Below are 276,978 nucleotides of genomic sequence, written 5' to 3'. Positions count from 1 at the left end.
CTTAGAAGAAGCCCACAAAATAAGAAAAAATGTTGAGGTCCTCATCAGAAGTGAAGTGATGGTTAGATATGTCGGAAAATATAGTAATTTGTAGAAGCAATACCCATAAGTTAAGGCAGATGTGAGTTGAGATATCTTAACGAACGTTTAACGGCTTAAACGTGGTGGGAGAAACAAGCATTACCAAGTAACAAAATTACATTTTTATGTTGTTTTTTTTTCAAATATTTCAAGTCTTTCTTGCACAATATTTGCTTCAAAGAGATACTGTACAAAGAGATCCTTCCTGGGGGACGCATCAACGTCTTCACTCCATCTCAATTTGGGACTCCTCTGAACATGTGGTGACCTGAAAGGACTTTACGGGCTGGGTTGTCTGGTGTCATTCTCATAACGTGACTAGCCCACCGGAACCTGGCTTTTCTTAGTGTGTACTAAGACTAAGTGTACTAAGAAAAAAATTTCTTAGTGTTTTATTATCCACTATCAAAGTCTTTAAGCATTTTTTTAAGTATTTTAAAAATAAGCAAATACAAAAGTCAAGCAAAAGGATATACTGAGCAAGGTTTTAGCAAGCACCATTCAAAACGTCCGGACCACTGCGATCAATGGAATTTGCTCAGACGCTCACCGATAGGAAGTTGTCGTAGAAACTTGCTTGAGCGTAGCTAATGCCCAAAAGATCCGCACACATCCGCTTTGCCACTTCAGCGTATAAAGGACAATCCTTGGGGCGGAATGTAGCTGTGACCCGGTCCTGATACCTTGAGGGACAACAACATCGAACCGAAGCCTAAACTCGCGGCTGCTGGTAATGGTAACAAAATGTGCCACAAATCGGGCAAAAAAAGACAGGACAGCTCGCTTTGAGGGCTCACGTATATTTTGAGCTAAGGAAACAATTTAATCTTCACCATTCATCCCTCATTTACGGTGACAATCGGCAGCTCAAGAACGGTCCCGAAACGTCTTACTGCCGCTGGCATGGCGCGATCGGGTTTGCCTTCCCCTGTCCCATTTGGCCGGCGGTGTGTGATGCCCTGATACGCTGACCAGGGCCGGGTCGTTATAAGCGAGGGCACTGTTTACCCAGCAAGTGGGGCACAATTCGCTAAAGCTAACAAAAGTACATCAAAACAACCGTAAACAAGCGCAGCTTGGAGTCCTCCCGTTGAAATGCTTCCAGCTTTAACCCCTTTTTTCAAGCTCAGAGGAACCTAGATGGTGTGTGTATCGATCGATCCTTTTTGCACTACGATCGGTGCGGCTACCTGTGCCTCTGATACCTACCAAGCCGATCGGCAGGCGCGCGTACCATGGGCATTAGCGTTAGCATCGATCTCTCACCGGTCGAGTGGGCGGGTGGTAATGTTTCGAATGATTACAAGGATCGCTTGCAAAACAAACCACACTAAGCACCACAAACATGGCCACAGTGATCCGGGCATCCACACGGCGCGGATAATCCATCCGTCGCTGCGTCGGAACGGCACGGTTCCAAGCAGGCAACAGGCTCACGTGTCTGTGGCCTTATACCATTAGCCATTTCAAGTGTGCGCCTCGATCGGCTGAAAGGCATTATTCAAATTCCTTTTCTCTTCGCAGCAATGTTCTCAGACCTCTTATAACGTCCCAACCAGATTTTGCTACCGGGCTTCACTGAAGAGCTTTGCCGCACACTATTGTGCTGACCACCGTTTGGCGGACCGTCAAAGGAGAAGAAGCTCCTGCTCCGGTTCGATAATCCCGGACACGAAAAGCCGAGGGTTTTGGCTTGGTTTGGCGATCGTGCTGGTAGAGAGTTGTTCGACGTGAGGCAGTCTTGCATGGCGTTCACATACTACGCTGTCGAACGGTACGTTGTTCAGTTGGGTTTCCTCGCTTATTTAAAACCTCAGATCGATGCTCCTTTTTTTGCGGTGCTGAATTATGTAATAAGGATTAGAATTAGCATCCCACTGCGCCGGCACAGCTTCGGTTCGATTGATGAGTTAATGAGAACGATGGTACGGTGGATATGCGTATGAGAACTACGTAAATACGTCTACTGCGCAGTAAGATTAGCTGACAAAGTCCAGCACCGTTGCATCACAGCTGTCGCTTATTGGTAGAAATTCATTACTCTTTAAAGTATTTCGAGTTTTTTTTTTAAAGTCACATTTCATTCTTTGATTTAATAACTTGCCGTTATCTAATACTGCCTCTACAGCTTTAGTCGTACACCCGTGTAGCCGAATAGCTAATCTTACACAAGCGACAGAGAACAGTATGGCCCAATTGATGTTTAATTCCAGTACGGAACTGATGTTTAGCCACGTGTTACAGACTGTTTAACGTACGTTCTAATAAGAATTTGTAAACAATACTTGGTTGAATGTCTCAATTTTACTTTTATTAGTGAATGTAAGTGACTTCACTGTGATCTTAGCCTTTGGGCAGTGAAGTGATAATTCACGTTGAAAGTTCAAGAGCTAAAGAATTTTTTACATTAAGTAACAAATTCTTCTCTACTATTTCATTCCATTCTTGCGTAAATGATCTACTACGGTAAGGTGATGTCTGCCATACAGAGGCTTCCTAGTTTTACTTAATTTTAAAGACGAACCAATATACCAAAAATTCAGACGAAATATGACGCCTCCCGGTGTATTAGACTGAGTACCAGACCATCAACCTAATATTCTGTTACAACAATTTCGTTCTAAAACAATTGCACCCCGTTACTCATCCTAATTATACAGCCGCCATGAAATGTTCAGCCACTACCTACCATTCGTCAACAAGAATTATCTAATAATACGATACATTTATCGTCCAATTGTAAGACATCATTATTAAAAATTAGTTCAACAGTTTCCCAAACAAAAAAAAAACCTCCAAAATTGACCCATGATTATCCCGTTTTGTGTGCCGTGTTGTGTCCGCGTCCCTCTCTTTACTCTGAAGCATCCGCCATCATCGCCAGCTGCAATCTTTCCGCCTGTTGGTTCCAATCCAACTCAAGTGTCCTTAAATAAAACCGAAGGGGAAGGTAAGGATTCTCCGTTTTGCAGCAATTGCCATTTAATTATCAACCACAGAAAATCATGAGAAACAAATTGGTGGTTTGGAAGCAGTGCAACGGAAGGGAAAGAAATCGTTGTTCGCTTGTCGCTTGGGCAAAAGGATTTTGGTTGCAGTGCGTCGAGTCGTTCAGCGGCCAGTCATTTTTGTCCGTACGAAAGGGAAACTGAACAGGAGGGAAACATTTCATACCAACGTCTGGCAAATCCCGTAGGGATTCGATGGCACGCTCCTGCCATGCCTGTAAAGTGGGAGGAGTTTACGGCACCTCAGGCACAGCTTCCGATCCGTGCACGGGATGGGCACAAAGGGACGCACAAATATTTGGACAGGGACATTCAGCACCACCAGAAAGCAATCCGAAAAGGGAGAGCTCGGTACGGTTTTGCGGTGGCAGATAACATAAAAAGGATGTGATCGATTGCTACCGGTGTTCAGTGTGTGATCGGTGCGGGAAAGGAACGGACCAGAGCTAACCAGCGATACCCGGTGTGATGGCGGCTTCCAGTTGCAAGAGCGTGGCGCCTTTACGGCAAAGTGATTTCAGCATTGAGCATATCCTTACGCGAGCCGGCGAACGGTACAGCAAAAGGCGCAGGCTGACGACTTCACCGAGTTGTCGAACCTGTTGCACGAACAGCCCAGGCAGTGATCGCAGTGATGAGGGCGAGACGGATGATGTTGGCCGATTGCGCGATGAAACCGGTACGGAGGCGGACGAAGAGCTCGATGCAGAAATAGACGTTGGTCAAGCGGTACGGTCGGAGGCGGGATTTCTACCGACGGCACCCGGTTGCAGTATGCCCACGTTCGATTGGCTGTACTACACCCGTTATCATCCACCAAAGCTGCCACGTAAGTTTGCCACAATCGATTGCGCGACTGCGGATCAAACGCTGATCTTTCAACGTTCGTTTGCAGGTCCTGCGAAATCGGGTCCGGTTAAGCGAACGCCGGGACGTTTACCGCGTGTACCGTTTACTCCGGCCCAGCTTAGCGCACTGGAGGACGCATACAAAGTGTCCACCTACCTGAGTTCCGAGGAAGCGAATCAGCTCGCGTACAGCCTTGAATTGACCAACACGCGGGTGAAAATTTGGTTCCAAAATCGACGCGCCAGGGATCGCCGTGAAAAGCGCGAAGCATCCCTTGCGACCGGTGCCGGCATCTACACGGACACTTCTCCTCTTAGTTTGGTGCCATCACTTGGCGCTAGTACTTCATCAACGATAATGCAGGCCAATGGTTCACAACGCGGCCATTCTCGTACGGGAAGTCATCCGTCGTCTCCCTCCAGCGTTGAAGCGACCGGTAGTAGTCGGCAGAGCAGAAGTCCCACCACCGACCGAAGCTATTAGCGGCCTCATTGTGTCCTGTGAAACATAAAGCAACAGAGGTTAACTATTAGCGCGTTTCTTGTGATATTATCCCCCGTCGGTGATCACCAAATGATCGTTTTGCGATGGACAATCGTGTACAGTGATTTTGTTAGTAAGCTTTACTGGCATATTAGTGTGTGTGTGTGTGTGTATATATAGCATGTGAAGAGAAGTAATGCGGATCGGGTGTACTGATATCAAAAGAGACGGTCGGTATACGACCCGGAAGCCTTACCGTAGCAGTGTAAAACATTACATCATGATACTAGATAGATTAATGTAAAATAATTATAGAACTAACGTTTAAATAAACAAGCATATTTACAAACGAAGCACATTATTTCACTTGATTTTTATTTTCTATGTAAAAACCTAATAGTCAGTTGACTATGTGCTAATCAAAAAAATCTACTGTTGGCGATTAAAAATTTAAAGCAACTATTTCAAGCTAGCTGTATAGTTGTTAAAAAACAACTGAAACACTAAGCATATTGTTTGGCGTTTAAAAATTAATCAAAAACTATGTTCAGCTAGTTGTAGGGTTAAAATATAACTTAAGAAAAACTTAAATAATCTACGACAAATTACTTACATATTACTACTGTTTGGCTTGTCATCAATCTGTTTCAAACTGTTCAGCAATTTTTCATTTTTCTGATCATTTTATAGCATTACTTAATTCCTTTTGCGGCATCACATAACGACATTGTGTTTTTTTTGTTTTGCTTCATTTTTTTCAACACGCTCATGATTTTCTTCGTTTCGTTATTGTACTGTCAAACATAGAAAGGCTAACATATTTGTTAAAATTCCCATTAGGTCATTCAAACAACTAAATAAAAGTCCAAAACAATAGAGTTAATGTGTTTGTTTTTTTTGTTTTACTTCATCTGTATCGCTTCACATTCATTGTACCAGTGATTCGGTGTTGGTAAAAAAAAAGGAATAATAAAAATAACAACTGACATAAAAACTGGGGCGCATACTAGGAAATATTCTAACCTGAGGTAAAAAAGGCAAAGAAACAGAACATATAAAATCATTGTACCACCGCGCACACCGGCAGTAGGATCCTACGAAATGTTGTTATGTTGCCTTACGCTACCTTAAGTAAACAAACTCATCCCAACATATTTACTTTAGGATCTGTAAATTAGGATTAGGATCGATATACATAACGCGCTGCACATGTGTTTGCTGAAGCTGATATAAACTGATTTGCTAGATGCGTCATTGAAGAAAAGAAAATAAAGTTGATGCCGCACTGGTTGTGCAACTTTTTGTTTGCATTTCATTTTGTTTGTGTGGAGGAAAAAACCAACACTTAAAACAACAAGCAGCTTTTTAAACCACAAATTCATACCTCTTCTATTTCAGCTAGTCTTTTTGGCTATTTCCCGGGCTGCCGCTCATTCTGTATTCATTCCTATTCCCCTTTCATCTTTGCTGAGCAAAACGATAGCTGTTAATGGTAGGTTTTTTTTTGCATAATCGACACAGTTTTACATTAAGCGAATGTCGCACTGCAGCATTATATGCCGTGCCGTTCCTGTTAGGTATACGATTACGTTTGTTTCGCACATTTACACATCATCGCAGTCCATCTAAAACATGCAATATTGAACAAATTTCTAACTACCATATGCTGTGCATTGCTGTTTTTCTCCCATTTTTGTTTGTTTGTTTGCGTACAAGTGTCCCCTTCCTTTTTTTTACACTGTACATACTCTAGCGAAGTAGGGTTGGTTTTATGCAGAACGATTAGCTGATCTGCTCTTGCCGTTGCACATACAACTTACCAGTGTTATAATGAACGGACCAGCTAAGCTTCCTGTAAGCCGTAATATTGTGTTGTTGTGTTTGCGTGACTCCTATTTAGTTTACACACGCCCTTTCCTTGCATATTCGTCTGTTGGGTATATACTATTAGGCTGTAGTACTTAATGGTGTTCATTTTCTTCATTTTATCTTTCGGTGAGCAAACTCTAATCTTTCGAGGCCTGTTTGCATAGTATAGGCTACAGGGTAAATACATTGTGCGTAGGCATTGGCCTTAAAGTATTTTTCCTTCCCTTGAGTTCAACTGCGCTTTGTAGTTTTTCATTTCTTCCAGGAGCATATCAGATGATTCGAAAAAGTTAAGCTTCTTGTTGACACAAATTTTCGTTTTATTTGTGTTTTTTTTTTGGGTAAAATGTAAAAGCGTATTTTTTCGTAGTAAACTAAACCAGGAGAGCACACTATCGTGGCGTCATCACACGGGGCAAAACCGTAGCTTTCCTACGTTTTCGTTTTCCCCCTTGCGCAGTGTAGGAGAAAGAACGAAGGAAAATTGACGATTAAACTATTACGACGATTTAGCTTATGTATGATGGTGATGAAGATGAGGTGGTTGTTTTGTAAAGGATGGAATTAAAATGTTCATCCCGCCTGCGTCACCCACATTATGCACGCGCGACTGATCGCTTTAATCCTTTACGCAGATAATTGATTCACGACCTTTACCAACACCGATCCACTTCACCGGTACGTCCAGATCGTTCTCGATTAACCGTATGTACTCTTGCGCCTGTGGAGGAAGTTCAACAAAGTCGCGCACATTTTCTGTCGATTGTAACCATCCCGGGACGGTAATGTAGTTAACCTCCACCTGGCCTAGGTCGGTGATCGAACCGGGGAAATAATCAATTTTCTTCCCATTTAGATTGTAGCTGAAAGATGTAGTAAGATGAGTGAGAAATTCGATTATTAGTGGGTTATTTTTCGCGCTTTTCGGAAGCAAATTTGACAAAATTTACCTGACAGCTACTTTAATTTCCTTGAGCGTATCCAGAATGTCTAGCTTGGTTAGACAAATTGCGGTGTACCCGTTGACAATGGAGGTGTACCGTAGCAAAGCCAGATCGAGCCAACCACACCGACGAATTCTCTGCGTGGTAACACCAACTTCGCCACCACGCTTCTGCAGCAATGAACCAATTTCCTGAGGGAATTTAAAGTAAAACACTTAAGTAAGCTTTGTACACTACCAATATGAATTCCACGTTGCTATTTACATCGTGCAATTCCGTTGGGAAGGGTCCATCCCCTACGCGGGTGGTGTATGCTTTCACCACGCCGATCACTTCTCCGATCGCCTGCGGTGGTAAGCCCAGACCCGTCAGTACACCGCCGATACTGCAATTGCTGCTCGTCACGTACGGATAAGTGCCTGGTGAATAAAATAGTGGCAACCGAAGCGGATTAAGTACATATGCGTTCTACGATGCTCGCCCGTGCATCGTTTCGAGCACCTACCAAAGTCAATGTCCAGCATGGCGGCGTTCGCTCCTTCGACCAATACGCTTTTGCCCTCCTTAAGCGACGTGTGCAAATACGACACCGAGTCGCGCACCAACGGTCTCAGCCGTTCGGCATACTCGCGATATCTATGTAAGAAGCAAAGGTCCAACACAAGTCCAACTTATGCGACCGTCCTCCATCGTCCCACGGTAGCGCAGGTTGACGGAGGAGGACGAGTGCGAGTGGCCACCTTTACTTACCGTGCGAGTTCCGCATTTACGTCCACCGAGAAATCGGCATACAGTCGTTTGTACATTGCTACCAGCGCTTCAAACCTAATGCGATCCAAACCGCGACCGTCCATCAGCGGATGTGTGACGTGGAGAAAAAGAAAGCAATTTCAATATGAATTCTAAACTTCGAAAACCTCTCCACCGATGAGCTTACTTTTCACTGAACATCTTAAAGTCGCCCAACAGATCCGACACACGGATACCGTTGCGGGTCGCCTTACTGGAATAGCACGGCCCGATACCTTTCTTGGTTGTGCCGAGCGATTTGCCACCCTTTTCTGCCTCTTGCAAACCATCCACCTGTTGGTGCAGGTCCAGCACCAGGTGCGCGCGGTTGGAGATTATTAATCGGCCTTCCCAATTCTTCAACCCTTTCGCTTCATTTTTGGCAAGCTCGTCGAACAGCCCGGGTAAGTGTACGACCACGCCATTGCCTGTGAATAAATAAAGAGAAAAATAGTTATCAATGCCTGGGTTGTTTTTTAGCTGTAATAAAATCAAAAGGATATAATCTTAAATTCATAATACAGCTTGCATAAAGACTTTGTCAATAAAGCGGTAGATTGATACATTATTTAGTATGTACTAGTGATGGGTTAAAATCCACATATTTCCGGAATCCAATGTTTAGAACTCTGGAACATACCGGAGTCGACTTAACAATCAACATTCGGTGGTAATCCCGAAAGATTTTGATCGCCTCATTGTAAGAAAGAGGGTCCAGATTTGGCACCAGACTGATCTTCAAACTCTTCTCCGAATTCAATTACGGATACGACTTCGAATTGAACACCGAATTCGACTTCGAAACCCTGCATCGGTAACGCATTTCCCATCCGGATTCGATTTCAATTCGATATCAATTCGGAGCACGCAATTCGATTCGGGATTCGAATAACCTATAAACAGTTTAAATCGTTATGAGTGAGTAGTTGTTGGTCGCCGTGAAGAATTAAATCCATTCAACAAACTCACTCAGGAAAGGTTCAAATATCAAAAGAGTTATATATACTCTGCGCGAATGTTTGAATTATCTCTTTATTTCATATGGAATTGAAAACGAGGCCGCTTTCAGACTTGCGACATGAAATCCGATAATTCGTTTACACAATAAATAGAAAAACAGCTTTCAGTTTCGCCGCTGCTGGTATGCTCGTATCAATAATTAAAACCCATCATAACGAACGGGTCACGCAAAACAACAAAAGGGCCCACACGTGGCCCCATGTTTCGTGACCCAAACGATAAAACAAGGGCTGGGGAAAGCTATTCAATTGACGGTTGCGAACCGTTTGTTTATAAAACTTATCGAATGTCCTATCTGCTCGTTCGTTCGGCCCGGTGCGGATAGTGAAGTTTGTTGATAAGCTTAAAACAAACTGCCGGCTTTCAGTCGCCTGCAAGGTCAATCCGCGATATCCTTACTGTAGAACGTGAACGTGACTCAGTGGATATGTTGAGCAATTCATTGTTCCTTATCATCGCAGGGATTTGTGAACAAAGCCTTACAGAAATGCACATATAAATGCAATTATTCTGGTAATAGCAATCAGCCACGGCATATTATTATATTGCCACTAATCAAAAGTACCGAACGTAAATAAAGCGGGAACCTTGGCGGCATAACCTGCTCGATTCCAATTATGGTAATAAAAACTTCAAGTCAACAAAACATTTGATCGATAAACACATTTGCCTATGGTTTTGATTTAGTTTTTATTAAATTGCAAAAGAAAAAAAAGCCTCAGCCATCCCTCGTTGGTAAGAAGCACGGAAAAAATGAATTCTTGCCAGGGAAGACCGTAGAACAACCTTGATCGTACCCGAAACTAACTCAAGGATACACCAGCGCTGGCGGTTTCACGTGTTCCACAGTAGTAGCAGGCAAACTTTTGTGTACGAAAGAACAATCCGATACGACGATGACACAAACTTTCCCGCTATATTTATTGCTCGTTCGTGTAGTAATGGATGATTAATTGTTTAGCTTAACCGTGAAACCGTGTGCAGAGGTTGCACAGGGTAGAAAAATAGAACAACAAAGAGGTGGCTGCCATTTTTATTATAAGACGGCCAGCAAACCCACAACAAACTAAACTCGAAACAACGGTTTATTGTTGACTTACTCTCCGCTTTCGGGTTTTATATTATCGAGCTAACTTTATAACCAGAAAGTTGTTTCTCGCGACAGGTCTTGGGAATCCTTATAATTTTTATACCCTTTATGCACGAACGATAGCGGAGGGATATGAAGCGCGATAGTGCTGAACAGAGAAGAAGTTTGTCTTCGTAAACGACAACAGTCGATGTAAAATATTGTAGAACTTGTGTAGATTTTTGATGTTGCTATTTTAACAATTGAAATTATCTTTTTCTAATCTTAAAAAATATGTAGATATGAGAAATCTGTTTCATTAGTGGTCATACAATCAAGCAAAATCTATCGTACCAATAAATATGTTGGTTCGATGATTAACAAGTGTTGTACAGTATATTCTACCCTATTTCCATAACCTCGAAATTTATATAATTAGTTGCTATAAGCTATGAACGTATTTTGTCAATGGAATTATAAATGCATCAGCAAAAAAAAATCACAAATTTTGGCACTGATTCTAGTCGTAGCCCACAAAAGACGCACGCCACAAAGCGCTGATCGTAAACGGTGCCAAAGCTCGTAACCATTACTATGCCATTCACCAAATCATTAAATACACACGAACCGAACAAAGCCGTTGTCACCGAGAAAACATGCGGTAATGGTATTTTGAAAAAATAAACTCCAACTGTAACTGTGGCCCGAGAGGCACTCTCCGCGGTGAAGCACTCGGCGATCACGTCAACTGTTGTCATGTGATGATGGAAAATGACGAGATGAACAACACGTTCTCGGACGATGCATTACGTATGTTGGTCGTACTTGCAATGTAAGATATACTTTGCTGACCAATATCATTTTTCATACCACTCTCGGAGCAGCTAGATAATGCCGTTGGTTTCAATAATTGTTGGAGAGATTAGAAGCCGGGAAAAAAACAAAACGCTTGTTGCACACATTATGGAGAGCGAGTGATCGCTGTTTCGAAGGTATCTATAACGATTAGATGACGCGTCCTTAGCTGGCATAAGATCGGACAGTAACAGCCCCTACGTGAGTCGCAGGTTTCAATGGCAGTGTGGGGGTTGGATTTTGCACTTGAATTTTGTTCATGTCAGGGGTTGGCAAAGTGGTAAATAATACAACCGCGACCATGTCCGACGCGAGGTTGCACCCTTCGTGCGTCCTGGTGATGTGGTGACCTTATGTCTAAATAAAAATCTCGTCTCGCCAAGGATGGCTGTAGTTCAACTTGAACCATCCGTTGTTTTGTTGACACACAACATGCACAAACGAAAATGTATCGGGCGGATCAATTAGCGATTGAATGAATGTTCTTCTTCCGTAATTTTGTTATAAGTTGATCATCGTTGTCATCATCACTGCAGTTGCATTTTATTATCTGCTGTAGGTGAAAGTGGAAAGTACGACTTACGATGACAATAAAAAGTAACAAGCCAATGTTCGTTGATAAGCAATATTTGATGTTTCCCGACTCGACAAGTGCTAGATTTTAGTTAGATCTTAGAAGGTACATTATCGTTAAATTGTGAATATTCCACCGATTTTGTGAATATATATCTTTTTTTTTCACCTATCCAAAAATCACACCTGAAATGGTTTCCCTTCACAAATCTACAACGACGATGGGCGACACAAAATGATGAGCAAGCCTTTTTGCGTTATCCTAATACACTTACGCACACTTACCAATAACTGAGGTACTCTTCTCATGGATGATTCCACTGGGCAGAAGATGAAAATCAAAGACCATTTCACCGACAACCACCGTGTGGCCTGCATTATTTCCACCCTGCAATGATAGAACGTTATAGATATGTTAATCTTTCACATTGGCAGTAACGCAGTAATAACATCATACAGCGTGTTAATTTAAGTTTAGCAGAGACAACCAAAAATTGTGGTAACTCCTAACGGCACGATCAAACGTTACAATTTCTGTTTTCGGTTCTGCTTTCGATCGCACGCGTATAATCAAGATTGTACACCATTGCATAATCATTTGGAATGGATTGTTTTTCGCTTATTTAATTCGCTTCTAAGCGATTATTGATAAACATTTCTAATGGCGTTACAACATTGGGAAGGGGTTTTAGTACAGTATTATTCAAAAAAATAAACAATCTTCATGCCCCCCATGAAGTATTCATAGTTAAATCGATCCAGGAGTATCCTTTTTCTCTTTGGCAATAGAAAAACCGAGAGAACGAGAGAACGCTTATGTGTTGATCAGGGGGAATATTGAATTTTGCAGCAGTATATTTTTGGCCAGTGGCCAAACACATCCACCTGAACGTGCGCCGGTCGATGGTTTGCTATCATGGGCGAACGGTCATACACAGAGCACAGTCGGGATGGACTTTGGGGTTACACCATCTGAATTTTCCCTTCTTCTCCTACACTCTTGCTTATCTATTCTTGATCGTACGCGGGTGGATGGGTATGAACATGACCGGGCCTTTTTTTACTGCCTCGACTAGATTCGATCGTTCGTTTGGCGGATGGTTCAAGTGCAACCACAAGATACAGGGTTGCGCCTGCGTACCAAAAGTCAGCCAACTGTTTCAGGGGGAGGGCAAGTCGAAGCAAAAAAATAAATAAATAGACCACCACCGTCTGTGTCTATTTGGTTTTGTGTACACCGGTGATGATGGTCACCTTGGTTCGTGCCTCTCACCACAAACACCCGAACATCAGCTTAACACCGGAGCTCTCGTCTTCCCACATCCCGTGTATATCTTCCCGCCAGTTTGGCCACACAAGAGAGACAGCACGGATGAACCATTGGCTATTCTTATCGAATGTGTTAACATGCGCAAATTTCAAACTGACCCGGGTCATGTGATGGACGTGGCGAGAGTGGAAAACCCGTTTCCCCGTGACCTCACGGGAACACTGCCCCCACTTCCCGTACGCGCGGGTGCACTTTATCCGTGGCCTAGTGATGGTTTTTGTTTTTCGTACCAGCTCCGCACGTAGAAATGCAATAAATTATGCTTAAAGCTGATGTGTTAACGTAACTCGAGCCAGAAAACAAAACAAAATACGTAAACGTTGGTATACGTTGGGTAGTTTTTAAATATTTCTATTACATCATCGGTGCGGCCAGCCAGGCGTTTGCGTGAATATTTTCGTTTTGCATACAGCTGACGAAAACGATGATCAATTAAAAAAGGGAATATACAATTCCGCTTTGCTACGATGCAGATGCACACTGTACGGTTCATTTCCTACCTACGAGCGGCAATGTCAGCCAATTGAATCAAGAACAATATCGACAAAGCAAATTTGCTAGTCCCGTGGCGCCCGTGGTCCCCGTAGAAGACGCAATATGAAACCGTTATGCGTCAGAGCAACGTGGTCGAGCCCTCGGGTTTGTGATTCGTTGTTTGTCCGATGCGAGCGATAATACCGACACACTATTAGAACAAAACAAACGCACGTGTGTTAGGAGCTAACGTACTTGGAAGACACTCGAAGGCGACTCATATAATTAGGGTGCGATTTCATGTAACGTTCTTATCAGTAATTTTAGCAAAACCGGGAAAGAAGGCTCGAGTCGCATTACCTCTTTCATCTATCAAGCAGATGGGCTGAGGGTGACGTGCGCTCGAACCACATGATGCAAAGGAACAAAGGATTGCGACAGTCGTAACAAACAGTGAGACTCTTAGATTCCCTGACACCACCAGCATCGCTCTATAATCTCTTTACGAGATTATCAGAATAAACAAAAAAAAGACATGGGGAATATTAAATGCGGTGGATTTATGTCCCGCTACCGGGTTCGGTTGTATAGCAGTTTTATCTTATCCAGACAGGTGATCCTAGCACTGAGACATCTCCGCGAACGCGAACCGATACGGGTTAGGAAATGGGCAGTTACACGTTACACGATAACAGTGTGGCTCAATTATGGACAAATGGGCATGTGCATGACGATGGCAAGAATGAAAGCAATTGAAAAGTGCACTCGATGGGTCGTGAACGATATTGCCAGTACAGCCAATTGAGGCGCGATAAAATTTACGATGACAGACGGAACCGTTCGATGATAAGTTTCCAACAGCTGCCCGTGTGTGCTTGTGGGAGTTCTTACACTTAACATGCTATTTATTGAACCGTGCTGGAATGGCTCCATCTCAACATCACCTCCCCGGTCACATGTTGGTGGTTTACTTCGCTTGTGTGCAGCTATGAATGAAATGCTAACAATTACACCCTTTCTGTAACAACCTCCCCCCATCGACTCACCTGACAACGACACACAATGTCAGCGTTTTCGGCCAACATATCGACCACCTTGCCCTTGCCTTCGTCGCCCCATTGGGCACCCAGCACCACTGTGACCTTTCGGGTGTAGGGATTCTGACGGCGGTTATGCATCTGTTCGTGCGTGTTGTGAGTGGTGTGATTATTTTCACTGCTGTGATGATTGGCCGTGCCATTCACAGCCATTTGATGATGGGCTGACATACTGGGTGGACTGGTGATGACTTCCGTTGTCGGTGCTCTCTGTTGCTGCTGCGCGGGTGTTTGTTATCTTGTTTTCTTCTTCCTTTTTGGTTTTCCTTACGCTGCCTTCGTAATGTAATTCACACTTTGTCGGATAGGGAAGGTGAACCAGAACGATCGTTTTTGTCTGGCGCCAACTGGTTTGTACCACTTATAAGCGGAGTAGAGGAGTACGCCAAGGCAGTTGTATCCTTCACAGACCCACGAAGAGACTGCCGATTATCGAACACTATGCCCAGCGTAACTAGATTACACAATCCACTTCCGGTGACCAAGCACTACAAACCAACAACTATTTCCTTTACTACTGCACGCACCGTTGAGTTGTAACAGATTATTATCGAAAAAAGAAATGCGACTAATGCTGTAACACTTCTTAGGCTCTAAAACACGCACAATGTGTACGAAACGCAAACCACGAGGTGCGTAAGATGGCCAAAAACTTTTAGCCTGCCGCTAGTCAGCGAATAACTGCGCGAGCAACGGGAACACTGGTGGCCGTTTTATCCGGACGCGGGCTAGTTTTTGTCATCAATTCCGACCAAGAACGACGGAATGATCTTGTAACAACGCCGCCAAGCAGTCGTCGCTAAATACGCGAAACGCCGAAGGAAATGCACCCGTACCTCGTGCGGTTTTCACGCGAAAAAAAACAATAAAAACAATTTGACAGCTCGGTCAGATTGCGCTTGAATTCCGCTAGAAGAGTGCCATTTGACAACAAACTTTGACAGTGCATTCTGACAATGCTTTGCCGCAGATTCCACTATACCAGTTCAAAACTGCAGTAAACGGCCTCTTGCCTCTTCCCATGACGATATGTTCCACAAATAATGGATTTGTTTGCTTCAAAAGAAAACAATTTGAGTTATTTAATACTCAATTTGTACAGAAGCAATAGGTTTGTTAATGTTTTTCGGCTCAGGTATATTATGCATTTTGAAAACATTTTACTGAAGTTCTTGAAGTTGTTTGCCAAAAAAGCACTATATGCTGGTTCCAAAAACGTGTTCTGAGTGCAGTTTATTGAACTCATAGCAAATATGATAGCAAGAATTTCATGCGAAAATCGTTCATTTGATTGCAACTGCTGAGAAAACAAAAGGTTTGAAGTTTATTTCTAGATTGGAGTGGCCTATATGGATAATCTCATGAATCATGGATAACAAACAGTGAAACTAGGAGAGGAGTGCATTGCGTACATGATATTTCCTAGTTGCATCATTGGTTGGCTACAAAATAAGTTATTCCATTGTACTGTCCGATAATTTGGTTTAAAGCTCCCTCAAGCACTTTTAGCAGCGGCGGAAATTGAATCTAAGGATTTGGTTAAAATATAATATAACCGGCTAGGTAATTATGGTTTACAAGAAGACGATTTTGTTCGTATCATCACGAAGCTATGCCACAAATAAATGAAATAATAAACCAGCGACCATCCCGACGAAAATAAGTTTGAAAAATCAGCAGATCGCGCTTTGCGTGTAATCAGCTTCATGAAGTTGACCGATGTGGAAACTTCAAACCATTTATTATAAACGGAAAATCTTTGACGTTTCTTGACCGTTTGCATTTGATTGTTGTTTACGAATGTTTGGTTTGTCTACAAAGCTTATCGCCGAAAATTTATAACTAAAAGGATATTTAGGTCTGAAATTGATATATTGCCGCAATATGGGTAAGTTGATCTAAAACACTTCATCCGAGAAAACAGTTTTATAACAAATTAATTCATTATAGAAGCGCAGACTGAAATATCGGAAGAAATTCGCAATCTACAAGATACAGTCGTCACACTGCGGATGAATATTCCAACATTGTACAAAAAGCTGCTGCTTAAAGAGTGCGAAATAGAACATCAGCTGATTGTAAGTCATATAACGTTTGTTTATTGTACATGTTTCGTTGTGCTTCAATGGGAGTTTCTCTTTGGTTCTGCTTTAATTTAGATCGACACCGATGTATACGTGCCAAAACAGCCGGTTCAGGAGTTGAAGAAGATAGAACGCATAACGAATCAATTGTGTCCCTCGTACGGTGCAGCATCCGCTGTCCAGGAAGTGAACAATTTATTAAACGTTCTGCACAAACTGTTCCCGCAAAAACGGCAATAACGGTCGTCAACAATCCTGCAACTCGAGGACGGAGTGGAGTTCGTGGTAGATAATTTTTAAGCACGGTAATGCCGGCTTAAGATGCTGTTGCGTCGGAAGGATTATAGTCGTTATAAGACCATGGAAATTAATGTGTAATCTATATGGTTAAGTACTTGCCTGCAATAGACTAATGACCGGTTTCTTGCGAAATAAATGGCCTTTCGTGAGAACTTGTAATACGAAAATCACTTTGAGCTGAAAAAAGTGACGTATTTAGTTAAAAACTTCTGTGGATGAAATCATACAAAAGCAAGAATGGTTTTTACATTATAAAATACTTCGTTGATTACAATATCTTGGACATATTCTATCGGTATGAGAGCGTTGCGCACCGTACCGCTGGCGTAGGTCGTTGAACATTGCATCGCAAAGTCCTTCACCAGCACTAAACTTTCCGACTTTATAACATTGTTGTACAGGTATACAAGAGTGGCGATAGGCAACACAAACAGTGCGTGTAGAGTGTTTAACCTGAAGAGAAAAACACATACTGCAAAGCAAAACAGAGTGCCAAGCTCCAGGATCAGCAGTGTGTGTCTTTCGCGATGTGCCTCGACATTTTCCACCGATAGTTGTAGCACATTGTCCGATTTGTGTACTATTTTTACGTGTATTTGCTTTCCTGCACTTGTCCAAAGGAAAACCATTTTGGTCGGCGAGCTTCAGGCATCGGAGAAGTCAGTAAATAGGTTTCGATTGCAAAATGTGAATTCACGGATAACTAAAACAATACCACAACATGAAAAGAAAAAAGAGGAAGAGTATGAAACGCGATCCACACTTTTTCGGTTATCCGGATTACCCGGCAAAACACGAATAATCCGTGTACCCAATAAATGAAAAGCAAACAATTTTTAAAACCGGTTTATAATAAATATAAACATTGTTTAAACATAATATATATGCATGTAGAAACGAACAAATAGCTTTTGTTTTGTAATTTTTGCAACGATGACTTTCTCATGGTGCAATTGAAAATGTTCGGCAACTGCCAAAACGCTGCCCGCAAGCCCTACTCGAATGTCTTGGTTAGCAGTGTGCTCGCCTGCCGCATTGATCGAGTAGAATCGGGCAGTGAATGCAAAAAAGCTGAAACCAAAGCGCTGCAGCAGGCGAAAACGAGAAGAAATCCAATATGGCGGTGTAAATGTTGTGATAGACGGATTCGCGAGTTTTCAAAACGGAAAAGAACCCAGAACCAGAGATCGTGAAATCAATTTACCGGCATAAGTTGATCGAAGAGGCAAACACCGAGCCAACTCGCATACTGTTTGCTGTCTGCAGCGCAGCATTACGACAGACGGGAAAGAAGTTCGTAAAGCAATACAGCATACAGGGCAAAGTGGGCAGGTAGCATAAGAGAGCGCAGGCAAGGTGAGTTTTTTTTCTTCCATCCCCGAACACGGTACCGTCCTCGTTGGCACCCGTTTCGCGGAAGGACGTCCGTGTTGGTTTGTTGAAACGCGCAATCAAACAAAGGACAAGTGTGCCACCGGGAACGGAACAGCATACGGCCATAGAAGCTCTAGAGCGGCCGGTCTGAGGATAGCGGCCGGGTTCATCCGGAGCCGTACGTCTGCCGTTGCCGAGGACGAGCGCACGTAGTGTGAGTCTTGAATTTCGTTGCAAGATCTTCTTGTTCTTTTATTCCTTAGCTTAGAGCAGTGCGAGTGTGTGTCCAGCTTTGGAAGGTGGCGTGAAGTAAATGTCGTTTGTCTAAAGGAAATTCCGTGTGGCTAGAGCGATTTGAGCTCCTCAATCGATAGGTCCCAACACCCTAAACCGATGGTTCTATACCGAAGCTCTGCAGCGTTTCGTACGTCCCTTTACCCAATAACTCCAAACCGTTCCATAACCCCATGGCTGTAAATGGGAGAAACTGATGCTCCTTTTGAGATCGTAATTCATGTGTGATATGTGGTATGATGAGCGCTGGGTATTAGCTTGGGTTTGGCGTATTTTACAATGCTGATGGTTAGTTCCCGGTGCGTGTGAATGAAGAAGAAAAACGAGCAGAATAATTCAACGTTCGCCGAATGATTGTGCGTTTGTGTGCGTGTTTGTGCATAGAGTGTCTGTGGTGACGCGCGTGTGTTGTGTTTGGCTGTGAAGTCTGTGAACGAACGAGCGTTCGGCTATACGGAAAACGTGCGATAGTATGTGTGCGATCGAGGCACAACCTTGGACAGTGTGTGCGTGAGTAAGGGCATGTTCCAGCAAAGCGAAAAAGAAGAAATAATTAAATCGTTTTTGCTTTTAGAACTATGCAAGAAATAGCAGAATTACTGTACCACTACTTATGGTGAATAGTGTGGACAGAAATGGTTCACGGGAAATTATAAAAATTACTTTTTCCGCCTACTTCGTATACTCTTTTGCAGCGGTATAGGTAGCGAAAATGATGACGGGGTGATTAATGCAACGGTGATACAGCTCTATTGTGCGTGCTTGTGTTGGTGGGTTATGTTTGAACTGAAGTGAATAAGCTTTCGTAGGGATAAGAAGACCGTGTGTCACGGCTGGTTTGGGAACCGTAGGTGTGACAAGGAAGAGCTTGATATCCTGAACCGTTTCCCCAGGCCAAAGTCGTGTGCAGTGGAACTGACGCTTGGCGAAGTTGTGTTTTTCACTGCGAGTATTGCACATTTGTGTCGTGCGTGTACTCCGCGGCACGCCGCAGTATCCGTGGCAGCATGTTTTGACCAACGCGGCAAAAAGTACAAACACGATCGGAGAACCAATATCCGTATCCAGTCCGCTTTGTAAATTATGCAGCACTTTGTGGATCTCTTTTTCTGACCCTTTTTTACTTGGACGTCATCCAGTTTGGGATGGCAATCGTTATAGAGGGTCTTCTTTTTGAGTGGATTTGGCGCCTGTGAACACAATTGAAATTTATTCATTTCTCCAAGACAAATCCTTGTAATTGGAGCAGGCGTTACCAAACTACAGCCAGAGTCCGATACAGTCTGCTAAGATGTTCTATCTAAAGTAACAACAGGCCCATCTCACAATACTTCTGGGCGGAATTTTTATATTTTCACCATTTTTATTCATCACTGTTTTCGCACCGTAGGTATTTTCTGGTCAACATTTTGGTGACCGCTAACTTGCCACTCAGGAGAAAAGCATAACAATAGTAAACTTCACACTTTGTGCTGCTCCTTTTGGGCACACAGTATAAATTAACGTTTTTTCCGCATAGAAAGTGGCCTCCCGCGCCCACCGAATCTGAGTGTATTGGTGAAATACTATGTGGAGAAACTTACACGCGTGCGACGCATTAACCAAATTTTATTTTTTTCCTCCGTAGCCCGAACTCGCTGAATTGCCTGGCTGCGCTTCTCAGTTCGCAACACACCGTTCGCGAATGATTTTTGTGGGCCCGTTGTGCCCGAAACCGGATCCGAATCAGCGGAATTCTGTGCATATACTTTTCGTATGATTCATCAAGCCAAGAGTCGAGAGAGGGAGCGAGAGAGATGAACGATGGGAAACAATGATCCCGTCGCGTCAGGCGAGCGAAGCGCATTTGCTGCTGGATGTGTGTGTGTACTTGTACCGGCCGCGGTGGAAAGTGTGTCTGTCAGGGGGTTGTGTGGTTAGGTCCACTGCGTTGGGCTACTTTGTGCGGAATGATGTTGGTGGTACCCACCATTGGAGTGTGTCCGAGCCAAGTGTGTTGCCATCTTGTTTTGACGTTGTTTATCAGCTTTGGCCTGGTGAAGGTCAGTTGACGTTGAGGGTTTTGTTGCTTTTGCTTTTTGCCAAGAACAATGGAACTGCACCCATGTCTGAAAAACCGGCAAATTTTGGTTTAGTTTTTTGGCGGTGGTAGAGCGTTATCCATTGTTTAGTACTTTACTTTAAGATACCCGACCCAAATGTGTTGTGATACATTAACAGTAAGCGTGCTGGAGTTCTGTGGTGGACAGTACCAAACACACGCACACGTTCATACACAGTCACGTTCCCTTTATTTCTCCTGTAGAAAATAAAAGAGAAATTTTCCACAGGTTTTGTGATTGCTGACCCAGCAGCGGCAACAGCATCCATAAAACCTGTTTTGGGTTTGAGGAAAGTTTTGGTGCCGTGGTGATGTATGGTGTGTCCTTCATGCAATGGTTTTATCACAAAACAGGGTTAAAATTAACCTCGTTTTAGAATTTACAAAAACTAATCTTGATTACTTCTTTCAAGTCTGTTGAACGCCTTCCTTTGGGAGGTAATGTTGTCACTGAACAAGATAACGTTAGAATTGTTATCTTACAAAACAACGTGAGACTTCGTGAGACGAACGTCATAAAATTCTTCCACCGTGTCGTTATTGTGGTATGTGTGTTTCTACGCATTCAACGTAGAACCACAACATGCTTCAACATGTTATAACAGCATGTAGAATGATTTATTGTTGGCCATAAAACGTCGTGCTGCATAATAATAAAAAGATCCATCGATGGTGCATGCAACCATTGATAAATTTGCTGTTTTTAATAGTTACTCCGTTCGTCCCTTTACGCGCTGCATTTGTACACAATCTGTGTATCTGTGTGCATGTTGAACTAGTGTTTTATTAGCCGTCATTTAGTTTAACTAAAACGCAACCATATGAATGAGCACAAGCGCCGCAGCAGCACCCAGGAGATCATATGAATGGACGGATGAATGAATGAGTGTGGCTGTGTGTCATTTTCGTGTATTTTTTTTTGCTACTGTTTGTGCCGCAATGTGCAGAACAACGGTATCGGCAAATAATAAACAAACGCTGGTGAAGTCGTAAACTGGCCATACAGTCTATGTCGTATAGCGGGCTACGATACAGAAGATTACTAGTATGCGCGCATAATGTTGTAACTGCTATTATTGTTTGGTGTTGAGAACATTTCCATTACGGGATTTTAAGTGATTTTGCAGCTTTTTGTAAACACATGCACATGGACCTTCCGCCTCTTAAACTTTCGCTTAGATTTAATGTGTATCGGCGTTTGTCATTCTAATGAAATACTTCTGTTTCTGCTTCTTGCAGGACGAACATCCGTTTCATGGCAAACGTCGAATTTACTATTGCTGTGTAGTGGCTTCGTGAAACGCGTGTGTTACCTACAAGAGCTGCTGATGCTGTTTTGCTTTTGTGGTACGATAAACGGATGTGACAATACGACAACGATTGTGTGTATATGTGTGAACGTTTGTATATGTGTGTGTATCCGCGATCATAAGAAATAATACGCTTTTCGATCATCACAGTCGCGGCGACTACTAAAAACGGAAAAAATCCTAAATAGGGTTAACGATCTTTTCAAGATAGAGCGATAGTTCGAGCGATATATTCAGTTATCTTACTGAGGATAATTTATTTCGCAACGTTGTAACGAGGTGGACACATACACACGCAACAGAGGAGGAGAAGTAAACGCACGGTAGTTCAGTGCAGTTGGAAACGGCAACAATTGATTACAGCGAGAAACCCGTTGACTGCAAAATACTGAAGAAACGAAGGAAAAAACCTTCCTCCCGTACTACCTTCGATTATTGCACCAACAGGCAACAGGAGCTGCACCGTCAGGTACAAGGACATAAACGGCGCAATCCTAACAGACAGCAACTTCGTCAGCAGCAACGGTACAACCGGCAGCGGCGTGCTGCAGTTGCCCTAAACGTCGAAGAGCAAGCGGGCTGTAGTAACAACATAGGCAATCGCAGTAACAAGCGCCTAGCTTCGAACTCAAATTGCAGCAGAAGAATCGGAAGAAATTATAGTAACGGCCCAGTGCAGTATAGTGCTAACAGCAGTCGACGCAACATGACAACCGACACGAGAAGGCGCGTTAAGCTATACGCTTTGAATGCAGATCGCCAGTGGGATGATCGAGGAACGGGTCATGTCACATCCAGCTATGTCGATCGCGTCAAAGGTAAGTGTTAGCGATAGTAGCAGTGGTGGTGAAACGTTGTGTACATGGTCTTACGAAGCTTTTTGTGTTTTTGTTTTCCGATGTGGTAGGTGTGTCCCTGCTTGTGCATGCAGAAAATGATGGATCCATGCTGCTAGAAAGCAAGATCCATCCGGACACAACATATCACAAACAACAGGACACACTCATCGTATGGAGCGAGGGCGATAATTTTGATCTGGCACTTAGCTTCCAAGAGAAGGCAGGATGCGACGAAATATGGGAGAAAATTTGTCAGGTAGGTTGTATTACATATATTTAAATCTGTAGTATGAGCTGGAAACGATCGCTCTACGAATCATCGATTTTAAAACAACACTCTTGCTGTACACATATTAATTCCAACCGTGCTCTGCATATACCGTAGGTGCAAGGGAAAGATCCTTCAGTAGAAATCACGCAAGAATCGGTCGAAGAATCGGAAGATGAGCGGTTCGAGGATATGTCCGATTCGGCACCACCGATTGAACTTCCACCATGCGAGCTCAGTCGTTTGGAGGACATTTCGGAGGTCATTGCCAGCGCACTAACGTCGGCAATTCGGAAGGATAAGTTGGCCCAGGCAATCGAATCGGAAAACTACATCAAAAAGTTGCTCGGTTTGTTTCGCATCTGCGAAGATTTGGACAATCAGGAAGGGCTGCACTATTTGTACGAGATCTTCAAGAACATCTTCCTGCTGAACAAGAACGGCCTGTTCGAGATCATGTTCGCCGAGGATACGATATTCGATGTAGTGGGATGTCTCGAGTACGATCCGTCCGGCAATCCGCCGAAGAATCATCGCCAGTATTTGCGAAAGTTGGTAAAGTTTCGCGAAGCGATACCGATCCGCAACTCAGACCTGCTGGCCAAGATTCACCAGACGTTCCGGGTGCAGTACATACAGGATATCGTACTGCCAACACCGTCCGTCTTCGAGGACAACATGCTGAACACGCTGTCGTCGTTTATTTTTTTTAACAAGGTGGAAATAGTGACGCTCATCCAGGAAGACGACAAGTTTCTGGACGATCTGTTTGCGCTGTTGACCGATCCGCAAACGCCCGATTCGAAACGGCGCGACAGTATTCTCTTTCTGAAGGAGTTTTGTAACTTTGCGCAGTACTTGCAGCCGCAGGGCAAGGAAACATTCTTCAAGACCCTGATCAGCCTCGGTGTGCTGCCGGCGCTCGAAATAACGCTGGCTATTAATGAAAAGCGAACAAAGGCCGCCTCAATCGACATCCTTTCAACGATAGTTGAATATTCACCGTCCGTTGTGCGGGACTACACGCTGCAGCAGTACAATAATTCCGACTCCGATGAGGTAACTGGTTAAGCATTTGCTTTTATATTCCTTTATTTCATACTCATTGTAAAATCAAACATTTTGCACAATTTGCAGGACCAAACGTTGATCAACATTGCGATTGAGCAATTGCTCTCCGACTCAGAGCCAGAAGTGGGTGGTGCTGTACAGTTGATTACCGTGTTACGGATTCTGCTGGACCCGGAAAACATGCTCAGCTCGGCCAACAAGTCCGAGAAGTCGGATTTTCTTAACTTCTTTTACAAACACAGTATACAGACATTAATTGGTGAGTTGTTGCTGCTGCTGAAGCGATACAAACTGTACGCTTTTACTCATCAATGTATCTCGTTATTTTGTGTAACTATAGCTCCGCTGCTACGACACACACAATCGGATAAGCCAACCAACGAAGACTATCATGTGGTTCAGCTGCTGAGCGTGGTGTTGGACATTTTGTCGTTTTGTGTGGAACATCACACATACCACATCAAAAACTGCATCATTAACAAGGATCTGTTGCGGAAGGTGTTGGTACTGATGAACAGTGCGCACACGTTCCTGGTTTTGGGCGCGCTCAGATTTCTGCGCAAAATAGTTTCATTAAAGGACGAATTTTATAACAGGCGAGTAGTGTAGTAAATGTAATGAGTTGTAGTGTAAATCTTGTGTGTTGCAGATGCTTACTAGCGAAGTGAACAACACGCCCGTGTAGAGAATTAATAATTATTAGAATGTTCTGTCTCTCCGTTTTTTAGGCACATTGTAAAGGGAAATTTGTTTGCTCCAATCGTCGAGGCGTTCATTCGCAACGACAGTCGTTACAATCTGCTTGAGTCGGCTATTTTGGAACTATTCGAATTCATTCGCCTAGAAGATATTAAGTCGCTGTATACTTACTTTGTCGAAAGCTTTGGCAAGTTTTTCGATGACGTACAGTACGTGCAGACGTTCAAAACCCTGAAGAGTAAATACGATCAGCAGCAAGACCGACTGAAGGAAAAGGAGAAAGGAAATTTGGAAAGGTTAGTCGATTCGATTTGAAAAAGACACATTCACAGATGTGCATGTGGGTGTTGCAATAAGCAATTTTGTGTGCATTACACTTTCTGTTCACTTTTTTTAGTGTTCCATCCATTTTACGAAACAGTAACCGTTATCGAAGGGACCAGCGACAGATGGATGAAGACGAAGAGATATGGTTTAATGAAGAGGAAGATTATGCCGAAACTGCTGGTAAATCGGGGACACCGGAATTAGATTCGACGATCGGTAAGTAATTGCGATGGTGAATGTGAAGTGTTTGGAAAATGTCATCATTCAATACACTTTCTCCATTTGTTTTGCACAGGAAAAATGTTCGAGAAAAAGGCAATGGAAACGGCTAGCAATCTGAACGGTCCAAAGTACGGCGCAGTCTCGACGGCACAATCGCATCAGCTATCGTCTCAGCTGCATGGTGGTGTGACGGCCACCGCAACGTCAGCCGACGATGTGGCAGCAACATCGCACTTGCTAAACATTAACAATGGTACCGACGGCAACGACGAAAGCGCTGGTTCGGCAGCATCGTCGGCCGCACATCTTCAGTCCACATCGCTCGATCCAAATTGTCTTTCGCATGCGGTGGCGCAAGCAGCAGCTGCTGCAGCTGCTGCCGCCGCCGCCGCCGCTGCAGCCGTAGCAAACAATAATGGCCTTCAGTCGACGTCTGCCATTTCGGTTGAACATGTCAGTACGCTAGGGGAAGTGAATCACGACCATCTGCATCATAAAGAGCATCACGGGCTTGGGGAGGATGGCACCGCCAGTGCAAACCTGACCCCGGCTGACGAATCAGCTTTGGATGATGCCAACAGTCTGGTGGTAAGCGCACTCGGTGAGAACGATCTTTCATCCGTGTACCAGCTGCAATCGGCCAGCACCGTTACGAGCTCGGTTGTTGGAGATGTTGAAAACGCTCCCGTCACCATTGCGCCCAATCACAGCAGCAGTAGCGCCTGTGAAACGACAACTTCCTCCACATTGTCGTCCATTCCGGTCACCGAAACGTGTTCCTCCTATAACGACACTACAACAGTGCCAGACTGCTCGTCGAGCGCTGTAAATGTGGAAAGCAGTGATCTCGATAGCAACAGTACGATTGCCGTTGACAGCAGTAGTTCGCTAGAAGGTGTCGAATCTCTCGGTGCAGGTGTAGAGGAAACAGCCTCCTCCAAGAGATTGTCGGTGGACGGCATGTCCGATCGTGCTATTCAAGGTGTACAGATCAACCCGGCGCAAGGTACGGACACAGACATCGGTGCCGATGTGTCACTTACCACATTGGTCGAAGATGAGCGTGATGCCGATGACGAGCAGAATAGTCACTCTAGGCACTCAGGTGCGGATAAAAGTACTGAAAAGTCGCACGAGGCTAGCAGTGACGGTGCGAATGACGCTGAAATGGTAAACATGGCGCCTTCATCGCTGTTAGCTACTTCAATACTGGACTCAGCACCAGACGTGGAACAACCGACACCCAGTGGCACGGCTGATCCTTCGTTCCAGGCAAGCTTGTCCTCCACTTCTTCAACAAACACAACCATGGTTAGTGGTTTGAAAAAGGTATACTTATCGCGCGTATATGAAATCATTCCTTGCGGTGTAAGAAAATACTTAAATACTTAACTAAACCAATATTTTATTCCCAGGGTCTCGTTGATTATGAAGGTGATTCCGATGAGGAGGACGATGACGACGACAGCAGTAGTCCGGCACAAAAGAGGGCGAGAATAGCATAGCACCATTCGACTTCGACTGCACACCATCCTTATAAACAACGCCATCAATCAGCATCATCTGGGGCGGCGGATAGCATAACTATGAATAATTTTAAAAGTACTATTAGAACCATCACCCCTACCGCGACTGCGGCAGTAGCGGTGGTTAATACTACAATTGCCCCCCGTAATACCATTGTTTCGGCTGCTGCCTCCAATGCTGCGTCACCCGAAGTAGCAGTACGCTCGCCGGATTCAACGCCCTGCGAACCTGAGAAGAAAAAGCGCAAGCTGGAAGATTGCGGTGACGATAGTGTACTGGCAATGGATAGAATAGACTGTTCGAATATAATGGAAATAGATATTACACTCACTAGATCTACTGATCCCGATCCGTCTGCTGTGGCCGGTAGCCGTGAAACGGGTAGTGCGAACTGATCGCAGGGTTTTTTTTTGTAAAGAAAATTGTTTATTTGTCCGACTCATACAGCGCTAAGAGTAGCATTTGTATGCGAATTCATCATAACGCACCAAACGTACATATTTTGAGTATGGATTTGATTACGTTTATTTCCTTGGTTCGTCGTTTCATGTCGTGAACAGCACAGAGATGAGAGTTTGGGTAATGAGAGAGATTCGTGCGTAAGAAATGTACACAGCATATGAAGAATACACTCATCATGTACAGTTAGTAATTGGTCGTATTTAAAAAAGAAAACAAAGCACGCTATACTGCAAGAAATAACTCAGAAATAGGAAAAAAAGCAAGGCATGTACATTTGTTTCGGATTGAACATGGTAGAACTGCTGTTACTTTTATGCAAAAACTATGCTGTTTTAGTTTTACATACTGTGGACTTTGCAGTGGGTAGGTGTCCGTTTTTTATTTTTTTTGCCACTTTGCTTTGTTTTTGGAACACACGAATATTCCTAAGCATTGGGAACTGCCGAACGTTCCAACACACAGCTAAAGGTGTGCAGGAGAAAAGGGCAAAGAAATGTATGGATAATAGCTGCATATGAGTGTGTACATTTGTTTTTGGTCACAAAAGCGGAAGGCAGATGGTGAGCATTTGTAAAAGTAATTGGAAAAAATAGAGAACAACTATTTAAAAACTAAAAAAGAAATCCCACAAAAAACAAACGAAAAAAAAAAAACTATTGTAAAACATAATAAGTAAGCAAGCAGAAGAATGGCGATACAATAGGTAAGACATACCGTAGAAATTTAACAAGATCGTAATTAAGAACACAAACCTTACGATATGAGGACAGTTGTGACCGTTTTACAAAGTTCTATTTCTGGATGTAGTTGATGTTAAAATACGGCGTTCGGGACGTGATGCTATCTAAACATACTAGCACGTCACGCGTACAAAACAGGAACTGGATAGTAGTGTGCCGAATTTTGTGCAAACAAACAAACAAACGGTTATGTGCTAGTGTGTTCATACATTTTGTTTTGGCTCAAATATCCAGCCAGCCTTATTCTGTGTTTTTGTTTTATATTTCCTGCAATCTTAGCTGCACGTATATTCCATTCTTTAAAACCCCGTTGCAGCGATATGGCTCGGAACGGTGGAGCCAATCTACTGTTGCTTTGCTGGGGGAGATTGGTTGGTTGATCACCGAAAGGAATTTCGTTGGTGTAACGATCAAGACGACGATCCGCGTATCTCCGTACATGAGTACCAATATGACAAGGACGCAAAGACATTTTAGAGCTAACGTAAGCTTTCGGTAGTTGCGTTTTTCTCATAAGGTATGTCGATTGTGATGAAGAACGGAAGGAATTTAACGCAAGGGTAATGATCGGATGGAAAGAGAAGATTATTCGATACTTGCTTGGGTGTATAATTTAAACTTTCCTAAAAGGTCAACATCCCGATTGATGCTGTCCATTTACGAAAGCTCTTGATAAATTGACCATGACTGGGTAATACAGTGTACATAATACATACTTCCAACCCCCAATGTGTAAGATTTTAAACCCTTCTAAATCAATCAGCACACGAGCGTGAGCTGGCGAGTAGAAAAGTGAAAGGAACAACGTTACATTATTTTTATTTTTTCGCTCGGTTCACCTTTTGTGATCTACGAGCCAAAACGGGTAGTTGCCGCCATCTTGCCAAGCGCAATTCTTTTCGGTGACGGTTGAACTCCCACCCAAAATCTCAACCTCCCTCCCCCAAACAAAAGAAGGTACCGAAGATCTGCCCTTATGTACAAACACAACGTAAAATCCTGAAATTTTGGATTTTTCTTGTTTTTGCTGACATTTTCATAGATGAATTACGTGCCTCGTTTGCAGGAAGGTGATCAAGAGAAGGAATAAAAAAAAAACACACACACACAGAAAAGTTGAAGTATCAATTAAGTTGAAAGTTGAAGCTACATAACTAATAAGTGTAACAAAGTAACAAGTAAATTATCGTTTTGCGAAAGCGGAAAGTAAACAACTAAATTGAATGATAGTTTGTGCGATATGGTGTGGTAGATGAAGTTGTAAGAACAAATTGTATTGGAATGCTTCGTGCCGCGTTCATTCCGCGACGGTTTGGTGAAAAGCTGTAAAGAGTTACAAGTCACACAACACTACAGTACGTCGCTCGGTCGGTCGCTCGAAAAATGAAAGTGAACTGAATTAACAAACGACAAAAAATATAATTTTTTGATCGCATAACTATCCCTACGGCAGTAGTAATAAAGCGAACGAAACGTGTACACGAGATTGAAATAAAGAAGAAAAAAGGAAACACTATTAAGTAAACATTATATGTTCTGTATAATGTGTAAAAACATAAAAGCAGCTGCAGCTTCTAAATTTTACTTTAAGCATGTTTCGGTTGAATAAATCGATCGGGACACACGCACGTACACATACTAATTGATGTCGCCTCTGACGTGGGTAGGTCGACGAATTACACTCTGAAAGTTTTGATTCTTTCAAGGGTTTGCGCACTATCAACATGATGTTGTAGTAAAATGAGGAAAACGTCAGGAAAAGCGCATAAGGCCACTAAACGTTTACTACAAATGAAACAAAAAAAAATGCTGATAATGGGGTCCCGGCACGAGACAAGTTCACGATTGTCAAACATATAACATATAATAATGGTATATAGATATATAAGTAGTATTTGGAAAATAGTAGTATCGCGCCCGTTCCCAAAAAAAACCTGGACAACCTGCAGAAGCGAATGAAATAATATGAAAAAGTTTAAAGGTAAAGCAAAGATACAAAAACAAAACGCGATAAGCAAACAAACAAAAAAACACCTAAAAAGAATACAACCACGCGGATGATGAAAAATGAAACCAACAATCTGTGGTAATGTTTTGTGAAGGATGTATTGAGAAAACTTAATTTGGCCCTTTCCTGAAGAGGCCTTTTCAGCAGAGACCATTTCACTATTGTGCATAGTTGTCTTTAAATCAAAGACTGCCGCAAAGGAAAGCGGATGGTCCCATGTGGATGAGTCACTCCAGCACACTGTGCAACGCTGCTACGATAAAATGCTGCAAACATGTTCATCACCTTGGCAACGGCAGTTGGGAAAACAAAGAGAAATAGAGCCACACTCTGCAGCTAAATGTCAGCTTGTATCGCTACCATGTCGGTATAGTCACTCGGCAGAGAAGAACGGTATGTTACGATTGGAACTGTAATTTGTGATCGAAGATATCAGGACGACATAGAAAAGCTGTACATTTCTTCTACAGTACTGAACCACACTCCAGTGCAACCAATGGCGGAAGATAATTCGTGGGTGTTTGACTCGCTGGTGTGCTTTTTGCACGGTCCCGTGTGGAATGCTCCACTGCAAACATTTATCGAGGATAAATCGATTAGTAAGTGTGCTTACGGAACCAACTATAGCTTTTTTCTTGTTTAACTGTGGTACATATTTCTTTCCAGTTTTTGATCCCAACCTGCAGCCTGATGAAAGCAACCCCGAATTTCGCAAAGTGCACGATGAATACAAGAATCTAGTTGATTACATGCTCGGTTCATTCATGGAGGAGATGCAAATAACGCCGGAACAGTTCGAGTTTGCCTGTCTGGAAGGTCGCCACGTGGCTAGCCTTGGTGCTCCCCGTGCCGCATCCGCCGGTACATCCGGTGAGGATCGCGCAGAACAGTCCGGTGCCAATACGTTTTCGTTCCATCAGGGTCTGTTTCAGCAGATATGGGCGGCCAATGATATACGTATTTTCATACGCATGATGGTACAGCGTAACGTGGAGCTACAACTACAGGCACTAGATTTAATCGAACGACGCTCCCAAAGCATGTCTAAGAGGGATGACAGTTCGGATGTTGATGCGCTATCGGAGTTGCAGCTGAAAGAAGATCGAGAGCAGAATGACACTCCGGTGGAGGGTGAAATCGAGCGCGATATTTTAAAATCGGTTGAAAACGAACTAAATGTCCCGGGGCGGGATCCGAGTGCAGGAGCCTCACCGGTTCGGCAGTCCGTTTTGGACAGCACTCTAGACGGTGAGCTGTCGGCGGGAGAAAAAGATAAGTTTCAGCGCTTAAATTTGTTTTTCGATCAGGAAAAGGTATGGTAATGTTAATTTTTCCATCAACACTGCTGGCCATTAATGTTGTCTTCTACATCCATCGTTTTAGATCAATAACGAAGATATGAAAGCGCGCCAAGAATATTTGCGCTCGCAGCGGGACAAAATTTTGACGATCAAAAAGCAGGCTCGGGCACGCCAACTGAACGAAACGATACGCAAAAACGAACGACCAGCCTCGGCACAGGTGGCACAGAAGTTTTTGGAAGGTGAAACCGAATCGGTATCGGTTGAACCACCAGAAGGATCGCTTCAGCTACGGAAGATGTTGGCCCAGCGACTACGAAACGAGGTGGCCGTTGATAAGGAGTAAAGAAGGTTGCTTTATGTCGACGTGACGCAGGCCGTGGTAGTGGGATGTAAATTAACAATAACAACCCACACTCACTATACACGCTTATCGAGGGGGGTTCACGATCGATATCGAACGAATGCTTTAGTGACTAATACGTTGGAATACATGCCGTAAGTGTTTTATGTGCATATGTAGCGATTTGTAAGTTCAGATGGATTTAATGGATAAAATGGGGTTGAGCTAACTTTAACTGGGATACACAAATCGATTGGACACTGAGCCTCGGGTGGAATGAAAAATGGCTATTTGCACTGAATGAAGAACTAAGAAATAAACAGCACAATTTTTGAGATTTGATGCTGCAATCTTGACTGTTGAAGTAAAGCAGATAAGTTTAAACATTTATAATCACTTACTGTGAAAAATGAAACACAATCATGCGCACCTTCTACTCATCCTCGCCATCATGCTCTTGTAGTTCGTATTGCACAGCGCCATCTAGTGTAGAGTAGCTGCAGTATAAAAAATAGGTGTTTCTAATTTTTAAACGAAGAACTTTCATTTTCTTCATTTCTATTTAAGATTGTTCCGAATAGTACGCAACAGTTTTTTTTTCTTAAATAATACATCGATTTTTGTCCTAAAACAAATCTTAGGCAACAAATTTCCATGTCCAAAAATTTGTTTTTATATACAATGTTATTATTTTTTTTTGTTTTTGAAATAATCCTACGAAAGATGACAAAAAAATAATCACAAATTAGGGGAAAAATATTGATTTTCTTCTCGCTCGTACAAAGTGGCCTCTATAATGTCCGCCGATAAGAAAGTAAATGTCAACAGTGTCACACTGCATAGAACGATCGCTCATAGAGCAGAGAGCAATATTAATTCGGTTTGAAATTTCTAGCAAGTGATTTATATAACAAAGGACAGCCATCAAAATCAAAATCAAGAATATTTAATAATAACAAAATGCGTAGAAGATTATGGCGATATAGATGATGTGATATATGATTATCCCATGTGCTAGCAGCAGGAAGGTTGTTTCCAGTTCTTTAAAACTCTCCCACAATGAGCCACTCTCAATTTTCTTTCGTATTATACTTCAATGAATTGAATAGTCAAACATACACAAAAACACAGGCGCCAATCAATTTATCTGTCCAAAGATTCGTCGTACTTTACTGATTTATTTTGTGTGTGCGCCTCTGCTTTTCCATGCCACAACACCACATACATACTGCACACCGGTATTCGGTGATGATTTTAGTGTTTAGTGTTTGTAAAGTTTGCTCCCCCGTTTTCCCCTCGCCGGTTGCGTTTTTTTGCTTGCTGCTGCCTCTACGTTAAGATTCCTTATCCATTAGTGGTAATGATGCTTCTATTGTTTTTCACTATCTCGAAGCACACGAGCACACGAAACAAAGGGAGTTGTTTTCGCGGCCAGTTGTTGGTTGTGAACTAAAAATGGTCGCATTTTTTTTGCATCAGCGTGTTACTTGTTACTACGGTTATATACGGAGCACACGTTTGCCATGGAAATAGTAGTGCGTACTGTTTTCAAACTGTTTGCGTGATCTGTTTTACCCGATCCTGGCCCTTTAGTTATCTGTTCCGTGTAATCTTGTGGGTTTTAAATATCTGCTCATGAATGACGGTCCAAATTCGGGCCCGGTGAATTAGTTTTCTGTAATATTACCAATCAGTGAAAAAGTGTTTGAGGCGGCCTTCTATTTTTTTGCAATGAGTTCTACTAGATTTCGTTCGGCTACCTTAAAAGTTAAACATAGGTAAACAAGTTCATTTTTTCTTCTCATTCGTTTCCTTATCTACGAGTGCCTTGTTTTGGATGTCGGTACGTTAGAGGGAAGTTTGCTTGATTCTGAAAAGACATATGACACAAAAACATACACACATACCACTGCACTGGAGCCAATAGGAATAATAATTATTAAAACAGATCATTCGTTTCGTTATGTTCAATGGTCAAAATTTATATATCAAGCCCAAAATCCGCTGTGCGATAGTGGTGCTTTACATGAGTTTTTTCTTGCATTCTCATATACCATTTCTCTTCGGAAACATTAGCATTTTAACTATTCTTAGTCGCTTTCTCTCTCTTTTTGCTACGAGTTGCGGTTTTTAATGATAGCTATGCATTAGACTTTTCATTCCGTTTTCGGTTTCTTAATTGTTTTGTTTTTTTTTCTAGCCCCAACAGCTAGCTTTATCTCACTGCAGTAATATTATCTCTGTGAAGTACACAAAGTTTTGCACAACACTGTGGTTTGCGTATTTACTAAAAGAATTGCGTCTGTAATTATTAGTGCGCGTGTGTTGGTGCTGTGGTGTGTTTTATTTTTCATTTGGAGGCTGAATAACAACGTTAGTCGATTGAGCAGACCTTGAAAGTAATATCTGTTGCCATGGTTTCTTTTTTGGTTGAGTGAATGGAATCGCTCAAGGGGTTTACTTGTAAGTAATAGCTGGTAGTAATAATAGTAGTAATAGTTGTTGTAAGCACAAATCATTCACTGCAGCTGCGTGTTCTATTGCAATGAACAGTAAATTGTTTTCTTTGGGTTGTTTGTGAGTGCCTACAGTACGACAAAAGCACAGTGTGTATATATGTGTGTGTGTGTGTGAAGATATAATAGATCACGTAAATGGAGGCGCACGGTACTTCATTGTTAATGGAGACGCATGGTGGTTCACTGTTCACGTCACGTCACTATCCTTCGCCAGCCCATTTTTCTCCACCTCCGCATACATCGCATCCAGCATAGAGCCCAAACGGAAAAGAAATGTCACTTACAGACACTCTTTCAATGGACATTGTCACGCGTTGTGTTTTACCACTTGACAACCCACGACAGGGGCACTCAACTACTAAAGATCGCTAGTTGTAGTGCAATCAATCTATTTGATCTGGCTTGCTTTGACCGGTTTGTCGTACGAATACGTGCAAAGAAAAAAAAACAAACAAACAAGATGGCTTCTCTAAGGCTCGTAATGCATAATGCAGGCTGCTTTTACGGTTGTTACATCAAGTTCTATAAAGTGATTTGCTTTTACTGCTAGATACAGTTTGGTGATGGTTTGGTTTTCTTCTTTCTGGTGATGGCCGCTAAACAGCGCTATTCAAACGTGTTACGGACACAAAACGGGTCTAGTGGCGAGTTTTTCGAGCATATGGCTACCTGGTCGCTAGTTTCCAACACACCGACCACTCCTTCCAAACGAACTCCTTCAAACTCCTCCCGATCCCGATCAGCATATGATGAAGAAAAAGCGATCGACTTATCCGAATTACCCAATACCAGACTACCGAGTGGTGCAGCAACGACTATCTTTTGCTTTGCTTTCGTAAATTCCATTACAATAAAGCGCGCGCCCGCGGGGGTTTCTGATTTGCTCAAACTAGCACGCTAGAAATCACTACTGCTTAGTAATACTTTTTACGTTTTCTTAACATTTCTTGGCCGGCTTAAATTTGTCTGCTTGCTTGCTATTTTCCACGTACAAACACACACACAAACGCAGCATTCGGTATGCAACACTCACTCACTAGTTTTGCATTTGCAGCAGTAAAGACGGATAGCACTAAAGAAGTGGCTTGGCTTATTATCTAAAAGTTAAGGTTAGTTAGCTTATTTCTGTTTTTTCCCCTCTTCACGCTTCTCCGTTCGGGGCTTTCCTTTCATTCCCTCTCTCTCTCTCTCTTTCTCTCAGTAGCATGCTGATCGATGGAAACTTTTGCGTTGAATTGTATTCAAGGTTTGTAATCGTGACGTTTTGTTTTTACAATAGAAGTTTTACGTACAGATGCAAAATGGAATTAATTCAAAGTTCATAAGCACATGAATTGGGTTTTTGCTTTACACGATGCTTTACACAACAATAACAAATGTCACGCACTTTACAACGCTTCTCTAAGGACGGGAATTATTTCTTCGAAGTGGCACACGAGAGAAAGAAAGAAAGAGCCCAACGACGGTTCATTCCGCTGTGAAATATTACGCCACACTTCATCACCGCGCGTGGGGTATTTTTGTTTTTAGAGTGTTCGGACGGGAAATGGGAGATGATTTGTCTACTATACTGGGTTTTTTTAATGTTCTTGCTGCTTATATACGTTTACATTACTCAATACACGCATTCTCACACAATGTTTAGTGGTTTACAGGTTGAATTAAAGTAACGGACTGTTGTTTTAACGAATGTGTTTGGTTTGCTTTTTTTCTTCTAAAATAAAACAAAAAAAAAACAACATAACGCGTACTCTAATACATTAGGTGAAAGAGAGCTGGAAGAAATCTTAAAGGAACGACACCTCTTTAACCGTTTGCCGGTACAAGCAACGCTTTAAAACACCAGCAGACGATCAGCGCTACCCTCCTGGCTATCGTCATCGTCGTCCGAATCTTCCGTGTCCTCATCGTCGGAGTTAAGTGTTGTAGCATTGTTTATGATTTCTTCTGTGAAAGCAAAACAAAAAAAACACAGGCAAAGTTAGCCGGTTAGTTTAGATGGTGAATACGTGGTAATAATTAAAGTATTACGTTTTTAAAATACGTTTAGTTCCTCTTATTCGCAAATCATGGATAAAGCTTTTACAGATTAATTCAATTGCGATTGAACTCGTTCATTTGATTGATATAAAACTTCTTTATGGTAAACATACTGGTCTTCTGTATTAATCTCTTCTTGAAATTGCAGGCCGTTTTGACCATTGGGAATACCATTGTCCTAACTGTAAAAAAAAACTATGCAGTTTTGTGTTTAGGAGAGTTTTGAGCCAAACTGGCGTAGATTTCTTATTTAAATAGAATCTAAAATCTGCTCAACATTATTTAAAACAAAGCGAGGTCTCGGCATTTTTCTAGCTGGCTGTTTTTCAGGTTAGGTCATATTTATTCCATATTTTAGAAACGAAAACAAACTTTTTATACACGTTTTGATGCAAAAGTAATTCAACAATAGTAAAACAATAATAATTTTATTTTGCATGATATTTGCATAATAATAGATGCCAACAAAAAAACCATCAGAATAACAATTGTGCGCATCATGGAGACGCATGGTCGTTTATTAACATAAATGGAGACGCACGGTAGTTCATCGCAAATGGAAACGAATGGTGTTTACTGTTACATGAGCTGGTTCGGTTTTAATTGCGTCTGAACTTTAACTTTAACAATCGATAAAAACCTTGCTACATCCAATGGATTGTGTTTGTGAAGGTGGTTATTGTAAGTTTAACCATTTGCCGAAGAAAGCATTGACAAAGAAAGAAAAATACTCACCACAGTTGGGTTTACCACGGGTACGCGTGTTGGCAAACTCGACACCGTGCTCATCCACACACCAGCACACGCCTACCGCCTGGTGGCACTGGGTCGGCTTGTAAAATCCTTGACTGTCACAATCTGGAGCGTACGAACCTTGTGATGAGAGGTTGATTAAACCAATTGTTGAAAAATTAATACATCTTCAAAGAGCCCCGAGGGCCGAACTTACCACTCAGATCGTTACCGAGACGTCGCCGGACGGCAGCACACGGGCGATCGGTTTTCTCGAAGCAACGGCACCATTCGCGTGGATCGATCGTGCCGTCCTGATCGAGATCGCACGTATCGATGAACGGTTTGATGCACCGCTCGTTCTGATCGTGCTCCAGATCGTACAGCTCCTGCGTCGATAGCTCGCCATCGTTGTTCAGATCGAGATGGCCAAACATCCAGCGTGCCTCCAGCTTGCAGGCGGCGGGAAAGTGCACCTTGTTCTTCTGCTGCTGATGCTGACGCCGCTTCTTGCTGTCCGCCATGATTACCGAGAACCAATCGAGCAGCCGGTTACCGATGGCCGTCAGCTGCTGCGGTTTGCATTCGCTCGATTTCATCGGATAACCTGCCAGGTGGAATCGAACCGAAACGGGAAGGTGGCGATGAATGGGACCGAACCATTAAAACGAATCGGAAAGGGGTTGGAACTTTACGTTCGCATCAAACCGGTGATGGAAGCGGGACAACACGACGAATGAGGAAGGTCTTAAATATTCTCCCAACCAAATTGGTGAAAAGTTATTGCGCTGATTTGCTAATCACCATCGTTAATTAAGCGTTGTAGTTCACCGAACGTAAGAGCGCTCGTGTGGACGAGGTGGATGGTGGAAAAAGGGACGTTCCGAACACCTTCCACTTGCGCCAGTCTGAATAGGTAATGACATTTTACAAATACACGCCCGGTACTGTTCGGCACGGGTCAAAAAGTTCCATCACAACCATCAAAAGCGCCATCGAATGTACGCGAAACGCTGGCGCGGCGTAAAAGGTAGGAAACGCCTGGTGGATGGGTCGCTGCCGTATTTTCATGTAAAAGTTAAGCTTAAACGTTACCGTGTGCTGGTGTGTCGCCTGGATGGATGGGTGAGATTGTGCGGAAAATACACGGCACGGTTCGTGTTCCGCATTAGCAAACAATGAAGCCTTTAATTAGTAGGGGGTGAATAGTTTAGTTGGAATAATTTGTCAAACAGTACCGATTGCTTATCTAACGCGCAGCAAAGTTGGAAGCCAACAAATGGAGGAACGCTAACTGTAACCCTTCTTATCGAATGATTCGAACTTTTTTTTTCGCTTACTCAAGAAGAGGCTTTTCCTGTAAAGAAACCATCAGCGCCTGTACCGGCGCTAATGTGTTGCATTCCGAAACGCTTAGTGAAAATGCTTGTAACTTTAAAAGCAAACTTCATTACGCTTTCACTTTCTTCGAATAGACCCACTTAGACGTACCGAGAGATAGAGAGAGAGGGGTAAAGGGAGAGGTGGGCATTAATCTGTCCGCCGTGGGGGTGGAGTTGCGATGGGTGTGCTTTAAACTTTTTCAACCGAGTTACTTCTCGACTTTTCCGGACCCACTTCTTAACTAAACATTGTTTCAAGCCCACCCATCCATCCACACCCCACGACAATACCCGTATTGATAGCGGGGTACGTGCGCGACGTGCTCAATAAGGGTGTATTAGTAGCGTGGCCCTGTTTCGCGTGCTCCGGGTTTGTGCGCGTACCGGCAAAGTATCATCATGTTAATGCCATGTAGCGTGAAGGGAATTTCACTGTCCTGCTAAGATAAACATTCCCCCACTCTCACCGTTTCGCCTCTTCACGCCTACTTCTTGTTCGCCTCCCGCCCGACCCAGTGTTTGTGAAGGCTCGTTTGAACCGGTTGTCTGTTTTTGGTTGCACAGAAGGTTAAACAATACTTAATTGCCATAAATCTTTGCTCGTTCGCGCTCACAACGCCCGCTAGAAACTGGGGCTTACGGTGCATGGAATCCTTTTCCCGGAACGATGGCGAAGGATTAAGCGTGGTGAGAGCACACAAACCACAATGGGCCAGTGTGGGACACACAGAGCGGACATTTTGTTCGTAAAATATAACAGTTTTGAAAAAAAAATGGGAAATATGTGCTTCGGATGGGGTTGAGTATACTCTTCGGGCTGTTACTGATGGGGAATTGTTTTGAAATCTTTACCTTTTTACAAATCTTTACTAAAATTTTGAGAATAACACGAAAATATACCAACATTGGTCTCCATTTCTATAGAACTACTTAACCAAGCTAAATTTAAATAAGATTTTTGTCAAAATTAATGTTCAAGGAATTGTTTGGTAAATTTAAGTGGGCTTTTTTATACCTTAAGTTTCCAAATTTGATGTCGTTTGTTTTGCACGAAACAATGCGTATTTTGTTAGTTATGGATAAATTAATCTCAAATACTTTAAAATTGAAACTTCTTAAAGTTAATCATACAAAAAAATGTTTTCAAAACATGAAAACAAATTAATAAAAACTATAGTTTTTCGAATGGTTTAATGTTTTCTGCTGTAGCTCTTGGATTGAGATGAAAGTTTAGATTTATGATCCATGATCCATGGATCCATGGATTCCATGGAATTCTATTTAATATAACTGATTTTAAATTATCAAAATTTTTATTTTCTCCAAATGAATTCTCCAGATTTTTTATTTCTCTAAAATGTCCACCAACTGCCCCAATGTGCTTGTAGGGAGAAATTCACATTTCTACTACAATCACACGTTGCCGTTTTTGAAGTTGCTTGGATACACCGGTTGCCATCAGCAGCAGTTAGCCGTGATCGAAGTAAACGCTGCACAGTGCTGCCATCTGATGGTGGCCGATGGAGGTAAGTCGAGCTTTTAATTTAATATTTTACGTACGAAACATGCCACACACAACTGGATGGTACAATTGGTGATGCTTTCAAGAAAAAGAGAGAGGGGGGGTGGGGGTGGTGGGGGGAAATAGACAGGGAAAAATAAAACACACAAGTAAAAAGCATCCCTGAGGTAGCAGGCAGAGAAGAACACGAAATCCAAAAAGCGAGAGGTGCGTACGCGGAAGATGTTCTCGCGCTACGTGGAGATGCGCTACGTGCGCTTGAAACGAAGCCGCTGCCGTAGTTCACGTGTGCTGTGCCGCAAGTAGCACGATGCGGCAAAGGGTTTCTATGCCATCAGTATGCTACCGGTGTACTGTTTCTCGATTAGATAAACGTTGCGGATCAGCATATCGTTGCGCGCTGTACGCGCACCGGAAGCTGGAGCATGTGCTTGGTAAATACCGACGCAAGCATTGATATGTTTCTTGCATAAATTAATGCGCGCAAGCAGAAGATTGTGGATGAAAGCTAGAAGATGGTTACAGAATTTATCGTTTCGTTAAATGATTGTGTAGCAAGTTGGAGGCAAATGAAGGGGAGGCCAATTTGAATGATGAAAATGGCTCACATTGAAATGAAATTTGCTTGACGAAATAATTTTCCCTCAACGAGACTTGTTTTCAGACATTTTTAATCAAAACTCTATCACAATAATTAGTGCAAAATCCACCCATAAACGTTAATATTCATCTGAAAACCCTATTATTGGCACCGTAACCTTATTCTCCGCTTATCCGGCTCAGGGCGAATATCGATAAGCACGGATAATCAACATTTTACTTCACTAAGTTTTTTAAGTTTCTTCTCTCACAATGCTTTAAAATTCTGTGATTTTGAGAGTTGTTATCTGTTCGGAAAACTGTTTCTAGTTTTTTTACATATTCTTGATTGTGTCTACTTATTTGAGATTCTTCATTTGAGAATGTTTTCTTTTCACCTGCAAAACTCTGAGACATCATTTGAACGGAACATATGCAATCGAGCAGAATTTTTTTTTCGCGATGTTCATGTCGCGACGACTCATGGTGCAATGTTTTTGGCAAAATATTTTACTAAAACATCTCATTTCCCAACACTTATACACCAGCATTGGATGCGCCCGACCAGCAGACTGCTGCATTCACTCAACGAAGCACACCGGAAATGGCTGTTTTCAGGTTTGCAGTACACAGAACCACCCCGGAGCCGGTGCAATAGACAAGAAAAGCAGAAAAGAGCTACACGATTTGTGCCGTTTGTGCCTCTTTTGCCAAGCGCAGCCACCAGCGTACCAGCGCACAGTAACGGCGCTTCGTGTTTCGAAAGTCAAATTAAGTCCGCCCGGATACGCTTCGCCCGGGACGGTTGCCTCTGTGCCGGACACACGGGGTGACGTTTGGCCTAACAACTGGCCTTACGGTGCCATACCTGCCACGAGTTGGAAGCACCGTGCACCGTGGTAGCCAAGTAAATGTTTCATTGCCCGGCCCCGTACTTACGTGCCACGCTGCCGGACTGTTTGGATGGTTTGCCGTTGCCGTTATTGGTGTTACCGGTGCTGGGCGGCTTATCGAGCATCTCGTTGTATCCTCGGATTTTGTGCTTGTCCTCGGCTGTCAGGCGGGTCGAACCACTGGTGGACGAACCGTAACCATCATACTGACGGGATGCCGACGGCAATGAAGGCTGCAATGTGGGAGCGTTGGTAGCACCGGAACGAGAATGAGAACGGAAATGGGTAATGTTATGGTAATGAATATTTTCCAAACCCTACTTTTTGCGCAACATTTGCTGGGAGGGGGGACTGTGTTCAGGGATCCGGGAAGGAATCGCTCAACACCGCCAGCAAATCACACACATACACACACACACACACACCGTTGCGAGTGCTGGCAAAGCAACCAGGAACGGCTTCGGGAGCGCTTTTATCAGACCTACCTTGCCCTTGTACGTCGTGTACTTGATGTACTTGTAGTGCTTGTTGTCGTACTTGATCTCCTCGGGCGTGAAAGTGTACTGTGAGTTGATGTGGTTGTAGTGACGGTTCTTTTCCTCCTTGAGCTGCTGCTGCCGGTTTGCCGGAGATGGAGTTTGACGAGCGCGTCGAGTGGGGGCCGCAGGCAGTGCAGATGGAAAGAGGGAAAAAAAGAGAGGAAACGATAGCTTACAGTACTCTGTGCTAGTACTAGCCGGGGTGTGCCATTGTTATTTTATCGTCGATAATGGCCACACCGAGGACTCGTTGAAGGCTCTTCATTAAGAACCAACTGGCAGTCGGGTAGGAGACGGTGATATGACAGTCTAGAACCGAACCCGGAATGCATTGGTGCATTTGGTAGGTACGGAAGCTGAATTTCGTGTGTCCAAGTTTAGCAACCATAAGCACCGAAGCTTCCGTAAATGCAAGGAACGTTCTGTCGTGATTAATGAGTTCTGAATATCTTTCTTCTTGTTAACTAGATTTGACAAACTGGACATACTATAAAGAGCTTATTATAGCAAACAAGCCGTTCGATTCGTTTTGCATTCGTTTTTTGATGCATTGAAACCCCTTCGGAGCTCGCTTTCCTAATCTACGTTAAGTTTGAGAAGATAACGTCACACCCAACTCTCACCAAACTTCACCGCGGAACCGACACGACTTCCATCATCGTCCGTCACGCTGTGTGTTGACATAGATCAGCATGAAAGCATCTTCCATGATCCGTAAGTCCAACAGCCCCGTTCACTCGGGTGCTTATCCTGCAAAGGCTACAAATCGGGTAGCAGGAACACTTTGTCGCCTGTCAATCGTTTAACGGTTTAGCGGGGAGTGAATGGCGCTGGTCGGTCGGTTCCGTGTCTTTTTTTTTCGCCCTCCGCTTAACTTCCAAAGCCAGCCGATAAAACCATCTTCCGTAGCCTCCCGTTCAATATACAATCGGCACCGGTGATGGAGCGTCATGGTGCCAAACATGTTCGCATCGCAAAGCGAAGTTACTGCAAGTGTTGAAGCTGGATGAGTTGTTTACTTTTCGTGCTCGGCAGATGCTGTCGGTTCCGTACCGCTTTTTTTTTACTATCCTGCTTTGCAACACCAAAACTAAAGAAGACGTTGCGGAACGTACAGGCTAGACGATTGGGGCTTTCGCCCCAAGCGTAGATCGAATCGATTGGCACCGAATGGCAGTGCTTATCGTGTGCGGTATGACGAACCCCTCCAAAAGCGAAGGACCAAAAGGCGAACAAGCCGTCAACTGATGTATGATTTATGAAATACGCAGGCCGTTTGAAGGTATTTTCCGACATTGGGGTAGAGCAAGTAAGCCATTATTAAAGCAGTGCGAAACGGTGCAATTTAAGCATATCCTTTAGAGTGTACAAGAAAATGTGTCATGGTGAGACAGTTGTGAAAGATTCGAAAAATCAAACAAACGATCGATGAAAGGAAACTCCTTGAGAGTGTTATCTTCAGGAAATAAAAGATTTAAATTTCAAAGATTAAAAGATTCAACATAGTTCGGTCCAAATTGAGCTACAAATGAAGTTTGACCAAAGCAGTTGGCTTTAGCACCGACTCACCACAAAAAGTTTGCTCTATGCATCACCATGGCAATTTAAAGAATAAATGCTTAAAGTAGGTCATATCATATTGGTCTGTATTTAAATAATTTTTTTGTTATTATGTTAACTATTCTAACCAAAAAATTCTGTTGCGTGAGAAAGAAACTCAACCAGCGGGCAGTTTAACCCCGTATGTGAGGATAAACAACTGACGAGCAATGCAACTCGCCATCGTGCTACGAAGAGAACTCGCAAGTCATCGGTGGGCAGGCCATGTCATTGGAATGACACCGGACTACTCAGCCTTGCGAAGATTTTTTCGGACCGGCTTCATGAACAATGGAAGCGGTTGTAGTTGATGTGTCGATCAGAAAGGCCAGTGCATACATAATGGATGGGCAGTCGACAGCGGTACGACTGTCACTGTCATACAGGCTCCGGTGGGCTGGTCACGTCATGAGAATGACACCGGACGACCAACTCCATAAAGTCCTTTTAGATCGTCCACATGGACAGAGGAGGACCAAATTGAGATGGAGTGATGGCGTTGATGCGTCCGCCAGAGAGGCCGAGATAATGGATTGGCAGACGAAGGCGCGCGACCCTGGAGCAGTTTAGAGGACTCCTGCCTCTTTGGCCCGCAGGCCAATACCGCGAAACGGTTGAAGACATGGCTAAGTAGTACGTAAGACACTCATTTTACCACACTGTCTGTTTTAGTCAGTTTTTGCTGCGCGGGAACGGTCCGGATGGAATTTCTCCGCGGTCCTGTCACCAATCGCCACCAAATACACCACGGATCTGCTCTTGTCTCAGCGTACTTATGGGCCTCAAAATTACACCAATACAATTAAATAAAACACGCACACATTGGAACAGAAAAACGCTTACATTACTGTGAGCTAACGTGCATAACACCCATAGAACAAGTTCATTGGATATGGTTCAAGAGCAACTGTTTTGTCACTTTGTTGACGGTAATATTCCTTCAGCGAAGTTAAAACGGAACACTAAAATGACTATGCCGGAACATCAACGAACAACAGCCCAATGCAACAAAAAGCGTTTATTGCCATCAAGCAACGAGTTTAAATGGCCTTACTGTTGCGTTTGTTAACCCCACTAGCTATCTAGTCTAGCCTAGTGGACGCAGGCCACCGTTTGCACGGAAACACGTGGGCCAAGCCGGCACCCATAAACACTTCCGGGTTGGGTTGTTTGGCAGCGGAACCATTCTCCTTCGCGTTTGACCATGGTGAAATGTATTTATTTGCACATTTTGTTTTCGACTCGTTTCGCCGTTTTGGGTGCTTCGGGCCACTGTTTAACTTTGCCTTCCGATTGTTTTGTCCTTCGGTTTTTGTACTTTGTGTTGCCCGTACGTTGGCCTCTGGTCGCTCTGGTTTCCTACTTTAACGCTTTTGTTGCCCCACCCCCCCCGCGCACTTTGGGGCGCAGCTTAATTAGAGTTGAATTGCTTTTTGCTGTAAATAACATTAAAACGCCACTCGAGCGATGGCCCGCCCCGGGGATGCAGTGCACCGAAAGGAAAACCGACCGACCATCCGTGGAATGGAATAACCAAATGGTTCACGCCGAACAGTACTGGGGTTCGAAATTCGCAATTGAAAGTTTTTAGCGCACGAGAAAGAAACGCTCCAGGGCAGAAAAATTCAGAACACGGAAGCGGCTACAAAACCGTTCCACAGAACCTTGCGCAATAGAGAAGTTTGAAAAAGAAAGTGAAAAAAACACGAAAGAACGAAAAAAAGAATCCCAATTGCGACGAACGAGTGCGCAAATGTAACCAGTTCGTACTTGGGTACATTTTGGAGAAGAATTTTCTCGCGTTAAACTTATTCAATTTGGCACACAACGGACCACCGGATTTGAGGGGGTGGGAAAATGTTTTGTGAGAGCACTGATAAAACGCAACACGGAAACTGTTCTGCAACTATCGCTTTTGACTGATTGGTAATCCGGGGTGATGGCCGGGGGGGTGAGATTGGGGACGCGTCCTGAGCGTGGCCAGGGTGAACCGTTCCGTTAATGATTTGGATTGGTCCTGATGGAAAGTTTTTTGTGTGGAAAGATGAAACTGCACGAACACAAGGATTTTTTTCCGGCGGTACAATTAAGCAATTCCGGTTGACCGTGTAGTGATGTGGAACAAATTTGTTGTGATTAAACTTTTGTTAATTGGGTTAGTTTGGTACTAGTAAAGGTAGCTTAAGGCTAATGGTAAAGTAATTTTATACAGGGTGTACTAAATCCTGTTGATATTCGAGTTTTGTTCTCAAACAGTGTCAAAAACAACATTGAGTTTTTAGTAACAACCTTACAATTTGATTGGTAACTTAAACAATATGACGCCTCCCAAATGAGTACCTCTAGATGTAACTCTTAAATTGGTCAGCTTTTCAGCATATTCCATCAATGTATTGAATATTTACAGTCAAAATTATAGCGATTTGCTCGGTATAATTTGGCATTAGGTCGGAATAGAATGGTTGATAGAATAGCAGTTACTATTTTCCAACCAAGAGGACTTCAATTGCGGTCAAATAAGGTTAACAGGTCAGTCAGTCGAAAACGCCATATTTCGTTATCAAATAATTAAGAAATTTAGTGGGCTTTTAATTCAAATTAATCATAGAACTATTTTCATTTCATGAGTAAAATTAGTGAAAATCAACTCTCAACACCATAAACTATTTAATACGTTGTGGGCACAACATTTACTGATGATCCACGAGCTTGGAACTGGTAGCTGTTGTTACCACCAAAGCACGACTAGGCCGTTAACATCTGGTTAAGTAGGCGTAGTAGAGTAGTTTTTTAAGTAGTTTTTAGTAGAGTAGTTTTTAGTAGTTTTATAAACATATTTTCATAATCTTTACACGGTTTTGGTAAGGTGGTGCATAGTGAAAACTGTGTTGGATTAATGTTTCCTAATTGAAACAGAAACAAACATGGCGACCTGTCATCCGGGTTTCATGTAATCGTGGAACGTCGTTTATTCGTGCTCATACCCAACCGGATGAGCGGGAAATACGGATAACACGTACACTTTTGTTGACACTCAGTATAGTATAGTATAGTAATCGCTACTGAAGCCTTTAGTGGCTGTCTTGTAGGTAATATTTAAAACCACCTATGAGATTGTATTTTACACGTGGCACGGATAATCCAACACCCGGATGAACAGTATTCGATGATGTTTATAAAAAATGGGTTCACACTATCATGTACACCCTGTATAGTAGAACATTGAACAGGCCCATAGTGAAAAGCTAATTAGCGTACAGTCTATCGTATCGCCGCCTACTTCGTCCAACAATACGCAATTCTTCTTGATATGTTTGATAAAAAGAACATTACCACGATGTGTCATGCATCGCTAACCAGGATAATGATATACTTGGATGATGTATGCATGAATCATTTAATCCGATAATGTTTTTTTTTTGCTCTGCTGTCCAGCATTTCAGGGATGGGATTTCAAGTAAAGCAAACAAGAACAAAAAACCTATCACCGCCGGTAGCGATTCAACTTGTTTAAATTCCCAAACTCCCCCGGAGTACCCACCCGATCGATTTGATGCACAGCGGCAAAAGTTGTCCGGCGACAAAGATGAGAACAATTGGACGAGTTATGTTACTTTATTGATCCCTAGACACGGGCATGGGCGGCCTGCACATTTCTCTCCCATCCTCCCAAGAGATTACCGGCCGTCGCGAATGGTTTCAATCGTTCGTTATTGATGTGCGGCTGGCTATGGCCGGCTGGCTTGTGATTGTGTGGTTTTCCATTTCTTGCTGATACTCGCTTCCCAGCCCGTGCACAGTGGACGGTCCATTCGGTTCCACCAACCTGTGCATGGTTTTGTGGCTTTACAAATGATCCGCACGGTACATTACGCGCATCGCTTTCCGTGTGAATGAAGTTGATACATAAATTGCTTTATCTTATCACCATTCTCTCATGTGTATGTGTGTTTGTACGGCGCAAAAGTGTCCGCTGGAATTGGACCGTGACGTTGGAAGGCGGTAATGTGCAACCGTCGTTTCTTTACAGTTTCGAAATTTGCAAATTCCCTCCGAGCATTGGAGCTGTTTCGTTCATTGCATTCCCATCATCATCCGTGTATGATGCCCGCAGGGATGTCTCTGGACAAGTGTGTATATAAACGTGAATGTGAGTGTGTGCCGGTGCGTTTTTGTATGTACGCAGACAGATTCGGTGGATCGAAATGTCGCTCTGGGGATTAATTTGCTTCAGCTTCGGTTCGTTTTGATTTTCTTTCTTTCATTGAATGTGTTTTATTTTTAGGAAAGTTCATTTACGAGTGACAAAACGAGAGCAAATCGAAAGTAATTGTTTCGCCGGAACAAGAGTGGTACATTTGTCAGTTTTGTACGATAATCACGCAGCATTATTGTTTGAGGAAAGGTCGGAAGCACCTTTTAAGCCGGATTTAGAATGATTCTCTCAAGGTAACCACAATCGAAATGTCAATTCGGACTATTTTATGTCAAACATTTTAATTATTAAAGTATTGTTGAAGAATAAAAAATTCTCAATTGGATAAACTTGGCGTACAAGGTTTTGGGAATTATCTGGCAGAGTCCGAATCTTTTCTGGAAATTTCTGTTCAAATGGAACCAGATTCAAGAAAGATTAGAACAAGTTAGGCTTACTTTTAGACACAATCCAGAAAATATGAAATCCAATATATCTCGACACATTCTAGTTCTATTTAAATAATAATCCGCCAAAGAATCTACAAACCGATCTACGGACAAGGAGAAGCAGGTTTACACAGTCCCAGGTTTCCACAAATGTTAACGAATATCTTAAGACTAGTTAGCTGGGTGCCATCTCCGGTCCAGATGTGATTCGATCCACAATCTTCGGTGCAATGGATCAAATAATGTTGCATGAGACTATGGTAGAAGCCTAATGATACATAATTCCCTAAGTTTTGTATCTAAGTTATTTAAACTTTATAAAAAAGGAACAATTCCTCAACCCGTACTTCAACCGGTATGCTCTTGTTGCTAAGAATTGCAATAATCTTATCACTGAACTCTAAATTTCCGTAAAACGAAAGCAAATTTATCTCAGCGGTGAACATTAAAACATCATTTCCAAAAATTAGATAACTGGTGAAATCTTCTGGTCAATAAAAATTGCACACACATTCCTTCTTTGTGTGTTGGATTGTATTGAAAAAGATAACATAAATGACTTAAGGAGGATATGAAGGCCACCTAGCATCAACTGTGCAACTCACAAAACTCTGACCATCAATCAGCGGCAAACAATTGAATCGAACAGAACAAACAATTAGTAGCAAATTATGAATTTCTTCCCGCCCCGACGAAGATCACCAATGGCCGACGATGGTGATAAAAAGTTAATATACTGAATAAATCACCTCCTTAAGGACTGGCCTGCCCCGGTTTTGCAGTCACTGTGCATCGTACCGTACCGTTCTAGGGAGCGGTGGTCAGGAAATGATGCGCCACAATGCGGAAAATTGAAACACATTGATCGATGGCGTTTTTCGGTACACCAATCGCCGGTATCCCACTGTCACTGTCGCGTTCAGCACACACGGAAGGACACTTGGGGCGTAGGGAATGTACCGTACAAGAGCACAAACTTCCCAATGGCCGGGAAACATTGCTGCTGCTGCTGTTGGTCGTTCCAATAATTCCTAGCTCAGTGAAATGGAGAAAAATCAATATCACCTTCCCAGTGCCACATCACGCACATCGTGGCAGCGTAAGTATTGGTACGGGGAACCAATCCATCACAGTCTCGGCCAGTCGCCCAGCCGCCCACGACCGCGGCGTGTAAACTTACCTTGCCGGACGGGATGAGGTTGTCTGCGTTGATGTCATTGCTGTCGATCGTCCGCTGGTACTTGGCGTTGAACGCACTCATCCGGTCAGCCATCCGTTGCTGTTTTTTCAGATCAAGAAGCAGGCTAGCATCTGCGGATGGACAAATGGAGATGGAGTACAAAAGGAGAACATGAAAGAAAGCGACCATTCGAGGGAAGTTGGTGAAAATGTGAAGATACGAGAAGTAAAAAAAAAAAACTCCCGCGCACAGCCCCAACGACCAGTGGAATGTGAGTTCAACCTGACACGGACAAGGCACAAGCACACACCGCACCGCTGACGGTGGTGATATCTGTTCCGTTCTGGCTGTTTCGCTTGGTGGATGTGTGTGGGTGAAAGTGTCGAACCATACACACAACCAATGTGTGTTGGAATTCGCATGCAATGGAATGGAATGATATAAAATCGAAACAGCTATACGGAGTATGGCGGTATAACTGCAACAAAAAAAAAACAAAAACAAAATGGACGATTGTTTCTTTTGCCCCAGTTGAAACAGGAAGAGAAATGGCAGTTCTTCGTTCTGTACACTTGACAAAACCCGGCGGGAGTTGGCCATCCTTCAGTTTTCTCATTTCGGGGTATGGTTTTTTTTTTGCTGTGTTTGATTTCTGTCCCTTTTTTCACACGGCATGTTGAATCAAACCGGTTGTATGAAATGGAGTGGAGTTGGGAACAAACAATCCATTGCTGATTTTCACTTTACTTTATGCTGTGTTATGTGTGTGTGTGTGGGAGTGTTTTTTTTTTACTTGTACTCCGTTACTGCTCGATCATTATTTCCTGCATCTGGCTTGTGATGTTCTAGCGTGATAACTAGAACACTGTTGTACGCGAGTGTGTCTGTGTGCGTTCTACCGTGGCAATGTAGAGCTGAGGTAGGATGATAAGTTGATGGAATCGATATCACCCATATGCCTAGAGAGCAGTCCGACTTTAATGAAACCATTTGTTGCATTGTGAATGCTTGTTTGATTCTCAACACACAATTAAAAAGCCGATTGAAGATTGTTGCCGCCCAATGTGTTCGATGGAATGAAATGAAAAACACACAAGCAATCATTTTTAACTGTTGAATTAATTGTTAAAACCTACCGGTCTCGTTCGCTTCAAATCTGTTTCTAGCAAAACGATAAAAAAAAACCCATTTAAAGTTTCCTTCCAATCTACCCAACGCACATAAGCTTTTCAATCCTCATGCGAATGCGACGGGAGCTGTAGCTAGCCGTACGTAAGTGTGTAAATAATTAGATTAAAGTGCTCCCGCTTTCACTGGTGCCTTGCCAGCTCGTTTCGAAAGCAGGGACTGACGTTGACTGTCGGTCGGACAGACAGTAGGTCAGAGCCGGCTACCGTACCGGATTCCGGCTACATCAATCAGCTCATCAAAAAGGAATTTGTGCAATCGGTCGGAATTTATGGGCAATTAGAGAGACAGAAAAACTGCTCCAACCTATGACCGGGTCTGGCCGGTTCCAGGCCTGCACGCACACCGACGGCAGCAGAGCCATATAGGCCGGGCCCATAGAGGCTAACTTCAGCTTAACGGTCAACCGTTGACGTAGCCCAAGGATGAATGATTTTGTTACCAACGCTAGCGCATTCGATATACCGTGCTTGGGCTCTGCGTGTGTCGTGGATGGCAGCATTGGTTCAAAACCGTAAGGTTCAAGTAGTAAGTGTAACAGCCGGTGCGTGTAACACATATTGGGACCATCGATTAGTGACGGCTACCGGTGGAATAAGTGGCCGATGTAGAAGTTGCGTATTATTAAAGAAAACGATAATTGAACAAATAGGGTTTCTTGGGATTAATTTCGACTATCAGTTTGCTTCGGGCGGGTTATTTGGCTCACAAGTTCAGTAATTGAAGGGGAGTTTTTGTTTGGTTTTTATATGATAAATTAATTGAAATGTAGAATATTGCTATTCATTTAAAAATGAAATTAAAATCACCGTGTTTAAGGTGGTATTAAGGGGATGGTACACTATGACAGTTTAAAAAGAAGTTTAATTTTTGGTATTATTTTTTTTTTTAAACACAATACAGGGTTTTCTGCAGCTGTTTTGACAGTTTTTGTACTGAGTGTTTTTAGACTGAGTCCCAGTTATTTTTGAATCCGTCCCAAGATTTTTAAACGGCGTCCCACATATTTTTGGATCCGTTTCGAGGTTTTTTGACGGGTTCTCATACATTTTTGAATTCGTCCCGTGGCGGTACCTCTACCATATGGATACAGATCACCACGAACACCATCAACACGGTCAGTACGATCAGTCGAGATCATGGTTTCGTCAATGTTCAAAACTAATCCCGCAGAACACTATTCCTACTTATTTATCTTTCTTTTTTCACTTTTAAGACTCATTGCTAGTTTTATTATAATTCCTTTGGAAATGATTATTACTTGACAACATTTTCAAACTAATATTTTTACATGCGCCCTCATAATTCGTGGTTTTAAGTATAATATTTATACACCTGCAGCAGAAACACTCGGTGGGCTGAGATTTTTTTTCGAGAGAAGTTCGCTTCATAAAAAGGCATTAAAAATGTATGGGAAACCGTCAAAAAATTTCGGAATACGCAGTAAATGTGTAACAAAAATGGAATACATATGTTTATTGTGCAGCTATACTGAACCGCTACACCTGATCCAGCTGGGCGTCTTTAAAGGCAATCTTCTGATCGGCGGACACGTTGCAGCCCGAACAGTTAAAGTTTGTACAAAATCAATATTTCAAACCTAATTTGCAATAAATTGCCTGTCATCGTACGTAAGATGTTATTATTAAGTTGAAGAAAATTGAGACTTATGCTTTGGACGCACAAGTTTTTTGTTTGATAACAAATGGATTCTTATGATGATAGGAAAAGCTTTGTAGAACCACAAGACCATACCGCATTTAAACCGAATCGATCGTACTTGATTTGAAAAGTCGTGTTTGAAACAGTTGCGTTTAAAATTGTTTAACAGTTTTTTTTAACACTGATTCGCCTTATAACTTTATACTGAAGACATAGAGAAATAATCTTAATGAAAAAAAAAGAAATTTTTGAAAACATGCACCGTGTACTAACCCCGTAAAGCACATTAAGATAAAGAATGCGATATAGTAAGACAGTCATACTGTATTTCTCCTTCATTGTTTTTCCTGTTCTGGAAATGAGTGGCAAGAACTCACCGAAAAACTAATGTACTGCAAGGTTTTTTTTTGTTATCGGCACACCCGGCCAACCATGATTAATAGCACCAGCTCCATCATCAGTGTGACCCCCCCCCCCCGCCTTCATTCGGACGTCATGATGAACCACACCCACAGCCGAGGCTGAATAGCAATCAGCCCCCCAAAAGCTAAACCTTTTTATACTCCCAACTGGAACACACACATTTGCCACAGTCTGCCAGCGTTCAGCTGGAATGTATTTGGAGGCGGAAATTAAAAATGTTTTCCACTTATCTTCCAGAGGCCAAACAGAACAAAAAAAAAAAAATTGAGCAAGAAACAAGCATACACCAGTCACTTCAGCCTTTCATCCGGACTGAATGTTTCTCCCGTCTTTTGGGCGGTATTTTTTTTGTTTCGCTCTTGTCGCGCTCGGTGGAAAAGAGTTGAATGCAAACGATGATCCACTGGCATCGTAATGTAGGATGAACGTCGCGCGAAGGTTTGGCTCATTCCGCCATAGTCCATTGTTTCGGGCCCACCGAGCAACACCATTAACAACAGGATAAGAGCAGCATGGTGGGTGGAAAAAAGCAATTCACAACACCGTCATCTGGCTTCATCATATTCATGATCACCGAAGGGTAGGCTGCGGCAGACCGCACCGTGGCCGCCGTCTCGTCCAAGCAGCACGGCAGGAAGCGGTAACAACGAGCAACAGCGATGATGCATGGTCAAGTGCTGGGCAGTCGTTCTGTGCCTTTGCAAAGACTTGAAGTGGTGCGGATAATGGACGCCAAGCAGTAAAGCATAATACAAAAAATAACACAACAGGCATTCAGCGTAATACATTCACCTCGCGCACATGTCGCTTGGGAACGGGGACGAACCCAGGCTGGGGAGATGTTACAGGTTGGTTGGAATATTCCACCAAGCAAGACCAACAGGGTGCGGACCGTTTTCGCCAGATTGGGTGAGCCGTTTTGCGCGCGGACTGTAATCAGTATCGAATGTGCGCGAGAAAACACGAATAGCGCAATGGCTTTCGCCACGTACGGGACAAGCTCCGCTCGTTCCGGTCACCGAAAAGCAAGTAAACATAATTTAAATTGCATTTTTTTCTTATCTTCGCTTCGCTTGCTGCACATACTTCGCCCGTGCGCCAGAATCCGCCAGGGGAAAGCTTCGTTTTGTTGAGATACTGCCGTTGTCTTTACGTTTGGTTCTTAGGAAATATACTGCCGAGAACGCGTGCTACCCAGGCCGGCGGCAGCGGCAGATCGCTGTCGTATATATGTAAACATTTTTCTAATCTTTTTTTTTTCTTTTTTTTTTTGGTCAACAACAACCTGTACCACCGAGAGAACTTCATACCGGTGCCAACGGAACACAGTGTGTGCTTGCAAGTGTTTGCTCGCGCTCATGGGTTTCCATCTTTGTTCCTGCCCGGGCTGCCCGCTGGTACTTTCCTGGAGGCTTTCCAGCAAATTTATGAATTTCGCTAGCATGTTCGTGACATAAATTCTTGCCGTGGTGTATGGTGACACGCGCGGGGCATACACAGCGGGCTGGGCGGTTGCAAACAAACGACCGGACACAAGATTATTGCAGTAATTTATGAAATAGCGCTCGCTGGCGTGGAGTATGGTTTGGTATAATGCAAACATGATTGAAAATTCCCATCTGGGCGTGGATTTGTGAGTTTGGGATAGATTTGCTGAGGGCAGCCCCGGTGGCGTACAGGGTTTCCGAGATGGCAATGTGGCAATGTAATACTTTTCAACTTGAACTGGAATGTGTTGAGGTAGTTGTGGAGTTATTGCACATTTTTTAGATCTACTTTGCAGGTGGAAAATTTAGTCCTCCGTATACGCTCCTTATACCTTCGGAGAGATATTAACAATTACTGTATGCCAGAGGACTGTCATTGGCCGGAATCATACTTTAAGCCAGTTTTTTTGTATGCGTTTTGACGTTTCCAGGCTTATCCGCTTACAGCTCGCCATACAAATGGCAAGCCAAGTTACGCTTAAGAAACAAGGATTAGATTGGTTTCCTAATGAAAGCAGCTAACCCAAGCTCGACAAATGTCAAAATAAATAATTTTGCTACCTGGTCTGGGCCAGATTAAGCCATGTTCCCCGAGTGCAAAAAATGTAAACAATTATTTTTTAACGGTAACAACTGAAAAAGGAATAATTTAATAATCAGACTTATACATTATTGCAAATGCATTGAAATTAAAATAAAATTTCTAAACTTTAATGGATTTATCCTCAAATTGTAGTTTGTAAAGTAGATAGTAGATCAAATTGTAGTGTAGATTATTTGGCAGATACAGGCTAAAAGCTTAAGCTTTCTAACTTAGAGTATGGTTATTTGTTTCCATTTATGATGCCCGTTTAGATCCTCCATCCTTCGTCATTGCCTGAAAATCACTAAGCAGGCATTGTTTATTCCTGAACATACCTCTTAGATCTAGTTATATTGAAGTTCATTCCACGCAGAGCTTTCTCGACTGTCGCACATGGTATGTCCAGTGCTGGAAAAGCTTTTAATCTTGCAATTGCCTGAGAAAGCAGCCATTTATAAATTGTATTCAAGTTAAGGTGGAACGTTATCTATTTTTCTGAAATACCCTGTAATCAAACACCATGTAAGCCATGACGATGCATACGGCAATGTGTAATTTGTATTACCAGTAGTGGATGAAATGAAATAAGAATGTGATTTGTATAATTCTAATTTCCTTCTAATTTAATTTCAATTGGTAAAGGTGAAGAACAGATGAACAGATGAGGATGGATAATAAATCCATGCACTTAATTTTAGCGAGCTTTTGCTAGTTGAAATCAACTGTGTGCGTGACATGACGGATGACGAAATTTCAGGTTGAGCATGATGTAAAAAATGAAGGAATTTCACTTCTCCCTCAACACATTCCAGTTAAACCAAAGGAAAAGAATAAAAAAAAAATCCGTCTTTTTATCATGTGCGTTACCTTATCCACCCCAAGAATGTCCTTTCCTAGAAATGTCCATCAGAGAAAAAAAGTATGTCCTTCATCCGTGCCTTTGTGCACGCGACCCAAAACCAGCGCTTTCTTAATCAGCGTCAGACTTGCACATGGTATGGCGCAACAGACGTGTACCTTAATTCCCCGCAGGCATTCTGGCATGCTCGTGGCACACCGTACGTATCTTTTTCGGGCCAATTTGCGCTACAACACACCGACCGTTTAATGCTGCCCTGGGTGCTAGGTACGAATTCAACGCACGTGCGCCACCGCCGTTCACGCTGCCAGTGATAGACGCGAGATACCAGAGAGCCATGCGCTTTCCCGCGGGCCAAAGCACGCGTACAAGTATAATGGTACAAAGAACGGAAAACAACAGAGCGAAAACAAAAGAAAAACAGCATCGCAACACAGTTTATTAACGGTTGACATGAAATTAAAAACGAAAACAAACTCGTGGCCCGTTAATCGAAGTTAATTAAAAGTAAGCAAACGTAATTGGTTTAAGCTCGTCTCGCACCGGGCAGCATATGGGCTGCGTAGGGGTTTGGAAAAATACTCTAACCACGTACCGTGCATGTGCTCAGGATAACAGCATGGTGAATTAATTCATATTAAAGTGCGAAAAGAATAGTGCACACATGATTGTGGTGGACCTGGAACTGGAATATTCTGAGTTTAAAGCAAACAATCTGACGTCTACTTTTGGACTTTTGTGAGGAAAAATTATGTAAAAATTAGAATAAAAAGGTGTTGAAATATAGCTAAAGATTTGAGCTATTCATGATGAATCATTTAAATGATCGACAATTGACATAAAACCTGAACTTGCTTTCGTATCGTTACAACCACCCCGTATTATATACTTGTGGCTTGTGAGTTAGATATGCTGATGAATGTACACTCCCTATCCCACAGAAGGCTAGCTAATGGAGGATGGGACTGATGGCGAACTGGTTCTTCCACTCCAGGAAATAATTATCTCGTTTCACACAAATGACCGTCTTGGCTTACCTTTGCATGGGCAGAAACCCATACAGTTGACCTTCACTTCCGTCGTGTGAATGCAGTTGTGGTACTCCAGCCGGCAGAGCGACGAGTACGTCCAGTTGTCGCTGCCGCACAGATAAGTGGGTTTCACCACCGGACAGGGTTTGCAGTCCTCCTCCTTCTCGCTGTCATAAAACACGTCGTCATCCTGCGACGAGCTTTCGTCGTCCTCGCGTTCCTCATGCTCCAGCCCGCTGCTCGTACCGTCGTTTGCGTTGCTTCCGGTGCTACTATCGCCACTGGCCGCCATCAACGTCATGCTGCCGGTATCGGTCACACCAGCCACACCGCCCCCGATGGCCCCGTTCAGGCCCGATGCTGCAGCCGCGGCGGCTGCAGCTGCTGCCGCTGCTGCTGCCTCCGCGTCCGCTTTGCGTTTCGCTTCCTCCTCTTCGAAGTATTTGCTCTTGGTGATTATTTCCTCCCTGGTGGTGTTGATAACATGCGGTAAGCAGTGCGGAAGAGAGATGGATAGAAATAGAGGGGATACAATAAGCGCACGGCAGAACGGTTGTTGTCAATGGCAGCGGACAGGTTGGGTAGAACGAACCGTCTACCCATAGCTCGGTCGCGTTCCGAGTGATTGATTACGGGCGCTGCAGTGAGTGCGCTACTGCTACGTGCTTTGTTTCATTAGGAATCAAAACAAATCGAAAGCAGTTGATTGGAAGATAATGATAAGGATGATTTCTCATCCCTGCGTTCATGCACACTCCGGGCGTATCTAAGCTACCTTCAGATGGGATGAAAAAATCGAAATGCGAGGAATTGTCGGAAGCACAAAGCGCTAATAGATACGGGCGAATCAAACTCGGCATCATCAAATGCTTTGCTAACACTGTGAGCCATTTTCATAGAGGACTACATTTATCATCCGTTCCTCACACAATACCGGACCGGTATCGAATCTCATTTATAAATTTTCACTGTACAAAGGCGTGACTATGGTGCTACGAGTAAATAACGTGAAAGAAAGACAGTAATAACCACACAAGACATCGCAGGGTTCTAGTATCAAAAAGAATGATGCGATGCGATGAAGATATTTAATTAAAGTAATTTAGGTTCTAGACTTTATTTTATTCTGTTGTGACTTTATAATCGCGTGAGTGACTAAATAAGGGCTATTTGTGATTGAAACAAAATTTTCAATCATGTTGCGCTTAGAATTCAGTCTGAACGTGGTGGTTAGTGAAGCATTACCAACAGTACTGTTTGGTCCAATCGATAAGTTCTTGGAAATTCTCTGTACCAAATTTGTCAAAAAACTATTTTAAACAGTAAAATTTTCTAATGGAAAATAATAAAAATTTAAATTTAAACTTTAAAGTTTGATTGAATAAATTAAAACTCTATATTACGTTAGCTTTCGCGTCGAAAGTTGTTGGCCGAGTGTAAGTACTAGCTATAGGTCTATTTTCATACGAGTGAAAGGTATGAGGCTACCTTCACACGGAGAAAATGCGTATAATTTGTGTTGTCAATACTAAACATTGGTTCGGCTCGATTTGGGTCGGCTGTCAAATCTTCCGCGCCTGCTGTTCCGCAGAGTCGTTCATCTTGAACAAGGAGGCGTTTCCGTGGCAGTGCTTTCGGCGTAGCGCCTGTTTGACAGCTAGCCGTGGAGATTTGACAGCCAAATGGGTCGAGGTGGCATACAAGTTATACGCGTTTTCTGCAGTACCATGGAGGCCGCGGCCCGCGTGGAGGGCATCTGAGGGTTTTTAGTTGTTTTAGAAATATTAGAAATTTGGTTTTTTGGGAAGTGTTACAGATATTTACAATGAAATTATAGTAGTTTAGGCATAAATCTTTTCGTTACAATCTGATGGTGGCTAGAATTCTACTCCTGTAATGTTGCAAATTTTGAAATCATCCATAAGTGGGCCAATCTACAAAATCTATAATGTGTATGACAATTATGAAGTATAACAACAAACTAGCATTCAAACACATTCAAGTAACCAATCAACACTCATGCAAGGAACACACAATGAAGAGATTAGTAAACGGGGTTGCACCTGTTTGCTAGTGAGTTATAGCTGCTGATGAATCTGTAAGGAAATAAAGAAGAAGAATAAAATAGAATGTGATAGAGGAAAAGAGAGACAGCAAGAGAGAAAGAGAATAAAATCTTCCAACCGATATTCTTTTGGAATGCAAAAAAGGGCACAATATGATGGGAAACATCAATGGGTGTCATGTATCTGTATGGTGTTCGTAGGGTAACGTTAATAAATCACTTATATTGGACCGGTACTTCAAAAGCAATCCATTTTTTAACGTTAATAATAGTCCTCTCCATTTCATTGACTTCAAATTGGTTACGTGAGCCATGTGCACGTGTAGCTTCCAAACGGTGTAAAGAAAAATTGGTGCCATTTTGAACCGGGGTACAATTTCTTACACCCATAATCGTATGTTTGGTGTGTTTCAACCATTTTGATCACCAATCAGCGATCCGACGTGACAATTTAATTTGCTCGTCCTATTTAGATCCACCGGTACATCAAGTATAGCGAATGCTACTAGCGTGCAAGCAGACAAAGGAAAGCACCAATTCGATTGTTTTCATTTTTCTCTCACCCGCCCCCAAGAAGTTTGCACCAGCACAAACACACCAGCAAAAGCAACTCGCTCCAAAGCAGCGTAAACTCAATCAGCGTCCATTTTGTTGCACCTTTTCGCCTTCATTTGCATTCGCCCACGTGCAGCTGTGGGAGTTGTTTCGTTCCTCTGCAGACTCCCCAGAAGGTGACGCAGCTTTGGGCGAGGGCGAGTGAAATTATGCAAACCACACACCGCGCCCGGTCCAGCAACTCAAGTTCGTCCACCTGTCCACCTTTGCGCGAACGCCGTGGAAGATTATTTGTTTCTTTAATATGATTTTCGGGTTTGTTGCTTTTTGGATTGTTTTCGAGGTGGAAAAGTTGCATTGATAAACCCGACCCCGGTGTGTTCGTTGGCATTGTTTGCAATCCATTGGCTAGAGACGCCATCGTGACAGACGGGTTTCTACGGTTGGTGGAAATAATTTTCCATTAAACTTTACCTGTTCAATTTAACCTTCAGTGAGGAAAGAATTATATGTCTCCATCGTACATGATGCATTCCCCGGTTGAGGTTAATACTCCCAGCTGGGGCACAATAATAAAAAAAATCCAACATTTTAACCGTTCTCCCAACAAGCTGAAAGTAATTTGTGTTCCTGTCATTGTTGTAATAGATTTTAGCTTTTGTTTGCACCACTTTGATCCACGCGATTGCTTAACAGGTGCGACACTCACAGGTTTGGTCCATTGTCCATCGTTGTGACTTAATTGAAAAACTAATCTCTAAGTTGTACAGACAGAAACAGAAAAAAACGGTTCGTTCCCCATTTAAGCTTTATCAAAGTTGGACAAAAAGTGGTACAACACACACACTCACACACACATACAATACGATATGTGAGACAAACAATAAAAAAACACCCCCCACCCCCGCTTCACGTGAGGTGAGTTCGCTCACCGCTCGTGCCATTTTTCACCACCCACAAATGACGTGGACAAAAATGCGTTAAAGTGACTGAACCGCTGGGGCACAGGGGCAACTAGGTAATGGATTTCTGCCCCATACCTTTCATGTTGTAATGGAGTTTTTTTTTGTCTTCTTCCGTTACATGCATTTCGTGAGAACGTTCCGACCACAATCAGGTTTACCAGGTCCAAGAGCTGAAACATTTTGAATTTGTATTTTGTTTGGAAGTTACGTGGCCGTGTGTGTGAGTGTGGTTTGGTGTGTGTGTGTGTGTGTGTCGGCGGCATATTTGCTGTTGTGAAGTGAACACATTTTCTGTGTGTGTTTTAACGGAAAATAGTACCAAAATAAATAAAAAAACATCCCCCGCCTAACACAAAATCACCAGGTGGCTGCCTGCACGCGGCACCCGTAACAATGTTAGAGGAAACAATCAAAGAAACGGACCTAGCGGAAAGATAGCAACACACTGGCAGGAAGTGTTGGGAAGAAAGCATTTTTCACTGCGGGCATGAACATGAACAAAACAGAGGAAAACACAAGCCACACCACAGATGATAGGTAGGAAATGGAGGCATTTCGTGAGAGCATAAAGAAGCACAGAGACTTTTTCTGCACCAAAAAAGGACCATTGTGTCATGTACTTCGGATTGGTTCATTCTTGTCCTTGTTTTTCCTGGGACCCAGCAAATGCTTTGGGCGGGGAAAAAAGGGAAAGTGGAACGGCTGGCCAGAGTGCGGTTGGAAGGGATGTTGAGTGAAAGTAAACGCACAACGACAGCGTAATGTACAGTAACAGCAAAACCCACAAATTTCGAGAAAAATGGTCCCATTGTACTTGGCGGGGCAGAGTTTAAAGGTGGATGGAGTTGCCGGTAATGCCACATAGAGGACACGGATGGGGGAATGCAGAAGGTACAAGCACAATAGTAAACCCAAAACTCAAGGTTGCGTGCAACTGAACCATCGCACTGGGTGGTGTACTTACTTGTTCTTGTGTAGTTCCTTCTTCGAAACGCAGACGGCCGTGTACGCGTCCTCCAGCAGACAGAGTTCTTTCTTCTTGCAGTTGAGCGGTTTGCAGAGATCACCTGAAAAAGGAAGTGCGAGAAAGAGAGAAAGAGAGAGACAATGAAATATTCGCCCGTTTTATGAATTGGGTACCCACACCCCACGGAAAGGTGTCGATGCGTGTTTCCTGAACCTGGAGCCTTTTCGAACGAAACGACAACTGGGGACCGGGCCGGATGCCGCCCGTAGAGTGCCTGCGTTCGAGGCCTCAAACCGCTCGACCTGCTTGTTCCGAGTGCCGAGAGCGTATCATTAGCACACACACAACCACTGTCGCCGTACACCTTTCGGTGCGCAACGTGCCGTGGTATGTCGTGCAATTGATGTAAGCATGAAATATTCATGCTGCTTATGGACCGTAGCCGGTTGACAAGCTGAAACCATCCGTGATCCATGTGATCCATCCGGAGTAGTAGCTGCAGAGCCGGTCGTTTCTATGGCGCTGTAAGTTCAAAGTGGCACCCATACTTCATGCTTCTGCTTCTTCTGTGCACAAAAATAAAATACCTCTTCTGGTGCTATTCATTACCCCCGGTACCATTACAACAAGGTGCGCTAAGTTCCAGCGGGGGGGGCGGGGTGGGCAGTTTGCAGTTTGTGGGAGCATTAAACACACAACACATAAACGACGCTCCCGGTGTGCGGTGGTGGGAACATCGAGCGCATCGGCCACTGTCAAACGAATGAATTGCTTCGTTCATTCAATAGTCACATGCACTAACAGTGCACATCTTTGCAACGGTTGCGGCTTCAAAAGAGCTTGCAGCATTACGGAATGGCCATCCTGGAACATTGTTGTTTATTTCGCTAGTTCTATTATGACGGTGATGTAGAACGTATGGATTTTTGTTGCTGTTTTATTTCAACGTGTACAATCAATTAATTCACCGACAATGATAAATAATGCAAATTTATTTTTTATTTATTTATTTATTATAATTATAACGGCTCTTCGCCGAATTATCGCGTTCCATGATGACTGCAGAGCGTACAAATTGCTCAAGGCAGCTCCTCCTTGTCTATTGCCCTATCCCGGGTATGCTCGGTTTAAAATGCAAATTTATACGTGCCAAATATTTAGCCACGTGTGTTCATCGTGAATTTAACCGCCGTTTAATCGATTGCACAAATTAAACAATGGGTAAAAATAGATAGCGGTAAGCATTCGAGGGTAGTTGTGAGATATTGCACGATTATACAAAAAGTGTTAAATATACACGAATTCCATCAAAAACATGGACGCAAAACAACACTGTTTGAGCCACACTAAATGTGAAGTAAAACATTTAGCCAAATACGTGCAAACGCTTGACGTTACGATCGATTTTCGAGTTCAGAGTGTGGGAAAAATTCCAGCTCTACCCGAATACATTCCATGTTCAACTTGAAAAATTTTGCTCAAAATTTTCGTCACAATTTTGGCATTTGTGCTCGAAAACCTTGCAATAGCTTAGAGCAAGCAATCTTTCGGATCTTTCATGATTAAATAAGTATACATATTGTAAGAAGAAGTATCCGTTTCGCTGAATTCTGAAGAATAGAACCCAAGTTCTTACCGAAAATGATGAATATAACTGTTTCACCTACGTAAGATATTGTTGCAGCTATCAGGTGGAAAAAAAGCTGTAGCTATTGCAGCTATTGTAGCTATTGGGTTGAGCTGTTTCTATGTACGGTATTTGACCCGCACTACACAGAGTTCAGTTGAAAACTTTGCAAATGTATACTTTGAAAAAAATGGTAGCTTGACAGTTAAACTTCAAAAATGTCCATAAATGTAGCCAATTTTCACACTTGAATACGAAAACCTTGAAAGAGCTTTGTTCGCATAAGACAAACAATGCCTTCCCTGTTCGCACAAGTATTCTCACTTACAAAGAATATATTCCAAGTTCTTATTGACCCCTGAATGTAACTGTAACAAGCGTAGAGTTTGTCTATCCTTAAGTGACTGAGTATCAGGTGGCACGCGATGGTTTACAACTCTCGTCGTTGTTCCCTCAGCTCAGTTCAACATGCTGCCCGAAAGCTACTATCTTTAATTGAACGCTCGCCGCAAGCTTATTTGTCTTAACAAACACAAACAAAATAAAAATGCAACTCCGTAACCTAGTCACACCTATTCTATTCTTCATTCCTGTGTGCCTGGGGGTTGGTTTTAATTTTCACTCCAGATGTCTCACCACAAACCATTCAAGGTCAGACACACGGTGCCATCGTGTACGGCACCGCTTGTGGCATGCTGAAATGCGGCCATCGCGATTCTGTCACGGCCGTCCCTACCACCCTGCCAATGCTATTGACGACCAACACACCATCATAACGTGCCAGTGCCAGTCGGTGTGTTGAGGTGGTTTAGTTTTAAAGGTGTGATTGGGTTGGCTGTGCAGTGCATTTGTGAAGTCGGTTTGGTGGGTATTATGTAAATTTATTCATAATAACCGCGAGCATGCCGATGAGTTTCGGATGCCACGCGCGAACCGGTGTTGGGACCGTTTGGACCGTTTCGTTCGCTGCTCGCTCGCTCTACCACTTGTGCTGCGGTGAATGGGTTAGTTGACGTGTGAAAATTGATGTGACGCGAAGGAGTCACATGAGCAGTCAAATTCAGCGTAAATTTGCGATATGATTTCATTTGGGTGAAACCGTTTAACGGAAGCACGGAGAAACCTTATCGATTCGAGAAGCAATATGTTTCTTCAAAGTACCGGGCGTCTCCATTGCCTGTTGAATTTGGGAGCTCTTACGAAATAGAAATGCCGATAAAGGAAAATATCAGCAAACTTGTTCTCATTTGGTTTAGCATTTCAGTTTGAAAATATAATTTTCTTCAAGCTTGCGCAGATGATGTACCAGATTTTAACCTGGATACATCTTAAAAATTACAAATATTTTGATTCATGGCAACTAGAACGTAAATGATAAACATGAAAAGTGTTGCTAATGCAACAAATGAATGGCCCATTTTGAAGTTTCACTTGATTTGTTTTAGAAAATAGAAGTTATTACGCAAAATAATGGCCGAACGAGTATTTTCTTATTAGCTTCTGATGATGTCTTCACGTTCACGCTCTCACCTCCGTTTATGCGAACGACTTCGAGACTTCACAATTGGCAATTCGAGTTTATCGCTAGCAGCGTCAACAAAAAGTAAAGCAGTAAACAATTTTATAGCTAAAATTCAAAAATAATTTAGTGAGATAGACACTAGTGCCTTATTAAATGCTCCTTCGCTCTTTACCCACTGCTCGGGTCACGTTAACATTTCGTTCATTTTGAAAATTACTTTCTACTCAACTTGCTGACAAACTTTTCAACAAGCAAGATATGCTTGATGATGAGATGTCCTACCAAGTGAAGATGGCAAAGCATTTTCTTGGTGCATAAGAAGTAGTACGGCACTGGTACGGAAGCAAAGCGGAACCACCGTGCACTCAGTCGAGTCGACAGAGTTGCACACGTTGCACCTTCATCAAACGGCGGCAAAGTGCGGGCGCTCGGGCCAAACCAGTACGCTAGAGGGAAGTTGAAAATGATCTCGTAAATTTCACCCAATACTTCCGAATAATGTTCGTGCCAACGCGAACCTGATGGCAACAGCTGGAGTAACAGTCCGGCTGGGTGGATGCGCGCGGAGAAGTTTCCGCACACTGTACCATCCATCCGGAAAGAATTATGCAAAAACTTTCGCTTCCTCGACACGCTGACACGAAATCGCCGTGGCATGGATAAAGTACCGTCCCGGTTCTGGAGCAGCACATTCATTCATGTGCTTGCAAGCAATGCAGCAAATGCAGTGCACCGATAGAATGTAGCCTGGTTATGTGCCCGAGGCGTTGTATCGGACGCGCGCGAAACATTAAGCCAGCAACTGTCACCGGGGGTGTTGGCATTTCGCAAGACGATGATCCCGTTGCTGCTACGGTTTGGGGTTTGTCTGCATTTCATCAATATCGACCAACCCGGTACGTTGGTTACGGTTATCATTTGCTGTGGCTCGTGCATCGATGAATCGGTTAGCATGAGAGGCAGGAACATTCTTGCACCCGACTAGGCATGGCTGTACAATGTACCATCCGTGGTATGTACCACAGGCACGAATACAACGGCCAGCATCTCAGTGGGCAGCACCGAAATGGCATGCTTACATTCCAGCCCACGTGTCTTGCGTTACAGCTACTGCCAGGTACTAGGCAAGGTATCTCGGCGCCATTACCCATTGCAACCCGGAATGCAATAACGTTACATAATAATCATATTTATCTCGCAAATTTATAGTCTCCCTCGGTACCGAACGTCGGCAGTACTCGAAGGGGACGATGGCGTAAATGCTGCGAAGCACTTAGCAGCCAATGTAGCCAAGGGAAGTGAGATCATACGAAGCACCAAATGCGGTTATTCACCACCACCATCGTGCTTCAACGCTTTACCACCGTTGCATTGCAACCGATGGCCAACCGACTTTGACCGACTTGGGAGAATAATAGCATTTGCCCTGTACTGAATCACGGTTTGTTTTTGTAACCGATTGTCGAAATGTTCGGCATTACGTAACGATACGATTGCTTGAAGTTATTATCAAACATGATAAAAATACAAAACATGCAGAATAACATAAAAATTTAAAACAAACAAACATTTTAAAATTGTTAGTTAATTTAAATACAATCTTCGATTCTTCTTTCTTTCATCTACTTAGCGTAACGACCCATCAGCTTATGGCTGCCATTTCTGGCCTACTAGATTTATTTTACCACGAAGCCGGTAGTGTGTGAAGACCGATGCCGCTACCAATTAACTACCGAGTCGCCCCTTGAAAACGTTTACGTATTTTAAAACCCTGTTTTTAAATAATTGAATAGGTATATTCACACGATACAAATCCTTCTCAATTTTTTAACTTTTGCGAATCTTTTTTTGCATTTCTTAGTGTATTCGAGCAGAGATGACAGAATCTTTTTGAGCCGAAAAGATTGGCCAACTTCGGTTGAAAACACAAATCTTTTGCATGACAACTCCTTCGAAAATTGTATTGAAGCAACGATGTCTAATCAAAGTAGTCAGAAAAAGGTTAACATACTCATAAACGATTTGTATCATATAACTATACCTAATGGCAGAGCTACAGTGAAAAAGCGAGATGAAGACAGACAGAGACAGATTAATTTGGAGAGAATTACATTCCACGACGCGCTTGTCGAGTATCAAGTGTTACAGTTTAACTTTGATTGCATGACGAACCTCACGGAAGCGAATTCACAACGTGAAACATGAAAAACATTATAATCAAACGTTTCATTTAATTCCATGAAAATTGCTTCTGACCGGGAGGTCCACACAAAAGATACTGACACACATTATAATTTATAAAACAGTTATTAAAAATCGTACATTAAAAAAAGGAAGGTAGAATCAAACAATTTCGCCTTTATCAAACTTAACAATGGACCGTTCCGTAATTCCGGGCACATCGATCGATAAACGGGGACCAGTTCCGGCTCAACGCTATAAATTGCGCAAACGAAACAGTAGCATGATGAACAACATCATAATCTTGCCCACTATCACACCCTATAAAGCGTAACGTATGTAACAAACGCCACTCGAGCGAAGTTGGTCAGGGTTTAAGCCCGATCTTGCGTTGCTTTCGGATGTCCATGCAGGCTTGAAGTAGCTGGTTCACTGATGTCTCCTGACTAAAACTGCAACGTGCAGCGTGCGCTAGTGCCCCGTGGAACCTATTCTATTAGACGCTGATACAGCGTGCTTGCCCATTTTACAGCACCGTTCCACCGTTGTTGTAGTGCACTCTGGTGGATAATTTGGCGCAACTTTGTGCAGACCGGCAAGCACCAATCGCCAGACGGTGCTTTGCAGCGGGGGTTCTGCTTGTTGAGTTTTGATTTTACGACACTCCTGTGATGTGCACCGGAAGGATGCATGCTTGTATCGCACGCATCGCACACATACACGTGCGAACAGTAATGCACGGTGGGGCCCAAGTGTGCACCACATCGTTTGCCCTGCGAGGCCCGGAAACCCTGGAGTGGCTCGTTGAAATCCCATGCAGTACAATATTGTTCCATGTCCTTAGCAACAATCACAGCACTGGAGCAACTGAAGTGTCTAAGTTATGCGGAAGTTTTTCTTAAATGCAAAAAAACGAAACGAACTTGTACGTTGCATTTGCCATTCGTTGCGTTGAAGAAAAACACGTGTAATAAGTGAGCCGTTGTGTTTTGGGGTCTGCAACTTCTGCTCGCTTTATCGTTCCCTTTGTACAAATGTATGCTTCAGTTGACGGGGGTTATGCTTGAGTGTGCCTTGAGGGTGTATGTGTCCCGGGGAGCCCCCCAAATGTGAAGCAATGGCGCGAAATGCATTACATGGCAGGGAACAAAAGCTGGTAAAGTCATACCAGCAGTTAATTTTGGCCTTCAACATAATGCTCTATTTCGAGGAAACTTTCGCCCTACGTGCTGAATGTGATAGTTTACCGTGGGCATGAAATTGTACAGTCTGCTGCAGGGGTTTTGGCAGTGCAACTGGCAAAGTTGCAGCCATATTTGGATTCTGTTCTGCCTGAACTGTACAGTGCGGCGTTAAATTTGGGATTCTTCGAAGTTGCTGGATCTTGTTCGTAAGGAAGCTGATTCTGTACAAAAACCGATATTGACTGACACACTAAATGCTTTGCATTGTGCGGTGGGAAGACCTCGTCTTTCCTTATGAACATGATCTAGAAAATGCGAACGATTTATCGGCACCTCTGGGAAATCTACTGCCGAACATTCTAGTTCAAGGCGAGCAGTTGAAGTGAATTGAAGTAGAACTGGAATGTGTTGAGGTTAATGTGGTTTTCTGTCCTGTTATTAGGTCTCGTAGCAAACACTGACTGTTCGGCTACGTGACAAAATCAAGTCTTTTTAATCTACGAAGAACGCCTAGAACGTATATACATTAAAAACAAGTCTAATCTAAGTCCAAGTCAAGGCAAAAATTACCTAAGCGAGTTGTTGTGCTAAGAAGAAAGAGAAAGAGAGATGTATAGAGACGAAGAGCCAGATATTATAGTTCAACGCGAAAAAAAAATCAGAAAAGGGTTCGAACGTTACCACTTGGTTTCGAAAAGCCTCCAATATACTCCAATAAAATATATTATCTACTGTCGTATTATTCTCGTTTATATGCAAGAAATATTGCCCGTTTTTATGTGTTACATACCTACACGCCTTCTTATTGTACTCCACATCACACATTATATCTTCTACCGCAGGAGTAATTGTACTTATTTTCATCTTTTCCCAAATAAACCCCTGCGAAATTGTGCTTATCACTTAAGGCTTTTGGGATGAGCGACCGTGAAAGGTTGAAGAATTACATTACTCTAGTGTCCCATAATGCGCTAATTAACACAGCTTGCTACTTTCGTCCGTTAAAGATTACGTACAGTGAGAACTCTTACCAACTTGGCAACAAGGGAAAACGAGCTTCAAGAGGATTAAAGTGTTATGAGAGTGGCGTAATGTTTCTTGAATATTCGAAACCTTTTACAACTATCTGGATTGTTAAATACGATACCACTCGATACGATATCCTTAGTACGATGTGGGCGTTTTGTTTAAAAAGTTACTATGGTGCTTTCACACACTTACTTGATGGGTCGTGAATCCATTTTTTCTTCTCCGGAATCATTTGCTGTTGGTCCTGCTTCATCTGCATGGATGAAACCGAGTCCATCGGCTGTTGCGGCTGTTGATTGCTCTTATCGTCCTGCGGAAATGAGTCAAAGCGGGACAAAATAAACGTTTAATTATAGTTCTCTTGTTTATTCTTCATATCTATATTAACTGTTCCTTTTTTGTTTAGGTAATATCCGCATTATTTCAAGTGAAGGTGAAGTTTATAGAAAAAAAAACAACATAATTGAGTTTTTAATTAGTACAATTAGAGAATCGCAACGAACAATATTCTTTTCAGGCATGATTAATAAAACGAAAAAAAAAAACTATTTCCATCAAAACCCTGCGTAAAAGAAAAGGAAGCATAAGAAATGGCATACGATTGGCCATTGCAAAAAAAAATAAACTGGAAAACAAATGAATCGTTGATTCGACATCACGTCCTGGTGCGAAGATGTGAAAGTATTCTCACAAACTAACTTTCCTTACTGGCACAATTCATAGGCAACAACCAAAGAAAAAGAAATCAACCGTTCGGTCGGAAATGTTCATCTTACGCTAGAGAGACGGCGGCCTTCCATGGCCGCTGTTCGACCGTTTCGGAACCGGGACTGGTTTTCCGGTTTTCCTTCGGTACGCTTCGCTCATTGACTTAATCATTCTGTTTTCCCTTGACGCGGAACATTCCTTGCCAATGCTTGCAGTGTGTGTTTTTTTTTGTTACCGCTCACAAAACTTCAAACTCTGAAATGCAAAAGAAGTCCCGTCGGCGATCACGATGAAAGGTACCGCGCGCCAGGAAATTGCGAATTTTTCCGAATGAAATGGTCCGCAGGAGATGGGCGAGTTTTCAGTATGAGTGTGTGTGTGTGGGTTGGACTTTGCCGCTTCTACCTTTCGAGAATGTCTTATGGCTCATTTCACCATCATTTCAGAAGAGTGTGTTTTTTTTCTTACTTTAAAATATTTTCGTCCGACTGGCGAACGTCATTCTCGCTTTGTGTGGTTTATCATCAAGTGGAAAATACAAATTGTTGAGTCAAACTTTTTAATAACATATCCTTTAAAGGTAAACAATGTTTTATAAACGATGCAATATTACAAAATGTATTGTGATTGAAACAGTTCTGGGTTCTTTTCAAGTTAAACTGGAATATGTAGATGTAGTGACTTCGACATAAACACATTAAGACCGAAAATACCTGGCCTCTTTGCAGCACTGCTCAATTTATGAATTCAAAAGAAAATTCCTACGTGGAATCGGTGAATGAAATCAACGCGCTAACGATGTAAATAATGACACTTCAATAATAATTATTTTTACGAGATAATTTGTCAAAGCTCCCAGGGGCAATGGGTTCGCACCCGGACAGTGGACATCGAAAATACGGCCTGGCACAACCAGACTGTTTCACTTATGAATCTATCGTTTATTTCGAGCCCCGGCTGGCAATTCTCTGCCGGCTGGGGAATTAAAAATTAATATCCAATTGATTTATGTTACGGGAAAAAATGATGATGACCATTAACCGGGCGCTCCCGGCAGCACATCCGGCCCGCACTGGGACAGCATGACGACGGCGGGTACTTATTGAAATTATATGAATACATCGGCGAATGGACATAAATCATAATTGTTGTTGAATTGTACCATCCCCGTGGGCTAAATGTCAGTATGGCCGAAAATGTGTTTGCGACAAGATCACATCGATTGAGCGGGGGAAAAAAAACATAACTTTTCGTGTAATGTAAAGTTCATTCCTGACGGTTAAACTTTGGGTAACACTTGTTGGAAAACGAAGTAAATTTGTCTTTTTCTTCGAAAATATTGTTACCATTATTGGGACAGCCCGTAGTGCAAATGACGCAGCGAACACAGCTGTTCAGTGAACATTGCGCTGTAGAATCAGCGTCGTAACGTAAATGATTCATCAGGATGATGGATTAATTTCTCAATGAGTTTAATAATAGCACCGAGCGAGCTGGAAGCTGGAATTAATGGGATCAATATTACAGGCTGTCAGGGATAGCAGTTTGAAACGATCGTGGTCGATAGCTTAAATTGAAGCTTAAAATGTGCTTACACCAATTCGAAGATCAGCAATTAAACTGCTTTTTTGCTGGTAATGATTGCATAATGTATAAAAGTGTAAAAGAGTCATTAAATGTTTGACACAAAAGCATGTTAAAGGTCGTTTTGGCAAGAACTTCGAAGGAATGGACAATATTTCCTAATCGAATCGTTCTATTCTTTCTTTTAACTTCATCCAAGTGAGCAGTGGAGAAAGAAACATACATCCCTCCATCCTTCTCACCCGGAATCGAACGGTACCACGGCATGTTACGGCAAATAAATACAAATTATAGCAGGCAACGATTTACCACGACGAGAACGTTCTCGGCTCGTGCGGCATAACGTCTTGCTTTCGCTCGTTTGACGCCTTTCGGTGGCTTTCGGTGGCATGCGACGATAATTTATGAGTGTCTCTTAATTTCCCTTTTGACCCGGGTTTGTCATAAATCATCACAGGCCTCATAGACTGTTGGCGATTCATGGTTTCGGCTTGGAGATCGATTTTAACTAAACGGAAGTTTGCGTTGCGTTTTTTTTACTTTTGCGTAAAGAGTCAATGCGAAAAGAGAGCAAACAATTGCCGGGAAAATGGTGAAATAAGGAATAGCGACACTTATTTGCTTTAGTTTTAAGAGTACAAAAGATAAAAATGAACTCAACAACCATTATTTGCTACGTTCGTTACACAACATTTGCCACCGGTAAGAAACAAAACTTAAAGCGAAGAGCAATGTCATGTGCTAGAAAACACGTTAAAGCTTGAAGGGAAGCAAGCAAATTTCTCGCATTTGACAACTAGAAAATTTGTCCCCGCAAAATACCATCGTTAGCAGTTTTGCCTCACGGCGCGCTTAATCGTTTGCCCGTTGAAACGTTCCGTTTCGGGCAATGGCATGCTTTATGAAAATAAATGATTAAACGCCCTCGAACGAAGAATCGTGGGGAAAATTTCAGTCATTTCCGTGCCTAACGCGGTCGCAAGAATAACGACAAAGCGAGTAACAGACAGCCAGCCCGGCTGTGGAGAGATTAAATAGATTCGAGCCCAGCGCACCACGATCACGCGCCCAATTGCGGAGGTTGTTTCAGTGTTGATTTTTCTTTTGGCCAGATCTTCCATGCGTTTTTTTATTCTTTTTCCTTATTCAACCGAACAGAGATTATCTAGTGACATTACGGGCCTTTTTTTTTGTTTCACCATTTAAAATGTTATCACGGATTACAACGTCGCGTGCAAGTGGTTGCAAAAACTGCCAGACTGGCTTTTGATGTTCGAGGATAAGCTTCTCATTGACCAAAGCAATTATTTGCAAATCTTTGGCGGTTTTCGGCTACATTAAAGCACATGGAAGATGAAGAACTTCGGGTTGGAATTATAGTTTATGAGCGGAATGTATTTGCAAACGGTGAAAAGAAACATTAAACTGCTAGCAAACAGGGAGCGTAAAGGCGCCACATTTAGTACGATCCATCCGGAAAGCATCAGAAATCAAGACGGAAGCATACCGGCACTACATCAGCTAAATGGAGCATGATAATGGTGTTGCATGATTATTGTCTCATCGGTTTAGTTCTGGCTGGTTTCTTTGCCACCGATTTCCGGCCACTTGTCATCACCGTGTGTTGACACATGCTGCGGCAGCAAGGCTGTGTACTACCGTCGAAGGGCTGCGGTGTTGTTACAAATACAAACCCATTAGCAAAATGGTGGTGTAAGGGACAAACAGCAGCAGTATTATTACCACGCAGCGGCTCGTTAGGTTGGGTGGGGAGGGGAGGGTGTTTGAGATGGTTGAGTTGAGGGAAACCTGCCACAAATGGTAACTTCATTAGGGACGGGCACGGGTTCTTACTGCTGTGGCGTTCTGTTTATCTTCAATTATATCGAGCACGCTTCGTACCAACATTCTGCACCCAGTTTCAGTTCTTAGGCTAATTGCAGGCACACACACACCCAACAGATGCATACACTCGACACTCATACATCTAGTGTCTAATCCAATTGCGATATGGCTAAAGGCGAGAGCGGTGCTGGTACCGCTTGATCGTTTAATGCAATTAAAGTAAATTTCCTCCACCATACACGGTACACCAAACATTGAAGACTACGTATTTGTCGCATAGTAATACCAATAGGAGGTTGGTCGTAGTTCGGGGAAGATCTTATATGCTACTCATTTCCCATCATGCTTTAGTGTCCTTCGAATAGCTGAACAAGAATGTCGTTGCGAGCAATATTCGTTCTGAGAATTTGATGCTCTAAACCTAATTTATTCAAATGCGGTACAGTTGAATGTTCCACCCCAACCCGTCGATCATCCTTTGGCTCAATTTCAAACCAATACGTCATAGACTGAAAAAAACGATGCACCCACGAGATAGTAAAACACATCACCGTCAAAAGTTTTACCGGCTGCAGTGAACACTAGCGGCATAGCTTACGACCCTGACTCAGCATTGCAGATTTTCACTAGGCAACTACATGAGCCTGCACCTGTGGACGATGGGACAAAGGATGGTTTTTGCTTCGACGCGACATCTTTTGCTATCTCTGCCAATGGGCGTGTGGGTAGCGTGGACAGTATGCCACGCGTGCAATAAGCCCGGCACAACACTGCAACATATCTATATCGCTGTTTCAACAACGGTCCACAAGGACGCTCGCTGTAACGCGCCCTATCTGCCAATTTTGGGTTCAACTCGCTTTCCCTGCTGATACGTGGTACGTGCTGTTTCCGTTCATGGCGTAACGCAAAAGTGGACCCAGATGTGATGCAGCGATAAAAGTGTTTTCCGTTTAAGCCTTTTAACTGTCCAGCAGGTGGACCGCAAGCAAGCACCCAACAATAAGATAAAAAAAAACACACTCACACACACAGTGAGAAAGCATGTCATAAAACAACGATACTAAAGCAATTGAAACAAGTTGATCGAGTGTTGGTCAAAGTGCCATCGTCCGATGGTATCACGGACAGGTGTGCTGCAGCAGAGTGAATGTAAATAGCATCAATTTTGCTTCCATCGAATGTTGATCCTGCTGTGAGACAGGTTCATCTGTTACAAGCACCACGAGGGGTGTGATATTAAAGAGGATTTTGTAACTTTCAATATTGACATCATGCCGTTTACATATTACTTAAATGATACCATACAGGCGAATGAAGCTGCCCGGCTCAAAGCCTTTATAAAAGTAATAACAACTTGAATGTTATAATCTGATTATAGATTAATTATATAAACGAAGGAATAAAATGTTTAAAAGTAAATATAAATTGAGTATTTTTATTGCTCAAGGCTTTTTAGGTTGCAGTGCTCCCTTGGGGCTCTATTATTAGTTAGTTATTAGTTGTATTCAAAATTCCGTTCAATAACTGCTTATACTCATTTTTATAACCAACGTTAGACCAGGTTCTTACTATCTATCAGATCTTATCTCTGGTTATTTAGTCATATCTACATCGAAAAAACTTCCTAGTTAGCTTAAAATCCCCAGGTATTTTTCCTCTAATTTTTAAATACCTTTATGACAAATGGCTGCTTCTACACAGCCCGCTGAGACAAGGATGTGAGATAAATGACAACCGATATCCCATGTTGGCAGTACACATTTATATGTAGAAGCTCCAAAGAGAGTCTTCCTGAGTTATTTTTAAATAATGCTGCTAATCGCCTCTTCGATAGGCTGGCTCATGCAATACTCATTATGTATTGATTTTAGTAAAAACGCATATGTGTTTACGCCATCGTTTGCCAAAATATTAATCATAACACCATTTGTTGGATGTTAAATTCAATACTTTGGCAAGTGCCAAAAAATCTCAGCTCAAAATGCTCGTTCATTGCTGCTGAGATTTGTCTCACATAAAAATCAGCTGTCAGTGTCAATCAAAGTATGCTGTCAGTTAAACAGTTGTTGGAGGTAACTAAAGGTATAGAGTTTCTGGATTAAATATTCACTATATCCACAAATTTCAGGCAAAGTTTAAAAGTGTACAAACAAAAAAGAACACTGAACCACACCTCAGCACATTATGATTGATGTACCCGGAACATTTGTACACGCGTGCTTCAGTTTATATTAAACCCAACAGATGCTTAACGAGAAGATGAGTTAATTACTATTTATCACCATCAATTTCCCCTTTTCCAACGTCATCGCGACACGTCGACATTAATGGGCGCAATTTAAAAGTCAATCGAAAGCAACGAAGGAACATATCCGTTTGAAACAAAAAACCTCCCCGCCCGTATCCAGCACCGGAACGCACACATTCATTTATGCTGACGAGCGAATTCAGAAGCGGCTGGTTTTATATTTTCTTTTGCATTTGTTGTAGCGCTCAGCTTTGTTTTTTTTTTTTGTTGTTGGTACAAACATGTGTAAAACGCCGGTATGATGGAATGTAAAAATGAAAGGACAAAGTAATTAAAATTCTACCAGCAGAAGGACAGCTACGAATAAATGCCACTTGCCGAGGGCCGGTCAGCGATGACTCACCGTGTGATTATTTTCGTTTTTATTTTATTTTATTTTTGGGTTCTTCTACAGTGTATGGCCAACAATCTTAGCTGCGAAAGGTTAATGTGGTGGGCGGTGTGGAAGGGCGTGAATAAAATTTAAATTTTATAATTATTCCCATCCATTGCATCCTTTTTTTGTGGCCCTTTTGTTACCACCGTTTTCGAGGATGGGGACGACTCCGTTCGCGCCAAAATTTTCATTACTTTATTACGAGGCTCGGTGCACAAATTTAGTCCCAAACGGACGATTGACGGACACGGACGCGGTGAACGTTGTGCATGGTGGATGAGTGGGTGGGGGGGAACACTCGTGTCCCGTTCAAGACTTCACAAACCCGAGTACGGCAGCCGGAAGCTTAATGTTTTGCCGGATATTTGGCAAAATTGCCTGTGAAGCGGTTCCAGCGTCGATGTTTGCAAATTCTTTTTGTTTCTTTACGCTTACCCGCTCGCGCTCTGGTGGCGTGGCTGAACGTCGCCTGATAAAAAAAAGGTAATGTGAAACCTCATTTAAAACCCCATCATGAGGCTTAAAGTAAAAAAATATCACACGAACGCGAAGGGAGGGAATCCCGTGGCCGGGGCACACCATCAAACAGCACGAACAATGCGGAAAGGATCATCCCACGTGCTCCGTCTTTAAACACCACCCAAATGATGGTGGTAGTGAAATAAAACTTTACGATGCACACGCCATAGATTAAGTGAAAGTTTCGCCTCTGCTACGTGCACTGCACGGGCTGGTTGGTTGGTTGGCGGTCCGAGTGCCATGAGCAAAATTTCGAATCGATTTCCGTACGACAGTTCGATCGCAACGCCCAACCGATCGGGCCGCTAGACGCTGTACCGCACTCTCATGTACTTTACGGTCAATACGGAGCGCTTTTTGACTGTAAAATAAACTTGCAAACCTAAGCCAAAATGGATTAAGCTTCGCCTTGGTGCTCCGGTTCCGCCCTAAGCTGCGCCTTTCGGGTTGTGATAAAAAAAATATTTACACAGGCAAAACACAACAAAAAATGTAAATGACAGTGAAGGAATTGAACAAAATTGCTTGGTTGGTTCAGCGCATTAATGGCATTCACCCGGTCGGGCCGGTACCGTTGCCACCGTTGGGGTTATCGCAGCTGCCTTTTGTCAACGAAAAGCTTCTGTGCTTGAATCTCGTTGGGAAATCGTGTTGCGAAGGACAGCAAGGGCAGCATCTTTCCGGGCAACGACGGTGGCAACGAAGGTCACATGTAAGACGGTGTTACACGGGACGATCGTTCGGCTGGGGACGGGTGGCGTGTCAAGGTTTGGCAGGGGGACGAAGGAATTCATAAACATGCACATATACTTTTATTGCTATTTACCACTCAACGTTACGGAAACACTCAGATACGCACGCTCACACTGCTCTATAGTAGTAAGAGTGAATACAGTGCGTCACACAAACTTTATGATCTTGAAGGGGGTAAATAGTTGATTTACAAAATATTTACCACATAAATCTTCAGAATACTTTTGCTTGTTCCAGCATGGTTGATGTGCAAGATATTTTTCTTAGAAATATATTTTTTATCCACGGATGAACGTCACAGGTCGTAATTTCATTGTAGAAATATTGAAGTAATCGCAAAATAAATAAAGTAAGGTTTCTTTAATATTTTTTTTACAATAACAAATTGATCGGAAATTAGAATTTCGAAATATCGAAAGATTCGAATATTGTTTCTAGAATAAAAATAAATAGGAGCAGAAGTGGTGAATAAATGATCAAATATATTATGAAATAACGATAAAGAATAATAATATCAGATTACGTCAGATTACATTAGCGTCTTTTAAGCAGAGTCAATATAGTGATATGAATCGCCAATGAAGAGTTAATGTAAGAACCAGGAAACAGTCGGCTGGCGAAAGATTCATACCGAGTGCATAGATTAATTCTCTCTCTTTCTTTCTCTTTTTCTCTTCCTGGAGTAACGTCCTACTAGGTCATGCCTAGCTTACTCCAATAATGTTTATAACGTTGCCGAATAGTCAGTCCTTCGGGGGATTGGTCCTGACGGGATTTTGGACCGGTCCTGTCGTGTGAAGACACATGGGACCGCCCCATGTGAACTATCACATATTTGTTAATCTCTATAATATAGATTAAGAATCATACATTTCGTTTATGTATCCTGATAGACTCATGCAGAATAAGAATGAAGATTTGTTTGACATTTGTTAAAATTGCTTTCATGGATTAACAATCAATACTCGTCGTCAGACTAGTGATGCTAGTTTCAAACACGAACTGTACAGATGAGAATCAATTCTTGCAACTGTTATGAATATGCACGACGGTATGACAGATCCGGCAACAAACAAATAGCTACTTTCCTACCGAACACAGCACTATTGGAACCCTCAATCCCTGACGAATTCGCCATCGGAGATTATGATAATTCGTGTGGCAAAATTGAAAGCCAAAGCTAGCGTCTCGGGGGCTACAGATAAGAAAGCAACAACAACTGTAATGCCCATAAGCTCTGTCAGGCGGGTGCGTGCATGTAGATGAGGACATTTTGTTTGCTTTATTTGCCACCGTGGGCCCTCGATACGCTAGCTGCCAGAACCATTCCGTACCATCACACGGGTGACCTTTAGGCGTGCCCCGGCGGCGACCGTACTACCACATGATCGGAAAGGAAGTCGACGGTAAGGTCTTTTGCATGCGAATGGGTATTTTCCGATGTAGCATCATCTTTTTTTCATCATCACCGGGAGCGCCGGGAGTGCGTGATGATGCGAGGCTCGCTCATAACGCGAGTTCCGTTGTGGCGGAAATAAAACAAAACACTTGATCTCGCCGGGTAACGCCGGGCGAGGCTCTATTTAGGGAAATGGTATGGGCAAACCCAACGACGGTGGGAAAGCTTCCGCAAGCCATCCACCATGGGTCGGGGGGGGGGGGAGAAAAAGGCGAAAAAGGGATGCTTTTCCTACGCGGGGATAGATTTGATCCAAAAATAAAAGATCCAACACAATTTCTTTATCCACACTCGGATTACACAATATTTAGTGTGCACATGGCTATTCGATATTCTGCGGCAGATGGTACTCCCCCGTAGCGAGGGAGTGTGACCGTTTCTCGGGGAAATGTGTTTTTCTTTTGCAGTGAAAGTGTGCTTTTCTTCTAAAAGGGAAAAACTTTTCCCCCCGTGCTGCGGTTATAAAACTAGAAGAAAGTTTTATTCATACCCACCCACAATGGGTCCCGTATGGCTTAATGAAACAGCAACCGAAGAAATGAAATCATAATGTGTGAAGGCCGTAAGTTAGCACCAAAAAAAAGGAAACAAACATGTTATTTTTCGGAAATATGACACACCGGCCACGTGGGTGTAACAAATGCGATGACAGGTTCAATCACGGTATTCTCTCATCGTGTTAGCAACAACAATGGATTCATCTCGGAGCGATCTGAACTGCTGGAACAAAGTCCATAGTTGTGGAACTTATAATGCATAGCAGCATGCAGTATTGTTACAGAATGATGAAGCTGTTTCGATAAATGACAAGTACGAATGGTTTCCTAATCAATACAAAAAAAAAAGTTTGTAGATAAAGCATGCATTAATCATGCTAGTGCTTGATCAAGCACAATTAATTAGAATTAATGATTGGGCTGTGATATTCGAGGGTGAAAGTATATAAAAAATACTAATAAAAAAGCACAGACTAAATCACATTTCCACTCAATAAATAAAACATAATTGATTTGGCACAACGGTAGCCATCACATCGCATAGTTCATCATTTTAACAAACCATTCACTTTAATGGGCTTGGTTTTTTCATGCCATTTTAATATTTTACAGCCATACAACACACACCAACACGAAGCAAAAAAATCGTACACATACACCCAAGATAAAAGCATGAACACCATGGACAGGCATTCCGGGCGCAATCGATTGCCAAGTAGTGGAAAAAGAGCCACTTTTTTCACGTCGATCAATACCATCAAGCGATTCGCCCGGGCGATTCGGGACGGTGATGCTGTCATTAAAAATCATTAATAAGCATATGCTGGCTGTACGATCGGGTCTTTCAGAAACGCGCCACAACCAAACAACACACGGAAATGCGCAATACCAAGCGAACACATCGCGCATAAAAAAGTGCAATTTATTGCTGAGCAAAGAAACTCCCGCAAATGGTCATCGTAATGCATGTGGCAGGGTAGTTTGTTTGTTTTGCTTTTTGTTTTTTGTTTGCTTCTTCACACACACATTCCCGAATTTATGCACTCCGTGAACGCTGTGACTTTTTTTGTTGTTGTTGCACTGTATGGCTGTATGGCCACTCAGCGGCACTGTGGTTGCTGTGCTGTGGGATGGAAATGTGGTTTGTAAATATCGCCTGGCCGGGGCCATTTTTGCCGCGCAGCACGTTTAATCGAGGTGAAATTAACACACACCCAGTGCTTCAGTGCAGTGGGTTTTGTAGTTGGTGTACTGCTGGGAAATGCCAATATGTCACCAGCGAGTTTTTCTCGCGCCCAATGCTTGGGTTTCTAGTGGCGTGGCACTCGGATGGCCATGGATGGAACCACTCCAACAATTGCTAGCACTAGCGGGCATGTTAAATTGCAATTTTCCACGGATCGGTAGAAGCGTCAGGTAACAGCACTACCGGACTAGTTGCTGACATTTAGTCAGCTTGGGTGTGCGGACTAACCGCATGTTGGCATGGCAGAGGGCAAATCGCAAATAAGCTAGCACCCACAGCTAGTTTCCGTGCCGGTGGACTGCCGTCATTCGCGTTTTTTTTTTCTTTCCCGGAAGCGTCTAGGTGTAGCTTACCATTACTCGGACGCGTTCGAGCGTATTCCCTTCACCTCGGCGAACCCCAGAAGCTTCCGTCATTGCTTGCCGTGCACTTCGTTTTTCAAGGTTTTACCACGGGATTGCTTCTATTTCGCTTGGTTTGGGTTTTTTTTTCCGCTAGAGTACCGATTCAACAAGGTGTCAGAAATATATGGCATAGGAATAGGACTTTGCGAAATAAAGTCCTCAGCAAGCTTCCGACATTGGGGAAACAATTGAAGCCGCCCTTTGGAATGGCAGGGAGTAGCAAACTCTACCTCTACCTAATTAAATGTGCAGCAATCAGGCTGATTCAAAAGGCTAACTCCAAGACCTAGTGCGCACCCATCAGTATCACTGTACCGTACCGGTATGGATTAATTAATTAAGTGGCACACATATGGACAACTGCGGGACGAAACAGGGAGTGAAAAAAAACGTACATACATCTCGATTGTTGTTAAGCCAACTAGAAGAAGCACTTTAAATCCTTCAGTTCGTCTGGATCCGATGGAGTATCCTTGTCCTCCGTTACTCGCTTTCTCTCTCTTTCTCTGTTTTCTCTACATGTGTAAATGTTGACTTTTGCTGTGCACCGGCAATGTAAATCCAATCTCAGAAACCTCAACAACAACTACGAACACGAACAATCCGACCATAAACATAATCCCCGGTGCGATAGTTAAATCCTGATATCCTTCAACCTGCCTCCCAACCAATGTGCGCTGTGGTTAGTTGTTTGGACAGACTCCGTGCAAGGATGTTTGAAAATATAATCATGCAAAACGTATTGCATTAAAATAAAAACAATAGTTAACTTTGTTTCACTTCCAAGAATGTGAGAATGTGAATGGCTTCGGTTCGAGTCGTCGGAATCGTCAGAAATGGACAATGCGCAGCGTAACCATGGGAACTCAGGCGCACACAAAATTCTTAGAATTTGGCTTTCAACCTGCCAAATGCTTCCCGTTTGCGGGGATGTGGAAAAAACGGATACTACGTTCGCAGACCGCGGGAGAAACTGAACCCAGCAGCATAGGTGTTCGCTTTCCTTCGCCCAACGATGATGTCACGGGCGTAAGCTGTTTATGTACCAATGTTTGCAATTCTCGAGCACCCGTGCATTCGCTACCGGAGGCCACTTCATCTTTGCTGCTCGCTTTCCCTACGGCGGTCGACAAAATATAATTAAATTTCATGCCAACGTTCAACAACAAAAGCGCAACAGCGACCAACCATCGCCATCCCCTGTGCTGCCAGGGTGGAAAAATTGGGGACAATCGTCACGAACGGAACCAGCCCGGGTACCGGGTAGCCGTAATCAAATTACTTCTCCGCTTTACCGAAACTTCCTCGTCGTCGGCAGTGCTCATTTTGCGAGCTCGTAAAATATAATATTCATGATGAGGTGTGGTGTTTCGGGGCGACCCAAAATTTCAATTGCAGCGTTCCAGCTTGCACATCCGAGTGCAAGAATACACGGACGATTACGCACACCCGCACCCAAAATCTGGCAAGTGGGCGGCTGTCGTTGGGACCTCAATTTGTATTGAGTGTTGCGAAACCGTTTAATGCCTACACGGTGCCGAAGATGCCGTACGCGGTGGCAAACGAAGCCAAACCGGAGCACAATGGCGAACACAATGGCGAAAACGAACCAAACAATGCTGCCCGCCGTTCGTGCAGATCCAATGGTTTGCCGGAATACTTAAACAACTTGAACTTGTTCTGCGGTTGGAAAACTCTCCGGGCTTTTTTTTTTGTTTACCAAGGAAAACAACGCAAGACAAACTGCACGGGCGTGATGCAACAGTGCAAAACATCACATCGGTATTTTATTCGCAAACGGTTTGGCACCGCGGACGACAATAACCTGACAAAACAGTCGTCTTCGGTGTTCGGCGATGGGATGCAGAACTTTCAGAAGATTATTGTTTTTGTTTTATTATTATTGTACCATTCCACCGCTCACGGGCAGTTCAGTTCAGTGCCATGGAATGGTACAAAACGGGGAAATTCTGATGGGGCTAGGAAAAAAAGGTTTTCCCATAGCAAAAGTCACCACTTCGGTTGCATCGCGTTGGTAGCATGAAGGGAAACAGCACTAGCAAACAACAACAAAAAACACCGCCAGGTTAAAGGATGCTCATCGTTGCGATTTAGCGAGTGTTTTGAAGTGGAAACAGTGGCATAACTTCTAGCGATGATTTTGGCGAAACGCTGAGATGTTGTGGTTGTGGCTTGTTTGTGTGTGTGGTTTTGGCGTGTTTGTGTTAGTTTTTTTTTTTTTGCTTGGTGTGTGTGTTTTCGGGAGCAAAGCAACAATACGAGAATCCAACCGAACCAAGATGGTGACGGGTGCCAAAATCAGTGCGGTTCACCAGACCCGAACCGTTGATTAACAGCGGTGCGTTGATCCGTGGTAAAAAATCGTTGCCACTTGATTCAATTTTGGCAGTTTGCTCGCAACCATTGACACGATTCATCTCCACCGTGATGCGATCGATCGCAGACAGCCAGCAGGGCGCCGAACGATTTGAGACGATCTCGTGTACGAGTTGCTTATTGCGTTTTAACTAAAACTGGGAAATTCAACGCGGACCACTCAAAAACTATCGAGTGGGATGGTTGGATCCATTATAATTGTTTTATGTTTTGAAAAACACACGCATAAACTACTGATATCGGTTTACCTACAGGCCATATGTCAAAAGGGTTTTGCTGTAATGTTACAATTTTCCAAAGAGAAAAGCAATCCTTGAATTTCGAAGAACCGCAAGAAGTATGGGTAACTACTATAAACAAATCACTCAGTGTTTGTTAGCTCGTAAAGTTAAACATATGCGTTACGAACGTCCCGCAAAACTAACACGCACCGGTTCCGGTCGCGTACAGAGAAAAGCACAGCTGTGCGCCAATGTTGTTGTTCGACTACCGTTGTTCAACTTTGACCGGAAAAGCGGCAATTACGAAGCTAAACCAAAACGTTCATACAGCACGCACGGTGCTAACACACGATGGTTTATTGCTTTCGACAAGCACGCAGTTTCTTAGTATCTATCGGCTGTCGTTCTTTTCGCAGCATCTACCGTGTTGTCTTAAAAGCAGCAACACAAAACAAAGACAAAATGGAAGCCATAACCTTTGCAGAGTTGTGTTTTGAAGAAATAAAGCTTATCTTCACTCGCTTCCCGTTGTAAATGTAGTAGGTACAGGATAAATATTTACCGTTTGTTGGACGTTGTTTGCAGTTGCTGGAGGTATAAAAATATATTCCCACCGAAGGATATGTGAGAAAATGTTGCAATAATACTTGCACAGACAGTTACCTCGAAGCCTTGTTGATGTTATCGACGTAACTTAATAATATTTCGAGCAGTGTACTTTAACCCTTCTTGAAACTCCTTTAACAACTAGCGCAAGACATAGTAAAAACTTACTAGGAATCTTTATGTATTGGCCTCAAATTTTACGTAATATAGTTATAATTTTCTTCTTTATTGGCACAACAACCTCAAGAGGTTTACGCCTGCCATTGGCATTCTGTGACTTTATTTCCTCGTAGCTGGATAGTCAGTCCTGCGCACGGGAGAATGGTCCGGATGGGATTTTGGTCCAGTCCTGTCGTGTGAAAACCAGCGCCGGTTCCATTATCCCAATGTTCTTATTACGCTATGTGATATTCTTTCAAGTTCTTTATTGTCGTCAAATGGTGGTAATCAGGTCATGATTAAATGATTGATGTATTAAAACTTCTCAATAAAGCTCGCTAGCACACCCAGACGTTTTTTGGCGGAACACAACAACTCTTCTGTTGATCACTTTTGGTCGTCTCTAGTTGATCTAGCTGATGACATTAGAGATCAAAATTTAGAGTATCTCCATGCACCGTAAACTCATAGTAAATTATTTCTTTCCAGTCCCATCGAATTAACCTTCGTGGTAGTTAGTCTTAGTTTGGTCACCGTTTTGGGTGCTTCATCACATTTTGATTACGATCGTTTAGACACAATATTGTCCTTTTGTATGATTTAGGCACCGTACGGTTAAGAAATGAGTCGATTTAATTCCAATTAGCGAAGGCATCAGGAAATTTTATCCATCATGGGTTTGATGTTAATGGGTGCGGCACCTAAGCATGGAGGTTCCTGTTTGATTCCAATTGAATGAAACTATTTTGACTCCTGCCGAACCGATCAACTTCAATAATTTCGGTGATTTTATCGATATTTCCCCTGAATTAATGTTAACCCTTTTTGTATTTGATTTAATTTAAAGTGTTTTTGTCACTGTGAAATGTATTGCCTAGTACAAAACAGCAGAAACAGCTCATAATATCAACAAAATCTAACCGAATCAGGGTTGAATGTTGTAGAAATAGAACAACATCAACGGTAGGAAATGATAAATTTAGTGACTGTTCTAAAGGTCAGCACACGAGGCTCGTAAAACTGCTGACGTTAGTCGATGATGTGCACCTAGTCGACATTTTGGGCAGTTGCTCTGGTAATGGTGACGGACAGTAATTACAACTACTGCACTGCGCCCTTAATACCTTACCGCATTTTGGGCCCCAAAACCACACAATGAAGCCATTTTTGACCGTGTGAGCCCGGTACTGCGTCGTACCGTGTGCGATTCCGATCCGCTGTGTCGCCTGTGTCGCCAAAATTTGTGCTTATACAGCAACCGAGTTGACTAGTTGCCTGGCCGGTGGACACCACCAGGCTACCGTGTGCCACATAGCTGTTGCTGCGGAACGAATAACGTCAACCATTGTCGTGGTTTTAGATGCAAGCGGAAGCCTTTTGCGCGGATTCCGTTTCCGGGTTTTGGGGCCGGCTTGTGCAATGTGTGCCAGGTGCTGCCATAGTGATCCACCATTTCCCGAGGTGGGCTCGCAAATTGGATGGCCTAGCTCGAATGGCCTACGGCTCATAATTAAAGTCGCCGCAAGCAGCAGCAACAGCAGCAGTTTGTGATGCTTGCGTCAGCAAATGCACCCATCACTGCACCAGGATGCATCAAAATCCGGATGAATGACGGCACTACACAAAACAGTGGCCTGGAATTGAAAGGCCAACCGCCACCGGGGTGGCTTTGGCCGTTTGGTTTGCTCCCGTGTGGAAGAACCCTTTCGTAACCACTGCGGGACATGGCAAGCCTTTATTATCATAATCAATTTATTATACATTAGCAAGGGATGGGGGCTGCCATAGCTTCCGGTCCCTTCATATTGGACATATCAGCACCGGCACGCTCGGGAAGACACTTGCTGTGGGTCCCGCAAGCACGCGTGCGGGGTGGAAATCCGATTCCAAAGTATTGAAACACTTGCACTTCCTACAGTATCCGATGCACTACTGGGAAGGGGCAGGATCAGTGCAATTAGTAAAGTGAGGTTAAGTGCGATTACTACCATACCATTTGCTGCCACCGGCAAGTGGCAATAGCGTTGCAGCGTTTCATCTACATAAGACCCTTAACACCCCCTCATTTGACAAGCACTCGTAATGTGCAGTGAACCCTGGGAACAACCCGGATATTTTAAGACAATTCCGAACCAATATAAATGTCAAATGTGCATAAGTACGTACGTAAAGCCCGCCAGCACTGTCCCGTTCATCGCCGGGATGAAAGGGAGTTCCGCATAGCTTAGTGCGAAGGGTGTATGTCGCACAACCGCTGCAAATTGAAGGTCACAGAGGTTTCGTTTATGATACGAACACATTATGGCACTGAATGGATTCCAATCCTATCGATAAAGTACCGTACGAAACAGATGTTGTGCGATTAAATCTGATAATGAATAATATATCAATCATATGCTAGGTTTGAAAGGCTTTGCAGCTACACCAACTGCATCCAATGCACAAACTAATCCACCCATTGGTCATCGTTCTGCTCAGCGTGGAAATGAAATCGGCACGGCATAGATTACATCGTAGACACGATCATTATTAGCCGACAAAGAGATGATTTAGATTAATTAAATCATAATCTCATGCAGGAATTGCACCGTCAGAACGGGGGGTTTTGTTCCATGCGTATACGGAATTGGCTGTAAGCACACCTTTGACCTCAGCAGCCATAAATAATGTTCGCAACTGTTCGAATATGTACCATTCCCATCGAACTCCGCTTTTTTATACATTATTTAATGTATGCTTAGTTGGAGCGGCCCGGTGGCATGATGGTAGCGGTGCCGGTCTTCACACGAACGGGTCGGACCAAAATCCCATCCGTACCAATCCCTCGTAGCAAAGATTGACTATCATCTAGCTACGTGGTACGTTTTCTAACGAAAAAATTGTAAGCTTAGCAGAATATATGATAAAAAAACATATAAAGTACAAGTTTGATTCACTCATGAACGGCAAAATGGCTGAACACGAACACCCTTGTTTTGCAGAAATTTATAATCTAAAAATCTAACACGAGTCAACATTGAAACAAAGACAAGCGGCAATTAATTTTATAAGATTACTGGCGCCAAATTGCGCAGCAAAAACAGCTACAAAAAGTACATCAATTACACAAGCTAATTCCACGCAACCTTCGGCCGGAAGTGTGTGAGTTCACGCATGAAAAAGCTTTCCCAGCCACGGTTCGGCATCTGTGCGTTACGCAATTTAAGCTCAACAATAATTCACGCTCGTTTGACAGAAATAACAATATTAATAATATTAATAATCCACCACCAGGCGATTTTGCCCGATGCGTTTGGTTGCGCCAAACATAAAAATTAAAACCCAACCAATGCAAAACGGGCGCGACATACGCTGCCGAAACGGGCTTTTTGTTGTGCGCCGTGTTTTTTTTTTTGTTTTGTTTTAGCGTTGCAGAAATTGAACTGTCGGTAGAAACATATTTTATGCCCGTGGCGGATGTATCGCCCCACCTGCCCCAAACCGGTGGATAGCATCAAGTTATGATGTTAAAAGCAAAACACCATCCGGCAGCATGTTGAGGCTGATGTGCAACCAGTTCTTTCCTGCTGCCGCGCAGTAAACCTGACCCAAAAATGCTAGAGCTAGAGCTTCCCCCAAACGGGGGTATGGGTGTGCCTTTCATGCCGCCCGACCTGACCGATGATGCGTGTTCGATTTTAGTGCGAACAAGGCAAAGGTGCGAATTTGTTAGTGCTATTTTGGATAATTAACCACATGTCGGAACGAGCGCACACCACCGATTGAACTGTTCGTGGATACAAAAACGCATCAACATCAAAGCGCTAAAGCTGTAGGTTAGCGGAACGGATGGGTGGCATGGACGGGGAGCTGGAGGATAATTGCCATCGGAAGGGTTTTTTTTTGTATTGCTGCTGTTGTTGCTATTGTGCTGCTATTGCTCCAACAAATACCGATCCGAATCGGCAATCAAGCGTCGAAAGCCGAGCCGTGGAAAACTCACCACCATCAGCAAACCGGGATGGCGGTCAGGACAGATGATGATAGCATATTTGCACAAATTATACCCAATCCGGGCGGTAAATAAATACCGTGTGCCGTAGGGACGCAAATAAATGTGCAAATTTGAATCAGCGAACCCGGTTTTGGCCGGTGCGGGAACATTGCGGAAGGGATGCAGGGTGGTGGTGTGATCGGATTATGCAAAGAACCCGAACCTGTGTGCCCCGTGTGACTGTGAAATCAATGGATTGTTGGTGCGTGTGACAGACGCGTGGCAGTACGAGCGCGAGAAGTTTATAATTAATTAACGAACGTTTGCGTTTTCACGTTTTCGAACGCAGAAGATAAGTGCCCGTGCGCTCGTGTGCGGCGGTACCATCATGCAGATGAAGCATGGAGCTTTATTTTGTTTCGTTAAAACAGACTGCACCGTGCAGGCGTACCTGCACGACTGTGCCAAAAGTCTCGGCGGGATAGTTTGTTAAATATTAAAAATAAAAAAACAAAATCAATAAAGCTCCATGATCGATGTCGTTGTGGGTAAGCGTGGCTTATCCTTCCTATCGCCATAATTCAATTATGGTTCGTCGCTTCGTCTTGCTGCGAAGACAAAGGGTCGCGAGGCAAATGGGACCGCACTATCAAACGAAACGACTAACCTCCCGTAGCGACGCAAAGTAATTTATGACTGGTGACAGCAGCGCAAGTGGACTTGTTGCACTTGTGAAAGCTGCATGGGAGGTTTTTGTGTGTTCAAACAATGACCTTTTTTTATTATTATTACTACTACTTCTGCCACTGCCATCTACTTTTTTCAGTAAAACAATGCATAATGCAGTGTATAAACCCGCTTAATGCATTTTGCTTTTGTACAGTGCGTAACATAACTATACAGCTAGTAGTGTGTTTTAAGATGAAAGATAAAAGATAGATGGATTATGTTGAAGAGATAAAACTGGTATTCTCTAAAGGTGTGATAATGAATTTTTCCGAGACAAAAAATATTCCGACCTGATAAAGAAAAAAAGAAGGAACTTGTGCTAATAATCAGTTGAGTTAATTAATTATAATGAAGAAGGTGAGAAAACGATAGTTTTTTTCTTGCAGACAATTGAATCAGAATCATGGAAAAACGCATAAAATTTTTATCTTTCTTTTTTGTTTTATCCTTAAAATACTAATGGGTTTATGGTTTTGTTACGTACTGGAAAACAAATTCTTCAATTTGCAAATAAGAAATCCCAACTATTTCATCGCATTCATTATCTGAATTATATTTACCAGAAACATAAAAAAACGCCTGTCTTTACTGTTGTGTTTAATGTTTTCTTTTATTTCACTATTAGGATGGTATGTGTGGATGTCAATTAATTTGTTTTTAATATTAGGTCCTTCTCCTAGAACGAACTACCTATTTGAGTAATACACACAATAAGATTAAATTGACATTCTTTAGACCACCTTTTCCACAGGAAAAGCTTATGAATGCTAGAATTTCTATATTCCTTCTGTTAACTTTATAGAAGAACCAAGTTTAAAAGTAAAGAAGCTTTAATGATTTGTATTAATGACGTGCTCAAAGTAGAAGTTACGTGTTATTATCTTTTCGATAAATATTGGATGGAATGGAAATTATCAGTGTCCATTTAGATGAGGTAGTTTCCCACATGTTCGATGTGTCAGAGTGTGCTAAATGGTATGCAATCATTAATTTACGTCATTACAAACAACAAGCTATTGCAGCCCTCATTAAATTGCACGCCGTGATAAGGGAATTAATAATGGTAGTTTCGGAGAAAAACAAACATATAGCTACATATATCAAAGCAAAACCCCCATTCAACGCCTGTAGTTCAAGCAAAGTAATGGTTTTACATTGCCTTCACGTCTGAGGTCAAACGATTGACATCGAGCCGGTAAACATAAAAAAATAAAAAACAGATCAAACCACAACGTTTCCATCGGGATTAAGTAGTCGTACGAAACGTTGGCAAATTTATTCCATCTCCTTTGGTTACACACAGGCACACATTTTACCCAACTTCCCATTACCGAAAGTGCTACCCCCAAAATCGGTTACCGGACGGTGGGAGGGGGGGGCGAAAAAAAAGTACGATCCCATTCAACCGGGTGTAAAACGAAGCTACAGGTGAACGTGGTCCGAAACATGGTCCCGGATTGGTAGCGGAGTGGTTTACGAACCGGGAGCCATTTTCATTTAGAATGTCATTTTGTCAAGCATTTTATTCGTGCCACACACACACATACACACACGGTTCTCCCACATGCCCAGCGACGGATCCAACAAGCGAGAAGGAAAAAAAAACACGCCTCAGAGTCGAAACGATTCCGTTTTATCATGAATTAGAAACGAGACGCGAAACTGTCTCACGGAAGATCTGCGACCACGGGGCTTTTCCGGGGCAAACGTCGCCATGTTGGATGTTTCCGCACCGAGGGTTAAAAAGAAGCGTATGTGATTTTTATGTCCCGTCAGGCAACGATTAGGAGCTTTTGCTGGTACGATCCTGCCACTATTTTCTATAGATAGCGGCTTATGACGGCTTCGGTACGATGTACACGGTTGGCACAAGCTTCGCGCTCGGCGCACCACCGGGGGACGTGATAAAAAATTAATAACCTACAGAGAAAATCCATTTTCACGCGATATTAACCGGTTGGTTTGGGATCGACAGCGGGCAGAACCTGCAGTCGACAGGATCTCGTTTCCGAATTGAAACCTCCGGTCGCAATATGATGTCGAAATCAGACGACATACACACACGGACAGGGATGGTTTTGCCCGATTGAACGGGTTACGAACGGGGATGGGGGGTCACGCTGGTACATGAATTGATTTTCCATTCTGGTCGGCGAAGCGAGCGATGGTGCGATGCGAAGGTGCGTTACGTTCTATTGCCACCTGTGACGAATGGATTTCCATTTAGGATTTTTACGGGACAAAGAAAGATGGAGATGGCCCACCATCGTGAGCGTGCGTCCTCGGCGGTTTTTGACACGAGCAACACGGGGGAAAGTGTTATTTTCGGTCTCTTTTTCTATTTTAGCTCCCTTCCATTCCAGTTCATCCTGGAGACACTGGAGAACAAGGAAAAGCGAAACATGCTTCCCTTGTCGGATATATTGGATGCCGCAAGGCCGTTTCCGCGTGATGTACACCGTTACTTGACAGCGACACCGGGGAGGAAAAGGGACGGGCGGGTGAACATGTGAGCCCGGTCAGGGCAATCGTTATTTCGCAAACCTATTCCGAGCGACCGAAACGCAATTTGCCGATGGCGGCGTGTGTGTGTGTGTGTGCTACAGTGAACTTTCGGTACGAGCATCTCGAACGGCGAACGTTTGCTCCAACTTCGAAAGCCATCTGTTTTGTCGATTTATTTTCGTGTCCGGACCGGCAGAAGGGGTCGAGAACCGTTCGTAGTAAGGCAGGCACGGAATGGTAGATTCTGGAAAAGTCTCGTATTTTTTTGTAGTTGCCTTGTATTCCCATCCGTTATCCCGCCGGAAAAATCCGACCAGCGTGTTACGGTGTGGGCGCTGCCGAAGAATCCCCAACCATGCGGTACCGTACTATTGCCGACATTTTCATACAGTGAAACATTGGTACTCCTTCCATTTTGCAAGCCCGCACCCCGTGGAATGTAAGAAATCGCTCACGCACAACCATTCCTGGTGGTTCCTGGCAGTGCAAGGGCGGTCCCATCCACGTACACGGATATATTTCGCACTGTACACGATGGGCAGGAGATGGGAGCCAAAACCCGATGCAGCGCGTAGGTAGCACGAGCCCAAGATCATAAAGAGAGATTTATCTTTTTTCCATGACCGGAACCGGTGGCCTCGGGGCGGATAAGCGAAACCGAACCCGAATGAAGGCGCTGTGGGGCTATGCTTACTTCTAATTTTCTGGCTACCCAAGATCTATCAAAGGTTCTTAATATACACTTTTTTTCTCGCTGGAATAGGAGTTTTTATCATCGTTATTCTTACTTTCCCAAGCAAAGATTGGATTATCGTGTGAAGGAAGCGATAATATTATCGTCAAAGCTGTATTAAGAGAGGTTTGGGAATGGTTTTTAATGGGCTCGCTCGGGTTCATTTTGTTACACCATTACGTACTATCGCATTTACCTTGTGCCTTTAATATGGCGATGGAATACGCTAGTCAGAGCACAGCTTAAATATACTTTACCAAAATCATGTTTGGCAGATATCATTCAAAAACAAAAATCACAGCAGGCATTGACTTTCATTCGTTGACTTTTGCTTAGAAAATTTATTTGGTTGCCAATGTGTAGCTCTCTCAATATGTATTCTAACGTATTATTGATTTCGCTAAATGTTTGGATAGGAAAATTGATCTTGCTATAAATAGCTTTGTTTGATTAAGATGGTTTAGGGTAAATCCATGCTCGCATAAGAACGAATCCGTAGGGTCAAGGAACTCAAACAAACAGCCACCGAAGTGGATAACTGTCAAACGTGAAATGATGAGCAAATTGGTGGTATTGATAACATATTTTTCCTTCGTTTTAGGTTAAAAACATGCTCTCCGGTCACGTTATGAGCCAATGCAAACTTCATTCCATTCCGGTTCGATAATGCAACAGCAAGCAGAAAGCTTTCGTTTAAGCGGAAAGTTTTTACGCCTGGCAGATGAATAACCAAACGAAAAGTTAAAACGTACTGTTGCGCTTAATAAACATTTTGAGCAGCAATTGTAATTCACATGAATCTGAAGAAGATTCATTCGAATCATGAGTCTCTGAAGATTAATTTTGTTCTAGAAGTAGGTACTTTACTTTAATTCATTATGCAATAAAATTGTGTATTGTTAAGAAATATTCCAAGAACTGCAAGCTTTCGCTATCGATAACCGATTCAGCTGATTTTAAACTATATAAGGTAAGAATTCTACAAATCGTTTATATTGTCATAAATAATAATTTAGCTGTTGTGATCTATGCAATTGAAGACTAACAGAACTTGTGAATTTCTCGCAATGGATTGATGATCTACCCTTTCAACACGACGTGCTCAACCGTGAGAACAGCAAGAATGAATTCTGTGTCTGTATTTAGAAAAGATGCTGCTTGCGGCAGCCGACAACACAGTATTAAGAGACAGCCAGCTGAGTTAATAATACTCCTAGCGAAGCCTTTCATCTATTGCGATACTGGTTTTAGTGGGAAATTGTGAAAACTTCCCAACAAATCCCAACGTACAACGATGCAGCCTCGAATCATCGTCTTTTGATTGCTAAAATTTGCCGCCGGCACCGGAAACCATACGTAAAAGCCGTAAAAGTGGGACAAAAGTTTAGTTTTAGTTTTTTTTTTCTTTTCGGGAAGGCGAAGGAACTGACTCTTCTTCGTGGTTCGGTTTCACCACACAAAGCACTCGTAAAGCACTAATGATGACGAAAACGCTGGCACTGTTCGGACCGGACCAGGTGCACCTATTGTTGCATATGCTGGTTATGGTGGGGCAATGCTAGCAGAAACCCCCCCTCCGCGCAAGATCGGTGGTGAGCTTTGGCTGGGTAGTTCTTCTACGTCGCCACGTCGTACATTACGCTGCTCGCTGGTAGCATGCACGAGAATAAGTGTCCATATTTCATCAACCACACAATTTCCATCGCGCAGCACAGTTTAACAAACACGCCTTTTGCAAAGTGCACTCGCACCGCCGACCCGTGCCAAGGCGTACCGAGCGCTTTGGTTTAACTTCACCACTTCCTGGAGTGAAACAGCAAAATAAAACAAGAAACTTACTGGACCAAGCGAAAATATGGATAAACTTTTTCTTTCCCTACGTTTCGTTCATCTCTCTCTGCTCCCAGCGGCTCCCCGCCTCGATTCCCTTTACCGAGCGGCGTGAGTGCCCATTTTTGATGAGAACTTTCCACTCGGTTAAAACATTTTGTGGAGCTCGTTCCACGCGAAACGTACAGGGGGCAGCGTGTACGGCAGGGTCCATGGGGGTAATGTATTTACAAAATGTATGACCCTCGTTTGTGCAATTCATGGCAGCATGCTGCAATTCCGCTGGTTTTCCGCTCTGGAAGTTTGTTTGCCAGAGTCACTCGGTGCGCTCGGTTGCAATAAAACAGAGATGCATCTCCCGGCACCGGGCGAAGCACCGAGCGTTCCGGCCGGGATTATAATCTCGTTCGTTTCCCAATTTTTGGTTCCACCGGCATACCGGGTGCGCTGCGCTGCCGGGCAGAGTTCTTGGGTTTGAGGTTTGAAACGGAATCTTTCTCGTAGTTTCGGGCTTCAATTTCTCTGCCTCATTCTGACCGTTAGTTCGTTTGGCCGCATCCAAACCTTGCCTCTCGATTACTGCATTTCAATCGATCCGGCACGCTTCAATGCAGTGCAAAAGCTTAACCTAGTGCAATAGTTAGAGCATGGCCATGGTGGACAAGGTGGTTCGGCTAGCGGTCAAGAACCTGGGGTTGACGCAAACCAAAAACGACAAAAAAAACCAGCGGTAAAATGAAATGGTTTGTAGGACCCCCGGACAAAATGCGACATACAGGGTTTTACACTTTAGTTTTGACTGGCAGCACACATTTTTTTTTCTTTCGCACTGGATTTCTTGTCGCCGGCGCACATTTTTGATTGCAAGCACCGGATTTTTGAACGGGAGCATTTAATTTCATCAGCCTGACTCTTGGCAGCTTTTTGGCGGCATGTTTATAACCCCCCTGGTGAAAGATTGGGTTGAGTTTGAAGCACTTGTTTATATGCAGGGATGGATTTGGGTATAATACTTCAAATACGTAACCCAATACATGTTTTATAAATCTTCTCATAATTTATTAAATATATTTTACACAAAAAAAATATCAAGTAGCTAAAAAAACAAACAATACTGCATATAAACAAGTGCTTCAAGCTCAAACCAATCTTTCACAAGAATAGTTGAAGTACCAACTATCTAACTGCTTTTACTATGAATATCTTCTGTTACTTTCTTTATTTGTTATTAGTAATAAGTAAGTTGCGTAAGTAGTAAGTAGTGTACCATTCCCATATAGTAGTAAGTGTGCAGTTCCCGCGTGCTTGCTAAGTTAGTATACGGTATATAAGTACATACGTACACATGTGTACACTTGTACATGGACTAAATGCAATCGAGTATTCCCAAGTGGACCACCTGGGTTGCTACTGTTTTCGTATACAGGTGCTATTTTAGAAACTGTATGCTATTTTAGTATCCGTATACTATTTTACTGTTCTCCCGTATACTAGGTTTGTACTAAATTAGTAGCTTCATACTAATTTAGTTTCCGTATACTATTTTAGTGTCCAGGCTAAAAGAGTCCAAGAGTCTGATGATGTGCGCCGGCGACAAGAAATCGAGTGCGGCGCGTCAAAAAATGTGTGCTGCCAGCCAAAACTAAAGTGTAAAACCCTGTATAAGCTGCTTTCGGCAATGTTAAGACTAGCGCGAGAATCGTTACGTTTATCGATGGAGATGCAATTTTAAACCCCGTTTGCTTAGGTGCCTTTCACGGGTCCTTCCGTGTTGCTATCGGTGCTCTGACCGGGCACAAGCACGCTTTCGGAGGAAATAAGCTTCTTTGATCCCACCGCCACACATATGGAAGGATGAAACATAGTGTAGCGGATTCTTGTGCACGGAATGGGAAGAATATTTAATCGCATTCCTTTACGAGCTCTCTGCCATAAGGCGAATGGGTGTACTTTGTGTCCGAAATATTCGTTCGTTCCGTTTAAAAGATTTCTCCACTTCACAAAAAAATCCACACACACACACACATTTATCAGCATCGTTAGTGTTGGAGTTTTAATTGAAACTTTCGATCGACCAACCAGCCCAGTTTAAGCGAAGTTCAAGCTGGGTGCGGTTCGTTACAGAGGAACGAAAACAAAAGCTAATTGTTTTGACTCATTTCTATCATTACTTCAAGTGTTTGCCAAAATGTGGTACACAACCACCCTCGGGGCTAAAACAGCTGTGAAGGAGTGAAAAATACAGCGGGCATAAAAAATGGTTCCCTGCGCCCTACGGATCTCCCTTTCAACCGGCGAACTGCTTCGTATTAATTCAATCCGCACCACTGCAGGAAACAATTGATGCCGGAATGGGGATGACGTGCGGTCTGTGCTTGAAGCAGAATCGCTAGACGTGGGGTTCCTTTGCCGCGGAATTAATTTAACTCGAGCATTGTTTACGTGGAGTGGTTCGGTCAAATAAATACTCCAAAAATACTGCTTGACTTGGTGGAAAATGGGAAACGCTCCAAGGGGGTGGGATGGTGAGAAGTGAAGGGAAAGGAATTAAAAGAAGTAAAGAAAAAAAACACACACACAAATGCACAGATTGATTTGATGGATTTGGGGCCGTTAGTGGAAATGTAAATGGAAATTTATTATTAGACACAATGGAAGGGAAATAAAAACTTTCCCAGTCCGTAATAGGATTCGTAGAAGTGACGCCAACATTTGGTGACGTTTTGGTTCGTTTACTTTGGCAAAAAAGGTTGTTGGAAAATCTTTAACTTGGTTAAACGTTGGTTCGCCAAACTTATCTGAAATTTATTTGAACTTAAACTTATCTCACTGGGCATGAAATAAATAAAAATGAAAAACTAAATACAGTTTTCCTTTGCGATTGTTACCAAAGAACTTTACACACAAGAGCTACACGGTAGAAGATGGCACCGATATAAAACTAACTCATGCGAGCATCTAAAAATGGGCACCACGAAAAAACCCCCACATCTTCCATAAATAGCGATAAGCTTTAGTTAATAAAAGAGCAGCGCCTTGTGCACGCAAAAAAAAAACCGGGACTAGCGCACCATGCAACAATAGAATCGGTTTCAAAATAGTCTAACAGTACGCCCTTCTTCCTGCTGCGTATCCGCAAGCAGTGAACGAGTGTTTTCCACTTGAACAAAGCCCTTTTCTCTTTTGTCGTACGTATTTTCTCAAACATTCTTCCTTGTTCTGTGTGAAAAGCATCACCTAGCGGGCGAAGGAACCCCGTAAGAAGTGAAGCCACTTCAACGGCTGCTGGTGGTTGGGGGTTGGACATTTCACAACAGAAGCAATACTTTGCGAGAAAGAAAAAGATTCCATCAGTCTCACGTACGATATTTGTTGACATTCCGTCCGCCACAGGGGTGGGGACGAGATGTAGGACAGGATGAAGTGTGCAAACTGCTCGATTAACGGAGTCGATTGCATCAGACGATTGTTGTGTGGTAAAGCACAAATAAAATGTCCTTGTGTGGATGATAAACAATAGAACTTCAGACAAACAGTACAGGCCGTACGGGGGAACACATAGATAATCGGTCTTGACCTGCTACTGATAATAAGGCGAACACGTGGAAGATATACTCACTTCCCGGAATCCGGAATCAGACGCAGTGGGACAGATGACGGATGGATGTTCATGGTCGAGAGTAATTAAGCTAACTTTCCATTCTACATTTGATTGCGTTTCGCTTGCGACCCGTAACCTAATGGTGGCCTTTTTGTCCGCACTACACGAACGCACGAGCATGGCGCGAGTCACGAACTGATAATAATTAAAATTAAGTAATTATACTTTTCATACCCACCATCCCTTTCCGGTTCCTGACCGGCCGCTGCCCACTTCCTGGCTTCCGGGTTGTAAAAGTTGTCTGTTATGTTGCCGGTGGTTTTTACATCGGCAATGCGAATGGACCGGGGGGTGGTTTACATTTCTAAAGTTTTCTGAGGGATTTTATTTTTGTCGCTTTCACCGATTTTTTTATGTTGTTGTTATTGCCGGCAACTTTAGAAGCTTTGCCGAGCTTACCTTAATGACAATCCTCGAGATAGAAACTTGCACAGTGGAAAGTTTCGAAGAGTTGTCGGATTTAAAAAAGATATTTTTAGGGTAATACAAGGTTATAATTACGCATTGTGATGGCAAGTTGAATTTAATATAATTCTCTAATATTTGCTTCTAATCTTTACCACTAGGAGGCGCTGATCTATTGATAAATTATTCATTCCGCAGAAGTGGAATTAATAATTTCCAGTACTATTGTTATCATTTATATCATAAATATCTTATTAAGGTTAAAATAACTAATATAGCCACTACTTATTAATTGTTACGATAATAGTCGGAGGTAATAGCCTCGTAGTGTTCTGGGAATCGTTATCAGAAAGGCGATGTTGATGCTGCTGGACATTGGTAGGGGAAAAGCGTTTATGAAAATGCCCTTTAGGGTTAAAACTCTTGAGAATTTTACAGCCTGCGCTCACCTTTCCCTTCAGCTCAGTATCGGTTGTTTAGCTTGCAGCAGCATCTTCTGCCAAAGATGCTAATGCATTTGGGATGATGCTAACGACATAGCGAAAAATTTTAGGAAAGGATGGCTCCCAGTGCTGAGCACAATTCCCACATCATATCAGTGGAATGCCTCAAAGCTAGAAGCTTTGAAGATTCATTCAATCCAGGTGCTTCAAACAACTTTAAAGAAGCATTCAAAGCCAAATTATGTTTCTCGTGACCAATGGGGGCGCCTGGTACCTCATGGATTTGGTAGGATGGCATGTGGATTTCAATACAATTTTTGAATGTTTTACAAATTTATAGTGCATATGATGTAATTTTATGTGATACATACGAGATGATACCGCAATCGTATCAGGAAAACATTTTTGTTTCCTGAAATTGCATTTTCATCCAAATTTTCCTATCAAATTGCCTGTAAACCCTATTTGTTTCACAATTTGTTTCGTTTCGAACATCAAATAAGATGGAAATTCAATATTTTGAAAATTTTCTAGTTGAATCTTATAGCTTACGCATACCCATGAATAGTTTACCGCCAAATGGAAAGTTTATTTTTGGACATTCATCCCACCAAAACGCCCAACGTGCGGTTTTAAATTCCTAAATTGTCTTACGGTTAATCGCCCTCTTCAAACACAGCCGTAAGTATGGTGGCATGTATCATTTTTTTCTGTCTACGGAACATTCAGCCGAAATGGACATAAATCATTCGATGCCGGATCGGACCTAGCAGCCGGAAAGGAAGCGGAAAAACTTTTCTTCTATCATTTCTGCGCTGTAATGTGACAACGGTGTGTTACCTACTGCTGCTGCTGCGGAAGTCACGGAAACCGTGAACGGAGTGCGAAATGATCGCCCAGACATGGGTCCGGCCCGGTGAAATGTAAACCACGGTACGGTCCGTAACCACCGATGAAAGATTGCACGCGAGAAATGACTTCAAGGTTCGATTTTTCACTCCGATTTGATTACCGCACCGTTTGAAGCTCTGGCCGCCAGAACGAACGGATGAAATAAGCCGTACGGAAAGAAAAATAGCTGGTGGAAACGTTACGTACCAATTGGGGCAAACGATGTTCTTCCACCAAATTTGCTCGAAAAACCCCTCGCCCGAGTACCGTGAACGAGCGTAAGCAATTTACGAGCCTCATTTCGGTGGCACCAGGCACCAAATTGTTACGGTCGGTGTATCACAACACGGTACGCGTTCTGTGTGCTTCCGTTTCCGCTCCTTCCTTGCTTCCTTCCGTGCTGCGGCACGTCACACAACCCATGCCGTCAAAAAGGACGATGAAATAAAAACATAAAAATCGATTTCGATCGAATTAGACGACTATTTTTCCGTTGGCCGATACTTGAACCCATAAAAAAGGGTCATATTTGCCTTGCCAATGAATCGCAAACGGGGAAGGACATTAGAGAGAGAGAGAATAAAAAAAAACTCACACAAACCCGGCAGAAGAAGTAAGAACGGTTAACAGGGCGTGAGTGTTTTCAGAATTGCCTTTCACGAACGTCACATTCTACTACATTTGTTTTTTTTTTACCTCTGTTTGTACCCCCTTCAACTCACAGAAACACACACTCATAGACACACCGTTGTACCAACATGAACCTACATGAAAAGGACAAAAGGTGGCACGAACCTGCTAGGTCAGAGGTCAAATAAAAATAAACAGCCCTATTTCGTGGGGGATGGTTCCGGAGGGAGGGAAATAATTCCCGGCAACTTCCTGACGTGGGTTGCGCCGAAATACACGCAAGTGCTTTTTCCGCTCATTGGTGAACGCTCACGTACGCTTGGGTGGCGGGAGGGGGCCCGTTACGCACAATGTATTCGATGTACACTGGATTTCATTGAGTAAGAACACTGGGCAGCTGCGTAAGATTGGGCCCCGGTTGGCAGCATGGTTTGTTTGATTTTCAACGTAACGAATAGCCGGCGCAGACTTACAGAAATTTCAAACTCAAGTGGTACCGCTGGAGTTAACTTTGGATTTGTTTTTCAAGTTAAACTGTAATATGTTTAGGTGGATCTAGAACCCTTCACAACTTTGGGGAACATTTCCAAGCTCAAATTGATACAGTGCTTTGCAAGAGTTGCAGCGTTATCTTTCAGGGCCATTTTTTTCGAATATTTAAACATTATCCCTTTATCATTATTGTTATTCAATATTATTTCAAATATATCAACTGTTTTTTTTTAAATAGCACTACAACGTGCCTAAATAGATCTTTCACACCCTTGTTGTTGGTCAAATATTCTAGTTGCTATAAGGTGCTATAAGCTTTTCTTGAATGGTGCACTGAATTCTTTGTTTTCACATTTCTTGCAAAGCCCCTGACAGTTATGTGTCAGTAGAGAAGGCTTATGGCAGTATCACTATTCTATTTGAGTAACGTCTAGAAAAAAAAAAACAAAAACATAACACATCTAGACATGTTCAATCAATTGACATGAAAATTCCTTACAGAATAAATTACTTGATGTAACAAAAGGATCGTGATAGATACCACTATGCGTTAATGTGAACGTCACTCATTACGATAAGTTAGTCGGATTCAATAAAAAAGGTTGGCCTCTCAATGATGCAAGACAAAAGAGATTTTTTTGCATAAATTGTAATAAATTAGTATAATAAATTGTATACCATACTACATAAACATTGCTACACACCAAACGGGAACAACGCAAACAAGCTAACATTATATTAAAGTAATGTTTTTATCTTCAAACATACTAAAACATCATTTACAGGGACACACAGCATAATGAAATACTGACTAGCCGTATGTATGAGCGTCGATTGATATTAAAACTAATAGCAAAATTATTTTCACAAGATAATCCGCACTCTCCACAGCGCTGCGGGTTCGTGATTAAAAGCTCCATTAAGTAACAGTAAGCTGCAATCCATTCTGGAAACACTCAACCGACCGTACTATCGCTATTAATTCTCCCGAACGATCTCGTGCACGTTCACGGCCAGTCAATATAGCGAAATGTGTGAACTACCATGCTTTTTTATGCGAGCTTTTGTTTTTTTTTTGTTTTCCTTCCACGTAGTGACCCCTTCCGTCATCGCGATGGGTTTTCACGATAAGCGAACGAGGGACATCTGGGAAGTAATTTTCGATGCCCAAAACTACCAGACCGTACCATAAAAGCATATGCATCGTAGCACGGACCCTTCGCAGTACCGATACGCAATATAGAGCAGCGCAACATTTATTGGTTTGGACCGCCGTACGGGTCACCGAAACGAGAACGTTTAATACTTTTCGGTGCACACTTGGCCGCGGGGAAAGGTTCAATGTGAGCTATAAAAGTACAGCTGCGATCCCATCTGGCCGTGCAGCAGCAGGCCTTTCGAAAGGGCCAGCGTGGTTTTTTTCTATTCTCCATGGTGAGTCCTGTCAAGAGTCGGTTTCTAAAATGGGCCAAGGGTTGTTTTTTGTTCTCCTCGCTAATAAGCAAACGGGAAGGCAAAAAAAGGCAATTTCCTTCGTTGTTTTCGTATGTTCCTTCTTTTTTTTGCCAACGATCACCATTGTTTAGAGCTGATGATTGTGATGTTGTCGATGATGATGTTTGCCTTGCACGGCGGCCTTCTAACACCACCATACCAAAAATCGTGCCGTTTTTCTCTGTCCCGTGTGCGTTGGTGCGATAAATCAGTACATTATTTCCCTGCCGTATGTGTTCGTTTAGCGAATACCTACAATCTTCCGAACAGTGGTCGGTGCGACGGTGCAAAGGGAAAATGGTTTTTTTGAAATTGAAAATAAAGTAGTCCATGTCCCATACGTTCCCCTTCCCCCACCCTCATTCCACCGTTGACAGTTGATTGCGTTGTTTACGAGTTTGTTCCTGAAAACCGATCGTTTGGCGAAGGTTTGGGAGCGGTAAAAAGGTTGTGTGTGCGGCAACCTTACCGCAACCGTTGCCTTACGGCAACGGCAGCCTGGGTCAAGATGTGGAAGAGGGAGGGAAGGGACAAAAGACAAGGGAAATACTTATGGTAATCATAAACGAGTATGAAATTGATTTGGATGCACTTCAAAGCTATCAAATGATGTTATCATCGTATTTTGTTGCTGTAACTGTAGCGACCGTTAAGGACGTGCACGCGTTAGCAAATAACATGAAGCTTCGGTTATTCTTCGTTTGTTTCTACACGAAACACTGGGTAAGAGTATCTTGTGTATGAATATACTAACAACAAATAAATGCTTTGGCGAATGTTCTCCATGTGTGCAAGATTTATTTTATAATATAATTTATATTTATATTTATTTATAAATGCCATTTGGTATTTTGTGGGTTTCAATAATTGTTGAATTGAAAAATTTACAGCAAAACTGAAATAACAATCAAGATGTGAACAGTTTGGATGTCGAAACCGGAAGGACGTCTAGCCGCACAACGATATCTTTGTCGTTTTTTTTTTGTTTTCTAGCAATCACAGATCCAAAGACTAAGAGTAGACCAATTATGTAATTTAATTTTCCTTCGGTTAAATCTGAAGTATTTAAAGAGTCTTTCGTAGAATTTTGATCACTTAAACCTTGATTGAGTTAAAAGAACCGTACGAGAATTGAGAAACGTTCATCCCAGTGGTATCTGGATCTAACATCCAGAAATCGCATAGGTTTGTCGGTAAAGATGACTTCAGCTTGGACTCGATACTTATACACTTACTTAGTTGCTTCGGCAACAGACATCGCGATCTTGGCCCACTGTAGGAGTTCTCTAAACCGGTCACGGTCAAGCGCCGTTGTCTGACAATTCATTATCCCGTCCTTTCTGGTGGACGCATCAACGCTATCATTCCATCTCAATTTGCGCCTACCACGCTTCCATGAGTACGCCCAGAATGGACTTTACTGGTTGGGTCATTCAGTGTCATACTAATGACATAACAGAAGCCCACCTGGGAGTCTAATTCGCTCTACGACCGTGAGTTCATCGTATAGCTACCAAATAATACATAGAAATACGTCATATAGACCAAATCAAACAATCTGTTTTTAAAGTGTTGATGAGATCCTCTGTAAAATAGATAGGATCTACCCAAGGTTTCATTAATGTTGGAGCAAACAATGTCAGAATTTTTCATGGAAAATATTGCGTACAGTTTTGTAACAAAGTTCATTATTAAACATCCTTAATTGACGGTTTATAATTGACAAAGTGTTGTGTTGATAATGATGGTTGAAATTGAAGCTAACGTTTTGGTGTTGTCTATTGATTCTTGAAAATGTTTTTTTATTCTTCAAAAGCACTATAGTATTGATTATTTCTCAAAATTATACTCCTCTCAAGATGCAGTACTTTTATGATCTCTTAGAAACAATGTTTTCAACACATCACATGCCATTATGTGTTCCTCCATCCAGTATTCCTTTAAACGCTGTAGAATAAAACTGCCTGGAAGGGGCGGACGGTTTTCCACCAAAGATCCACACCGAAACGGCATCCCAAAGCTGACCTGCAACAAAATGGTGCTATGCAGCTTCACCGACAAAATGCACGGTGAAAAATCCGCTGCAGTCTCCATCCGGGCACCGGTGTGCCAACACCGGCGAACGATGCTTAGGTGCAACAGAAGCCCTTTTCTATCGGTATCGCATTCACAGCCAAGCCCGCTGGAAAATGCCCCGATTTCAGCTGCCAATGCGCATGTGGACACACTTCCGGCAAAGGTAGCAGCACCCGTTTGCGGTGCGGGTGTCGGGGGCAAAGTGAAATTCCATAAATTATTCAAACTAATTTATTTTGGAGCAAAATTTTTGTCCAACTTTCAGCCCCTCGGTTTGCGCGCGGTGCTCGGTCCGCTAACGTAAGAATGTCGACAGGAAGCGTCGGGTCGGTGGGCTAAAAGTTGAGAGTGTGCACAATATTGAATTTCACTCTGGCAAGAATAGCGTGTTTCCAATTTTTTCCCTCCCCAGTTGCTCCAGAAGCTTTCCAAATGTGTGAGAGAGAAAAAGAGAGAGAGATATATAAAAGAGAACGATAAAATAAGAAAGAGAAAAGAAAGATACACCAACCGAAGGGCCAGAAATCAGCAACGTTGGTGGACGCCCGGTAGCGATAAAGCAACATTCGTACATTGAGTGTGTTGAATTAGGAAGCGTGCTGGCTACATTTCTGCCAGCAATCACTTGTCAGTGAGTTCGGCGAAATCATTACGGGCTCGAGCTGCTTATATCAAATTTACCCCGAAAAACACGAAGGGCAGATAAGTTTCTGCTTCACAAAAGTTTGTTGCTTCAGCCCGTTGCTGGAAATCGCGCGTGAGCATGCTAGTGGAGCGTACCAAATCCACCCAATGCCATGCGTTCCGGGCGCCCGCGGCACGGCTCGAGAGTGCGGCAAATATTCACGCTCATGTTCATTGAAGCAGAGCTGGATAATTGTAGCCCAACGGATGGTTCGGTAAAGAATTGTTGGGAAGAAGAAAAAGGGAAACTGTATGCGGCCCCGTACAGCTAGAACAGCAAATAACTGGAAATTGCACTTTTATCTACTTTGCTATAAGCATCGGCACAACCGGTTTTACCATTTCTATGCAACTTTCACTACGAACCACCGCCAGGATGATAAATTGGCGACCTTTCACTTTTTTTCCCCACTGGTTCCCACTATTTGCCGGTGGCCTAATTTATGTGATACGCGCACCCATTCACGCCCGAGCATCGAAAATGGACATAGAAAGAATAAAAATAGATGCTCCCTGCAGTACACGCTTAATGTCCCGAACAACCCGAGCGAGCAAGCGATGAAATGAATGTGACTAAAAAACGTGCGAGATACGTAGGATTTTATCATGGTTGACAACAAGCAAGGGAGAAAAAAAATAAATAAACGGCCGAGCAAAAGAAACCATCCATTGGCGCAGCAAAGCGTAAACATTAAATTGGATTCTTCATGACAAATTGGAGAAAATTTTTAATGGATTTTACTCGTCGGGCATGGCTGCGCTCATCATTCGTGGCGGAGGGTTTTTTTTTTTTGTTGTTGATTTTGTGTCGTCCAGTCCATGTTGCTTTTGACTAACTGAGTTGATTAATCCGATGTGTTTTAGCCGTTTGTTTTGATGAAGGAAAAATAAAACGACAACTGCACTCCTGATCCCGAGGTCGTCACATCCTTTACTCGCCGGAAAAGCTACCGCCGTAACGCCGTAAATAAAGAAAGCGATAAGTAGAGCATTATCCGGCAAACGGCAAGCAAACAGTAAAATTGAAGGAAGATCCTCTCAAAGCCTTCCGTTTGTCGTCCCAAAACCCGCCGGAGTTACGCTACGGATTTTTTCACCCGGCGTTGCGTGATGGCTAAACGATGGTTTGGCTTGGTGAGTGGACGGTCGCACGGTTTTCTTCCCGATTACGGTCCTGCTGGCTTATCGGGGCCGGTTCGAGCCTCGATGAAGCCATTTAGGCGACCGGTGGCTTCGACCGTGCGGAAATAATTCAATTAGCGTACGGTGGGACCGCGGGGCCGTCGCGGGGAAACGGTTTACACAAGTGACAATTACGAACTACTCGACGAATCGAGCGACCGCGCGCGGGAACCTGGGCGCAGAAGCGGGATGATGATATAAATGCAGAGCGACCCCGCGATCACATCGAACTGTTCGAACCAAACGGTTGGTTAAACGATTACCGAGGAGTGTTTTATCGGACGTCGTTAGCTTAATCGTTTGGTAGATTTCTGCGCTGATGGCTACGAATTTCTATCCGGTTCTAGCCGGCAACCAACGAATTGCTGTTGCTCCGAACTGAATTTCCCCTTTGCTATTTTATCGACATCGGGGAAGGCACCGATTGTATGTAAGTCTCCCGTAGCGTGATTGGGTTTTTTTTTTAAATGTCGTCCACGATGTCGTCCCATTCGCCGGCAGAAAATCGTCGCAACCTACGAGTGTGGAAAGCGTGATGCTATCATTTGTCGCTCCCCCGTAGTGTAGCCGATTGGTTCGTCGATTGGGTTCGTGTTTGATAGAGCTGAGAAGAAATTGTCCAAGCTGCAGCTGAACACGTAATACCCGGTCTGATGCGGCGAAACGTTGAAAAATCGACCCAAAACGCCCTGACCCAACGCCCTTGCTTTCTGACATCCGGTACGAAGTACGAGTGGACGTGGGGTGCAGGCATGAGTAGTAATAGCTATCCATAACAGCACAGTTTGTGTCGGTCGGGATCACGACCAGTATGACGAAAATTCCCCAAAGCCATAGTGTAACCGTGCCCAACGCAATGTCAGCTTGCATGACGCAGTTCGGTTAACCAGCGGGAAGCCCTACAGTGCCCTTTTCATTGCGCGCTACTACGAGCCGACCCTTTCGTGGGTAGAATTCAATACCTATTCCCGTGCATATGAACGGTATATCGACACAAAAAAAAAACACCTTGACCAAGGTCCCTTATGAAACTAAATTTTGATGTTGACGCTGTTGACGGTTTGCGAGGATCAATACGGGATTGAGCTATTGCGATCGATACGCGACACACGGACTTTACAACGCTTTATTTATTAAGATTTTGCCGAAAACAAGAAGGCAACACCACATTGAGAGTTGATAATTATGTTTTGAAAGCTAAAGATAAAGGTTTTTTTTTAAGCCATAACGCAAAAGTATGTGATGGTTGATTTTTATGTTCTAGAATAGGGTGATAGGTATGTTCCTCACAAATCTCGTTTGACGATGTGGAGCTTTCGACGTTTTTTAAATGAATACATAGCAAAGTTATTCTCGAGCCACCACGAAGTCCACTGAGCTCATTTTGGTGCTCAAGTCTTGGGACTAAGCCCGCTTTGAAGTACTAATTGATAATAACATCATTTCGGACAACTAACTTCGAAGCAATAATCAATTTAGCGAACACTATGAAATTAGCCGGAACAGATGTAGTTGGACACTCGTTAGAAGAGAAATTATTAGTCTATACTCCTGCTGCACGCACGGAGTTTGGTTTAGTGCTGAGCTGCTTCCAGAAGATGAGTAGTGTGAGTGGCTGTTCAGTAACTTTTTGGTGCGAAACGATAGTACTATCGGAGAAACCGGCATCGATTCTCGCTATACTTATCCTCACCGCTACGGTGCCCTCTAGCGGAATCGCATGGTACTAAATAGACTCCAAGGGATCGTCAAACTATTTCGACAAAGCTGTTATAATATCATCTGAAAAGAATTAAGCTTTCGCACTGCAAGCTACGCATGGGAGGAATCCTCCGGAAGATAACGAAACATCTCGTCGTTTCAATGACGAATTCCGACATGCTTTAAAGCTGGTGCTCGATGGAAAATATCGCTTCTAATTGCAAGTATAGCATTCATCGAGCATATTTACCGCATGTTTAGAGCTGTGCAGAGCTGTACAGCAGCTCAATCTAATGAAAACACTATTGAGATACCACTGCATCTCGCCACACTTTTGCGAAGTAATTTTTCGGGACAAAACTTTCGTTGTTTTCCTTCGCCTTACATCTTCCGACATGCGAACGTTCCGGAAAAAGTTTCACAAAGTAGCATTCTTAGTCCTTTATTACACCTTCTTTAGATGGAGAATTTACCTGTTTGTCGTTAGGACATTCTCTTCTACTGCTACTAGAGGTACATCTTTGGAGGGTAAATCTTTAAGTCAGCCTAAAACTCAAGCGAACGCGATGCCGAATTGGTGGTATCGGATAATATTGCAGCTCATAGGACATCAAGGTATAGTAGGTATTAATACCGTTTGTTAGCTACAGAATAATAAAGTTATTTTTAGGTTCACTTTAACTTTAACTTTTACTTTTACTATTAATTATTGTAAACAGAATGTACATAATCCTGATATTTTCTTCAATTCATTTGGTGAAAAAATGCATTTGCCGAAGTTATTTGAAATTTTTCCAAATTAAGCCACACCGATTAGCCTACATTGCATAGCAAATCATTGGCATTAATGTTTTCGCTCCCGCATACAACTAAATCAATTGCAGCGAATTCCCCTCTACTCCGGTTGAACAATGTAAGTGGAATTTAACCAACACGCTACCCAACCACGATCACAATCTCTCAGTCCACGGAGTCCAACGCGCGTCCGTATGACCGGCAAATCGATAACTGAAAGCTAGAGCTAGCACGGCCCAAATGTACCAAAGCATTCCATTCTTCGGGATACGTAATTTAGAATTTTGCATAGCATTTGGAATGTCGTAATCCATCGAATCCATGCCGTTTGTACGCAAATCAGAAGCCACATCGAACCGGTTTTTATACCGGTCGGATGGAACCCATCCAGCTGACTGCGAATGCAGTTTGCAATGGCGGGAACGTGGCGAGCAAAAACGGGAACACTGCACAACACACGGCGTATGATTAATTGAATTTACATATTAAACCACCAAATCTGCAGCCCATTCCAATACGCCGGGCGGCACGGACGGAGGAAGCGGCCGGGCAGCCGGGAGATATGGTGGATTTTCCATTTCAATTTACACCACTGCCTTCCCTTGCTTGCTTACTTGCCGGAAGATAGTTCAGTCCTGAGGGAAGCGTCCCACATATGGTGCATAATACTCGCTCGGCGGGGATGGAAGATTGCCACCGGACGATGCCCGAACGATTCGCTTATGTAAATGACTTTCGTTTCGGCAAAAAAGCACACGTAATCTTCCAATGAATCTTGCATCGGGGACGGTCAATACGATTGCAGCCAAGCCATTCCGGTCATTCCGGGTATCTCGAAAGCAACACTCGGCAACAGACCCACGTGGGGTACACGACTCCGAGACCGGGAACAGTGCTATAATCGCTTTTTTATGTTGGATTTCATGGGGTAAATTAACGTCCGTTCGGGTGTTCCTATTTACTGTACGGTGGTGCCGAAGGATGCCGTCGCTCTGGTATCGTCTTCCAGCCACCATTTTCGCTCGCACCATTAAGCCGTCCCGCTAGAGTGCGGTTGGTGGTTGGAAGTAAATTTGTTTATACAGCTGCTGGCCGCTAGTTGGCTGAGCATGTCCCGGATATGGCGAGGTGACTTGGTTGGTGCGCAAACATGTCACACCACCATTATGTGCGCTGTGTGCTGGTGCACATGAGGACTCGTCGACCCAGCCGGGTTACGGATACCCGTTTTAGCCGTATTCGGTATTCCAGGAGGTCATTAGTGGCGAACGGTGCCAAGGTTTACACACGAATCGAGGGTGTTTATGAATATTGATTTTCTCGCACCTCGTGAGTAGCATCGTTACCCTTGCCCAGCTTTTAATGTTTCCTGTGTTTCTTCGGCAAGGTAGACCCCGACCGAGGCGTCGGCCCGTACGGCAAAGGTGTTTAAAACGTTGCTAGCACCGGAACAACGCACGAGCACTGGGTGCACCAGCGCCCGAGAACCTTTGTGCTCGGGCGCACCTAGACGAGACCAATAATGGTCTGCTATTTATTCGCCCTTTTTCTCGATTATCCTTATTTATGTTGAGATTTTCACCGACTCTTATCAAACCAATCCCCATAACCTTCAACGCCACGGCCCAGAGCGGTACAAGGGGATTGGATTCCTGATTTTGTCGACACACCGGGGGCACCCACCGTCCAACGGTCAGATGATATTATTTACATAAAATGGGATATAAATTAAGCTTAGTTTATTGGGTCTGCCAGCCTGCCACAGCCGCTACCATCTCGGAACCAAGATGGGCTGAAGGATAGGCGAACGGATAACATTGAACCCGACCCTATTATCCTTCAGTACGCCGTAGATCGGCAAACAGGAAGTCTAAAACAACTGGCGACACCCGTCCTGTAAATCATACACGACAAACTTAGCTGATGCTTTCTGCTTTTTTCACTGATGAACCTCCAGAAAAAAAGGGTACGGTTTAGGCGTATTAGTTTGGTTTACTTTCACGGCTCGACAGCCATTGATGGTCCATTAGCAACATCAATCAACTTTGTTTGCCGGAGTTCCCCACCTCCCAACCGTCGGCTGCGTTGCTCTAGGAGTGGCATCTTTACAGGGTTTGCTAGGTTTTGGAATGTGTCACCTCGAATGAAAAGGCTCCCGGTAAGAGCTATGCAACGGCACACGGTTACCAGAACCGGGCGACAGATTGCGTGCGAGACAGTACCGAAAAGTGTCCTTGCAGGTTGGGGAGTACTTTTTTCTTCTTCTTCATCATCTTCATCTTCATCATCTTCATCTAGCCAATAAACTTTGGTCCTTTTTTTTCGCAACAAAAGCTTCACATAAAAAATAGGACAAAGGAGAAGAAGAAATAGACAATCCACTCTAGGTCGAGATTTTAATCAGTGATGTGACGCGCAAACTTATCCGATCCGTAGGGCTTTTGGGGAATCCTACTGCCGAAACAAACACAAAAAAAGGAAGAGTTTGGCACGACCGAATCGGGATGAACCGTAGTGGTGGTAGAGAATAAATCAGTCACTCAAAGTTTTGATTTTTTCCCCCTTTTCTGTGCCCCAAAACTCGATTCTTCCATTTCGTGCCACATTTTTCGTGACCGGAAAGACCTAGCCTGGTACAGCAAACCATCTCCCGGAATGGTGTCCTTGTTTCTTCGTCTAACAATTCGTCCTAAACAGTAGCCAGAAAGTCAGGTCTTCAGAGGGCGTTAGAAACAACAGTGAAAAGAAAATACACCGTTTCCTCCCCTTCCAAAGTGTCATCCGAACCATCAGAACCAGATAACACGACAGCTAGTTGGAGCCGAGCAGGGATGATAAGGAGTGGAAGCTTTGTGTGTGTGTGTGTGTGTTTTTTTTTTGTGTTCCCATCCTGTCCAACCTTCCCATCGGAAAAGGTGTAGAAAAAGCTAAACAAACAACACACAAACCCGGGGAAAGAAAAATTCGAACCCATTCCGTCAGCGAAACGTAAACCCGGGCGAGAATCACTGGCGCCATCAGAAAAAATGGCTTTGAGTTTATGCTAATGATGTAGCGTTCCCGGTTCTTTCATCCCACCCTCCCCGCTGGCGGATAGAGAGCACTAGATAATCTCGGCAAAAAGTGGGTGATGATGGCCATCGTTTTCTTTTCCTCGAACCCGGCTCATTCAATTTTGGGGACCTTCGCCGCTGTGGTGGTGTATGATTTTCGAAACTTTGTACACTTTCGCCAGTCCGACCACACCACACCAAAAAAAACACCATGCTCCCCTTCCTCCATTGCGTGGATGTCTCGTCACGACTTTTCGCAAAGACAAACAGACAAAGTTTTTTGTCCCCAGTTCCGGCACGGCAAACGCACCCGGACAATAAGCGTGATGACACCTTCGTGCTACAAAACTCAGGCCAACATTTCGCTCACCAGCCCGTCTTGGGGGAGCAGATGTTACGGCAGACAAAAGCTCAAACGGGGGTTCTATTGAGACTTTGCAGTAGTTGCGTGAAGGTAGTGGCGGTGGTCAGTTGCGCAAAAACCATCCGGGCGGCAGAGGAGCGCGCACAAGAAGTGTGAAAAAAGTTATTTTGTTACCGGATGAGCAATTGTGACGAATCAAAGTGAGCAAACGGTAAAGTTTGTACGCAATAGCCTATGGCCTTTTGTGGTCTCTTGCCGTACAGTTAGTAAGCTACTTTAGATACGGCTACGATCGGCACCGCCTCGGTTCTAATGTACACAAGATTAGCTTCAAATGAAGCTTTGTTCAGTAATATATTCAACGATTCGTCGGTGAGTTTTGGGACATCATATGGTTGTTTTGCTTCCAGCGGTTCTAGCGCAACTTATTGATAGAGATAATTGAGCTGGCCTTTAGTAATCCACACCATCTTGGCAGCAGTGCGAATGCTGTCGATGCTACTCAGCCACCAACACACCTAAAGCGCTTGCTCTCACAGCGCACAGTATCGACAACTACGAAACGTGGAACCCGAAACAAAAATCGTTCAAATCGTGAGTGGAATGATAAATCAGCCCAGACGCACAGCAACGCCGGTCGAGGCTCGGAAAACTTCTGGCCAGAATGTTAGGTCACCACGTGCGACCACGAACAATCAAACGTTCATTACACCGTCGCTGATTTTCGGGATGGTACGACGGTACTAATTGAATTTCAATTCATCGCGCCTCGCAACGTCGACGCATGGGTCTTTTTTTTTGTGGCTATTTCAGTGACAGTGACACTGTCATGGACAGTATTCTGAGACGATTTTGACAATTAGCAGACTATCTTGCGGTCGATAAAGAAATATTTAGAAGCTATAAGAAGAAACTTTAAGCAAGCAAGCCTACAATCAGCTTGATTTAAATTAGCATTTTTGTTTCATTATGTTTTTATATAAATAAATGTAAATATTGGCTTGTACGTCCTTTTTTTAAGTTCAGTTCAATTAATCAAGTGCTCTGATCCTCCGGCTTCATCTTAAACCTGTCAGGAAATCGTCAGCAGTTGTTTATTATTGATTGTTTTCAAGAGACTTTGATAATCGGGCAGCTAAAAACTGCTTCTAAGTTCGTCCGGAGCTTGGATCAAGTTTGTTAAAAATTTCCATCTCTTGTGGTAATTCGAAAGACTAAGACGGACTGAAGTGGGGATGAACTCAGATGAGCATCGGATCACAACTATCGGTCTTATAGGTCTAATCCCGATCCACGAATTTGTGGGATACACATGCATTACGCTTGAATTGGAGAATTCTGTTGTTATATACTAAATAATGTGTATGTTAAAAACACAAAATAATAAACAAGCAGTTGTAGGACCTCATCCAGATGTAAGTAATATATAAAATAACAATACCGTATATCTGATGCTGTTATTTGCATGCAGATATTGAGATGTTGGGTAGATGTAGAGCTTGTAACTCGATCATTTCTTCGCTCCAAAGCTTTGTATATTACAGTCCAATAAGCTTTGAACAGAATCAATTTCGGCTGGCAAAAGTTCCAACAAGTGGACAAGATCACTGATATATCTCAACGCATATAGACTTATACATCTGATGGTTAAGACCTTGTCTGTTGTGCTGAAAATCTCTATATTGGAGATTCGTGCTTTGTATATAATCAATATCATATGATGTCAATGTCAATGTAGTCAGAAGTTATCCAAGATTCCGCTTCAAGGTACGATACCTTCATGCAATATCGTTCCCATGTCTAATGGATTCAAAACCCCAAATAAAGCTCAGAAGTGAGAGATCATCAGCCCGGCACACACAACACGCAAGGGCAAATGTTTTATTCAGTGCCGTAACAGCGTAACGTTTTGCATATAAAGTTTTCCCGTACCGTTCTACCTTTAAAACTATTTCATCTCATTGAATCGCCATATTCGGTACATCTTCTTTGCCTTTTTTGTTGTAAAAACGCCCTTTGGCTGTCCATATATTCGTAGCCATTATCCCACCACATTAGCGATGATTCAACGCACTATTATGGCGTATGTGTTATCAATTTTGTACGATTTCCGGCAGCGGTCCGTTGCCGGTGTTCCAGCAACAAAAATAAAAAAAAAGGACACACTTCCGCTGTGCTCACTTTTTGGAGCTGTTGGGCACTAGACTCTTCTGCTGCAGCGCTGGTACGCCTTTCCGTGTCTCGCGGCTGATTGAATATTTCATTTCACACCCCGGGCCACACACTCACACCACAGCCCCGTGCAAGCTATTTGGAAGAAGCATTTTGTACCGCGTACCATGTTGCGCATTCGGCGAGCAAATGGCGGATCGCTTCACCTCCGAAAAATTCGCGAAAAGCGAACATGCCCCGATTGGGAACCATTGTTGCGAGCGGGAAACGATTTTGCATTGAATTTGCATAAAACATACTTTTTCGGAAATCGGGCCCGAATCGACTGTTCGCGGTTTGTTCCTACTTTACCTACTTGTGCCGCATCCGTTTCCTTAATGCCGTTTTCACTGCTGCCGTTTTACCGGGCGAAGGCGTACATGTGAAAATCGCATAATCGGTTTCCGATTTCACGGAACATCCTCTTCGCCAGAGAGAGAGAGAGAGAGAGAGAGAGAGAGAGAGAGAGAGAGAGAGAGAGAGATATCGTCGGGACCGCCAGTCGGTGTAGCGCTTCAAGCATTCCCACAACCATACCGCTGGAAGCGAAAGAACTTGCAAGAAGAAATAATGTTCCACCTCCGGCATGCCCCTCACCCCCCCTTATGGTTGGGTGGTGAATCAAGTACCATTAGAAGAAATTGATTTGACATCCACAAGCACTCTTCAAATCATTTACTCTTTTTTTCATCTATTTTTACTCTTTTTTTTTGCAGCAGCAATGCGCTTTCAATTCGATCTTTGCTGAATGTCGACAATTCGTAGTACACGCATTACACTATATGAGAAGGAAAATATTTCAGGTTCATATAAGGTTTCAGCTTTCTTTTAAACGGCCTTATAATTGAAATCTCAAATGAATTGTGAAAATATTAGATCGTCAGGAGATTATTCTGGTAATTATTCAACAACTGACTTTAATGCCTACACCTGTGTTGTTTTTTAACCGAATTTGACAGCGGACAGCTCTTATTTGACAGGTGACAGTTCTGGCATAGTGCCATAGCATTCATTGACAGGTGACAGCCATAGTAGCCTATTCCACTAGCCAAATGTAGTCCATGTTGGCCAAAAGGTTTAAAACTCACCTAAAAGTTATAAATCTCATAAAATGGAGGACATGTTTATCAGATAAAATGACATTACTACATACATCAGATAAAATTGTCCAAACTATTTTAGCTTACAATTTTTTAAAGATCTCATGCCGAATTCGCCGAACTCTATCCCATGGTGGTTGGATTGTTTAACTCCAGCATCGTAACCAGCATTCCGCGACGAATCAATCGATCGAACCTTCCCCCGTCAAAGCACGTGTACCGAATCGTAACACGTTACTTTGCCACATCACGGGGCGTCAAAGGTAAAGCCAAATCCCATGTTTCCATCGAACCGGAAAACTGTCCAATTCTAACTCACTCACGCACGACCACTATATTCGTGCGCAAGTACAAGTACACAGGCACACATTTTCTCCTAACCTCTAACCAAAAAAAAACTACAACCACCACCCACTGATGATCTTTTGGCTAACTTTAGCGCCCCCTACAAACTTTGCGCCGAATAGAAAGTTTTCCCGTGCACGTCCGCTCATTGCCCAAAAACCCCCACGAGCATCATACAACTCCCCCCCTACTACTTCCGGCTGTGCGCTTCCGGCCCGACTGGTTCCCCGGTCGGTGGTGAGGAATTTTTGCCCTCCGAAACGAGACTTAAAACAAAGCGGGCTAAAATTAAGACCCCCCCCTCCCCCACCTACCCCACTTCACCCAGCAGGAACCAACCCGGTTCCGAGTGCGCTCTACCAAGACCGAATGCTAACGAACGCCGTGTCTAGGGCAGAAAACCCACCCCCACCCCCGTACGGAACACGGTTCACAAACGATCCAACGTCACGGCGGCGGCGATTTTCGGTAAAGGTTTTACCGAAGCAAAAGTTGACTGCGCGCAAAAACCCCAAAATGGAGATTTAATGCAAAGCAAGTCCGAGGAACTTCTGTTCCCCTTCTCGCCGGGCCCGGTAAATTGCTGTACCGAAGAAATGGAAGGAAACAAAGCCCACCGCCGCCCAAAAAGGGAAGGGCCACAAAAACCGAGGGGTTCATGGGTGGTGGTCATGCTCCTGGACCAGGAGTTATAGAAAGAAATATAACGAAATCGACATTTTTGCACCGTGCACACCGCTTGCGTCGGTAGAAGTCGAATGAAATATTCAAAGTTTGATTTCTGGTGCGCATTCATTTGCCTGCCCGGGTGCCATGTCATGTTCGGCTTCAGTTGGGCCGGAACCGGGGAAGACAGCAAATGAAGACATCTTCAAACGAAACCGACATTCCGCACCCTGCCAAGTTTGAGGCATTCGCAAAGCCTGACCTCACAAAGCGTACGTCACACACACACACACACCGCATTCGGGCTGACCTCATTTCTTGTGCCCGATGATGGGGAAGATATGTTTGTGCCAGGGTCTTTCCTTTCTGATGACTTCCAACGTCCTACCGGCTCATTGCTGTCAGGTACCCGGCAACCGTAGGTCGTTCGATTTACATTCTTTACGTTGCGCCAGGGTTCGCTCGTCTGGAGATAGGCATGGCCAACCACCGACCAGGAAGCTAACGTAACCATCGTCGCCCATTGTCGGTCGGGTGGAACCGCAACCACAGGAAGCCGCAGCTCTCGCGGTGCGAGTGTCTGTGTGTCTCCTTGTGTAATGTTCACACAAACATCACACGCCACACCACAACACGGTGGCCGTCTCTTCGTGTCTGTCCCTGGCGCGTACACACACACACAGGGCCTAGTGCAAATTGGGATTTAAAAATTCATTTCCCAGATGCAAATGGGGTTCGCTTTAGCGGTTCTGTTTCATTTGTTTGTTTTCCCCTGGACCCGTGTGTCCTTGCCAGTGTGAATTCATTCATTTCCAAATTCGAATGAAAAAAAAAAAATCCATTCCCATTGCCAAAGTGTGCTTCCGGTGTGTGTGCTTTCCAGCCAAGGGCAGTAGCGATACTCGGATACACCATTTTTGCTTGCTTATCAACACAGCCTCAGCGCATAATGCAAATGGGGAAGGGAAATAGAGAGCAACGAGGAATGAGCAAAAAAAAAACCCATGTGCTAAGCACTCACCTGTCGGTGGAAGTGATAAATGCTATTGACACTAAATGGTAGGCTGATGGTGGCCCCAGCTTGCAGGTGGGAAAAGAAAACCGGAACCTGGTAACGGTTGCCTTTGCTGCCAGCTAAAGTAAAGGGCGGAACCGTTTACCTGGTGACTATTTAAATCATCCAAGCTTGGGGGGGGGGGGGGGGGGGGGGGGGGGGGGGGGGGGGAAGGGAAGTACCTGGCAAACGCTGGAACAAGGCACTGACGCATGAGGAATGGGTTATTTCTCGAGATGATAAATGTGGCCTCCATTTGTTCTCACCGCTAAGAATGAGATATGGTTGCAGGCTGATTTAAAGTGCCGATGTGTGTGTGTGTGTGGGAGTGAGTTCTTCCCCATTTTTAACATGAATGATATCGTTAAGGTTATATTTATTCTACACTGCACACCTTCACTTGCGCACCATCCAGACCAGGAATGCTTTTATATCGTATTGTATGCGTACAAAAACAAACAAACAAAAAAAAAACGTATCGCTCAGAAAAGCATTTCGAAGCCATTTTCTAATGCCCCCTTAAATGGACAGTGCGGTACTGCTTTGGGGGGTGGTATGGAGTTTTTTTTCTTCTCCTTCTTTGTGCAGCATACGACGTTTCCATGCTTATACCAGTGTACAAGCGACCGGAGAGAGAGAGAGAAGTAACTGACGACTGGCGAAGAATTCTCCATCGACCTGCATTCCAACAGTGCTAACGATTTGCAGCAAAGCCACACCGAAGGCACGCTTCACATACACTGCATCCGCAGACGGGTGCTCCGAAAACGACTTTATTTTCATTGCGAAGTACTTCGGTCCGGTGTCACCGGAACGGGATGCTCTACGCTCCATTATGCGCTAGAAATGGTTACGACATTTCCTTCGGCACGACTCGTTCCTGGAGGATTTGGACGGTACGGACCCCGATGGCGTTGGATGCAGAAAATAAACGCTGCATCTTGATGCGAATGTCGATAAGGTATGTTCCTCCACACACACACGAGCTGATTAGTGTAGAGATGCGTGGCGCAACCGCTTCAAACATCGCAAGACAATTGGTCTGCGCTCTGATGTGGCCCACTGAAGGCACCTCAGAACATGGGGTGTGGTAAAATTTTATTCCTTTCGCCAGCAAATCCCAACTCATCGGTTACATAAAGAGGCAAACAAAACAGCAAACACATCCGTTCTGGGGTCGATCGTTACGCGTGGAGCCGCGTCACGGTTGAAGGAACGCGCGACGCAAATTGCGATTTCCAATGATGGGCCACTAGCTTTTTTCGGTTGGTTCCCATCCTCCCCCCACTCCCCTCTCCCCAGACCCGTTTCTCACCCGGAACGGAGATATTCGAACCGCAGCATAGCATCACGCTGTTTCGGTAGGAAACATAAACAAGGAAAGGAAATAAAACTGCAAACGTTACGAGATGGGTTTGGCGCTGTTCTCGCCCAGCAGCCCGACAGGCGCCAGTGGGTCTTTGTTATTTTTTTATATTTTTTTTTTGCCCTGTCTGTCTGTCTGTTCTGTGTGTTCCTACCGTTTCCGTTCTGCACCACGTCGTCTCTACTATGGCTTGCCACCAAATGAGCATTGGCAATACCACCTTCTGGATTGTAGTGGCTAAATATTATGTAAGCTTTCGATGCGATTTTCCCTCAGTGAAGCTTTGGCAGAAACATTTAATGGTTGTGTGTTTCTTGGCTTCAAAAAAAATAATAATAAAGTAAGAACTATTTACACTTGTTGATGACGTTGTTGTACGTGTATAGCATAGCCAATTAGCACGAATATTGGTTCTGTTGGAGGAAATTACAGCTCTGTGATAAGTTATTACAACTGAAGATTATAGTTTCTTACTCGTTGTTTCTTTAAATCGAATATTGCATCGGAAATACGCATACTAACCCACTTATAAGGCGCACCAAACGCTTCGCTCGAGTCCTCTAAATCCGACGTCTGTCAATCCATTAGCCCGGCCTTTCTGGCATCTCAATTTGGGCCTATCTCGGCCTATCCTCTGTCCATGTGGACGACCTGAACGGACTTTACGAGCAGGGTCATCCGGTGTCATTCTCATGACGTTAACAGCCCACAGGATCTTGGCGAATCTAATCCACTATACAACAGTGAGTTCGCCATACAGCTCATAGAGCTCATTATTGTAACGGCTCCTCCATTGTCCTTTAACATATACGGGGCCAAAAATCCTTTTGAGCATCTTACTCTCGATCGTGCCTAAAAAGGTTTCGACAGTGTTGGACAAAGTCCATGTCTCAGAGACGTATGTGAGTACTGGAACCATATATACAAGTGTTTTGAGTGGAGAAGTTTCCTCAGACTCTAGGAAAGATCGATTGCCAGCAGGAACCCTAGCGCGTACCTCAACATCAATGTTGCTGTCACTGTGCTGACTTTCAACCCAAGACAGGTGAAGTTTTGGATGACTTCGAAGTTAAGGTAAGACGACTTCGAAGATAAGTTAGTTATCGGAAATACGCAGTTTTAAATAAATTGTCAATCCATGAAACTCAAACATCTTTTCTCAAGCGACGGAGCCCTTTTCATCGTTGTCCAGTAGAGGAAGGTTTGCTAGAATGTTAGAAAAAAAGTGTTTGTTTGGATATGTAAACTTTATTTTTTCTACGTTGTCTGTCACACACACAACCAGGGACGGATAAAATACTTATTGACTTGCTGACTGGCTTAGTACCAACGTGACGATCAGGATTAAGACTACCTGCATCACAGTCACCGGTGATGGTTGAATCTCTGTTCCAAAGACAGAATGTAGACGACACTACGACAACGGCTTTACTTAGGTTTGGGTTGAAACCCAACGAAAACTGACGATAAAATCCAGTACGGAAAGCTTCTTAGCAAAGTGCTGGAAAATCTTTGTTGGAGAACAGGGAAAACGTGAGGAAATCCGCTGGAACATGAGTGGATAGCTCGTTGAAAAATCTATTCCAAATTGTGAAAATTCCCCAAAAAAAAACAAACTACGGAAAATCCCCACGATAAACTCCGTGAAAAATTGTTAGAAAACCGCGATGGAAGCTGCTAGACGATCCGCTGGAAAATGGATGGAAATTGCTGCAGAGAACTACCCAAGGATAGCTGAAGGAATTCTGAAGTTCATGAGAAAAGGTTGAACGATTTATAGACTAGAGCGGAAAACCGCTTATAAATATTGCAGTTCAATCCGCAAAACGCTTCTGAAAAATCCGTTGAAATGGGACAACCGTCGTTAAACGCCAATCGTGACAATTCCTTCTAAAGATGAGTTACTCCGCAGATATTTGCATGCAGTTTGGAGCAAATCGGAGTAAGTGAAGTTATCCGTAATCCACAATAGTCCGGCACAGTTTGGAGTCATCGAAGCCATACGGAGTGATCGAAGTATTTCCACGTAATAGGAGTAATCCATAGCATCGGAATCGTTTCTGACATTTTCTCCTGGTTCGGTTCGTGGACCCAGGGATAAAACTTAATTATTTACTTAAAAAAAGTCAAATGCTAATTTCAATCGAAAGCTTACGTTGAAACGAAAGCTCTGTCACGTGTCAAACAAAAGGTTGACTTGAATGAGTTCTACCGTACTACCAACAATACCGTTCAGAAATCTACCTTCAACGCACCAATTCAACGAAACTCATTATCAAACCCTATAACACTTTCAGTCCAATAAAGTGATATTAACATTAAATTCACTATGAAAACCGTATTAAATATTCAATTCGTGCTGCGTTAGTTCCCCATTCCAATATTGCTGTCGCTTGGGACCGTGCTAACCATGGTCGAATAGTGGTAGTAGTAGTAGTAGTAGTAATAGTAGTACCAGTAGTAGTTACATCACACACAATAATAATCATCCATTGTTAATAATAGTTTACGATACCATGAAAGCTAACAATAACAATACCGAATTATTACGCACCGAATGCAGCGGTGGAAGGAAACCATAATTAAGCACAAAAACCACATCCAGCATGGGACAAACCATTGACCGGGGCGAAAGGCGAGCAAAATTGCCAACCGGCCGTACACAAGTCCATGTCCAAAAACCCCGAAAACACCACACCAACTTGTGATGTTTAGTGCCGTACAGCCAAAAATCCTTTCATGCCATTTAGCTTTGACCCATCCGCTCGGGCAACTCGGGCCGCCGCTCTGGGTAGAAAACTTTACCAAGCCGGTCTAATTGCTTACCGCAGAACGCCTGGCCAAAATTTTCCACCCACCCAAACATAATCCAGCACGGAACGGAGTTTTCGGGGGAGTGGGGGAGGGGGGGGGAGGAGCATTCCTTCCGACCCGGGTTCAATAACGATGCGAGACGGACACATACGTGCATACGGTTTGTGCCGCATGTACCTTAATTTTCCGAAACGATAGAACCATCCAAACCGATAGGCTACAAACCGTTTACGGTGTCCGGGACGGGATGAAACACTAGCCGGTGCCGTTGCGCTAGGTTAAGGAATCAGGCATGGGAAAAGTGAAATTAATCTGTCGAACCATTCAATTTCCCGTTTGTCCAGCATGGACGCCCAATGAGGTTGGGTTTTTTTGTCCTCTTCAAGACTTCCTTACTTCAGATCTTCCTTACTTGAGCGCTACGGTCTGGGACAACAAGGAGGAATTATGTTTCGTTCCGTGTACCGGTTAAGATGGGTTCGTTCCATCGTTCGGTTACCAACACAAAGCACACAGGGTGGGCACGGTGAAAATCGTACGCTAAGCTTCCCCCGGAAAGCCAAGAACGAACGGGCACGGTTGAAGGAACGCGCAGAAAGCACAGGAAATCAAACAAACAAAAACACAACCACCCCGTGAAAAGTATGTAGATCTTCGTTTCCGAGCGATTTCATTCCACCGCTATCCGTCGACGGCGCGGCAGCTTAGTTTCCTGCACCGGGATCGAAAGGCAAACAATCAATTTCCGTCGATTCGGCCGTCGATTGCATGGACTTCCCAGAGCTGCGGGAAGTTTTTCGAGCTGGAATTTTGCGCGTGGCGATGGCTTGGCGACACCCGGCTGGATCAAAGCGTCACCATCGATCGTGCGCCTGGCCCGGGGTTGGTGAAGGCATAACGGAACCAAATCCATTTCATTCCGGGTATTTCCGCCGTCGTGTTGGATTGAATTTTCTCCAACACTTTGCCCGCGTTCTGCGGTGACCTTGCTTCGATCGCATAATTCGCATTCAATTTGATTTACGCATCGACATCCCGTGGGATGTGGCTGGGTTTATTGAGTTTTTCTTCGCTCGGCTGGTGGAGTTTTGGTTTGCTGATAGGAGACGCTCGGGAGAACACTTTCTTTTCCGACTCCATTCTCGACTCGCTAGAAGAGCTTCTGGCTGTCCATTTTTCCATTCTATATCTCAAGCTTGATTTATGTTGCATACGCACATAGGTCACATAATTCACGTCAGCCTTCATACTGTTTGCTGCAGTAAATTCCAGCTAACTACAGGGTGTAGTACAATCCGTACCGTAACTATAGAGCCTCCTTTTTTGTGATAATATAAGAATTAGTTTAATGTGAATAGTACATGCCGACACTGCGTGAAATATTGAAACACGCTTCCAAGATTTCCCAAATATAGGACAGAGGCAACATCACTACAGGACAAAGTATAGGTACATTTTTGGGTTGGTTGTACATAGGATTGATATCGCTTATGTATAAACGTATTTTTTATAAGATTATCTGTTTAGCAATTCAACAAAACAATGGATTTTAGTATAAGTTTCATACTGAGAACTCGATAATGCTTTTTTTAAATCGATTAAAAAGGTATTGTCATCGCTTGTGTGTGTGTGTGTGTCACCTATGTCGGTAATCCTATTAATGATTTTTTGTTTGTAACATGAAATGCCACAAGATCTTTGATGTACCAAACGGAGCACAAAGAATGGAATAGCAACCGTAAGTCTCCGATGGCAAAAAACCTCAAACTAATTGTCTGCGATGTGATTGTCGCATTGTTTACCAAGTTTGGAGCTTTTGGAAGAGTTTAGTAGGAAATACATGCTGTTGAACATGATGAGATACACATTTAAAGTACAGCCAGTCCCCGAGATACCTGGTTTCTCTTGTACGCGGATAGGCACCATACGTGGTGTTTGGAAATTTGACAGCTGAATTAGTTTATCTCACAAAATCTAGACAAACAGGTTAAAAAAGGCTTCCTTTGTCATATAAAACATTTGTTTGAATTTATGTTAATATTTGCATTCAAAAAGTTGACTTGTTTGCTGAATAAACAAAGAGCAGATAAGGAAGTCGACACTGGAACTGTGAAGTATAAACTATAATGCACCCGGATTCGACATACGCGAAAATTCTAGACACGCGGATGATCTCGTATCTCGTCGACTGGTTGTCAATAATGCTGTTGCCAAATCTATAAATTAGTTATTTACTTTCAATAACAACAACGATTGAACATTTCAAGCCTTGAACCTATAGTTATATACATTTCAACATGAAATGAAACCTATTCAGTATTTACGTTTCCGTCATTCGTTACGTCCTTGCACTCGGTGAGTTTACACGAAAATTAGTGTTTACAAGTCAAGTTATTTTACTGAGAAAAGCACATCTATTACCAATATGTATGTGGTGCACCCTGTACTATCCACTAGCCACTATATTGTTGACACTATCTATAAGGGGGAACGCATACAATAGCTAACCACGTTTCGTCATTGTCTTAACAGTGAATGATGAACCAAGCGGCAATGCAATGAAAAGACAGATCAAATGCTCATTATCAAGTCCATCTTCCGGTTTTTGCACCTCATTCGGTGCTTGGTCTGTTCTTCGCCCCACAGCCGTGGTGTGTGACGCCGTGTGAGCGGACGTATCATAATCCCGCGCACTGTGCGCACCGTACCCGGTAGGTATAACGACCAGATTATGACATGCTAATTAATTTCAATGGTTTGTCATCGTTTCCAGCGTCCTTCCAAGTACGGGTTCGTCTTACTAACTAGTACCACGAACACGAGAACGGTGCCCGGCTGGTGTTAAACTTCATTTTCCAAGCACGGGAAACATTTTCAATCGCTTTGCAACCCCCCCGGCCCCTGGTAAGTAGACGTGGTTCGTTTGGCCGGGTTAGTGCTCATCTTATTAGCTGGCTGGCCAGTGTACCAGGGTCGTGCCTGTCGTAATAGCACACAGACACCCGGAACGCGCCCCTCCTCCCCTGCACAATCCAGACGATCCTCCTGGTCGGTTGTTGGACGGTGGCAGAAGCCACCATACCGCACCAGAACATATTTGTCGCGTAACTTAATTAAACCATTTGTACGCCAACCCCGGAAGAACTGGCACATGTATGCTTGCTTGCGACTGTGTGCGTGTGTGTTATGTATATATATATATATATATATATATATATGAGGCACACGGTGTTCCTCATGCATCAACGAAGCGTAACGCAGCGCACTGCCAGTTACTGGTGCGAAATGGGACGTAGCGCGACAACACGGGGGCACGGGCGGATCTCTTTCAGGGTGCCACCTTCTTTGGTACCGGCGGACTACCGGAAACCGCTGCTGCACTGGCAAACTGTAATTGAGATAACCCCGTAATCTTTGTCCTTTCGGCACAACAGAGACACACGCACGCAGTGTGAAAGGTCCTGTTGCTGTAATCTGTCGTTCGCCCACAACAGAGCGTCGTTAAATTGGGTAAAATATAACTCAGATGGAGTGAGATATATAAAAGAAGAAGAAGAAGAATAGGAGAGAAAGAAAGAGAGAAGAGGAGGGAGAAAGGAACAACACGTTAAACTGGCAAACTCCACACTGGCTGTAGTTATCTTTCGTGGGACATTTTGGAAATTTTGCAACTCGTGCCGTACGTATATGGGCCACAAAAAACTCCGCTTTACCTAAAAACAACGTAAGCAGTTTGTTAACTACCCCCCCCCCCCCCCCCCCCCCCCCCTCCCCCCACTTCCGGTAACTTCCAACAGACGCGGTCAGACGCAACAACTACTGGGCGCCTCCATCGATTATGTTAATAAAGGCATGGATAATGGAACCGGAATCGCTCCAGCGCCGGAATCGGATTCATCGCGCTATCAGATATTGTTAATGGGAGAACTTCAATTATAGGATAATTTTTGAAATCGAATTATTATTTATCGCGGCGTGATATTTCTCCATTGCATCGGTAAATGGTGTTGGTGCATTGGTTTTTTTTTCAACATTTCGACAAAAAAATGCTGAATGCGGCACTTACCTCATCGATGAACTCAAAGTCACCATCGCCGTACTTGTTGTTGATCAGCTTCTTCTTGGCGTCGACCGCGTAAGAACCGATCGCGGCCAGCACAAGACACAGCGTGAAGGTAAACCACAGCTTATGCATCTTGCTCACTTACGCACACACACACGCGCGCGATAATAACGGGTACGGTAATGAGGAAAACTTGCCACACTCGTGTCGTCTTGTCTGCCACTTCCCGGACACCACCAACACAATCGCCGTTTTGTACACACGACCAGCAAGATTTCAAACTGGACCGCGAAAACACTTCGACCTGGTAGGCAAAGGGACCTTTTTCCGTTTCCCCCAGAAAACACTTGAAGCCTTGTTGACCTGGAGCTGTGTTGCTTCTTCACCGTAATAACGCTCTGGGTAAATCCTTTCGTTTGGGTGGTCGTTTTTTTTTGCTGTTGCAAGATTAACAACAACAACAAAAGCTCCACGTCGATTCACCTTCTAAGCACGTCTCTGTTTTGATCCGCTAATGGAAATGGTGCACTGGTCGGGTTGAGACACGGCGTTCACCTTCCTTTCTACCCACAATACAAACGCCACTCGCCACCGTGGAATACCTGGATGATAGTAGAGTGGACTGTAAAAAAAAAACGCTTTCCAATAACACACATACACATACACTCCTGCACACCACACACGCACGCACACACGCTATTCGCACACTGCGTAATTGATGACTCCACCAGAGCACGGGGAATTCACTAGCACCGCACGGATGCGTACGCTTCCGATGCGATGAAAAGCACGAGTACGATTGAAAAGTGTGCCATCCGTGCGTCCACAGTTGCGGCAGGATGGCCCGATTCCGTTGCTGTCCTTCTTCGTTCAATGGACGGCAAATGGGGGCGAGCTTGGTGCGGGTTCTTGCTCGCCGTGCCACCCTATCTTTTCCACCCCCTTTCGTGATGCGGTCCGGTGAGTTTGCGCAGTTCGGTACCCAATTCCAGCGGACATTCCATGACATTCCGTGACACAAGGATTCACCAGTGCAGGACGATGGAGGGGCCGTACTGTTAGGCGCTTCGCCTTTCGCTTGGTAACGCTTCAACCTTTCTGTCAAGTGATTATTGCAGTGAGAAATTCAAACGGGATCGTTGGGTTTTTTGTCCGCGTGAACAAAGTGTGTTTTAGAAAAAAAATTTCTAATGTTTGAGATAGTTTTTATTGAAAATTAAAAGCCAATTAATCTTAAGTTAAGGGAAAGATGTTGACTTTGTTCTAGCTCTAACGGAGCGGCGGTTCGACGTTGTAACTCAGCAGGTGACAATATGCATCTATCATGGGCCATAAAAGTTGCCCACTGTTGCCCAAAAACTTAGTTTTTATACATGGAAATGATCCAAATAACCAAATGTATTTCGTGTTTGTCTACATTTAAGGGTATCTTTTAAAAATTCGCTAAAATCGCATGTTTTTTACGCCTCCAAAGTGTACTACCCCCTTTAATATTGCTATTGAGACTTTTGATTGAGAGCTATTGATCTTAGAAATAATGCATGCATACTTTCCAGGAAGACCAGTAATGTTTTACTGATGATTTCGTGAACAAATAGCCAAATAGCTTAAATAGTGCTACACCCGGTTTATTACAAAAATTTCCGGATAAATGTTATCCATCTACTGTAGTGCTATTGGTTAATTAATCTGATACGTTCTATTTAAAACAGCTTCGGCTTAATGCAGTTCTCAATCAGCACGCCGCAAGAAAGGACACAACGGAAAAGATTGCTATTGTTTTAAACGAACTATAATTAATGGACGTGCATTGAATTTATTCCTTCGATTAATTACAATTTGTTTTATTAAATGCCATTGACACTTTTCTCACTAAGGTACTTACACACCAAGTTTTCCGTAGGTTTGGTGACCAAATACATGCTAAACAGTGTGCAGTTTTTCATTAAAATAAATATTCCACCCATACGATGCGTGCGTGGGGTGATGAATTAGACAAAATTATCAATGGTCCACACACTGTTTGCGACTTAAGTTTGCCGCTGTATCGGTGCGCGTATGCAGTCGAATGTGTCTTTTTGTTGAACGATCAATTGCTGATGCTTTCGCGGTGTCATTTGCTTAGTTCAGCGATATGTAGTGCCATTTGCCAACTGCGGAGAGATAGGTAATGTAGTACAGTATTAACTTTTGTACGATTTAAAAAAAAACTTAAGCTAATGCGTTAGTGCAACTCATAACTACAATGCGTATGTTGGCCATTCGTTTTATTTATCTATTTAAAAAATACACAATCACCATCAACTATTTTACCACCTAAGTCTAGTAAAACATGCTGGATTGCGGCAGGTTCTTACAGCTTCGAGTAGCTGTTCTCCGACCGGAAGTGCCATTTGTGGACTACACGGTACAACAATTTAACGGGAAGTTGATAAAAAGAAAAAAGCAAACAAAAAAGAAGCGTTAGCAACGTAAATCTACTGTATTTACATGCAGTGGTAAGTGACATCAACGACTAGAACACTACTACAGGACCCTATGTTTTAACTCATAACGCAAACACCCATGAAGGTATGTTACTGGAGAATATACAAGCAAAATTATACTTACGCGCTTCACTAGCAGGCTCGGGATTACCACCGGTAGCGCTCTTGGTAAACACTTCATCTGCGGCATCATTAGCTACCAGATAGGGTGATCCATCGACTGTAGTGTTCAGGCTGCAAAGGAACCATCATATTACAGTTTATTTACCATATTCGCCAGATGTTTTCGTATTTACCAAGAAATTCCATTATTGTCCACCTCCTTATTAACCAACTGCTGCCAAAACCGGTGCGTATCAGCGACCGTTTTTGTCGCGAATGCCGCATCCTTCGCTTCGCCATTAAAAGCGAACTGATTTTCCGGCTTGCCGTCCGGGATCTTGTAAATCTTGAACCATTCGACCGAGGCACGCAGCAAACCCGGAAACACAGTCTCAACATCACCGATATCGTTCAGCTGATCTGCGACCGGATCGTTCACATTAATGGTGATGATCTTCCAGTCGGTTTCGCCCTCATCGATAAGCGCAATGGTGCCGAGAATTTTCACCTGCATCACCTCACCCCGCTTGGCAATGCGAGATCCAATTTCCAGTACATCGATTGGATCATTATCGCCCTTGCAGCCAGTATCCGCGTCCAGGTGGTCCGGGTTTTCCCACGTTTGCGGGAAGGCACCATAGTTCCAGATGTAGCCATGATGCGGAAAGCAGTTAGCGACGAAGCGCAGTTTGCCCTTCTTCACATCCTGCTTGATCGGATTCAAACCCTCGCCCAAACTAATTTCCATCTTCGCATTTGTCCAGCGCGGGACCTCCACCACCATATTGTAGACGGTTTGCTCATCGTTCGCGTACAGCGGAATGTCATGCAAAGGTGAAATGGACTGTCCGTTTTCGTTCTCTGCAATGAAAGGAAAGTACGCAAAAAGATGATTTTACAGCTACTCCAATCGACAAATGTCGCGTGTGCATCTATCATAAAGCAATTAACTTGTCGGTGACAATCGTCCCAGGGTGAGATCATTATCGCATTTCATTACTCAAAAGAAATGTTTCCCGCGCTGCAGCCTGATAAGTTCGTGTTCTAATCGGTGAAAGATATCAACAATCGGTTGCTTCGTGGCGCACCACCTTCCGTAATCGACACCTTCGGCTTTCAGAAGTGCTACTAGTTGTGCAAGTGTCTAAACATCATACAATCCCCATGCTTATCAGGCGATAACGTAAAGCTACTCAGAAGGTCACCATTACTTCCGCGAATGTAAATTCTTGTCCCCATTAGCACGCGTCAAGTTCTCGGTCGTTCGGTGCTCCGAGGGGGTAAGCATAGTTTCGCGAACCGCCGAAAGCGCGGATTAGCTATTTTTAGGTTATGCAATTTAACTTCACCACTCCGAATCGAATGCTGACCATTAAAAGCGCCATTAAAAATGCAACCACGGCACACGAGGTACGTAAGCACTTTAATTGAGAAAATCGATTACTTCCTCATCCGCTACGGACATAAAATGTTACGTTGAAATTAATTTTGTGTTCGTTGCGCCTATACTCACTGAAGTACACCCGGTAGTCCGTGGAGTTGGGAGCGCCACGTTCTGCAGTCTGATATTTGCTGGCCGTCATCGTTGGTGTGCTATTGGTAAATTCACGAACCGGATGCTTAAAACGCGAGACCCCAACCGGACGCAGAAGGTTGATGTTGCTGGAAACACTGGAAAGATGAGCACCGCAAAAACGCTGCACGTCCGTTGCCGCAGAAAACGAAGAATGACAACGTGTTGACGTTGAGTTAGCGAGAAAGCTTAGCTTGTGCGAACGGTGTGCGGTTGCTGGGAATGGGACAGATGGTGAAGCGAAGGCTGCGCGCCTAACATAGCGCCACCAACACACTGCCGGCTGCATGTTTACCTCACCTTTTTCACCCTATATTACGCAAATTACGCAAGTTTTGCTTCTAAGTACACGCAAAAAACGCAGTGCAACACAAAAAACGCTAGCAAAACTGTTTACACATAGCGATGCACGTAGAAAAACATGAGATTATATCCAAAAGGCCGGCAGATTTCTTCGAAAGGGTTGAAAATATCTACCTTTTAACGAAACAAATGTCATGCAGGTTCAACATTTGACGAAGGTTGTGTTTACACGGTAGGTGATTAAGGTTCAAGTAAAAAGATGCTGTCTGTTGCTAGGAGATTGTGCAGCAATTTTTCAAACTGTTGATCGGAATATGCTAAGAAAAGACAACCAATACTTTACGATATGATTACACAGGTGTTTTGGGAAAATTTAGGCTGCGTACTTCTAGATTAGCTCATGAAAATTGGACCACGTACTTTGGGGATAGGATGAAAATGGAGTTCAATAAAATACTGCAAGCCGTTGAGCTCTCTGTTTTTAATTAAATGCGATTTAGTCACAGCTATATTTCGATCATAATGAACTAGCTCCGGTGGTAGTAATCCATTACATGATAAACATTTACAAAACTTACAAATCAAAACGGAGTTGTGTCGCCAGATAATCGACGAGCAATAATCGCTATTGCTTTCTCAAAATCTCTTCCCCTTTAAATTTCTCTTTTGATTTGTATATGTTGCATCTAATATGAAAATAAATCCGTTACTAGCTTAAGTAACATTCGGAAGCATAATTTCATTTTAAAACAACAAAAGCACATTGTCACATCAGTTTGTTTTTAGCGATAATTTCCTTTGTTTTTCATCGTCGAAGTTTTAGCTTCTTGAAGTAATTCTACCCTATATCATTCAGCGGTAAAGTTGAAAATCTGCTTTTAAAAGCTAAATTACTTAGCACAGTTGCATGCCGTCATACGTGTATCTCAAGCCCTAGGAGTCTAGGAGCCAATCTTTTCGATTTCGTCCGAATTCTCAGCATCCAGAAGTTGAATCTTTTTCTGGAAGTGTGCTTCAATGGTTCGGCAAATGTCCATGCTGTGGTCGCTGTCGACAAGATTGATGGCGATACCGTTTTTGCCTAAAATTGAAAATACAGACACATTTTAATACATTCGCCTAACCAGATTTCGCTGGAAATTTGATAGTCTAGCAGTATTATTATATGGCACAAGGCATGAGTTATCAAATGATTAAGTTAGAAAGAAGAGTAATGTTTGCAATAGAAATTCGGTCTTACCAAAACGACCCGTGCGACCAATTCGGTGTAGGTAAGTTTCACAATCAGCCCGACCATTCTGATCCATCGGCAGGTCAAAGTTCACCACAATCGTTACCTGTTCGACATCGATTCCTGCGAAGCGTGGGATAAAGCAATGATACAAATTAAGTGCCAAGATGGTCACATTCTAATAATTCTGGCTGCATACCTCTGGATAACACGTTCGTAGTGATGAGCACTTTTTCCAGCCCTGCACGGAATCGGTCCAGTACGGCCAACCGTTGCTCGACCGTAAGCTCACCGGACAGCACTGCCACAGAGTGTCCATCCTGGGTCATCTTACCAGACAACCAACCAGCGGTTTTTCGAGTCTACGGACGAGAATGTTTGGTAAATGGTCATTCTTATGCTAAGGATCATCAACCACCAAACTTACATGACAGAAGATAATAGCTTGGCCAACCGTTATCACACCGTAGATGTTTGAAATGGCCTGATACTTTTCGTCCTGGTTCTTACACTTAACGTAGTACTGCTTGATGTTGTCAAGCGATTCCTGCTCCCGGGCCAGCCGTATAATGATCGGATTCGGCACGATGTACTCAGCAAAGTCCATCACCTCCTTTTCGTAGGTAGCCGAAAAGAACATCATCTGGCAGGAGGACGACAGCTGTTTGTGGATGCGGATGCATTGATCCTGATGTCCCTGGGTAGCGATCATCACATCCGCCTCATCCAGCACAAACACGGAAATCTTTCGCAGATCAAACGCACGGAACTTGATGCCCCAGTCCATCAGTTTACCCGGCGTACCGATGATGATGTGATCGGTAATCTTCTTCCCTTTGGGCAGTTCCTCGCCACGGACGGCAAACCGAAGCTTAATTTCCTTGCAAAACTTTGCCATCTTAGCCGCAACTTCCCCCGTCTGGATCGCAAGTTCGTACGTCGGCGAGAGACAGATGACCTGCGGATAGGGTTTGCGTGGATCAACACGGCTCAACATTGCCAGCACAAAGGCGGCCGTTTTGCCCGTTCCGGACTGGCTTTGGGCGATCATATTCTGGGGCGGATCGGCCAACAGTGTCGGCAGGGCTGTTTCTTGAATCTTCGACGGGGCGTTGAATCCCATCGCATACACACCCTGCAGCAGCTCCGGTTTAAGGTGCAAAGCCTCGAACGATTTGACGGAATGTAGTGGCGAGGATGGATCTTTGCGCTGCACCTCCAGGTCCAGTTTGGATTCGACCAAACCTTTGCGAATGATTTTCATTAGCAAACTTGCATCGGCCGGACTAGTTGTTGGGGAAAACGAGAGAAACTCATCATTCACAATCTACAACCACCTTAGTAACAACATGCCAGTAGCCCAGTACAATGCTTACTTCACAGTTTCGATTTCTTCCGACCCTGCAGCTGGGCCGGCAGTTCCAGCCGCTACTGTAGAACCATTTACGGCATTCTCGGCATGCTCTGACTTCGCTGTGGACGCTTCCTGTTTACCGTCGCCACTTCCTTTGTCCTTGTTTCCGATAATTAATCCATCTACCTGCACACGCATGTAACGAGATACAACACCATGTTAACGCCGTATTGTGACTGTTTCGTCCAGAGTTGCACTTACCAGATTCGAAATCTCCTGGTCTTCCGTTTTTTGCACCCAATTTGTTGCGGCAGCCGCCGCAGTCGCAGCGCTTGCATTCGTACTTTCGGCAACCGAGTCCGCCATCGCAATGCTGTATTGTTCCGTGTATTTGTGAGTAAACCCTATGGCAGGTGTTTAGTTTGGCCGCGATACGGGCGGTGTACTCGGAGATATACTGATTGCGAGTTTCGTTTTTCTTCGAACCAGGCGCACGGTGATTTTATGGCCGTGGACTAACAATGCACGGAGCAAAACGTTTTGACCACAAAGCGAAAGCGGAAAAAGGGTACAGCAAGCCAAGAGCGGAGAGCGAGCGTCATCCGGCGCGGGCAAGAATGATGTTTGACAGTTCACAACCACCTTGACCAGGGTTTGTGAACCACTTCAAATCTAAATCCTCTGCTAATTGTTTGCTTAATGTTTTTGTTAGCAATTTTTGGCAATTTACGTAATATTAATGAATTCTTGATCGTAATTTGATGGTTGTTTATTATTTTAATGTTTATTACATGCGAATAACCGGGTAAGAGAAAACGAAGAGCATGAACATACTTTTAAATTAATGCAAAAAGTATGAAATATTATAATTTATACAAATTTAAAAGATACTTTGCAATCAGTTCAATTACTTTGACACTACTAAATTAATAAAGGTATTAAATAAAGGTTGTCTTAAAACAAACTACAAGTGTAGCAGCACTGACTGTTTGACAAGTATCATTGCAATAGTTGTTTTTGTTTATTAACAAAAATTGTCCAATTCACCTCCGCTCTGCAACTCGGGAATTAGGAACACCCAGATGAATATAAAGATATATCTCTCATCGAAGCTGATAGAAAAATGCACATTTTGTGAACTGTACGGTCTGGTGGAAGATTTGCGTGATGAAATACGGTTTACGGTTCTGGACGCAGAACCGCTACCCAACTACACCGACCCGATTGGGAAGATATGCAGTGTGGCCGACTACATGCAATTCCGAACGGCACAAAATGATAGAACGCTCCGAGAACAACTCGCTAGGGAGGATAACTTTCTTCGGCTAGCTATTTCCAACAGCGGTCGTATCAAGCACGTAATGGCAAAGGTGAAAGGCGTTACTATAGAGTCACTCAACAAGCTGCTTATAATATACGACGAAAAGGGCTTTAGCAATCTGGCCGAAAATGATTTGAACGCCGAAGACTGTGATAATGATTTGCTGCATCTTGCACGGTTGATAAAGGCCAGCAAATCGGAATCGGCCGGCTGGATGGAGAAACTGTACGCTCTGGCCGAACGAGATGGGGTCCAAAGGTTGTACGAGGTGTTGCTACCCGTAGGCAAGGGCTTGAGTGTGATGTTTAGAAAGACTGCATTGTATTACCATTTTAACGAATGGGTGGAATGCATACAGCAGAAGGATGCAAATGCCGTGAAATGGACTTTGCTGATTGACATTTGTTTCGGTGTTGCCATTATGAGTCTAATTATTTGCTTCGGTAATCCTGGCACAAGATTCATGGAATTTGCCGAGGTACTATTCCGATGTCCAAACGATGGGTTTATTTTTATGGAAGACAATCAAATAATTTCAATTCCTATTCCTTCTATTCTAGGTTGTTGTTGACAGCCTTTTGCAACTTCTACAGACTCTGAGGGGCAATCCGATTGGATTGAAACTGAACGGATCTCTGAACGAATTTTTCTTCAGCTGCTTTAGCTACCAGGTTGACCTATGGTGGATGTTTTTAAGTAAGTGATACTGTTTATTTATATCGCATTCAGTACATTATTTTGTTTGAATACAATTTCAGTTATACTATCGCCAGCAATTCAGTTCCTCTTCATTCCGTTATCGATTTTGGGTTTATTTGGACTATCATTTCAAGTGGCCATGCTTTCGGACTTGATCGTTCTTGTCAGCTTGCATGCTCACTGCTGCTACATCTATGTTGCGGTGTAAGTACAAATACAAAAGCCGTAGTTTGTAAGATGTTTCAATGCAATTCTTCTTGGCGCTATATTACAGCCTGTATCGCATTGAAGTTGGAGGAATGGGAGCGCTTTATCGTACCGTGTTGGGAAAGAAGCGCAATGTGCTACGTGATCGTGTCGAAGCGCACGATTACATGAATCGTCAACTGTTTCTGGTAACGCTTTCCTTTACCGTACTACTGTTCCTGTTTCCCACCATTCTATTCTACTACATAGTATTCGCATCGGTACGTAAAACAATTGCATGACAAAATGTTTCTTAGTGCAATCTTACCTAACTGAATCACTTTACAGCTTCGCTTTGCAATTTATTGTCTATCGTACACTCTGATGAAAATACGCCGCACCATTCTAAGGTTTCCGTTCGATGCAATGATCCGATGGGTGAGAGGAGTTTACACGAATCTGGAAAGCTTGGAAATCTACAACATTGGTTCGATAGCGAAGGAAAACGTGACAATCACATACGTCGCTCCCAGGTCGGCCACATTCTGGTTCCGGGACACATCAAGTGATTTCCCGCGCTTGGATCCGAAGCGCCAAATCAGCACATCGATTGGGGAGTTTTTTGTAAGTTTAGTGAAGGGAGAGCAAGTTACCTTTATCCAGCCAGACGAACGAATTTCAACGCCTGTAAAGGAGAAAGAACAATAAATATTTTTCCATTGAAAATCTATGGTTCACTGTCATTATCCATATTTAATGTTTCAAGTTTGATTCAAATGGCTAAAAATTGTAAATAACGATGCATTCAAATATGCAGCGATGTTTATTGTGCGCATTATTTTCACAGGGAGGAAAAGAATAAATTTTTAAAAAAGATGTTTAGTATGGTTTTGCTGTTGAAAACATTTTGAAAATAAATTTCCAGCAATTAGTGTGGCAAATGGCGTAAGAATTATATTAATCTACGTTAATTTCTGTCCGTGATATTGTTGCAAAGTTCCTTCTGTTGCATGTGATGATCTTAACTGTCAAAGTTGAATCTCGGAAAAATGTGAAATGACATGCATGAACCGACCTCGTTAGTGACGAATTGTTGTGATGTTTCAATGTTTTCTTTCCGTGGTGTTTTTCTACTGATAAATGCATTTTTTATCATTGCATTTTGCGTTCGTACATTATCCGTCGTCGTTTGCCAGAACGCAGGAAACGAATAGTTATCATCTCCCCGGTTGTATACACGTAAAGGGCGCATCATCGCACAGGTGACTCATAGCACTTGAATTAAAGTTGCCAGGCACGTAACGCATTTCGTGGATTGTGGGCGAGTGAAAATGTGTAATAGAATGTGCTGCTGATCGATTGATTGCCAACTTACCATCACGACGTAACCGGACACGGAAAGCTGCAATGGATTCCAGAAAAGATATCTACAACCTTTGGGTGCAATACACGACGAAAGTAGGTTTAACGATGATGGAATGCGTAACATGGTGGCCGAACTATTAACGATTGGTGCCTATGTCTTTTTTTTGCTTCTTTCTTTTAGAACGAGGAAACTTACTTTCGCCAGTTCATAGCAGGGTTTGTCAGTATATGGCACTCCCAGCTGCAGCTCGACTTCGAAAACGCCCCCCGATGGGACAAGGTGGCACCGGATCTCGGTCCCCATTTGAGCCGTCTGCCAGACGAGCTGCTACCTGCGATAGAAAAGTTTCTGATAATCGCACGAGATGGTTGTGAGAATGTAAGCAAACATTGCATAACGCTGGAGAACGCGACCCCTATCACAGCAAAGCAAAGCTTATCCGTTATCGGGAAGAGGGAGAACCTCCGTCCGCGTAACGGATGTTTGTTTTGACGGCGTTGATCAACATAATCGACCTGATTATTTACCCGATTTTTATTCTCCATCCAGGTTCGGGAAACAGGCGGTGCGCGTGATAGTTCGATGAGCGAAAATGTGCTGCTGGTCCAATGTCTGACCGTAATCTGTCGTCATTTCGAAAACATTTCCTCCGTCATCAACTCCAGCAACATTTCCAGCTGTATCGCTATTTCTAATTGTATTATAACACAGGTAAGTACAGCATGGAGCAACCATGATTGCCAGCGAAAATTAAATGCACGTTTCCTTTGGATGTCCTTGAACATGCTGGAAATGTAATTAGCTTAACAATGAGCAGCAATCCATCGACCCGGAAGCGGATGTACTGTTTGTGAAAAGTGTGGCCCGACTGCTGGAAGTGCTGTACGATCCGTACTTGACGTGGAGAAGCTACCTGCGCGGTGAACACGCCGATTACGGTAGCTTGAGCTACAAAATCTCTCAACTGCAACCGGAAATAGTGCCATTTATATACGATTGCTTCCAGAGCGGTAAAGCTACCAAGAACGCGCGTATTGGTGTGGATTTGGTCCACATACTCGGTGCAGTCATTGCGGGATCTCAGGTAATTTTAGAAAAGCAACACTTAAATTAACGGTTCTCGAAGAGATTGTTTTGCGCTAACGACAATACTTTAATGTCTTTTTTGGCACCAATTCTCTCCGTTTTTTTTTTTCGATCTGTTTGGGTATTGATTATGTTCACTCTACTACCGTTTATTTTCCGTTTCTTTCTACTCTATGTCCAACGGTATACACGTTTTATAGGGAGCTTTACTTAACGTTCCGCTACCTAATGTCAATTCATACTATTTAAATAATCCGGTCGGTGAAGGAAACGAACATGTTTCGGTGAGTTGGGTTTTGTCCTCTGTACCGCATGCATGCTTTGTCGGCTTTTAAAAGGTTGGAGCTTTAATTGTTAGCTTTGTTGTGTACTAAACTGCATGAAACGGTATCCTAGACGCTAGATTAACAAAGTAGCTCATTAGATATTTGGCCATCTTATCGCTGTTCATTACTTTAAGTAGGTTTTCGTATGCATACGTATTTCTTTTAATAGTTGTATTCATCAAACTGCCGCTAGTTCTGTAGTTCGATTATCTCTCGCTCGTCTCACATTTTTCAGATTGAATTGATAAATAATTCCATTGTGTGTTTTACCATATTTAGTATCTTTATTCTCATTTGCTTACCACAAGGTACATTGGTCTTTTACTGCATTCCACTTACCCTATCACTAGACTCATTTGATTACTACTTCAATAATGTTATTGTTCTTGATTCCTTCGTTCCGCAGCACAATGGGCTTCGTGCCATAAGTCCTGCAACAGTTACCATCATTATAGACGTAATTTGTAAATGGGAAAGTGATGCTGAACTTCGGGCACTGATGCTCCATTGTTTCGCATTAATGGCAGTCATTCTTCAAAAGTCTAGTCCGGAACAGGTAACACATACAACCGTTCGCTGCGCTGCGATACCCATTAATCAGCACGTTTGTATGAATGTTGTGGGGTTTTTGTTTTTATTTCGTTTCAGCGTCAAATCGATTTGCTGACCATTTTTCAACTGTATATAGGTTCGATACGGGACCTGCTGACGACGGAACACTTTTTGACGAAGAGTTCCTCGGTCGGTAGCTTCGAATTGTCTCACGACGATGATAATTACATCGATGTGGGTGCACTCTGTGCCGCTTTAGCGATCATACGCGAGTTTATACCGGACCACACAAACAAACTCATCCTGTGCAATGCCTTGTTTGAGGCAAAGTTTCTCGCCAATTTGGTACAGATACCGGAACAAGTAAAGGTAAGTTGAAGGTGATACCTTTATATTTCCGTAGTCAATTTACTGTTCCACTTTTTAAATCTCGCTTGCATTTTACAGAAATGGAACATTGATCACCAAGCGCTCGGCACGGTGCTAGTAGAGACGTTGCAGAAGTTGTGCTGTAATTCGGAAAAAATGCAACACAATCTGATGCACACGAATTACATCAATGTGCTGTTTGACGGTTTGCGAGCTTTTGGCAAACCATCGTCAAGTTTGATCATTCAATGTTTGGGGTTCGCATTTGACGAACATGATACACGACAGGTGAACCCCGTGGTCGTCGTGAAGCTGATAGAATGGATACCGCTAATGGGAGAGCCGGAGCAGAATATGCTTAGCGAAGTGCTGTTGAAGAAATGTGCAGCCACTATGCAAAGGTATAGGGAGAGAAAGCACAGGACTCAACTGATAAAACCAACATTAACGTTCACGTGTGTTTAATTCTTTTTTCTACAGCAAACAACACGTCTGCAGTCAGAAATCAATCAAACGGATCGTGAATGTGTGCCTCTCATCTTCGCAGCGTTTATCCTCAAAATGTGCAATAAATCTGCTGAAACTGATCGAAGAGCTAGCCAAATATAGCATCTATCCGGCGGAAGTGAACAGTTTGTTCCGCCTGTTGCGCCCCGAGACACAGTTCGAGTATCGTAAGCTGCTGCTTGAAACACTGTTGCGCATAACGCATCACCGTAGTACGGTGGGTATCATACCGGACAATTTTCTCGACATTCAAACGAACACGAGCGGCATAACGATACCGGAGATACGCAAATGGGAAACGACGCATGGTTTCGTGTTCCACGCCTGGCTACGATTGGAGGAGGAACATTCGATAGCGCAGAACTATCGCCGGCAGCTGTTTAGTTTGACGACCAACTACGGTACTGGGTATGAGTTTTTCATCCAGAAAAATGGCAACTTTGTGGTGAGTGTTATCACGAAGAAGGAATTCTTCACCGCCACCGTACAGTCGCCCCAGCTGCTCGATGGCCGTTGGCATTCGGTGACGGTCAGTGTCGTACCACCGAAGCGGCTGTTCTCGTACCATCAGATAAACGTGTACATCGATTCGGTGCAAAAGCTTGGATCGACGATGAAGTATGCTTCGTTTGCGGAAGTGTTTTACTACTGCTCGATCGGTGCACCGTACAATAACTTTCGCAAAGTATCACACACTTCACATCAGTCCAACTCTGCCCGCATGAGTCCTGTACCGATCGATCTGACTGCGTCGCCGAGCGGCGAGAAGGAGGAGAAAGCAAAATCTTCCGGCCTGTTTCCGAACCTGATCGAGCGCACATTCTTCCCGGGACTGGTATCGCAAGTGCCGAACTATTTTACGCTACCAAGCAAATCTACGTCGTCACTCGATCCGAGCGTTAAGTCGTACCCCATCGGTATGCAGGATCTTGTGTTCGGTGAAGCGATCTGTCTGAAGGGACAGCTTGGCACCGTGCTGCTGGCGGATACGAACGTGAACCTCAAGAGTTTGTTCGAAGCGGGACCGAATGTGGCGAACGTGCTGGCAACGGATATGATCGAATCGTTCGATATGGCCTCCAAATTTGTGTTTTGTTTCGCGCCCAATGCATGTTTCGATGGGCTGTGTTTGGATCTCGCTCCGGGAAATCAATACAACGGTCATCTGGTGGCTAGCGTGGCCAATACGCTTTCGCTGCAGAATGCTCTGAACGGTATCGGTGGTATGGTGGCATTGCTACCGATTGTGGACAGCATTGCGCTGTTGCCGGACTCGGATATTCCATCGGCAAACGAACTGATATCGCTTAGCCCAGTAGAATCGCCCCTTAAGGAGGAACACTTTGGCGATTGGGAAATGTTGCAGGTAAACTCGTTGACCGAGGCAAAAATAATTCAAAACCCGTTGGCCTGTTTTCTGTGCCTGGTTCGCAACTTTATCAGTGGCAGTGAGCTGAACAAAGAGAACATGCTGAAACATGATGCAATTGCCGTTATGAGCACATTGCTTCAGCGGTGTAACGAGCGGCTGTTCGACGTAAATGTGCTAATGGCGATGCAGCTGCTGATCGAGTCGATACAGAATGAAATGCCGTCTGGGAATATGGAGCTGCTGCATGTGTTGCATCGCGATCTGGTATTTAACTTTCGCATCTGGGCGAAAGCACAGTTTCAGATTGTGATCGGCCACGTACAGTACATCAGCACCATTATCAAGGATGATCGGAAATACTTTCGGCGCCACTTTGGCATACAGTTTGTGCTGGATGTGATACACGAGCATTTCACGCACAGTACGAACCTACCGGCGCAGGATGCAAAGATGGTGCGGGAGTCGCTGTTGCGGATCGTCCGGTACTATATTCAGAAGGAGGTCAACATAAAGGAGGTAATTAAGATTTTGTTTGTTTGAATGAAGAGAAATTTAATTATACCTTACCTTCAGATATCGGCGGTTTTGACATTCCTCACTACGACAAAGCACGAGTCAACGGTTGGGGAAATTATCGATATGCTCATACTGCTGATTGAAGGAAAACACGTGAAGGATCAAATATTCTTACTTATGTATGAGCCGCACATGGCAGAAGCGATGTACATGCTATTTATCGATCGACATTTTGGCAGTGAAGTGCACACGAAGCTAATCAAATTCATCACTGGTATGCTGTGTACTAAGAGAATATCGGCGAAACATAAGGCAGCATTAAGACTGTACGATACAACCATCGAATGCCATAGCCTTTATCCGGGGTTGTTCTCTTTCATGCTTCCCTTCCAACTGGAACAGCACGTAATTCTTGGTTTGTTGGATCTTAATTTGAGCTCCGACACGGAAATGGGTTACGCCGGCGCACTGTGTCTTATGTATCATTCCAACCTGTCGGAACTGTCACTAAAGTTGGAAATAGCCCGGCGTCTAATGACGAACACTTTCACGAAACCAAAAGCCCCCCAAATGATCGCGAAACAAGTCGGATGGCAGGAGTCTATTGCACGGCTGCTGATAAAGAAGCCGGTCGAAAACCGCCCGGAACAGGAAGGAACCGAAAAGGGTAAGCAAAATTTGCTCACCGACATGGACGAAGTAGTAAAGCGGGAAAGCGAATCGTCCGTGGCTGGAGCGGGTGTTGATGATTTGATCGTGTTCGATGAAGACAATCTGGAGCTGCACGTACAGGAGGGCAGTAAGCAACCGAACTCTTTTATGTCCGAAGCGGCAACGGCAATTGAACATGAAATTAAGGAACTGGCAGATACGGTGCAGGAAGCGGTAGTAGACAACATTGCTTCATCGATCACGTCGGTTTACTCTGTAATACGGCAGAAGACGTCGGATATACAGGACACGATCGGTTCGCTGACACTGAGCTTCGAAGAGTCTGCTGGCCGGAAGAAAAAATCCTCCTTGAGCAGTAGCAGTGAGGAAAATGTGTCCCTAGACGAGTCAGGATCGCTCGCCGGAACAGGTTCGATGGTGGTGGAGGATCTGCAGTCGACCAAGAGTGGCGAAGAGTTGGACAGTAGTGCGGGAAATAGTGTTGATTCGACCAGTGAAAAGTATGCAGATGACAACGAGGAAGAAAATCTCGTTTGTCTAGTGTCCAGCAGTTTGTTTACGATTTTGTGGCGTGGTGTTGAAAACTCCAACGATTCGTGGCAGGAACGGGGTCAGGTGATGGCCTGCATCAACCTGATTGCGCTAAATAATGAGCTGTACTGTTCCCACCTGGCACTGCGGCTGCGGATACTGGAGATGGGTGTACAGGCAGCCCTTATGGATCTGGCGGAAAATGCACACCTTGCTCTGATCCATCAGCAAAATGCGGCCCAGCTGTTACGGCTTGCGTACGATTTGGTTGTGCTCGATCCGAATGAGGACGATTCAAAGAAGTGCTCGGTGAAGCTGCTCGACGGTGTCCTATCGTTGCTGGACATACTGATGGTCTTTCAGCAAAGCAGCAGTGATGATTGGTCCGAAATGTCGCATCTCTGTTTGGGACTGCTGCTAAAGTGCTCGCACAGCGCTAATTCGGAGATAGTGGCAATGGCTACGGCGAAACTGCACGCGTTGCTACAGAATCGCATCAATCAAGATCCGGCCGAAATAGGCTACCTAATGTACAGTCTTAACCAAGCAATGTGCAATGCGATTGAGGTGGACAACGCGGAGCAGTACTCGTTCCTTATACCGGTAATGAAAGCGTTGCTGGAGAAATCGCGCACGGTGCTCGGATTGGCCACACACACGCCTGACCTACCGGCGACATCGTCTGGTCCTATTTTCTTTCAAGATTTCCAAACGTACTGTGCTAGTCGCCAGTGGACGACATTCATCGATAAAAAGGTAGGTGCAATCTTTAGCGTTTGGGTTCAAACATTATTTGGTCCATGTTTAGAATATTTATCTGGTGATGCCTAGTGCTTTGTAAAACATGTAGTAAGATTATAAGACAAATCAGTATAAAGTAACACATTCTCAATATTGTCCGCAACTTGAACTTCTTTTACACGCTAGATGTTTATAACATGCCACTTCGGCACAACGCCTCCCTTAACATTTATTGTTGGACAAACTTTAAAACAGTTTAATAAATAGACTATCCCTTCTATATCAATCTGTGAAAAACGAAACGTAACGAAACAATACTTATTGCTACGGCTAATACTATTGCAGAGAGAATCGCACTGGTAAAACGCAACGACACACGGTGATGCCCGCCATCTACAAGGCTACCGTCGTTTCCGACAGATCTTTTTTCTTGCGGTTGCCACGCGCCCGCGTCCCAATGTCACTGATGTCGTCGTAATTTTCTTCATCATCCTCATCAAGCATGGTGTAATCGAGGCTACTGCTGGCACTACGATAGTGCTGCATGTCTCTTCTTCTGGTCGGTAGAAATCCGGTACTAGGTCTATCACTACCTGCGCTTCCGGCTTGACTCGAACCGGCATAGTAACTGTGCGAGTTAGACTTCTGTATCGACAGAATATTCAAATCGTCTAGTCCAATTGGCTTCGATGGCCGGTGTGCCTGGTTAGCTTGAAAATAATTGTTTAGATTCAATTGTTTCGTATCATATTCTACCGACTTGCTGGTTGAAACCGCAGTGGAGGAAGGTGACCGTTGGTGGTTTGGTTCACGACCCTTTGCCGCGGCGTTACCCTGGTTTTGTGACGAAAGCAGTACATAATTGGACGGTAGCGTTTCTTCGGCCCGTGGAAACGTCACACCCGCCGGTTTGGAATGTTTAATCTGTTTCTTCGGTTCAAAGTCTAAAAACTCGTCCGCATCTATTGCCACCTGGTGGAAATCGGAACTCGAGCCGAACGCGTCGCGCAGATCATCCGTGTCGAGATTGTGGGCAATGGTTGAGCTGGGCAGCTTGGGTTTCTTCTTGCGGCGATTCTTGATGCGCTTATCGCCGCCCGATGCTGTAGGGAACTGCTCATCGGACGACTCCGGCCCGAACGGGGACGGTTGTTTACTTTTGACCGGGACCCGCTGGGACTCCGAACCTCCGTCGTAATAGGAGGTGAAGGAGGTGAAATGATCATCCGCACCACCGATCGTCTGAAGCGTGCTGATCGGAGGTTTGTTGGGGTTTGTTTTCGTGGGCGTATGGAACTGCTCCTGATCGTATCTTGTCGGTAGGCTGGGTATGTAATCTTCCTCACTGTTGCCAACGGTGCTGTGGGAGGTGGAGTGCGTTGAGCTGATGCCACCGTTGTGTGGTGATCGTTTGTAGGTCGTTTCGAAATCTCCCGAAGGTTCGAATAAATTCGACTTTGAGTTCGATGGAACTTCGTACGACGTGACCGGTGTCTTGTAGGGATCCTTTCGATACTTTTCCAGCGGTAATTGATGCTTCGATCCTATGTCTCCAAAGGTGGAGGACGTGTCGGCGTAGATGTTACCTTTGCCGGATGGTGTGGTGTAGGTGTTTATGGCAGTGGAATCCGCAAACGAAGGTTGTTTGTTGCCCGAGTGCGAATAGCTGTGCGAATATCCTCCAACATTGTGCGAATGTTTGCCGCCAGGGAAACCCTCGAAGCTGTTGGATGAATCCAAGAACGAAGGTACCTTGGAATCGTACGTGCCGGGTCCGTTTCCAAAGCTAGTCTTTGAAAACCCACCATCGAAGTTGGATATCTCGAAGCTTGGTTTGCCGAACGATGATGAAGAGGAAGAGCTTCCTTGGTAGTTGTGCTTTCCAAACGGCGACGAGCCATCGTAGCTAGGCTTCCCGTAGGTGGAACCTTCGTAGCTGGTGATCGTCTGGCCGTACGCAAACGGGGGCGATCCGAACGTGGGGGATGGATGTATCGGTGAACCATAGCCCGCCGGTGGTTCGCCGAACGATCCGTGATGATCGGCAAAGGAAGCCTCGAACCCGGAGCTGTACGGGTCGTCGATCGACTGCGGGACATAGTGCGAAATTGGAGGATAGTTGATGTTGGGTGGTCCGTACTTGACGCGCGGTTTAGAACCAGGCCGCCGCGGTGGTCTCGGTTTGCGACCCCGTGGGGGAGGTGGTAGCTTTGGTCGTCGCTTTATAACGCGATGGATTTCAACCTCATGACGCTTCTGACGGTGCAATGCGGCTGGCTGGGGAAGATGTTCAACGGAGGTATTTTGTTGTTCGCCATCGTTGGTACCCTTGCTAGCCTCTTCCGCCACTACCAGTACTGCGAAGAGCTGTCAGAAGGAAGAGCATACCGGATCAAGTTAATGTCCATTATAACAAATGTATATGTGGATATGAATATGAAAGTATTTGTTGTGTAAATATAAATTGTTTGTCTAAATATCAACGAATAAAACTAATGTTGTGCTAGATATAGTGATGTGCACAATGATTCAGAATGAGTGAATGATTTAACTCTTCACAACGACGTTTGACTCACGATTTAAATCGTGAAATAACTCTTGTTAATGTCAGAAGATTTCTTAACGGCGAACTTTTACTCACGATTTAGGGCCACCACAATCCTCCCTCCTCTGTTGCTTATTTGAAATTATTGAACTCTTGAAGAGAGCCTATAAGAGTTAAATCTTCATTCTAACTCTTTAACGCGGATTTAAATCCTTACAAAGAATTAAATTTCCCATCTCTAGCTTGATAAATCTTTCAAGATGAATCACCTTCCGGAAATAATCATTTGACACATTTGGACTCTCAAAAGAATCTTATTTTATTTGGGAAATTCTTCTCTCTAAGTTATATCGAACTTAACAAAATCTTAACAATGTCATAAAGTTATAAAAATCTCCAATAATGCATACCAATTGTTGCATGAATCTGAGAATTTAAAGGCAAAATATTCTCGAAATAATACAGCCGGTAATAGTAGAATTACTAGAATTACAAGAATTTTGATTAAGTTAACATAATAAACATATTTCTTAAAACACCAAACGTTAAAAAACTTTTGCAACGAAAGATATTTTAAAACAACTACCTAAAACTATAAGTTGAGCTATAAGTATTCTTCATAATGTTCATAGATTCATTCAAATTAACAAGTCTGTGTAAGAATCACCAAACGCTGCTTTTAAAACCCACCACTGTTCCATTTTACGACAGCAGATTGCATTCGGCGTGCAATGGTTTTGGATACTGCACAGCTGATCCGCTTGTAATGCAACGAGTGCAATTTTCAAACTCCCCCCCTCGCAAGCTAATGGTGGTCACACCCAATGCGGCCGGCCTAACTATCGAATGACCGAGAAAAATCCTTTACGCACCTTTCGCCGACACGCGAAGGCAACATCGACCAAGATGGTTCGGGTGAATGGCGCTGTGTCGCGGCCCGGTGGCAGACATATTGTGTGGCACTGTGTGAACAGTCGATTTTCGAACATAAATTACCCGTTCTGCACCTATGTGCCAAAGGTGACCTCCCGGCGTTGTCGTAGTTTTGTCTCAAACGTTCGGTGCGTGCGTACGGCTGGGTGGCACGGTGGCTGAAGGGAAGGCGTCCGGTCATGATAATGCCTCCTCGCTCTCTGCATCGGCTGCAGTTTTGAGCAGAACGCTCCGTCTGCTGCGTGACGGTACTGTTTGAAGCAGCCACATGGTCAGCAGCCCAAGCCGTACGCGCCGATTCAATGTGGGTTATGGAAGTTTTTACTTTTTCCACACCGACCATATTTCCACGCTTGCATGGCGGTGTGCGCACGATAAGCGGATGGACGGAAGAGGGTGGACAAGTTTTTCTTTTTTCCAGGTGTAGTCGAAAAGCGGAAAAACTGGTTTGGTCGGGCGGGCACGGGCAAGATGAAAAGTGACCGGCACCGACTTTCGATTTCCTCCGTCCGTAGTACCAACACCAGCAGCAGCGGGCGGGTTGGTTGGCAGCCTTTCAATGCTGCTGTTCAATGTTTGATTGGTAGTAATTGGTCGGCAAATGTGGTCAAGGCATGGTCACGAATCGTGCCCGCTTATCTGCTAGGGGTTTTGCGCAGGGATTAGCGCGAAAGCTGGCAGGGAAAAGTGTCACGGAGCTAGTGGCCATATGCATAACCTTTATCGATGCACGACTCCGTGGGAAAGATATGAGAAAGATGCACATATCATTGGGTGGAAAAGGATCTTCCTCAGATCGACAGACTAAGCAACAAGATGTAAACTTATTTCTTCAACGTGTTCCTAAAATATACGCTCGTTAGGTATGTTAAAAAATGCAAACAGTCAAGCATTGCTCACTGCTGCAAAAGGGAATGATCATGAAAAGTAATTTCCCTCCGCTCATCAGTCCAAGAACTGTTGCGGTGCGGTGACCGAACACCACATCAGCGATCGAACGCTTGCGGTTGGCTGGCCAACACTCGGCAGGTGGTGACCGTTTGAGTCCATTTGAATTTCTCCTATTTGAATTTCCTCCCGGGGGCTCCCCCCCCCTGGGCAGTGCACTGTATTAATGCACCGTTTTTTTTTTTTTTTGCACAATGTCTTTCGCTGGAAAGTCAGGAAAATCTTGAACTTCGTGCGTTTCACTGTCCACAAAGCTGCGATCGGAAGTCGTAAACGTATTATTGCATTTTCTACAGTTTCTCTTCCAGTGTTTTTTTTTTTGTGCTGATGCGATGATTTTATGCGATGTGAAGATAATCGAATAGTTAAATAATCATATATTCTCAGCACTTGGTGGTGAAGAAAATAGGCACACAGGTTACCCATCACACGCGGGGCTAGGGTGTAACACCAGCCTATCATTATTATGCAGCCCTAGTGAAAGCATTCAATTGACTATAAAAGAAATAACAAACAGAGGAAAACAAAAACAAAAAACAACAAAGTTGTAGTTAAAACTACGCACTCCACTTTCTCGTGTTGTACAGCTTGGGGCTCTAGAGACCACAAACCCTGCTCAGGGCGACACCTACGATGGTCATGTTATGTAAATGTTTGTAAATTTATTGTGAGTTAAGGCTGAGGAAGGATGGAAAATCCACTGGACACAGTGATTTACTCGCCATCCATGGACCGTACAAGCGTAGGGTAGCGTAATTTAGGTGATTTAACCGATTATGCTCGTGGACTCCACTGTGTGACACATGCTTCACCGTCTATGGAGGGCTCCACCTGATAATCGAATACACCAGAGCGTTAATATCATCCATTAGAGTTGAAGAGTTTATTTCTACGGGACGGTTCATCTTCAAACTATGGAGCCACAGTCGGTAATCGGAGCAGAAGAGTGCTTTACCGGGTCTCCCGGAGTGTTTTACCGCCACCATCGGTCCGGCAACCCTTCCTGCATGCCGGAACCATTTTCTTCCAGCAATTATGTAAACAGCGGAAGATAAAGTGCCCTTCACACACACCCAACCATGGGCGTGTGCCGAAAAGGTGTTTTCGGGTCAAATGTTATGCATGGCAATGGTGGTCGTGTGGCAGCAGACGTCTTAAGTGGATACGCTGGTTCACCATTTCGGTTGCCGATTAGGTTGTCAGTTAGGCTTAACGGGGATTTGAACGGGCAGATTAGAAACCGACCGATCATACCGACGCGTGAAGCGTTGCGTTTTGGCGCTGGATGGTGTTGACTTTTGTTTTCCACCTGAGTGCTTATGTGTGTACGTTCGAGACGCCTTCAGAATGGGCCCGCGATGGGTCGATCAAGGAACGTGCCGTTGACGGTTGATGCAAATGTGTTGTGAGCGGTTGAACATAATAAGACAATTAGGGAATGCTTCATTAACCATTCGGAGTGGTTACAAGCGTCGTTAAATGGAACGATACTTCTTTTGATACAAATAATTACTCATTTAAAATCGCTTATTGGACGCTTAAACGATTAATATACCAATTATTTAATTTAAAAAAACGTTACTTTTAACGCCCTTTGTCAACACCTTTCCAAGCTTTGGATCACTTTTGTGGAAAGCTTTGACTCGCTTCTCTTCTGATATTCACTAAATTAACGAACGTTACTATCTATATCTGCATTTAGTGTGAAGTATATATTACTACTCACTCACCAAAGAAAACGTGTAAGCAATCGGTACAGTTCCACTACACAAATGGCATATGGCGCATCGTCTCTGCTGATGCGCGTACAAACGCGTCAATAGTTGCGCATAGCAGAGCTAGACGGTAAAACTCCCATTTCTTCGCACAAACAGATTCGAGGTCAGTAATGATGATTTGACTCGACTCGGATCGAGCGTATGTGTGTGTGTGCGTGTACGTGAGCAATGTTTTTTTCCCCCAATGGCCTTTATGCTGCAATATTGGGGCATCTCCGATCTTGTCTCACTTATCACAACAATCACCACGCCCGTTTCCATCCGCTGCGGCCAATTCCGTTAGTGGTACAATTTTCGGTGCACGGAAAGCTTCCCGGCCTTTTTTATTACCCGATCAACCATCATTATCGCTAACAACACCGATTGCTGGGTGTAAATACGCGTCGATCGATCGGATTAATTAAGGAAAGGTGCCCGGGAGATGGTTGTAAAATGTTAAGCGCGTGTTAATAACGATCATCGGTGCAACGCGTCCGCCTTGTTTTTTTCTTTTTTAAAATGTAGGTTAGATATTCCTGGTGATATCCCGAAAATAGTTACCAAAAGCAAAAGCTGCTGCCAGCAGGCCATGTTGTAGCATTCGCCAATCGTTTGCTGGTCGATATTGCACTTTTCGTCACTCGTGGGCAATTGAAGTTTTTCTTTTGATTCTTCACTGTACTTGATGATGTTATTCAATTTTTTTTTCAGTCACTTCACTTTAAATTCACCATCTCACGTGAACTGTAAATTCATGATTTCATCAGTTGTTCACTCATCAAATTTTCTTACACTTTTTGTTGTGCTGATCGTGAGCGATCGCCGTACGCGGTATGGGAAAAAAAACTTTTCCCAACCCAAACTGCGAATGGTTGATGTTTGTTTATCACCTATTTTCCAGCCCGCAATTCCGGTTCCAACCTTTCGTTCCGTTTCCAACTGCTTGTACTGGTACACGAAACGCTTCACACACGGGAGCTAACGCACTGTCCGCGTTTTTCCACTTTCGTTGCGAAACTAAGCAACCAACCCGCGGGAGGATCTTCTTTTATAAATTTCCAAACGGTGCTCTCGCTGCACGCGAAACGAACCGAACCGGCTTCCGCACGAGCGTACCAGACCGGCGGGTTGCTTCGCGTTGGTTCCGCGAGGGTGAGATGGCACCAGACGGCTACGCTTAGATAGCACCGTGCAACATTACACAGAAGACTTGAATGCTGGCACAAGCGACGAACCGGCAGCCGTACACACGCAACAAAGGAGAAGGCATGCGGTGGCTGTGAAAGAAATGGCATATCTTAAACCGTGAGCCGTTCACCTTTTCCTTCTTTTCACAGAGGAAGAGCATCGGGAGAAAATGCTCCACCGGTGGCACGGTGTACGGTGGCGTCGATCATACCGCCCTCTATGGCATTCCGTTCGTGACGCTACCCACTAGCGGATGGGACCGAGGGAACCGAAAATGTGAAGGGCGAGGTTGGAGGTGGAAAGGAGGGAACAATGCTTAGTCTGGGGTGGCTAAATAAATAAACCCGTAATGAGAGCCAGAATATCGGAAGTGCCAACTACGGCGATCGTACTAAATTGCACCTTGGATAATGTGTTGTGCTAATGTTGTGTTTGTCTGTGTTTTGTGGAAAGCCCAAAACCTTCGAATATAAATGCAGTTGTTGCAGAGTTGATCAAATGATTTGCCCTTAACTGCTACATACTTAAGGGCGCTAGTATGGTCCTCATCGTGCGGAAGATCTTCGTTTTCTCAGTGCGGCTGCACGAATGTTTCGATTGTTTTCGACTGGAAATTTATAAAACCATAACATCAGGTTATCACCAGGAAGTTATCAGATTAGTAATGACGCTAATTATGTTTAAGTATATGCATTTACTAGTTTTATAAAAGGCAGCCCAAAGCTTATCTGCCGTCGAATTTTTGGCACTTTCTTCTTCAGCGTCAAGTGAACCAGCGATGCCCCGTGCCTAGGTTCACCATTACTTTTGCAGTTGAGTGAAACCACTTTCCTTCATGAATAACACTGGGAATATGTGCCCGTTAAGCGTATACACCTTCACATCTGTGTGTACGAAATGTATGCTCAAACCGCAAAGGTTCGAATTGTGACACATTTCTTCTGACCGGTGGATAAAAATCGAAAGTTGCTATCCGGGTCTGCGGTCACTCCGCCGGACAAAACCGTCGATGGACGAACAGGCCGACACAACACTGGCAGAAGGATCCATTGGGGAGCCTTGAACTTGGCTTTCGATGTCAAAATTTAAAACAGCAACCCAATGCGTTCACCGTCCGCCTAGCGGTGCGTACGGGTTTGCGAAACCATGCTAACACTGCCCGGCCAAAGCAAATAGGAAGCGGAACGAAACTACAGAATCCGTACGAACAGGAATTGAAAACGGGAAGCAGTACCTAAATTCCATGTGTGGCGTTTCGTCCCCAGCCCAAACTGGTATCTCGTGAAATTGCGGAATTGTAACCGTTAATGTAATGTTGCACTGGGGAAGTAGAGCAGGTTTCACAGTGCTCACAAAAACGGAGACTGTTCGTGGAGGATCGGTTCAGTTCGGTACGAAAAAAAAACTTCAGACTGACAAATCCAATTGACGGTAGTTATAAATTGGGTGTACAAATAAGTTTCCAAAGTTTTCCCGAAAAAAAAAAGATGTCTTTTGTGGGATTTTTTTTCGAAAAGAGGGTAAGAAATACCCTTTAAAGCGGTATTCCACCAGAAACCACAGTTTTTTCCCCCAAACCTTCTGTTTAAACAATTTACAGTCCAAAAGAAAATTCTCGTTTGGTTAAGCGAAGTTCAGACAAGAACGAAACGAGCCAATTTCCGATTATTTCGACAAAAATGAATCGCAATCCAATGGGAACATTCTGATTCCATCGCAACAAGTGGTAGTCGTATGCGGCTACGTGATAAAATAAGTCTAGTAAGTCAGTAATGGCAGGCATGGCCTCCTAGTAGGTCGTTACGTCAAGAAGAGAAAGAGAGAGAGAGAAATCACCCGGAAGCAGTTCGCAATATATGAGATAATTCTGATGGCACCATATGCAGATCATGACTGGAAACTTATGTGTCTACCCAATAAGACGGATTAACCCTGTTGATTGATGGGCCTGTCCTTTTCCCTTAACGATAGTTAGTATTTAATGCTTAAAACAAACCACATTGTCAACCAATGCTAGTCGGTTACCTGTAGGAACGAACAGCTTCACACAAAAACTTAATAAATTGGCGCTAACTACTCGCATCCATTCGTGTGTCATCGAGATGATTAAACATAATAATGTGATGGTTTTTGTTTTGCCGTCTGTCGCACCGTAACCCTTAGGCAGACGATCGATCAATCAATAAAGGGTTTTGCGCTGGAAGCGGAATGAAGATCGCAAAGGGTTTTCTTCCAGCAAGGTTAGATGGGACGTGTTTAATTAGTGGGCAAACACGTTTGCCGAAGGCTTCCTGCTTCCCGGTCCATTGGTCTAAACGATTGGTGTGGTGTGCTTTCTTCGACGGCTCATCCGGACCGGTTCGGTCGATGCTGGATGTTGATTATATCCGGTGGTATTCAACCTAACGATCGTCAACCGTACACTACATGCGCTACACAACTGGCTGCACAAATGCACCGGCCAGCTAATCAATAGTCGCGATTGACGTTAGTTGTTACATGCAGCAACGCGATCACACAAATGCATCGCTCGGTTACAAGAAAAAAAAACATAACAACCATTTCGGGAAGGGCATTCTTTGGCGGAAGTGCACTTTCGCTGCCGCGTACCAACGTCTGCAATAATGTGTTCGTGTGCTGCTACATTCATCTTGCCCACCCTAATCGCACACTTTATTTGCGGTGTAAGAAAAGGGTCCACCTTCATCTGGTGCCTCCACCGGTTGCATCGTTAGGCATAATGCACGCTTGGTGGTGCATACTGCTGCACGCTTCCGATTGTAACCATGCTGGTTTGTGTTTTTGTTTCTTCTCCTGGTCCACCCGGAGGTCGTCGCTGTCAGTTCGTGATACGTCTAAAGGTTATTGTTCGTTACGTTAGCAGACTGTTTGCAAAATGGGATGCATTTGTCATTTGCTGCACAGGCCAGTGTTTCCATACGAAAACATCGGCGAATCCCGGAAGCTTGGGGAAGATTGATTGTTTTCAGATAAATTTCCACCAGTGTTTCAATACTGATTCCGCTTACTTTATGTGTTCATTCATGCTACATTTTATTTATTTTTTTTTGCTTGCAGATAAAACCACTGTACACATCGTACCAGAAGGATCTGTCCAATACGCTCTGGGAACCGTTAAACACGTTTTGGGCAGAATGCTATGAATCGTGCAAGTTGTCATCACAACGCCGGGCCAAGCTGCAGATGGAAAGTCGCCGAAAATTTCAGGTAACAACAGATCGAACTTTTTTTTTGCTTGTGAAACATGTTCAGACAAGGTGAAGATTTTGTTTTTTTTTTATTATACACAAAACAAGTTAATGATATGAACGTTTCGATTCTAGGAGCGAATACTGGTACCGTGCAGAATACGTCAATCGGAGGAGAATGCGCGTCTCAGCATACAGCAAACGCAGCGGAAGGCAAAAGACGCAAACACCGACCGACGGTGGCTCAATTTGCAGCGATTTCTTTACGGACCGAAGGGTGCCTGGAGCAAAGAGTGAGTACACGGGTAGAATTTCTTTAGGTTGTTGCTTGATCCGTATACATTTTGTGCCTGTCCATATATAACTATACAACAAAACCGCTGATGAACGAGGCAACCGTTTCGGTGAGCTGTGTTGCCAACCGGTGACGTAAGTGTGAATATCCGTGTGTGGAAAGGTCGTACTTTACCGCGCGCCACGGGCCCAACCGCTGTGTAGTCTCGTTCGTTCAACTCATTAACCTGTCAATTGCCCCGTGAAGCGGAAACTTTCTGTCTGTCAGGCTAATGCTGCGCCGTGAAAGCATAACACATCATGGCAAAGGTACGGCGCAACTGACCTAGAAAAAGTGTCAATCGGTCAAGTTCGGGGCGTAATAGGGAGCAATTTCTGTGTCAAACAGCATTCAAAATGGGTAGGAAATATTTGAAACGGTGAATACATATTTTGTCAAGGCGGGTGTGAATAATAGCTTCAATTTGTTCACTAGGTTTAATATAGTTACTTCGTATTTGATGCGAAGTGGAAAATAATTTTGTGCTGTGAAAGCGTTTTATCTCACTAGTCATAATTGACATACCAGAAAATAGTATGTACATTGATGTATATAGCTTTCATGACGTCTCATCAATAATGTTAACTCGGCAATATACACAAAACGTTCTAAAGAATTGAATTGATAACGTGTAAACTTCTCATTCGATTCGAAGGGAACTAGATATTGTGTATATAATATATAGTTTATTTATTTCATACTTATTATTTTAATTATTTTCATTTATTGTTGGTTAAATTACAATTTTACGACGGTTCCACGACTGATTCAACCTAGCTAGCTGGTTATTCATAATTCAAGAGTAAATAAAAAGGAAGGGAGATCAACCAACTTTAACAAAGTTTGATAAGCAAAAGAAGCCAATTAAAGTTGCCGAAAGTGTCCAATAAAGATAGCTCAGAATTTATAAAAAAATACCTTACAGGTAGTCTAGCGATCATGATGATCTTTTAAGACGTGTACATTGTAAGTACATTTGTCAGATATAGATCGTATAGGATTGTTGATAAAAGAGGCGATCGCAAAGGGGATCATGATTCAAGATCAATCTTAAGTAACTTTAAGTTAAGTCGCCGCAAGACCACCGCAAGCTTAAAGCAAACTAATTGCCACAATGCATTCTCTTTTCTTTTTTTAAAGATTCCACAATAATGGCCCAATTATCTGTTAATTAATACGCGTCATCTATGGTTTAATATTTTGCCATGATTAAAATATTAGATGATTAGCATAACGTCATTAAGTCTGCAAAAACTTTTCACTTTCTCATCAACGGTAGCAACACTTTCCGCATTAGCTGCTCGCTGCTTTTCTTTCTTGCATTGCGCAGACGGCAGTAATGATGTAACGTAACGCACTCGCACGAATTTTACATTGTCTGCCCTTTCACGGGCAAAGCTTGGATGTCTTTTTTTTTTATTTTTTTATTTTCTTACAGGACACTAGAACTAGAAAACAATACAAGTCAAACACAGTCAAACATTGTCAATGTTACTGATCCATCTCAACCCACCGGGGTATATGGCAGTGGTAGGGGATCGTTGGTCGATGCTTCAAGCACTTGCGGCTACTATTTACAAATGAGTTGGTGGTTTTTGCTTTCTGTACAACGTCAATTTCCGTGGTGCGGTAGTCTTATCGTGCGCTAGAGATACTTCGATTCATCGAATATGATCGAAGTACTTCTGTGTATGTCCATTATCGTGACGGTTGGAGTTGACTTAACCAAGGATGGCCTTTCCGTAGGCTGGGTATCCACCGTACGGGGCGTACGGGGCGGCAACCTTAGCGACGGCGGGGTAAGCCAGCGGGGCAGCGATCTTGGCAACTGGAGCAATAGCCTTGACGCCCAGAGGTTCACGGTGGACGACGGCGTTGAATCCGTTGACGGGGTCGGCCGTGTACTCAACTACACGACGGGTGCCATCGGGTTCGACCAGCGAGTACGATCCAGTCACAACATCTCCCGTGCGGGATTCCTGCTGTTCCTTGTTGTCACCGGTCAGAGCATCCTGTAAGCGGTGAAAAGGTACGAAGCGCCTTTACGTGTGGTCTTACTACACCCAGAACCAGCTACTTACGGCAATGTGGTAGCTGTAGCTGTACTGTGGGTTGGGGTCGTATTCTTCGGCGACCTTAGCAACAACCGGGGCAGCGACCTTGGCCACAGCTGGGTAAGCTCCCAACGGGGCTGGGTAGCCGATGGCAACGGCGTTGGCGACGGCCACGATGGCGGCGAAGACGGCGAACTAGAAAAGAAGATGTAAAAAAATCGTAGGATGTAACAGGATGGTCATTGCTTGCATCATGTTTTCCAAAAAGTGCCACTTACTTTGAATGCCATTTCGAGATGGATGGGTAAGTCTGGTGTTGACTGTTTGACAACCGTATGCTGATTATGTTCTTAGAACCAGCGTCAACTCCTTTTTATAGTGCGCTCCAAAATCTTTATCGCCGTTAAACAAGCTCACCTACGACGGTGGCCCCACAATCACTTCGGTGATGCATTTTGTTGGATTTTTTTTTATCTCTCCTGCAATGTTACCCACTAAAATCATTGCGCCGGGTTGGTTCTGCATTGGTTCCATTTCGTTCTCTCGTAGCGAAAAGCATAGCGCGCATACGCTCACTCTCGCACTTCTGGAGGCCAATGCTCTGCAACCACCGCGTAGTGTGTGGTTATCAAAATGTGCTGCCTCTTTCGAGCTGCACTCACTGCTCCCTCGACCGATTAGCACCGGTGGAAAGAGTGTTTTGGGCCTGACTGATGCGTGATGCGGAGTAACCACCACCACCACCAAGACGAAGGTTCACAAGTTCACGTTTTACTACGCGGGTCAAACCGTGCCTTAGGGGCGTTATACCCCAGTGACGGTGTGTGCGAATGCGGGCGTCACCTGCGCGATCATTGCGATCCAATTTTCGCGGAGCATACACACACGCACACACACACGTGCCTTCCATTCACTTCGCGAAGAAAACCGTCCGAAACTGGCGTGTTCTTCCCACGTTCATAACGTAGGTCTTTGGGAGGCTGTTCGCCTGGTTGCCAAGCGGCAAGGAGTGGTTTCGGCCGATCGATCGTAATGGCGCGTGTGCATTTGGGTGTCTGTGGAAATGCATCAGGGCGTCTAGAATCTGCTGCTCAATGAAACGCACCATTCGCACCTCGCGCCTCCTGACCACTGGGGCAGTAAGGTATGCGCAGTGCTTGCAGTACGGCTCCATGTGCCCATTCCCTTGCTCGCGTACGATCATGCGAAGGGCGGCTGATTCGACGGCCGGCGAAGGAACGGCATTTCGGCAGCGACAAAAGAAGGCGCAACAGTGCAGCAGATACGAAGCTGCAGCAATGTGACCACCGGCGCGGTACAAATTTCAACGTTACTGAGCGTGTGCGTCGATGTCGTCGTCGCTTGCTTTCATGTGATAATTAGTCGTTTAACGAGATAATTTGGCTGTGTGGCAGGCTTTGGTTGATAATATATTGTGCGTTCCATATTAAATTCAAATTAGTGCATTATGTGTGCCGAAGGTTTTTGGGAAACGTAGGCATTGCCAACTGGTACAAGTTTTTGATCAATATCAGATGTTATTACCCATCGTCCCATCGTTTAAGGTTCAATCTGTTACTCAACACTAAAATATTACTAAATATTGACTTAGATCTCTACATTCATCAGCTTTTTCGGAGCGGTAAACGATTGCTGTTGCCATTTATTATACTAATCTAAATCCTATATAGTTTTTGTAACAATTCTTAGTTCCTTTTTCAGTTGTATTCTGCATTGCCTTGTCGCTGGATTGTCTGTGACTTGAATTTCCCATAGTTCGAATCTTCGATATTTTAGCTCACACTGGGTTGTTAGTTGGGTATTATGGTGAAATAGTTCAATGTTTGATTTCTTATCATTTCATACTAATGTCTTTAATAATTCAAATGGAAAGCAACCTAATGATCATAAGGCTCGCTCCGTTTCTTTAAAACGAGTGTTTTTGTTAGCGTATTTTTTACTTAAAATCACCCAATGACCCAACACCCCATTCCGCCAACGATGTCAGTGATGGGAATAAAGACAATTTTCCTGAGAATTACACATAGGTTTCTAAGCTGTGAAGGCCTTGCATCTACTGCAGGAGTCTTTAGACATCGTTGAAATTTCTTTAAAGTTATAAATGTGATATTGGGTATCGATTCTTCATACAAATTGTATTTCTTTACAATTGTTTGCGTTTTATTCAGTCACACAGTCAAACATAAAAGTGTCTATTTTCTTGAAACTTTCGCTTGCAAAGGCGATTTTTGGGATGTAGGCGACGGGATAATAAATGGAGGGAGCGAATAATAAATATCTAGCTTTTGAGGAGTGTTGATCCATGCAGGAATTCCGGTCACAGGCCATTTATCCGTAGTAGGGATGGGCCAGCGGTGCCGCAACCTTGGCGACGGCCGGGTATGCAAGTGGGGCGGCAAATTTGGCAACCGGTGCTACTGCCTTCACAACACCGCCGGCACCACGATGAACGACGGCGTTGAATCCGTTGACGGGGTCGGCAGTGTATTCAACAACGCGCTGCGTACCGTCCGGTTCGATGAGCGAGTACGATCCAGTCACGACATCGCCCGACCGAGACTCCTGCTGGCTTTTGTTGTCACCGGTCAGTGCATCCTGGCAGGGGTATGGAAGACACGATTAATCGTACCGCACAGCCAGGTTACTGGGCCGCTGCCGCAATCGTTTCCTACTTACCGACACGGCATAGCTGTAGCTGTACTGCGGGTTCGGGTCGTAGTCGGCCAGCGGTGCAGCAACTTTGGCAACCGCCGGGTACGCACCCAACGGGCCTGGATAACCGATTGCCACCGCACTGGCGGTAGCGACAAAGGCGGCAAGAACTGCAAACTGCAAAAGTAAACATATCAGTAGCAGCGGTGTTCGGCGGCCAATATTTCTGCAGTCTCAGCTCACCCGTAGGGCCATTTTGAAGGTGCTGCCTGGATGTCCTGTACGGTTAGAACTGAATGTGACGAATGTGTAACTAATCTAATTTTCGCATTGCTTTATATACGAAATCTATAAAGCCTTACCGTAAAGCAAACTGCACGCCACAACCCGTTCGGGGAAGCAATGGCCACTAGAGGGCGTAAAAGAAGAAAACAAAAAATAGCACCAAACCATCTTTCCCATAAACATAACCGCGCACACCCTGATCCAACTGCGCGATAAAGAGGGGTAGCGGCTTTGGGGTGAGGAAGGGGTTGGAAGTTGAAATAAAAAAAATAAGTCATTTACCCGCTGGACAAATCTGCACCGAGCTATTTCTAGTTTGTTTTTTCTTTCTCCTGTCTGCAGCGAATTTATCGCTTGCCTTCTCCGCAAACCGTACACAACCTAACAAGCGCTACAACATGCAACTTAAGGAAAATAATATCAATGACAATTTCGACCGGCATTCGAACTTTTACCGACAACAGCCACAACGGCCACAACCAACGGTCGGTAAATAGTGCGTTGGACAAAGTGCAACATGCTCTCCCACAGACGCCGTTAGGCCTTGTACGCACCGTCTGCGCAGTCGTACGGCTGATCGGTTACTCCCCGATGCAATTGCAACCGTGCGTGGCCGGGTGGGAGTACGCGCGCAACACTGCCAAATCTTAATTTATTGGTCATCTGTGATACGCATGCGCGTGTGACGTGACGTCTACCTGGCAGGGGCGTTAGCCTGGTTGTGTGCTCTTGACTTTCGAATGCAGCAAATTCCTGCCGAGAATGGGTGCAGTATCTGCTAGAAGATCGCATTGGAATGGTTGGTTCGCGTTGCTTACTGGCTTAAAATAAAGCACGTGAAGGACGCTTTGTCTTTGCTATTGTCATTGTGAAGCATGTGTTCGGTTTGAGGGAATAATTCAGTGTTGATAATAAGGGAGCTGTTGCAATAAAGCAGTTAATGCCAAAAAGCGTTTTCAGTTAAGAAACTAAAACAAAATGTTATCGCACAAATCAATGTCGCAACAACGGGCAACGAATTATTGAGTGGCAATAAAACATACACTGAAAATAATGAACATTTCTTGCATTAACTCTTGTGTTTCGTGTTGTGTCCTCGCGTTAGTTTCCAACGGGCAATGGGCCGATATAAAGATGTATGTCAGCAGGTTCTTCGCCATTTTTGTGACGATGGTGATCAGCTGATCGTTCGTTATGGTTGCAAAATTATCGAAATAGATCCTCTGTTCGAATGTTCTGTCAGTACTGAGGGACATTTGGAGGGTTAGACGACCTTTTTAGCATAATGGGTTCTTTGTTTTATGGGGGTAACTATCTGCTAGGTCTGTCATTTCTGTCTTACTAAGTCTTATTTTTACCATGTATCCGGATAGTCAGTCTTTGATATTATGGGAATGGTCTGGCTGGGTTCTTCTATTAGAGTTCTACTGCTAGCACATATACCAACGGGACGGCCAACCAACGTCATGTAGCTCTACCAACATTGTCCTTCGCCTGCTTGTTGATGAAAGCTGCAATCTCCGAAAGACATTTCGTACCTACCCGATGAGCAGCTCAGGCGACTTGAAGAACATTTCCTTTTGCAGAACTGCTCATGTAATCACACATGAAACTTCTTTGAAAACATGGCGTGGGAGTGGAACTAGGTTTTGGTACGTCTCCGCAGTTTATACATTCTATGAAGTTGTAGTCAGTCAAGTATAATAGATTACATTATAATAGTATAATATATTACAAACTAATCGGAAATTGTGGAAAATTTACACTATCGCTTTTTCCAATAATTTGAAACCAGAAAGAATTTTAAAGATTAACAATGAAGAATATGATAGTCAAGAAACGGTCAAATACAATATTCCCGTTTAGATAGCTATGTTATCTAAGACATTTCGGAAAGTTTCGAACCACCAAAGTTCGAGTGCAATGTGGAGTACAGTTCTTATACTATTCAACTACTGATATAAGAGTCAATAGTTAAGAAGAAGCAGTTGTCATTATACAACCTGCTTGTCTTAGTCGATCGTCTATACAAGAAGATCCAATACTGATCGCTTACCATTATCTTACTGAGTAAATCAAGCTAGTAAATAACTATTTAATAGAACCGTTGAAATATTTAGCGATAGTGGTTCGGAATATGGGCTTGAATGGAAACAGATGATGAATTTCTTTTGTAGAATTTGCTTTTATTTTAGTTAACCTTCATTTGGTTGATCACTCGTATTAACACCACGGCAACAATAGTTCCACACATCTTGTCACACAGTCAAAGTTTGTAAAACGAAACTATTTCCAGTTCGTTTGTTTGGCAGCACAGGCTGTATTCATATGTACACAGTTGTTCAAATAGATCGTAGAAAGTAGAATAGCGTTGGGATAGAAATGAAGGAATGAGCAATAAATTAAAGGCGATGTGCGCTAACGACTTCAAGATGAAGAATGAGCATTAGGTACTGGAAAATGGAATCGAATTCGCGTCTAGGGATGATGGGTGTTGTGCTTAACCAAGGATGGCCTTTCCGTAGGCTGGGTATCCACCGTACGGGGCGTACGGGGCGGCAACCTTAGCGACGGCGGGGTAAGCCAGCGGGGCAGCGATCTTGGCAACTGGGGCCACAGCCTTGACGGCCAGAGGCTCACGGTGGACGACGGCGTTGAATCCGTTGACAGGGTCAGCATTGTACTCAACGACACGACGGGTGCCATCGGGTTCGACCAGCGAGTACGATCCAGTCACAACATCTCCCGTGCGAGATTCCTGCTGGTTCTTGTTGTCACCGGTCACGGCATCCTGAAACACAAAGTGGGTGTCAAATGTTGTCGGATCGTAATTGAGCTCGTGAAACTTACCGCAACGGCATAGCTGTAGCTGTAATGAGGGTTGGCGTCGTAATCGGCCAACGGAGCGGCAACCTTGGCCACAGCTGGGTAAGCTCCCAGAGGAGCGTGATACGCTCCCAAAGGCGCGTGGTAACCTCCCAACGGTGCGTGGTAACCTCCCAGCGGTGCGTGGTAAGCTCCCAGAGGTGCGTGGTAACCTCCCAGAGGTGCGTGGTAAGCTCCCAAAGGTGCGTGGTAAGCTCCCAGCGAGGGTGGGTGGATGCCGACGGCGCTAGCGACGGCTACGATGGCTGCGAAGACGGCGATCTGTTGGAGAGTTACGCAAAAAGGGAGTGTCTCGGTGAATTTCCATTCACGTGACCACATGGTACATGTGCTCTTTTCGATAATCCTCACGGGGACACTTACTTTGAATGCCATTTTAGGTATTTAACTACTGTTAGGCTGCTGCTATGTTCTTGCTAGACGAGCGAAGTGGTTGTGATACCGTTTCGAAGGAATCAGCTGGTTTTTATATCAAAATGTGGCCTGCAACTTTCCAACGCTCAACTCAGCGTTAGTCAACCCTTCAAAGGTTGGGGTACACATCGGTCGTAAAAGTAGCTCCAGAGCGACGTACAAAAAGAACTTGTTTCGTTTTCGACATAATGTGTGTAAGTGTATTAGAATGAAGGGGAAAATCGAAGCGTGGAAATTTTTGTATGCTCGTGAAAGTTTAGTGTTGATATGCTTGTATAGGATTATGTGATAACTGTGAATAACTGATTATTGGTTGGTACACACAAAATCTAACTTCATCTAACCTATTTTATCCTGTTCGTATAGGGAGATATAACCGATTTTTGAAATGATAACATTTATGTTGACGCATTCGTAAATTATGTTTTAAAATGCGCAGTTATCGTTGTAGTTGTATAGTATTTTTTTATAGTGAATTGAACATGCCGCTAAATTTTAGAAAATTCTTTAGCAAGTTTGGATTAGCCCGTTTATATGTGTTTTATTTATTTGTACTTAGAAGTTTATTTTTGTGAAAAGTTTCTTACATTTTATTTGTATTTGTATTGGGGATTATATTTTACATTTGTTCTAGTTTTTTTGGTACCTAGGTTCTCATTAATTCCTTGAGTAGTAATGTAGTGAACGATTCGCTTGTTTTTATTTACTAATTAACCAACAAACCATATGTCAAAGAATACTAAATTAGTAGTTTATTCTAAATTGTCAAGTAAATTCAAGGTGACGCTCAATACTAAATTACCATTCGTTAAACATAAGTAAATAAATAGAAGATTGGCCGATCGACTTGACTGGCCCTTGATCAAATCGTTGAGAATTTATTACAATTACAATTTCCACCAAACTATATTATTAAACATTTAACATGTTTTATTATTAACCAAACTATATTATTAAACATTTAACATTTAACAACACATAAAAAATTATTTAATATTTTCTAGTTGATTTATCCATTCAGAACCGGCAGTTTCTAAGTAGGGTAGTTTTATATAAAACTATGCATTTACTTATTTGCTGGTAAACTTATTATAAATCCTTATTAAATGGTAAATGGTAAATGGTAAATCCTAAAATAGGAAATAATTATGCGCGTAGTTTGAAACCCAAATGAAACACATATAGTGACAACATTAATAGCAAACATTTAAAACAAATAATATGGGGTTTTCTCCTAATCAACAAAATTGCTCCGGCGTTTAGAAGGATTACTCTGCTCTGAACAGCAATAAATGGGAAGTTTGTCCAAACTTCGCGTTTTTACGCATAACAATTTTGCTTACATCAAACCAGGAAGGATATGATTTGATAATAATAATTTCCAGATTTCTAATTGCCTTAATTTTTTTCTATTTCACTACAATCTCTGGAGAATTTGAGCTGCTCTTTTTTGGATTTCCTTGTTATCATGTGTACCCATGGTCTATAATCTTTCGTACGGAAAACCGAGATTTGATCGGATTTGATACCAGAATTATCATCTGAATAACGGCACAGCTATCTCTAAACCATATGGTGATTCCAATCGTATTGAACAATTATTTACTTTGTGGAAATTATGAGGACATTCAAAAACTTGAATAATTGCGAAAATGGTAAAATGGTATCCTATAACACCAAAGGAATAGGATCAAAAAGAAAGTTGGAAAATAATAAACAATGGTCATAATTTCTTTTGTAGAATTTGCGTTTTTTTATTTTCTGCAGCCTCTGAGCTGAACTTTCTCACCAACAGCAACAGTAACAATAGCTAAGTCACGCAGTCAAATCACATGTCTATCAAACGAACTAATTTTACTTTCGTCTATAGCAGCAGCATTGGCAAATGCCGTTTTCATATATACAAAAAAAACTTTCAGAAGGAAAGGTATTGATTGAAAATGTTGGAAAAATAAACTCGCTAGTAGAGTATAGCTAATAGAGGGTGTGTAAAGAGCAAGAGTAAAGAACAAGGAAGAAATAAAGTATGGTAAATAAATATAGGGAAGACGTTAACTAATGACTTGAAATAGCACGAGCATTCGGCACGGGACGTAGGAAGCGTTTCTCGATAATGTCTAGGGATGAAGCACTGTTCTTAACCAAGGATGGCCTTTCCGTAGGCTGGGTATCCACCGTACGGGGCGTACGGGGCGGCAACCTTAGCGACGGCGGGGTAAGCCAGCGGGGCAGCGAACTTGGCAACTGGGGCCACAGCCTTGACGGCCAGAGGCTCACGGTGGACGACGGCGTTGAATCCGTTGACGGGGTCGGCCGTGTACTCAACGACGCGACGGGTGCCATCGGGTTCGACCAGCGAGTACGATCCAGTCACAACATCTCCCGAGCGGGATTCCTGCTGTTCCTTGTTGTCACCGGTCAGAGCATCCTGTAAGCGGTAAGAAGCGCCTTTACGTGTGGTCTTACTACATCCAGAATCAGCTCAACTACTTACGGCAATGTGGTAGCTGTAGCTGTACTGTGGGTTGGGGTCGTAGTCATCGGCGACCTTAGCAACAACCGGGGCAGCGACCTTGGCCACAGCTGGGTAAGCTCCCAGAGGAGCGTGGTAAGCTCCCAACGGGGCTGGGTAGCCGATGGCAACGGCGTTGGCGACGGCCACGATGGCGGCGAAGACGGCGAACTAGAAAAGAATCGCATAACAGGGGAGTGTTTCACAAAAATCCTTTTCACGTGACCACGTGTCGCGCGTGCTCTGTTCGATAATCCTTCCAGTGACACTTACTTTGAATGCCATTTTAGATGTTGCTAGCTGCTGCTATGTTCTTGCTAGACGAATGAAGTGATTGTGATACGATTTTGAAGGTATCGGCAGGTTTTTATATCGAAATGCATTTAGCTCCAAACGCTAGGCGAAGCCGAAACCGTTTTCTTGCCGAACGAGAGCGATCTCGTGGTCCTCGAGAAAGAATTTTTTTTTTTTGCATTTTTCGCCATCCACCAGGCGCGGTCCGACGTCGTGAGTGCGAAAGAAGTAGAGTGAGTTCGTAGGACTTATTGCGGGACACTTTTCGTTCGTGCGCTAGAAACGCACAGCCGATCATTGCACCGTGTTTCGGTTGCAGCTAGTTCGATGCACATGACTAGCTGACAAGTTTCGCGTGTGTGCGGGGGTACGCGTGTGCGTTTAACCACGCACAGTCTCTTTCTGTTGCGATCGGGTCAAACCTGGCGGCTGATGTTATTAGCTGCCAATAAGCGAGTACAATGCAAAGGGAAGGTAATTGAGACAATACTTCATCAACTCCAGCCCATCCTCTACCGGGATCCTCCACCTGCCTTTGCTTGGGTGTGCATTAGAGGTTGTGGATAGCATTCATGATCTTCATGAGTACAGGGTCAAACTGTCTTGGCAAACCGGCCCTTTGCTGGCAGTGATCATGCACGGTACGCTGACACACTGAGGGTGATTAGCTTTTGATCAGGCTCGATCGTCGGAAGGGCGATAATTTATTGCATCCTATGTGATGTCATTTGGCAATGTTTCGCCTGCAGAAGGGGAAAATCTGGTTTATTAAGTTAGATCTGATTCCGGATATGCTCATTTTATTACGCTATAAATTTTTATGTCTAGCATATCTTAAAATATGAAACACGCAGAAAGCATCTTGCTTAACGGTAGTAAATGCTAAATAATTATTTTTTAATAAAAAGTTTAAAAAAGCCTTCAATACAGTACTCCTTAGACTTTTTTTTAACATAAATACTACAACTCTTTGTACCTTCATTATTTGGTTTATACCATTTAGTAATATTCAATCAATGCCTAGGGAGCTATTTGGCTGTTCTTCAAGAATTAATAAAAATACAATGTATGAAAGCTTCATAAAAACCGATAAAGTATTGTAGAATTTATGTTCTCCATGGGGCTGATTTGTCGAACCTTAAGCTTAGCAAATATGTTTATTAACAGTAAGAAGCGCGATTTATGTGAAAAATGTGTATCGCTGGTGTAGCAATCATAAAAATATCCATGTCATACTAGCTTCACTAAAACAGAGCAACATAAAACCTCGAAACACACTCTAACGTGCGTGAACTCTGTCTACACCAGGGCGTGGTAGACGTTTCCGACACGGATCATATCTCTCCGGCTGCGGCTGTACGTGACGGGGGGAAACCCACTCGTAGTATGTGTGATAAACGCGTTTAGGATCGTTTAGACGACACCAAGCTTGTCCAGCATCGCCACCTGACCTTTCGAAGGTTCTGCAGACAGCGCTTCGAACGGCTCCTTGAGGTATTCTTATGAAAAACCATGGAAAACCTTCTGCCATACCAAATCCAACCGTTAAACGCCATAGCTCGAAGGTGCGACAGTGACGCTTTTTGTTTTCTTTTTCCTCCCGTTCCGCTGCTGCTTCACATACGAAAAGGTGTAAATGAACCAGTCCATGGTGAAGTCTTCGAGTGGTATTATAACAAACTGCAACATAGTTGATGGTACTGTACCACGACCCTGCGGCACATCGGTTGTATCCGCTGAGCTTGAATGTCAGTTGGCATCGATAATTATTTCAAAACCGCATGCTTCGCACAATAACTAGTGGCTTAAGGCACGGCTCACATTAAACCGCTTTGGATATAAGTAATAAGTGTCGCTGCGTCTAATGGGGAAATAAATTGTATTGGAGGAATTGGCCATTGTGCTGGATGGCGTGTCGCATACACCAGAAAGATTATAATTTATTGTAAATTATCATATTTTTCAGAGCTAATTTAATTATTTTATATGTAGGAATCAAATTTTAAACAGAATTACTGGGACTGTCTACTCACACTTCCAGCAGTTCAAGTGTGGATTGTTCTTTCTCTGCGCATTTCGCAACACAATTTAATCGATATTGCACAATCATTTGATGCAGGTCAGTTTTCGCTCGATCGAATTTATCTGATGCAATGTGGAGTGCGCAGTAATGCCGCCTGGTGTAAACCCACTTCTTCCAGCAACGGTAGCGCGGGTCAGCCCGGGCCATGCGTGCAACAGTGGTGCATATTATATTTGGGTCACATTGATCGTACGCAAGGTCGTTTACGAAGTGTACACTTGAAGCCCTGTCACTAGGAAAAGTTCTTAGCCTGTACGCACTGGTTTACGAGCCGTACGCACATAAGCACCCATTGCAGGTGAAAATGATTTGTCCAATAAAATGCACAGTACTAGCGAACAATGTGATTTTAATACTCTGTACAGTGTACTTACTGCGTGTGTAACATTATGTATTATAAAGTAGAAAAAAATTAATAAAATATTGATAATTATAATATTAAAAATAATTTATCAAATGAACACATTTTCTGCAAACAGTTCCTTAAATAGCGTATTCACAATTGAAGCTAGCTTTCATTTGCTGCATTAAAATCGTTAAATTTCAACGCTTCATAAAGCGACGAACCCATAGATATACGATCCGATGGTTCTTCTGGGAATAAAACAAGCGACGAACCCCTGAATAATGGAAGTTCAATCAAAATTTGAATTGCTTATAAAATTATCTCATTTTATATTATGGTATTTCTATGGCAAGTATGGCTTTCTTATTATAAGTCTGCTGTTAGGATAAAAAAGAGCATCATGATAAGAATGATTATGAAACAGTCAGCATGAATTCATTTTCCTAAAATAGCGAAGCATAAAAAACCGAGTTATATTTTCGTACTAAAAATACCAATTGAATTTCAGTCAAAAAACGTATGTAGCCTTAGCCATTTCGCATTTTTGCTCACAACAATTTGGCTTTGACTTTGACCCAAAGAGTCGTCTCAACCTTCAACTAGCCTCATAACTGCCACATTTGTTCCATTTATAGAACATTCGCAGTTTGCGTTGGTTGCGTAGGTGAATCAGCCCACCGTTACAAACAGTAGTGTGATCCAATCATATCATACAATTATGCAACCTGGCGCATTCGTACATCCCCCGTATTCCCTACACCGGACGTCTAGTGGTCCATATTGTACCGCGGTTTCACTTATTTCGGGCACCAAGTGCGTCATATTGTTCACGTTTTATCGCCACGGCTTATGCAACGTCGGCCCGGCGGGACGGTAAAGGATGGCCAAAAATATACTGTCCCCCGTTGTTTGTCTGCTCCGTATACTAAGCGGCTGGGGTTAATCAAATGTAACTCCGGCCGCTGTCCGTTTGATTGAACCCTTTCCGCTTTTAGGGCGTCGTCTGACTCTGCTCCCCCGAGGGTGGGGGGGAGCATCCTCAACCGTCAACTGCTTCTTCTGTGGCCCAACTAAATTCGGCTGGCTGCCGTTGTGAATTTTTAATCGTATTATTATGAACTCCCATCCGCCATTAAGTGGGGCGCATCGCGTAGTTTTGAGTGCAATTGGTGGTCAATTGATTTGGCGTGTGTGATTGTGTGGGGTGGTGTATGTCACCTTATTAAAAACGATACGTCATAAAAAAAACCGACGGGGTAGTTCGGAAGGGAGTTTAGTCGATGTGTTATTTGCTTTATAAACCAATGCCCGATGGTGCTAGAGGCATCACAACAGATTCAAACATTAACCAGTGCAGTGGATAAACTGTGTAGTGGCGAAAAATAAACACAATAAACAAAACGCATTTCAAAATGAAGGTAAGTGTTTCCTGCGAGCATAGGATTACTTATTTTTGTCATCCCGCTAACAATTGTTTCGCCTTTCTGTTTCCAGTTCGCTGTGTTCGTTGCTTCGCTCAGTGCAGCCGTCGCTCTTTTCGGAGCTCACGCCGCAGTCGTTCCGGTAGCACCGGCCGTGGCGGTCAGCACCAACTACGACCCACTGCCACAGTATACCTACGCGTACAACGTGCAGGACGCTCTGACGGGCGATAGCAAAAGCCAGCAAGAAACACGCGATGGCGATGTTGTACGGGGTTAGTTTCGAATTCGAACACTGCGTGTGCAAAGTGTCCGGGCTAGGCTGCACGATCTCTTGTGTTCGAGTAGATCGTGGTGCTTGCTGTGGTACCTGGTACAGCAAACCGGCTTACAGCCCTCTCTAACGCTCTCTTTTCGCTCTTTCGTTGTTCAGGCTCGTACTCGCTGGTCGAACCAGACGGCACTCTACGCACGGTCATCTACACGGCCGATCCTGTCAACGGATTCAACGCGGTAGTCCAGCGTGGTCCTCTCGTACCGGTGGCTGCCGGTCCTGCCGTGCTGGCACCGGCACCAGTAGCGCGAGTGTTAGGTTAGCCATCCAGTTAATACGTAGCATTCGCCCAGAAACGAAGCGTAGGATGTCGTAATGTTGTAGCATAATTTAGCACGAATCGCCTTTAACCTTCATCATTTGTTGTGTTGTATAGACTGAAATAAAATAATATAGAAATGTTATTAACAGCAATCGCTGATCGCTTCTATATGGTTGCTCATGAGTTACGAAATTACACATCGAACACGCTGTACTTTCCACCAGAGTACATTCCATAAATGTAACGCGATCTATCGCGGCAGATAAAGTTCGAGGTCGATCATTCTCCTAACTCAGCGTTGGACATCGGCGTCGGCCTGTTAAGGGCTATTTTCGCTAATTAATCAAACATTCCCGCTTTTGGTTAAAAGATTTAGCCACAATTACACTGTGGCAACATTTCACCATATTTTATGATCAGCGTTCTATGAACCATGATCGAATAAATTTAAAATGAAGTCAATTCTTTTGTTTAATCGCAGAAATTCAAAATGAGTTAACAAATTAATGACTTTTAGAGTACATTCAACATCGATATTTGTATCATTATAGTAAGTAGTATATAATATAATTTCAAATATATGGCAGCATAACCAAGCAAGTGACTAAAGCTGTGACTTGTTTCGAGTAGAATTGGTTAGTAATATCCTGAATATTGATTTTTTTTATCAATTTCAATCAATTTTTGCCATCCTTTTTTTGCCAACTCCACGAACGTGGAGACCACGATCAAATGAGTCAATTAAAATAATGCTCAGAATGATCTCAATTCGCACACTAGATCGGTACACAAATTACGCAACGGCCGTCGGTGCGCGATCAACGAAACTGGATATCTCCCCAAGCTTGTGGAAGCTATCGAAACATGCCCGGTATGCCATTCTTGTACGGCAACAGTCCCGGCTTTCCTCCACTTGTTCCCCAGCCTCGACGAAAACTTGACGTTCTGGTCGCACATCTAAACCATAGCCGTGTCAATGGTTGGAAAAGCCAATCAAACCGTTTGATGTACATGGGTTCGTGCACGCTTTTCTTCACTGTGCGGTGAAATAAGTCAACAATACATGATTTAATTAATACCGCATTATGCGCACACTAGCACTGCATAGCGCAGAGCGAGAGAAAGAGAGAAAGAGAGAGAAAGAGAGAGAGAGAGAGAGAGAGAAAAAACATTTAACTAGTTCACTGTGTCAATTTTGTGTCGTTCTGTACAAGATTGTTGAACTAATTCAGGCCTGCGCATGGGCAGGCTGAAATAACCGGAGTATTGGGACACAAGCGCGTCAACCGGCAGCGTCCGTTCGATCAGCTGTTCGAGCCCCACTGTCCGTGTGTAATTGAACCTGTCTGGGTTCAGCTCGGTGGTGGTGCCCTGGCCTGGTCTGGTGGGTAGTGCCGGGCCGCCCAGTAGCGCTGGCAACAAACTATTCCATTGACGACGGCAGGCGGACGTATGTGACCGGTCTGTTTGTTGCCGGCGTTTAGTGTCAATGGTTAGAGGGGTGCTGCAGGAACGTGGGGAAGGAGCAGGGTAGCAGGGTTTTTTTCTTCTTCGTCTTCATTTTGTTTTCCCCACCACCGCCACTGACCTGGGTCCGGTCGAAAGGGTAACGCAATCGGTAGTGATTTAATGGAATGTTTCGACACATAAATAAATCGATTATTATGCGATTGTGCAGCAGGTGGAAAATAATCTCTTCTGGGGTGTAGCATTGTTGGTGAGGAGGATATGACTATAACTAAGTCATGTCGAAAACCGCCTCTTGCTCTTTTTGGATGTTTTTGGTCAAGGTTTATGGTTATTTCTATGTTTAGTTTAGCTTTTATCTGCTCACTAAACGTTAAGAACTACATTAAGAATGAATTACTTGCTGTCAAACATACATACGAATGTTACTGAACTAATGAGTGAGCCATGTGTCCCATTGTGTTTTACCTCTGTGAACGAATGCTGATCACCGAAAGATGATCCATGTTACACCAAGAACTGTTCGATCGATCGCGGTAAAGTTATGCTTTACATGATTTACATTTTACGTCAGACACAAGCGCGCCATGCTCGTCCGGATGGGAAAATCGTAACCCTACGTCCACCTGCGACAATCCATCCCATGCACATGATCCGCACCCCGCACCCAACCATGCGGCATGAAGAGAGTGTGCACGGCGCACAGCGAAAAAAGCACCACAGCGCCGAAGATGTAGAAAGCAACGAAAGGGAAAACAAGTACCACGAGCCACGTACGTTGCGGGTGCCACCAAACAAGGGAGCACAGGCAAACTCCAGTGAACTCCCTGTCAACTTGGCAGTCAGCGCGGTCTAATGGGGGTCCGCACCGTCTTATTTTTTTTTACTGCCCTCCATTCAACGATCGATTCCGTCAAACTGGTGGCGCAGCATCCGCCCGGCGCGTTGCTGGCAAAGGTGTGTATTTATAGGAGCGCACGGATCGTCCTGAAGTCATACCAAAGAACAACCTTGGCCGGAGAACATCAACCCGAACGGTCTGCGCGTCCAATCCACACGTGTGTGCAGTTCTGTTTCAGTGTCGCGTAGCGTACCGTGTGCCGTTGCAGTGAATTCGCGTCCCGTTGTCAGTGCAGTGTAGCGTTCTATCTAAAGCAGCGAATCATGATTTCGAAGGTGAATAGACGTTTTTTTTTTTGGAGTACAACTAGCAAATTTTTGTTCATGCGGTGGTCTCGTATACCTCGTAGTTACACACAAAGAGTCCTGAAAGATCTGTTAGAGTTCTTTACCAAAATTCTTTGATGTTTTTCAAAAATGTTTAAATATCCATTGAATGTCAAATCAAATCAAAATCACTAAATAATAAAAAAGTAGTTTGAGGGGTTTCAAGTGTAACTTGCAAAGTCTAAGCGCTAAGAGGCTCGGAAGTTATACCATAATGTCCCAATTTGGAACTGAAGTGATTCTTCACTGTTGCTAACTTGTTTAAGCTCAAATCGATTCTGTTAAGAGATTCTCTCCACACAATAATTCGGTCTATTTTTGAACAAGATCCACGAGAGTGCGAGAAATTCCGAGGCTGTTCAAAGGCTCTCCACTCAATAATTTAGCTTATTTTTTAACAAGATCCTCCGATAAATTCCCGAAGTACCTCAACAGACACTAGCTCAAGCTATGCAGCCTTCAGTAATGGCTCCAACTTTCCCAGTTGAACTCTCACATTTTAAAAGTTCGAGAGAACAGAGATAAACAAGATCAAAATGTTAGATAAACGGGGATAACCAAGATGCCCCTTCGAATATTCAACCTAACTGTGGGTTGGCCTCCCCAATCTTAAAAAGTGAACCAGAGATCAAGCGAACTAGCAATAGTCCGTACGTCCTAACGCATTCTAATAATTAAACGAATAAACAAACTCGGTTCCCAGGTACTGCTGGTTGCCTCGTTGGTAGCTGCATCCGTAGCTGCCCCAGTTTATGGACCACTCTCCTACGGCCCCGCACTATCGTACGGATATGCGGCGAAAGCCATTCAACCACTGCACACGGTAGCAGCCGCACCGGTTCTGCACGCGCCGGCCGTCGTAGCTGCCGCACCGATCCTGAAACACGTCGAAGCCTACGATCCGAACCCGCACTACAGCTTCAGCTACGGTGTATCGGACCCGCACACCGGCGACTCGAAGCATGCGGAGGAAACGCTCTCGAACGGTGTCGTCCACGGTAGCTACTCGCTCACCGAACCGGACGGTACCATCCGTAAGGTGACGTACACGGCGGACAAGATCCACGGGTTCAATGCCGTCGTCGAGAAGAGTGGCCACGCCATCCATACGGCGCCGGTGCTGAAGAAGGTCGTCGCTGCGGCCCCGCTGGTACATGCTGCCCTACCGTACTATCATCACTGACCCTGGTCGCGTAACGTTAGGCGCAACGCATACGAAGGAAACATGCTGTAGATACACGCACATTAGCATTAGATGTCAACCAAGGACGTACTGTTAGTAATTGCAATTACGATAGTAAGCAACTATTGAAGATTAATAAATAATACAAAAAAAACACACACACAAAATACCAGTATAAAAATAAAATAGTAATAGGTAACGCACGGTCTATTATGTGTCGAACTCCACACCTTCTTGCGGGGGTCGAGGTCGAGAAGGAGGTGGAGCAAAAACGATCTAAGCTGGTGCGGTTAGCCATTAAGTTGCTTGTTTCCATTCCAGTTGGTGTTGGAGAATTTTGTCACAAAATACTCCACACCACTTTATCTGTCCTCTTTCTTCTCAATAAAAAAAAGGTTTCACAGATAAAAATCCCAAAACGTGCAGGTGTTTGTTGAAGGTTCGAAGTTGCTGTTTGTTCGCCGGGCTGTAATGGACTCTTAGCTGCGTGCGCACGCGCCCGGTGTAATGCTTACGTGCGCTGCATGATAACGGCTTTGGAACGTCTTAAGACTTGCCCTTATTGTCTCAATTATGCTTCTTGACTGAACAAAAAAAGAACACTCAACCGTCCGGCCCGTTGATGCGTCAATTTTCCCATGACCCAGTTTCGGTGCAATTTTGCTAGAACGACGCATGCCACGGTGCAAGCCTTCGAACCCCGGGTAGAATTGGGTACGAAGTTAGGTTTTGTCACACGCATTAGGATTTACTTTCGCAACAAACGCTTCTAACGGCAGGCACTTGGTGCCCGTTTTAGGTTGTAATTAACCCTTTGCGATGCGAGCCCCAACCGTTGCGCAAAAGTGTCGCTCTCGAAGCCACCAAAGTTGTCCGTCGCCAGCAATTAGGTCGGTTTCGATCTGCGGTGCGGTTCACGCACGGAGCGCACCGCGGCTGGGATCTGAACGTACTGGCTGGTCGTACGACCGCGAACCCATAACCTGTACCGGTTCTCGCTTATATAGGATCTATGGGCCGATGCGGAGACGTTGCTGACGTTTGAGTGAAGTTTAGTGCAGCCGTGAATATCCTCCAGAATTGATGTGCCATCTCATTCGCGCACCGATCAATGCTGACACTTACCATGTATCCCACATGCGTGGAGGACGTGCAGCAATACCAAGCTACCACTCCACCGGTCTATCGTGCGGTTTGCTTTACGCAATGTCCACAAACGCTGCGTGACCACGCATGGTCGCTGGACGACATTGCCCCGCCGCGCTTGTACGAGGCAAATCTAGGCCAGTTACCAGGCTACGCTGCATTTTTAACCACACTTTTACCACTACAAATTGATATTCGCTTCCATTTCGCCGCTTGTCCACCCCCTGCCCAAGTGGGGGTCCCAATGGTGCGATTGGCCCAAAAGAGTAGTCCCCTGGCAGGAATTCGTATGCAGTGATCGAAAATTCATTACCATTCCGTTGGAATTTATCGCACGTCGTCGATCTATATGAATGACAATTCACTTTCAATATGGTGTCCTGGTCGGGTAGCTGCGTGGTCCTCCGGATGCCACCCCGCGCCAGACACCATTCGATGCTCTGTGGAACGCTGTTTGGAAAAGCGTTCCGTTGCGGATTTGTGGTTCGCCACACGCAGCTTTCAACTGCTTGTGCTCATCGACAATGACTAACCGATACCGAACACCTGTACCGTCCGCTAATGTTTGAGGCAAGAGCAGATTTTATGTCTATAAGAAAGTCACCAAGATGGATGTACATTTTGTGGCTATTAGCATAGGAAATACAATTCCAACAGGTTTTACAAACAATTTACAGGATATTGTTTTGTTTGAATATTGAAGCACTAAGTGTTTTCTTCACACTGAATTCCTGCGTAGGTAACGCTTAGTTTCTGGAACTTGCATCAATTGTAAAGCCATTAAAATTAATGAAAAATATTTCCCGCGACCCGTTCTTAAGCGCTTTAGTGACGTTCGGTGAAAGCGGGTCCTAGCTCTAAACCTTCGTTGAGAGACGCTTCCTTGTGAAGGACTTCATTGAGAAGCAGAAGCAGAGAAGGAGAAGGAATAGCTGTAATATGTTTTAAAGTAACTATAGAAAAGGCACCCAAAACTCTGTCGTTTAGTTGCAGGAAGATCATTCAGACATTTTATAGTTTTAGGAGAAGATTCCTCCAACCTCTACTAACGGATTACTAATCTACTGCCGATCGATAAGATCATTTATAATTGCAATACCTTATACCATCTAATGAATCATACGCGGTGTGCGTTACCTAACAACATCAACGGCCTTGAATTGTTTGCTTGCCGTGCCTCCAACATCGACCTCGGCTCGTGCTGCTCCTGTCCATTCCTTTGGGGAATCGATCATTTCTACCTATGCTTTCTTTGGGGGAAAGCCCGTTTTCTTCACTTCACGACCATTTCCAAACCTGCGTAATCGTCCCGATGGATCCGTGCCCGCGAACGACGGGGACGACGAGGTGAAGCGAAACTCCGAAGGCATCACTCATAGCGCCCTACCGCACGCCACACACCACACCGCACCAATGAAAACGACGGAAAGCTCCACCTCCAATCGCCGTCATGCGGTATGTTTTTGATAAGCGAACGTGCACGGAATCACCGATAATTGGGGGTGACACCTTCACCGACACGCCACCGCCACGTCGAGCTGCCGATCGGCGGGTCATCGCGGATGGCCTTAATATTTGTCACCGTCCACACCCCGGGAGCGTCCGTTTTGCTTGGTCCGGGGGCATCTGCAGCCAGGCGGGCGGCCGCGGATATGTAAATGCACCCGTTTGCCCACCGAAAGTTTCTGCTTTCGGGGCGGTGAATCGTTGATCGAATTTGGATTTGGGTTTGGTATAAAAACGATTCGCAACCATCGATCGGTACGTCAGTCAGTTGCGCTTCACTTCACTAAACGGTGTGAAATTTCACTACCCAAGTCTACAATGAGTTTGCTCAAAGTAAGTGTGGTTCGATACGGAGTAATGCGTAGTAATCCTCCGCTGCGGGGGATGATCGGGGACGTGCCGTGTCGCCGTATAGCGTTGTGCCGAAATGGTGGAAAATCATGTGTGCTAAATCTGTTTGTTGTGTTCTTCCCCACCTTTTTCCCCCTTCGTCCTTAGGTTGCCGTTTTCGCCGCCCTAGCCCTGTGCGCTAGCGCTGAGCCTAAACCAGATCCGGCGTTGTTGGCCGCTCCGTTGGCGGCTCCACTTGCCTACTCGGCACCGCTCGTACAGGCCCCCGTTGTGGCTCGTTCCTTTGCCGCTCCGGTTGCCTACTCGGCGCCCGTCGCTTACACTGCCCCGGTGGTAGCCCGTGCCGCGTATACTGCCGCTGCTCCAGTTGCGTACAGCGCGCCAGTGGTAGCACGTGCTGCTCCATTCGCTGCTGCCGCCTACACGGCGCCCGTGGTTGCTGCTGCTCCGGCCGTTGTTGCTGCTCGTGCCGCTGCCCCGGTAGTAGCGGCCCCGGTTGCTGCTGCCCCGATCGTGGCTGCCCGTGCCGCTCCGGTTGTGGCTGCTGCTCCACTGCAGGCTGAGTTCACCGATGCCTACCCACAGTACCAGTACGCTTACAATGTCCAGGATGCGCTGACCGGCGACTCCAAGACGCAGGAAGAAACCCGCGACGGCGATGTCGTGAAGGGATCGTACTCGCTGATCGAACCGGACGGTTCGCGCCGCATCGTCAACTACTATGCCGATCCGATCAACGGTTTCAACGCCGTCGTGCAGAAGGACGTTCCGGTTGCCGTTGCAACGCCCGCCGTTGCCGTCGCTGCGAAGACCGTTGTGGCACCGGCTGTAGCTGCCAAGGCCGTCGTTGTCTAAGTCGATCTAGCGATGAATTTGCTGTGCGCCGTGTATATAGGACCAAGCTGTAAATAGTGCCTACGCCTGCCAATTTTCCAACAACTCCTGCTCTACCTGTACGACGGGATGCGCGTCACTCTGGAAGGAGGCCTGCAAGACGACGACGCGATCTGCGTGCCAACTTTGAAGCATTCGTTCATTTGTACATAATTTCCACTGTCCTGCCTGTAACGCATCTCAACCACTCTGACTTTCCTATCGCACCTTCCCAGCACCGAATCCTTGCACTCCTCTGTTATCCTTCCGAAAAACACCCATCCACCTATCCGTTCCTGATCCAAAATTGTTGTAAGATAATGAAAAGAAATGCAAGAAAATCTGTTTTTATAATGAATTGAAAAAAAAGTGTTTTATTTATTGTTAACAAAGAACATTCGATGGTAATCCATCGCCCATACTCTCATGGATGGCTTACAAGATCAATGACATATTATAGCGTCATGGGTTTTTTTTATTTTATCTATGGTTAATGATGTCTCGCTTTTATTAAATCTTCTTTTTTTCTCCCTCGTAGAAATCGGGAGGATGAATATTGGCGACTGTCCCATCACGAAAATATGGCCCGTATGCGGCTGAAGCTAGAACCGGACCTGTATCACGATCCACACACGGCAGCTGCCAATTTGCGTGATAATACTACGTCCACCTCGCAGAGCCGGCGGCTATCATCAGAGTTTGGATCAACGTTTGCACCAGCTGCCATGGGCGAGGAGAACGCCGATGAAGAGATGCTGCTACTGGAGGAGGAGATGAGGAACAGTATGGAGCCGCAAGTGTAAGCAATGCAGCAACATCATTGAAATACATCTTGTACTAGCTTTACTAACTGACTGCAATACTTTCAACAGCCCGGAAACATCCGGCAAGGAGAAAATCGTCATCTCGCAGGAGTGCGAACTGATCACCCTAATGACACGCGTGAAAGGAAGGTTCGATCTGACGACGAGCCAGATTATGTTCACCGAAATAGCATCCCTGAAGGACGACGGCCAGCGGCACGATTTCAAATTCCCGATCGGTCAGTTGCGTGAGCTCCACCTGCGGAAGTTTAATTTACGGCGCAGCGCGCTCGAAATGTTTCTGATCGATCAGACGAGCTATTTCCTGAACTTTACGACACGCACGCGCAACAAAATATTCACCAAAATCCTCAGCCTGCAGCCACCGAACATTCTGTACGGGTCGGGACGTTCGCCGGCCGAACTTTTGAAGTCATCCGGTTTGACACAGAAATGGGCGAACCGCGAAATATCAAACTTCGAATATCTGATGCATTTGAACACGATAGCCGGTCGATCGTATAACGATCTCAGTCAGTATCCTGTGTTTCCGTGGATATTGGCGGACTACACGAGCGAAGTGCTTGACCTGAACGATCCGAAATCGTTTCGAGACCTCAGCAAACCGATCGGTGTTGTCAATACGAAGAACGAAGCCGAAGTAAGGAACAAGTTCGATGGGTTTGAGGATCCGTCCGGGATGATACCGAAATTCCACTACGGCACCCATTACTCCAACTCGGCCGGTGTGCTACATTACTTGATTCGGGTCGAACCATTCACCTCGTTGCACATCGAACTGCAGAGCGGTCGGTTCGATGTTGCCGACCGTCAGTTCCACTCGATTCCGCAAACCTGGAAACTGCTGATGGACAACCCGAACGACGTGAAGGAGCTTATACCGGAGTTTTTTTACTTTCCGGAGTTTCTGAAAAATATGAACCGCTTTGATTTGGGTGTGCTGCAGATGACGAAGGAAAAGGTAGACGATGTGGTGCTGCCGGCGTGGGCCAAAACGGCCGAAGACTTCATCGCGATCCATCGGCGGGCGCTGGAATCGGAGTACGTGTCGCAGCATCTGCACCACTGGATCGATCTTATCTTCGGCTACAGACAGAAGGGCCCGAAAGCGGTTGAGGCACTAAACGTGTTTTACTACTGCTCGTACGAAGGTGCGGTCGATCTGGACAAGATAGCAAACCCGGTCGAGCGTGAAGCCGTGGAAGGGATGATAAACAACTTTGGTCAAACGCCTTCGCAGCTATTGCGGGATGCACATCCTCGCCGTTTGTCGCTGGATGAGCTTACGATTCGTTTGCTAAAGCTAGAGCTAAAGCGACCGGATCTTACTCTAATACTTGATCGCGTGCAATGCACCGCGTGCGATTTATCCACCGACAAGGATCCGGTCGTTTATCTGAGCACACCGAAAAGTCCCCCAAGATCGTTCCTGCAAACTAGCCCGGATATGCTAATTACAGTCACTAAATCGGGTATTCTGGGTTGTCACAGTTGGATGTCCTTTGACAAAGAGCGAGGATTTTTGCTTGAAATAGATGCCACCACACTGAACCTGAAGTGAGTACATTTGTGAAGGTTGTTTTACTGTGGAATATAAAGAAGGGGTTTCTTTTCATTTTTTTTTTAATTGTATAGGAATCGTAAAAAGTTGATCGGTCCATTTCATCCATCGGTGACCCTCAACTCAAAACTGTTTGCAGTCAGTGTGGATGCAAAGTATATCTACGCCGGAGGGATCTGGGACAACTCAGTGCGTGTTTTCAACATGGCGCGTGGGAAAGTAGTTGCATCAGCAATAAATCATTTTGGTAAATTTCGGTTGCTTCCACTATTCTCGTCCATAACACACTAGTAACAAATAAAACTACCGTTTGCTCGACAGATGTGGTGACTTGTATCGCTATGGATAACTGTGGTTCGTATCTGGTGACTGGATCAAAGGACTGTACTTGCGTTATTTGGTCCCTCGGTACGAACAGTGGCGCCAGTCAACCTACAGGATCTAATCTGCAACCTAACACAGCCGCGCTGAATCAGAACCTAGCCGGAAACGTGGTGGGCAGCGCGAATGTTGTACATCTTACCAATAACCTCACTCCGAAACCGGTACACACGCTGTACGGACATGACGATGCCATATCTTGTGTAGCCATCATGACCGAATTGGACATTGTCGTTTCCGGCTCGTTGGTATGATTGTTGAGCATGTAAAGTGGAAGTAAACTAATGTCACTCGTTATTTTTTCAGGATGGAACTGTGAATGTGCATACCATCAAGAATGGACAATTCATTAGGACAATAAATCCCATCGGATGTACGGGTTTGAGGATTGAAATATCCTTCATTACGCTATCGTACCAAGGTTCGTAGAAAGCGAAAGATTAATGGATCGCTTGTGGCTGATTTTGGTTTGGGGTCTTTCTTGTTGTTGTTGCTTCAGGTCATATTGCCTTCTCGGCACTAGATGACACCTCACATTCGGTGCACGTGTTCAGCATTAATGGAGTTAACCTCGGTTCAAAGTACGTGTCCGGTCGAGTAACTGGGTTGACCGCAGCATCCGACTACCTGGTGGTTTCGGACGATGCTGGCGACGTTACGATGAGCCGCCTGTATGGGTAAGAAACTAACTATCACTGCTGGTGTATTATTTATCGATATTATTCTAATTTAATTATTTTTCTTCATCCTTAAATTAAAGACTAAAACCAATCTTCGACATTCCTTTGCACGTCCCGACGCAAACAGTTGTCGGAACAGGTGGTAATACGCATCTGTTGGCACCCCTGCGCGATGGAAGCTTGGGCGTGATTGGAATCCAGCAACCAATCGTTTATAAAAAGCATACCGTTCTAAACGTCTAACCTTCCGCAAGATTCCACGTCTGGTACAAATACCAGTATTTATGTTAGTTACATCCACGCACAGTCAGTATTCCAAATGTAGAGATTTAATACGAACCATGCAGTTCGCTTCTCAATTAGAATCATATTTTACAATATTCGGTGTCAAAAGGTGTCGTACTTATTACAGGCATGCGTTATGTTTTTTATTATGTGATTTTGTTAATTTTATTTTCGCCAAATTTGGCCAGAAAAAGAATTATGAAACGTACCTTCCTTTGCGTGTGGAATGTAACCGATAGTAACAAAGCATGAGCTCAATCGCAATTTTTCCTCAGCATTCATGCATTTGCAAACTTCTTCCCCTCCTGCATTCTTTCTTGACGAAGATAACAAAAGCAGATATTTAGATAAGAATCCTTTTAACAACGCAAAATTAAAGGTTTATAAAGTAGCGTAATGTGAATGTTGAACATGTTGTTATAGCTGAATATTGGAACGCAGGTACATATTGTTTTAGCATTGTAAACAGAAACAGAAACATGAAAAGTAAAATTGTAATCAATGAAAATAAATCACAGACATAACGTTGAAATAGAGCAAGAACGCTAGTAGTAAGTAGTACCAAAACGACACAGTAATGTTTGCTAAAGAAGAAAGTGTTCGTGAATAGATTTTCCGCTGTGAGTACCAACCGGCATCGATTTGTAGATGATACAGTATTTATGTTGAGATTCATGAATGGAATTAGCATTCCACAGTTTCGAAAAGAATGTTTATTTCAAATCGGATTTTTATTTTTCAAAATTGTTCTTCTCCTTGCTATTACAGCTCAAACGAATAAACTATACTTCCACAATTTTGAGTGTATTTTGAATGCAAAGAAACGTATGGCCGGCGCGCCTAAACTTGGACTGTAAACTATTAAAATTCATACAAAAAAGTAACAAGTTCCCCGCAGCACAGTTTGCTATCATTCCTTCAAAATTTAACTGCTCGTTTGAAAAGATATTGTACCAAACCAAAAAAAACAATCCGTCGTTCCACATTGTTTGCTGGTACGAGCTGTCAAAACAGCCATTCGAATCTGTTAGTTGGGCACACAGAAAGGAAGACGCCATTTTGAACTAGTGAAAACCAAGCTACCCGGTTCCGTGAAAAAGTTGCATGATTGCTGTTTGTGGTTCGTCTTGACGTGCTTTTTAGTGATATTTACCAACCGCTGCTCGCTTCGTGCATTGGATCCATTTTGTGCAACGAAATAGGGTAAATAACGACGTTAACCATCGTTTTATCAGGGCACGATTCGGTGTACCAAACAGCGGAAGTGTTGCCTTGGTAGGTGTGCAAGTTTGATTTTGTTCTGCCGCAAATTGTAGACAATAAATGCAATTAGGTGCATTTTCATGAAATGAACAATGAGCTTCGTATCTTCGCAATAATAAGCATTATACGGATTACTGATAAAACTATTTTCAAATCAAATGCATTCGAAGAGACGTGCCTGGGTGCATTATTGATTTTTCAACCTTTTTTCTTCTCAATTCTTATGTAGTATCTCTTACCAAAAGTGAAGGATCTGTTGCCAAGTGAAAATTTTACATAAATAATGATGGATATGTCCGGTCCTCCTAGGGGTGGTTACCGTGGTCGTGGAGGACCACCACGCGGTGGATACAGTGACCGGGGCGGGTTAGTATTGTAACAAAATTAGCTACATTGCATTACAAATAGTTACAACCCATTTTCCTCTTACTTTTAGTTCACCATTTCCCTTCAGAGGGCGCGGCCGTGGCGGTGGTCCGCCAATGGGCCCACGCATGGGTATGGGAGGCGGTGGCCCTCCGATGATGCGTGGCCGTGGTGGTATGATGCGGGGCGGAGGACCACCTAGAGGAATGGGTGGTCCTCCTCGGGGCGGTGGTCCACCAATGTCTCGTGGTGGTCCATATGGGGGCGGTGGTGGACGGCCAATGGGCGGTCGCTCCAATTACGGTGGTCCGTCGTCTTCCGTATCAAACGGATCGGGACCTCCGGCCGCTATTGCTCAAGCAGAGAACGGCGATGCTGGCAAGGTGCCAGAAACAAACGGCGCCGCAAAAGCTGTCTCCACAACCTCTGGTAGTGGATCGGGTGGAGGACAAAGTGGAGGCACGGGTGGTTCAGCAAACTCTGGTTCGGGATCGGTCCAGGGAGGAACAACCGGTGGTTCCGAGGCTGAACACATGTCACCCAAGCAATCGATCAAAACGGCCGATTCGAGCAGTTTGGCCGTCGCGTCGCAAGAATCCTCGATACAGTCCACCCATTCGTCGGCACCGTATCATTCGTCACCGCGTGGAATGTCACGCGGACGGGGTGGTTTCATGTCGCGTGGTATGGGTCGTGGTCGCGGTGGTGGAGGTGGCGGTTACGGTGGCGGCGATTATGGCGGACCAAGACCGTTCCGCGGTGGAATGGGTGGTGGTCGGGGCCGTGGAGGTGGTGGTGGCGGCGGAGGGTATGGTGGTGGTGGCGGCGGATACGGCGGAGGTGGTATGTCTGGCGGTGGGTACGGTGGTGGTGGTGGAGGAATGGGAGGAGGTGGAGGTGGCGGAGGATATGGCAATGCACCACCATCCTCGTACAACCCGATGGGTGGCTATGGACAGAATAACGGTGGTCCAGGTGGTGGTGGCTACGGCCAAGGACCTCCACCGCCGCGTCAATTCGATTCACGACAGCCATCGAATCCATCGGCCGTACCACCCATTAACAAACGCGGTGGTATCCCTGGCGTGGGTGGTCCACCGGGACCGAAACGTGGTCGTTATGATGCAGGTCCGCCGACCCGTGCGCTACCCCCGAAAGCCATGCCACCGCACCACGGTTCGGCAGCTCCCGTTCCTTCGTACAGCGCTCCTCCGCAGCCGATGGCCAATCACGGTGGTTACAGCGACCCGAATGCGCATGCTCCACAGATGGAGCACCAGTACACGCACACAGCAACGGCCAATACCGGTGGCTATGGAAATGCGGCAGCCCCACAAGCCGGCTATGCCAGCAACGGCTACAGCCAAGGGTCGTACGGTAACACGACGATGGCTAGCACCGGGTATCCCAGTACTGGCACGGAATACGACACAACCCATTATGATTACAGGTACACATGAGATCTTTCATGCCAGATAATTAACTTGCTCACTTTTACCATTTTCAGTGCAAGATGTAGAGTGTTTATGGAACGCAAACTTACTAGTTGCTTTGCACCATTGTGGTCAATTTTATGAGCTATTTTATTATTCTTTTAGTTAATAACAACCGTAAATTATCTTTCTGCGCCTCATTTTTATGTACAGCAACACGGCCACATATGATACACGCTATCAATCTGGCTATACACAGGACTATAGTCAAACGTACGGTACTACCACGGATTACAGTGCAGTGTCGACAGATACCTATGCGAGCCAGCAGTATGACGATCGTTCCACTGCCTACAGTGGTTACGGTAAGTACGCCCAAACTAATCATTTCCCACTGTAGAGTTGTGTCATTCGTTTCCAAACCTCCTTTTTACAAAAAAATAAATGCTCTAAATCTGATGGGATTGTTACCGTTAAACAACGATCCACTTCCACTGTTTCATAACGGATCGATCTTTCAAAATGTGGGGCCCCCAAACCAGACCGGTCTGTTTAAAAAAAAGAAGTTAACAAATTTATGATGCCTCTTTATTTGACTGTTGAAGCGTTAACGAAAAACTGAAGAAATACTGTATAACGCAGTACGGTACGATATCGTTTCACAATATATGTACATATACTATTACATGAGTACCGAAACAAACTTAGTTGATACTTTAGAGCCGGCTCTTACATTCAATCATTCGTTCTAGAACACAAGAGACAATGCAAGTAAAACGCTATTACAAATGATATAGCTTATGATCCCTCGATCGAGTTTGTTTACTACAGCTCCGGAGCATTGAAAACGGGCAATGTGGAAAGACATTAATTTGCTGCGGAAGCAACGACACAGAATTTCGAATATAATTTTCTTTAGTTGATTACTTTAACCTTCGAGTCATGTGTGTGTGTGTGGGTTTGATAATACGGTCGTAGTTGAGCAAATAAAAAAAAGAATGAACATTTAGGCAACATTTGTGGATGTGTAATTTACATATGATGTAAAATATCGAATATTAAATTAATGGAATCAGTACAAGCAAAGTAATCAGCTGTATACGAATGCTAGCAACAAAAAAACAACAAATCGAATCTAAATAATGATATTATGAAACGTTATACCCGAAGCATCGAAGAAATATTTTTTTTTCTTTAAAGACACAGTCGAAAACGATGCTATACAAATTGGATAAAGTAAATGAAGAATATGCACGTGTTGAAAAACTAACGAAAACAACATCTGATTCAACTTAATCATGGTTATATAAATGGTTAAATTTTTTGGCTGCTGTTGTATAAACGAAGCAAAGGATAAAGAGAAATTATGCACTTATTACCATCATCAGTATTGCAACTGATTAGCGAAAAGTATGGTAAGTTAAAAGAAAAAACCATCAGGAAGTAAAAAACCACCAAACGATTAAAACGGAAATGCAATATATATGCACATCTAAAGCCTGAAAGCAGCAACACACAAGCATGTCAAGGAAAAAAGGAAACCAGACAATCAAACGAAACGAAATAAAACTAACGAAAACTCAACTGCGATCGTCGGGATAATAGAGAGGGGGATGTTTTATAAGTTTGATATTATGATTTTACGATAGATCAATCGTTTTTAGTAAGGACTTTTGGCAACTAGACACGCACTTCATCCATATATCATGCCGGTTGTGATGTATAGCAGTGCAGTGAAACGTAGACCACGCGACCATTGAATTATTAGTCTTGAAATGATAATCTCCATGTGATAGAGCACAGTACAAAACTGGGAACAGATACATCTGTTACAAATTAAACGCATTTACAAACAACTAATGATACTCTTTCTATATTAGATTACATGCAAATAGCTAATGGCAAATGATTCGATCTTCTTTCCTCCCTTTTAATGCCTCATATCCTTTCCTCCAAAATCACTTTGATAATTGAACCAACCAACCAACCAACCTCGATTCGACCAAACATCATCAATATTTCATTCTTCCCCAACTAGACGCACAAGCGTATTCGCAGGGCTACGCCAAAACCGATCAATATGCGCACAGCGGTTACTATTAAATGCGCGCGGCTTAGAGAAGCGAAATAGCAAATCACAAAACCATAAGCAAACCAAAACGCCAGGGATAAATAAAAGATCGCGAGCGCGGCCGTGTGTTGTGGTGTACATCAAAAGCTGCAGCTACAGGCTATGCTACAACCACCGCTTTTACTGATCGATAACGGCGCAACTGCTACACGCTTGCGGCAGCGTAACACACAAAGATAGCAGCTTAATGCTGTGGAAAAATCTATAGTCAACCGAAGGTGCGTGGTGTGCGCGTGCCGCCGACACACCGCCCTCTCCAAGCAAATGAAATCATACGACAAAAAAGGCGGTTTAGAGTCATCAAGAGGAAGCAAATAGAAGTAACACAAAATTGGTAAAGCCGTGGTTCACCACCGCATCATCGCGATACAAGTGAGAAAGAATGTGGTAGAAACGGATCAATATCCTCTTTGAAATAGTGTACAGAACTAAAGAAACGGCAACAGGGGTGACACCGGACCACGACATCGAAATTAATAAGGAGTCAGTAGCATTTGTCGTATCCGGTGGGATACACAAACTTTAAAGCAGAGAGTAACATTCATCGTGAAATATGGTAGATACAACTTGTCTTGTTTGAATCAGACAGATAGTGCGTAAGCAAATTAGTACGTAAGGGACAGTAAGATGATAACTACACTACTACTACACAGGAAAGTAATGATGAGTGCATAGGATAAGCGGCGTGTTGGTAAGCACATTCAAGAAACCACCACAACAGATTCGTAATAGGTTACATAAAGTCATAACAAGTGTAAGGAACATATGCAGTGTAGCAGCTACCCAACGTTTGATTAGGTTTATATAATCTAACAAGAATCCAATGAATGAATATCATAGGGATCATGCTACCCAATAGTGCAAGTATAGAAACTATAGTTTACGAAGATAAAACAACTGATACAACTTCCGTTGATAGACGCTTTATAATAATTCTTTCGTTTAAAAATGTATAGATTAAAAAAAACCCTTTCTTTTCTTACAATTTGACCTTTATCTGATTTCCCTGCGGACTACCAAACGCGACAGCGGTTGTTGAATGTTCGTACATCGTGATTGTATTTTGTTGAAGAAACTTCTTCAAAAATCTACTATATAATAGCTTTTTTAAATTAATGTATCTTTTAATGGTTTCATTTGACGATCTTAACTTGTTTATTTTTATTACCTTTACCCTTGTTTTATTGTGTCGAAATCGAAGCGGAAGTTGAGCACTCTCACCCCCTTAAAACTTCATTCTATTCAATTTTGTATTGAATATATAAATAGCAAACACAGATAGAACGAAATGAGGAGACAATTTGTAAAATGACGAGGCGTAGAATGATAACACATTCGAAGGATTGCATTAGACGCATCTCGTATGCAAAAGGGTTAGGCGTTCTGAAGAGAAGGGATTATGGTCATAGCATACAAATACGCACGTAGGGCGTAGACGTTCCAGTAGAAGTTTGGTTTATCTTTGAAAGAGTAGCGCCTCTCTGTGTGTGATGGAATACATGACGGAGATTGCACGTAACCAACTACAAAAAAAGAAGATTAGTTTGTGTACAGGGCAAGCTCAGCGCATCAATAAAACCGTGGAAACTATTAATGGAAAATCAAACAACAGATACAACTAACCATAAATAAATTTGGTACCAACCGTACATATACGTAGGTAGCGTTTCATTCCTTTATGGACCTAATTAGAAACACGGGGGAAAAACAAGGAAACATATGAAGTTGGAAATAATCATAACGATGGGAACCAGGTAGTCGTATGGAAATCACCACACAATATTCAAAGCTTGGGAAAAAAGGGAAACACAAAAATAAATCCTCCATACGACATAAAACTATCGAACACGAAGTTACAGGTCTAAAAGGACCTTGGTGCGTTTGAAGTGAAATATGTACTACCTGTTCGGCCCCCGGCGGGTAAGAAACAGTTAAACCGAATAATGACCATACCGAAGGTGGTTTGCCGACCAGGTATCGACTTGTCGAAGATATCTTTTCCTCTTTTTAGTTTCATCTGTAATACAACGGAAAATCCTTACCAAAAGAGCCAAAAGTACCTGACTGCATGAATATGATCTTACCTGTCTACCTTTGCGAGCGCTAAAAATTAAACAATCTTCCAGAAAACGAAGCATCTTCTGCCCATGATTTAACGTGCTCTTTCGTACTTTTCATCTGCTGCAGTCATTTTATCCGCTGTTAAAAATGTTAAAGCAAAAGGTTACTATGTTCCGCGTATTATGAAGTGATCTTTAAAAATCATAAAAACCACAAAATGAAATTATGACATTATAGTTTGCGGGACTGTTTATCACTAGAACTACAAAGAGTTCCAACTATTGATGCTTACTTTACATACAATTTCACAGAGCAAGAACAATTTGTTGAGTTCATATGATAGAATAGAAAAAAAAAGTGTAAAAGTCATACATCAACTACGAAAGAATCGTTAAACATCCAAAAACTAGTGTTATTCTAAGAAATCGTGTCAGTCCATAAGATTGGTCCGGTAGTTCTAGTGTTAAACATACAAAACACTTTACAAGAATGGCCATGCAAAACGAAAGAGTTTTTTCTACTTTAATCACGCATGCATGTTGTAATAGGGGGTGGATTATCAACGAACCCTGCATTGAGTTACGCGTGTACCCAAAATGGGGAAAGAATGTTGATGCTAATTGCAAACAACAACGGAACAAATTATGAAACAGTACGAAACAATAGAGAATAGCAAAAAGCCATTGAAATTGGTGATACAGAGATTGTTTTACCCACTTCGTTCGTACGTGTACAGCAAGAGTTTTTCAACATGATCATGGTGGTGTACGTTTGGACCATGTAGAAATGGTTGATTATGTTTGGTACAAAGCCAACGAACGATACAAACCGTTATGTGAAATAATGCTAAAAACTTTGATTGCGTATCACTAATGATTATTAGTACGATAATGAATACATTAACCTGCAGTAACGCGGATCTGCAAATGGGGCAAAGTACAAATTTTCATACGTTTGCATCACAAACAACAAGGATGTTTAGGCTGTTTGGGGGACAAACAACAGGGGCATATCACACACATGTGCAAAAAACATATATGATAACACAAGAAAAGAAAACAAGGCGAACAAATCGAATAGTTTGGAGAAAAAGTAAAAAAAAAACAATGAGAAACAACATAATTCTGCGACAGTGATACGGCTTAAAAGAGAAAACAAGGTAATTATTAATACTATATACTTTATATTTTACATTAAATGTATTTGAACGAAAATATGTGTAACGACTAAGCAATTTTACCGCTTTTATATATGAATGAATGATATGAAACAATCGATTATTTGTCCATCGATAAGATATAATAATAACATATTTATTCAATACAATCGTGAAACAACAATTGTTGAAACAAATAAGAAAAAGAAAAAAAACTCTACGAAAAATTAAACACAATGCTCGAAGTCGTTAATTATTCAAAAGCTTATTTATTCACAAAGCAGTAATTTGTTTTGGTGAGTGGTCTCAACCAAAAGTAGGTGTACCGCAATACTGAACAATATTCTTCGCAACACGACGGTAATTAGTTGTCCACCGAATCTTTACAATGCAAAGTCTTGCAAGCCCATCACACACATTAAACATTGAGTTGGTAATGTAACCAACGATACGTAAAAGGTAAAATGGAAAAAAGTCAATCCATTCGATGTCCCACCGTTGCAATCAGTCCATCAACATTGCGCATGCGCATTAGACATGGCAGAGACAATGTAGAAAATACGCCCAACATTCAAATATCCAAAATATTCTGCTTCATTTCGATTGTATTAAAAAGCATGCTGTGATACTACTGCATCTACTATATGAAAAACATTGAAAGCCGGTGAAATTGATTGAATTTGACAAAAAGAAACGATGCTCTGTAGTTGACCGTGTACCGGACAAGCTGAAATCATCAGTTAGAAAAGGACATGGGTTGTGTTATTATGTATAATTAATCTATCGAACCTACAACAAACCATGATGATGCTCCAATCATTATAAAACCAATGCATGGAATGATCTAAAGCAGCTTTAACCAACAATTGGAACCAGCAGCGGATCCTTAAATCTCCAACATATGGCACATAATAGGAGCAGAGGTATGAAACCGAATGACCCTAGATAATGTGTCCACGGGTAAGTTTGACCATTTAGCATTATCATGTTATACTATGCGGAATAAAGACATATTCAACAGTAATTTCTTCGTTGTTCTTATTCTGTACACTCACAAAGCTGTGGGTCTTGCAAATATCCAATCTAACCGTCGTTTCAACATTCTCCATTTCGCCCGATTGAGGCGAAAAGTAGGCCCCATTGTTAACGTTCCTTTTTGGACGAATATCTTTACTAGGATTTACAGGAAAAGAAAAGAAGTGCTACATTCAGAAAAAAGGTTTTGAGAAAGCAGTTACGATTATAATTACATCCTGAAGGTATGAAGAGCATTAGACAATGATGGATAATGATTTATTTTTCCACTTCAAATGCGTGTACAACGCCCAGGGAAAGTGGCCCAAAACGGTTTATTTTGGGCCAACTAGATTGCTGTCAAAAGACCGGTAACGAACCAATCTTCATCTGTGCATTGAACACATTCGTCGAAGTGTGCGTGAACTCATAAATAATGAAATTCCTAATTCAATGCGTGTGTGTGTGTGTGAAGGGTAATTTTTGTTCTCGCTACTGTGATCGTTTACGCACAAAAGCTTTGTTGTAACAAATAAATGGCCTTAATTTCACTTGATTCACTACTTTTATTGGTTTTTGTCTAGTTCCATGAAACGATTGTGCGTGAAAGAGTGCAAATTGTAACCGGCGTCGGTCATATGCCGCTAAAACCGAGAAGCAAGTAGGGAGTGTGTGTGCGTGCGTGAAACAACCGGTTATACGCACACACGTGAGCGGACTCGAGGTTGTCAATATAAAACCAGGTGAAATTTTTCAGAATCGGCCATTTCTTTTCTGGTGGTGAAGCGGGTCGTAACGTACGCACGCACCGTTCGTGTGGGTACGGTTCCCATGAACCGGGTGTTCCGGTTGTGCCCCAAGCGGGGCAGCTGGGCGTAATCCTAATAAAGCATCTTCAGGATTTCTGTAGAGTGTGTGTGTACGCGAGTGTGCAGTTTCACGTGCTACCGATATGTTGCAGTTGGATCAAAAGCTAGAAAATTTTAGCTTTGGTCCTCGTGTGTCGCCAGTACGATTGTTCCGCACAAAATGGCTGCCGTTCGTGAAGCTCATCTCTCACTCGCCAACGTAACCAGCGTTGGCTGTGTGACTTCATTGGGCGGGTGCGGCGTTCCTGCAGCTTTACCATCGCCGCGTACCCAGTCGCCTGACTGCTCCATTTAATGTGGGTTAGTTCGTTTAGCGTTAGATCATCGCGTCCGGTTGCTGATGTAGTTTGATTACTAATGTCCGGCATCTCTATCGTTATATCATTGCAGACGGGCGAGCGTCTTAACTTGGATGGCGGCACAACCCCGATGCAAGGAATTCTCTTAAGAATTCTTTTCATCATCAACATCTAACCTCAATTCAGTAGCTCGTAGAGCTTCTTCGGTGTATTGAAGCGTCGCTTCTTACCATCATCGTCGTGTTTTCTCGTTCATTACACTGTAGCGACGCGTGTTTCCGGCGGCTTTTTTAGCCGAAAAGATGTCGGTGACGATGATCGGAGTGTGTGTGTGTGACGACGACAACGCGAAGAGGATTCATGAACACAGCAGCAGCATTGTATGTGAGTGTGTGTGTGTGCGTGCGCTCATAACACCCTGCTGATTGCGGATTTTGCTCTGTGCCCAGTGGATCTTCATTATCAAAAGCGGGGGGGCGACCGTCGTATGAAATGTGGAATGTTAGCTATTGGACTTCCTCATATTTCATATCATTCTGTCGCCCTTTTTACCTCAGGGATATGGGGTAGACTTCATAACAACCACTTAAATTTCGGATGTAACATCTAGTAAAAACATTGCTCCTACTGTAGCCCAAGTAGGCTATTTGAGCTGATACTTAGGTCATAGCGACCACTTGAATTTCGGATATTATTCAAAGCTAACATCATTAATCAACCAAACAACCACTTAAATTTCGGATGTTAACATGTGATATGCGTTACTACCCTCTACTGCCTACTTCTTTGTGCGCTCTGATACTAGAATAAACGCGCGTGCTGACCATACCGCGAGTGTATGGAATATTGTAAATCTTGTGTTCATCGTTTTCATGGGTTACTGTTTGAAAGAAAGATAAGTCCTGTGTAGGCACAGGAATAGCTGTAGTCGATATGTATATTTTAGAAAAGAATGTTAGGTTATGTAAATCTCGTGGTAAGGCTGGCAGTTACGAGAGAGGCAAAGAAGCTTGGCTCACATTCATTAGCTTTTCTGATATGTATCGATAGAAACGGCGAAAAGCAATGAAGATTTCAGCAAAAATGTAAGAATTCAATGTTTTTATTTAGTAGCTGTATCGTACGCGTGATTTGAAGAGTAGAGCTTTTATTACACCAGATAAGTTCTTAAGTAAACACAGCATTTTCTTTTAATTGCATCGTGATCGCTTGTGTGTGCACTGTACTTTCCCGCAATAACTTGCATTGCAGAAACGAATGTTTCGAATGTCCACTGCGTTATGAAATACAACATCAGTGATTTAAGATGCTTAAGCGGGCAGTATGGTGTAAAGCATACCATAGCCCTCGATGTTATCGACAAATAATTTCGTAGCCTACAACAGTTGCCATTTTTCCCAGATCAGCCAATTGCCATCTGCCCCATGTTCATACGGCTGACGGTAAATTGGTTATATTCCCCCGAAAATAATCGATTCAAAATGAAAAGTGTTCTATAGTAGCGAGCTACACAATGACCGAGGGTTTCATTTTTCCTACATTGAAGAGCGAGCAAATTAACTGCAAATTGTACTTCTGCAAACAACACCAATAGCGCCATGTCCATCCTCGCCAACCAGATGATCGCAAAACTTTGCGAAAAGCGACTAAGAGGGTTTCGTTCACTTTGGACAGGGTCCATGTCTCAAAGGCGTATGTGAGTACCAGTACTATATAAGTTCTATGCAGTTCCAACTTTCTTCGTCGCGAATGGACGTTTTGAGAGCGGAGGTTTCCTCAGACTGTGGAAAACTGGTTGGTAGCCAGAACACAAGCGCGTATCTCAACATCAATGCTGTTGTCGGCGCTGACATCTGAACCAAGAAAGGTGAAGTTTTGGACGACTTCAAAGGTGCGACTTGTCAGCTGGCCGCTGAAGGTATTACCATCTCAATTTGGGTTTGTCTCGTTAATCTCAATAAATCTCAACCTTAACAATAAAAGTGATCTTCATTCGGTCATGTTACCTCGAAAATCCCGGCACAGAACCATATTTGTCGTTGCAGGCACCGCAGCGCCGTTTTTAACAGTTTGAAATGAAAATTAAGCGTTTGCTTAAGACCCTTTTACACTGTTCCCAAGCATGTGTGAGATGTTCAAACGCTTCCTCATTATAATTGGCTGCGGAATTCATCGTTTATTATACATATATCAATCCATATTGCGAAGGCTTTATATTTATAAGTAAAGTTGTTTTCTAATAAAACTACAGTAGCTTCATAAAACGTTTTAAATCATAGTGCAAATTGTTTATGTTGATCACGACAATGAGTGAGAAACCAACGATTCGGTGAGTAAAATGAATGCTGAGATATTTTTCTCACTAGTGTGTGCGGTTGGTGTAAACACAACTTGTGCACGTGTAGTTGATACAGGGGTTTTCGGATTAGTTGTATATTTTTATATTATTAAGGTTGATCGAGAATGTAGCCCGTGCTGCTCAGGCATATATAAACGATATCAATAAATCAACACGCTGTTGAGCCTTCCAAATTACGTTTCCGTGTAGTTTTACTTTTGAAATCCAGCGCAGTTAACGCTCGTAACTGCTGGTCCGAGCAGCCCTGTAATCGAGCAAGCTGTGGATGAGAGTCTCCACACCGTGGTACGCTGTGCCATTTCAATTCGAACCATCGTGTGAGTCGGTCCGCATCGCTCTCTCTATTCTTTGCGTCAAGATTTGGTGCTCGTGTGTTTGCCCGGTGCGGTTTCAAATCGGCCGGTGGTTGTTTTGGTCTGTCTGCAGCAGCAGACCTAGCCATCCGTGCTGCGTGTGGCAACTCGCCAAGGGCTGGCTGGTGGTGCCGGTTTTGTGTTTGGTCGTCCTGTTGGGTGAGAAAACGTGTACCGGTGTGCGTTAGTGCGGTGCTTTGCGTGCGTGCAGGGCAGGTGTAAACAAAAAGTGGCTACCTAAACAAATGTTCGATCAACAGCAAACAGAATCATAGCGGCATAGGTGGAAACAACGTTGGGATAAACCGATGTCGGAGAGATCGAGAGTGAGACAATAATGTAAGAATGATGTTTTAAACATGTTTTCTTAAGCTCTTTATAACTATTGTGTTTTTTTCATTGTGATTTTAAGATGAACTGTAATGTAAGATTTTGATTAATTTTGCACATTTTCTGAACGTCCCGCAAAGATGATGATGATGATGATGAAGTGTCTAAGGCATTTATGTATTCTTAAAAAAAGACCTTCCATACAAGAATGTTCGAACGCGAATGTTTTAGAAAGCGTATAAACGGAACAAAATAGAATGTGAATGAAAGAAGAGAAAAGCAGTGCAATAGAAGAGATGTAAACCGATTGCGTTTAGCTGCGAGTTCCACATACCCGGTCGATTCCTATCGATTCCACCGGCATTCCTTTCGGTTCGGTTGCAGAGAGATTCCGATCGAAATTAGGCAATGAGATTACGTTTCAGGAATTTCTATCCGCAGGCTGGTCTGGAGTTTTTTTTTAACGTTGAAAGTGTTGGAAAAATGGAATAAACGGTGTTGGCCTTAATTGTGCAGGAAGAGGGTTTTGCATAATGTGACCAATTAGTTTAACAAGGCTGCTGGACCTGCACGCAAACCTGGTGATGTACGATAGATGTACTCCGTCGTGCAGTGAACCAAACTCAAAACAAAAAATAAGGAATTCTTCAAAACATAACGAATGCTCCAATTGAATTTTTTCAGTCGCCACGCTAAACTTCCTAAACTGATCGGACGATATAGCGGATAAATAGCGTATCTGGCCCGAAATCTAATTTCGCTTCAATTGTAATTTCAATTGCACTGCATATTCTCTCTAAAATACGGGTGGTTTACTGCTAAAACCAGTAGATGACTGCTAAATTGAATTTGTTGTCCTGTGTCCTGTCTTGTCCAGTTCCAAAGCAAACCAAACCCCCCCTCGTTTTTGGCTAATTACTTTTCACCGCACGAACAAACCCGTTCCGGCGTGCGATCTTAGTAGGAAAACCACCGACCGCAGAATGGGTAGCAAAAATCGACCAGGCAGCCACAGCACAACTGTCTCGCACAGGGTGGAATTTTAAATATTTAAAATCCTTCTGCCAGTTCCGACGTGTGGTGTGCCGTTGTGAACCGACGCTACCAGTGAAGGAATGCACTTTCTGGCTGCGTCGTTTCCTGTGTAGCATTGGATAATCCATTCGGAATTAGTTGGTTTAAGCGGTGGTGTGCAACTTGACCGTTCGGAATGTTTCTTTCTGTGTTTCCTTGTTGCGGGAACTATTAAATTTAAAACACTTCTCTGAGGTTTCTGAGGCATAAGATAAGCCCGGACTACAAATAAGACTGTTTCACTACCACCACGCTAACAAAATGATCGTCGGGAATAACCGAACCCTTTAAGTGGTTGTCATAAACGATAGTTTAAAATAATTACAGGGTTTTCAAGTTAATGTATCATAGTAGGAGATATTTTAATTAGACGTTTCGGAGCAGCTCTTCATACTTTCTTATTTCATACAGGATCGATTTCATCAGAAACCCTAGAAAACTGGAAGGTTTGGTTGTACAAATTTTTGTGCAAGTACACCGCGAAATGCTGGAACTGACCGAGATCTGACAGGATCTCTCTTACGATCTTATTTTCCGGTTCCGGTCGCCACCAGAGGCTGATGTCTAATTGACCCCTCCGGATCAATTTCCTGTACTTACAGGACTTACTATCCAGCTGCGGATAAATAAAGTCAGAAATTGCAAACCTAGACTACTTGCCGATAAAGAAGAAAAAGCGTTTAAAAGAAAGTATTCCACATCTACGTTGCAACACTCTAGTCTCACACTAGTCCCTCTCAACTTGAAGAGATGGCCAGAAATGGCTCCAAATTTGTCAGCTTCATTGGAAAACCCTGTAAATGCCTGTAATGTGGTAGGAAAACATTTTTTCGCGAATTGCTCATGAAAAAAACAACAACCCCTTGCTGCTGGGAAGAAGCATTCCGGCGAAACAGTGGGCAACCCAAATCTAATTCCTTTCGACCTCGGCAGGGTCGTCTAACTTTGTCCGCGCTCCTCACGGCACGGCAAAACAACAAAAAGGCAGGAACATGGAAACAAAAAATAAAACACCGCATATTCATTCATCTTTTGTCGACCAAGTTGCGATCCTTCCGCAACGTGGCCAAAAGAACGAAACATAAGTGGCGAGATGGTTAAGCCTTTCCACTGTATCGCGGCATCGTGCCCGGTGTGTGGCTGTCGCCGGGTTTGAACCCGAAAGGAAGATTTGGCTTAAGTCACTTTTTATCCGTCACAGTTAGTGGCGGAATATTTTCTGAACGAGAGATAATTTTGGCAAATAGATCTACCAGGATATTGTTGCCAAATTCTTAGTGTATTTTTAGTTTAGCTATATTTTCACATCTTTGACGCTACATTTTCAGATGGGATTTTCGTTTCAATCAACACCCAACTGGACGAATGGATTTGTCTTCCCTTCCATTCACTCGCGATTTTGATTTGATTTCTTGCTTTCATCATCAACACAGATCGATTTTTGTAAAGTGGCACACCATTTGCAATTTGCGTGTTGGTTTTACTTTTGGACAGATTGCACACACCAAAAAAAAAAACGTAATCAACGTTCCACAAATCGGACGAACTTTGGACAATGCACGCAAGTAACGTGTGCGCTTAGTAAACGAAAACAATGTTGTGCACGAATAATGTGATTTTTTTGTTGACTTGTTAAATAGAATTCTCTATGCCACGGGCAAAACTAGATTGGCAAATTCTGATACGATGCAGTGCATTGGCTGTTGGAAGCCCAAGAGTTGTTGTTTTGTACTTCTTACGCAACAGTAATATTTGTTTCCTATTTCTTTTTCATTTTTTTCACCTTTTGTGATCGATGCAAAACATTGTTCAAGGTCCAATAACACATTTTGGTACACAAAAAAACGTCTTACACTTTTTCCGCACTGTATCGATACCGAAACACAGGACCGTATTGGTTTAAAAGCGCTACTTGCGCATCATCAAGTTCCCAAAATGTGTGATGCAAGCAAGAACAAGCTGGTTCGAAACAAAACCGAACAAAAAAAAAGTAGAAAGGAAAACATTATTTAATTGGTTATCTAACACTAGCCGAACGGCAAAAGAAGATGACAAAATTAATGGAAAACAAAACAAAACAAAATGAAACGAAAAGAAAAAACCTGAAATTGCGGAATTTGAAACCAGGAACAAATTGTTGCCAATGCGAACCGAACAAACGGATTTGCAGAAAAAAAAAGTTAACCGAAAACTTAAGGAAGAAAAACACATAACACAATTTTTAGTCGCCAACGCCAGCAAAGCCAAAACATGCGTTCGCGGCACAATTCTCGCACACGGTTGCCGATCGGTTCGGTTCCCTTCGGTGTGTGTGAGCTAATCGAGAGTAAATTTCAAACATGTGCGTTTGGTGTTTTGGCCTTCCGGGTGTTGCTCTTTGACGAAAATGGCGCGAGGTGAAGGGGATGGGGGCGTGGCACTTAGGGGGAGGAAAACGAACGTGAACGTGGAGTGGCCTGGGCAGGCGAATGATGCGAACGATTTCTTCGCCGTAAGCGTATTTATTTAATTTCAGCTTTGCTGCGTGGTGTTTTGCGTACAGCAGGATAAGAGTGTACCATTTCGATGGTGTGTTGTTCCTTTTCGCTGTGTTGAAACAAATGTTTTTGTTCATGTTTCTTACTCTGTTTTTCTTTTTTTCTGTTTTATATTTTTTTAAACTAGCTTTCTGTTCACTATTTTTCTTTAAAAGCATATTTTTCTTTCTTAGTTTGCCAGTTCTTGCTTATAAGTTAATAACGCCTGGAGCTCTTTACTGAAGACATCACGAAATGACTCACTGTTTCTAACAGTTGATCACTCGCAAGATGTTGTCTTAGTCTGCCGTACTCGCTTAAAATATGCAGAATAGAATGGCATTTTTTTCTCTCCAAACACTATTTGTGTGACGTGGCTTATATTATTTGCCTTTTCGTTACTGTGAGTGTCTTTAACTGTCGCAAATTTTTTGGATCTTGTTGCTCGACTATCATCATTTTGACGAGTGCCGTGGCGTGTTCGAGTTTCGTTCCGAGAATTGATACGCGGTACGTTCTTCACGGTCATCGCAAACGTTTCGCACCAGAGTGTTGTATTGTACCAAATTTGTAGGTTTAAGGCTTGGCTAGAGGTATTGCCCGCCGGGTGTTTATGGGCAGAAAGGCGCAAGCATTATCCAGAAATGCGTGGTTCAAGTGTGTGAGGTTGATATTACAGGTGTTGTCGTTGCTTAAATGATTTAAGTGAATGAACGATCAATTCTTTAAGCGATTTGCCAAGGAACTTCAAAAGTAATTTTATTAATGTCAAGCATACCAACTGGTAACGATTGTTTTAATGATGGTGGTTAATGAACTGTTCTGTGAATCTGATTCAAACTAAGCCTAAATGATTGAATCTTTAAGTCGTCCGAATGATTCCGAATCTCGATAAGATCTTCAATCTTATCTCGTTCGAAGATTTATGAATCCTTGAAGATCTTTAAAGAATGATGAACGATTTTTTTATGGCGAAATGAATCTCAAAAGACTCGAAAGATTCATCGATTGCCCTAAGATTCATGAATCCCTGCAAATTTCAATGGTTCCTCAATCGTTTCGATGATTAATGATTGGAGAACATCTGTCGAAATAGAAATTATCTGTTGAATCAGGCTGGCTCAGTACAAACAAATTCCAGGATATGCAGAAACTTAAAGTTTCGGATTGTATCCGAATCTCGCTTATGAAGATTCATCAATTTTTGACGATGTTTAAAGTATTTTGAACAACATTTTTTTTGATGACATGAATCTCGAATGACTCAAAAGATTCATCGATTGCCTAAAGATTCTTGAATCTCTGAACGAATGAACGATGATGCAGAAACTAAACGTTTCGGATTGAATCCGAATCTCGTTTATGAAGCTTCATGATTCTTTGAAGATCTTTAAAGCATCTTTTGTGTGTGTTTTTTTATGCGAAATGAATCTCCAAAGACTCCAAAGGTTCATCGATTGTCTTAAGATTCATGCATCCCTGAAAATGTCTCAATCTCTTTTTAAGATTAATGATTTACACATCATCTGTCGAAATGGAAATTTTCTCGGGAATAAACAAATTCCAGGCGATGCAGAAACAAAAAGTGCGTTAACTCAGCATGAACCCATTGATTGATGTAAGTGATTGATCAACCTTTTGAGAGTTGACTCATGCCTCGAGTGACTGTTGACTGGAGATTCATCTCTAAAGCTTCAATGAGTGTAACACCAAATCATGAAACCATCCCGGTCGTGTACGTTGACGAGGATTCTTACTCACCCTCCTGCTTTGGCAGGCCCATCGGCACAAAAAAAAACAGGTCCACAGATTTTCCCCATTTCTACTCGCACGCATGTGATAACATTTACATTATCGGTGTGGTTTTGCCCGCAAGCAGACAATTTTTACGACCACGGTTCGTTCGTCTCGCACCCATGAGATGTTCAATATGTGTGTCTGTTTTTTTTTGGGGGGACCATTCAAGCATCACCATTAACCATTACGGTGTCCCAAGATGCTATCGGGGCGCATTGATAATGTTGATAGTGCAGAGTGCCCGTAACAGCAAAGATGATGCTTGGTGGAAACGGTGTTTTGCCTTGTTTTTCTTTGTTCCCTTTTCGATCCCCTTTGGGAAGCTGTTTTATTTTTTCGTTGGTTCAACAATCACCAAGAAAGCATGCGAAATTTTGCGCACGGACCGAGGGTTTTCGGTGCAAAACATGCGTGGTGCAACTACCGGCCGCATAAAGAATGCTTCCATAAATGGAATAAATGAACGAGAACGCTTTAATCAGTTTGAGGGTTTTTTTTTTGGTTTTGCTTTACATTACAATACTCGCACAGCCTGCCTGTATTCGGGAAACATGATGCGCCTGATGGCGATGGCGCCAGCTGCTGATGCGGCCGCCGGCTGTCAGCGACCGATCGTAGCCCCGCTGCGGCCACCGATTGGCAGCGCTATAGTCTGCCCGGCCGCGCCACAATTCGGAACGTGTCTTGCAAAAGGGGGCCCAAAACCCCAACCCCGCTCGAGGATGGTTTCGATTTCGAAGGAATTTGAGCAGAAGTGTGCACGCTTGATATGCCATGTGTGTGTGTGCGTTTGCGTTGCCGAGTTGCAGAGTGTTTTCTTTTAAATTCTGCTTTGCGCGTCTCGCGGTTCCGCGCACACGGAACCGGTTTACGGTACAAGCAGCGCACCGGTATCGGCATCGGAGGTCGCGTCGGGTACGAAAACCATCCTCAGCTCATTAAACGAGTTCTGGGCAGAAGAAGGGTTTTTCGGGTCGTAACCGTCGAGGGGTTGAGCTACGCGAGACCGCCACCGGGAGTGACTGGGTGTATTCTAAAGGTTTTGGTGCTGCTGCTGCTGCTGCTGCTGCTGCTGTTTGTCTTTCCTCTACCACCATCAACAACATCAATGCGTTGCCCGATGCGCCGAAAAGCGGCTTGCACCAAGCGTACCGGAATTGCAGGCAGTCTTCCTGCGTTGTAGCCGCGTATCGCTACGGTTGTTTTTTTCTCGACAGCAGCCTACATGCGCGGCACAAGAAGAATTGCGCACAAACACGTACGTCAACGTCCTTGCACGCATGAGGAATCCCGTGGCATGCGTCGGTGGATGGCAATAAATTATCTCCAGACACCGCCGTAAGGAAGCATCCGCTCCGTTAGCGTGTGTTTCCCGCCGGTCCGCGTTGTTGTACGCAAAAAAGGGCCATGGTCGTGATCGCGAAGGAAAACCCGCCGGACACACCACCTGCAACCCTACCAGTTCGCTGTCAGCCTCGGTCTGCGGTGCGTTCTTCAGCATCTTTGCCGGTCAGGTAACGATAGCACTCACTCACGAATATGCAAAAATGGGGCAAAGGGAAAGGAAAATTCGAATGCCCTGCACGATCGGTGTACGCGCCCAGAGATGGCCAGACCCAGATCCAGAAGAAAAACCGCAAGTCGATGTGGCGTTTTTTGTGTTTTGGTACGGGTTAATGTATTCCAGCCGTTCGAAGGGGTTTGGTTTTCTGTTTCCCGGCCTTTCCGTCCGCTCGCGCTAGCTGCATCGCTAGTGCAGCTTTTTGTTGTGTGCTAAATGCGCAGTATTACTTGTAACCCTGCATTCCCTGTACGTGTTCTTGATCGTTCTTGCCTCCGGCAAGTACTTGCGTTCGTATTTGGTGTCGGCTAGTCTTCGATCCTTAGAATATATTTCGCCGGTTGGCTGGCTGGCGCTCGGCGATTGGTGATGCGAGATGCAGGGTCATCATACGAGAGGAAAAACAAAACCCCTCCTAAGGCGTCCGGCTTCGCAAACCCTGGACCAACATGCCGGGCTATGCAGCTGCAGCTGCTTCCTGCTGTTGCATTATTTATGTGCCTTCCTACGGTTTCGCATTTGGGGTGCGGCCAGCAAATTCCACCCAGCAAGATTAGATAAGGGTGTTGGTCGGGGTTTTGGCCGGGAACTACACCGAGTTCCTGGAATGACGTTCAAAAACTGGACCCAAAAAAAAAGCCAAATCGTGGGGACACTTTTCGCTCAATTTGATACGGTGGCCACGATGAGGTGTTGCATGTTCCTATCACGTTACGGACAGCCAATTGATCTCGTCCAACGGCTAACGGGTAGATACCACGTGTGCATGACTCATTGTGTGTGTGTTTTTTTTTGGTTGGGTTCCGAACAGCTCCTACGATAAATTATTTCACCAGCTGTCCAGATCTCGCGTATTGCTCTTTACACGATGCAGCAAACAAAACGAACACCCACGTAGACAGACAAACAGACCGAATCGAAATCGCTTGCTGAATAGCGAAACGGGAGCAAATCCCGACGGGCAAACAGTGCCATTTTCCCGATATGCACTTCGCAAACAGTAGATGAAAAATGAACTATCGTCGTGCTGAAGTTGAGCATGGTGAGATACGGCAAGCTACCCAAAACGGCAACTACGAAACGATCGTCCAGGCCACAACACTTGGCAGGGTGTGACGGTGGATGATGTGGATGAGATAACATTCGATCACGTTTTTCTCCGGACCAGGAATTTCGCCGACTTCTTGCAACAACATCAGTGACACGGGAAAAAGTGGCCATTGCTATAAGTTTATTGCTTCGTATCGACTTTAGCTTTAGCATCCAGTGCTTCGGTTCCTTATGGAACTGAGCAATCCTGGGTTTTGGTCCGATTGAGATATTTATTTATTTATCGAAGAATGATTTATTTCTAACAAAGACTTCAATTATTGCTATTCTATAAGTGCTGTACTAAAGGTTAAAATTAATGTCCATGAAAAGTAATCAATTTTACTAAAAAAACATGCTTTACTTTGAACTTCATCTCGGGATCTTCCGAATACACCGAATAAGGTAGAACAGGCAACGTGCTTGCTGGGTGCGTCTGTGTCGAAGTAGCCGACAGGTGCATCACAATGCTGAGCGCAAAATGGTAACTCGTTCGCGTTGTGTTCCATCTCCACCGTTGCAGCGTCTGGCAAATGCGTGCAAGGGCACGCACCGTGCTGCCGTCGATGGGTGGTTTTCCACGCAAGTTTTCCATGTCACCATCGTTCCACCCGCTGTTGATGGTTTATTTTCGTACACATCTCCACCGATGCGATGCCAGATCAGATAGGCAGATTTTACCATAAACGTCGTGGGTTACGAAAAGGGAACCCGGGAAAACCCTTACGGCTGGATGTTGTCACACGCGTCACTCGGTACTGTCTCGTTTATTTGCTTCGAACGCACCGAGTCAGTGGTCGTCAAAGTGATCGACCTGTGAGTCGCATACGGCTTTCAAGTACTATCATTGTGGATACTATCATTACTATCATCCCATGCTAAATTTGCTATAATTTTACCACAAATTTTATCTACATTTAAGCATTAAGCCTTAAGCCTTAAGAATCGTTGGAAATAGAATAATTTAGTGATCCACTCCGTAGGTCCTTCAGTAGACTAATACGGCAAAGAGCCGTCGTAATTAAAAAAAGTAAAAAAAGGGTCTCCTTGGTGATTTACTACTTGAAAAAATGACCCTGCCTGAAAAAAGACCTGCCATTCTTGGTTTTCTTTGTCTTTATATACCGGTTGTAGGATAGTTAGTCGAGCGATGTACAGATAGATGGTAAAGGGATTGTCGTGTGAAGATCGGCGACGCTACCAATACATTTTCGGGCCGCCTCACGTTGGTTCAGATACACATTCTGATTATATTCTTATAAATAAAAGGTTCTTATAAATAAACGTTAGACTGCATATGGTCTGAGACTCGCTCGCGTGAAGTTGACTTTGCTAAGCGTATTCTAGTCAGATGACGGTAGGAATTGTTTTCGACAGGAAAAAGACCTGATCTGCCTTTTACTGGTTATGGCAATCTCGACTAACTGGGCTTTAAATTATCTTAACAATAGCTCCGTCACAACTCAATCCTAGGCTGCGTTATGAGGTGGGCATTCGTCTTCTTTTTGGGCACCACAACCTCAAGAGGTCTAGGCCTGCCAGTTATGGCTTTCTTTGGCTCCATTTACCCTTAGCCGGATAGTCAGGTCTGCGTCAGTATATAGCCACGGGGCCACGAGCGATGAGGATTCCCTCAAAACTCTAAACATTGAGTGACTTGAGTTTTGAGGGAAACCTGGCTCATCTACAAAAGTCTCAAAAATTTTTGAGACTTTTTTGACAGATTCGGCCAGTCAGCAGCTCAAAATGTAAACAAAACCTGTTGTATCTGCCGATGGTATGGCGAACGAACAATGGTTTATTTTTTTATACAAGTACACTTTTTGCGTACTATTATGAATGTAACTACATTCTGAAAGTGTTTTATGCGTAATTATGATTGTACAAGCACAATGTTTTGGCGTACGGTATGATGTTTTTATGTCTCCGCAACGTACTTTTTGGAACAATGTGTGACAAAAGTTGTGAACATGTTTTATAATTGAATTTATACTTTTCAACTGCAATATGATTGATGGATTAAGCTCCTGTAATTAAGAAAATGATGATTTAGTTTTTAATAAACAAACCAAAATATTTTTGACCATATTTTCCATAAAATTGAAACAAAAATACAGTAGAAACAAAAAAATAAAAATACATGAAAAACATTTTACTCGTCACACACTGTATGTTGTCTACTTCAAATCCAGTAAGGTCACCACTGTACTGAAATTGAGGGAATCCTCAAGAGGCAACGGAGACTTTGGTTTTGAGTGACTTTTTGAGGTAAATGAGTGACTGAGGCGGTTTGAGACGCAGTCTCAATGCTCGTGGCCCCGCAGCTTATGGTGGGAATTATCATCATAATATTGCGAACTGACAAGGAATCGCATATCTGTTTCTATCTATACATCGGAGTCTTCTTAACCATCAGCAGCTTACTATCTGTCAGGATAACTCCTGCATTTCCCTTCCTACCTTAGTTCTCGTTATCCATCTGTATTTTTTATGACATTTGGCTCTTTGCTCCAAAAAGTTTGCCGACCACTGCACTGGGTGGATAACATGCTTTTAGCTTGTTGTGGACGACCAGTCCCGTCTCCGTCCGCTTCGTGACTCATCAGCAGCATCGCGCGTAGCTGTCCAATCGGCGAAGGTCAGGTATGTTTGAAAGCGAAGCCGCGCAAAAACGAAAACCCCCGGCAGAAATATATTACGCCGTCCACCACCAAACCAACCTCGTCGTATCGTTGCTTCGCCTCGGTACGCACCGCCTGTTATCTGTGGTTTCGATTCGAAGCTGCAATCAATCGATCGTTGTCAGTCCATTGATCGATCGCTGGGGTCCGCACGGCCCTGGAATCGAAATGCTCGAGCAAAAGCGGGACGAAGCAGCAAAGATCGTGCCCGTGGTTGGCACGAAGCAATTAGCACGATCCTCGCAGCGCGCGCGTCGAGTTTCGGTCTCGCGGTTCGTTCTAGCGCGACATCATTTTGCTCCGTTCGACGTTCGGGTTGGGTTCTAAAACCGGCACGCCACTCTTTCAGTCCGGACCCCCCTTTGTTTGCCACCATTCGCTTACGGATGTGCATTTGACTACACTTGCTAAAACAACATCAGAAAAAACGCAACTCCCATCTCACTCCCATCGCGTTCCCCTTCCATGCCACACCGTATGTGTTAAGTGGTCATAAATTTGGATCAACGTCTTCCTCTCCCGGTTGGTGTTTCCCTTCCACCGAACCAGACCCATGCGCTCACGTCCTTGGAGGTTGGGATGGGTGTACGGGAGACTGGGCGCATTGGTGCGAAACACCCAACCCGGTGTGGGGCGGTGTGCCGGAATGCATTAGCAGCGTGGGGTTTTTGCGCCGTCTTCGCCATACGAGCTGCAAAGATGCGGTTTTGCTTATTGCTGCAAATCTCGACCGCTAGCGTTGGCACGTGATTGTGGCCCCACTTTCAGATTCGCTACCTTTTCTTTTCGCTTTGCAGGCACTTTATGCTAACGCTCGATAATGATTCATACATCGGTCCATCATGAACCGGAGCCATGGACATTTTATATGCCACAAAAAAAACATTAAGCACCTGAAAACGCAACATGATGTGAAGTAATTTTTTAGCAACTGAATTGCAACAACTGTGACATGTGCAACTCATTAAGCAAAAAAGTCGCACGTTTCTGCCGTTGGGATTAGAACTCACCCGAGGAGGCAAACTCCTCCAATTTTCAACACTCTCACGTTTACGATAATGAGGTGGTAATGAGCGGCAAAGGATGATCGCGAATCGGTTTGTGGGGTTTGGGGCAGTAAAATCGTCACCCGTCGAACGGCGGCTGCTGACGTCAGGTTTCGCGTGCTGATGGGCAAATAAATGGTTGTTGATATTTAGTCACCCTCTTCTGCGGCCCCTCCATATGGTTAGTGTGGATTACCGTCGGCGGGAAACTCATCTATTCCGTGCCCTGTTCGTATATATCTCCCCAGTAATGGTAAAGTAAACATACGCCGGTTTCCGCGTTGATTGTTTCATGGACCGCAAATCCTCTGCTATTCTGTCGAGAAGTTTTCACGCCTGTGTGCTGGCGAAAGCACCAAGAAGAACACTACATATTCTTTATTTAATCGGTAAGAATGTTCCTTTTGCAGTGCAAACATTTTGGCTACATGTAAATTGTAATTAACATTCTTCAACTATTGCTCACTCACTGTTCAAAAAGGGCTCGAGGAAAGCAAAAAAAAAAACCCAAGGAATTTCGATAGTTCGCGTGGAATGTTGCGAGAAATACTTTACCATCCTGTTGTTACCGCCTTCCCGAAAAGCAGCGAGAGACTGCCGGCAACCTGTAAGCTAATTTAACATGCACAAAACTTTAATATTCTCGGACGAGGATTACGCGACAATCTACCCGTCCGGAAAGGGAGGGGGGGGGGGGGGGGGCTGTCTCCGGACCCAAAAGGGGGTAAAGAACGAAAATTATTTATTCACGCGTGTGTGGGCATGAGGAATGCTGCGATGGAGCCGTAGAGACGCGCGCACTCTGGAAGGTGTTAAGGCTCGGCACCGGATAACGGTTGTACGGTCCACCGTTTGGCGACAGTGGAGTCCGCACGGTGCCCCGACATTCGTTGGGTCGGGTGGGTTTTAGCATAATTTCTGTACCATACCAGTGATAGGAGGAGTTTAAACTTACTCTACCACACGAAACCGCAGACGAGCTACACGAGATGGTTGTATTATTCACAGCCGATCGTAGCCTTTGTTGGGAAGAATCAGGGAAGATAGCTTACCGAACTGCTTACAGCATCGTCCCAGATGCAAATGTCCCGTAGTGGTGTATCGATGGCAGACGTATGTCCTTCCGGTTTACCAAAATTCTCCTGTGTTCTAGGAGGGCGCGAGGCAAAGTTCTCGCCTTCCTCAACCGTGGATACTACGGGCAGTGGTGTATCCCCTGGCGGTTTCACTAGCAAGCGTTGGATCGTACGTGAAGCTCGCTGTGTTCATCATCACCAAAAAAACCCGGAACAGCACCGATTTGTCGTCGATGCGAAGCTTCTCATTCCGTAATTAGTTTATGAATATTTATTGGCACTTACAGTGATTTTATGCCACTCGGCTTGCTAATGCTTCCCCGGGCCTTCGAGTCGGTTCGATGAGATCTCCCGAGGGTGTTTGGGGTGGCGAAGTTTTCATTGTTTGTCCAAGGCTTGGCCGTACCACGAGCCGTACAGCACCGGGACGAAGCACAAAAATTGGAGTCGAAATGTCATTCGCCGCCGGCTGTGTGCACGTGGTTACCATGTCGCGTGCCTCCAAACAGGGGCGGGAGAGACCCCGGCAGCTCGTCACGCGAAATGAGATACCGAACCGAAGGAGAGCCCTGGCAAATTCCCCAATCGAATGAATTCAACCTGCTGGCGAGCTGCGGGGCGGTTAATAGGTAAGGTCAACTGTTTCGCTTCAGCACGATCCATTAAAGCCAACTGGAAACCGTCCGGATGAATATGCTTTATCGGCTAATTCCATACCATTAGCTGGCTCGCCGTTCGTCCGTGCGGATTGCCGGTTTTGGAGGAGTAGTCATAAATTTTATCGCGCTCACCTTAATCTCCGCTACTGTGGGATAGGTTTTTGATTATACGCGCGCTGTGAAACGACACCTCGTGCGACACTTAAAGCGAGAACCGCACAATGTGAGAGTAGTTCTTTTTATGACTTAATGAAGTGGTCGGTGGGTCGTGTGTTGTGCGCGTGTCACTGTTTCCACCCCCTTTTCCCCCCCCTTCCCCCGCTCCCGGCCCAATAGAAAGTTGCGTGTCACGTGTCACGGGGGTTTTGGCAAGGTGGAGTCATGCCACCGTTACTGACGGTGGTGACCTGTTGTGTTTGGTTTTCCGGGAGGTTGTTTACCAATTTGTCGCGGGCTGAGTGTCGCAGAGAATTCGTGTGAAATTGCATGAAATTCTATCGGTACTTGAAATGGCACGATCATTGCGTTTGAATGTAGGACCTGCTTGGCACGGTGCAATATGACCCACAATACAACGAATAAAGGAGGAAGCCTTAAGATGAGTGCTAAATTTACACGCCCCAAGTATCGTTGAGGTGGCTCTGTATGTTGATCCAGCAGGAACATTGAAATTAAATAAATAAACGCAATAAATGGCTGGCCGGCGTTACATCCAAATGCTGCAAAATTCGACAAAGCCTAACAACTGCTATGCCAATTCGTAAAGATAATAATCAAACGGTGTCTGACTGACTGTTTAGTAAACTGCAGGCAGTGCGGTCGATTAGTGAAAAAAGCGGACACTGGGAAACTTTGTCAAACATTTCGTCTGTTTATTTTCCATCCCGACAGCTCGATTAATAGGGCAACAATGTGGGTGGTGTTCGATTAGCACTGGTGGTTTTGGTGAAACGGTTCCACAACCTGTACACCGCACCGTGCCGACAGGGAAAACGCTAATGGACCAGCGTTTGGGAGCCGTTCGTTCGTGTGCGCAAATGGTGTTTTGCACGGCTCGCGTATGAAGATAATTTTAGACGAGAGTTTGATGATGTGATCCGGCGATGGGTAATGATTTAATTTAATATTTTGTTAAGAGAACATGCAGTATTTTCCAAGGAAGGGCAGAAGTGAGGTTATAAGTGATCATTGGATGGATTTCTGATTGCCGATTATTAATCCCACGGTTGCAGTAAAGCTGACACAGCCAACGTGTCTCTCGCGTCTCGTCGTTGAAAAGTCTTCCGATACAAATTATCCGGTCTGGTTTCAACCGGCCCGAGTGAATGAAACCTGTTGGCGGTGGTTACATGTTTGCTGTCAGGGTTGATAACGACACGTACATCTAATGTCGGTGCTGCAATGAAGATAACCACAGCCGCAGAAACAGCCAAACGGGTCTCGATCCCGTACACCCGACTGCCACTCGGTTGCAACGGTGGTGAAGGGTTTCACCGGCAAACGGAGCGACACGACACGCCAAGGCGGTGCGATTTCATGCCCGTACCCGGCACGACCGGTTTGCGGGGATCGATCTCACCCATTTGGCACCTGCTGCACTGTCCTTTTTGACGGACGGATATCTGATGCCCTTTCTGCACAGCACGTATGCACGACCCGGTTGCAGCCGGGTATTGCAATGTGCACAGCCGGCTGGTGCTGGTTGATCGCGGCCCAATCCACCGGCGATGGTTGATTTCGAGCGCGTTCCGTAAATCTCGCACTACCCACCGGTGTTGCAAAACAGGCACTGGTCGAGATCGCGGGTAGCGTTTTATCGTAGCAAAACGCGGATTAGATGTTTGCCTGCTGGGACAAACATTGCGTACATGTTCGTTCAGCTAATCCGATTCTCTCACTTCGTACGATCCGTTAGTACTTTGTTGAAGACCTCATAAAAATGACCGCAAAACAGATGTATTGCTGGGGATGTGTACAGTTGAAGAATTCGTAAAATTCAGATTTCTCTATCGATTTCCTTGAAGATTGAGCTGTCTTACATGAAGGATTCACGAAAGAACGGCCGGTCCGTATATCTGTCCAACACGAAGGTTAAAACATTCGAATTTATATCCCAGCAATACTCAGTGTAGGATTTGAAGTGATATTTTGATTTTATTTTATTTATTAGAATTATAACGGCCCTTAGCCGTATTAACAGCCGTATATATTGAAAAAGGAGATTGTAAATTCCTCAAGGCATTTCCTTCTTGTCTTTTACCTTATCCTCGGGCATGCTTATTTTTGAGTTTTGTTAACGGTCATTTTGAATAGTATTGAAGAAATTAAAATACTGAATTTTTGAAAGCACTGGCAGTGACAGCGCGAGTGTTAAAAGCCAGCCGCGTGCAAGGAAGCATAGAGCAAGTTAGCATTAACATTAACTTCAAAATGTTTGAGATAAAGATATAAATACACAACGTAAGGCAATATTAACAAAATTGTGTTGAAGTATTATAATCACATGAAAGAATGCAACACCCAGCAATTCTTAAGGACTTGTAAATCAAACAACTTGAAACATTTTCATCCGGTTTCCTTTACGCAATTGACTGGAACTTAACGAGAGCTCTCTTTATATTTTATTGCCAAAATTATGTTGAATTCTTGGTCAAATAACACTTTTTTCAACTTTAAACGTTTACCATGAACTTTAGATTTAGAAATTCGAAAATCTCTCTCGGTCTCTAGGTCGAAATTTAGAAAATCTAGCTTGTTAACTACACTTTTTTTAACGCTTTTTTAACTTTAAAAATTATTTTAAAGAAATTTTTAAGAAATTTTAGAGAAACTACCTTGTTAAGTACACTTATTTTATCCCTTTTTTTCGTACTGCTAGATACTACTTATAGTATCTCTTCTTGGACTTCATCATATTAGCTAATAATATTTCAGTATTGTGCTTTTGGTTTCTCGATATTTTTTTATGAAACACTAGTACCTCTAATTAAAGTATTTTTATTATATTGTTTTCCCAATAATTCCAATGAAAGAGATCAAAATGAAAAAGACCAAACTAACTAGAATTCATTCAAACGATACGGTCACATTATGAACATGAAAAATGCTTCTTTTTCAATACGTAAAACGATCTTTAAAGATCTTTCAAATATTAAACATTTAACAAAAATACGTCACGTTACGATTTAAATTGATATTGTAGTCCGTACGCTTATTAGAAGACGAACATGTATAACATTCAACATTTTATTAATATCATAAGAATGAGGCATCTGATACGATATGATCAAACACGCATCCCTGTCAGCCATGTCAGTCAATTTGTGTTTGGAATGTAGCACCATTTTCGTATTAATGCCGCCAGAGTACAATGCACATCAAAGCAATTGTAAACGGCTGTCTTATGCTACAAAAAAAAAAGAACCCCATTCCATTCCGGGTGTAACATCTTTATGCTGGTAGTAGCGTACTGTTGTAAACGTTTCCCGGATACGGCAGCATTTATACCTTTCAGCCCCACGTCTGAGCGCTCTTCCGACCGCAACCGACCAGCAGATAATTTATTCTGTCACCAAAATCTCAACCATCAACCGGCCACATAAATGGCCATGGCCGGTGTGTATGCTGCCGTGCGGTCCATTTTTTTTTTACGATCAACCCGTGTTCTGAGTACATTATGCTTATTCTTATTGCGTATTACGCTCGGCTGCGTGTTGAAAGTTTCGCGAAGTACACAAGTCCCCGGGTGTGTGAAATGAATATGCTGTAATCAATAACTGTCAACGGGGTGTGCATGCACGTGTGACTGTACGGTTTTTTTTTCTTTACCTTCGATTCGCGGGGTTTTCCTCTGCCGGTTCTGGTTTAACTCAGCACATGTGCTGCATTTTCGGGCACACCAGAAAGAGGTGCGTTCCGAGCAGTGTGACCATTATTCACCATTTGAAGGCATAAGTACATCAGCATCGCTACAATGTTGGTATTGGTCTGTACAGCTTCGTAGGAAGCGTATGGGAGGTGTGTTTTTTTGCGTTTGAACAGTTTTAGGTGTGCGATAAACAACGAAATGTGCCACACTTTTGGGTGATAAATTGTAACAGAAGGAGCGTGGAATGATGAACGCTATGAAATTGTGTACTCACGAGCGGGTCTACCACGTATCGATCAATCACTTTAACTCGCAGGAGTTATGAAGATATCTGCCGTCTGTCCATGAAGTACGCTCTGACAAATCACGGGCAATTATTGGCCAGACTTCAGGGGACCGGTTGGGGCGCCCGATACGAATTGATCCGCACGTTGTTGTTATTAGCTGCAAGGGATTATTATTTATTGTGTGATAATTACCACAAATTAATCCTTGCCCTTCTACACGACACGCCGTCTCTCGATGTACGCGTTTACTCCAGCGCCTATTTATCGCCGCTGGGTATGTTTGTTTGGGTCAAGTTTGCTCAATTGTCCACGCGTACGTCTACCAAACTCGTTGCAGACTGGCAGTTCCCGTACACACTCATCCCACTAATGCGCCTCCCAAAAAGCGAGTCCCATGCTGTTCGCTGAAGAACGTCCATTATCACGCGATCCGATTTGATTATCCAATCTAGTCCCATCGGAATGGCAATCCGAAGCGAATGCAATTGCTTACCGTCCCGACCATGTGCTCCGACCCAGCAAGGTGATCACCCTCGCACGGCACTGGAAGAGTCGGAACGGCAACACCTCCGAGCCATCACGAATGCCGCGCGGCTAGTGGGATGGCGGAGAAAAACAGATTAAGATGGTTACCGGGTGTCCTAAATTGGATAATTTGGCGTGACAAAGCTTGCCGCCGGGCAGTGGCGTTCCGGCTGCGGCCGTACGGCACGGAGTAATGATCCGGTTGATTATCATCATACCGCGCTGCTGCTCGGAGCAAGCGAAGAAAGCGATCTCCGGTCTCGTACAGTTCTTCCCCACTGTTCCGTTCTTGTCTTGTATCTTATCTAGCCGTTTGCTGGAAAACTTTCATTCAAGATCGGACCAGATATGCTAATCGCGTACACCGCCCTGCTGGTAACCATCTCCGAGACGCGTACACACGCTTCCGAACGGAATGGAACCGTGGGCTGATAAACTTCCCGGATCGTTGGCCAGAGGTGAAATCGGAGTATCCGAAATGTAACGTCCGCGAATGACTTGCCACACACCGGCAGCGGCAATGCAGATAAATGACCCGGAATGATTACTCGGACGGCCGGGGCGAAAGGATCGCAAACTCGATCATGCGTGAATGCTGCGGCACACCACATTCCACAAAGTCAGCTGGCAAGAAGATTATTGCGTCGTTCGCCTGTCGAGGGTTTGTGCCTGTTGGACGTACGGCATCCGAAGCCCACCCACTGCTAAACTGCGTCTGTTTCGTATCGCTTATGCAGTGGTCAGCACAGTCGGCACTGAATGGCAGATTGAATAAGAGGGACAGCGTTTTAAACAGGTTCCTGTGCAGGGTCCACCTACATTTAGGGGTTTCTTATAATTTACTGATCTACTTCTATTTTTCTATGTATATAATTCTACAATGTCTTCTTTTGATTAGGCAAAGGCAACCTTTAAATGAAGTAATGTAAAGAGTTTGAACATCTTCGCAAAAAAACACATTCCTCCACACTGGCAAGAATTCCTCAGGGAATTTCAGGGCAGCAATCAGTGAAAATTAGATCGTTAACAAGCAGAACTTGCTTTGCTTACGGTCGTTAAAGCCGTCCTCCATATCGCCCTTGAATGCACTGCCCCAATCGGCACGGTAGTGAGAAGAAACAGATTCTTCCAAAGCGACCGAACCTTCTGCTTCAGCAATGTCTGCGCCTGGCATGTGTTTGTTATTCGACATTCGTACCGGACGGCGTAGGATGCATTTAAGTGTGAAGTGCGTTTCGTTTGCTTATTATTGAGCATTTTTACCATAGCTCGCGGTCAGTAGGTACTGTGCTACATAAGAGATATGGCGTAGTGACTGCAAAGCTAAGCTAACAAATAATCTTCACAAGTCACAAATGGGTGTTGACGGGAAAAGTTCAGCTACAGAAGAATCGATCGAGCGGAAGATTGCAAAAAATAAAAAAAAACATAAATCAAAACACATTCCCATGCCGATCAACGATCGGGAATGGATTTGTGTACGTCTGTGGCATCTCATTTGCCAGCTCGTTTGTAACGCATCTTAATTAACTGTCGTTCGTTTAACCCCGAATGTCGGAGTGTCACACCATTAGGCCGGAATGGTAATAAATGGACTTTGGAAGGAAGCATACAGCAGCGAGATGGACGAAACGCGCGCTGCTCCAGCATTCTCCACAGCCGAAACTTCATATATGTAAACAAAGCGACGCACATCACCGACCACCAAATGTGTGCCAAATGTAACCCAATTTCGTCTGGCACATCTGGCGACCGGCTAGTTAGATTAGGCCAGCAAATCGTTCGTTTCAAAGCGTCCAAACTGATCGCCCGTTTAAATTCGTTATGAACGTGAGGAGCATTAATGTGCTCCCGGCTCGTTCGCACATCGATACTTGACTCCGTAAACAAGTCTGATGTCGATCAACACCCGGAAGCGCTCACGATCGGATCCATTCCGTTCCTCCAAAAATGAGCGTTTTGTTTTTTTGCTTCCCTCGCATGTCAAGCGCAACTTTTAAAACGCGCAGCTGGTACAAGGATCCGTCGGTGCGTCGGTTTCACACGATCCGACGGCTAAACTGCAACACCCCGTGAGTGGTTAATCGGCTGGCGGGACCGGCCGTGTTTCGTTCTGTTTCGTTTGCACAACAACTCACAAACAAATGGCCATTCTCTGATTACTTTCTTACCATAAACGGGGACGTCTTGGGGCCTCATAAATGCTAACCAGCATCGAACAGTAGCGTATAAGTAGCAGAACTCAGCATGCAGCAGCCTGCGGTACCCCCGGGAGGGGACGTGATGGTTTTAATGAGCGATTTTGATGGCTGCCGTCGGTTGAATTGTGGCCTTTTTGGCGAGGAGTAGGACGGTGGGAAACTTCGAATGGTGTGCGTCCGGACATTCAGCAGCATGGTGTCAGTTGTCAACGATTTAGCTAAGCTAACCACATGTCTGGCCAGTAGAACGGGTGGAATATAGGCGTCACCGCGAATGGTCTGCTGCTAAGATTACACCAAAGCATGTCTTGGTGCTGGGGAGTTCTAATAGATTTGGCCGATATTTTAGCGTTCGATTACCGATCGGCCCCACAGACACACCATAAGATGGCGGGAAGGATGATAATAGCTAAAGCAAACAGACTACACTGAGTGTTCTGGACATTCTTCTCTAGTGCCAGTTCTGCTAGCATGTGAGTTGGTTAACTCAGTGTACTTTCCAAGGTGGTGTGAAACATTTGCTGATGTCCCAGAAGCAATGCCCGACTAACAGTGGACATGTTTTTGAAGTTGTTAAATCGGTTTTTACAGGTTGAACGACAAGAATTCCTCGAGTTCCCACGGTAGTCTTTTTGTTGAACTTTGTTATGGGAGAAAAAAAAACCCCCCGAAACTAACGCATATGGTTTTGGGAAGCTGTGTGGCACTAAAACGGACGTTAAAAACCATGTTAAGAATGTTGGGATTTTGGAGTTACTTGTTACTTCAAGTTCTACCCGCGCTCGTTACTTTCTTCCGGTTTTATAGCTCCGCATGTGATGTTATGCCGCCATAAACTAATCGTTGATTGGAATGTCTCCATTTGGCGCGTACCGCGTGTGTCTTCCCGTGAATTGCTGTGGTGCCCTTTCACGAAAACTGACGATGTAAGCGTAGCTTCGGTCGTAAACAATCGAACGGCATTGTTGGTGAGGCACACCGTGAGAGAGGTCGCCTCACCAGTGCCTCAGGAGGCAATCGATTGGGCCACCGAGTCCCCAAGCGGATGCAAACCCCGTTCGATAACACTGGGCCGGGGCCGGGGCTTTCGTGTGTTGGGGCGACCCTCGCGAGTGTGGTAATATTGTGAAGAGAGACCATAAAAGCGACAATATACCCGTTTTATTGTCAAACGATGGTGGATGACGTCCGTGCGATCGGTGCTTTCGGGCCGCGAGCGAGTGAGAAAAACCAGGATAGAGGCCAAACTAGCGGGCATGTCGCTGCGTACCCTTTCGCTTTCCGGTTCCGGGTCCGGCGGGAGGTCGTGTGTGATAGGAATGGATTCAATAAGCTAATAAGATTTTCCTGCCGCTTCGATGACGCTACCGGAATGCGACGAAATCTAACAATGGACGAACCTCGCTGTCAACGACAATAGTCTGGTGACCGTTCCGAGGACGTGACGTGGAAGGTGAATTATGATGAGACATTTCTTCCAGCGGGATCTAGTTTTGCTGCACACACACGGTGACCGATACAGCCAGATCCAGAATCGATCGATGAGTTGATGATGAGTAAGCTCCACGTGGAGGATAAACCGGCACGAAGGGAATCGGAATGACCAGCAGCAAAACGGAAGGGACGGTGTATAGCTCGCATTCATCCCGGCGCAACATGCGACCGGGTATAAATAGAAATGTTTATGGGAGCAATATGAATTCCTATCACACATATGTTTCGACGAATGGACAAATGGCGCCCGCACCTCCCAAAACGGGCCGGGATGGAGCCTCGACTGTTCCGTCGCGTAATGAATATTAGAGTTTTATGGAAAGCGAGAAAATGATGTGTGCAGAACGCAGAATGGTTTGCCAAACGGTGCAAAACAGAGCCAACCCCCCCTGTGACACATTAGCAGAATGGAATACGAAACAGCATACGAAAGCATTATTTATGCGTTGTTGAAGAGAAGCATTTTCGCCGTTGTTGAATGAGTAACAATATCTGTCGATAGATGTTACAAACCACTTTATACTGGTAACAGACTTGCAGTACTTTGTTCTAACTGCGCTTAAGTGCATCCGGTATCAATATCCATGTATTACGGCAAAACCCGTATCCTTCCATCTGGTTCCACTCTCGTTGCTGACGTCAAGTTCACAGTACACATCAGCAATCGCTTCAAAAAAATCAATCCAACATCAGCTTTCATCTCACACAGGGAACGGGTATTCGCACGCACGTGGTTGACTGCCAATAAACAGGCAATAAACATTGGTAGGCTTTGCTTTGGCAAACGTGTTTTCACACGTTTGCTACTCACACACTACTGGGCATGGGGTTTGCTTTTCCCAGTGTAGCACGTCCGGCAATTGTTTGCCAAGTCACACAAATCACCTGAAAGAAGGCGTAACAGTTAACAGTTCTTTCTTCGTTACGGTGTGTCCGGTGGTCTTGGGTGCAGTTAATGGTGACCTCTGTACTTTATAGGCAAAATGGCAAGTTCAGTTTCCATGGTTACCCCAGAAAGGTTAACTTGTTTGGAATCCTTAAAAATTCTTCCTCAAAGAAAAAAGGTCTTTCGCCGTAGTCATACAAGCCAGTCAGCACATCGAGGCATTTCAGCATTTGCATGGACTGAGAATCCCGGACCGCATTTTCGCAAGTCGTTTGACACCTTCTAGCCCCAAAATGTGAGTTCATCATCATAATAAATGATACGTCTGCCAACAACTGCACGCGTGTGCAGTAGGTCCGCAAGGATGTACACTCGTAAACGGTTGCAAGGTGGCAGGAAGTTCACGATTGTCACACATTTTTCCACCCACTTAACCCCGTTTTTATGGTGCAACGTACCGGCGGTCTCGAAGCTACGTGTAGCACATCCCTTGTCCGCCCAGGCCCCCCCATCCCCCGGTCAATGCCCGCCGGAACTGGAGCAGGGTTGCGCTGTAGGGTGAGTGCTCTGCCCGGTTTGGGAAAGGGATGGTGCGATGGCATAAAGGAGACATTGGTCCTTTGTCGTCTATGCTTCTTTGGTGCACTGCTTCCTGACCGGTGCCGCTTCTTCATCTGGTCTGGTTGCTTGGTGCTCCTCGGTGGTGTGCAAGAATAATAACTCTGTTGCCAATTCCGTCGCCATTGTCGGAAGCTGTCGGAGGATGGGGATGTTCAATTATGTAGTAAACAGGAGGTTTTTCTCCTGTACCACCCGAGCAGGAGTAGTTTTTCGTGAGTAGGCAAAGGATTAGCCCAAACGGACTGGAGGGGAACTGCTGGGAATGATGCTGATTGGGGTAACTCGCCTGATTAAACATATGTAAGAGCAAACTTCGGAAGTCCGCCATCAATGGCGCCATCAAGTCGTGTTGAAACGGGGACAAATATGGATGCATCTCTGGTTGTGGGGGTCGATAAAGATGGATTTGACCAGTGTGTGATAATATTACGTGGCTTTTGGTCAAGAAACGATAGCTTTATTGCGTTACTGTGCTCTATCTGGAACGAATAAAATGCCCTCGCATGTCAGTGTGCATTTCGGCCGAGTTTAGCGCGGTCCAAACATTGCTTCAATGACTCTCCGGGAAAAACGTAGACACTTTGGTCGATTTTTCGAATAGTTTTCGCTTTAACCAACGTCCCAAACTGGTGGACATGGCATTTTTTTTGCCCCACAGCTCGTGCACAAACTGTGCGGAAACTCAAGATACGTCAGTCACACTTCATGTCCCCGAGTTTCGTGCTCGTGCTCGGACGGCTTTCAAGTGTACTGTGGCTTTGTTTTTCCGCGCGTCCTTGCATGTATTCCAGCAGTGCAATAATTTAACGATGTTGGCGTAGTTTGGCAAGCAGTGGAATTTTTGCGTCGCCCGAATGACATCGCAAGTGGTTTGTGGTGGTTTTGGCGAAGGTTTTTTTTTTACTCCAACGTACCCACCGATGGTTTTAGCGTGGAATGTCTGCACTCATTAACGACGTACCGTGGCAGGGTGTAAGTTATGCCGGGATAAAACGACGTGGAATAAAATTCCAGTGGCCTCAGCACCGTCGAAGGTTCATTGAATTATGTGAACGAATATTTTGTGGCTTGTTGTGAAGCGTTAGCCATTTTGAGTCAGCGGCCATTACAAGCGATAATGCTGCTAACGAGCGCTCCGGTGTGGTCGCGTCAATTAGATGCACTAAATCATACAATGTGTTTATCGCTTTTTGGTGGGCTTAGAACATTGAATTCGGCATTCCCTGTTAAACGTAGATAAACAAAATAATGTCTCAGACATCTTTTTTTATCGCACAACGTTTAAAGCTTTGTACTATTTTGCTAAACCACAGAATCCCTTCTGTTCCATAACTAAACACAACACCATTTTCCAGTGCGTTACATCGCAAAGGAAGCGTAAAAAGTATGGTCAAACAATCTGCCGGTCACTGGGGGTTGGAAACAGACCCCCCGGCCCAAAAAAAAAAACCACCGGGCTGTGACACACTTTTTCGTGGCGACCATCGGCGATGCGACCGGGACCGGACCGAAACCGGAAATCGAAAGCAATCAGCCAAGACGGCGTCGGCGATGAGAGGACTCGAGAAAACGTCGCGTGATGTTTGCGAATGGCAGGCGGCGGGTTAGTCGTGCGACAGAACGTCCATCTCTGCCCAGAAACACACATAAGCACGTAACCGGTTGGGGCCAGCCTAAATTAGTACCGGTGTCGCCATTTTGCGACCACGGAGGGTGGCCCGATCACCCGATCAATGAATGGAAGTTAATTTTAGTCGATGGGGGATCCGTTTAGGATCGGTTTCGGGACGACTTTCTTCGGTTGGAAATGGTTATTTCTTGTGCCTGTCATTCATTCATTCAATCGACCGTTTCATTCATTAGTGTCCATGCCGTGAAGGGAGGGGGGGGGGGAGGGGGACGGGGGAGGGTTGGAATCGAAAACCCATTTCGTAGCTCCTTAAACGTGATGCGGCCTGGTATGGGCCGCATCGAGGAAGATGACTCAACAGAGAGAGAGAGAGAGAGAGAGAGAGAGAGAGAAAGCGAAAGAGAGAGAAAGAGAGATAAAAAAACTGAGGTACAAAAATGGGTGAAGAAAGCAAGCAAGAAATACCCATGGAATGCTTTGGCAGGCGTTGTTGATTCATTGATGGTTGAAAATGGTTGCAAATGGTAATCAATTATGGAGCGAGTCAAATTTAGCATTCGTCTTTACGTTCCTGTACCACCGCCGGACGATAAGCTATAGGCGTGGAGTGGAAAATCAGTGCCCCGGTCTTTGATTGGGGAAAATTGCCCCACCGAGGGAAACGGGCCACGAGCGCGTCCGGGGTCCTTCGCTGGAGGAGAATTCACAGAGGAAAAGCGGCAAGGAAAACCATTGGCCGAAACGGGCCAAATGGTAGTGATTCATGGCGAAGGTATCCATCGGACGGGGACGATCGACGGGGTTCGATTCGAGGCAGGTGAGCATTACATGATGGCTTCCTGAAGCTACCAGTGTCCTACACAGGACGGTGTCGGTACTTCGTTTATGGGGTTTTATTTTTGCGGCTTTTCCAAAACCCCGGGCGTGCAGTAACCCCTTTTAAGGGTTGATTGGATGTGTGTTGCAAAACAGAAGGAAAGGAAGCAACACTGCGGCGAGGAAAGCAGACGCATTGCCCCGACGCATCATCTGCCATTCACGTTAAACCATGTGTAGCAGAAAACGCGCACAAAATGTTCACCTGCGGCTGGTGTGGAAGTAAGGCATGGACTAATGGAAAAGAAAAGGACACCCAAAAAGGTTAGCCATCATGTTGTAGTGAAAATATGGCAATCGAATTGAATGGTTGTGTGCGGCGGTTCTTTTAGCGGAAGATTGTATCCAACCTGCTTTAAAGCACTTCAAGATGTGCTTTCCCCCGATATGGCAATGGCCTTAGCAGGTGGTGCTGGTGAACAGTTGAAAACGAAGATACACTCACCCAGCGTGAGTTAATGTGATGACACACACGCACACACACACCAATGGGGGGCAAGATACAACTTTTCCCGTTTCCGCAACCGGGGCCGGGCCCCATACCGGGAGAGCCAGCGATGAATCAGACAATATTGCGTCGATTGCACACTCCAACTTGGTCGTCGGCAAAGAAAAAGGGTTTTCCCGCTTTCGTTAAGTCAATCGTCGTTTATCTGCGCGCGGGATGGTTTTTGGGAAAAATAATTTAATAAATGGCAGAAGCACCAACCCCAATCATAATCCGGCCCACGGTACGGGCTAAAGGCGGTGGTGCGTTTATGAATTTTAAATTTAATTTAATGATCAAAGGGACGAATAGTTATGCAGGATACGGTGTGCAATTCCCTTATGGAAATTGATCATTAATATTTATTGGTTAAAGGGGGATGATTTGCCGTCTCTTAGGTTGGTTCATTTTAAGTAATGTAATCCCTAAGTTAAACGAGCAAAGGTTCGAGCTCATTTTGAATTAAGAGCATTAAAGATGTATTCAATGTGACGATAATCGCCCCGGGTGATCGTTCCGGAGCTTTCAATCCGAACTCGATCCTATACTAACCGATCGTCTACATGAGGCGCTTTCAGGCGGTTATTTTAGCACACACTTTTATTTTAAAAGCTTGGTGCACAACAGGATTGAAACATGGTGGTTAATGGTCATAATTTAATTCGACAATAATACTACAATGTTGATAAAATTATACATCTATCAAATCATTTCATAAGGCAGCTTTCAGCTTGTATGTGTTTAATAATCCGGGTACTGGGCTGTATCATTCTGTACAGATTCTTTTAGGAGACAGGCATTTCGACATAAAGAATAATATAAAAGGCCATTTTTGCGGAACCACATTATGAAAAAAATCGATTGAAATTCAAAAATTTACCATTAAATTTAATCCATTTCAAACGATATATAAATTTGGTTATGAAAACAATTCTTTTTTTGCTTTCATTAAACAAATGTATTTACATTTTAGGCACACGGGAAACATGTCCTAAACTCGTTCAGATCTGCTAGAAATTTTTTTTGTTTTGGTAATTGTCGAGCAGCTGACAGAAACTTTAATTAGCAAAACAATCTAATCCTTTTTCCTAGACTTAACTTGGATTGACATTTATATGGGGAATTAACTCAAGTTTCAAGTTCTCAAGTTTAGTTAGTTCAGCTCAACTTCAAATTTAATTAACCTCGATTTAATTATAATGTATTATTTCAAAAGCTCATACTGCAGCAGCGCATCGTGTACACAATCGGCAATGATAGACATCGTTTCCCCATTGTTGAATAAAACAATTTTCCACCTCTTTGTGCAATGATGCTCAATTCCTTTCCATAACAATGACTGTTTTGCAGTACACTGATCTTCCTAGATTCGATTGTCTAGTTTTCTGTACTGTGCTTACGGCTGCTTTCCGTTTCTTATTCTGAGTACATGATCTGCACCATATTTTTTTTATGCTTGGTTTTATGTTTTCCAGCAATTGTGGGTTGTTGTGTGATAATGCTTCCTCAGCCATTGGACCACAAACTCTCTCCGGGTATCCATCTCAGGCAAGCAGGGAACGGAAACGATTAGTCTTCCTAACCGTTTCACCTACCAGGCGTACCAGCGTTTGGAGCGATAATCGCGAAAAATTATCATCCCCAAATCGGAAACCACCATCGCACATCGTCGTGCAACTTGTAGCTCATGTAACACCCCCAAGCGGACGGGGTTAGCGAGCGCAAGGTTAAATGAAAAACGTTTTCCCGTCCGATCCGATTGCGGTTGTATGGTGCGCTCGGTCAGCTTCGGGCTTTTGGCATGCACAAGGTCTAGCGTACTAGCGGTGTAGGAGGGAAACGATTATCTGCTTTGCAGCAGGAAGAGTCATGAAACGGAGCAAAAGCGTACAATTACCGCGGGTTCGTTAATCGGAGCCCGAATCGCGACCTGGTATTCTTTCTAGTTTTCTACAAAGGTGAGAAGAATGGTAAAGAGATGTTGTGCATTGGCTGTAGCTACGTAAATAAATCCATAGCAAAACACTAGCAGCATGTTGCAGAACTTCACCATAATGCTCCTTTTGTGTCTGAGGATTACTACGACCTGCGGCCCTGGTAATGCAGGAACCTGGAGCTTAACTTCGGCTGTCATCAGAGTTCGCAGATCTTTTCGTCTGCCCCCTTGCTGGGATTTTGAGTTCTAAGTCCACGTACAGACATACCGTGGGTGGTGGTGGCAACTTTGAGAATGTTATCGTCAAATGCACTTGTGCAATAAAGGACGAAACAATGCATCTTGTATCAGTGCTTTGGACAAACAAAGCGTAGACCCCAGGACGATGGTGAAACGTGAAGAATTTGGAAAAAAAATCTATCCGTACGTTGCTAAAACATGTCACTCGCTTCGTTTCGTCAAAGTATCATGATGCTTTTAGTGGTTATTGTTTAGTCTACTCAAAGCATAAAGTGAGTCAAACGTGACCGAGTAACAATTCACCGTGAATAACAACTCCGCTACAGTGCGGAAAAGAATGTTGCCGTGGCAAAGCATCATTAGCGAAGTGAAAGAACTCGGAACGTTAATCGGATCGATACGGGTCGGCTATTGCACGGGACAATCAATCAATCGCAATTGCTAGATGCATTACCGTACCATTGCGCCCTCGCGGAAGTTCTGGGAGGGCCGGACGGTTTGTGTTTTTGGTGCGCACCGGTCGCAAAACTCCCGACCCGGTCGCGACGTAACAAATCGTACCCACTTAAACGCGTCCGCTGGCACGAACCGTGGCTCCACGTCTTTATTTATTTGGCTGTTATGTTTGGACAGCACCGGAAGTGCCTTCACGATTGTACAGGCTTTCGGAATTTCACCCGATGACATTTCGTGCCGTGCCGGGCACACGGGATGTTGCCGGCCCGTAAATGTTTGCCGCTGCCGCTATCCAGTGACCTAGAATCGCTCACAGCATGGCCGAAAATTTGCAAACATTTGCCCCCGCGGCACGGAAGTTTCGCTGCAGGTTACAATACCTCGCGGCCACACGCTTCGGCGGCCCATCCGTCCGCATGTCAATTTCGGAAGTTTATCAACGAAGCCGCAACCTCGCCGGTGCGGTGCGATGGCTGGGTTTGTGTTTCCTTTCGCTTCCGTTCGACTGTTCGGTTCAGCGTGCGGAAGGCCAACGTCGCAACGGACCCGGTCGGTCGATATATTTTCTTCATCGCGCCATGCTGCCCATTCCAGCGACCGATCCGGTTCTGATTTGCTCCTGGTGTCCACCCGCACGGTACGCCTCGATGCGCCTCGCCGGAAGGGAAGATGTGGACGGAACGGACAAAATGATGGAATTTTGTTGTTTTGCTTTCATTGCAAACTGAACGCGGGTTCGTGTGGTGTTGAAGTTGAAAATTTTATGCTCCTGCTATGCCATTTGTTGTTGGTGATTGTTCCACCCGCTTCGTTGCGTCCTGTCCCGTTCTCGTCCCGTTGGGATAGTGATTTGTTGTGTTACGATGGCTGCGGCATGTGGATGAAATCATAGATGCATGAAGCCACCGTTGTGTGGCTGTGCTACCCATGGACGACATTGATATGGCACGGTTCGGGGGCTAGGGGAGGGCCTCGTTGTGATGCAATTTGTGCAGTATTGTTTGTGATGGATGGTGTAATCATCATCATTGTTTTGCTCTGTAGTAATATTTGTAAAATATCTACCCATCAACTGTGAAGCTCGCCGGTTCCTCTAGGTCCGACTGTTGTGGACGATTGTGGGAAATTGGCAGGCAAGAAACAAAGTGTATCACAAGCATCTGAGAGAATTCTCACTCTCGAAGTAATAGTTGGCAAGCATTACACAGAGTGGATTAAATAAGTGTTGACCTAAATATAGGAACTATCGTATAGAAATTAAAACCGATGCACAGAAGTATAATTCTACATAAAAATAGCTAATACACTGGAGGAAATAGAAATAAAACTAAATTGTTGTTGATCCAATCAAGTCAAAATCTGCTCTTGGTAAAATATTCTTGTTGAAACATGCTATCCAAGCAAATACATGAAAAAGCAGAAATTTAATGCTAAATTATGGTTCTCATACTCAGCCAATGAAAACGATAGATATTTTCCCATTCATAGCTATATTGAATAACAAATAAATCCTTTAACTACTTCAAAAACGGCTTTTAATTGTGCCACTTCTTGATGAAGATTAGTTTAAAATTTTAAGAAAATTCTTATGGGAATAGCGAATCTGCCGAAAAAGTAAATATCGCAAAAGTACCAAAGAAGATGGAATGTGTGAAACAGCTGCTGCTCTTAAGAAAGCAACCAAAAACGAACTAAACATAAAGTGAATACTCCGAAAGCTTATGGAAAGAATATGGGGAATTGTTTTTTTTTGTTGTATAACAGTATTGTTGTATAACAGTTTTTTCTCTGCCGATTTCCATTGTAAAATAATTAATACATTCTTTTGATATTAGAAAATGCACGTTTAAACTTATTCCCACCAGTGTACCTACTGGAGCTTTGTGCTTTACTGTGGCAGTATCTTCCAAAATCACGATAGCCTCATCATACAGCTTGCAATCTGGTGAGAAAGGTCATTTGGTGTGACTTGTTACTGACCTGGAATACCTTGTAGTTTCATTTAAAAAAATAAAACCCCTCTCTCCAGTGGGAAATATAATCTTCCAATCGGCTCGACATTGTTTTGCGCTGACCTCACCAGCGTCGGAGATCACCTCACTCGAAGGCTTTACCTAGACGTTGGTGAGCTGTGAGCTCACCCGTACAAGCCCGATTTTCGATTCATCGGGCACCGGAAATGAGCTCCGGATCTCTGTGCTGCCACGCAGGCACGGAACGTAATGCTGGTGGAAGGTCAAGTCATAGCGCGTTTGACCCTCTGCCGTTAATGTCAGTTCACCGGTTTCCACCTCCGGCACACCTCCGGACCTGCCGCTTGCTCGCCATTTCATTTCTCTAAATCAATCGTTTCAATTAACGACCTAATGCCAATGGTTAGGCGCTGTGTGTCTGCTGCTTGGTCTGTGCGTCAGCGCCTTTGAACTTTTCTCCGCCCAAGCGCCCATCGGATGTAGCCGAAACGAGCATCCCCTTTGCCGCACGGTGTAAGTGGAAATCAAATACATCCAGCGCCATCGTGCCCGGCCATTCCCGGGCGGGCTCGCAAGTGGTTCGATTCATTAGGTCGGAGCGTTGCAGCTGAAGCGTTTGCGTTCGCTTCCAAGACGGAGTCCGTGCCGTACTGAAGGACTGGTACATCATCAAAGGTATCCGGTACAGGCTCGAAGTTAGACCCGGTTCGGTTGCCAGCACTGCGAGATGTTGGAAGCATTTTGTTTAATGTAAGGAAACGAAGAAACGCCAAACGTTTCCTTCAGGCTCGATAAACGCTCCCCGACTGTGCGTTCCGCAGGCCGATTCTTGGCATGATAATTCGTTCGTTTCACTCTTTCGCATCACACTCATCGCGCCCATTAGAAGCGGGAGCATCATAGCTGAATGTTTGGATTTTTTTTTATTCTGGTTTTTTAATGCTTTTTTATGCGGTTGGAAGCTTTGGTTCCGTTTCATCTTTGTAATTAAACAAATTACAGTGCGCCTGTGTAGCATTATTAGTGGCCGGCAAGTGGCGCTCCCAGTGCGTTTCGTTTTGTTTCGCGTTTGGCTTCCCTGTTTTTGCTCCCGTCGTACATGGCGCCGTAGCTGTTGGGAGCGTGTGTTTGTAGAAACTTTGTTCGAAAAAGTGTTGGCTTTTCCCTTTACCGTTTATCATTTGTGCGGCTTTGTACCGAGAAGCGGCTAGAAAAATAAGCTTCACATTTGTTTGTACTAATGCACGTTTTTGCACTGACAAATCGGTCGGCGAAATGGAATTCATGGATAAGAACCTCATAATCTGGCGGAGCTTATGGTGATTTATCTCTCTTCCTTCTCTACGTATCTTTCACCGTTCATTTTGGACAGTGAAGTTCGTTGCGAGATTTCGACACCGCGAGCTCGTTCACGTGATGCCGAAAATAAGCGCCAGCTTCCGAAAATTTGATGTGCAAAAGTGCATAAAAACACACACACACACACAGACGTTAAACTGCATTTAGCCTGCAATGAATGAGCAATGAAAAGCGTTCCACATCTTTACAGCTCCCTTCTCTCTGCGTACCTGTTTTGTTGGACGTGACCAAAAAGTGCAAATTCTGGATGGAACTGCTGCATCATAAAAAGGAGGAAATGTAATGTTTGGGGGGAGGCCAAATTTCTAAAGCTTTTGGTGGAGGGGGGGGGGGGGGGGGGGTCTGTATACTTCCAGACTTTGCCAGAAAACAGTTAGCAGCGGAAATTGTGCGACGAACTGCTCCTTTCTGTGGAGATCCAAATGTTTTATGAGTGTGTTTTGTTCTTGCCGGTTGTTGGAGGTTTCTCACTCCGTTTCGTTAATGCACGGTGGAACACTTGAAAGTAGTGCACTTGGACTTAACAGGCTCGTTAGCCGCAAAATACTAATTTGAGACTTGGGTAATTTACGTCCACTGCACGTTGATGAAGCCATGAAAGTGGAACTCAAAAACTTGTTCAAATCATAATTTAGTTTTTCGTTCGGAAATCAAGTTGAATTTGTTGATTAAGATAGAAAATTGCCTACAACTGAGAGTTGAATATTGAACTACTTTGGAACATGTTTTGCCGAAGATCAACACCTTTTTTTTAATTTATTCGTCACAATAAGTTGGCTGAAGCTTTTCAAAAAAAGTTAATACATTTTGTAAAATCGAATAAATACATTTGGGAATGCTGTTTCAAAGAAGTCACTCAAGTCCTTTGCGACTTAAATAAATTGTTGGCGATGAACCACATACAGCCCTCGCTTATAGTACTCATTCGCCGAAGGAACCACACTTTCTTGTTCGTCATTTACCTTCCGAAACTAAAAACCGGACAAAACACACCCAAACCATGCCGTCGCAAACGACCTTAGGCGAAGCTAGAGGCAAAGGTCGGCGCATGGTCACGTCACTCTCATCGCACGGGCACTTGAATCATCGCCGAAGAACGTAAGCGTAAAAGTGCCTGTAAGCAAAGTAAAAACAACATAAAAAACACACACACAATGATGGCGTTAGAAAACATGAGCAGAAAAGATGAACACTAAAACACTGGTGTACCAGCTTCCTCCCATTCTGGGCTACACACCGAGCACGGAAGTGCTAAAAATGGACTCACTAATTACTCACCGCGCCACGCTCCCTGCCCCATCCTTTGCTTTCCTCCTTGCCACCAACCAGTCAACTGCAGGCTTCACTTTGACCAGCTCTTAGCTCATGGCTGCCTTCCTTATCCTTTACCACCCATGCTGATGCACGCTGCGGCAAGGGTCTTTGGCCCGTGCGCTTACGCCACTGTGGGGCGTCTTTATGTTGCCGGAAAGTTGTGCAACTGACACCGGAAAATATTCGCCCTGTTGCAAGGAATATCGTTGAACCTGTTGGCTTTCCTTTGCTCCGCGTGCCACTGGGATGGGGGAGGGTTGGGGGTTCCCTTAATGGACTTCCGTACGCTCGATTTAACACTTTTTACAGATAGCCATTGCTAACGAAAAGTGTACGAACCGGGGAAAGTTTGCCGAAAAATTCGTGCGGATGTTGAGGAAAGTGTCCGGTAACATTATCCTGCCAAGTGGACAAATACGAACGAATAACATAAAAGCAAAAACGACCAGTTCAAATGAAAGTCCGTCGGTGAATATCCCTCCAGGGGGGGATTGCATTTTCGGAGTCGATTAATTGAAACGGATCCGTTCCTTTCCCCTTTGGCTTACGAATGCCAGGTTTGGATGTTCTGCTTTGCACCTACGTCTATTGATCTGCATCCTTGTGCGCCATCGTCGAACAACAACCCGGGTTGGAGTTGGGAGGTTTTTTTTTTTTGTTTTCTGAGGATTACCTTCGGGCTAAAGGGCAAACATGTTCGCCTCACCGGCGAACATGAGCAAGCGAAGTATCACTTTTGGCATATGGTCCATCGGATTCACCATCCGACATTGGATGAGTCGGTAAAAGCTGGGTGGCAATTTCATTAGGTAACGGCACACTTGACACGGGATGCTGGTTGGTGTCGTTGTGGCTGGAAGCAAATACGGTCTGATAGGAAATTGAAAATTAATTTAGTTTGCTTAGAAAGCGAGCAAATAGAAACGGGAATGAGATGGAAATGGATTGGAAAAAGGGGCAATGTAGCATGTATTAGGTAGATAGTTTCGATAAGAAAATAGGAGGTAATGACTAAAGAGCTTAATAAAGCTTTGTGTTTGTATAAGTAATCTTCACCATCATTGATGTTTTCCGCACGTTGACATGCTTAATGATCACTGAACTAAGAACGAATCCTCACCGAAACTGATAGCCAACAAGTTAAAATGGATTTTGATTGTAATAATGGTTTGCATGTAGAGTAAAAATCCAGAGGTACGTCGAAGTACATCGATCTTTGTCTGGTGAAGTTAGTGTTGTCTTATAGAAATCCTATAGTATTTCTACACTCTTACTACACTCTCAGCATTTTCTACAGCACTCTAATAGGACTGTATTATAGAAATCCAGTAGGAGTCTGGTAGGCATCCAATAGGACTCCAGTAAGTTAAATCAGAGATACGATTTATGTAATTGTCATCACATTGGCAGCTCCCGTAGCCCTGCACGTTGACATAGGACGTACTAGACTAGCAATCAGAGATGTTATACAACACGATCGTTCTATTCGCTTGTCATTTTACTAAGTAAACTGAAAGTTTTCCTGACTGTACTTACAATATTGTCATCTTTTTCTTGGCCCACTGATAGTAGAGCACGTCGTGCTGAGATACTTAGTCATCTATCAATTCGTCTCCTTAAGATTTTTAAGTCTTTTGGTCTAAAGCTACTATTCCGCATCCCCGGTTACCTCTAATCTCCAATAGGCCATACTTCAAAATCTCCATAGTGTCCTCGAAAAGTTAGCATATCTTCTTTCCGGATATCTAGATCTCGGATCCGTTCAGTACGTAAAATCGTTGGTCAAGTCTGATAAATCTTTATCACTACTACCTGGGAGGAAAACTTCATGTCGTCAGTGTACATTGAAATACTATCACAGGATAATACAGTGGAGACATCGTCTTTTAACAGCAAAACTATTATAAGACCTAGTAAGCTTCATTGCGAAACTACAGCGCATCTGAACATGAGCTGCCGAAAGTTTAAGAGGGAGAAACGGAGTCATCCAGGAAGACGTGTCGAGATTTGGTAACAATATCCCTATTGGATATGCTGTCAATGGTCGCCTACAAATTGATGTCGACTTGCTTCCTCTTGTCCATTCTGCAGTTTGATAATCAAGTATATTCTATGTTATATTCGAAATACTCCGAACGCTTTAAACGCGCGGAACGAAAATGAACTGCTTTAAAATGTACCCTAAATGACGCTCATTCGCATCTATTCCCGGAACACCATTAGCGGTTAAGAAAGGTGTTGCAAGTGCGCTGCTTCCTTCTTGTTTGAACTTCCCAGCCTACTCGTTGGGTGAACAACAAAAACCCGAAACGATGATGATTCTGTACCAACTCTCATTTTCTCCTCCATGGCTAAGACGATTCCATCACCGAATGTAATCCACCTGAAGCACGTGTTTGCTTTCTTCCACCTTTTAAGGCTGTTTGTTATGTTTTTTTTTGTTGGTGCTCCCCCATCTTTACTACTCCAAGCATTCCATTTTCTCTTAATGGTTTCATTACGTCAATCTCGTTTAATCTGTGCCAACTTTTTTCTCGCGTGCGTTCTTCTGGCAGCTTTTAAGCCACACACACACACAAACCGGCTCGAGACCGTTCGACTTTCGCAACGATCGATCCACCGCGGACTGTTCTCACAATCGGACTGTGTTCTTTCGCCTCATAATTCTGGGGAGCGGACTCGGAAGGTATGCAGAACTGTTCGAACATCGACATAAATTCACCTGTTATTAATTTGAGGCTTAACGTGTCCGCAAAGCGTGAGCCCGAAGTAAGCCGTCCCCCCTCCCCCCGGTAACCGATCGAATCCATTTTTTGAACGGAAAAGGAAGGTTTTTATGCTGTACCTTCCCTGCTGAAAAGCGGGTGTGTTTCTTTTTCGGTAATTTAATCGCCGCGCTATTACGTTGTAATGCGATTTTTTATTACCACACGGTGTGTGTGAGCCCTTGGCCATTTATTATTCTTTTACCACCGTCGTCGTTGTGGTCGTCGTTTCGGAATGAAAGCATCCGGGACCTCGTGCTGTTGGCTGGCGCCGCCGATTCCGGTCAGCCAACGTCTCGCAACGCAAACACCTCGGCGGGTAATTAGCAGATGGTTGCGTTCGGGCACGATTCCTTTCATCCAATCTCCGGTACGCCGGGAAATGGGCCCCCCCCCCCCCCACCGCCACAAAAAGAAATAGAAGGTCTTTTGGTATTCGATCCGATCGGCACGGTGCTCCGGGACCGGCAATCCTTAGTTGGTGGTTTGTTTTGATGAAATGAGGTCTTTTAGTAACGATGTGATCCCGACCTTCCAATAAGTATGCATTAGGTGCTGAGCGTGTTTTTACTGGAGAAGGAATTTTTATTTCGATTATTGCCACAGTGCGTTATGTGGTAATAAAATGAATCGCAACCGCACACTCGACACTACCATGATTCCCGCGCTAATGTGCTGGCGCTAGCCCTATTGCGCCTGTAAGGTATGCAAATGACCACACACCAAAGTTTTCCCGGCCTTCGTTTCGCTGGTTTATTTTACGTTGCGCTTCGTATGATTGCACTTTGCCCGCGGGGATCGCGTTGGTTTGCGTTTGCAGGCGAGGCATAAACTAGAAGCGACGGTAGAAATAAATCATCCCAGGTCGTTTCGTCCTTCCCACCCATTTACGGTCCCATTTTCGCGCACAGCATTAGCATGCTGTGCCTTTTGCTGCGACCGAACGTGACGTTTATATCGGGCCGACGACTGGTGAATTTGCAACATGTGCAAAATTAGCGAAACATTAATCATACCGTACCTTACCCTTTTGTTTTACACTTTCCATTCTAGGTTGCCGGAACGTCACCGTGCCGTCTGGGTGTGTACCGATGGGAAGTGAAAATCGAACGAACCATCCCGGATGCAGGGCTGACGGCCGCGTTGGTCACACTCATTAGAGATCGATCCAGCCTGCAGCAGCCAGCAGCGTGTGTCGGTTTAGCCAACGAAAAAGAGCAGACCCAAAAGAGTTGCTCTTCAGCTGCGTACGCGATCATTGACCTCCCTGGGAAAATCGAGCCACAACAGCGGTGTGAGGACGGTGCACATGATTTTGGTTCAAAGTTGGTGAAATGATCGTCCTGCGGACGGGATCGCGATGAAAGGAAGATGATACACTGGCAAATAGCGGTGAACTGAAACCTCGTTCCCATCGCATAGTGTATATAAAAGGCAGCGAGTGAAGCTCGTCCAATCGTCCGCTGCGTACTGTGCCATAAATCAGTTCTACAGTTCTGTTGGTTTATGAACGTAATTAGCTGTAAAATGTGCAAAACGACGTGAAGCGAACCAGCAAACGGGCGCGATCGTGAAGTGGCGGCAGATCGTGCAGCAGTTCGTCAAGCCACACGTGGCGATTGTAGGAAATGAGCGGTGAAAGTGTGATAGCATTTGCACGACAGCTGCACAGTCTCTGCGGGTAGATTTCGACGTGGAAGCCAACTGCTAGCAAACCAGGCCATGATAGTGGTAAGGAAAGAGATAATCTTACAGTGGTATACATGCCAGGAAGTGAGCGGGAAAATACACCCCATGCTGTCGGTGCACGACGTGTCCTAAGATTTTGTTGATCGTGAATTACTCCAAAGTATTGAACTGTGATAATTGTGCGTGTGCGGTGCTGCATTGGATAGTCGTACCAATCAGCTTACTGTCAAGTACTTCCGCGTGTCTGTGCGTTTGTGTGTATTGGGATGCGAAAGTTTCAATCAATCAGGATCAAGTAAGGATGAAGCTGTATTGTAAATCATTAGTGTTAAACATGAACCGTGGCACCACAATTGGTCACCTCAGCATGGCGCTAGGGATTTGTTCGTTGGTGCTTTTATTGCTAGCAACATATACGGTGGAGGCCGCTAGTCACGAGGAGCTCGAATCGGATGCTACCGGCAGTGTGGCACACCGTGACGTGCAGTCGGATTGGCCGAACTATCAGTACCCGGAGCATGCGGATCATCAGCAGCGTCGCAATGGTCATCGGGCCGGGCACCATAATGGTCGCCGACGCCATCACCAGTATCGGGCGACTAAGAATCGACGCGTCCGTACACCGCAGGATGGGCGCGGCCGGGTGAAGAAGAGCGGTGCGGGCAGTGTGACGGGTAATCTGCTGGCTCAGGACACCGTCGGGCAGCTACCGTTGGCCGATCTTAGGCAGACGCGCGAACGCAAACCCAACATCATCCTGATCCTGACCGACGATCAGGACGTGGAGCTCGGTTCGCTGAACTTTATGCCACGCACGTTGCGGCTGTTGCGAGATGGTGGGGCCGAGTTTCGGCATGCTTACACCACCACCCCGATGTGCTGCCCGGCACGTTCGTCCATACTGACCGGCATGTACGTGCACAACCACATGGTGTTCACGAACAACGACAACTGTTCCAGCACAACCTGGCAGACCACACACGAGACGCATTCGTTCGCGACCTTCCTGTCGAACGCTGGCTATCGGACCGGGTACTTTGGGAAGTATTTGAACAAGTACAACGGTTCCTACATACCTCCCGGATGGCGCGAATGGGGCGGTTTGATTATGAACTCGAAGTACTACAACTACAGCATCAACATGAACGGGCAAAAGATAAAGCATGGGTTCGATTACGCGAAGGATTACTATCCGGATCTGATAGCGAACGATTCGATCGCTTTCCTCCGGCAGTCGAAGCACCAGAATCATCGGAAACCGGTGCTGCTAACGATGAGTTTCCCGGCACCGCACGGTCCGGAAGATTCAGCTCCCCAGTACAGCCATCTGTTTTTCAACGTAACTACGCATCAGTAAGTATTCTATTCAGTAGTACAGCTCATCAATAATACGCCATGCTTATTCTTGGCAATGTTAAAACATAAAGCGACAGATCTTATTACTAAGAGGTACACGATTTCACTCATTGCTTAGAACACATTGTGTTCCAAGGCACTCAAATGTGTTGCTGCATGCTCAGATGTGTGATATTTGGGTTAGTTTAGGGCCTCTACACCCTTCGTACCCTTGTTCAGTCTTGGTGGTATTCGGTTGTACATCTAAAAATATTGCATCCACAGTCTTCCACCATTTGTGTGAGAACACTTTCTGACAAAGAATGGATTAAGCGTATCAAGAATTCTCCTCTCCAAATTCTTCATGATACACACATAGAGAGATCATCCGTTTAAAATTTTTCAAAAATATCAGGTTGAGTTCTTCTAAAGCCTCTTGAATAGTTCGCTAAACAGGGATTTTAGAGATTGTTTATTTATTATGAAGTACGTCCACCAACAAGGAGATCTTGATCCAGATCAAAATATTGGAAACCGATCAGGCAGCCAAATACCTTTGAGATGACATATTCAACATGTTGACTTTGAATATCCCGAGGTCATGCATGTCGCACACAAGTTTCTAATGTGTTATGCTTAAAAGTTACATAATGATCGAGGTTATCAAGAGGTCCGTACCAAATGTCCCTATCATAGGTAGAATTCGTTAGCCTTTTCGTTGCCAAGAATATCGCAGTGAGCGATGCAATTTGAGAAATGAATTATCAATGATCAAACTCAGTATATCTAGGATCTCTGTTGTTGGCTATTACTTATAAAAGACATTTAAAAACTTACTGAAAAACTTTTTCTGAAGTAATACTTCCATCTCAACGCACAAGACGTAACATTTGTTGATCGCATCGATATCGGATCATTAACACCTTTTCCAAAACTTGAATCTTCCATGCCGAATCTTCCATGAATGCGTAATTGTAGTGAAGATACCTGTTTACCTATTTTCGCTTCTAGTTTCCGAACTGAAAATCACCGGACAAATAGTGACAAGTAGTAATTTGCACCCCAGTGTTAATTAATTGAGGTATAATAGTCTACGTTGAACTTTAGGCCACACAAAATTGGGAAAGACCTGCCTGACCGCACGACTGACTCGACTGAAGAGCCTTTTTGATTCCGCGAGCTTAGCATGATACATGTACCAGCAAAGAATTCTGTTAGTAAATGTGTGTGAGACACACGTGCGGAAGGCTTCACAAAGGGTGATCTGTTACTTCCCACACTGAACGCGCTTGTTTTGCATTGGTAACGATATGGCGCGATAAGGAAATGGTAGCTGCTAATGGAATCAGACATGTCACAACCCGTACATGGTAGATGCGTTGTCAATAATCTACGCTGTTGAATTAATTATTAAGCGCTTGCTCAACCATGGCCAGGATTGTAAGTTAAACGTGCACGTAGCATCTTGAACCTACACATGGCACCACGGACCGTCGGGTTCGGGATGTGTTCTAGGAACGGTCGCTGCACGGTGCACCGACAAAGTATTTCATCGCTGGCTTTTTTTTTTATTAATGTTCGATGTCATCGATGATATTAATATTTTGACACAGCCCGAGCAGACTGTGGTGTATTCGACGGTTCACTGCAACCGCCTCCAGCGCACAGCCGAAGCAAAAGCCGGTTTCATTTCAGCGTACCGGTAAGCGTGCTTGCAACCGCTCGGGCATCTTGGCAAGAAGAGGCTCGCTTTGTGCCCTCTGAACCTCACGGCTATAAATCACCCCTCGCTAGGTTTGGCATCGACTCACGTTGCTGCCCACCCGGTCCACTCCAGCAAGCTTTCCTGAACAATTCGGCCCCACATAGCCTCACCGAGCCTCACGAGTTATTCGCAGACGGAGAATGGCAAATTAATTAATCGATCTCACGCCACCATCCATTAACTCCCGGGCGGTGTTCGGCTCTGCGGGGCTTTATCTAAAACCCCACACCGGTAACCGGGACCGGGACCGGGCCGAGTAGTAGTTTCTTCGGTGGCACCCAAAGAACCGCTCGTTAATAATGTGGTAGTTTTATTTGTTTGCACCGACTCATTGCGGCATAATATTTGCACTATAACTTTGCCGGGCAAATGCTCGCGCGGAGTCACACACCGAGATAATTCCCCGTTCTCGGATCCGGTATAATCGTGCTGGTGCATTATTAACACGTACGAAATTGAAACTTAACTATGCATATGATTTGCATATCGCGAGCGCGCGAATGACATGACCCGCTGAGTAACTGATGGTGGGTAGCAGATGATGAGTGATTTATGAATAGCCGGATGGGTAGGTTTGGGGGGGGGGGGGGCAAAACTATTTTCCAATCAAATCGCACAACATCGCGCAATCAAACAGGAGTGTAGCACTTGGAATTAAGGAACCGTTTCGTTTGAAGTGTTTAATAATGGCACAGGTTTGGTTTTCCTTAGGTCTAATATTTGCTTACAAGCACCACGCAAACATATTAAAACAGAGTAACGTAAGGAACTCGCGTTGTAGACCAGTTTGCTACAAGGTTGTGAACATGAGATGAGCTTGATACAGCATTCATGAGCTACGAATGTGAAGGATACATTCATCCCACTCTGCCAAACCAACTGGCGGCCAAAACCGGCAAACAAGCAGAAGAATCCATTCCTCTGCTAGTTATGGCGCTGGTGCTGTTGCAACACACTTTGCAGATATGACGGTGTGGAATACGAATACGTTTGAAGGTCTCCTATCTAGCTGATCCGCTTGCTTGGCTTGGATGCTTGACAGCGACAAGTTTTTGCGGGCTGCTCGGTGGGAATGTTTAAGCTAAATATGCATTCAACTCGTCAAGGACTTGTTTGATCGCATTCCATTCGCTAGCGGAGGCGCAATTGGAACGAGCTCAAGAGAAATGGCCGAACCGATCTCTAAGCTTCGAATGCTTTTGGTCAACAAGGGGACGTGGATTATGTGACGGGATGTGCTGACCAGAGATCCTCACGGCTTTTACACGTTCGATGTACGATTTTACGCCGGATGATACGATATGGAAATTGACACCATCTCTGAGTGCGTCGCACAGGGACAATTATTCTTCACTTCCGCACCGAAATTACTCACTCCTGGCGTGTCCAATCCAGAGCGATACTGCCCCGAGGGCGTGGGGGTATTTAATTGAAATTAATCACACTTTGCGGTGTCTGTTTAGCTGGTCCGCTTTTCATTCGGTTGGTTGGGTTCGTTTGAATCATCCCTCAAATGTCTATCCATAAATTGGAACAAATTCTACGACGAACGATGCATTTGCATTGAATGCGCTGTAGGGGGAAGCATAACACTGTATTTTTGTTCGTGTTTCTTCCGGAACATCCGGAATGTAAGTATTGTCATCAGCAAAAGTCATACGACGCTAGATGGTTACGCCTCAATTGGCCCCAGATAATAGTCGATCGTGGAGCATGATGGAAAACCCATGCCAACGGAAACGGAGGGCATCATAAATCAGAAAGTTTTTGAAGCATGTAAATGAATACTATTTATCGATTGCCCACGGAACGTGCATGCATGCGCATCGATTATAGATGTGATATGTGCAATGTGGCCATTCTGAAGCATGTTCCGGAGGCATGTTTTATGGGTCGTTATTGTTTGAACATTTGGAAAATGATTTATGTATAGCTGCGTTTGGCACAATTTCTGCTTGTTGGACGTACATTTGAAATGTTCACTTTTCTAACATCTTCTTTCAGCACACCGGCATACGACCACGCACCCAACCCGGACAAGCAGTGGATCCTTCGGGTGACACAGCAAATGGAACCAATCCATCGGAAGTTCACCGATCTACTGATGACCAAGCGGCTGCAAACGCTCCAAAGTGTCGACGTTGCGGTTGAGCGTGTCTATCAAGAGCTGAAGGCACTCGGGGAGCTGGATAACACCTACATTATCTACACGTCCGACCACGGCTACCATCTCGGCCAGTTCGGTCTGATCAAGGGCAAAAGCTTTCCGTTCGAGTTTGACGTGCGTGTACCGTTTCTTATGCGCGGTCCAGGAATCGAACCAGCGACGGTGTAAGTAGACAGTGGGAGAAGGGAAGCGGGACGCAGTCCTTGATCGCATTGACATGCATTACTTTCTATTTCAGTGTCGATGAGATCGTGCTGAACGTCGATTTGGCTCCAACGTTTCTGGATATTGGAGGTGTTGCTGCTCCATCCAACATGGACGGTCGCAGTATCCTTCCGCTCGTGCTGAATCGACACCGTACGGTGTTGGACAACTGGCCGGACACGTTTTTGATCGAGAGCTCTGGCCGGCGTGAAACACCGGAACAGCTCCAGGAACAGAAGCAACGTGCAGCAGCCGCACGGTACAGTGCGCGCACTAATATGGTGCACGCCAACGGTTCACACCCGAAGCTCGTACCGGAAGTGTTGGCAGAGAGTCGCCATGCGTTCGGGGAAGGATCGAGCAGTACCACAAGCGTGACGGGTGATCGAAAAGAGCTGGACTTTAGTTCGCACGAACTCGACGATGATGAGGATGAACACGATATGGACGCAGATGATGGTGAGTTGGGAAGGATAGCGTTTGGTGCGGAGCGTGTGTTTGATTGACGTTTCTGTATTTTAACCTTATTTTGCAGAAGATGATCATCTTGGAGTGGTTGAAAGTGAAACTGAAGCCATTGAGCTGAAGCACAATGAACATCCAGAGGATTATGTGATCGATCATCAGGAGGCTCATACATTTGATCGTAAGATTAACTGAATTATTGCACAAAAAAACAGCGAAACAATAACAGTATATTTTTATTTAACTCCACTAGAAGCACCACCTCAGCATGACAATCATCATTTGGATAATCATTTAACGCCCTACCGCACGAAGATGGATCGGCTAAACACGGAATGTTCCAATCCGGCTCTCCAGCAAAACTGTGTGCCCGGGCAGAAGTGGCAATGCACGAGTGAAGATGGGCGCTGGCGTAAGCACAAATGTAAATTCCACGGCCAGTTGCAGCAACATTTGGCGGAGATACACAAGAAAACCAATAGCCACACGGATGGACGTAATTGTGCCTGCTTCACGCAGGATAACTTTTTCTACACCAAGATCAAAACGAAGCGTGATCATACGAAATGGCAACCGATGGGAACGGCACAGCCGACGGCAACGCATCAGCCTAGGCGCCGGCGCACACGTCAGAAGCGATCGGTAGCTCCCGAAGAAGGTGATGAAGTGTTGCTGATGGATGCCGACGGACCAACCATGAAATCGTTGATACAGGTTGCAGCGCGACTCGATTCCCTAGAACGATCGCTATACGACGGTGATTTTGAAGCTCAAGTACAGGAAGCTGGAGTGAGAACGAAACGTGACACATCATCACCTCACCCATTGGCCGACGTACTTCAGAGATTGCAGCAAACGGTCATGGAAATAGAACAAGAGTACGAACAGACAGTTAAAACTGTGGAAGATGAGCGCCAGAACGACACTACGAGCGAAGGCTTAGATGCGTACGGTGGTATCACAAAGCGATGTTCTGTAATTGCGGCCGATAAAATCAACTGTTCGAATGTGATGTACGAAGATGAGATGAGTTGGCGACGGAGTCGTATGAAGGTGGATCAGCTGATTCGCTTACTGAAGGACAAGATTAATGCACTGAAGGACATCAAACGAATGCTTCGTGAGCACAGACCCGCCGGCTACCGAGGGGAAGACTCGGAACCAGAGGACATCGAAGACGAAGATGATGAGCCAATCGACAGTAGGGTGGTGGGCGAACATTCAACGATTAGTACAACGTCCAGTACCACCACTGCGCCCCTTGTCACAGAGTCTTCGGAAGCAGTCGTCACTTCGGTTGGAAATGGTTTACCCAGACGAATACCCAACGGTGGCGTAGTACGTCGTCCGACAGGAAAGTATCACAATGGGTACGGACACCGTCGGAAGGTATCGAAACCTACTCCTGAACCGGTGAAAGAAGATGCGGAAGGGTCGTTGATTGACATGAGCCTTTTCCAAACGGATGTTCAACCCTCTCCGTCTGGTACTTCTACGTACAATCGTAGTGGTCACGGCGGTGGCAGACATCGAGGCACTGGTGGGCAACATCGTGGGCACCGAGGACGTCATCGGGGAGAGTTCGGTGGACCGTACAATGCAAGACCGTCTTCGGTGCCAACTTCCACTGTGAGTTCCGCCGTATCTACCACACTGGGCAGTGATAGACGAACTGCTTCATCAACAGAGGCTAATGAAGTATCCGACATCGTGCATGAAAATTCGTGGCCAACGACGGAATCGAGCAGTGAAATGACTAGCTCAAGTACTGTTGAAGTTGCCCAAAATCAATCGTACACCAGCGACGAACAGATCTCGCCAAATGCCATCGATGCCACGGTGGTTTTATCAAGTACGACGACGGAACAGGCATCCGTTAGCGTCGATGCAAATACGGTAGATTTCCGAAGTACTATCGATCGCCAAAAGACGAAAGGAAAGTCCAACAATAATGTGATAAATAATACCCAAGACACGCACCACACTGGTAACTCGGTGCAGCAGAATATGATTCCAACGACTACAGTGGACGCAACTAACCCGCTGACTGAGTGCATCTGTGCGGAAGAACCAGAAAGGTAAGGGTTGATCATTTGGGTTTTACAATGAAGCCAGATCGGTACAATAAAATTAACCATTTTCTTCATCCTTGCTTCTGTTACAGTCCAATCGCAACGATTGATGAGAAGGAACTTGCCCGTGAAACTCGCCGACGGCTGAAAGAGGAACGCCAGCGGAAAAAGGAACGCAAACGCATCAAGAAAGCCAAGATGGAGAAGGAATGTCTGTCCGAGCGAATGAACTGCTTCAGCCATGATAGCAACCACTGGCGTACAGAGCCCATGTGGGACGACAAACCGTTCTGCTTCTGTATGAACGCGAACAACAATACCTACAGCTGTTTGCGCACGATCAACCAGACGCACAACTTCTTGTACTGCGAGTTCACCACAGGACTCGTGACGTACTACAACTTAAGGATAGGTGATTATCTCGTTTCCTCATGTAATTCCGTATGGAAGGATCGTTTGGACTGAAGCAAACAACTTCTTATTGTTTTTTATTCATTATCAGATCCTTTCGAGACGCAAAACCGGGAATCATCCCTCACGGCAGAAGAGAAAGCAGTTCTGCATGATACGCTGGAGGAGATGAAGCGTTGCCGTGGTAAATCTTGCACCTTACCGAGACATCCTCATAACGCGCTTCCGGAGAGTAACATGCTGCCTACGGGTGTTGGTGTCGGTGGGCCTGTTGGTGGTGGAGTTGGAATTGGGGGTCGTCAAACAGGCGGAATGTCTTACGGAGCCGGAGCGGGTGCTAATAGACGAAAGTATCAAAACCATCGGGATCACACTATTCATGGAGGTTAGTGGGCGTTCAAGTTTTTTTAGCAGAAATATTGAGTTGTTTAATGAAATTCATCATATGTTAATTATTTGTTTGTACATATTTGTAGCTGGTACGTCGGGTAGTGTCGGAACAGTTGCACACTATCCGGGAGAGTACGAAGGTGGTGTAAATCACGCTGGTGCAGGCATTGCACCCGGACCAACTTCAAAGAAAAAGAACAAGTAATGCTTTCCCCACGAGACACACACGTTCAATCCACTAACTGTACGTTTGTTTTTTGTTTTAGAAACTGGAAAAGAAAACATCACCAGCAACAGCATAACCGGCGACAATATGTAGAACCCGCAGGATTACCGGCAGAGAGTGACTTCATTCCGGAGCTGCTACTACCGATTGGTACCGGAAGTGCGACCAAGCGTAACCGCACCAGTCGTCGACCTGTCTGGCGATCGATCTACAAGGAGTAAATGTCGTTCTGCCAGTGTAATAAATGTGTGCAATGATTAAGCGATATTAGAGGGCGCTGGTTAGGAGAGGAAAATAAGCCATAACCAGTCCATAAGCGTGTTTCCGCCGAATGTTATTGATGCAGCTATGGTCGTGATATAGCCGGCGATCGCCATTCCTACAGCGAAACCATGCGTTGATTAATCCACCCCCGAAGGCACGGTGAGGGTTTGTTTTCTGTTTAGTATTTTATTTTAGCGTTGGGTATGTTTTTTTAATCCGTGTTTATAGTTGTCTTTCTGTTTAGTTAGCTAGCCTATTAGCCGACGTTTTAGTGTGATCCTCGTTTTTAGCCATTTAACGTAGCGCAGAACGCTGCTGTATTATAGCACGTTTTGAAAGCATCGTTTGTTTGATAGGACTCCGTGGCGGTACGTTTATTTGTGCGCCCTCGGTCCTCACTGCCATTCCAGTACAATATGCAACAAAAGGAAAGTGCCCAACCCTAAATTGTGTCGATAAACAAGGCACATCGTACGATACGAGATTGCCCAGCATACGTTCCTCGAGGGAATTTGGAAGAGTGAATGGTGCGGTGCTTAGTTTACGGTGCAGTTCCGTTCCAGCAGACGACATATTCACAGATAGTGTACATTCAACAAGGAGGCTTTCTTAAAGTGTTTATTGCCAAAAAAGTAAAAAGAGAACACACAAAACATCTGAACCACTGCTACATTGTAACACACGTGCTAAACGGTTGACAGTAGTCAGGATCCTTTGGGGAACATGAATGAAAACCATACGACCGGAATACGGCCCGAACCAATCATACGCTTTAGCCCAGTCTTTGTCGTTTTCGTTAGCTGTAAGTAGATGCTAGTAATTTATCATATATTGCATATGAGTTACATTGATTAAATTTTGCTAATCAAAGAAGCTGCACCCAGAGGTTATGAAAATAACACAACAAGCAATTATAATTACCGGGTGCATGTGAATGGGTTTTCCAAACTGAACGCACTCAGACATGCCGCGCCATTGAAAGGTATACAGGAAGAGATCGTATGGAATTGATGGAAAATAACACGCGAACTGCGTTTTTTTTTTTCATTCAGGAGTTTAGTTAAATGCAAGACAAGAGTTCTATGCTTCTAAGCAAAAATGGCACCTCAAAATCCTGGTCCCACAATACAAGCGCAACATAACATGAGTATTTATTGCTTTAGAGAATGTACTAAACTTAGATGCCGCGAATAGAAGCTTTACAGTGAAATGGTACCGTTGCAAGCAAAGAGTGAAAAAGATAATATTGGTATTACTAAGCGTTTGAGGATTAATTTAATCACATGACATGGCATGTGTAGGGAGCGAATCTTTTTGATTGTAGTACATAGGGAAGAAGTTGCAGCAACAAAACAATAATATTATACAGCAGTTGTACAGCGTTTTAGAAACGGTTCAGTATCATGCTTATCTGGCACGCATCCCAAACATTTACGCGTTGTGTGGCGTTCGTAGAAAGCAGAAGGAAGACGATGGATCATTTCACCAAAACACACGAATAGACGCCGTTGCACAGTGGGCAAACAAATAATCTCAACCGATACATGCATGATATGATAATAGTGTTGTATACAGACTTATTGAACAAAGAAAAAACCACTCAACAGTATGTAGTGTTGAGGTAATCGAACAAGAACTCATCCCCTTCCTGTGAGGGGTCGCTTTAGTATACATTCGAAATATGGTCGGAGACATGGGGATGGTGCATTGGGTATGAAAATTCGCACAATGTTGTACTTGTTGCACCGAAAAGGTTGTTTTTGAAGAATTTTTAATTTCAGCTTGACTATTACACTACTGATATTGCTTAACTACTGCTTAACTACTGATATTGCTTATTGATAACTGCTAAGTTTACCGGTATAGTTTCCTCCGTTTTACGACAGATGGCGCTAGGGCAGCTAAACATATAGCGATTGTGGGGTTGAAATACTCAACCATTTCCTATAAGTCGGACCGTTCTTCCAGTATTGAAAGAAAAACTGCACAATTAGTTTCTGCAAAGCATAATTCCTGGAACGATTTGCGAGCAACGGTTCATCCAGAGATACGATTCGACAAATGTTGTGTACTGCTTTGAGATTGGGAATAAACCAACACGACATGTTGAACCATAAAATACAACAAGAGACTGCGGTCAGGGCAAAAGGTTGTAGGAGTCTAAAGCATTATACCCGTGCAGATGTACCCTGGAATGTGACAGAGACGATGAGAATTCTTTCGTCATAGAGGGAACTGCCTGACTCAATTAAAAGTAGAAGACGAAGAAGAAACGTTGGTCGAACAACAAACAGCTCTACCGTTTCAAGCTGTTGCTGCGTATATAATGGAATTAACGCGGAGTTTTCCATTACGAGCAGACAATACCGCACGAAATGAATGCATGTAAGCCGAGCACTGGTACAAGAATGGTATCGATGTTAGCAAAGACGCGACACGGTCGTTATGTGTCATGGCACGGCTTAGTTCATTGTACAGCTAAGATCGTTTAAGCTACCTTTTAACGGGCTAAATGGTACACTCTTTCTCATCCACAATGTTCTCCATATGACGATGTCTATAAACACTGCTAATTAGGGGTTAATAGCTCATGATCTGGTCCAGCAGCACTTCTTGCCTAGTGAAGAGATAACTAATAGAGTACATAACAGATTTGATAAAGTATGTACTAAAATGGAGCACAGTTAGAGCTTCATTTTCTGGAGATATTGCTATTATAGCAATAGCACTTCATTCAACATTCAAACTACTAATTACTAAGATTTAATCATCTAATTCACTGTACCATGATTGTGGACATTAAATTTGTTACTTCATGCTCAAATCAAACCTCAAATAAACCGTCTAACACTAGTAATAGCTGGAAAACAATTAGAAAAAGCATGTTGTTCCGCTGGGATTCCACTGGGTTAATCCCACTTTTTGAGCATGCAGTCGGGTTGGTATTTTGTTCGGCTCCCTAATTCCAACCACATACCGGTCGTGCCAGTTGTAAAGGTCACAATTTGCTGATTTTGTTTATTTCGTGTTGCCGTTCTTGCCGATCTAGGCCTCGCCGCCACCTAGCTCCTGCGCTTCCTTTCGATGATCTGTTTTTAATATGTTTTCTGTTTTCGTTTTGTTTATGCTCATTTGACGTCATTCAATTGTGGATGCTGGTACAGTCTAGACGTTCTCCGAACTACCGAACAACTAACCAGAATTACCTGTGTTGTGAAATAGGTCGATCATGATCTTCAAAATGGGGTTTCGAGTGTTCTCAAAGGCAACACGGAAAGCTTTAAACCCATCAAACCTCTCAACCGGAACGAACCGGAATTACACCGCAACCGTTACGTTGCGTTAGTTCTTTAGGATTTTGATTTGTTTTCTTTTTTCTGTGCCCATTCCTAAGCAATGCACCCGGCAGAATGGCTTCCTTGTTCTGGCACGGTGAAACGAACGTCAAGGTCGTGCCGTGTTTAACTGGGCCCCCGGTATGGGTGGCGCAGTTAGACGAGCCAAAATCGAATTATTATCTAATTCCCTTGCGAAAATGGGAACCGAACTGTGTTGTGTGTTGTCTTTCAGCATGGGGGACGGACAAATCGTCCGCCAAACTGCGCTAGAACGCATAGTTACCTCAAGAACCCAATCGAAGACATGCGCGGAAGACACACCTGTCCCAAACCTCACAAGGAACCGTGAGGAAATCGTCGTCATAAGTTGCATCATTCCAGCCGAGCTGTGGCTGAATGCCAACGTTCCCCAGCTGTAACGACCACCAAGGAAAGCCACCAGCAATCCTATTAATTAGCCGGGGAACGAAACGAATATTTGTGTCGCGTGACAGTACGAAGGGACGGTACGTACCACGTGCAGCGTCTTGAGCGGTGAAGACGATTTGCTCGGAAACGGCCTGACGTGATTGGCGAACGCGATTAAAGGTAATCCGTCGATGATGGACACCCCAGTGCCGGCTCACATATCCTTGCGCCACGTGTTACTGATGCAATTTTGGGCCGCGATTTCGGAAGACACCGAACATTGGCAGGTTGTTATATGGGAGACGGAACACGTGAAGGAAGTTATGCGCAATTTTTGTCTATGGCTTCCTGGTGTTACCGGTCTCAGTAATAGGTTTAGTGGCGCATTATGCTTGGTGTGTCTTAGAAAAATTCGCCACGGAATTCATACCTAAGGGTTTGGTTAATTTAATTCGTTTATGCTTCAAAAATACTACCACCGTGCATTCATTTCTAGTATTTTTTTATAGGGTTTGTGGTTAAAAACTATGCCGTCCCAAGTTTAATCGATTAAGGAGCGTCTATTGCTTTTTATTGCGTCAAGACGAGACGCACTTATAGTCGACGATTTGCTAATGCCCGGAAAAATGAGAATATGTTTTGCTATAAACACAGCTCTACAGCTTCATTTGTAACAGTTTCTACACGCGATCGCTTCAAGATCGCTTATCAGGCGTGTACGTTTTGTGTGTAGTGGTGCAAAATAGATGGGTCGGTTGAGTAATAAGGTGGAAAAACTATTTGGATTAGCTCACCGGTGCCAGTCCGATGTATGACGCACGATACCTTGGGAAAGCGATCATCTTCGAAAAGGAAGTGTAGTAATGGACCGGATTGAGCACGTTCTTCATGTTGTATCCATTCTTTACAAGCAATTTGTGCGCGATTGTTGTATAAATATCTGACAAAGTACTGGCGCATTTAAGAGATCCTGTCCTGAAACATTCCCACGAAAAATAAGAAACCATGGCAACTCTTACATTAGGAATCTTGAGTTATGTCCTGTACGTCTTGCCGAACCCTGCGTTACACTGGTGTGCGTGCGATGGATGCTGACACGACGGCCTGATCTGTAATCGGGCTCGCAAACGAAATTAGATCGGTATCAGCACCCACCCGAGAATAACCTCGACAATAAAGCTGTGGTTCCAAAACCTTAACTGGCGCAGCCGTTCGGGCCTTTCCTAAGAGTGTTTTAATATCCCATGTGATAAGTGCAGTGACCTGCGTTTTATTTGTGGTATCATCCGGTGTTAACCATCTCCCGATCCGTGGACGATTTGCGGTGATATCCAGGTAAATTAAAGCACCTTAGAGGATTTCAATCCAGAGAATAGGTACCGTACCTACTCCCACTGAGGTAAGCATTGTGTTTAAAGCTTATGCCTAGATTTCGACCCTTTCCAAAAGTGAAAGCATTATCATTTGTGAAAGAAATGGAACCAGCCGATCTCCAAACGTTCATGGCAAATTTTTCTGTCATGGAGCAGCGTATGAATGCTCTCCAATTACAAAATGGCGAATTACTGCGACAACTTGAACAACAAAACGTTTTGGCTTCTCCCGGACCATCGAGTGGTTACCAAAACGATCTTTTCAAGATCCCAGATCCTTTGAAAAGTATACCATCATTCGATGGAAATAAAACTCATTTGGCATCATGGATTGCCACAGCACAGAAAACATTGCACATGTATCAGCCAATTGTCTCTAGCGCAGTGTACGCTATGTACGAACAAGTAGTTATTAACAAAGTGGAAGGTAAAGCTCGTGATAGTTTGTGTACGAACGGAAATCCCACGTCATTTGTTGAGGCTATTGAAGTATTACAAGCTACGTTTGGTGACAAAAAAGACATGGCTACGTACCAAACGATGTTATGGTCCATGAAAATGGATGAGTCAATCCATTTGTACTATAAGCGCACAAAAGAAATCGCCCATAACATGAAATGTTTGGCAAGAAAAAAAGAATTATATTGTAACCATTGGCGAGCTATAAATGATTTTATAGATCAAGAATGTTTAGCTGCATTTGTAAAAGGACTAAACAAAGAATATTTTGGATATGTACAAGCTGCTAAGCCCGAAGATTTAGAAGCTGCATATTCCTTCCTTTGCAAATTCCAAAACCTGGAACATACAAACAAGATTCTATCACCTCGTGGCAATACAAAAGGCTTATATCAGAGAGAGTTTGACCCCTCATCAAAAAATCGAAATACGCACTCATTTACTAACACCAATAGAAATCCAAATAGTACTCAGAAACTTAACAGTAACAGGTTAAAGTACGCACCGATGGAAGTCGATGATACGACAAGAACAGGCTTGAAAGTGTACTCGCATACTAGCAAAGACAACGAACAGCACTATCCATCAAATTTTCAAGAGGTCTTTGCACCCCTGCCGCAGAGTTGAACGCAGTAAATGGTATGCCATACATATTGTTACACATCGATAAAAGATGCGCAAAAATTTTAATCGATAGCGGATCGAACAAAAACTTCATCTCGCCTAATGTTTTTCCCAAATCAATGGAAATAAACTGTAAACCAATATCGATAGCAAATACTAACGGTAAACACTACACGAATAAAAAGGTCGTTACACAACTTTGGAATTTGAATGTTACATTTTTTCTGTTCAAATTTCACAATTATTTCGACGGCATTCTAGGATACGAAAGCCTTTCTGAACTTCAAGCTGTATTGGATATGGGTAAAAATAAACTAATTTTTCCCTATACAAGCATAGACTTGAGTATACGAAAACTCGATCCAGAAACGCATACAGTGGAAGCAAATTCTGTAACACGAATCAAGGTACCCGTTTCACACGATCATGGCAATGTGTTTTTAGACAATGATGTTCGCGTTAACGATATCGTTATTCCATCTGGTCTTTACGTTGCAAAAAATGGACATATTAACGCTCTTGCAAGTAATTTCGGAAGAAAGATGGTTTTCTTTTGGACCAAACCAGTAGCAACGTACAAAGTTGATGAAATTGCCGAAGTAAATAATACGATACAAGAGCCTTGTTTTGACTCTAAAATTGAAATTGATAAAATTATCAAAACAGATCATTTAAACCAGGAAGAAAAAGAATATCTCTTAAAAGTGCTTTACGAAAACATATCAATCATTCCCAGGGACAACGAAAAACTTTCTTGTGTTACATCGGTTAAACATAGTATTAACACAGTAGATGAGATACCAGTCCACAGCAAAACTTACAGATACCCGTATATACACAAAGACGAAATACAAAAACAAATCAATGAAATGCTTGCTGATGGCATTATCCAACACTCGATATCTCCTTGGACTTCACCAATTTGGATCGTGCCGAAGAAGCCTAATTCAAACGGTACAAAACAATGGCGAATCGTCGTTGATTATCGCAAACTGAATGAGAAGACTATTGACGATAAATACCCGATCCCTAATATAGAAGAAATATTAGATAAGCTTGGTCGAAGTATGTACTTCACTACATTGGACCTTAAATCAGGTTTTCACCAAATAGAGGTAGAACCTAGGGACAGGACAAAAACGGCTTTTAGTACCGAAAAAGGACATTTCGAATTTATTCGTATGCCTTTTGGCTTGAAGAACGCTCCATCTACGTTTCATAGAGCGATGAATAACATCCTTAACGAATTAATCGGTACATGTTGCTTAGTTTATTTGGATGATATCATCGTGTTCGGAAGTTTACTACAACAGCACATTGAAAATTTACAAAAGGTTCTTTACAAATTGAAACAGGCAAATTTAAAAATTAAAATTGATAAATGCGAATTTCTCCAGAAAGAATGCGAGTTTCTAGGGCATATTGTAACACAAGAGGGTATCAAGCCAAACCCGAATAAAATTGAAAAAATTCTTTCTTGGCCTCTGCCAAAAACAGTTTCACAAATTAAAGCATTTCTTGGAATCTTAGGATATTATCGTAAATTTATTAAGGATTTTGCTAAATTAACCAAGCCATTGACAAAATGTCTAAAAAAAGATTCAAAAATTATACACGATGAAACATTCATAAATTGCTTTAAGGACTGTAAACAACTGCTAGTTATGGACCCTCTCCTCAAATATCCTGATTTTTCTAAAAAATTTATTCTCGAAACAGATGCAAGTGATTTTGCATTGGGAGCCGTTCTTTCTCAACGATTCGAAGATCTAAAAGAGCACCCCATAGCTTATGCTTCTAGAACTCTTAATGAAACAGAGTGTAGATATTCTGCCACAGAGAAAGAACTACTCGCTATAATTTACGCTATAAAACATTTCAGGCCGTACATTTATGGTAATAAGTTCGAAATACGTACGGACCATAAACCTTTATTGTGGCTAAGACAGAAAAATGATTTGAATAGAAAATTATTAAGATGGAAGCTAGAGCTTGAAGAATTTGAATTCGAAATAAAGTACAAAAAAGGAACTACAAATAGTAATGCTGACTCACTTTCGCGAATAGAGCCAGCAATAAATATAAATCTATCTGAGAGCTTAATGACACAACATTCATCTGACACCGACGATAACGATTATATTCCAAGTACCGAAAGACCAATTAACGAATTCAGAAATCAAATTATTTTGGAACAATCTAACGAAAACAGTTTTGAAACTTTAAAACAATTTCCCAAATATTCCAGAATAATAATCAAAAAACCATTTTTCTCAAAAGATAGTTTAGTTCAAATTATACGAAAATATGCCGCATCTAATTGTATAAATGGAGTATATTGTGATACAAAGATTTTGAAGTTATTGCACGAAGTATACAAACAATATTATTCAAGGGCCAAATCATTGAAATTCCGTTGGACTCAACAAATGCTGATAGATGTACTCGAAGAATTAGAACAAGACCAAATTATTCAAACGTATCATGATGCCAACCATAGAGGTATAACAGAGAGTACAAAACATCTTCAGAGAAAATATTTTTTCCCGAACATAAAGTCAAAAGTAGCCAAGTACATAAACTTGTGCGCTCTATGTAAAAAATCGAAGTATGAAAGACACCCGTATAAGATAAAATTCAAACTAACAGAAACACCCAAAAGACCACTTGAAATTGTTCATACCGATATATTCATCATGAAGGATAAATATTACCTCACTTTTTGTGACAGATTCTCAAGATTAGCATTTGCAGTACCTATAAGAACACGCAATACTGTGCATATCTTGAATGGTATATCCACATTTATCGCTACCGTAGGCAAGCCTATACTTCTAATAATGGACCAGGAATGTAGCTTCAAATCAATTGCCGTTCAATCGTTTTTGAACGACAATTTGATAAAATATCACTACACCTCTGTAGCGCAGTCATCGTCTAATGGCACAGTTGAAATTGTCCACAGAACAATAAGGGAAATTCATAATATTCTATCTCAGAAGGAAAATACAAGGGATTTATCAGAATCAACAAAAATAAATCTAGCAATCGCTACGTATAATGATTCTATCCATTCTGAAACAAAACTTACACCAAATGAATTATTCCATGGGATTAGAAACGACCAAACAATGCCATCGAATTTAGACGAACGTATCAAACTAAAGGAGAAAATGTATGCAGAAGTTCATAACAAGATGCACGACTATAAAGTTAAGAAAATTACAAAGATGAACGAAAAGCGAGAAGAACCAATTGGCCTCTCAGAAGGAGAAATCATGTTTCTACGAAAAAGGAATAATTTAAAACATCAAGAGCGATACAAGGAAATTGAAATATTTGAAGATAAAGATGTGAATTTCATAGATATTTGTGGTAGAAAGTACCATAAAGAAAAACTGAAAAGAAGAACTATGCACTAAAAATACCATAATCATTACCATTGCGCGGCAGTGTAGCTAGGGTTAGATAGATTTAAAAAAAAATTAACCTAATTGTAATATTCTTAAGAAATTGATTATAACGTTTTAAGAAAATATGTAAGGCGTAAAGAACCACGAGCTGAACTTTGAAAGACGAAACAACATCATACACATGCACATTCATCATACGATCATGACGCGGACATGCTGGATCGATTGCAAAGGCGAAAACGAAAGTGCCGAGGACGACACTTTTATACCCCCCCGAGAAGTTATGTCCTGTACGTCTTGCCGAACCCTGCGTTACACTGGTGTGCGTGCGATGGATGCTGACACGACGGCCTGATCTGTAATCGGGCTCGCAAACGAAATTAGATCGGTATCAGCACCCACCCGAGAATAACCTCGACAATAAAGCTGTGGTTCCAAAACCTTAACTCTTGACACTGAAATTATGACAAAGTGTTCATACGAAGCATCACCAACAACATATCGCTTCAATACACATTCGCCCATGTATTGCGATCGGTTGCGATTTATGTGCGCAAATTCCCACGCCAACTTGCGGTGAGATGCACCGATTTGTTGCGTTGATTTGCTTTTACTTGCACGTGTCAATTTAAACTTTCAACCCCTTTGGCTGGTGCTCCCAATTAACGGATACCAGATATAATCTTAATCATTAAGAACTTTTAACTGCTGCCACTGCTGCTATGTATTACGCACACTCAGGCTGGCAAAAGTATGGCAACAATCGCGAACAACAGCAATCGAACGCTATGGCCACCACGTTCGTTAACAATGGCGTAATGAGGGTGGTTTCATACAATTTTGCAAATCACAACCGGTATGTACTCGTGCTTCCCCATGCCGGAACAGGGATGCTAAGTGTGTGGGGTTACCAAGTCAAATGGACCAGTCGGGGGAGTAGAATGCCACACAATTTAGAACGTGGTTTTATCGTTTCCAGCGCTGGAACCAGTGTGCTGCTGTAAAACGATTTGTTCTTTATTCGTTTAAATATTTCCCAAACAACGTAGTGAAATGATTAATTGTTTTCGTAAACCATTGCTCTTCATGAAACATAAAACTGAATTCCGGTTTTAATTCAGTTCTATCACACGAACGAACGCATGTGTGCCGCACGTGGTAATAATTTGCGCGCGCTTTTTCCAACCGAACAGGCCGTGACGTGTCGTGCCTCTGACCGTTCGCGAACCGAACTCCCTATTACAAGTTACAGTGCGGTGTGTTGGTTTAGGTAGGCCGAGAATGTAAGATATGTTTTGTTCTTTGAGAATATTATGCTCTTACAACAGATGTAAAGATTAGGTAGAGAATTAAAATATGAACTGAACTGACCGACCTGAAGTTATAGAGTTTGTGCCGGAAATTGTGTGTTAAAATTAGAATTAATTTTTTGTTAATATTACAGCAAAATTTGATATGTATGATTTTAACCATTTGGATTGGTAAAAAATACTATTCTTACAAGCAATTGAACAAGAATTAAACATTAAAGTACGAGTTAGGGTAGTATTACGCTACACACTGTACAATAGTGGTGACTTAATCTTTTTTTTTTCTTTTTTTTTTGTTGACTTATAAGTATGACGCGGGTAAATTACGGACCCGCAGCCCTTCTTCCGCAAACACAGTGGTCAAATGGTGCGCTATTGGACGTAATCAGTTTTAAAAATATTATTTTTATATGTTTGCTACTTGGATTTTTTTAAATAAATTCTGCATCAGAACCATCAACGACAGTCATAAGAAAATATTACATTTTTATAGAAATTCATACAAGCAAATGCTCCTATGTTAGATGGTTTTTAACCCTCAACATCATTGAGTCATTATCTAGATTGTCCAATACCACAGTGTGACCGGTTCGCTCAGTACCCTTCAGCCCCTTATCGGTAGAATCCGCGCTACGGATGAGACCGTCGTCAGAGCTCGTATAAAGGGGCGCAAGCACCACCACCACCACCGTCCTTCCGTGGCCCAGGACACACGATCAGTTCCGAAGTGTGCGTTCCCGCATAGTTGATACCGACGCTCGTTGGTGCGTTTCGGTCAATCGTTCTTCGGACGCCGTCGCGGGCAGGTTCTCACACACGGTAACGTGCCATCGCTGCTTTCGCTGTACGTACGGTGGTCACCGTTCTCGACTAGTGGTGGATTTTGACTATCGAAAGTGTGTTCCCTGTGCTGCGTATCCCGACCGTAAAAAAAACCGGGCAACTCTACTGGGAGGTTTGTGTTAGTGAACGTGTACTTGCAGAAATAGAGTATCGTCAAAGCTATTCTAATAACGACCAACGGTGCAGCATAATCATGCGTGTGTGGGAGTGGTGAGATGAGATAAATGAAACAACTGACAAACAAACACAGTGAGCAAATGGTATAGTCTGCTGCAGTAGAGCAGAAGCGTCAGTGCCGGCATAATCCTGACCATTTCTTTCTGTTTGTTCTTGGATACGCCGCATGGTTTCAGCGTTTAATGACGTAAAATTGCGTACTTTCGAATGACATGTATTGGCGTGTGTGTGTGTGATTTTTCTTGTTTTGCTATGTGCGACAAGGAAGGTAAATTTAGAAGATCGTGTCGGGGTTGTGTACGGGACGCGCCTAGTGTGAGCTGCGTTGACCTTGAATGATCCTGCTATTTGCCGTCGTGCGTGCAAGTGCATCGTCACAGTAGGCTGTGACACATCCACGGAAACACGCACACGCAGCATGCAGTTTTTCGTTTTGCGTAACAAATACGCCGGCTAAAAGGGCACCAGAAATGTGCCGTGTTTGCCAGATTGTAGGTTGTTGTAGTGAAAAGTGAAATTAGAACTACCAGACCGGAAGAACTCAATGATCCAGAGACGCGCGGGATAATTCACCACCGTCTTTGTACAGACAAAGGAACGTCACATCGCACCACATTAGCAGCATCGTTATTGCGTGCGGAAGAGTAAAAAGGAAAGCCTAATCTAGGTGAAGAATACAGGAACTCGATTCCCTCTGTGTATTGTTCTGTTTTTTGTTTTAATTCGCACTGTGTCGCGCTGCGTAAAATCTGATGCGAACCCTCTCCGTTTTAAATCATTCAACCCATTCAACCGCGCGGTTGCCTATGTGTGCGTCATAGACGGTGTTGCGCTGGATAAAATTTGTGGGGCTTGTTTCAACCGGTTGCCAAGGATACGCACAAGGACGGATTTGACAGCATCAGACGCTCGCACGCTGTGCGTTAAAGGTGGATTGTCCGTTTCGTGATCGTTTCGCGTAATTCTTTTCACCGTGAAAAGCGAACGAAAGTAGAATACCGTCCGAAGCACGCAGAATCGCACGTGCCTTTTTATGTTACAAACCACGCAACATTCGGCCGCTGACACGGAGAAAGCCACCGTCTATCAGCTGGCCAACGGTAACCACGCGAACGGTGACATCAGCAAAGTGAGGTGAGTAGAATTCGAAACCCGAAACAAACACTTGGGAAAGCTAATTACTTTACTTAGGAGACGAGTTTCAACGGCTCTTAAACAATTTGTTTTCTTTTCCTCCAAGACAGGGCGTTAATGGCTTATATTGAAATACCCCTGTTGAGGGAAAGGTCGATGTCTTCGGTAACGAGTGCCAGATTACTTACTATCGTGGTTCGTGATAAAGTTGTCACTTGACGGTCCTATCGACCGTTCGAACGATTAGTAACCCTTACAGCCTACAGATAAGCTTCACCCGGTTGTGTTTTGTTGTTCACATGGGACCATTTGTCATTACCCCTACGTCCCTTGAACACGACCTGGTTGGCGATTGTGTTGGGCTGGATTTGTTGTGCGACTCTGACGACTCAATCGGTTCGTAGACTCAATTACGCGACTAAAAATGGCAACGCACCTCATGCTCGTTTTTTTGGTGCATCGGGTGCATCATTAACGCTGTTAAAATATTTATCGCCCTATACGATAGCGTCTCGAGTTTGTCTCTCTTTTAAGTTTAAAAAAAACCCAAAACAAACAAAAAATCATCAGCATTGTTCCGGGAATCTAATCTTGTGGCCCGCGTGTAGATGTGGACAACCAGGCAAGCTTAATCTTTAATGGCCAAAAGGGCATTCTCGATAGCAACAGACAGAGGGCAGAAAAGAATCGTTTCCGTTCGGTGTTCCCTATCGGTGGTGGAAAAAAAATCACATCCAAAACATTCGAAACGGATGTGCCTTACAGGGTTTTAGAGTACTCAAACAAGTAAAGTCGGAGCCATTTCTGGTATATATTCTAGGTGAACTTTTTGAACTTGTCGCTACGAATCTGGAATCTTATGTTATTTATGGTAATTGCTTCAGTTTTGTACAACGACTGACCCAACTCCCTCTTGCAACAAGATCCAGAAAATGCCAAAGATTCCAGATCAATCGTGGCATATTCTACTTCAACCAGGTCTGCATAATTCCGACTAAAACTCGAAAGCCCTGAAGAATTGAACCAAGCGTACCAGACCCGAAGAGATTAGAATCCGTGAGTTCTACACTCATCAAACTCCGGCATACGCCATTGTACACACATGTCCAAATGCAATCGCTGTTTGCCGTCAACGGCAAACCAGACGCGGAAACTATTGGCTCTCACCGCGTGCCCGGCACTGCTGATAATGCATTCCTCGATAGATAATAATCACTTGGAGGGGAAAAAAGGTTCGGCGTGTGGGCACTTTATTTCCTTATGGAACACTTCCCACCGGCCGGACGGCTTTTCGTTTGACACGGTTACATGACACTATCGTTGACGAATCCTTCTAATCAGCACAATCAGTGCTGGATGCAGTGAGGAAAAAAAAGGGTAAAAAGCAGGGTTATCAAACCACAATCGATGGTGTATAATGACGCGAAACTATTGATATGTAATCAAACGAAACGTAAAACCTTTTTGCTTCTTTTAGTGAGATAAAGTGGAAGCCAAAAAGGAATGGGACAAAAATTAAGCAAAGGGAAAACATTGATAAGCAACTACGGCTCGGCATGATTTAATCTGACCTTTAACTTCGCTTCGTTACAACCTTGAAGTGCTGCATGTGTTGCCTATCGCAAAAATACACAACCGAAAGAATGTCCAAGCGAACGGTTTTTCTTTGGCGTTTGTTCATGGCATTTTTTTAACATTGATCATTTTGCAAAAATTACCCATTAATCAGTTTGCTTTGCTATGTAGAAATTCTGGCGGCTAACCGAAACACATCAAGCGATGTCGGCATACGGTTCGTTCCTGGCTGATTACTCCTTCCGTTCCACTTTCGCTGGTTTCTAATCGAGCCGATGCCGAAGGGGCAGTGCATTTTGCGCACGACACGGACTATTTGGCGGTTTATATTTTGATGTACTGTTTGTGTAATTAGGTAAAGAGCGAAAATGATACTGGTGCACACGCGTTAGCGTGCGAAACCATGGCACGATCCATGATCATGTGTGGTTTAAGGTGCATAAATGCATTGTTGATCGTCGATAGATGCACATTTCGTTCGTTTATGCAATACCTTGACATCTTTTGTTTTTTAGTTTAATTGGTAACGTAACAGAAGTTTGATTAAAAAGCCTTACAATCCTTGGAATATATTTTACAGTTTCTAAGATATCATACTTCGAGATAGATATTAAACACTATGTATTAACTATGTGTGAAATGTTAAATTCTAAATAATTCCTACGTCCATTCATACAAACAAGTAATCATCTTCATACGTACAAGCGAGATACAACATACAGCACAAACACAAATATTAGACACAGACAAACCATTAGTTTGGCAAAATTCAAAAATCACCCTGAGGTAGGGTACATTCGAGCCCCACAGCAGATCCCGAATTGGGGTATCAGGGCATTTGCTTATACTTCAAACTGCGTTCAACAAGGAGGGTCTTGCAGCCTCGTACTCTATGCAGGACGATAGAAGAATATTCACCTAAGGGAATTCGACGCCGCAGCCACAAACATTGGAGTCGACCTATTCTATAGGTTGGAAATGTGTGCCCAATGCGAAATGGTTAGACCTAAGTCTAGACATCACTCGAATGAACGCTCGATCACCAGATCTTATGTGTAGAATACGCCAAAACCAATACCGTGAGGATCGGTCAGTATAAAATTGGTGTCCATTTAACTAGCCATAATTTTCCACAAAAACACTGCGAGTTGCCTTCCTTCGAAGACTATCTGTAATAGAGTTAGTTTCCTCAGGACTTAGAAAATGCCAAGCCGGATTAAAGTACGCGTTGATAGCTTCAAACAACCGGGCCGTAATTAACTGCTAAAGTTAAGAAATCCCTATTGGAAAACCTTTTAATAGGGGTTATAGGAAACTCGGTTGGTGTTCAGTAAGTCAGCGAGTGTACATTACATCTTTTCATTGTAAAAGTCATTGGGACGAATTCCTTACCAACTCGGACAGTTTCCTCCTAAACTCTGCCAAATTCCTATAAACCCATTCGCATGTTACTACATGGGAAGAACGGAATTGGGAATTGTTTTATGGGCAACATTTCTGTTTCCTCCGCACTCCACGCTACCACCGTAAATGACTCACTCAATGGCACCCTAAATTCGTGGTACTCGTCCGTGTTCTACGCGTAGTTTGCGCACAAAAACCTTCCCTAACAAACCACCGCAAGCTCTGTATTGGGGGAAGCTCGGGAACGTTTACTTAAGCTTATCAGTTACTTGCGACCCGGTACAGCGCAAGACGCGTACGCGGAGGCGCGAATAGCACCAAAGCAATCACAACATGTGCCGTGCCGAGTCAAACACACCCGACTGGGGTGCAATCCTGCAACACTACACGATGGACGGATGATCGTATTATCGATCTATTGGTTCCGTAGTCAGTTCATTGTGTGGCCTCGTCCTCGTGACTTTATATTCTGATAGGTTAATTATTTTTTCGATGTGCCTGGTTGATAGGGATAAGGATGGGATTGAGTCCACAAATTTTGTTTGTTTGCAAGAATGATTCAAACAGGGACCAAAACGCACACGAGATGGATTCACAAAGCATTAAAACATTGACATATCACAACAACCAGTTTCGGCATGGTTGCACTTCCTGTCCAACCGTGACGCTTACCATTTGAACAGGTGTTCCAGATTGCAACCGCCTTAGTCATCCACACCACTCACTGGCACCCGTAGCTTGATGCTGATAAATGGCTAATCAGAAAGGTACGAGACAACGATTGGCTGCCTTCCCGGGCCCGATGTTTCGCAACACCTGTGCGATATAGCACCGTGTGTCCGGGGTGTTGTGGGTTTTTGGGCGATAAGACTACGGTTTGCATCACTTCCAATGGCTGTGGTGGAGTTTTTTTTCTGTTTGGTGTGCTATAATTTGCGCTAGATTGTTACCTTTCGTTCATCAACTGGACAAGGTCGGGAGGGAGTGAACCGGGTGTAGACCAATTTCGGGAAGGATAGGTCCTATCTAATCGGAGTACGGTTTTTGCACGAGCCAACGAGCCGGTAGTGGTATGTATGTACGGTCCAGCCGTGTTAAAACACCTGACCACAACGAAACGGCTTCGATGCAATGTATCGGCGCATATGGATTGATGGAGAACATCTTGATGAGAACATACATCTTGATGAAACATTCAAGATGTAGAAGAATTCACATCGGAAATGTAATGTCTCTAGATGTGACCGGCATGAAGAATTCATCATTTTGGCCTTTGTTAAAAAATGGTGAAATGCCCATGTGTCAAAATGCATTTCATATCGAGAATCAAGCTTTCCAACCATATCCCGGGAAAGTGCCACATTGCCACACAAGTGAAGCTTTTGGTCAATCATTAGCAGTATCAACACCGCACCGCTTGAGAATATTTACCATTCTAATTTCTTACTAGCGTGTTTTTTTGATAAATTCCCCTACATACAGCACCGAGTGAGCAACTTGTTAAACAAAATGTGAAATAATCAATTAACACTATTGTCTGGATGGAAGAAGCTATCGCCTGGGAAACAATACTCTTTCACCCAGACCAGCATTTATCAATTATACTTCGCGAGACTTGGAATGAGCGGCGAGCAAGCGTCCAATCATGGACCACGGCACGCATGACACGGTTTCCGCAAAAAAAAAAAAACATAGCGCAACAAAAATGAAGTCACGCTGATGGTGAGAAGGCATTTTGTTTGTTTGGTGTAGCCAAATTGTCAAATCATCATCCTTCCTCCCCCGACGTGATTCCGTCAAGGTTATGCGCTGTGAGGAGGAAGCTTAAACGATGCGCGATCGGCTGCCAATGTTTGGCGGCGACGTATGGTTAGTAACATTGTGCAACATCTACTAGAAATAGCCATTTTGGAAAGAGTCATTCAAAAACAAAACACCGAACGGCCGGTTCCTAACTCGCAGACAACCATCGCCAGGATTTTCTGCAGCAACTGCGCACGGAAACCAGTTCTCCTAACTTGATGCAAATCTGTCGCACAGATCGCTTTAAGATATGCAGTTTTGTCAAGGACATGGCAAACTGTTCGCATAATCAAACCTTGGACCCGGTAGCTGCAGATCACAAGGATGTTTGGTGGATAGAAGAAAACTTCTCGAAACGTCTCGCACCGGCATCTTCCTATTACAATTGCATCTCCGCATGCTCCGGTATATGTCATTGACCTGATTCATGCCCATACGAGGGTCACACGCGCGTATTCGCCACTGACATTTGGCACATTCGGTCGCAGCAGATTGGAATACCCATGAACATCGCGCGTCTTCTGGCACCTGCACCGAGCAGCATCACGCACAAAGGCATCTTCTAGCGCGGCAGCATTCATCACCTCGGGCCCCAACAATTGGTCAATTAAAGCGCACCCAATTGATCTAATTCGTCGTAACTCAATTTCTCGAGACACCCTTTGTCCCAGGCTTGAAAGGGATGGACGCTGGACTCGCTAACGATGCCTGGTGTTAGGGGCGTTTGGTTTGCATGTTTGCACGAAGGTATGTGTTGTGTGTTGCTACCATCCGAATGCACAACGAACTTTCCCACCATACGATCGCCGCTCGCACTCGGTCGGCATAAAAGACGCGGGAAAATGGGTGGGCAAATTGTTGAATTGTAAAAGGGGGCTTCAAAGCGAAGAAAGTAGGTTTCGGTAAAGGAACCGTCAAAAGGCCATATCGAGCGTGATGATTGGTTGTATCGTCACCAGATCGCGTAACATGCTCACGGGGATGGAGAGTCTTTTCTGTGCATGGATCCCAATTCGCATCGAAGTTCGTTTCGGTAGGAATGCCTAATGCAATAATGTACAAGGAACAATAATGTATTTGTAACTCGACTTACTTACAATGTAACTCAACTGAACTGTCACTGTCAGAACTGACTGTCAGACTGACAGAAACTGTGAACTGAGAACAATTGAAGACATAATGAAGAGATGATATTCATGATCAAGATTACGACCATATATCAGACCATTATATTAGGTTGGAGAAAAAGAAATTCTTTATTTTTGCGTTAAATGTAGGAGTTCATTTAATTTGTAGCCATTTTTAAAGTAGCTCCACAATACCCTTCTCATAGAAGTCTTCGTTTTTAATGTTGAAAAACAGAGTTAATCGATTTTCACAACCTTCTCTTGCACCCAATTTCTTATCGTTCTGAAAATTTTGCAATACGGACAAAGAGTGATAACCGTCTGGTCGCAGGTCCGAACTGCATCCATCATGCACAAAAGCTTAACCATCAACCTTGCTGTTGTCCTGGTGGCAACACTACACCGCTTCTGTTGCCTATTTTTGGCCGTTTGTGGTCAATCGCTAGTTTTAAACCATCTTGAGTGGTCTAAACTTACAGTTGGACAGTCAGGAAGCAACTCACAATTTCCTTCCAGTTCCACCAACACAGCACACAGTACAAAGTATTTGGCCGTTGGTACTGGTTTGGTCACCTTTTCCACCATGATAGTAGGCTGAACATCATTAACGTATTCGATCCATTTGGCATCTTCGGTAACAAGCCTCTGCAAGGGATGATCTTATCTGGATCGGTTAGAACGTTCCATTCCGACTACGAATAAGTCTAGGGAGGTATCATGCACTCCAGGAGTGAACCGGGTAGGATGTTTAATCTAAAAAATGTAGTAAACAAAAATTAAACTCAACATGATTCCGGCAGTTAGCATTGATTTTGTTTTATTATTTGCTTGTACTATGACGGCGCTTGGCCGTATTGTTATCAGTCGAAAAACGGACTAAAAAGAATGTAATTTCCCCAAGGTATATGATGCAAGTTTCTGTTTTGTTTTTTTTACTCTGCCTATATTGAATTCGAATGAGATCCACCCGAAAGGTTCACCTTTTTCACCTTTAGCACCGGTAGAAGCACCAAAACGCAAAGCACAAACACAATTCGCACCAAGGGTCGTTCCGGTGGCAGTAGCCGTCTTGGGTTTTGCTTGTTATATTATGCTTTTTAGCTACACAGTACGTAGCACTCAAACTTCACAGTACGCTTTCGTACAATTATTGTATGAATTTCCGTACCGAGCGTGCACAATCGTTAGGCCTGGTGATCGGTAAAAACGCTTCGTTTTTCGTCCAGAACGGCCACACTGGGTTGCTGTACCCGGTGTTTTTGGTCGATTTGGTTTGGCGATCCTGTTGCATGTTGGGTGGATGTGTGGGAAGCGAACGAGAGTTACTGTGGAACTGGAATGTTTACCAACAGCGTCAAGCCACCAGATAAGCCTAATAAGCCGACTGGCGATGCACACGGTCGGTCGAGCGTGGCGTATGATTTGGCAAATATCGGAATGGCTGAGCGACGAGTTTTAAAAGTTCGTAAGTAAGCTAGGAATTTTGCACATTTGGAGGAATTTGCATTCGTTTGTAAACTGTGTTACCGCAGACAGTTGGCTCGATAGTTCCCACAGGACATAATCCACAGCGACATGAACGACAACATTCTAGAACAAGTAGAGGTGTTACTATTTTTTATGCGAAGTATAGCCGATATTGTTAACTGTTTTCCATCCCTTCGATTGTGTTCCTCCATCCTTATCTTGCACCGCACCGAATTTGGGCCCGTCTTACCACCGACCGGTGAGCGTTCGATAAGATAATGCCAATGAAGCGGCGTCGTATCATTGGCCAGCCTGATAAATGGATCAAACGTTGACGTGCATTTCGCTGAGCGTAACCCAAAAAATAAAAGGTATAACACAAGGTGCACGTGTGCCGTGGCCTGGCATTATCTTGCTGGTAAGAACACCCTTGCCCGTTGTGAGCACATCACGGGCTTTAGGATATTTAGAAATCCAATCCCACACCTGTGGCTGAGTTCTGACCTTCGATTGGGTTAGTGTGCAACAGACATGGAAAGAGCACGTTCAGGTCCAGGACACAATATGGGGGAATTTCAGGTTTATCGCATAGTTTTTGGTTTATTTTAAGATTGGGCTTTTTATATTGTGGTAAAGGAATAGATAGTGTGACGAGCAGCGAATGTACGATGAACATGTTACGACAGAATTGGGAAAGCGCGGTCGATCGAGCCACTTATTGCGAAGAAACAAAACCAAAACGGTCCAGCCGGCCAACACTTACCATGGTGTCGCTGTAAATTGTTGTACTTGGCAATGGTTCATGCAAAAGGTTGAGCGAAGAGAAACAACTGGCCAATCTTATCAAGCTTGTCGGGATGCGATAGAAATATGGGCGCTTATTTTATTCTCGTGTCCGTGCCGAGGGAATGTTTCAAAAATTTTAAAACGATTGTTTACCGTGTGCTGTGTCAGACCATCAGCGCGTTCAGATGAGCCGAGGTGGTAATCTGCTTGCCCGATGTGGAACAGCTTACCGACCCCTGGTTTGCGCAAGGTTAGCGAAAGCATGATAAACGAAATTAATCCAACATTCTTAATTGCTAAACTTTGCTGCTCTATCGACAACGAGTACGAGTGAAGATATCATAGGTTACAGTTCAAATCAATCGTAATTCCCCAAGACCAAAGAGGCCATTTTTAGCGCAGTACGCAAGATATTGAATCCCTTTAAATCGAAGCAAAAGACAGAAGATACCTCAACCCAAGTACGCAAAAACAGTGACGTTGCAGCACGGTTCTTGAACATTCCGAGAGCTAATTAAACACACTGCACCACTTCCTGGACGTGCTCTGTGCCTTTCATAGGGGTTTCCCGGCTGTCCAAGTTCACGATCAAGTTTGGCGATGGCTTGTATCGGGTCGGGAAGCCCGGTTTAGTTCATCATCAAGATTGACTAGTTTTAGGCCGGCATCTCCGCGGTGGATAAGTTTAACCTTGATGCTAAACCAAGGTTAAACTTGTTTGCGGATGAGAAGAGAAAGAGCGAAACAAATAAAAAAAACCTTTAGAATCGGTTGTGAAATAATATACGATTTTGAAAAGCATCGCGTAGATGACGTACCGTGTACCGCGAAGGAACTGACTCGTGTGTTGTGTTCTCCATACAGCCTACAGTGTCTGCTCGCTGCTGCAGGGCCCTGCGCGTGTAGTTGGGCCGATTCAAAAGAGTGACTTAAAATTGGGCGTACTGTAGTTACCCTTCCCAGCCCGTTTAATGTTTGATGTTTGGCAAACGATCAACAGTCGACGAAGCATGAAACAACGTCACGCAATTCAAGAACACAATGTGTATGCGCGTGTTTGCGTATGTGAAAATGAGATTTTGTTTTGTTTGTACCGGGCAGAAATCTTCTCAGATTAAGTAGTAATAAAGCTAACGAATGGTCGAATATGAGCCCGAAGCTTTAGCCCGACATTGGCATTGGCAGTTGTGGAATGATCGTACACGATCTGATATGCAAAGGGCTGTGTTGGTTGACGCTGCCCATCATTTGCTCAACGTCATTACGAGAGTGTGTTTTAACACAAAATTCAAATCTTAGAATTTACCGTGACGGATAAAGCAAATCCTCACAACGACCAGTTTTTGTGGGTATCAGGAACGATTAAAATATACTTAAACCATTCCGCGGTAAAGATCATCCCATCTGCAATTGAGCTTGTTACTGCGCTTGTACTGTACTGTAATGAGCTGGAACGACTACAGAGATGCCGCAATAAAGACACTTTGTTAGGCCCTTACTGATGTCTCGGCGAGATGTGTGCATAAACGGTTCATATACAGGCATGGTCTGGTTCAAGGCTTCCTCCTGTCAACGGTTCAACGGCTATCAGACGGCACACTGCACCGCTGGGAAGGTGCCACGGCTTAATGGCCGACGAAATTGAGTTTTGATTGATGTTAATTCATAATGTCACACCCTGGGCAGCTGTCGGAGCTGTAGCACCGGCTGGGAACCGGCCCGCTCTCGAGATCGAGATCGAACGTCTCGAAGTAAACGCGATCGGTGCAACAAAGAAAAACCTCGGTGCCTCTTTGTGTAGCTCCTCAACCGTCACGAAACTGTGTCAAACGATGGTATCACAGTGGACTGTCGATGCACATTGTCAATTTAATTAACGCACGATAAAATCCGACTGCGTATGTAATTGGTTTAGCTGTATCTTTCTTTTCGCAGATCGCCAGCAGAAGCGGTCCGGAGACGCAACATGCTCGCGAAGAAGTTTTGCAACCGGCGGTGCATCCTGACATCGTCCGGATTGCTACTTGTCGCCAGCGGAACCTTCTTCATACTGTTCTTCCCGATCATCTTCCAGGATATACTGCAGGAGGTAAGAATCAGTGGACGGAGAGGCACTAGCACCAGTGCAGACATCATATTAAGTTATGCGCTCTGGGAACCTTCCCGGCCTTAACCGACGTCGAAATCGATTGACTTCCAATTAACCCTTGTTGATCGTGCTCGTTTCCCTCACTCTGGTAGGGTCGTAATTTTGCCCAATCGAATTTACAATCGATGGAGTCAATTGAGCAACATCCTACCATGCCTAGGAAATCCATTTTCTGAACTTGGCAGCATGACTAATTTCCGTTTTCGCTTGCAAAACAGGAGCTCAAGTTACGGCCCGGCTCGCGCAGCTACGATAGCTGGGTTTCACCACCGTTTCCACTCGCAATGGACGTGTACTTCTTCAACTGGACCAACCCGGAAGACATTACGAACCACTCGACGAAACCGATCCTGGAAGAGTTGGGCCCGTACCGTTTTATCGAGCATCCGACCAAGGTGGATATTGAGTGGCACGATGAAAATGCTACCGTCAGCTACCGGAAGAAGAGCCTCTATTACTTCGACGAGGAAGGCAGTAACGGGACCCTGGATGATGTGATTAGCAGCATCAACATTGTCGCCGTGGTAAGTGATTGAGAGTGAGTCGATTTTAGCGAAAAATGGTAGTCGGTCGGGAACGAGTTCTAACCACAACCATCACGATTGCGTTCGGCAGTAGATCAAGCTCGGAATTCTTGACAGTAGAACAAAAAAAATCCCATAATTCATAGCAGATCGCGTACCGTGTCGACGTGACAGTTGTTTTACCGGTAATGCGTTGCCGGGTAACGTTGATTCGACTGGTTATTAAAATTGCTTAATTGGTGCTTCTGATTAACGCAGCTGAGCGCATTCTGTACATAAGTATCGATCAGTGTCGTAACGATAATAGTTTCCGCCGTGGTTCAATCTGGTGATTTACAACGCTAGAATGTCTAAACAGAGCGTTGATGCGAGCGGTATGCATGCCGTAGTTTTAGTCGTAAAAATGAATGAATGAGATCCAATTGTATTGTAATGCCATTCAACATTCAAATGAAGTTTATGCCGATACGATTCTGATCGTATGTTTTGAGTGTTGCGCACTTAGAGAGAAGGAAATGACTTGATACTTGATTTGATCAAGTAGATATTTGAAATGAAAATGTAGAGAACCCTGTGTATTCATATTTTCATGAAAATTCCTGTTGATGACGTCGAAATCCTTTAGAAACGGTTAGTTTCCTCAATTCTGGTACCAAGAGTTCATTCGCGAAAGACGTCATACTTATCGCCATGTGTTATCGTTGCATGGAATGAGAAAATAAAGGTCGAATCTGAACAGGTAGTCCTTTACCGACAAGGATTTAAATTAATCGAAGGTCTCAAGCTATCGATGGAATAAATCTACTCATAAGATGATGATGATATGGCTTATAGAAACTTCTGTAAGTCTATAAAAACTAAAGGCTTTCGTTTTTTCATAACAGTACTTAAATAATTTATAACACTCATGATGATCATTTTAATTAACTCACTGTTCGACATTCTTGAACCTGCTCACCAATAGATAGCGATCTAGCGCATGGCTCATTTTGAAAGGGAGATTTTAAGTTTATTCAACTAAGCTACTTGAGGCTACTTTAAATACTTATGATAGACACTTATTTAAGACTTATGATCGTAGCTACAGATTGAGTTTAATTTTGAAATCCACGTTTGTTGCGTGTTCTCCAAGTTCAACGAGTTCCCCAAGGTTTATAAAGTTTACACATTCAATAAACTATTTATTAGTATCAGGATCATTTGGATTGCTTATTCATCGATCTCGTTTTGTTGTTGTTTTCCTTTCAGTCTGCAGCAAAACGGTCCAAATATTGGGGATATCTCAAGCAGAAAGGTGTCTCGCTGGGGCTGAATGTATACGAGCAGAAGATCAACGTGGTCAAGACGGCGGGTGAGCTGCTGTTCGATGGGTACGAGGATAACATGGTGCTGATGGGCAAACACATGTTCGACGCCGACGAAGTGCCATTCGATCGTGTCGGATGGTTTTACACGGTAAATATGAGGCTTTAGCAAAACAAGTAAGCTGAGAAGCAAACTAACGAATGTGGGGTCTTCTTTTCAATTGTAGCGCAACAATTCAGCCGACCTGATCGGTCACTACAACATCCACACCGGTGTTGAGGACATTGGGATGCTCGGTAAAATGGGCGAGTGGAATTACAAACCGCGTACCGACTTTTTCGAGGGTAACTGTGGCATGTTGAACGGATCGGCTGGTGAATTTTTTCCACCCGGGCTGTCAAAGGAGCGCCCGATCGAGCTGTTCACGCCCGACATGTGCCGTAGCTTGCCGCTTGATTTTGAGGAAGAGGTCACCATCCATGGCCAGAAAGCGTACAAATATTCCGGCGATCGTAGGGCGATCGATAATGGTACGCTCTACCCTGAGACGGCTTGCTTCAGTGCCGGTGAGATCGTACCGTCCGGGGTGCTGAACATTTCATCCTGTCGCTTCGGTACACCTGTGTTCGTTTCCTTTCCCCACTACTACGGTGCTGACCCGTTCTATCTGGATCAGGTGGAAGGGTTGAGTCCTTCGAAGGATAAGCATCAATTCTTCATGTCACTGGAACCGGTGAGCTAGAATTCGAGTGATTTTTGCGCCCATGAGACCTAATTGTTTATTTTTGACCCAGACCACTTCCGTCCCCTTGGATGTTGCCGCTCGGTTGCAGCTTAACATTATGATCGAACCATACGAGAATATTAAGTGAGTGAAAATTAAAATCTATCTCTTGTACGTATTATCTGATACTATAATCATCTTCGTTCTTCATCTTCACTTTGCAGTCTCTTCTCTGACGTGCCACGTGTCTTCCTGCCCGTGCTGTGGTTTGAGCAGCACGTCCTTATGCCTGCCGAATTGGCGGGTGAGATCGGCCAAGCGCTTACCATTCCATCGATCGTACGGCTCTGCGGTATCGTAATGGTTGTGTTCGGCGTGGTGATGCTACTCTGGATGCCACTGGAGCGTTTGTTCTTCCGGCGGCGCCGTGTAGCCGGTACGACGATCGGCATCAAAGAACAGGCCGCGCTCAACGGTGTCCGATCGTTTAACCTCGCCACCGAAAAGGGTTTGCTGGCGTCTTCGGAGAAGAAAAACGGCAAAACGACGACAGCTACCGCCATTGTGCTGGTGGACAAGTTGCTTGAAAAACCCGAAAAGCAACCGCTGGCGGACAGTGCGCAGACGTCGCCGGACGAACCGGAGAGTGCGCCACTGATCGACGGTAGAAATGTGACCATTATCAATTCATGAAACCACCGCGCGCCTATACGATGTAGTGTCATATAGAGCAACCGGTCAACGCCAGACAGCCTGCCTCAAGTGTATTGCGGACATGCTATGCAAGTATGTTGCCAGGGTGCATTTATTTATCCAGCGGACAGCGTCTGCTACTGTTACTGTGAGATTCCTAGCCTTAGATGATGCCAGTTGAACAGTGACTGAACCGTCGGTGGTTGTTAGATGTGTCGGTAGTGCCTCACCCTAACTGAAAGCAATTCCCCAAAGTGATAGATTACGCGTAGCTGGTGAGAAGCGTCGAAGAGAACGATTAGTCAAGTAAGCTATCTCCTCCAGTGTCGTCCAGGGCTGACGTGCAAGTGTGCAACAGTGCCTAGAACCCTTTACAACACTAAAAAAGAACCACCTACTAATAGAAAGTAGAACAGAAACGTAAGTTTTCCGACCGTCAGTCCGCTTTGTGTGAGCTAAGATCGTGCGACCTTTTATTGCATCACGTTAATGACGTACACATCTATATACAGTGTATGAATTTAAAGAATGGAACCTTTCTTGAACTTGCTGGAGGAATGCTTCAAAATCCAGTAACAGGGACAATGGTAACCTGTAGACTGTTAGTTGATAAGTTTTTGTGCAGTTCCATTACACGGCACGACAGTTAGTTTACGGCTTTATGTAGTTGCACATCCTTGGCAATAGAACCTCTCGGAGCACGTCGCTCAATGGCAGCGTTTGCCGGTACGATGTACGGTTTAGGTGGAGATACATTTCTAGGTCTACGTTTTGCTATAGCACTTTAAAAGAAACAAATCTCGTCCCTTATACTAGTGTGTTAACAACATTCAATATACTTCCGAGCTTACGAATGTCTATTTTCCTATTGAAAATAGCTTCCTCTCGCGTGTTTCCCACTTATTGCATGATGAAGATGGAGTAGTAAAACTAAAGGATTGGTTGTACATACTAAGAGAGTAGAAAGTCAAAACGAATTTCCATGCATTGATTTTTTTTTGTCTATACTTCATAGTTAATATTGTGACAAATGTATCGTTTAAAGCGTTCACATTATATTGTTTCAATCCGTTCCTATCGATGAGAAGCATTAGGTTAGTAATAGCTAAGGTTTGTTTAAATACCATTCCCTCGTGAGTTTCTTCTCCTGCTTTATTGACTTATACAATGCTCGTTACAATCAAGATGGTTTGCGAATCACCTAAACCTAGCATTAAACCGTCAATGGTGTACGTCTACTTGCGTGAGTGAATTTTTGATAATCGAGTATAGAGACAGAATGAAGAATCGACCAATTGTACCTCCTTTTGTGTGTGTGTTGGTATGAAAAGGTTTTTAGCTTAGGAAAGAGCATATTGTGAATGAAAAACGATGTAAAAAGACGATAATATACTATAATAACTATAACGACTCCATATGCAGATGTTAAGTAATGCCTTATATCACCAGCTTTGGATTTCGCTGTCTATTTAATTTTTAGGTTAATATTTTAAGTAGTTACGCAAATACAATCCAATCGGTTTTTCTATAGTATGAGGAAACTTTTCTACTTAATACTCATTACGTGACGGTAGAAGCTGAGGCTACATATAACTTTAGTAGTTTCGATACCAAAATACTCCTCTGAGGCAAGAAAATTGTTCAAAACTCAAGCAGTTGTGGCGCCGAATTCTTCAAGTGGTAACAAAATCTCTACAATATTTGAGGTACCTTTCATAAAAATTTTTCAAAATCCCAATAACAACCAATTTTTCAGCTTCTCGAGTCTAAATCTCGTCTTGACTAGATACATTTTTATAGCATCGGGTCGCTTGAAATGGTTCGATTTGAAAACTATATTAAAATAATAGTTTTACTGGTCGAAATATGTTTTGTTTGACAAATTACACAGCCCAAAAAGAATTAACGATGATTTCAAATTTCTGATGGCGAAACGAACCGTCGAGTTGCACCTGGAGCATGTTCACTGAGTACGATGTGGCTTTTCAATTTCAAATGAAATAATTCACTGTGTGAAATATTTCACCATGGGTAATGAAACGTAATTTCAAACAACAGTTGAGTAACGTTCGCACGTGTAGCGTCGTTGGATCAGTTAAAAAAGGACCCGAACTGTTCTTGCTAGCTTTCATGATATATTTGATGGGTTTTTCAATTATTTGTAACATTGCTTTCTTCACTATATCTATTCTTTCACTATATTGTTCTTTCTATTAATTATTTATTATTTATGAGTTATTGATTAAAAAACATTCAAATAACTCATTTGCAGGGGAATATTCTTTATAATTTTTGAGTGATGTCAATGGATAAACTTTTTCGTTTAATGAAGATTTGTTCTTCTTTCAGTGACATACTCTTCATCCAGCTGAAGTGATCCCATCAAATTAATCTCCACTAGATGTTTTTTTGTAGGCTCTTCTTCCACTAGGATTTTAATTCCACTACCGTTACAATTCCTGACGCCAGCACAATCTCACACACCGGAAACCACAACCGAATTTACGGATTTTCGAGTATTTCCACCAGATGGAAAATCCACCGTTTAAAAGCTCATAAACAGGTGAGGCTATCGCAAAATCAACCACAGATGTATGCGCGAAGGAAGGCACTAATAACCGTACGGCTTTCAACCTCGCTCAGCTGGCTGATCGTTTCGCACCGGTTTGACGTCATAACGAGCCTCATCGACGAAAGTCGCGCCGGACGCGATTTATTATCAATTCTGTCTACCCCGGTTCTTCAACCGGCGATCAATTGGTGGTATCATAAAAATCTGCAACCGGCTGTGGAACCATCAGTAGCGACCGTTTCTCGCTCCCGGTTCCGATCGTGTGCCGGTTTTTATGGTGCGTTTCCTGTTCCCTGTGTCTATGCCGAGCATCTGCCGAGCTTACGGTCCGAGAGTGGATGAAACGAACGATAAACAGAGCAAGCGATGATGACCTCCTTAGTGATGGGCATGGAGTGTCATTTGCATCTCGCTACGTCGATGTGTCATCGATAGTTTCACATTCTTGCTCCATTCTTTCCGTTTTTTGGCGATGACGACTGTACACGAGACGTTTGCTCGACAGGTACGACGGTAACACTCAACCAGTTCCAGAAGGAAATTAAACAAATTGGTATCCCAAAACAAATAAAAAGAAAAACACAAACTCCACCGAACTTGACGGATGTGATCAAGTTGATGGGTGAGTTCCTGCTCCAACCAACACGCAGAACTCGAATGCTATCATTTTTCGCCAATATTGTTCTCGAGTCGATCGGTCGGTTACGGTTGTTGAGATCGGAAGCTGGGGAACGGTACTTTGTTTTACATTTCTTCTACCTTGTACATAGCATACCCTAAAAAGACCCTTCAATTGGGGGTAAAACAATAAAAATATAACTTTATTTTAAGAAACAAATACTAACACACACATACAAACTTGAGGTAAAGGAAAGGAATTTTACGATTATTACTTCCGTTTGATATAGCGCGATACATGCGAATCGTGTGACCCGAATGCAATTTTGCGATAAGCATTGGGCAGAGGTTTCTTTTGACGATAGGACTGCGTAGAACACTCTGCAACATTGTTGGACAAATTCGATGGATGTACTACGAAAGCGTAGCCTTTTGCCCGAGGATAAATAAAGAATTTTCTTCCTTGACATACAAAAATATCGGCATAATAGAAAACAAGCGATCGTATAAGTATGTTGTGTACTGTAAAGGAATATTTATTTAAAAATACACTGATGTGTTTATTCTTCAATAATCGGTTCAGAACTTCATTGTAGCTCACGTTAGTTCGCTTTTCTGTCTAAAAAAACCATTTCCCTCCCATCCGTAATAATCCCCACCTCCAAAAAACCTCAACCACCGTGCGCGCTAACGCAGCCAAACGGGGCCAAACGCGCCCGACCGGACGCCGGCCGGCCGGCTTGCCGAAACGAGGACTCACGGGCTCCAAAACACTTCGGTACGCGTTGGCGCACGCGCAAACGTGTCCGCAGCAGCGACTCGGCCACATTCGTTTTCGATGGCCGGGTTTTCCACCGACAAATTTGCTGGCTTAGAGCGCGCGCACACTCACACACGATCGTGAATGGTTGTTGTTGTGTGCCTATTGTCGATCCGATTAGCTTTCTTTCCTGCCGTTTTTACGCTTGATGGCGCAGCACAAAACTCACAACCAAGGGGAGGGAAGTTTGCTGGTGCAGGTGGGAGTGTAATGGAGGTGAAAGATGGGGTGGAAAGATGAACCCGGGCGCGCACACTTGTACTGACCGTTCCGTGCGCACCAGATCCCCCCGGTCTGGAAAACCGGAATGATGTGTTCGAAGAAACGCAACGAAAATAATAATGAAAAAAAAACAACAACACAACACGTTGAATCCCGCTATGTTGTTTTGTCTCCTACCCCGCGCATCCCTTGTGAGGTTTTCCCTTTTCCCCGCATGATTGGGCAGAATGATCACAAGGTCCCATGCGCGCGGCACGGGGATTCTTTGTAATCCGCAAGAAGCTGCACCAGCACTCATCGTCAGCTCTTAGTAGGCTGTACGAGTGTACAGTGCGTCTCCATTTTTGCTGATCGTTTCTCGAAGAGAGCGTAAAGCACACACAATTCGCTGATGCTTAGTGATAGTAATCAAATATTTTACAGGGTTTTTAGAATAACGCAAGTGCCTATTACAACAAGTGTAGCAACATGACATTTCAACGGCCTTAGAAGACACCACAACCCCAGCAGGCATACTTCTATGCAAGCCTATGTTACCACAATGAGAGCGCATCTGAAGATCGTACAAGTGATGTACGATCCCACTAGTATAAAACGCGCTTTGAAAAGGATTTTGACAACCAACTAAAGTTGGTTTTGATCTTAAGAAAAATTAAGCAGCATTTATCAAATTAAATATGCTTTATTTAATGAAAAATACAATAAATGTTACTAACAATCATCGCCTGGCTGTGAAAATCCATCCTAGAACACGTTTATACACCTCGCATCATACTTCACTTCTACCGTCGTACTGGTGCTGTGGTAAGCTGTGCTGCCTATGTGATATCATGTACAGGCAGTCACCGCGGTACGCGGTTCCTCTTGTACGCGGATTCGGAGATACGCGATTTTTTGTAAATATGACAGCAGAGTTAGTTTATAGCACAACATCTAAGCAAAAAGGTGTTAAATTGGTCTAAAATAGCTTTTTTCGTCATATAAAACATTTGTTTTTAGTTTATTTTTATGTATCCTATCAAAAAATAGCCTATTTTACTGAATAAATTAAGGTCGAGGAAGAACTCAACTGTCTAACTTTGAAGTATAAACGATTTTACTCCCGGATTCGACTTACGCGGAAATAGCGTCCACTATAATAGCGTATCTCGGGGACTGCCTGTACTTGGATTGAATTACGCCTACTGGGGTTGAGGTCGTTGAAATGTCATATTCTGTCGTTATTTTGATAGGCGCTTACGTTGTTCTGTCATCTAAAAACCCTGTATTAAAAGGGATCACAACTAGAACATGATCAATTACCTTTGTGTTCTAAAGAGCGAGTGTGGTCGAATCCAATGCAAATGGAAGGTCATGTTTAAAATTCAAATTTAATAACTGAAATTTTTTGAACTGTGGTTTGGCATCTAATCTACCGATCAATCGTGTGTGGTCATGTATTTGTATGTGTATATATATGGGCTTTTTAAACAACCTTCCACCATATCATCAGTAAAATGGCCGTTCTGACACAACCATTGCGATGAATCGAACGGAATGAAACGAAAAAAATCCATTACCGCTTATTCTGAGCGAAACAAATCGTTTACAGCTCTTCGCTGCCTGCCATCTTTCTCTATCGGACACTCTCCCTGCTGCCATGCGTGCTTCGTCAGCCGTGCGTCGTGATCATTTCAATCGCACAAAACCGGGACGGGGTGAATTTAACCTGCCAAAAAAGGAGGACACCCGGCACCATCCCCAACATGCTTCCACGGTGTCAGGGAATTCCCCCAACCCCTCCTCCTCCTCCTCCACCCGACCAGTTGCGTCGCGTTCGGGAATCTCGTGCTCGTGAATGCGAGCGAAGATTGGAATAAACAACAATTAACATCCCACCGGTACCGGTGACCGGCAGCCGCGCACTTTAAAGCCGACCAGGGCAGAAGACACATTGAAGCAGATGGAAGAGGAGCAACAAGAGAGAGAAAAAAACAACACTCATTAGAGGCTGAAGATTCGCTTCATCATCCGGAGTGGAGGATTAAGTTTTGATTTTCGGCTGACCCCAATTCCTGCCGTCGTCTCCCATCGTCGGTGGCCAGGTTCGCACTATCCTGGATCCTGGGTCGTTACTTCATTAAAAGCAGATTAATGTTTAATCCATCGTTCGGTGTAGTTAACGTTTCGAACTCGCTCGTTCGGGATGATTGTGATATACATTTACATTTTTTTCCCGATCGCTCGAACAATAACGCTCCAAAGAGTCTTTAAGAAACCGTATTAAACTCAACAACTTGAACATTTCCGTACTCCCGTGCGTGACCTGTGAAACGAAAAAACCCGTCAGTTGACACAATTACACCGGCCACTTCATCCAATCGTTAAGCGATTTAGCTGCCACCGTACGTGACATAGTGTACCCGTGTGCACGTATCGTCCACTAAGTAATGCGCTTCTTTATCATCGTTTTCCCACCGATAATAAACCGTGGCGTTTTGCATACGCAAAGACAACCACGAGGTGTAAACCGTAACCGGCGTTTGGCACAGATGGTCGTCATCGCTGCACACGTGTCGGAGCAGTTCAAAGGTATCCTTCCGTGACTGTGCGAATGCGATAAGGTAACAAACAGCACTTGGGAAGTAAAAATAACGAAAAACGTGTTACTAAAATAGCGATTAGTGGCCACAGCTAACCCGTGGCTGTTTGAATCCGTGCAAAAATGTACATACGGTTTGGTGGCGTATGCTTGCGTAGACGGCTATAATTGGTCGACTTGATGTAAACTTTGTAGCACAATCACTATCCTTCTTCGTTGACCAGATTGACTTGCTGAAGAAAAGCCTCAAATATCCTCGGATGAAGTCATTACTACCATCAAACAGATGAATCACAACGTCAAAAGTCATTCTGATTGCGGGCATTGGTCTAGTGGCTGAACTCTTCAAGATAATGCATCGATTGATTGATTTGTGGAATGAAGGAATTACCCAGATCTTGTCTCAATTACTCTACAGCACAGTTGCACCTCTTGCTGCAGAGAATCTTCTGGAAATTTCAAATTCCCCCACATAATCTTCAAGACGACTTCAAGGCATCCGTTCGTTTCAAATCCTAGGTTGTCTACGTTAGGCCAATCACTGTGACGAGGAAGAAGTTCCTTATTTATTAAGGCTCTCGACTTGAAGAAGAAGAGCCACTATTGACGGTAAAAACTCACAAATAGTGCAGGAATTGCTACGTTAGCTTGCTGATCCCCAGCTGCTCTATGAACTATGATCCAGCCGAAAGATGTCAATGGTCTTGCATTTTTGAGAATAGTAAGGAGGAAAAGTGTTTTCCAAAAAAACCGAATAAAGCAGGAGCTGACTTAGCTGATTGAGTGGCTAGATCACCTGAACGCGTACGGGACAAATGATGATGATCATGCCCTATCTGGAAGATTTTTTCACCATAGGCTCGCTAGTTGGAGTTTGCAACTGTCGGTGATCAGATGCAACATTTGATTCTGGGGAAATTCAGACCTGGGTTGGTTGGTGACCTGACGTTATAAGTGAGATGTGCCGCTCCCGCTTGATGGTCGTTTGACGTCCAGTTACTGCAGATCAGTTACAAAAGAACAGCCAAAGGGTCATACTAATATTAAAGTACAGTAGAACGTCTATTATCCGAGGCCTGATTAACCAGTGGGCGGCCTATCCTTGAACTAAAAAATAACAGCTTGTAGAATAGTTTTTACTTTTATGACCGTTTAACCGTGTATGTCGAGAGGAAATGGAAAGTTTTCTATAAAGTGTTCAACAAGTTAAACTCCTTGGAAAATGTTTTATAATGGTAATAAACAATTACTGCTAAAGTTAATCAAATATGAATGCTTTCAGCTTTGACCTGTCTTCTACATCTTTAGTTATTGCACGTAATGCTAAAGGACCGTGTTATCCGTGGAAATCGATTAGCCGGTCTGCAGATACTCGAATACTCGACGTTCTACTGTATGTACAAAAAGACTTAACTTACGTCGTAATATATGAAATTTGTTTAAAAATTTTGTATTGGAAAAAAAATCTTAAAATAATCAAAATATTAAATAATCAAAACCACTCACAATCAATTACTCGATAATTATTTACAAACGACAACGAAATTAGTGGCTTGACTTTTATAATGAAAACATCATATTGTGCCTTCAATAACTGTTCAAATTGGTTCGTTTATTCATCAGTGACACACACACACACAATGCGATAAGGCATGTTCAGTGCGCTTAACGTGGCCAATGGGGCTCCGTCATGTACAGACAAGCTTGTAAGCACTGTCTGGTCTGGCGCATGATGGTTAAATTTTAATCGTTAGCGTGTCTTACATAGACAAATTTGTTCTGACTGTCTGTACCCATAATAACATAAACCATTTGTGTACATCTCGATCGTGCCCATTGCACTGCACCCGGTATAATCGCCCTTGCGGTCGGCACAATTTGTCGATAAGCGCATCACAGTTGAACAAAAAAAAAAACAACATCACACCACCATACCCCGAGCGGTCCTTTCCAAATGATTTCGGTCTTTATCTCTCAGCCATCTGATAATGTGCAAGTGGGTTCTGGTGGGCGAGCAAGTGGTAGCGCGTAATAAGCAGTGCAAGAACTGCTGTAGAAACGATCTGTTCCCATCGGCTCAGGTCAAAGTGAATGGTTGTTGTTTTTCCATCCGGCATCTTATCGCAGCTGTGCGTGTGGTTTATGGTGTTTGCGGAAAACGGCAACGAAATCGAATGGTGCTCAACCACCCACAAAACTGCCGACCGCCGGTCGGTCGCATC

At 43.8% G+C, this 276,978-nt stretch overlaps 20 protein-coding genes across 20 annotated transcripts; 10 read left to right on the top strand and 10 right to left on the bottom strand.

The window, feature by feature from the left end:
• The first annotated feature begins 3,557 nt into the window (after positions 1-3,557).
• LOC128708555 (homeobox protein GHOX-7) lies at positions 3,558-4,421 on the top strand. Its single transcript, XM_053803533.1, has 2 exons — positions 3,558-3,918; positions 3,985-4,421. Exons 1-2 carry the CDS (start codon positions 3,558-3,560, stop codon positions 4,419-4,421), a joined length of 798 nt encoding a protein of 265 aa, XP_053659508.1.
• A 2,488-nt stretch (positions 4,422-6,909) lies between these two features.
• LOC128719231 (adenylosuccinate synthetase) lies at positions 6,910-14,612 on the bottom strand. Its single transcript, XM_053812853.1, has 8 exons — positions 14,391-14,612; positions 11,826-11,928; positions 8,172-8,451; positions 7,985-8,059; positions 7,740-7,870; positions 7,499-7,653; positions 7,241-7,425; positions 6,910-7,153 (listed from the first exon to the last, which is right to left on the bottom strand). The coding sequence occupies exons 1-8, from the start codon at positions 14,610-14,612 to the stop codon at positions 6,910-6,912; spliced, it is 1,395 nt and encodes a 464-aa protein (XP_053668828.1).
• Positions 14,613-16,771: 2,159 nt separating this feature from the next.
• Positions 16,772-17,454, bottom strand: LOC128708671 (phosphatidylinositol N-acetylglucosaminyltransferase subunit H). Its single transcript, XM_053803650.1, has 3 exons — positions 17,074-17,454; positions 16,925-17,002; positions 16,772-16,849 (listed from the first exon to the last, which is right to left on the bottom strand). Exons 1-3 carry the CDS (start codon positions 17,452-17,454, stop codon positions 16,772-16,774), a joined length of 537 nt encoding a protein of 178 aa, XP_053659625.1.
• A 5,156-nt stretch (positions 17,455-22,610) lies between these two features.
• On the top strand, positions 22,611-26,931 carry LOC128719514 (serine/threonine-protein phosphatase 4 regulatory subunit 3). Its single transcript, XM_053813141.1, has 9 exons — positions 22,611-22,722; positions 22,812-22,999; positions 23,129-24,070; positions 24,149-24,341; positions 24,423-24,678; positions 24,811-25,077; positions 25,179-25,324; positions 25,404-26,659; positions 26,746-26,931. Exons 1-9 carry the CDS (start codon positions 22,611-22,613, stop codon positions 26,833-26,835), a joined length of 3,450 nt encoding a protein of 1,149 aa, XP_053669116.1. The 3' UTR covers positions 26,836-26,931.
• A 3,632-nt stretch (positions 26,932-30,563) lies between these two features.
• LOC128707763 (cilia- and flagella-associated protein 36) lies at positions 30,564-31,714 on the top strand. The gene is made up of 3 exons (XM_053802721.1): positions 30,564-30,666; positions 30,734-31,380; positions 31,451-31,714. The coding sequence occupies exons 1-3, from the start codon at positions 30,564-30,566 to the stop codon at positions 31,712-31,714; spliced, it is 1,014 nt and encodes a 337-aa protein (XP_053658696.1).
• Positions 31,715-36,064: 4,350 nt separating this feature from the next.
• LOC128719112 (proteoglycan Cow) lies at positions 36,065-125,145 on the bottom strand. The gene is made up of 11 exons (XM_053812734.1): positions 125,017-125,145; positions 68,861-68,978; positions 61,123-61,225; positions 58,637-58,669; positions 56,580-57,040; positions 49,341-49,471; positions 41,864-41,992; positions 41,425-41,611; positions 37,220-37,609; positions 37,006-37,143; positions 36,065-36,177 (listed from the first exon to the last, which is right to left on the bottom strand). Exons 1-11 carry the CDS (start codon positions 125,143-125,145, stop codon positions 36,065-36,067), a joined length of 1,932 nt encoding a protein of 643 aa, XP_053668709.1.
• A 2,221-nt stretch (positions 125,146-127,366) lies between these two features.
• On the bottom strand, positions 127,367-129,463 carry LOC128719158 (inorganic pyrophosphatase). The gene is made up of 4 exons (XM_053812781.1): positions 129,115-129,463; positions 127,796-128,462; positions 127,624-127,733; positions 127,367-127,413 (listed from the first exon to the last, which is right to left on the bottom strand). The coding sequence occupies exons 1-4, from the start codon at positions 129,461-129,463 to the stop codon at positions 127,367-127,369; spliced, it is 1,173 nt and encodes a 390-aa protein (XP_053668756.1).
• A 955-nt stretch (positions 129,464-130,418) lies between these two features.
• LOC128710381 (DEAD-box helicase Dbp80) lies at positions 130,419-132,428 on the bottom strand. Its single transcript, XM_053805433.1, has 6 exons — positions 132,324-132,428; positions 132,085-132,248; positions 131,136-131,994; positions 130,908-131,070; positions 130,718-130,831; positions 130,419-130,558 (listed from the first exon to the last, which is right to left on the bottom strand). Exons 1-6 carry the CDS (start codon positions 132,426-132,428, stop codon positions 130,419-130,421), a joined length of 1,545 nt encoding a protein of 514 aa, XP_053661408.1.
• Positions 132,429-133,144: 716 nt separating this feature from the next.
• On the top strand, positions 133,145-134,976 carry LOC128716970 (uncharacterized). The gene is made up of 5 exons (XM_053811400.1): positions 133,145-133,861; positions 133,944-134,079; positions 134,142-134,286; positions 134,357-134,549; positions 134,617-134,976. Exons 1-5 carry the CDS (start codon positions 133,145-133,147, stop codon positions 134,974-134,976), a joined length of 1,551 nt encoding a protein of 516 aa, XP_053667375.1.
• A 699-nt stretch (positions 134,977-135,675) lies between these two features.
• LOC128716955 (neurobeachin-like protein 1) lies at positions 135,676-180,226 on the top strand. Its single transcript, XM_053811398.1, has 19 exons — positions 135,676-135,726; positions 135,815-136,016; positions 136,197-136,345; positions 136,437-136,718; positions 137,453-137,602; positions 137,695-137,967; positions 138,046-138,368; positions 138,448-139,140; positions 139,201-140,362; positions 140,420-142,321; positions 152,756-152,905; positions 153,022-153,179; positions 177,076-177,336; positions 177,410-178,918; positions 178,997-179,169; positions 179,244-179,551; positions 179,610-179,724; positions 179,803-179,980; positions 180,064-180,226. The coding sequence occupies exons 1-19, from the start codon at positions 135,676-135,678 to the stop codon at positions 180,224-180,226; spliced, it is 8,202 nt and encodes a 2,733-aa protein (XP_053667373.1).
• On the bottom strand, positions 142,700-149,080 carry LOC128709859 (uncharacterized). Its single transcript, XM_053804884.1, has 2 exons — positions 149,051-149,080; positions 142,700-144,673 (listed from the first exon to the last, which is right to left on the bottom strand). The coding sequence occupies exons 1-2, from the start codon at positions 149,078-149,080 to the stop codon at positions 142,700-142,702; spliced, it is 2,004 nt and encodes a 667-aa protein (XP_053660859.1).
• Positions 154,942-155,564, bottom strand: LOC128709862 (larval cuticle protein A2B-like). Its single transcript, XM_053804888.1, has 3 exons — positions 155,553-155,564; positions 155,302-155,469; positions 154,942-155,232 (listed from the first exon to the last, which is right to left on the bottom strand). Exons 1-3 carry the CDS (start codon positions 155,562-155,564, stop codon positions 154,942-154,944), a joined length of 471 nt encoding a protein of 156 aa, XP_053660863.1.
• On the bottom strand, positions 157,624-159,806 carry LOC128709231 (larval cuticle protein A2B-like). The gene is made up of 3 exons (XM_053804216.1): positions 159,775-159,806; positions 157,972-158,173; positions 157,624-157,890 (listed from the first exon to the last, which is right to left on the bottom strand). The coding sequence occupies exons 1-3, from the start codon at positions 159,804-159,806 to the stop codon at positions 157,624-157,626; spliced, it is 501 nt and encodes a 166-aa protein (XP_053660191.1).
• Positions 160,733-161,493, bottom strand: LOC128709861 (larval cuticle protein A2B-like). The gene is made up of 3 exons (XM_053804887.1): positions 161,482-161,493; positions 161,083-161,379; positions 160,733-161,023 (listed from the first exon to the last, which is right to left on the bottom strand). The coding sequence occupies exons 1-3, from the start codon at positions 161,491-161,493 to the stop codon at positions 160,733-160,735; spliced, it is 600 nt and encodes a 199-aa protein (XP_053660862.1).
• LOC128709863 (larval cuticle protein A2B-like) lies at positions 163,670-164,395 on the bottom strand. Its single transcript, XM_053804889.1, has 3 exons — positions 164,318-164,395; positions 164,027-164,215; positions 163,670-163,960 (listed from the first exon to the last, which is right to left on the bottom strand). Exons 1-3 carry the CDS (start codon positions 164,327-164,329, stop codon positions 163,670-163,672), a joined length of 492 nt encoding a protein of 163 aa, XP_053660864.1. The 5' UTR covers positions 164,330-164,395.
• On the top strand, positions 168,180-168,785 carry LOC128709213 (cuticle protein 21-like). The gene is made up of 3 exons (XM_053804197.1): positions 168,180-168,185; positions 168,262-168,463; positions 168,622-168,785. Exons 1-3 carry the CDS (start codon positions 168,180-168,182, stop codon positions 168,783-168,785), a joined length of 372 nt encoding a protein of 123 aa, XP_053660172.1.
• LOC128709860 (larval cuticle protein A3A-like) lies at positions 175,632-176,519 on the top strand. Its single transcript, XM_053804886.1, has 2 exons — positions 175,632-175,646; positions 175,812-176,519. Exons 1-2 carry the CDS (start codon positions 175,632-175,634, stop codon positions 176,517-176,519), a joined length of 723 nt encoding a protein of 240 aa, XP_053660861.1.
• Positions 180,227-181,814: 1,588 nt separating the features above from the next.
• LOC128708436 (uncharacterized) lies at positions 181,815-185,433 on the top strand. The gene is made up of 4 exons (XM_053803414.1): positions 181,815-181,897; positions 181,968-183,347; positions 183,544-183,695; positions 185,369-185,433. The coding sequence occupies exons 1-4, from the start codon at positions 181,815-181,817 to the stop codon at positions 185,431-185,433; spliced, it is 1,680 nt and encodes a 559-aa protein (XP_053659389.1).
• A 46,876-nt stretch (positions 185,434-232,309) lies between these two features.
• LOC128719845 (extracellular sulfatase SULF-1 homolog) lies at positions 232,310-241,264 on the top strand. Its single transcript, XM_053813483.1, has 9 exons — positions 232,310-233,361; positions 237,113-237,439; positions 237,514-237,938; positions 238,015-238,125; positions 238,198-240,022; positions 240,109-240,428; positions 240,519-240,812; positions 240,904-241,018; positions 241,084-241,264. The coding sequence occupies exons 1-9, from the start codon at positions 232,310-232,312 to the stop codon at positions 241,262-241,264; spliced, it is 4,650 nt and encodes a 1,549-aa protein (XP_053669458.1).
• Positions 241,265-254,285: 13,021 nt separating this feature from the next.
• LOC128707794 (protein peste) lies at positions 254,286-267,943 on the top strand. Its single transcript, XM_053802751.1, has 7 exons — positions 254,286-254,386; positions 264,484-264,637; positions 264,916-265,221; positions 266,470-266,676; positions 266,753-267,259; positions 267,321-267,394; positions 267,475-267,943. Exons 1-7 carry the CDS (start codon positions 254,286-254,288, stop codon positions 267,941-267,943), a joined length of 1,818 nt encoding a protein of 605 aa, XP_053658726.1.
• The last annotated feature ends 9,035 nt before the right edge of the window (positions 267,944-276,978 follow it).

This window comes from Anopheles marshallii, chromosome 2, assembly GCF_943734725.1.
Source record: "Anopheles marshallii chromosome 2, idAnoMarsDA_429_01, whole genome shotgun sequence".
NCBI classification, from domain to species: domain Eukaryota; kingdom Metazoa; phylum Arthropoda; class Insecta; order Diptera; family Culicidae; genus Anopheles; species Anopheles marshallii.
The sequence above is the reverse complement of the archived record's forward strand: the minus strand, read 5'-3'. Positions and strand labels throughout refer to the sequence as shown.

Bases quoted from the DNA above. Each gene is read 5' to 3' on its own strand.
- LOC128708555 (XM_053803533.1), top strand. From the start codon at position 3,558: ATGGCGGCTTCCAGTTGCAAGAGCGTGGCGCCTTTACGGCAAAGTGAT. The intron at 3,919-3,984 runs GTAAGTTTGCCA...GTTCGTTTGCAG, and splicing joins TCATCCACCAAAGCTGCCAC to GTCCTGCGAAATCGGGTCCG.
- LOC128719231 (XM_053812853.1), bottom strand. From the start codon at position 14,612: ATGTCAGCCCATCATCAAATGGCTGTGAATGGCACGGCCAATCATCAC. The intron at 11,929-14,390 runs GTGAGTCGATGG...CTATCATTGCAG, and splicing joins ACATTGTGTGTCGTTGTCAG to GGTGGAAATAATGCAGGCCA. The intron at 8,060-8,171 runs GTAAGCTCATCG...GGATCGCATTAG, and splicing joins TTTAAGATGTTCAGTGAAAA to GTTTGAAGCGCTGGTAGCAA.
- LOC128708671 (XM_053803650.1), bottom strand. From the start codon at position 17,454: ATGGTTTTCCTTTGGACAAGTGCAGGAAAGCAAATACACGTAAAAATA. The intron at 17,003-17,073 runs GTAAAAACCATT...CACTTTTTTCAG, and splicing joins TCAACGAAGTATTTTATAAT to CTCAAAGTGATTTTCGTATT. The intron at 16,850-16,924 runs GCAAGTACTTAA...CCGACGCAACAG, and splicing joins CGGTCATTAGTCTATTGCAG to CATCTTAAGCCGGCATTACC.
- LOC128719514 (XM_053813141.1), top strand. From the start codon at position 22,611: ATGACAACCGACACGAGAAGGCGCGTTAAGCTATACGCTTTGAATGCA. The intron at 24,071-24,148 runs GTAACTGGTTAA...CACAATTTGCAG, and splicing joins ATAATTCCGACTCCGATGAG to GACCAAACGTTGATCAACAT. The intron at 24,342-24,422 runs GTGAGTTGTTGC...GTGTAACTATAG, and splicing joins CAGTATACAGACATTAATTG to CTCCGCTGCTACGACACACA.
- LOC128707763 (XM_053802721.1), top strand. From the start codon at position 30,564: ATGGCGGAAGATAATTCGTGGGTGTTTGACTCGCTGGTGTGCTTTTTG. The intron at 30,667-30,733 runs GTAAGTGTGCTT...ATTTCTTTCCAG, and splicing joins TATCGAGGATAAATCGATTA to TTTTTGATCCCAACCTGCAG. The intron at 31,381-31,450 runs GTATGGTAATGT...CCATCGTTTTAG, and splicing joins TGTTTTTCGATCAGGAAAAG to ATCAATAACGAAGATATGAA.
- LOC128719112 (XM_053812734.1), bottom strand. From the start codon at position 125,145: ATGCATAAGCTGTGGTTTACCTTCACGCTGTGTCTTGTGCTGGCCGCG. The intron at 41,612-41,863 runs GTAGGTCTGATA...CCCACATTGCAG, and splicing joins ACACGACGTACAAGGGCAAG to CCTTCATTGCCGTCGGCATC. The intron at 37,144-37,219 runs GTAAGTTCGGCC...TCTCATCACAAG, and splicing joins TCTCGGTAACGATCTGAGTG to GTTCGTACGCTCCAGATTGT.
- LOC128719158 (XM_053812781.1), bottom strand. From the start codon at position 129,463: ATGCAGCCGGCAGTGTGTTGGTGGCGCTATGTTAGGCGCGCAGCCTTC. The intron at 128,463-129,114 runs GTGAGTATAGGC...CTTTCATTGCAG, and splicing joins GGACTACCGGGTGTACTTCA to AGAACGAAAACGGACAGTCC. The intron at 127,734-127,795 runs GTAAATACGAAA...GTTCCTTTGCAG, and splicing joins GACAATAATGGAATTTCTTG to CCTGAACACTACAGTCGATG.
- LOC128710381 (XM_053805433.1), bottom strand. From the start codon at position 132,428: ATGGCGGACTCGGTTGCCGAAAGTACGAATGCAAGCGCTGCGACTGCG. The intron at 132,249-132,323 runs GTAAGTGCAACT...ATGCGTGTGCAG, and splicing joins ACCAGGAGATTTCGAATCTG to GTAGATGGATTAATTATCGG. The intron at 130,832-130,907 runs GTATGCAGCCAG...CACGCTTCGCAG, and splicing joins TACGAACGTGTTATCCAGAG to GAATCGATGTCGAACAGGTA.
- LOC128716970 (XM_053811400.1), top strand. From the start codon at position 133,145: ATGAATATAAAGATATATCTCTCATCGAAGCTGATAGAAAAATGCACA. The intron at 133,862-133,943 runs GTACTATTCCGA...CTTCTATTCTAG, and splicing joins GATTCATGGAATTTGCCGAG to GTTGTTGTTGACAGCCTTTT. The intron at 134,550-134,616 runs GTACGTAAAACA...ATCACTTTACAG, and splicing joins ACTACATAGTATTCGCATCG to CTTCGCTTTGCAATTTATTG.
- LOC128716955 (XM_053811398.1), top strand. From the start codon at position 135,676: ATGGATTCCAGAAAAGATATCTACAACCTTTGGGTGCAATACACGACG. The intron at 142,322-152,755 runs GTAGGTGCAATC...TTTTGCTTGCAG, and splicing joins CGACATTCATCGATAAAAAG to ATAAAACCACTGTACACATC. The intron at 178,919-178,996 runs GTGAGTACATTT...TTAATTGTATAG, and splicing joins GCCACCACACTGAACCTGAA to GAATCGTAAAAAGTTGATCG.
- LOC128709859 (XM_053804884.1), bottom strand. From the start codon at position 149,080: ATGGCCTGCTGGCAGCAGCTTTTGCTTTTG. The intron at 144,674-149,050 runs GTAACTATTTTC...TCCTTCTGACAG, and splicing joins GGCAGCAGCTTTTGCTTTTG to CTCTTCGCAGTACTGGTAGT.
- LOC128709862 (XM_053804888.1), bottom strand. The intron at 155,233-155,301 runs GTAAGTAGCTGG...CACCGCTTACAG, and splicing joins GCTACAGCTACCACATTGCC to GATGCTCTGACCGGTGACAA.
- LOC128709231 (XM_053804216.1), bottom strand. From the start codon at position 159,806: ATGTTCTTCAAGTCGCCTGAGCTGCTCATCGG. The intron at 158,174-159,774 runs GTAGGTACGAAA...CTGAGACTGCAG, and splicing joins TCGCCTGAGCTGCTCATCGG to AAATATTGGCCGCCGAACAC. The intron at 157,891-157,971 runs GTAAGTAGGAAA...TACCCCTGCCAG, and splicing joins GCTACAGCTATGCCGTGTCG to GATGCACTGACCGGTGACAA.
- LOC128709861 (XM_053804887.1), bottom strand. The intron at 161,024-161,082 runs GTAAGTTTCACG...TTTGTGTTTCAG, and splicing joins GCTACAGCTATGCCGTTGCG to GATGCCGTGACCGGTGACAA.
- LOC128709863 (XM_053804889.1), bottom strand. The intron at 163,961-164,026 runs GTAAGTAGTTGA...TACCGCTTACAG, and splicing joins GCTACAGCTACCACATTGCC to GATGCTCTGACCGGTGACAA.
- LOC128709213 (XM_053804197.1), top strand. The intron at 168,464-168,621 runs GTTAGTTTCGAA...TTCGTTGTTCAG, and splicing joins CGATGGCGATGTTGTACGGG to GCTCGTACTCGCTGGTCGAA.
- LOC128708436 (XM_053803414.1), top strand. From the start codon at position 181,815: ATGATGGATATGTCCGGTCCTCCTAGGGGTGGTTACCGTGGTCGTGGA. The intron at 183,348-183,543 runs GTACACATGAGA...TTTTATGTACAG, and splicing joins ACAACCCATTATGATTACAG to CAACACGGCCACATATGATA. The intron at 183,696-185,368 runs GTAAGTACGCCC...TTCCCCAACTAG, and splicing joins CACTGCCTACAGTGGTTACG to ACGCACAAGCGTATTCGCAG.
- LOC128719845 (XM_053813483.1), top strand. From the start codon at position 232,310: ATGAAGCTGTATTGTAAATCATTAGTGTTAAACATGAACCGTGGCACC. The intron at 237,440-237,513 runs GTAAGTAGACAG...TTTCTATTTCAG, and splicing joins GGAATCGAACCAGCGACGGT to TGTCGATGAGATCGTGCTGA. The intron at 238,126-238,197 runs GTAAGATTAACT...TAACTCCACTAG, and splicing joins GGAGGCTCATACATTTGATC to AAGCACCACCTCAGCATGAC.
- LOC128707794 (XM_053802751.1), top strand. From the start codon at position 254,286: ATGTTACAAACCACGCAACATTCGGCCGCTGACACGGAGAAAGCCACC. The intron at 264,638-264,915 runs GTAAGAATCAGT...CTTGCAAAACAG, and splicing joins TCCAGGATATACTGCAGGAG to GAGCTCAAGTTACGGCCCGG. The intron at 267,260-267,320 runs GTGAGCTAGAAT...TTTTTGACCCAG, and splicing joins TCTTCATGTCACTGGAACCG to ACCACTTCCGTCCCCTTGGA.